The sequence below is a fragment of the Myodes glareolus genome, chromosome 11, assembly GCF_982192425.1.
Source record: "Myodes glareolus chromosome 11, mMyoGla1.1, whole genome shotgun sequence".
Lineage (NCBI taxonomy): Eukaryota > Metazoa > Chordata > Mammalia > Rodentia > Cricetidae > Myodes > Myodes glareolus.
Genome location: NC_142036.1, coordinates 54,060,599 through 54,348,956, shown reverse-complemented (window position 1 = coordinate 54,348,956; position 288,358 = coordinate 54,060,599). Strand labels below are relative to the sequence as shown.

The 288,358-nt window shown below is 44.1% G+C and overlaps 1 protein-coding gene, 2 long non-coding RNA genes and 1 pseudogene across 8 annotated transcripts; 2 read left to right on the top strand and 2 right to left on the bottom strand.

The window, feature by feature from the left end:
• Positions 1–70,897: 70,897 nt before the first annotated feature.
• On the bottom strand, positions 70,898–71,880 carry LOC125388078 (uncharacterized). Its single transcript, XR_007228108.3, has 2 exons — positions 71,751–71,880; positions 70,898–71,457 (listed from the first exon to the last, which is right to left on the bottom strand). It is a non-coding gene; the product is annotated as an uncharacterized LOC125388078 (long non-coding RNA).
• A 175-nt stretch (positions 71,881–72,055) lies between these two features.
• On the top strand, positions 72,056–236,263 carry Daam1 (dishevelled associated activator of morphogenesis 1). 6 transcript variants are annotated; one of them, XM_087911760.1, is made up of 27 exons: positions 72,078–72,198; positions 75,926–76,020; positions 138,133–138,352; positions 158,282–158,371; positions 182,113–182,184; positions 187,631–187,725; positions 189,563–189,896; positions 190,739–190,849; positions 190,963–191,066; positions 192,414–192,480; positions 192,712–192,829; positions 193,176–193,314; positions 193,595–193,653; positions 197,348–197,535; positions 198,045–198,344; positions 198,640–198,747; positions 204,973–205,002; positions 206,053–206,159; positions 213,761–213,845; positions 218,026–218,132; positions 219,600–219,688; positions 220,531–220,699; positions 223,869–223,976; positions 226,026–226,086; positions 229,501–229,632; positions 232,746–232,916; positions 233,559–236,263. In XM_087911760.1, exons 3-27 carry the CDS (start codon positions 138,170–138,172, stop codon positions 233,766–233,768), a joined length of 3,237 nt encoding a protein of 1,078 aa, XP_087767886.1. In that variant the 5' UTR covers positions 72,078–72,198; positions 75,926–76,020; positions 138,133–138,169; the 3' UTR covers positions 233,769–236,263. The 6 variants fall into 6 exon arrangements, with proteins under 6 accessions (XP_087767884.1, XP_087767889.1, XP_087767886.1 ...); XM_087911761.1 differs by having other exon boundaries at positions 72,194–72,334; XM_087911758.1 differs by lacking the exon at positions 75,926–76,020 and having other exon boundaries at positions 72,056–72,198.
• A 24,054-nt stretch (positions 236,264–260,317) lies between these two features.
• On the bottom strand, positions 260,318–264,119 carry LOC125387834 (serine/threonine-protein kinase RIO1 pseudogene; annotated as a pseudogene).
• A 12,668-nt stretch (positions 264,120–276,787) lies between these two features.
• On the top strand, positions 276,788–282,102 carry LOC125387989 (uncharacterized). The gene is made up of 3 exons (XR_007228065.3): positions 276,788–278,299; positions 280,710–280,905; positions 281,613–282,102. It is a non-coding gene; the product is annotated as an uncharacterized LOC125387989 (long non-coding RNA).
• Positions 282,103–288,358: the final 6,256 nt, after the last annotated feature.

Here is a 288,358-nt window from a genome sequence, read left to right as displayed (position 1 = left end):
TCGTTTGTGGATTGGAAGACTTAATAATGTTGAGACAAAAATACTACTGAACTAATTCAAAGATTTAATGTAATCCCTGTCAAAATTCCAATGGCGTTAGCTGTGTGTATGTGTGTGTGTGTGTGTGTGTGTGTGTGTGTGTGTGTGTTGCTAGGGGTCAAACTGAGGACCTTCCTTGTGTAAAATAAGCAATCTACTTTTGAACTCCTCCCATCTTAAAATCCCTATGCACGCTCCAAGGATATCGACTAGCCACACGACCAAAGTTGGAAATTCCTCAACTTTTTATTTCAGAATTTCTCACAGAAACTGAAGGAATATGCACAGTATGGTGCCGGCATAGAGATGTTACATAAATTGAACAGTTAAAGTAGAATTGCCTCTCTCTCCTCCATCCATACATAAAACTGACTCAAAATGATTGAAAGACTGACGATAAGACTAAAATCGCAAACTTTCCAGAAGACGACTCAGGGAGAAAGTTCTTGGCACTGGTCTCGCTGTCTCACGTGACACCGGAAGCGTGGGTAAGAAGAAAAACCTGGACAGATGGGGTGACTAAAGGCTTCTTCACAGCAAAGGCAATAATTAATGAGAAGGCAACTTGGGGAATGATGAAAACGTGTGCCAACCATCTTCAGATGAAGGGTTAATTCATGAAATATGTGAGGAACTCCCATAACTGAACACCAAGAGAAAATAAAACAAATTGTTCTTTAAAATGTGCAAAGGGGGAGCTGGAGAGATGGCTCAGAGGTTAAGAGCACTGACTGCTTTATCAGAGGTCCTGAGTTCAATTCCCGGCAACCACATGGTGGCTCACAACCATCTGTAATGAGATCTGACGCCCTCTTCTGGTGCGCAGGAAAACATGTTGTATATAACCAATAAATAAATCTTTTAAAAAAAAATGTGCAAAGGGCTCAAATAGAGATTTCTTCAAAGAAGACCTACGAGTGGCTAACAGATGTAGGAAAACACATTCAACATCACTGATAGTGAATCCCGTAGGATGTTGCCTATCCCCTGTCAGGATGGCCCTTACTGAGAAAAGGAGTAAACACGTTGTCAACGACATGGAGAAGTTGGAAACACGCACCCTGTTAGTTAGTGTGGGATGGTGCAGGAACTATGGAAAATTCCATGGAAACTCTCTGAAAATTTAAAACTAGAACCACCATATTACCCAGCAATCCCACGTTTGGACGTAGAACCCAAAGAATTTATCACAGGATGTCAAGGGACGTGTATTCCCATATCATTGCATCACCCCCAGTAGCCAAAATTAATGTGGCCTTTAAATTGTTTCCTCCATGAGGTAAAATGAAGGGAAAAAATCTATATTTTAAAGACGGAGGACCAGGTCACTTTTGATCAAATGGAAAGAATGAACCAACAAGGACTACGAGTGTCCCAGTACATGAGGAAAACGAGGTAAGCCATTCGTCTACCCTGAGATGGAAGCGATGCACTCCAAGGCTTACTTCTGCAGCTCATAAATGTCTCAGCCACACCTCTCTCTACTGTCATTATTTGTTTATATGTCTTTTCCCCTTATTGATCTGGAAGCCATTTAAGAACAGAGCCACCTTTTGTAGCCTCCTGGTCATCTCGGACTTGACTGCAAAGCTGCTTGCTAAACTAGTTACAATGGACCAACTGTCCTGCAGAAGGATTCTGTCTGTCCTTCCAGGGAATGTTTCCTGGCACAGGGACTCTTTAACATGAAGCAAATGCATGTATTTTATTGACTGGGACTTAATAGGAGCCATGACCAGAACAAAGCCAAGTTCCCTGACAGGACTTTAAATCAAGGACTCTGTTTCTGAGAAGCCATTCCGACCTCTGTTGTCTTGGTCTTAGTGATTGCTTAATGCTATCCAGCTGTCTTCATTCCCTCACTTCTAACTTCTTCTTCCGCTGACCAAATGTCCTCAACGGCTACATTATAAGGGAGCAGCATTCTGAGTGGAGTTATATTCTCACATTGACCTCCTGGTTTTACAGCCTTATCTCTATCTCCCTTAACATCAGCTCTCACACTGTCTATCTGTGATTCTATCACCTTAGACACCAACCAACACGAGGAAGGGTTTCTGAGTAATGGACCAGCTCAGCACACATGGCCTTCCCAAGGCTTGTCGGTTGCTGAAGTTGTTTTTATTTTATCTTCTGTCTCATGCCTTCAGTGCAATCAATTGACTTGCATTTTCCATGAAAACACCCCCAAGGAAGAAAAGTCCATCGTTCTCTTCAGGATAAAGGCAAATCAATGATTTAGCCTGAAGATACCTTTGCTCAAGTCCTGATGTTCCGATAGAAAACATTCTCTTAGCACGACAGAAGTCTAACCATCCTGATCAAAGTGTATTCTCTTTGAGTTTTCTTTCTGTTGGGCCAAGGGCCACAGGCTGAAACAAAGAGCCGAGGGACAGAAGGCGAACTCAAGGTTCCAGCCACGACCTGACTCCTAGTCAAGTCACCTCTTCTGTCATCCTTGCACTTGAACTAAGGGGGAGAAGTCAGAATGAATCTGCTCTAAAAGCTCTTATAGATAGTTTCAAGAACCTTGATAGGTCTGACATTTTTCCTTCTTGACGTCTAAACGCTTGTCGCAACGTCATGGATGCTGACAAGAGGCAGCCATCCTGGTCAGCGACTAAAGACTTTGTTACAATAATCACATTGCAATCATCAGAAGTGTGGCATGGTGGCATGGGTTCCCCTTGCTGTCAAGTTGAATGGAGCAACGAATTGCTATTTAGAAGGGAAACTCTCTATTCAAGAATCCTAAATCATGGGGGCTGGAGAGATGGCTCAGCGGTTAAGAGCACTGACTGTTCTTCCGGAGGTCCTGAGTTCAATTCCCAGCAACCACATGGTGGCTCACAACCACCTGTAATGAGATCTGGTGCCCTCTTCTGGCCTGAAGGCATGGAGGCTGAACACTGTGTACATAATAAATAAATAAATCTTTAAAAAAAAAAAAGAATCCTAAATCTTACCGTGATGGATAGCGCGCATGCTGCCTTTGCTCCGGAAGTAGACATGTTCTCTCTTTTTCCAAGTCAGATTTTATGTGAACACGCTCCGAAGACAGAGGACAGAACAAAAGACAACTGATGTTTTGTTCCTACAACATGTGGAAGCGTGAGGGATCTATGGAGAAATGTTGCCTGTCACTTGACCACCCTTAGAGCCACCTTTGTAGGGTAGCTATAAGATGGAAATTGTGCTTCAAGTGCTTAAATACAGAGAGTCGTGCATTATAGACAACTGTTGGATGTTGTGCTATTGTATGTGGGGCTCAAGATCACACCAAAAAAGAGGGAAAATAGACATATCTATATAGATGTATGAATAGAAAACAAAGAAACATGTATCTCTTGCAAGTTCTTACTGTGTAACTGCTAAGCCAGTCCTCAGTCACGCTTAGCCTCTAGGCTGAGGGTGAGATCTTCTCAGCCTGCACCCTAAGCCTGACTGGAATCCCAGAGGATGGTGAGGTTCCACCAAGGGAAGAGCAACGGTTTGAAGGTTTCCCCCAGATGGAGGCTGGCTTCATTGTGGGCACAATGGCGTGTGCCTACATCTGTGTCTCTCCAGGTTTGTCCTTGTAGTGGTTGGAATGATGTGCCCACAGCTCTAACATTTGAATACCAGATCCCAGTGGGTGGTATTGCTGGGAAAATTTAGAAGGCTGGCTTTGTTGGAAGTAACAGTCACTTCAGGCAGCCCTTGAAGATTTAAGGACTCAAGCCATTTCCTGTGTGTTTCCTACTTGTGGTCTGAGATGTGAGTCCTCGGCTTCTGCCCCAAGTCTTCCATTTGATGCCTTGCTTTCTTGCCACAGTGGACTCCTATCCCTCTGGGCTCATGAGAAGCGCTTTCTTCTAAGAGTCGCCTTGGTCATGGGGTTTTGCCACAGCAGCAGAACAGCCACCAACACAGAGCCCAGTCAATCTGCGAACAGGTCACTGATTTACCTAAAGCTGCCTTGTGTGTCTCATGAACTCATGTAAAGAGAACTCGCTCAGGTTGGTTATAGAGGGGAGGGCCTCGGTCCTTCCTTGGAGCAAAGTGCCTTACCCTCTCTGAGGAGTAGATGCAGGTTGGGGAATGGGTGGAGGGGATGGGAGGAGGGGAGGGAGTGGGAGCTGGGATTGGTATGCAAAATGAAAAAAGACAGTTTGTTTTCTTTTATAAATAAATAAATAAGAGGAATGAGCTGAGTGCTTTAAGCAAAGGCTAGAAATAAAAGAAACAGCAAAAAATTGGAATATATTGCAAGGGAATGTTTGAAAATAATTCGCTTTTTTCCCGGTCTCAGAACTGGCAGAATTTGTGCATTCTCTTTTGCGGCCTCCCTGCTCAAGCCCTTCTATAGTCTGTAGTAAGCCAAACAAAACCAGCTCCTTTCATGCCCTCTACTGGATATCTGAAGCTAAACATCAATAACAAAACAAAGTCAGGAAAAATGTACACACCAGTCAAAGCCTAGTTAAGACCTCTCAGCAACTGTGACATTCCTGGCATGATATGCGTTAGCCTATGTGATCCGTCTTCACAACAGCTCTGCTTTGTCGTTAAGGAGACAGAAACCTCAACAACATCACAAGAGCCCACAAGAGTCCTAGTCGGGGGAAAGCTGGGACGTGAAGCAGAACAGATCCAATCTGGAGTCAGATGAGCCCTGACGTTCACACAATAGTTCAGACTCAGAGACAGTCCAGAATAATATGGAGACCCTGAGGGTCCTTCCAGAAGAACAGTCCTATCGCTAGTGAAGAGGCAGGACCAGTAGGTAAGCATGGAGCCAGTCAAGAGGAGACCACCCTGAGAGACGTCCGGTCCTCAGTCTCCTCTGCTTCTCTGCTTCAGAGAGGGCCAAGGTTCTAGACATTGACTTACTTTCAGTGTGACTTCTCAAAGCCCCAAACAGAACAAAGCTCCGCGTTGATTCTCTTGGCTTCTTTTTACTAGCTAAAGGGTCTTTGAGAGGAAAACAGCATAATCGTGATTCACCTGTATGTGTTAAGCTTACATTAAACTCTTAAGTGAAAGAACAGGGAAAGTAACACCCTCAAATAAGATTCCATCTGGGGCCTACAAGACGACTCAGCAGACAAAGAAGCTTCTCACCAAGCCTGATGGTAATGAGGTCAGTCTTGTGTCCCACAAGGCAGGAGAGCAAGTTGTCCCCTGATCGCCTTTCACCTCCACATACAGCTCATGGCACATGTGCACTCACAAACACACAGGCACACACACAGAGATACATATGTGCACCCATGCACGCACACGCACAAAAGAAATTAGCTCTAAAATGTAATTTTGAAAACAGGCTCAAAGCCTATCCTAACCACTTAATGTGAAATCCCATTAAATAAATGTCATTTGCTTCCATCCCAATAAATGGAGAATAGCAGAAGTCACAGATAGACAGTGGTAGCCTCCACAGACAAGGAATTCTGCAACGAGTGGGCAGACGGGAACAAAAGTGCTGCTTTCCTTGCAACCAACGTGGAAAGGAAGCTGGCTTACCCTTCCTTAGCCCTTTGTTTATTTATAAGTCCGTAGGCATGTTCCCAGTGCTATCAGTTTTCTACAGGCCAGTGTTAGAGCTACAGAATTATAAATAGCCTAGTTAATGGCTAAGATACATATTCTTATAGGTAATCCTCAGAGGCCACAGCGTGACTTTGAAAACATATTCATCTTGTGTGTTTATTCCGATGCCTTCCAGGTCTCCCTACGTGGATCAAATAGAAGAAAAGAAATGTTATTGTCCTGTGAGCATTTCCGTTTCCTGAGGAGAGACTGCCACGGAGTTTGGATCAAGAGTGGTGCGGGTGGCAAATGGAAATTCACTTATAGGCCAGCAAGGTGTTTCTGAAATGAAATACAAAAACAAATATATTTTCAATCATTCCCATCTTTACTTCTTTTTAACTATATTTAGCACTCGTGTGTGTGTGTGTGTGTGTGTGTGTGTGTGTGTGTGTGTGTACACGAATGTGCACATGCCATGATCAGATGACTTGCAGAAGTCTGTTCTTTCTTTCCACCATCTATGTCCTGAGGATTGAGTTCACGTTGTCTGGCTTGGTGGCAAGCGACTCTGCCTGCTGAACCTCTTTGCCAGTCCTCTTAAGCCTGACTGTGTGCCTGGATCTCTATGGGAGAACTCCCTGAGTGAAAAACAATGGTTGCACATGGCTTTCCAGAAAACGAGTCACTTGGAATCAATCCCAACTGAAAGGAATTGCGTAAGAATAAAATTCCCATCCACCTGTTTGTTGCTTAGGCAGCTTTGTGACCAACTGGCTTTGCTGTATTCTCCATCGCTGTATAATGTATCTATGATGGTTTCTAACCATACCCTCCCCCATTTTCCCATCATACCCAATGCTAAGGATAGAATATTTGTTGTCCTTTCTAGTCCTATGGAAGAGCAGATTTTGCTTATGTCGAGGAAACTGATTGGTATGCAGTTAACCCAGCTTGATGGCTACTTTGCTAGCCACTGCCCTTTCCAGCTTGGCAATGACAGCCAGAGACTTTGAACCCAAGACTCTGTCTCACAGGTGTCTTAAGTTCCCATCCTATCTGTAGTCGTGGCTCCTTGCAGCTTCTTCCAGTTCAGCCAGAACACCTTTGTCTTCTGAGCTAACCCGTGAAAAGTGATGGAGATGCATTTCTTCCTGAGGACCAGCCGCTCTGGTCTGTCCTTCCTCCAAATGGCTCTGTAGAGGACCCCGTCTTGTGATGCAGGGCAGTCAAGAAGACCAGCAGTGAGATGCATCTCTGTCACATGTCACCACCGCTGCTGAGACTTCTTGTTTTCCACCAAGGTAGTGGCAGCACTGGCCCCCGCTTGAAGGCTAGGCAATCTTGGAGTGGGGAGAGCCCCCGTCCAGCTCGCCCAGGCCAACAGCCTCTGCTTCTTCTCTCACCCCGTCTCTTGCCTGTACCGTGCTTGGGGACAAGCTAAAGCAGCGCTTTGTCAGTTCTAGCTGGCTGAACTGTTTATTGCAGGAGACTCTTTCAGTCAATGGTAGAGGACGGCCTTTTGCTGCCGCAGCCAGAAGTACCAGAGCCGTTTGACATGCCGGTGAGGTCTCATTTCAGCTGGATTTCCTGTTCAGTGTCGAGGTTCTTGGGCCTTTGAGAGAGAGAGAGAGAGAGAGAGAGAGAGAGAGAGAGAGAGAGAGAGACTTCTGGTTTTTCACAAGAGCAGGTTCAGAGCTGCCTTCCTCCGTATGGCTTTCTCTTCTCTCCTCTGGACAGAAAAGAAAACCCTGTTAGTGCCCCCTGACCCCCCTTGACTCCCTTGGATCAGTGAGAGAAGTAAGGGACAGCCCTGGCATCTCAGCATTCTTAGTGGCAGAATCCTCACCATCTCCCAGAACATGGACCATATTAAAAATCTATTTGAATGTTCTAAGAAAGTGGACTGGAGGTGTCTCTCAGTTGGCAGAGTGCTTGCCTGGTTTACACAAAGCTCGGGTTCAAGTCCAACTTCAAATAACCCGGGCATGTGGAGCACACCTGGAATCCCAGACTGAGAGGAGTGAGCAGAAGAATCAAGTTCAAGGTCATTTCTAGGTACACAGTGAGTCCCAGACCTTCACAGGATACAATAAACAGAGTCTTGTGTATCCGGAAAGTACTAGATTTGAAAAACAGCACCAAGAAGGCCTCAGCTAAGATCACTGATATCCAAATGACATCCCTCTCTAACAACAGAGCCAGTTAAGGGCCCTCTGTCTTCAACCTCTGGATGGACTTTAACAAAATCGTCTGAGACATTGTCTAGACTTCACTTAAAGTTTTCAAAGTTTCAAATCAAATTAGATCTGTTCCCACAGAGACACAAATTCCGGGTGGATGAGAGCTCCGTCAACAGGCAAAGAGGACAATGACACGACTCTACCAGAAGGTGGCAGTATTGCTATTTCCAAACATCTCTCAGGGTGCCTGCACCGCGAAGCTGAGGCCGTTTTTTTAGAAAAGTACACAAGGTTATTGACACACATTCTATTCTTCATTCACGGAGGCCTTTTCCAAAAAAAGAGTGTAGCTTCGCTCTGTTGAACATTCACCCATAGTAGCCCTCAGATTATGAACATTGGCCAAAACATTGTTTTTCTTTCAAAAGACGTGAGTCAATGATCTGGTATTAAGCCATCCTTGCAAATTTTCCTGTTGAAAGTTCTGCGCAGGAAGCTGAAGAAAAGGGCCTGGGGCCTTAAGAAGTTTGGGGTACACATCAGAAAAACTGTGCTCATAAAGTCAACAGGATACCTGCACTTGGAACTCTGGTTCTAATTTAATTGGATGTTTCTGAGTCGTTTTGCCTCTTGGATACCAAGTAGATCAATTCCATCTGACCTATAGATCTCTCTTAGCTTATTGTGCGAAGTTTACTTTGCTCCTTTGTTTGTTTGACTTGAACTGTCTCAACCCCGTATATTTGTGGTGACGATGAAAAAGAATTAGCCCTTCTCTCTGGAACATTTTCCATTGGTTTTTATTGTTGTTGTTGTTTGCTGAACAGCCATGTAGCTCTGGACTCTGAGGCCCTGTTAGGGCACTGGCCAAGGCTTGCGCTCTCCAGAGGTGTGTTTGTCAACAGGCTATTTCCTACGGAGACCCCAGAATCCTATTCACAGGTAACAAAAACTGTGTAACCAACAATTTGAAAGGATAAAAGAAAAAGGACAAAAGAGGAGTGCAGTTCTCATTGCCTACATTCCCCACAGTTCTAGCCCAGTCGCAGACCGTCCGTATGTGGCATGCTTACTAAAGCATTATGAGAAAGGACAGAAAGTATTCTCTACCATCCTCAGCTTTCTGAGACATCACCAGCACTATTGACAATCAGTGCCCTGTCTCGGGTCTTTTTTTCTCTACAGAGCAGAGGCTCTTGTTCAGTTACCCTTCAGCCCAAGTCGTTTCTGGAGCACCGCAGATGCTCGGGTCCAGGAAAGTCGCGGAGGCCTGCATCTCCGGCACACTCTCATCGACTGTGGAAACCACATTGCCGGAGTAGGAGGGGCGGCTGACTGCCTGTCGTATCATTTTACTGTGTTTACAGGGCAAAGGGGAACAGTCAGTCCACACCTTCCGCTCACGGCTCTCCGACGTCTCTGGTTTGAGATCCTTTTCCCAGAGTTGATTTCTGTGAGCACAGAGGCGAACGCTGTTAGAGAGACCCAAATCTGGACGGTAGCAGCTGCTGCCACCTGCACCTATCCCCCCAGACGCCTGCTTCTCAGCTTCAGTGGGCTTCAAAAGTTAACTGCTGAGACAGGGCTTGCCAAGAAAACTGACCACAAACAGAAACTACACCGTGGCTAAAATTAAAACTGCATACCAGTCATGCATTTTTAACGGGAGCGTTTATGGAAATTGAGCCCCAGTGTTTAGACAGCCTTTTACTTCATTCGTTATTTATGATGCTTTGGACACAGAAACAGGAGCTCGACGGGAAGGCCAGGAAGGGGAGGGGCCCGAGCGACCAACAGCCTGTCCTCTTGTAAATGAGAATAAAAGTCTTGCTTTCCCCAAACTGCATTCAAATTAAAAAAAAAAAATCTTCAAAAGAATAAATTACTAGGATTTCAGTTTTCTTTTTCCATTTTTTTTAAGAAAAAAAGCTTTTTCAATGACCTAGAAAAGTTAATTGTTCAGTGCCTTTAGTGGTGTAAAACAGCTAACAGAGGGGAGATATACTATCATAAATAAACAGCAACAAAAACTTAATACAATGGATACACTTACAAACGGATTTTGTTCATATATCAATGATTATTGCCATTACAGGTTAATTTATTTAACTAATAAAAATGGATATTAGCATAGCATTTGATTTGAGGAGTAGGAAAATAAGGCTTAAGAACCCCAGAAATAAAGTTTTTCCCAAATATGTTCCATTCCTCACTGCTGTTGCAGGCTTCCACAGCTTTCAACTGACAGACGAATCTTTATTTAAAACCCCTGTATGAGATTCGTATGAGATTTGGGCAGCGGGGGGGGGGGGGGGGGGAGGATGTTACAAATTGCCTGGGCGTGGGTTTCTATCAACAGATTCCCCCATATGACAGTGAGTGGCTGCACCTGGGTCTGAGTCTCAGCAGAGGGTCATCACTCCTTTGATTGTATATCTCAGGAATTAAGACCTCTGTCCTAAACAAGCCTCCAAGATGACCGACTGGCTAGCCTGCTGTCTTCAGAGAAGCACAGAATGCTGGACTCTGGGTCCTGAAAGCATGAATTACTCCTCGCTCTTGTTTGAGACCGTATCTAGGAATATGGTAGTCAAACTAAAGGTGTCTGGAATACCTAAGGAAGCTGGAGCCTTCCGGCAAGAACCAATAAGACAGCCCATTTGTGTTTCAGGAGGAAGCCCCGTTAGCCACAGATCAACATTCTCGAGCCTAAGGAAGCTGTTCCGATTTCTCTTTCAACAAAGTCAGATGACGGTGCTCCCAGGGTAAGGGAAACGCAGCAGTCAAGACACCAGACCTACCTTGATTGGTCCCATTGACCAGTTTGCCCCTGACAACATACAGGCTTCCCTCCAGTCACTGGATACCCAAGGACATTGCAATACTCCCAGGAGATTTCCTGATAAAGGCCATCTTCACCTAGCCTGGACAGAGTCTGGGCCCTGCTGACTCCTACCTTTCCCTGAGTCTGTTCTTTCAAAAGTGAGGCTGGGGCCCTGAACCAAGCCGAGGTCAAATTTGATAAGGAGAGGTGACAAGGTTGATGGAACTTACCGGAGCCATTGCATCCTTTGTCACATAGACTCCTTAGGCTGGCCTGACAGGCAAGGTCGCTTGCCATGACAGACCTTCAAATACTGCGTGTACCTCTTTCCTAAGGACTCTGATAAGAGCAGTTAAAACATCTTCAAAGGGCTGGGGCGATATCATGGTGGTAGAGTACTTACCTGGCAAGTGTCAGACCTTAGTTCCATCCCCAGCACCACACACACACACACACACACACACACTCACACACACGCACACCAGACAAAACCCATTTTTGGAAGCACACTATAATCACACACTTAGGCTTGGTGCTAGCCACCTTCAGCTCCGCCTACAACCGTGAATAAATGGTTGCATTTTCATAATATAAAGCTACAATGGCTTCTTCTGGTATGAGAGTGTCCACTTCAAATTATACACCATTTCATACATCTCAACCAAAGTTGCCTTACTTAAGAAGACAGGATAGCTTTCTGCAGAGGGAGCCAGCTGATTAAGGGTCAAGTCCTGACACTCTTTTTTTTTTTTTAACAACTTATGAGCTGCAAATGATTTATATACTTTTAAATTATTGAAAAAATGTTGAAACCTCCAAAGAGAGATGGGAATGCAGTTCAGTTAGTATAATTTTTGCTTGGCATGCATGAGTCTCTTGAGTTGATCCCCTGCCTCACGTCTGTAATCCCAGCACTAAGGAGGTGGAAGCGAGAGATCAGAAGTTCAAGGTCATCCTTGTCTACGTGGTGAATTCCTAGATTGCATAAAATTCTGTCTCAAGCTAACCGATAAAAACCCAAAAGAAAAATATTATTTTAAGGCATTTGAAAAGTTTATAAATTTGTTGAGACACAGTGGCATTTCTTCCTGCCTGTACTGTCTATGGCCTTGGAGCAGGGGCTGCACCACACGGGAGCAGTTGTAATATACACAGCATCACTAGCAGAGCCTAAAATATTTATGCTACCAGTATGTTACTATACATGCAAATATATGTATTTGTACCTGGCCCTTTATCGAAAACGTCAGCTCACCCCTTTTCTGGGTTAAAGGGCAAAAGATAAGGGCCAGTCAAATACAGTAGCAGCCGGGACTTGTTTGCTTTATTTCCTTGCCTTCTGTGAGATCTAAGGTTGGGACATTTTGAGTCACAGTTTTTGCTGTGTAGTCCAGGCTGTCTTCTGGTTTGCCATCCCTTTGCCTCAGCCTCTCTCTTATTGACAGTACAAGCAAACACGCAGCATCATTATGTTTGGCCAGTATATGATTGGTTTTTTTCCTTAATAAATTTTATATCAAGCAAAGTCTTAAGCCTACTAGGTACTTTACCACTTAGCAACATCCCCAACTGGTATGTGATTCCTGTTGGGCCGAGATTGGGGAGAAAAGGGAACTATAGAAAACCCACTGGAAAATGTGTATTCTGTGTGATTAAACAATCACATCATAACGCTAAATCCCTGATGTAGTAATGGAATTGTGCCTACATGGGAGGGCATCTCTTCACTAGGAAACTATATTCTGATGTATGTAGGGCAAAAGGGCTAAATAGTTGTAACTTTCTTACAAGTGATTTGTTCCTATCCTTTCGACATTTCTATGGGGCTGAAAATGTTCAAAACAAAAAGTTGGAAGAAATAAAAACAAACCTAAGAACACTAATGATTTGCACAGGCGTCCCCGGCGAGAATGGGCGATCAATGGGCACCACGCGCTGAGGGTCAGTCAGCGAATGCAGACAGCTTGAGGTTTGCAGAGAAACCTCCTTGGCAGTTATACCTCAGAGAGTGTCATCCATCGGCCCACATCGTTCCTCTTTGTGGCTTTGTCTAAATTCTCCTTCCTATTTTTCCTGAGTCCGTTCCAGAGTGTGAGGGGTTGACCAAAGATTTGCTTGTCATCTGATCTCCATACTCACAGTGAATATGATAGTCAGTGTTTAGCCTGTCTTTCAAGAAATAGTTTTCAAAATACCTCCCATGTAAATATATTTTGGGGACTGTCTTCTTTTTTTTTTTCTAGTGAGGCCTTGAAATCTATCATTAACTGCCTCTTAACCTTTTGAAAATTAATTGCAGGGCTGAGGAGAGGTCTCAGCTGGTAAAGTGCTTGCTGAACAAGCATGGGACCTGAGGTTGATATCAGAACCCATAGTAAAAGCAGGGTACGGGAACCTTGGCCTGTATTTAAGCTCTAGGGATCCAGAGGCCAAAGGACCTCCAGGGTGCACTGGCCAGAGCCAGCTTAGCCTTGTCAGAGAGTCCCACTAATCAGAGAGCCCCGTGTTCCACTGAAAAACTGTCCCAAAAGACAAGGTAAGTGGCTCGTGTAGAACAACACGCAAGGGTGATCCAGATCTGGCTTCCACACACATTCACGCACACTCACCCACACACTATCAGAAAAAAAAAATAATTCTCTAAGATGTGTCATCTCTTTAACCGGAATAAACTCTTAACACACCCACAGCGATCAATATGTACCCCTCGTTATTTTGCGTTTTCTCCCTCTCTTTCATCATTTTTTTTTGTCTGTGGACAGTTGTTTTGGGGTTCAGGCACCAGCTGGGCTGTAAATTGTTTTCAAAGGCTGCTTAAAGGTCAGCAAAGGCTTTCAACTCAGCAGGCAGGACCCACGAAGCAGCATGCCGCCAGCCCGGGCATCACTGTGACTCTTCAGAACCGTGACTCCCTGTCAGGTCAGCTCATTGTAAGATAAAATCTATGTCATAGCATTGGTTTTGTCTGATTGTCAAGGAGAGATTTTGCAGGCTGTCGCTCCTCGAGGGAAGCAAAATGGCATTTGTTTTATTACTAGAGCCAATGGTCCCTTCAAAGCAAAAAAAAAAAAAAAAAATGCAGATTAGAAACAAATTACTCGTTACCCACTGGCTGCGACTTAAAACAACCCCCCAATGGAGATAGAAGTGAACTGAGCCTAATTCGATGTAAAATGCATGAACTAGTTTCTAAAAATAAAATTGGAAGTGCTTTGGTTGTAAGGAGCTTCGTTCCAGGAACCTGAGTTATATGAGTGTCATATATTGTTTTATGGAACTTGGAGATTAGAATGATTTTTGGTAGACATCGCGTCGGCTTCCTATTTGAACCAGTCCAACACAAAGCTGAATAGAATTATAGAGGAAAAAAATGAGTGATCGTTACTGGCAGTGAAACAGCCAGACGTGGCCAGTAACTTTTAAAACACATATACATGCACTTTACACTCCCTTTCCGTTTTTATTGGCTGTGTCTGCACAGACAGCAAACTCCCCAGCAGCGGTACCTCTCAACCCTGATTCCTGGACTGTTGGAACTGCTCAATGGCAAGATCCACTCCTGGGTTTGGAGGAGGGGGAGAGTGTTAAGCGATTTGTGACCCTAGCATTCCCAACTGCCATTGGAGGCTAGCCTTAGCCTCTACCTCCAAAGACATTAAGGTCCGGGAGAAGCGAATGCTTGGTGAGCCTTGAAAGTCTTTGGCAAAAAGGAGCCTGGAAGTTCAACAATCAGACATTTTGTATTTTGTATCTTTCCCCTTTGGTAATTTCATTTTATTTCCCAGTCATTTTAACATTTATGCTGAATATTAAGGCTGGGGCTGGGGCCCGTTGCCCTGCGAAGGGGAAACATTAAAAAAAAAAAATCCCAGGAAAAACAAAAGAATGTTCTAAGGGCAACGCTCAGAAATTTGAATTGAACTTCAAAATGAGTTCTACCTATGAGGATGGGGTGGTAGGAGTGGGGTTGATTCTGGAGGCCAGAAGTAAAAGAACATACAGTTTCAGAATAAAGCAAAGTCCCTTTGGCTCCTCCTGCCCCACTATCCATCACCCCAAAATATAAAACAGAAAATTCGAGGATGCAAGAAAGAGCTGCGAGATTTAACGGAGGCAGAGAAAGCGTTGTTGCCCCCCCCTCCCCCGTGAGAGGTTCCAAACATGACTCACTCTTGGTCCAAAGCTCTAGGAAAAGATAGTGGGAGGTAAAAGGAGAGGTGAGAGGACAGGACATCAGGGGACTTCCAGTCTGCAGTGCTGAGAAAGGTGAGCTTCCAAGGTCCTTCATAATAACCTGGAGTGGGCTCCACAAAATACTTCTGGGCAGAGGCTTGGGAACAGGGTATCACACCTAGGGAGCCTCCAAATGGCCCCAGGGTTTGAATAAACGTGGAAAGAATTAAACTGCCCTTGCCGAAGAGACCAACTGTCCCCAACAGTAAACTTGTGGAGGGTCAGACAGCCTCTGTCAGCAAAGGAGACAATGTCTCTGAGTCCCAGAGGCTCCTCAAGAAGCAGGCTTCCCAGTCACCGTCTTGCAGGAGCCGGTGGCAAAGTAAGTATTTGCATACCGGAGGTTTCTCACAGGCTGCCAAGATTACACATAAAATCCCCCCCCCCCCCCCCGTAGCCTCAGCCACTCCACCGGAGGTGAAAGAAAGGGAAAACAGAGAAAGCAGAGGTGAAACAGGAAACAAAGAGACTAAGCACTCCTGAAGAGACAGTTTCGCAGAAATGCAGTGGTTCTCAACCAGGAAGGAAAAAAAATCCATCTTCAGTCTTTCCTGGTTGGCATATCTAATAGATGAGAGTGGCTGACATCTTGTGGGTGGAGGCCAAGGATGCTGCCCAGGACACTCACGACGAAGAATTACCTAGCCCCACATGTGAATGGGAAGGGTTAGCTTCCGGTAGAAATCATGCCTCCTCAGCCAAACAGGGTGAACAGTATTGACACTGAGAAACCCTGAGCCAAACGGTCAAATTATTACTAACAGCAAAAATCAGAACAAGAAGTGTTTTTTAAAATAATGCTATGCCTGCATGCAGGCACACATCTGTCTTCCCAGTCCTGAGGAGGCTGGGACAGAAAGACCTTAAGTTCAAAGCCAGCAGAGACACTGAAGCGAGACTCCGGTCTCTGAAAGCGGTTTTTACACATGCGCGTTTCTGTAACAATTATACTGATGCGGATGTAGAAATGATGGTGCAATGCTGGCAGTAGGAGAGAACGAGGGGCCGGGGAGACGGCTTGGTCAAAGAGTTTGCCAGGCAAGCATGAAAATCTGAGTTCGGATCCTCCACGCCCACATAACAAGCCTTGCCCAGTGGAGTATGCCGGCAGCTTCAGTGTGTAGGAGGACGGGGTAAGATTTTGGGGGCTCCCTGGCAAGTTCCAGGTTCAGAAAGAGCCTGTCTCAAAAAATAAGATGAAGTGAGATTGAGGAGGGCAGTCCATGTTGGCCCCCGACCCTCACAAACACACATGAGTACACACAGCAGCAGCAGCCAACAGTGTAGAATGGGTCAAATTCACAGGATAATTAAAGAATATAGATCTTTGAAATTCTAAATTGAACTTCCTGGATCAGGGAAGGAGAGATAAAAGCCGGAGAGCACAGGGAAGGGTGAGCTTCAGGTAGAAGTTGTGCCTCCTCAGCCAAACAGGGTGAGAAGAATGGACACCCCACAAGTAGGTTTGCAGACGGTATTGCAAAACGTGGAGAATTTCTATTTTATCATGAAAATAAAACTGTGGTGTGTCCAAGGAGGAGGAAAACTCGCCCGTTGAAACTGAGAGGAAAGAGAAACCAGGACTCAGGAAGGATTTGAAGTAATTATGGAAGAGTGGGCAGGGTCAGTCAGTGAAGACACTTGGTGGACATATGGACAACATTCAGCTCCCAGCTGAGGTCAGGGACCACAAAACTCTCGAGATGACAGCGGCCTGTGATGTTACAGCTCTCCAGCACTTCTCAACCGATACAGTCAGAGGAGAGAAACAGCAACTAGGAGGCATGGGGCTAGGGTCTGAGAAGAGAGGTTCCTTAAGCAGGACCTCTGTCCGAGTCACGGGGGAGCACTTCAGAAGCATTCTTTAAGGAAGCGGAAACATCCACGCGCACCGGAGGACTCCGTCCCAGAGTGTCTCCACAATCTGATGGCTGTCCCCGTCAGAAGTTTCAGAGGGAGTTCCCGAGTGATGCCCAGCTTCCTTAGCCACCACTAGACACACCAGAAGACCTCTGCCATGGGGGAGTTGGAGCAGTGGGCAGGGAGCACCTCAGGCAGGGCAGGAGGGTAACCACACTGCTGTCACAGATCTGGAACTACAAAGAGCAAAGCTGACAAGGTCAGGAAGTCAAACAGCATGTCCCCCTGTGTGGAGAGTGCTGACAGCGGGCCTCAGGGAAGCACAGAGAGGTTGTAAGGAAGGGGGGGGGGATCATTTCTTCTAAACAATGTTCCAGAAATGCTTGCCATTTCTTGGATACTAATTAAACACTAATATTTCCAAACACCAGGTACATCACTTAATGTTCCCTACCCACAAGGAGTTCAAGGAACGGGAGAACTTCCTCCGCTATTCAAAGACGCCACCCCATAGCGGGTGAGGAGTAAAGAAATGAGCCTACTTTGGGTGTTGAAAAATGAGGCCATGAAGGGAGGGGCTGCTCCTCACTGACAGCTCCCTTCGTTTTGTCCCTCACCTCTGTTTCTTGTCATCTGGCTCCTAAGACACAACAAAGGAGACAAAGCTGTGGAAGCAGTTACACAATTCATATTTCTCCAGTTTCCTGTAGACTTATTTTTTTTTAATTCTTTTTAAAGTAATTCTTCTAGGATGGAAGGAAGATTTTATTCCCAGTTCAGATATCAGTCTGTGTGTAGACTCAGTTTCACCCTCTACAAAATAAGACAATTAAAGACCTAGCACTGGCAAAGCCCTGGTCTGATCTGGCCCTGGGCACATGCAGACATACACACTCTGTGTGTCCTGCTGTCCACCCACCCACCCCCTCTGTCTCTGTCTCTCTGTCTCTGTCTATCTCTATCTCTCTCTTACACACACACACATACACACACACACACACACACACACACACACACACACACCCTGGTGCTTGGCTGTTTAAAGTATATTAATTGCCACCAAAAGGTCAGATGATCTCTAAGGTTTCTTTCCGGTCTAATGAAATATGAAGTAAATTAACTCCAAAAACACAGGCTCAGGCAGATGGCAAATGTTGCAAGATGGGCATAAAAGCCCTCGGCCTCAGGTACCAGAGGCCCAGTCAGAGAGAACAAACTTGACACCATGGAGACCTTTGTTAAACAATCGGTTCCCTTGACTGCTCCCATCTGGCTGGCGAATTCGCTGCTGCCTTTTACACTGCATTTTAGGGGCCGTTCGCATCATCATTTTTCCAGAATGGCCAGCTTTCCCCCATGAAGCCAGACTGATTTTCTCCACAGAACACATGCTGCTTTTGAAGCTGTAACTCAATGGTCAATAGTCATTATGTTCTTTCCTGAATGACAGCGTACCTGAGAGAGAACAGAGTGCTAATCAGTCCTGTTTGAACACAGACCAGCATCTGCAGAGAGGAAGCCTGGAGCCCATTTCTCTCAGGCACTTGATTCTGACAGGCCCGTGAGTGGCTGGCATTCCAGCCCACCCTGGGGAATCTTGTCCAGACTCCATAGTCTCTGCACACCTACCCCTGGCATCCATTAGCTTTGACAGAACGTGCACGGCCTTCTCTTTGACAAAAGTCCGTCTTATCTTGCTCTTCTATTGAGCCTTTTGTGCGCTAAACTACTCCCTACTCTGGTGTGGTGGAGACAGATCAATCATCCGGTTTGCCCAAAGAGAAAAGCCTGTGACGACTGTGTGGAGGCAGGGGGATGGACGAGACATCCTCTAAAGATTCTAGCGTTGTTGGTTTTTTTCACTCTAAGTTTGATGCATTAAAGAACTATGCCTCACGCTATTCCACGAATAAAAATTATTACTGAAAAAGAAATACAATTGGTCTACAAAGACATTATAGCCACCCCCACACACACACCCTGTTTCCGATGGAAACAAGGAATCATTGAGAATATACACAGGGAGACACCGATTTCTGGACATCAAAGAAGAGGTCAAAGCAGCACAGGCTGGAGGAGCGGTGCCAGGAGCTCTGAGATTATGTTCAGGTGATGAGCAGCACAGCTCCGGAGGCTCCAGACCTGGGAAACTTGAGATGATTAACTACTGAGAGCTATCTACAGGAGATCTTCTTGGCAACAGAGTAAGAAAGGAAGAACTCGGGACTCGAAAACTACTTAGAGTTCTCTGCGAAACTGTGAAGGCTTGTTGAAATTTGTAAATAAGAATATGAATTTTTCTGACCTCCCAAAGTCTTCTGCAGTGCGTATGCTCTGACCAGAAAGACGGTCACATAATCACATAATCAGGATGACGGATGGTCTCTGCTCGCTCCATCTATCTGAAAATGATTTTCTGCTCTACCAAGTACATTTGGTTGGGCAGTGTCTTAGCTAAAAGCTTTGCAACCCAGCCTCGCACCCCAATAACCAATCATCTGTACAGCAGACAAAACCGTCAACCTGTTGGCAAAATGTCAAGGGATTGAAATGAGGACCCGGACAGAGAGCTTAGCGGTCAAGACCACCTTCCCTAGCGGAAGACCTATTCAGGGGTTCCCAGCACCCACATGGTGGTGCCAACATGGCTGCAACCTCCAGTTCTGGGGATTAGAAGCCCTCTTCTGGACTGTTTGGCACTGTACCCATGTGTTGCACTTACCTACAGAAAGGCATAACGCTTACACACATAAAAAAAGAAAAGAAAAAAAAACAGATGAAATAACATTTTTAAAGACCAAAACGAAAAAAAGGCAACAAAAGGAAAGAGGAGGAGAAAAGGAGAGAGCAAGGAAAAGAAAAAAAAAAGGAGGAGGAAGAGGAAGAGGGGAAGGAGGAACAGAGAGCTCTTCCAAGCGGATGTTAAGGAATGGTCTCAGAGAGGCAGGCTTCCATCCCGCAGATCCGGGAGGCTGAACTAGCAACTTGGAGAGAGGTGTGCTTTGCACCACAGCACACACATAGCTTGAGCCCTCCCACAGTCCCATCCTGTTTTGCTAGAGAAAATGACTCGCTGGGCATGGCTTTGAAAGGAAACCCTAGCTGGCGTATCCATTGTGTGGCCCACCGGTTGCCTACACACCAGAGTAGCTAGGAATGCAGTACAACACAGAACTGTAAGCTTGCCACATTATGAAGCTTTGGTTTTTAACTTGATTGCATGAGTGCCAAGCATGAACTTTGTAGACGATGGTGTTGTGCCACAAGGTGAGAAGGTTAGATCCACCTGCCAGGTGGCTGCTAAGACACCTTGGCAAAGCAAAGCTTACCATAGTTTTCTTTCTCACAAAGAATCATAAGATTGATAAATTGATAAACTAGATTTACTAGGATGCTACTGTAGTACTTTTACTCTAAGACAAAAGGAAGAATTTTTGCTATATTCTAGCAGGGGTGACAGAAGAATCAAATCTAAAATATGTTTCTACTATAATTGAGAAAGTGGACAGTGGAGGATAGGGGAAAAATGAGCAAGCGTGGTTGAACTTGTATCTTCAAGTCTGCAGCCTGAGCAACACTGATGGGAAAAGGAATCTGGGAAGGCCGAAAGGCCAAGGGCAGAGCAAGTAACACATCTGATTTGGTACCTGCACTCCATCAGTTGGAAGCACAGAGTTAAAGATAATTATGGGAGTTAGTACCATATAGAGAGAGGTTAAGGTAAAAGAAGAAGGTTTGTAGAGTGAGAAAATGATCAATAACTAGAACCCTGTGAAACACGGGCAGTTAAGGCTTGGGGAGAAAACGAGCAGCCAGTGAAAGCAGAGCTCTGAGAGTGATGGTAGGGGGCCTGGAGAGAGCTGAACCTAGGACCAACAGGGAGGGTTTCCAGCAGGAAAACACAGGGAGACGCCAAGTAAGAGAGGTTCGGATGTAGCTCTTTGCACTTAGCCATTAAGAAGCTCTTAGCAAGGATACCAAGCAATGGAAGTCAATGTCATTTTAGAGTCAAAGTCATTTCAGAGTGAATATGGTGACTCTTCATGTTATTCAGTCCTCTGGGATTGAGAATAAGCAGCTTTCATAATGGAAAAAGGTTGTCGATGTTTTCCTATGGCTATTAAAAGATGTATGTAGGCTGTGAATGGAACTCAGTCAGTGGAGGGTTTGGCTAACATACACTAAGCCTTGGATTTCATCCCCAGCATGGCATAAGCCAGGCAAGGTGACACAGGCCTGTTGATGCCCCACCCTGAAGGTGTGAGGTGGGCAATCAGAAGGTTATACCCTTCTGTGTAGCAAGTTCCACACCAGCGTGGCCTAGGGACTATGACTTGAAACAAAGCAAATAAAAGACTCTTGCTAAAAGACAAATGGTTTTTGAGCATACTTGCTTAGCTATATTCAAACTGTTGATATTGCTTCACCCTATGTTGCTATTTAAGATTGATTGAGTGATTGATTATGTGTTCTGCCTGTATGTGTGCCTGCAGTACAGAAAAACACACTAGATCTCATTATAGATGGCTGTGAGCCACTGTGTGGTTGCTGGGAGTTGAACTCAGACCTCTGGAAGAGCAGCCTATGCTCTTAACCTCCGAGCCATCTCCCTAGCCCCGCTGTGTGGTTTTTTAAATTCAAAGTTCCAAAATAAGAGTTCTGCAGATAATAAGCAACTAACAGGACTTTAATATCCCCAAACCACTTTTGTAAGACAGAAACACATTACATATGTTCCGAGACCTTGACTATTCCATTCCTACACTGCTTTAAGACTCATGTCATTGAGAACTAACCCTGATGGGAATGAGCAGAATATGTTCTTATTTACCAGCTGAAGTGAGCCTCTACATGCCCGGAGAGAGTGTCAGTAATGCACAGGACTCGGCAGTTTTGAAACCATGTTATTCGTGACCAATTTTTCACGCAAAGTTTGTGCATCAAAGAACTTTTATTTAAGTAGAGGAACTTTTGCCAGCACTATTGGCTCCTAGTAATCCCAAAATTGCACCTGCCAGAGTTAAATCATCAACGCTGGAAATGAAGTGCTCATTTACATAAATCGGCTTTTCCAGTAAACTCTTCAGAGATTTGCACATCCTTCATAGAGAGTCATTTTAATTTAAACGTGTGGAACCTGTGTCATTAAAACATACTTTGATTCTTAAATTTAATTAAAACATTAACAGTCTTTAAAATTGCTAACTTTATTTGTAAGCCATACTATTTTAGAGGCATATAACTTGAATTCACATCAAATGCGCCCATCTAGCACATTACTGTCACTTTTCATGTTAATGCCTAAAGGGGCTTTGGAGAAGTTAATACTTGATTCATTTAATCAGGCACACTTCATTTATTTTTCAGCCTCCAATATGCATTTTATACAAATATAAGCTATATTGTCTTTAATCAAAATATTAGTCATTCAATGACACCTTGCCATTTAATATATTCCTATAAAAAATTGAATCAACTTGCAAGGTATCTGTATTACTTTGAGCTAGCTTCACTTTGACTGGGATTTTGACCCAATCATGTGTTTTATGGGGAAAGCATATATTATTCTGCTTTAAATTGAGATGTTGGATCTCTGAGAAAGTGAAAGGTACAACTTGAATTATGAACAAGACAGAGATTAAATCAGACAAAGAATGGACAAATGCCCCCACTTCCAACACTAATTCTTTCTTTCTTTCTTCTACTACAGATAGGCTGTCTCTGTACTTACTAGCTCTCCCTGTGTGACAGAATTATGTTGTCTGGATTTTTTTTAAGGAGGTCCTTGCTTTATCATTTTTATTCAAAGCAAGTACTAAAACAATAAATCTTATAATACCTCCAACTAGCAAAATCTAGTCACCAGAAAATTACATAATCCAAAAATAGATAATAAAATGTGTAATGAGTCTACATGAACAGGTTAACGAAGTTAACATTGACTGCAGATAGAGCAGCTACATGAAAAAAGTCCAGCTCTAGGCAGTTCACAGTCTCAGAACGGGAGAAGGGCTCTTTAAAATTGGGAAAACATTTCATTTGGAGGTCTTAGAGAAGGCTTCAGCAACAGAGACTGAGACAGCAGGAGAAACCAACTTTTCATTCGCGTTCCAATTATGCAAAGGCCAGATCCCAGCTGATGAGAAGACTCGTGACAGCCAAATGGGCTCGAACAATAGAGCAGAGCGCGGTGAAGGCGTTCAAGTTCGGGGCTTAAAAACCAGAGTCGAATTTTCTTTAAGGTCCTGCCAGCAACACGTAGCCTGCTTTTGCCCTGCTTCTTCATTGCCTCTCCTTTCCCTGCAATGTTTCAACCCTTTGTCTATAGAAATCAGAGAGGAAAATCATTTGTAACATGCTTTGTGCAAGCGAGGTGGGAATAACTGTGTGTAATAAAGAACACTGGTCGGCCCTAGCTGGAGACGAATGGATCGACCAGACCACCCAGAGGTAGCAGGGTAAATTTCCAAGAAGCAATTATCTTCTTTCTTTATTTTACATTTCAGCATGGAAAAAAAAAACGGAAAAATTAAGATAAAGGAAATTCATTCATAAGTATAAAAATTATCTTTTGAAATTTGGTTTGTTTCCTTTCAGGAGTGCTATGTGTATATGTGTATGTGAAACACCATTGAAAAGCATATTCCAGAAAACAATTAGGAAACTGCAAGCATACTGCTCATGGTCTTTTGAAACTGCCACTATTCATTCACCAGAGAACATCAGCACTATAAAACAAATGACTGTTGAAGACTTTTGTCTTGATCATTATTCTGTTCAATGGTCATGATATTAGTTGTTTAATCAATCCTCTCTGGCTAAATGTTGAGGTTATTTTCAACTTTTTGCTGTTATGAAGCAAGCTATGTGAAACACCTTTAGAGCCAGGCACGGTGCTCATGCCTACAAACACAGCATTCAGGAAGCTGAGACAGGAGGATGAAAAATTCAAAGACTGCCTGGCCTACATAATGATATTGTGATACACAAAAATACATTAAAATATAAAGATAATATTTTGGGCCTTTATACATAAATATGCTTATATTTTAATATAAAGATATATACATATGCTTAAACATAGATATTTATATTTTATTATGTCATTTAAATGAAAGAAACTAAGCATATTTATTAAATGAAAGAAAATCATGACGAGTCTTGGTGTACATTCTTTTTTGTAAATTGATTTTTATTGAGCTTTACATTTTTCTCTGCTCCCCTCCCTGCCTCTCCCCTTCCTGCCTCCTGCCTTCAACCCTCCCTGAAGGTCCCCATGCTCCCAATTTCCTCAGGAGATCTTGTCTTTTTCTACTTTCCATGTAGATTAGATCTATGTAAGTCTCTCTTAGTGTCCTCATTGTTGTCTAAGTCCTCTGTGTTGTGGTTTGTAGGTTTTCTTTGTTTTATGTTTAAAAATCACCTATGAGTGAGTACATGTGATAATTGTCTTTCTGTGTCTGGGTTACCTCACTCAAAATAATGTTTTCTAGCTCCATACATTTTCCTGCAAAATTCAAGATGTCGTTATTTTTTTCTGCTGTGTAGTACTCCATTGTGTAAATGTACCACATTTTCTTTATCCATTCTCCAGATGAGGATCATTTAGGTTGTTTCCAGGTTCTGGCTATGACAAACAAAGCTGCTATGAACATAGTTGAGCACATGTCCTTGTGGCACAAATGAGCATCCTTTGGATATATACCCAAAAGTGATATTACTGGGTCTTGAGGAAGGTTGATTCCTCCTAATTTTCTGAGAAATCACCACACTGACATCCCAAGGGGTTGTACCAGCTTGCATTCCCACCAGCAGTGCGAAAGTGTTCCCTTTCCCCCACAACCTCTCCAGCATAAGTTGTCATCAGTGTTTTTGATTTTGGCCATTCTTACATGTTTAAGACTAAGGATGCTGAACATTTCCTTAAGTGTTTTTCAGTCATTTTAGATTCGTCTGTTGAGAGTTCTCTGTTTAGGTCTGTACTCCATTTTTTTTTATTGGATTATTTGTTCTTTTGGTGACCAATTTCTTGAGTTCTTTGTATATTTTGGAGATCAGACCTCTGTCTGATGTGGGGTTAGTGAAGATCTTTTCCCAATTTGTAGGCAGTCATTTTGTCTTGTTGATCATGTCCTTTGCTTTATAGAAGCTTTTTAGTTTCAGGAGGTTGATGTACATTCTTTATTAGTTTTTAAGAACAATTATATCAAATTTCACTTTGGTCAATATTAAGTGAGAATTTACATTTCTCTAAAATTTCTCAAGTAATTTTCTTTTCTTTTTTCTTTCATTACTAGTAGTTGATAACAGAGATTGTTTAAGCTATTTGTTTGTCCTTTGCAACGCCAGGGGTTGAATCCAGGGCCTTGCTCATAGTAGGAAGCACTATAGTTGAGGAGTTACACTGCTAGTCTTTAGCTTGTTTTATGCATTAGATTGTGAATAGGAAATGCAATGATCTTAAATGCATGCAGCCTTACTTGTTTTTTTTTTTTTCTTGCAGCTCACTTTCTCCTTTCTTAAACTGTTTAGTACTCCTTGCCTCAGGAAAGGTGCTGCCCACAGTGGGCTGGTCTTCCTACATCAAATAGTAATTAAGACAATCCCCTTATTCCCTCAGGCCAACTGATCTAGATAATTCCTCATTAAAACCTGCTTCCTAGGTAATACTAGATTGTGTTGCATTGATGTTAAAACTAATAATTCAGCATAGTATTGAATCTCTTAATCTTCAATCTAGAAGATAAAATCCTCCATCCCATCAAAAGAATGGTTTTTTGTTGTTTTGGTTTTTTTTTTTTTTAAGGCAGACCTCTGACTTCTTAAGGAATATACAATGGGACCAAAAAACCTCCTGGGGATACACAGATATCCATCAATGATCTGGGGCAAGGATTCTAATTTTATGTGTAGATGATGTCCTTGTTCTCTGTCCTCCACCTCCATTATTTGACCAACCTATTAAACCTTTGGAAAACCTCACGTGTCTCCATGTCTTATTAATTTCAAAAACTCCTTAAGGTATTTGGTGTTGTTGGTCATCTAGCAATGAAACTATCAGGAGTGTGCATTAATTAGTAAGCCTTCCTCCTCTTTCAAGATCAACAGAAATTCTTCCTGTAACTTTGTTTTCACTGAGCATCATTCAGCTACATTTTCTCTCCCTTCCAATCGTTTTCTAATTTAATATCTTTTTAAAATTCAACTGTTGTTTTTAACTAAGGAGACACCATTTCCTGGGATACTGAATGGTCGTGTTGATGGCCAATCCACTCATAAAACATTTAAAAGCTTATGCAGTATCTTTAGAGGTCAATGAAATCCTTCCTCCACAGGTTTCATCCTGGAGAAAGAAAGCAGCAGCTGGTGAAGAGTGGGAAGTGACAGCTGTGCTCTCTGTGGGCAGCAGGAAGAACTGACACTAAAGGAAGATAAGGAGTTACTCATTAGCCTTTCTCATGGCAGAGCTGAGCATGGCTCCTGGCTTTGCATCTTTCTACTTACAATAGTTGGAATTAACAATCAACCAAATCTGACATTAGGAAGAAAGGATTTTAAAATGTCTCAGTTCCACTTGAGAGTCTTTACATTTGACCTTGACCTTGGGTGTAAGAACTGTTGGTACATCTCACATATTCACTCATTTGTTCAGTGTTTCTGGGTACATTTTATAGACCAGATATAGTGGACAACATTCTTCTAAAAGGAAAGGCCAAGAAGAGTTTGGAAAGGTTTTGGCCTATGATCTCTATTAGCACAAATAAATTCCCAACTTTATTTTATAAAGCATCTCTTACAGGAATTCTGGAGCAATGTCTAGTCTGATCTCTGTTCTCATGATATTTACACATGCTTAAGACCAACAAGCAAGCTGGCAGTGATGGTCCGGTACTACTGGTGTTCTGACAGTAACACAAAACAATAGGGTGGATCCAAGAGAGGTATTAAATAAAAAAATGGTATCCATGATGAATCCTGTATTGGTTAATTTTGTTTCAACCCGATTGAGTTAAAAGATACCTAGGTAACTGATAAAATATTTTTCTGAATTTGTCTGTTAGGGCATCTCTAGATGAGACCAACATTTGAACCAGTAGACTGCATACACAAAGATTTAACCTCATCACTGTGGGTGGGCATCATCAATCCTTTAAGATCCTGTCCAGATCCAGCAAACAGATGGAACAAGGGTAAATTCTTAATTGAGCTGGGACATTCATTACTTCCTATCCAAGAACATCAGAGCTCTTAACTCTTGGCCTGCAGACTCCAAGACTTACAGCAGCAGAGTTCAATCCCACCCTTCCTCAGGCCTTTAACCTTGAACTGCTGTTATAAAAGCGGCTTCCTTGGATCCCAGGTCTTTGAACTTGATCCAATCAACTTTTTTAGTTCTCCAGTTCATTAATGGTCTTGAGGACATCACTCTATTCCTAATGAGGTCACTCATCATCTCCAGTGTCAAAAGGAAAGAATGAATGCCCTAGCCCAATATCTTAATGTTAGTCTGGTAGAGCAGAATGTGAGGACTGAAGAACAAGAAACATGAAAGACAAGTCAATAGAGAGGAGTCTGGAGACATGGACAGGACCAGCTGAGAGAAGGCCACCGCCGTGAGGTGGGATTTGAACTCTTGTCTAAGAGAAATGAAAGCAAGAGAAAGACAGCTCTGGGAACAAGGAATGCAGAGGAGGGAAGTAAAGCTGGAGAGAAAGAAAGACTTCATCTGTGCACTTCATCTGGCAGAAGGTCTTGGGCTGAAGTCCTGCTGGTAGCAATGGGAATGGAGGAAGTGTGTGAGCTAACCTGCCCTAAAGTGTCCTACTCTGAAAAGCTGCAGTGACAAGCTGCCTCCAGCAGATGGCTTAGCCACAAGGGGTTTATAGCCTCGCAAACTATCCTTGAAATGAAGGTCTTGACAGGACTGCTTCCTCCAACAACTTGAGCAAAGAACTTCTTTTTGCTTCCTGTAGCTTTTGGGTTTCTGTCGCGGAGGGGGGGGGGGGTATGTGTGTTTATTTTCGTGAGTGTGTGTACATGTGTGCAAATGTGTGGATGCCAGGTGTTGATATTGGATGTGTTCCTCCAACACACTCCACAAGAGATATTGAGGCAGGGAGGACTCACTACACCTGTCCAGCATTCCAAGGCTCACTACACCTGCCCAGGGTTACAGAGCTCACTACACCTGCCCAGCATTCCAAGGCTCACTACACCTGCCCAGCATTCCAAGGCTCACTACACCTGCCCAGCATTCCAAGGCTCACTACACCTGCCCAGCATTCCAAGGCTCACTACACCTGCCCAGCATTCCAAGGCTCACTACACCTGCCCAGGGTTTCAGAGCTCACTACACCTGCCCAGCATTCCAAGGCTCACTACACCTGCCCAGCATTCCAAGGCTCACTACACCTGCCCAGCATTCCAAGGCTCACTACACCTGCCCAGGGTTTCAGAGCTCACTACACCTGCCCAGCATTCCAAGGCTCACTACACCTGCCCAGCATTCCAAGGCTCACTACACCTGCCCAGCATTCCAAGGCTCACTACACCTGCCCAGGGTTTCAGAGCTCACTACACCTGCCCAGCATTCCAAGGCTCACTACACCTGCCCAGCATTCCAAGGCTCACTACACCTGCCCAGCATTCCAAGGCTCACTACACCTGCCCAGCATTCCAAGGCTCACTACACCTGCCCAGCATTTTAGCACACTCCGGGGATCGAATCTCCAATCTTTGCACTTGTACAGCAAGAGCTTCACCCATTTTTGGAATCTTCTAGTAGTCTTGATGCTCTACAGCTTTGGAGTACACCATGACAATTCCAAACAATCTTCTTGCCTGTGCCTGCCCAGACTCTTCCCTCTGTACGACTGTGTTTCTGTGTTCAAATGCCCTTTTATGCAATGCTGGTTAGATTGAATTCATGATAATGACTTTATTTTAATCTCAGCATAAACCATGCTTCCAAATAAGGCCATATGCTAAGAGGCGGAGGCCTGGGAATTCAATATAGTTTTGGAAGTAACATAATTCAACCCATAACAGGCGTTCCTCCATTCAGCTCCAACCTCTGCCTGTTGCCCTGGCTGCCTAGTTCACAGAGATTGTGGCCCAGAACTCCAGGTCGCTCCTGGCTCCTCCTCACCCTCCTCACTATGGCTAGATTAACCTTGGCCTAGGAAATGAGATCACTGGACCCTTCCTGCAATTGCTTTCCAGGTTTGCTCTCATAACATTGTCTGCATGGTGTTCCAAGGTCATGGCATGGCTGTTGCTGGTGGTCATTCATAGCATCACTTTGACCTATTTTTCAATTCACGAGACCAGGGTATCTCAAAGTGTTATGTATAGACCACTAGCACTATAGGTTATCAACAGATGTCAGTATGTAAAGACACTTTCAGAGCTCAGCTCCCAAACGAACTTTTACAGTTGTCACTGGCAGAAAGAGCTTCTAACTCTGTCTAATCCCAAGAGAGCATGTACAGGACTCTGTGCAGAAGCAACACCCGTGGGGTCCAATAAATATTTAATGATGTTGATATATTCTTGTCCAAGGACATCGCCCACAGAGGTCTAGAGGAACAGCTTTCAAATGGTTTGTTCTCAATTGTACTGGAACTTGCGTCAGAACTTTACTTGTAAATATGTAGTATGCTGTGGTGGCGGAGCGTTTTCTAAGCATGGGTGCCTTCCAGCTGTTTATAGGCAAGTCCTTCTGTAGAGCAGTCGTAGGTGGGAAACTCCGAGGGAACGTGTGGGCTGCAGGATGACTAAGCTCGCACCTACAGTAACGGAAAAGCTAAAGTCATTGTAGCAGAGCGAGCCCAAATAAACCAATTGGTCTTCTGAAACAGTTACTGAAAATGTCCTATCGGGTGTTTTTGTCCATTTCATTTGCCACTTTATAAGGACGGGCCACCATTGTGGTACTGCTCACAAAGACGCTCAGTTTCCTTAAGTCAGCTCTTGCGAACAGCAAAGACAACTGATAGGAACAACTAGCCTGGGCTGGGGAAGGAACTCAGTAGTGAAGCATGTGCTTAGCATGAATAAGGTTGTTGTGTCCCAACACATACACACACACACTCACACATGTATCACACATATACGCATATGTACACAAATATACATACATGCATTCATATGCACACATGTACAGTATACACATGGGTGCACCTTCACACACACACATACACAAAACACACATTCACCAGATTGCATGAAGCCAACATTTGCTGTGTCTTATTTACCTGCTCATTTGTTTGCTTGCAGGGATGAGAATGGTGTTTAATGAGGCATCAAGATATGTCAAGTGTCTGTCAACATAGAGCCTTCCCCCTGGTGCTAAAGTGTCCATGCTATAGACCTGCGTGTGCTATTCCTCAGGTACCCTGTGGTGTGAAGCCACAGACACTGGTGGAGGATTGGCTATTTAGTCATCCTTCTTAAACTGGCCACTGACGCAGCATACCCAGACTAGGATCAACTGCCAGTCCATGACCCCCAACATTCCCATGGTATCTACAGGACCCTCCATGGCTGCAGGGGTCCAGTTCCTGGGTGATTCACAGTAGCATGGGCCCAGGAACCTGCTCAGCATTGTGACCAGGTCTGAATCCTCAGGGTCACTCTGATCTGTGGCTCAACAGTAGCGTCTTAATAATCTGTTTTCACGCTGTGTTTGTAATTCCGAATGTAAACCCATCTCCTGATTTTTCTGCATTGTTACAGGTAGCTTGTTTTCCTTTGGGGGAGGGATGGTAGGTGCTAGGGTTGAACACAAGGCCTTGAGCAGGCTAAGCATATATTCTATGGATGCTAGTCTCCCAGCCCCTGCAGTCTGTTGTTGATGCCAAGGTGAAGATGTTCCGTAATAAGAGGCAAAGCCAGGAATTGTTGGCCCTCTGGCTCTACCTGACACTGGATAAGATGATCTGGATAAGGAGCCTTGACTGCTGCCATCTCGTCTGACACTTGTGCAACACCGCACTGAGCTTGTGCCCTCTGCGTGCAAAGCCTATGAAGGCTTCACTTAGAGTCTCAGGTCATCACTTTCAGCAAGTATCCTTGAAGTTAGAGGTATAAGATGCTGCCATTATTACTGTTCCCACTTCACTTCAAAATACTTGCTTTACTTGGGAATTTAAATACTGTGATTGATTAAAGTCATTCATTTTAATGTTACATTATAGAAGAGGAACGTGTATGGCTAAATGCAAAAGGAAGGGGGGGAAAAGCCAGGCATAGTGGTATGGACCTGTAATAACAAAAACAGCGGCACTAGGCAGGTGGAGGCAAGAGGATCAGGAAGGAGTCCGAGATCATCCTCAGCTACATAGCAAGGCCAACCTGTGCTACCTGAGGCGGGGGGGGGGGGGGGGGAGAGGGTGTGCAGATGGGCAGATACAGACAGAGTACAGAGAAAGACAGAGAGAAAGAGAATATGAGTAAGGTTTTCAGCGGCCCTCTTCCCGGCGACTTCCAGATGATGTATAAATGGGAGTGACTTTGTCATGTTTTGTTGTTGCTATTGTTTTTGCTTGTTACCCAAGTCTAGGCAACTTACCCAGAAGAGGAGTATATTTCCATAATGGTTCTGAGTCTAAGGAGTCCAAAGATATGCCACTGGCAGTTGCTGAACTCTGGGGAACTGAATTACAGCAGAGCAGAAAATGGGAAGGCAAGAAGGAGCCAGCAAGAGAGAGAGGAAGACAGGACGAGCTACGTTTAATGGACTCTACTCTAGCAGTAAGTGGCGCTCTTCTGAGACAACACAATAAGCTGCTTATCAGGGTGGAGCTTCCAGGCCCATTTACTGTCTGTTAAGCCCCATCTCCCTCCAGTGCTACACTGGGCACCAAGTTTCCAAAGCACACATGAATTTGTGGGTTGTTCACCTCATTTTTGAAAAGATGCCTTTCCTCGTCTTGTTGATTGCATACCTTCCAATCCACAGTTCTCTGGCTCTTTACTCTCAGCCTTGCAAATGTAAACACAGTGCTTTGATGAGCTTATGTGTGGACCCCAGGGAGACCCCGTCTTTCATCTCCCACCATGAAAGTGTTCTCTGAAACCCAAACAGAAGGTGAGAAAGCTTTGATCTTTAACTCCACTTCATCTTCTCTTACACACACAAGAATTTTCGTTTTTACAGGTAGCTTGAGAGTCCCAGGCAATATAAATAACCATACACAAATTAAACTACTTCCTTAAAAGATTTCTTGGGGGCTGGGGAAATGACTCCATGGATAAAGCACTCGCCACTTAATTGTGAGGACTGGAGTTTAGATTCACAGCATCCCCAGAAAGCTGTTAGGCAGCCAGATTAGGCTGCCCCGAATCCCTGTATTCAGGAGGTGGGGATGGGGGGATCCAAAGCAAGTCGCTTAGTTCTGGGTTCAGTAGGAGACATTGTCTCAGTAAATAAAAGTAGCATATGATTGAGAAAGATACACAGTGTCCACTTCTGGTCTCCACACACATACACTTACACACACACCTGCGCACAAATGCATCTACACATGTGAGCAAGTGTGCACCATACACACAGGATTCCTTTTTAAAAAAATACTGCTTAAGAAGCAGAGGCCAGTCTTGTAAGTGTGTCAAGGTCTTCAGCTGTCAAAAAGCAGCCCCACTGGAAAGATAGCTCAATGCTTGCTACACAAGCGTGGAGACCTGAGTTCAGATCTAAGCCTTCACAGAATGCTGAGCTCAGCTGCACTCGTGCCCATAACCTCAGAGCTATTTGTGGGTTGGCAGCAGAAGGATCATAGGGCTTGCTGGTGGTTGGCCTAACTCCAGACTCTGGGGAGACCCTGTCTCAGGGGGATAAAGTAGAGAATGATAGAGCAGGACACCTGATGTCTTCCTCTGGCCTCTATTAGTGCACAGATCCGAGCACCTGTACACACATGCACACATATGAACACATATATGTACGCGCACACACACACACAGACACACACACACAGCTATAACATGCCGCTAAAACCTATATTGAATGCACATAACTTCTGAGAGGCAAGCAGAATGCTGTTTAACTTCAGGATCATAAAAGTTATGTTTTTTTATTTATTTATTATGTATACAGTATTCTGCCTGCATGTGTACCTGCACCCCAGGAGAGGGCACCAGATCTCATTATAGATGGTTGTGAGCCACCATGTGGTTGCTGGGAATTGAACTCAGAACCTCTGGAAGAAGAGTCAGTGCTCTTAACCGCTGAGCCATCTCTCCAGCCCCCAACACTTATTTCTTGGTTGAAGAGTGTTTTGTTGTCTTGCAGGCTTTGCAAGTATATGATTTTGATCTGATGTCCATTCCATTTCTTTTTTTTCAATGACATATTTATGCTGAGCTAAAGTCGAGTTTTAAATGTGCCTGAATCTATAGAAGATAAATAAAAGCAAAGGACCTTGGTGCTGATTCCAGGCAAACATCAACACCAAGAACAAGAGTCACAAAACTGGCTCAGCTCAGCTTCAGGTCAAGCTCAGTTCAAAGACATTCCATGAAACTGAGTGATCCGAGTACAAACTGCGTTCAGCAAGGCAGCCTTTTGAGTGTTCGTCTGAATTATTGTAAGCCAGGACAATTTATGGCAGTCTCCCCAGCCCCCCGCCGTGGCCTTTGTCGGAAGAACTCGACTATCATCTGACAGATGTCCAGTGTTACGGAAGAATAAGAGCCTCATCCTATAGACGAGCAAGTCAGCACCCAAGCATTTTAAGATGCAAAGAGAGAACAGAAGCAACAACCACCATTACTCTAGAGCAGTGGTCCTCAACCTTCCTAATGCTGTGACCCTGTAATACGGTTCCTCATGTTGCGGTGACCCCCAACCATAAAATGACTTTATTGCTACTTCCTAGCTGCAATTTTGCTTGTGTTATTAATGTTATGTAATATAAATATCAGATATGTAAATCCCAAAGGGGATGCAATGCATAAGTTGAGAATCACTGCTCTAGAGACTGTGTTAGTACCTAAGCTGGTTAAGGAGCATGTAAAGCTGAATTGATGAGTGTCGTGCCTATGACTAGCAATGCTATCATTAGCCGACAGCAGCATCTTCCCATTAGTAATAGTGGTGGTTAGAACACAGCCTTTGAGAAGATGGAAATACTTTTCTTTCCCTCAGTTCTGCCCAAGGAGAGGTGAATGTCCTGCACTAAGTGGGTGACTCTGTTCCAAAGCCGTATTGCTTTGCTTTTGCACATGCCCACTCTGTATAAACATCTGTCACCTCAGGACTGATGGTATATCCACCAATGGCACCAGCTCCTATTCCAGCTTTAAGGAACAAGGAATGAGAAAGTAGAAGGCAGTCTACTGTCTCATGAGCAAGGACATTGTTAGAAACGCTGTGTAGCACATTTGCTTGTGCTTCTGGGAAATAGCGTTCTAACACTGGATGAAGAGTACAACTTACCAGCATCCCTGGCCAAAGGACAATGGATTCTGGGCCTACCACCATTTTTCCTTAAGGATCTCTACTTAAGGGTCATAAGGTTTAGAACACATGCCCACATGTTGCACAAGGGCTCATGTATGAGCATTTTTAGAATCGTTGGGTGCTCACATGTGAGATAATATTACTGACTAAGACAGACCAAACGCAATCTTCGATGTTCAGGAAAGCTGAGTTTGATTCTAGATCTCCTGGTTATTATATATTTGGATCCTGAGAGCACTAATTTTCTTAACTGTAAAATTTTCTTTAACTTCATCGTATACTTTGAGGAGAAAATTAAAACAATATTTACTTTTTGAAAATACAGGGTTTACCTAAAATCTTTGGAATTTCCCAAGAGATTGAGGTATCTTTATATACATGAGCCCTTCCCTCAGGTCATACATGAGTTTATAGTAATGTAGAGGCCGATGATGGGGGGTGGCTACGAGGAAAGTTAGTCATGTATTAGAGAGAAGACCTTTGAGTTCGGAGGTTATCAGCCCAACCTTCTGACCTCTTGGGAGGGGAGGGGTCTCAAGATTGAACTTAGTCATGGATTCAGCTTCAGCAACTCAATAGGTAAAAGAGACCAGGTCTCAGTGGTCTTCCTGAATGGTGAGTGCATTAGTGTGCCCCAAGAATTCCACACCTGGTTCCATGGAGACTGTGTATGGGACTTCCACACTTGAAACCCTCCCAACCAGTCCTTCATTTGCTTAGTTCTGATTTGGATCCTTTATAATAAAATCATGGTCACAAACACAAGACTTTTCAGAGTTCTGTGAATTCAGAATTATCAAGCCAGAAGGGGTTATGAGAACCCCCAAATTTGTAGTAAGTCATTAAGAGGTGTGGGCAGCCTAGGTCCTCAAAAATAAAGTTAGCATCTGAATTTGGAGGAGCCTTTTAGAGAGGTGAACTGTCACCTTGTTAGTTTTGAGCCAATTTTTGGTGACTGAAATGAGCGGCAGTGCCCTGACTGGTGCTGGAATATATGCAAAATATTTAGAGACCATCTACCTCATCATGTGATGCTTAATGTCAACTGTCAACATGTCACTTAAGAGACAAGCTTCTGAGGGCTGCTCTCTCTATGTGGGCATACCCATGAGGGATGTTTCGATTAGGTCAATGAACCTGGGAAGACCATCTTTAACTGTGGGCAGCACCATTCCTTGGGTCTAACTAAGGCCCTGGGCTGAATGAAAAGGGAAAGTCAGATCGAGAACTGGTTTGCTCTGTTTGCCCCTGAGAGCAGACACAGTGTGATTACGCTGCCTTGAGTCTCCTTCACCTTGATGGATTGTACCCTTCTTTCCTTAGGTGTTCAAGGTCAGGGCATTTCATCACAGTAACAAGACATGTAACGCACATGATGAGAGCTAAGGAAAAGCTATGGTCTACCGCCACATGTTGTTATTTACGTCACCGTTTTGTCCATCGAATAATCATCACTTGAGTAAAATTCTGGAATATGCATTTGCTGTGGGATACCCCTCAGTATGCTGTGAATACCATTGGTTAATAAAGAAACTGCTTTGAGCCTATAGCAGAGCAGGGCAGAATGGAACTAGGTGGGAAAAATTAAACTGAATGCTGGGAAAGAGAAGGCAGAGTCAGAGAGAAGCCATGGAGCCGCCAGAGACAGACATGCTGAATCTTTGCCAGTAAGTCACAGCCACATGGCGATACACAGGTTAATGGAGATGGGTTAAATTAAGATGTAATCGTTAGTCAATAAGAAGCTAGAAGTAATGAGCCAAGCAGTGGTTTGATTAATATACTTTCTGTGTGGTTATTTCGGTTCTGAGCTGCCGGGATGAACAAGTAACCTCCTACTACATGTATTGAAACAATGTTTCACTATTATCTGACACCCCTTTTAGCCAGAATTTTATGTAGCATCTCTCAGCTCTCTCTAGCAATAGAAAATGAGGGTCTGCCCTACGCAGTTATGGAACCAACTAAACTTACTATCCTTACCTCAGCTGAGCAATAAACAGACTCTAGTTGAAGGGTCCCACCTTGCTCCCCTTCCAAAGTACAGAAGGGATGAGACCTGTCTTTGCACTCACTGGTACAGGTGGATTTTCAGCCAAGCCGGGAATTCTAAACCTTGTGTTTAGAATCTGAGAATTGCTACCGAGACAAAGGGCAGGATTCCCCACTCACAAGCTCATACTTGCCTATCTAGTCAAGGCATGTGCTTTATAGCAAAGAATAATTATCCCGATCTGGTCAATATAGTCCCAGGGAAGCTTTTTCAAGTGTGTAAGTCTAGAAGAAAACATAAGGGATTTGAAGTCTGACAACACTGTATTCGTAGCCAGTCTGTCACTAGTGAATTACATAATTAACAGTAAGGCTTTCTTACTCTCTGAATTGCAGTTTTCCTCTTCCATAAAACTGGACACATGAGCTTTCCATGAGATTGGGAAGAAACAATGAGACAACAGTGGGCACTGCCCACTGCAGTGCCTGGGGTTCCCTTAGAACCCATTTGCCATCTTCCTTCCCTTCCTGCAGAGAGGCGATGGGGGTGGGGGTGGGGACAACCCTTCTCCTCACTGTTTTAAAAGCCCAGAGTAGAAAGCTTTCTGGGGTCAGGTTACCACTTATTCCTCTCCTGAAAGGAGAGTCTTGGGTTACAGTTACTGTAAACATCTCTGAGACACCGCAGGCAGAAAGATCAAGGAGATTTGCAGCTTTCAGAAGGACCCGAGGTGTCCCCGAATGGTTGGATTTCAGGACCTGATGGCAGTCTCTCATGGGAAGGGCTTCCTTCTCCATGTACCTTCTTAGAAGGTGATCTGACCTTGACACTTGACTCCCCAAATTCATTTTTTTGTACGAGTAGCATTTTTTTTCTGTCACTCTGGTGCCTGGAGAACAGTTTGGTTGAGCATTCGCCACAACGCACAGGGCTGGACTTTGCCATTAATAAAAACGTTTTATCCAGTCAGAGCTTTCAGCCTTCTTCTCCCATCTCTAGAGGAGGCTGAATTCCTAACTGCCAGGGAAACGAGGTGGCTGTAAAGTACAAGGTCGTGTTCAGCTCTCTGTGATGTAGCACAGGGTAGGGAAAGGAGAGAGCCTCCAGAGTGTGACCCTGATGCTGTACAGTTTACTGGACTCAGAAATACCACTAGCCTAACACTGGACGGCCAATAACCATGTATTTGTATTTAAGAATGTGTGCGAATGTTGATAATAAAAATGCAATTTTCAATATTTCCACTACATAGAAAAATAGAGACAAAATGAGTATACAACCCACAAGGAACTAGTTAACCTGAGTTAGTCAATTGCTTGCTGGGCAAACATCAAGACCTAAATTTAGATCTCCAGTACCCACTCAAAGAGCCTTATGTGGCTACCTGTGCCTCTGAGCCCAATGCTGGGGAGGTGGAGCCAAGAGACTTCCTGGGGCTCATTGGTCAGCCAGTCTATGGCGCACTGAGATACCCTGTCTCAAAATACAAGGTGGAGAAGAAGTTGAAAAAGATAGCCAAGAACATTCTCTAACCCTCGTGTGCATGTGTGTGTTCACATACACACACATGCATGCATGCACGCACACACACACACACACACACACACAAAGAGAGAGAGAGAGAATTAGTTAGATGTTGTATTCTATATTATAGATCACCATGTAGTCACTTAGTGTGACGCTGTAGCCAGGTGTGTCTGTGCTCACTCGCTGCCTCAGCACTTGGGAGACAAAAGCAGGAGGAACTCAATTCAAGGCCTGCCTGAGACACATGGTGAGAGTTTGTTTCCAAACAGGCCACCTAAAATTATTTTTTAAAAAAAGCTGCAGAAGGACATTTACTAATAATTTAATATGTAATAATAATTTACATGTTAGTAATCTATATGTGTAAAACACAGAGTATAAAATTTTATGTGGGACAGTCTCATTTTTATGAAAAGAATGAAACTACATGTTCGTTTTATGTGCACTATGAATATGGTAACAAAATCTCTAAAAGAGCATCGCTAAGAGGCAAATGAAAGGTGGGCACGGTAGCACATGCTTGTACTCCCTGCAGTGGGAAGTTGACACAGCAGGACAGTTCCAAGTTCAAGGTCAACCTGGGCAGCCATTGTGAATATGGAATCCAGGGCTGCAGAGCAAGACAGTTTCAAAATTCAAAATGGCAAATGATACAGATAGAGTTGGGTTTGTTTTCTTTTTTTCTGGAACATGGTTTCCATTTTTCCATCATTAGTACTTATCCTTGCATGGATTTTAATTATTTGGAAAACAGTAACTTTTGATCATCATGGTAGACATGATGAGATACAGGGAAACACAATAAGAGTTATAGTGGAAAAAGAAATAGTACACAGAGCAGCAAAACATGGCAAGAGACAGAAGGGAGAACAAGCCTCAGCTAGGATCCGTGTGTGACTCACCTCTGTGCAGGGAATCACGGGCGAGCCACATACATTCCAGTGCAGTTCTTTTCTGTGGAAAAGCACAATGTCTTTCCACATCTCAATATGATGTCATTAAGATTGGGTGCATAGCTCGGACACGCTCTGGGCCACAGCAAATCTCAGAGAGGGCCTGCACTCGGGGTTTCCACTACTGATGTGGCAATGGGTTCGTTGGAGTATTTACTTAGAATTTCTATTTATTTTGCTATTATTAGATTATATTCTGGAAATCTTTCCGTGCATCATGGAGAGCAGATTCTCTGTGGGAACTCCTAAGTTGGTAATCATTTCCATCAGGGCCAGAGCGGCTGCTTGCCTTTCTGCTTCTCTGTGAATGCTGAAGTCTTTGACAATTGCCCCTGTCATTCAGTTTTGCAGAACAGGTTTTAGGAAAGCAAGAATACAGCTTTTGCAGAGTATGGCTTCTGGTCATAGAGCAGTGTAATCCACTGGAAAGAGAGCTAGAAGTTTGTGGTGGCTTTTAAGACAGTGTGTTGGCCACAGAAGAGAAGTTATAAAATACAGATATACCCAAAGGTTGTGCAGGCTGCTTTTCTGCTTGTCTGGCCTTTGTTACTCTTCCATGCTACTCCACAGCTCATGTTCAACCCTTTGCAATGCCTAATGACATGGGAAAATGTTCATCTAATCATTTAAGAGGCATAAAGGGTGATTGCTATCCATTATTAATTCAAATTAATAAACCTGGCGTGGAGCATCTGAGACTGAACAAGTGGTGATGTTAATAAGCTTACAGTGTGCTTCTGAGGTTCTCCTCCTGATTAGTTCTGCTCCGTGCACGCTTCCATGTCCGCGGAAAACTGGAAAGCTCTTTCTGAGAATCATTGTCAGGTGCCTAATTGGGCTGCATTTTCAATCACAGCTTAATCATGGGTTAAGTAGGTGGTCCTTGACTTGACATTGAGGGCAAGCAAAGCTCTAAAAAAGATTAAATGGTACACGGGTCTCTGCAAAAGCCCCTGCCTGACTCCTTTGTATTCATAGCTTGCAGTAGCTATAGTAACCAGCATTTAAGACACAAACACACAAAATCAAAGACCCGGGCTGATGCGACTGTTCTCAAGTGACTTTGTTCCACATCTAAGATTTCCCTTCCTTGTTCTACATCTTATTTCACCCCAAAGCCTCAAGGGACAAGTGTGTAGCTCGAGGTGGACGTACCAATATCTATAAGAACAAAAAGACAGAAGCAGGCTACAGACAGGCTGCATTTAGGCCACCTGCCTGTTAGAGAAAATAAGAAAAAGATGCCCATGTCCATTGTGGCTCAGGACACTCAGCTCAATCTGCACTCTTCTGGCAAAGAAATAGCCCGGCCTGCAGCAGCCATGCGTCGGGTGAGAAGTGCCCATTCATAGGCAGGGATGGAGTCAAGTCTTGCCATTGACTGGTGACAAATTCAGCCTAAGCTGAGGTAGGCAGGGGTGGAGTGTGACCTACATCTAGACTGAAAGAGAGAGATGAGTTTTCAAGTATCAACGTCTGCACGAACAGAGAGGTTGAGAGCATCGCGGCAGGGGTACCCAAGTACGGGAAATGCACGGGGCAGCAGCTTGTAAACATTCTACTTCATCTCATTTATTCCAAAAGCAAACGAGTGTAGTATGTTCAAACTGAAGAAGGGATTGGGGAGAATAGCCACATTCGGGCAGTCACATTGCTCCAACATAAAGACACCCTGGTAAACCCCATCCGAGATCCACTCAGAATCCTCACAGCACACTCTCTCAGCATTTCAGTGACTGAGAGTGAGTAGCTCATCTCCCAACTGAGGGAGATGGCAGACCACTCCTCTAGAAATCTCCTTCTTGAGACACTCGACATGCAGTTGCATCACAGGGCATATTACCTAGACTGGGATATTATTTTTTAATTTCATTTATTTATTTAATATCCCGATGGCATTTCCCCCTCCCTTCTTTCCTCCCACCCCCCCTCCTCCAGTCCACTCCTCTGTTTCTGTTCAGAAAGGAGCAGGCCTCCCATGGGTATCAACAAAGCACGACGTATTAAGTTGTAGTAAGACTAAGCACCACCCCTCTGCTCCCCCATATTAAGGTTGGGCAAGGCAATCCAGTATGAGGAATAGGTTCCCAAGAGCCAGGTATAAGTGTTAGGGACAGCCCCTGCTCCCATTGACAGGTATCCCACTAGTAGACCAAGCTACACAGCTGTCACATATATGCAGAGGACCCAGGTCAGTCCCATGCAGGCTCCCTGGTTGTTGATCAGACTCTGTGAGTTCCTATGAGTCAGGTTGGTTCTTTCTGTGGGTTTTCTTGTGATGTCCTTGACCCCTCTGGCTTTTACATTCCTTCCTCCCTCTCTTCGGCAGGATTCCCTAGCTCAGGCTAATGTTTGGCTGTGGGTCTCTGCCTCTGTTGGCAACAGTTAAGACTCTCTAGTGGCAATTAGGATAGTCCACAATCTGATCACAGGAAATGGCCAGTTCAGACTCCGTATCCACTATTATTAGGAGTGCTAGCTGGCCTCATCTTGTAGATTTGTGAGCTTCTCTAGCATCAGGTTTCTACATAACCCTGAAATTCTCCCCATTTCCAGCCATCTCTTTCAGTGCTCCCCACTTACCCACCCTCAACCAGATCCCTCCATCCCCACCTGCCCCCAGTCCACCCACGAGATCTCTTTTATTTTTCCTTCCTGGAGAGATCCTTGCATCCCCACCTTGGGCCCTCCTTGTTCCTTAGCCCCTCTGGGTCTGTAGATTATAGCATGGTTATCCTTTACTTTACCCGGGACGGGGTATTTTTATACATGAGCCCTCAGGTGAATGACAAACTAATCACTCTCAAAGTATTTCTTTAAAAAGGTAGTCTGGCGTTTTGGCTAGCATATGTGCCCAGAGGAAGTATTATGTTCATAACACTTGCTTTTAATGTGGTCCCTTTCTTCATGAAGTCAGAATGTTTTGTGGTGGATTAAATTCACAATTTGAAAAGGGAATGAACGCATTTGAGCTTTTATGACTTACTCTGTCAAAAGAATACCTTTAAGAAGCCCTGAAATAAGCCCCACTTCATGCCTGAGGGAAAAGTTTGAATAATTAATGGTTTGAGAAAAATTATTATGTATAATTTTTATAATGTATAAGGTAATAATTCATGAATTAGATGTGGGAACACACATGATGTCACTTAGTTAGCAAAGATCTTAACTGCAATCCATTTAAAAATAAGTGGGACCAAAAGCCCTATAATGTGGGAATAAAAATATTAAAAAATATGACTCTCAAGACAAATGCTCCTGAGTTCCATTGCATCTATGGATGAGAGCTCTGGTCCAGTACATGGAGTTACAGTTTGTGAAAAAAAAAAAACCCAAGTTCTAGAACTTTCCTGCATGTGTTACTTATAACACTTAGGCCTGCAAAGTTGAATGTGAGTTTAGCTCCCTGACCAATGCCCATGTAAGGCCCAGGTAAGGTGAGGCACCAAGGGGTCCCATTCTGCTTCCTTCATCTGCTATATTGGAATAAACGCAGGAAAATAGTTTCAGTAAGTAGTTAAAGAGGTACAGTTTCAGACAATGCTTCGTCTTTTTTTTTTTTTTAACTTTAGTCAGTTTGTAAACTAGTTCGATGGTACTTCTCAGCGCGAATTAAGATGAGCAGACGCCACAGAATGCAGCCTTAGACAAAAGAAGATGTGTCTATTGGTCACTGTAGCTCAGAACCGTGCTCCTGACAAACAAAGTTGGTGCTAGTTGTGAGCGCTCCTTTAATCCCACTGAGGAAGCAGAGGCTGGTGAATTGCTGTGGTTTTGAAGCCTGCCTGATCTACATAGCAGTTTCAGGCCATCTAAGGCTACATAGTGAGACCTTGTCTTAAAGAAAGGAAGGAAGGAAGGAAGGAAGAAAGAACGAACAGTAAATAAAAAAAAAAAAAACTATGAAGTTGACATAAGTTTCTATGCCCTGAACACTAAGACTCTTACCAGGGTGGAAACAAATCCCTGTCAAGGACTTCGCTGACCAGTGGTTTACTGAAACTGGCTCTATGGAAAGCCTGGCCTCAAACATAAACTTCTCACTGCAAAGAAGGGGGAGCTGGTGAGCTGGGTACCAACTGTCCTCTAGAACTCAATATTACCTTTTTTGTTGTTGTTCTTTTCAGACAGGGCTTCTCTGTGTAGCAGCCCCGGCTGTCTTGGAACTATTTGTAGACTAGGCTGGCCCATAACTCACAGAGTTCCACCTAGCTCTGCTTCCCAAGTGCTGGGATTAAAGGCGTGCGTCACGACCACCTGGGGAATGCTAACTATTTGATTCTCCCGAGAACATCAAAGCACAAGCTTGGGGTTCAGAAAGACCTAATCCTAACACGAAATTGTGATTTTAGATGAATTACTTAATCTCTCTAAGGCTCAGGTTCTTATTTATAAATCAATGGATTTTTTTTTTTTTTTTTGAGAAATGACTCTAAGAATAAAAAGTAGCTACTTAGCTCTGGGCCAGGCACATGCTCAGCCTTCTTCCTTGCTAATCAATCTTGATCCCCTGCCTTGGATGGACATATAAATATGAAGATTGTTCTTTTGCTTATCAATACTTGCTGAATATTTTATCTGCTTTTTTTCTGATCTTTGCAAAATAGAAAGAGTCATAAAACAATGACATAGCATTATGGTGAGGATACAAATACACCCATTCTTATAAGACAGTTGGCTGAGGTCTCTGACTACGTGGAGAAATGCAGATAAAGTACATACCGCCTTTGTTTGTTTGTTTCTTTTTCAAGACAGGGTTTCTCTGTAGCTTTGGAGCCTGTCCCAGAACTAGCTCTTGTAGACCAGACTGGCCTCAAACTCACAGAGATCCGCCTGCCTCTGCTTCTTTCTCCCAAGTGCTGGGATTAAAGGCAGGCGCCACTGCCGCCCGGCCATGCAGTCGCTCTTTACAAAGCTAATCATTCCGTGCCTTTGGAAGTTAAAATTTTAGAATCACAGCTGCAAGAGCTGAGAAAGAGAAACAATCTAAAGAGATAAAATAATCTTACATTAGGGCAAAACTGAATGAAGTCCTTTCCAAGGACATAGATCCTCATGTTTCCTTAAATATCTACAGGTGAGGACTATGCCCAAGGCCCAGATAGCTGACAAGGAGATCGTATGGGAAAAGGGGGTGGTGGGGAAAATGCAAATATAAGACTATATTCCTTTTCACCAGTCTAGAGAGAAAAACTGCTGTCCCCCATGCACAAGGTTATATGACCAAGGAGTGTGAGGTTCTTTCTGGTGTATGTGTGTGTGTGTGTTAAAGAACAGTATTCAAGGACACAGAATCATAGCTCTCATATGAATATAAAGTAAGCTCATGAAAACGTCTATTTAACTCATGGTTTAATGAGGGAACCAGCAAGATACTACAGGCAGTTACATAACATTCAAACTACTTATAGTGAGTCTCAGGACTATGGAAATGATCGTTTGGTGAAAGACTGGATTCATTTATTTATTTGTTTTAAAGAATGCTTTTATGTATTCTCTGAAAATTTCATCCACATAAAAATGTATTTTGTTTGTTTGTAGCCCCAGCTCCCCACTCCCACTGTCTGAAGACACTCTCAACATTTTCCCTCCCCCTTTCATGTCCTCCCGTTTCCCCTCTTGGTCACCACTGAGTGCAGCTCACACTGGCTATTGGAATGTCGGCAGGTCTTATGCAGGTAACTGTAACTGCTCTGAGTTCCCGAATGCAATGGCCATGCCTTGTCCAGTAGACAGCATCGTAGAAATGATCTTGAAGGGCAAATCCAGAAAGCAGGTTTTGTTTGCCGTGGTCAACAGTACCTGAATCTGAACACTAAATAGCTATGGGCTGCATTAAAATTGTATTCTTGTTTTCTTTTATGATATAGACCTCTGGATCTTTTTAATCATGTTTCTATCTGTGTCTGATTTAAATTTTGTCATTGCCTCTCTCTTAGTCAGGCTTCCCAGGGAACTAGAACCAACAAGATATCCCCTCCCGCAACCACACATACACATTGTAAAGAAATGACTCACAGCATTCTAGAGTCTGAGCGGTCCGCGGTCCCACGGGAATGGAGTGTGAGCTCTGCCTCTTTCAAACACTGTAGATGGCAATATATTTTACTTCCTTTACCAAGTCAAACATGGACATTTTCTAAATATACCCTGTCAGATACACCCATGGCAGTATTTAACCAAGTAACTGAACCAGATGACCCGCTCAAGTTGACACATAAAAAAACATTGTGTTCATTTTGATTAGATTGACAATCAAGTATTTCTCAAGCACACAGTCTTATTTTAACTAAACAACCAAATCTCCTGTAATGACTTTGGTTTTTGCCTGTTCCAAAGTGGCCTGGTCCTTGATAAAACTGGTAAATGGGTGTCCTCCAACTCCTTCTTCTATATTCTTATTTGGGCAAATGATTTTCAAGGATCTAACACTAGGAAGTGATTGTGCATTGCTGCACACTTGTCCTGCATAGATAATCCAAGTACGGAAGGTATTTTCTGCCCCCAATTCACCTACAAAAACTGCCTGTCTGCATTTCCTTCTCTGTAATTCCTATTTCCTTTAATTGGGTAAACTGGTTCATGGTAACAAGTAATGATGTTATTTTCCAAAGCTCATTTGCATTTTAACCTCAGAAAACAATGGAACACAAATGTCCCTGAGCTGTGTTCTATGGATGAGCGCCCTCTGGTCCAGCTACATAGAAATACAGCCTGGGGAAAAATCCAAGTTCTAGAACTTTCCTGCATGTCTAACATTTAGGCCTGCAAAGTTGCATGTGAGTTTAGCGCCATAATCAATGCCCTAATAAGGCCCAGGCAAGGTGAGGTACCAGGGGGTCCCGTACTGTTTCCTTCATCTGCCATATTGGAATGAGCTCAGGAAAATAACTGTGGGTAAAGAGGCATAACTATGAAGACATGTATGTATTGAGTACTGCCTGTATTGAGCATCACACTCTTCCTTTCTTATCAGAAGGGTCCGATTCTGCAACCTAAGATGTTTACAGTGTATTGAATGAAGTCGGTGCCATAAGAGCCGTGGTGGCAATACATAGAAAAGTTCTATAACTCCTTGATTCTGTGTTCAGTTGATTTTCAGGAAAGGTATCAGGTCAATTCAAGAATCGTCATCTGCTGGGCATAGCATTGAGTGCCTTTGATCTCAGCATTCATAAGGTAGAGGCAGGTGGATCTCTATAGGTTTGAGGCCAGCCTGTTCTGCATGGCAAGTTTCAGGACAGTCAGGGCTATACACTGAGACCCTGGCCAAAAAAAAAAAAAAAAAAGTCATGTTAGCAAATGATATTGGAACAAATGTGTATTTACAAGCAAAGAATGAAACTGGACTTTTATCTCATACCATACACAAAAATTAACTGAAAAGTGATCAAAGATCTTAATAGCTCAAACTGTAAAACTCCCAGAAGGCACAGGAGTAAGACTTCATTGCTTTGTGTTACCCTTGAAATTCCCCCTAATCTCTCAGCCCAAGGAATAGCATCCCTCTTCCCATGTCAATTAACCAAATCGGGATAACCCACAACAGGCATGCCCAGAGAGCAACCTAAGCCAGCTAATCTCTCACAAGTGTGCCGGAGTCTTGTTTCGTACAGGATGCCAGAATCTGTCCAGTTGATAACTAACACTAACCATTACAAAGCTGTAATCCTCCTCTGACTGCGTTTGGAGCAGAGCCTTTAAGGAAAAAAAAATGAAATCAATGAGCTTGTAGGGTGGGGCCCTTATCTGAAACTATTCTGTATAAGAAAGACCCTCCAGAGATAACTTTCTGGTATGCACATTTGGACCATGTGAGAACAGAGTGAGATAGCCATGCCACCTAAATGCCACAGAGAAGGGTCATAATCCAAACCCAACTCTGCTCTAGGATCTTGACCTGGCCTTTAGAACTGAGGAAAAAATTCTTTTGTGTTGTTTAAGCCTCTAGTAGTTTGTTATGGCATCTCAGAAGACTAATGTCTTAGGTTAAGCAAGGCTTCTTAGTTACCACCGCAGCAGCAAAACAACCAAAGAAAAAATAGGTAAGTTTGACGTCATTGAAATGAAATAGCTTTGTGCTTCAAAGGATGTCATCAAGAAAGCGAAATGACAAGCCATCGATGAAAGGAGAGGAATTGTGAATCATCTAGGGCTGACGAGGGACTTGTATCTGGACTATGTAAAGATCTCTTGGACAGGCATTTCTCCAGAGAAGACGTCTAAATGGTCAATAAACACATGAAAAGATGTTTGACCTTCTCCAGTCATTAAGGAACTACAAATGAAAACCATAATTCAATACCCCATCTCACGAAGCAGCATCGCTCTAATTTTAGAAACAGACAATAACAACTCTGGGGCAGGATGTGGAAACACTGGAGCTTTTGTACACTGTTGGGGTGGGGGTGATGGAAGCCGGTACAGCCACTCTGGGAGCTGTGGCAGTTCCTCAAACATTTCAATGGAGTTGCTATCTGACCCAGAAATTCCACTCCTAGGTATTTACACAACCTAAATGAAAACATCTGTCTAGACAAAAACCGTACACAAGTGTTTATACCAACGATGTTCATTATAGCTCCGAAGTGGAAACCACCGTGATGTCCATCAACCAGTGAGAAGATAAACACACGCCAGAACATCTAAAGTGTTGAGACTTGGCACAGCACGATGGTGAACCTTGAAAATACCATGTTGAATAAATAAAATCAGTTAGAAAATGTCACATATTGTAAGATCTCTCTTTCCGTAAAACGTCTACGATAGTCAAAGCCCTGAGGAAGAAAGTAGATTGGAGGTTGCTGTTAGGGTAAGGATAACAGAAAGTCAGCAATGAGAGTTAATGGTGACGGGACTTACCAAATGCTGCCAAATTAGACCACAGTAATAAGCGTGTAGCTAAAAGCCACTTTTAGCATGCGAATTTTAAGTTCTGAGTGGCATTTCTTAATAAAAGTGTATTGTCCGTGAGTACCAGAAACAAGGGGCATGTTTGGATGAGAAGTGTGCCAGCTTTACAGAGAAACTGACATTTGATCTGTGTATTAAACCGTGGAGAGAAGAGTTTCGCATAAAGAAAGATGAAAGGGCTTGGCCTGTGAACTCCCTGGTGTTTGGGAGACGCGTGCCCAGCATGTGATGTAGCTGGAAGGTTAGTGCAAATGGGACCAGGAAGTAAAATGAAGGCCTGAATCAACCAGAGTCTTGGCAGCAAGAGAAAAACAGCTGAAGGGGAGAAACTTGACTGGCAATCTAATAGATTGTCTACAGAGGTGTGAGCTGAGTTCTGTGGGACCTTGCCTAGAACGAGTAACATCCTAGGTCATTACGATCCATTGGCCTGATAGAGCTAATAAAAGAGAAAATGGCCAGAACTCAGTAAGTACTGCCACTGCAGGGAAGAGCCCAGTCTGTATGGATCTTAGGGATGACACCATTGGGAAATGCCAGAAGCAAGGAGCCCAGAGAAAATAGGTGATGGCTTCTTTCTCGCCTACCATCCTCTTCTTGCCCTTCACAGAAGGCGAAGGACCCATTGGCAATGTGCAAACAGGTCAGCATCCTGCAGTAAAGAGCTGAGGAGTCGGCAGAATCCTGAAGAGTGGATCTGGAGGAAAACAGCTCAAGGTCAGAGCATAAAAGACTCGCGTGTCTTGCCAAGAAGTCTGGACTTTGTCCTGTAGACAGGAGGAAACCATAAAAGGACTTAAGCTGGGAAGTGACTGCAGGATGATGGTTTGCGGGGAGAAAGTCTAAGCCACTGATTCCCAAAGCCTGGTCCCCAGGCCCAGCAACATTTGTAGCATCTGGAAAGTCGTCAGCGAGGCCAATCCTCGGGTGCCACCAGGACCTCCTGGATCAGAAGTCATGGGGCTGGAACAGGCGAGCTGTGTTTTGGCTAGACCTTTCTGATAATTCTTCTGTGCCCTGGGGTTAGAACATTGTTCTCTGAATCACAGGATCAGAAAGATTACTGGAAGACAGAAAGTACATGTGATTTGATTGTGATCCTTGGGTAGACTTGGATGGATGGTGACCGAGGATGTGGGGCAAGTGCAGCAAACGCCACAGCCCCAAACCCTTACCCCACTACTCAGAAACACAAAGTTCGGCCCTTCAATATGTCAGTGCTGATGCACACTCTCAGTTTGGGGTGTGAACTGGCACTTGTTGAAGACAGCCTACTTTCTCCCTTTGAGAAAGGACTATGTGTGAACTATCGCGTGCCCTGCCCAGGAACCAGGCATTCTGGCAAAGGTCATCATATTTGAAAAGAATTTAGATGTTCAAAATCAAGCGATTCCCTAAACAAACGATGGCAAATTCTTAAAAGTAGTATCATGCAAATGTTATAATTAAGATTCATTAGAATGCTGTCAAACAATGCGTTAGCTTCTGTGTTACAAACTTTATAAAAGCCTGAACATAAACTGGGGAAACAGACATGAAATGTTAATAATTTTCTCTGGTTGACAAAACTACATGAGCATTATTTATTCTTTTAAATTTTTTTTGTATTTTAAAGTTTTTCATAGTGAACAATCTTTTTGAGAAAAGAAATAAGAGTTATTACTAAGCCAAGCATGGAAACACAGACCTGTAATCCCAGCTATTGGAAGCTGATGGCAGAAGGATGGCAAGCTTAAGGTTTTCCTGGGCTCCAGACTGGGCTCAGGGTCAGTCTGGGTAAGTTAATCAGACCCTTTCTCAAAAGAATAAGTAAAATTGGGGCTATAGTTCAGTGATAGAGTTTACCTAACCTGAATGGAGTGCCAAGACAAATATGTCAATATTTAAGTACTTAAATATGAAGCTATGTGCTAATCACATATAATAAAATTGACATTAACAGAATTAAAAGAGGAATAAAATGGGAAGATATATATAAATTATGTGACATACTAAGTAAGTAGAACAAAGTAGTATATAGAAGGAGAACATAGCAAGTAGACAAAGTACTTCTCAACATAAGAGTTGTTAAGATTGGCTAAGAAGGTGGTGCACAGGGTAAAGGTGCTTGCAGCCTCAACCAGACAACCTGAGTTGGAAGCCCAGAATGCACAGTTGAAGGAGAGAGCCAACTCCTGAAGATTGTCTTCTAGCCTCCAATGCACACTCTCACATATGCATTCACACCTGTACTCATACATGCATGCACACTAAAGATAAATTATTATTTGAAGTATTGAAGGAGCTGAAGAGACAGCTCAGAAGTTAAGAGCACATACTGTTCTTGCACAGGTTTGCAGCACCCATGTTAGCCAGCTCTCAAATGCCTATAGTTCTAGCTCCACATGATCCAGCACCCTCTTCTGGCCTCCACAGACACTGCACTCACAGCTATACATAACCACGCACAGACATGCACATGCAAACATAAATAAAAATGAAAATAAAATATTTTTAAAATCTTGTTAATATAAAATGTGATATACAAAGAAAGTATGACTGTATTATAAATAAATAAAAAACTAATCTTGCAGTAAATATAAAAAAATCAAACAGCATATACTTTTCACTTCTCTGATCAATTTGTAATAATAAGATTAAAATGAGTAGTCAGAGCTTTGTGATAACATGGAAAATAGGTTATTTTATCATGGTTTTACATGATGAAAATAGTTACAAAATTTTTAAATGGAAATTTCTAAACATTTTCTGAAACCTTTAGCCACAAAGCAACTATTTCTAAAATTAAAATTAGAAAATTATATATAGAAAGAAGTACATATTTAGTTAATAAAAAAATGAAAAATTCACTTAGCCCCATTACTAATCCAATAATGTAAAATAATATGGTATCTTTTATCTAGAAGTCAACAACTTTGTTTTTCCAATAGCAAGCTTTGGAACTCTGGAAATGAGATATGGATGATTTATACTGCTGACAGAAAGCTACATACACAGATTGAAAGATAAATATACCATCTATTTTCCAATTGCCATATTCAACTCTTTTACCCAATACTTTTGTCCTGTTGGGTGTTTAGGAAAACATGCATTCACAAAGAAAAAGACAGTGACAAGCACATTGAGGTTAAAGAGATGTCTCAGTGGCATCTCTTAGTGAGATCTACAGATCATGGGGATTCAGTGCCTTCTTCTGACCTTCAGGGACACCAAATACACATGTGGGACACAGACATATGGACAAACAAACTTTCACACACAGAAAATAAAATAAAGAAGTTTTTAAAAAAAGATATCTTAAAAGGGCATGCATGACTATATATCACTTGTAATATGTGAATCCATTTCGGAGGAGGGGCAGGTTAAATTTTCCGTATGTAGGAAATTGGTAAATAAGAGATGGTAAAGTCATAATGTCAGAGGAAGAGATTGACTTATAGATAACTGAAGGAAGATAGATTTAAAAACATCACTTGTAGGAGGGCGCTGCTCGTTCATTTTCCGACTGCTCAGACCCGAATACTCTCACAGAAACTATATTTATTACAACACTGCTTGACCAATCGCTTAGGTGTATTCCTAGCTAGCTAAATTAACCCATTTCTATTATTCTGTGCATCGCCACAAGGCTGTCTTACTGCCTATGGTTGCAGTGTCTGTCTCCTTCAGACATGGCGTCTCTTTGACTCCACCTGCTTTCTCTATGTATCTCTTCCAGCCTGGCTCTATTCTGCCCTGTCATAGGCTGAAGCAGTTTCTTTATTAACCAATGGTAATAAAACATATTCACAGCATTCAGAGGGGAATCCTACTCAATCAGCAAGACGAAGAACAAATTACAGAATGGTGTAAGTAGAACAACATTATTTCTATAAAACAGTACAAGGTGTTCCTAAATGTTTTAACATATACATTGTACAAACAGATAATATAAGGTTCGGGGCTCAGTGGTACTGAACACACTTTTAACACGTTCCAGGCCTTGGCTTAACTCAAAGCACCACCAAAGCAAGAAAAAGTCTTAAAAGTTCTAAGACGGAGGGTTATTTCAATTATACCATAGGAAACTTGTAGCTAAAACAACACACGGGGCAAGGGCTCTGGCTCAGTAGGTGTCCTGGCTTCCCTGCCGGTTGCTGTAATAAAGCACTCTGACCCAAAGCAGCTTAGGGGAGGAAAGGGTTTATTTGGCTTACACGCCAAGGTCATAGCATATCACGGAATGAAGTCAGTGCAGGAACTTAGCTAGGAGCCTACAGAAGAAAACCTAAAGTGCTGGCTCTCTCTCTAGGTGGCTTAGGCTCATATTCAGAGTCTTCATTCCGCCCAGGACCACCTGTTGTACTACCCACAGTAGCATAGACCCTCCCACATTGCTTAACAATTAAAACAACCCCTTATGCAAAGCCCAACAGCCAACAAGATAAAAAAAAAAAACAATTATTTAATTGAGACTCTTTGCGTTGATTCTAGGCATTGCCAAGATGACAGGGGATGCTAATGAAGACAGCAGGTTACAAGAAAGCTACTTGCCTCTCAACCTGATGATCAGAGCTCACTCTCCCGGAGCCCACGTTACAACAACAAACAGAGGCAGTGGGATGTATCTGTAATCCCAGGGATCCAAAGGCACAATGAGAAGCAGCAGCAGAGTCACTCAGAAGGTTCCAGGCCAGCGAGCCTGGAGCACACAGCACCGCAGCAGGCAGAAAGATCACCCTGCCTCAGTGAGGGGTAGAGTACCAACCGGTCTGGAAAGCTGCCCTCTGACTTCCACACGCAGACACCTACACACACGCACACACATGAACAATTTAAAAGACGAAATAGAGACAGCCGTGTGTAAGCTTACAGTAAAGCTTGAGGTAATTATTACGGTTTAAGAAAGCAGAAGCAAACAACGGTTATGTTAGGGGACATTCAATAGTGAGCATTTCTGAGGAATTGGTTTATGGGTAACTTCCTGTTTCTCTGTATTTTCTAACTTATGTAGAGAGAGTTTTAGCAATGAAAAATAAAGCTCAAGTTAATGAGCAAAATAAGAACTCGAGTGTGCATAGAAAAGAAAGGTCAGGAGCAAAGCTCATCGCCCTGACTGGTGCTCGGTGTTTCCATTTAGTACACACACCGCTCTCATTTCAGAAACATTTGCCAGAGACTCTTCCTTCCCACAAGCAGACTGAATTTCATGCTGCTCAGGCGAATCCTCCAATGGGCAAAAGAAACCGAACACAAGTTTGTGGTAAAATACAAGGCCAGGCGCAAAGTTACAGGCACCATGTGCGGGAACCTGCTCTCCAATCCTCACAAGTATTTCTGAACTGTAAATAGGGAGGCTGCTTGGCTCAGAATCAGCAGAAATCTGTGTTAAACATGAGCCTCCACGTCAGATGTGTTGGCCCAAACTTTTAGTCCTAGGAGCCAGAGGCAGGTGGAGTTCTAGGAGTCCGAGGGTAGGCTCATCAGCACAGGGAATTCCAGGCCAACCTGGGCTACACAGTGAGACCCTGTTTCAAACAATTAATGCTGCTGTTGATGATAAGAAGTGGGAAATGAAGAAGAAGAGAAGGAAGAGGAGAAGGAGGAGAAGGAGGAGGAGAAGGAGGAGGAGGAGAATGAGGAGAAGGACGAGGAGAAGAAGGAAGAGGAGAAGAAGGAAGAGGAGAAGGAAGAGAAGGAGGAGATTTTGCTCCAGTGGGCACAGCAGTGCACACCTCCAGTCCTAGCACTTGGGAAGCTAAGGTAGGATAGTCATAAATTCAAGGATGCCTGTGTTACACAGAATACACAGTGTCCTGTTAGGTTTCTATTGCTATGACAAAGACTTTAACAGGGAAAAGTTTATTTCATTTCTTAGCTGGCTGAGGGAAGTTAGGGCAGGAACTCAAACCAGGAATCCACAGGTCGGAACTGATGCAAAGGTGGCAGAGGAATGCTGCTCAATGGCTTGCTCATTCAAGACCACCTGCCCAGGAGGGGCACCGCCCACAATGGTTTTGACTCGCCCACATCCATCATTAATCAAGAAAATGCCCAACAAACTTGTCTGCAGGCCAATCTGATGGAGGCAGTTGAGCAACTGAGGTTCCTTTTCCTAGACTGTGTTACATTTACAAACAAAAGCAAAAACCAACAACAGCCAGGACACTCGCGTTCAAGACTGCATGAGCTCCCACGATGCTGTCTTGGGAAATAAATGTGATGAATTAACTAATGGATTATTTCAAAACTGGAGCTCCCCACAAGGCCTGGCCGCAGGTCTCGGCACCCTCACAGATCCCTTCGTATCGGGAAATGGGGAAGCTTTTGTCAGAAAGGAACCATCAGACACCTGCACTATCTCCTAAATGAGGGCTCCTCCTTACGGTGCCGATCTCAGCAGACGGCAATGCACGGAGTGCAATGGTGCCTGAGAGCTGTCTTTGCAACGGGAGAGATGGAGTCTACTGTTCTGGCTTCCACTCTTGAGGAAGAGCTGTGGCCTTTCAAAGAAGACCAGAGGGGAAGGAAAAGCTCCCAGAGCACATTATTTCAGGAGGTCCCATAGAGAAAGAGTAGCATGGATTGGAGAATTCCTCTCAATCCGAACCACAGAGAGGATGGTGCAGACAGCCAGGCCCAGGGCTCCCGAATGGATGACGAGCCCGAGAGAACATAAATCAGATTCCCCAGAATGCGAAGAATGCTTCTGATCCATCACAGAGAAAGCCTGCCTTTGACAAAGGACCCCTTTGAGTCCCTAAATTCCTCTGATGATACCTAGTGTTGCCTGTCCATTCCTTGGAAGACTGAAAATTTTTAGGAGTAAAGAAACTGGTCCTGTCCTCTCTGCCACCAGTATCTGGCTATGGCAGGTGGAAATGGAACCGTGAAATACCTCAACTCTTTAGAAATGTGAGTTGTAGTACACACAGTACCCTCTGCGTTGAATATTCTAGATTAGCCCCGCTCCTCATGGCAATACTGGCCTCATGTACTTATTGATCCCTAATAATGTCAGTCTGAAGTGAGATATGCTCTAAGTGTAAAATATGTGTTTATTTTGAAGACTTTGTATAAAAAGTGCAAATTATCTACTTATTAATTCTTAAATTGTATGTTAAAATAATATCATGTATAAGGCTAATTAAAATGTTAAAGTTAAATTTTCCTGTATGCATGTTTTCAAATTAAATTACTAGCTTAATTTAATCATGTCTATTTTTTAAATTTATTTATTTATTTATTATTTATACAATATTCTGTCTGTGCATATGCCTGCAGGCCAGAAGAGGGCACCAAGCCTCATTACAGATGGTTGTGAGCCACCATGCGGTTGCTGGGAATTGAACTCAGGACCTTTAGAAGAGCAGGTGATGCTCTTAACCACTGAGCCATCTCTCCAGCCCTAATCATGTCTATTTTAAAACAAAATCAGTTTAATATTAGGGCAAACTTTAGATATTTGCTGAGACTAGAGAAATAAGCTGCAATATTAGCTTTGAAGATTTTTATTTATTTACGTGCATGAGTGCTTTTTCTGCGTGCCTATAAATACATCAATATACCCAGTACCTGTGGAGCCTAGAAGAGGGTGTTGGATCCGCTGGAGCGGGAGTTGTGAGCTCAACAGACAGTTGTGAGCTGCTATGTGGGTGCTGAGACCTGAGCTTGAAACCTCCGCAAGAGCAGCTTGTACTTTACTGAGCCTTCTCTCCAGCCCCAACCTTAGCTTTTGAGAAAACTTAAATCTATAAACACATAAACTATTTGCACATTAATGGGCTACCACATAATGTTTGCCTGTATGTACAGGCTGTGTTGGTATCTCCTCAAACATAACATCAGTCCTTTCCTTTAAAGAGAAATTCCCTACTTAAATCCTTACGTATGCATGATGTGTGTTTGGGGTGGGTGCATCAAAGGTGAGTGTTGTAGGCTTGGTCCTCTCCTTCCACCTCTATGTGGGTTAAACCCAAGCTGTCAGTCTTGTTGAGCAAGTCCTTTACCGTCTGAGCCATCTCCCCAGGCCCTGTGTGATCTCTTGGTAGTGAAAATTCTCCGCCCCAGCCTTTGGTGACTCACAGCATGTAACTGTCTGTCTCCACTCTGTTGTAGCACACTACCCTTCGCGCCTAACCTCAACCCAGGGTCCACCGTCCAACAACTGCCCCCTAACTCCCTTTGCACCGTTTCAGACATCGCTCCTCGGAAGGCTTGAGTCCACAGGCATCGGCTTATCTTCCATTTTTAGATCGGAGAGTCATGCTCGAAGAATGGAACGCGAGCAGGTGCCGCCAAGCAAATACCTATTGTCTTTTGATCTATTTTAAACAGGACGGTTTCCATTTTCAAAATACCTCTCCCTAACTTTCCCTGAGGGGGCTAAGGGATTTCTCTGTTGGAGTTCCTTGTGGCGTAATGAGAGGGGCTCTCATTTTGATCTTTTTAGTACCTCAGTTCCTCAAGGTCGGGGCTACGTTCCCTACTATGATTTGCGAGGCGGCTTGGCCACTATGAAACAAGTACCTCTAGATTCCGCTGGAGATGATCCGTAGCATTGCCCATCAATGCCAGCTCCCTACTGCTGGCTACACCTGGTGGCTGTCCATCAGTGTTTATGTATTTTCATTAGTGTTCATGTTTGTAAATGGAGTATCATCACTCATGGATGAACACATTACCAAAGACCTCGGGAAGACAACAGAGTTCTGGCTATCCCTGAGCAATGCTGCTAAAGGAAACGTAGTGTCAGAGGCGCTCTGCTTCTTAATAAACTTCAAGAAGTGTATTGTCTTTTCGCAGAAAACTTCAAGGAGTGTATTTTCTTAAAGAAAAGGAAGCAATGGAGTTAGAATCATAAATAAAATATGCATTCAATATTCGCCACAAGGAAAAACTTTTGTCTATGAAGGGAAACTTGGACAGAAAAAAATTGAGATGTGAATATAGACTTATTTATTTACTTATTTCAGATATGGTCTCATATAAATCAGGCTTAGCCTCTAGCTTGCTATGCGGTTAGGAACGGCTGTAAACTTCAGGTTCCCCTGCTCCTCCCCCAGAGTGCTGGGATAACAGATTCACACAACCACACCTGTTTTATGCACTACTGGGGCTCTTGGGCTCTATGCAAGCTAGACAAGTATTCTGCTAACTGAATACGGATTGTAGAGCCCAGTAAGGTATGATCTGAACTGGGCAGTACTAGAACCTGTTAGGACTCTAGGTATGCTTGACTTCAAATTGAGCATGCATGCATACATCTGTAATCTACCTCCAGTGTTTGTATGTACATACACTATTTGAATTAATCCATCTTTTGTGGCCAGAAGCTTTCCAGCGCCTACAAAAGAAAATCTTTGTGGGGAATATGGGGATTTTAACATATAAGCCTAAAAAGGCTTATGAGATTATAATATTTAATTTTGAAATACTTCTTCCTCTGCGGTTGCCTGTACCAGCGGGCTATTATCAAAACAAGGATTAGCTAAAATCCAGCTTTGGTCAGTTATAGAAAACCTTCGGGTCAAAGGGAGGAATTTGTTAAAAAAAAAAACTCACAAACACATTTTGAAGGATTAAGCAAGTCTCTAAAAGTGTGACTCTAGGAATCCTTTACCTTACTTTTCTCTATTCCAATATTCTTCCCCCCAAAATGCTTTGTGAACTTTCATTTCATTTCCGTAAAACAAAACGTAATAAAAAGATAAACACCATAGCATAATATTCTGGGAAAATCACAATACTTCATTTGCAATGTTTAGCAAAATCTCAACATATTTCATTACAAAAGAGCACTTAGAAGTCTCACGGCTGGATGAGAGAGGTACACGTCTGTAACTCTGGGGCTCAGGACTCTAAGACAGGAGCAGATCCTCAAGTTCCAGGCCAGCCTGGCTTACACAGTGAGATCTTGCTTCAAAAAAAAAAATGAAGCTAAGGGCCAAAAAGATGGCTTGGCAGTGATTGAGTCCTTATTGCAGAGGACCCAATAGTTCTATCCTGGAATATCAAGTCTAGAAAATGATACAGTCACAAAAAATATGAAAATGACATTCATACGGGGCTGAAGAGATGGAGTGTTTGTTCTTCCAGAGAACTGAGGTTCTGTTCCCAGCAACCACAAAGTAGTTTACAACCACTAGTAACTCCAGTTCCAGGGGATCCGACACCCCGACTGTGACCTCTGTGGACACCAAGCACATGTCTGGTACGCATACATACTTGTAGGCAAAATGATGAAGCACATTAAAATTAATAATAATAATAACAACCATAAAAATAAACAAAAGACCAAAAGAACAAGGTTCAACTGGTGAAGGCGCCTGTCAAGCAAATCTGTCCACCTGAGCTCAATCTCCAGAGCCCATGTAAAGGGGAAAGAAGTGAACCCATGCCACAACGTGATGCTTTGACTGAGTGCCATGGCACACATGCCCTCACACTTACATCACACACACACACACAATTGCACACATGAACACAACATTAAACAAATAAAATCAGTAGCAAAGACACGGACATTGCACAGAAGAGCAAAGAAAGGGGCAGACGAGAATGAAAGAACACAGAGGCGGCATGGATAGGAAGATGCCCTGACAGCTGCGGAAGTCTGCGAAGGTTTTAAAATCTCCTGTCATATTGCCAGCTAAGAACAATTTGTGCCTGCAATATTCCTAAAATAATCAAATGGTTCTGGAAAACTAGGCATTTGTCATTCAAATATTTGCATAAATTTGCTCAGTTGCACCTAAGATGAGCTGTGTTGGAAGAACGGATGGGTGAGCTATGACTTGAAGGGAGGGAGCGAGCAATTTTGAAAACCCGGATGTGTACTGGCCTGCAGCGGGCTGTAGTGGAGGATGCCTGGTGCTATGACAGCAGGTCTCTAAGAGCGACAGGAATGGGGCTGTGAAGCAAAAACACGAGGACCAAGCCACCATTTCCTTGGCTTTAATGTCAACCATGCTGACATTATCAAGTGCTGAGAAAATGAGACATAAGACAGGTGAGAGAGGTGATGAAGGCAAATTTCACCTGACTGACATTCTTCTGGGTGCCATCTATTGTCTCAAGTGAGGGCAAGCCTAAGTTTCCCCTTGACCTCTCTCATTCCTTCAAGAACAGACCTGTCCCCGCCAAGGGACTCCCAAGGTTGTCAAATCAGTGCTAACATCTCCATTCTGTTAGGGGATGTATTTGCTTTTCCAGTCTGGTCTGGTCTGGGAACTTGACTACCACTTATAACATTGATTTTTTTTTATTATCATTTTTAAAGAAAGAAGGGAGGACTGGAAAGATGGCTCAGAGGTTAAGAACAGTGACTGCCCTTCCAGAGGTCCTGAGTTCAAGTCCCAGCAACCACATGGTGGCTCACAACCATCTATGAGATCTGGTGCCCTCTTCTGACCTGCAGGTGTACATGCAGACAAAACACTGTATACAAAATAAATAAAATGTGTTTCTTAAAAAAAGAAAGAAAGAAAGAAGGGAAATAATACAAACAGGGGAAAATGGGCTCAAAATCGATTTTGGAGAAACAACCAGTTTTAGTATAGAAACTAAAATTGATGATAGATAAATCGATAGGCTCACCAATAGATAAATAGATGCTATAACTGCATCCTATAATAGACTACAGTTTCTTGTAAAGTTGTTTTATTTCTCAAGGTAATTAGCCTGCCCCAGGGTAAGCAGCAGTCCCTTATGTGGAAGCATTTCGCTTGATAAAACTCTTCACACTCTTGGTCACTCTTTGTATGCTAATGAAACATTTCCAAGTACAGCGTGGGGAGCTCGTTTCTAAGCTGCTGTGCGAACACACAGCTCAGTGCCTTCTAGTTATTTCAGAATTTGTTCCTTATCCAGTCTGATACCCACCTGCATCACGTCCAAGCTGATCTGCTTCTCGCTTGTTGCTGGTTTGAAATCAGCAGACTCCGCTAACCTATCACTACAGACTCCCTTTTCCTGTAAGAAGATTCTGACCTTCCAAATACAGTGAGGAACTGGTTTCTCTTGGTACGCAATCTAACGCCACCCTTACTTCTGTCTACATGTGTCACGCACGGCGACACACTCTTGGAATCTCCGTTTTTACACATCAACGGTAAAATGAAGTCATAAGAGAAAAATGCAGATAACGGCATAGCAGTAAGATGAGGTTTACACTCTTCATTAGAATCTTGGGGATGCAGAGGCCAGGAATGCTAAGCATTGGATCTGAGGGGACCCCTTACTTGTAACACTTACAGATTTCTGTGATGTAACTGTCCCAGTCATGATAGGGTCTGTACTACCAATGCGATGTCACTGAACACAGAAGTGACTAGCTCTGAGAGACTACCGCAACACGGCGTGTATCTATCTTCATCATTTCTGATTCAGAAAGAATGGCAAAAATATCAGGAACATTTAATGCAGTAACTTTGTCTTTAACATTTAATGCAGTAACAATGATCAAGCAGCAACTTTGGAGTATTCGTTACTTCTGATTTTGATAGATGTAATTGTTATCATCATTATTATTAGTGTGTGTGTGTGTGTGTGTGTGTACTTGTGTTCACATGCTTGCAGGTATGTGTGTGTGTGTGTGTGTGCAGGTGTGTGTGCATGAGTGTATACATGTGTAAGGAGGCCAGTGGACAATGCCTGGTGTTGTTCCTCAGGACCTTTCCACCTGTTTTTTGTTTGGTTTGGTTTGAGACAGAGTCTCTTTCTAGTCTGGAACTCACCAAGTAGGCTAGACAGCCTGGCTAGCAAGGCCCGGGAATCAGCATGATTTCACACCTCCCTAGAACTGGGCTACAAGCCCATGCAAATTTTTGTTTTGTTTTGCTTTGTTTTAAATGTAAGTCCTAAGGATTGAGCTTAGGTCTTTGTGCTTACAAGGGGTACTGGTTAGTTTTGATAGTCAACACGACGAAGACCTGGGAAAGAGGGAATATTAGTTGAAGGGGTTGCCCATGGCCACGACTGAGGAACTGTCTTGACTGATTATTGATGTGGCAAGGCCCAGTTCACTTGGGCAGTGCCATACCTGGGCAAGGGTCCTGAGCTATCTAGGAAAGGTAGCCGAATGGACACCTGACAGCAAGCCTAACAGTCTCCATGGTTTCTGCTCCACGTCCCTGCCTTGAGTTCCTGCCTTAGCTGCTCTCAATAAAGAACTGTAATTTGCAAACTGAAATAAACTCTTTCCTTCCAGTGTTGCTTTGGGTCGTGGTGTTATCACAGCAACAGAAAGCAAACAAGAACACAAGACTTTACTAGTGAGCTTTCTCCGTGCTCCTCATCACCATCATTAGCACCATCACCATCATCACCACCACCACCACCACCACCACCACCACCACCACCACCACCACCACTACTACCACCACCACCATCATCACCACCACCACCACCACCACCATCACCACCACCACCACCACCACCATCACCACCACCACCACCACCACTACTACCACCACCACCATCATCACCACCACCACCACCACCACCATCACCACCACCACCATCACCACCACCACCACCACCACTATCACCACCACCACCACCACCACCACCACCACCATCATCACCACCACCACCACCACCACCATCATCATCATTGCAAAACTGGGGATTTAATCCCAGGGCCTTGCAAACATTCTACCAAAGAGATTTCACTTCCCTTCCATGATTTCTATTTAAAGACATGGTCTTACTATTCAGTACAAGCTGGACTCAAACTTTCAATCTTCTTGCCTCTGCCTCTCAGGTATTGGGATTACAGGTATGTGTTTACTACTTGGTTATTTGTTTAATTTTTAATTAATTTTAAATTTGATTACAGACCTAAGAAATTTGACAACAGCTCTTCATGGGCCAGTGCCATGATAAACCAGTGATCTATTCAAATCACCAATCTGATTTGAACAGGGGCTGTCTTACCATAACGTTAAGTAGGGGTCTGTGTTGGGAAAGACTTCCTGAAATGATGGTTGGATAGGATCTGTCACTACCGAATCCAGGGCGCAACCAAACTTTCTTTAAAACTCCATCCTCATCTCTGAACCATCTGGGTTTTCTTGGGAAATTCCCACCCTAGTGTCGACCTTACTCAAAGCTACCAGACTCTCCAAGGCTGGTAGGCTCATCGCCAACGGTAGCACAGCTTCAGATGCAGTTAACATACATGCAGAAGTCAAGAAGGAGATGACCCTGTTATTCCGAACTACCGGTTCACATATGCGAAAAGTAATAAGGTCGTCTTTTGCTTGATTTAACCATGTTTAGATTTAAATAGAGTAATTTTCTAAAACAATAACATAAATCCCAGAGAAGAAAACCTGTCACTTGCTGCAGACAGGGCCAGAATAAAGCATTCCAATGCCCGCCCCTTCCTCTTTCTCTGGATGGCTAGTCTTCTGACAATCCAAAATATTATTTTAGGAGCTTGAGACACAGGGAGAGGGCATAGACAATCCCAGGAGGAAAGGTTACAATCACAGTTTGGTGAAGAGAAAATACTCTCACGGTGATAATATGCTGTGACATATTGTATTAAAGTGTGGCTTTTCCATGAGAAATTTCCCATCATCGGGTTCTCATGTAGGACAGGACTAAAGTTGCCCCTAATCTTCAGCTCCAATGCCTAAACGCTAGTGTGATCCGCTGTGAAACATGGCTCTCATACAAATCCTGCACACTGTAATATTTCTGTACAAAGCTGAACACATCTGCCAGGATAATTCCCAGCAAAGAGAATTACAAAAAACCAAAACAAAAGTAAACAGAATTCTTTCTCTCCTCTGGAAGCTCAGCCTATCTTGAACTTGATGCCAAGTTCTGCTTTACACAGACCGTCCACGTTAGGGTTAAAGCACTCCTGCAGAGGCTAGATGCTTAAAGAGAAAAAGAGAATGAAAACGGTATGACACCCTCGGCAGGGGATGTTTTGAAAGCTAACTTGGAATGGTTTGTTTAAAATGTACAGCCAGGGACTTTTCACCATTAGAAGCTCAGCTGAGCTTCATCTGAGGATTCCTGACCAGCGGTGGCAGGACTGTGTACCTGGAGGGGAGACCTCGACTTTCAAACCCTTCACCCTCAGCTTTCAGCTTGCACATCATCTGGGTGCACGGTGCATTTCCCCTTTGTGTTATTTATGAGAGGTTTTAGGTGGCTGTTTTCTGATTTTCGATCGCATCATCCTGATAAGACTCTACAGCTCGAATGTCTGTGTGATTATACCATTGTGATTTGGGTTTATTGAGTGTTGCAGGTTAAATTCTGTTCCTGATCTTAGAAGAAAGAAATGATCTCATCTTGAATAATAAAGGTAGTCAAGTTTAAGTAAACAAATACAACTAGAGTCATTATAAAAGGAGTGAACTTGGCCACAGGGGCAGAAACACATGCATAGAAGACAGTGGGACAAGACAAATAGAGGATATGGCCAGCAACAAACCAATGAGAAAGGGCGAAACCTTAACCATTCCTAACGCCCTCGGGAGCAGCTATCTATAGACAGGCATTGACTGTGTGTGGCAATATTACATGATGTTTTGTTTCCCAGCCATAGCAGACTAATATACCTGAAGGGTCGAGAGGGCCATGAAACTAGGCAGTATGAGGAGTTCTTCCCTTTCTCCTGGACATCTGTTCCTTCCCGATTGTTCTCTCAACTGCTCAACCACACTAGAACTTGTCTCAGCTGATGTTTCTTCTGGGACATAACTCAGCTCTTTCAGAGAGGATGCCGAACCCACATGGAAGGTAATGGGGCATAGCAACCTTAACATCCATATGTAATATAGCGAATATCTGAGTATTCGGGCAACAGAGCTTTAAATGGAAATACTTTGCTGTTGCTACTCTGTCTCTCTACTTCGGAGGACAAAGCATAGCTTGATACAGTGGAACATGCCTGTGACCCATGCATTTAGGAAGTAGGAGGAGGATCAGGAGTTCACGGTCATCCTTGGCTACATGTTGAGCTCAAGGCTACCTGGGCTGCATGAGACCTTACCTTAAAAAAAAAAAGACAAAAGAGTTGATGTATGATACTACCAAAATTATTGTTAATGCATAAGAGTTAGAGCAGTTCCTTTTATAAGAGATGACCTTCACATACTAAGATGCCATGTAGGGGATCAAGGGCTGATTATGTTAAATTCAATAAAAGGAAGGGGGGTGAGACATATTTCTTCCTGATTTGTAGGCTTAAAGCGTGAGTAGTAGCGCTTTCTAAATTCTCAGCAAAGAACACAAGTAACTATGATAATTAGGAAAACCCAATGAACAAGGATCTCAAAATACATAAAATATCTTTTGTGCACAGGCAATGGGTAATGGGCAATCTTTATTTCAAACATTTACTAAAACACCATTGTTATCTCCGGGACAAGACCGAGATCATCTTCTGCAGAAACATGGGAACTGTGTACAGAATTACGGCGACAGGAGTAATTGAAGAGGGTGAGTTCCGAGAGACTCAGAACCAACGGCATCTGGTCCAGGAAGGCCAGAGGCATCTGAGTAAGTCTCTGCTGCTGCTGCTGGAAGGGCAAGTCCTGTGGAGGTCACAGAACACCACAGGTGCTGGTTTTGGAAGGCTTAGGTACAACACAAGGATTCTATTTGCCTATTTGGCTACCTCCCCTGGCTGAGGCTCCATAAGGCCAAGTCCCGTGTGTCCAAAGCTCTGCAGCAAAGAGTATGAAAGTGAGGATCAGAAGTCTTGAAAAACCATTCCTATACATGGCAGCCCTGTAGATTTCCCTGAGACAATCTCTCACACTGTCTGGAATTTAGGGCCTTTGTTTTCCTGGTGGCCAGACTTACAGGTTCTTTTGGACTCTGCACATGAAGAAATTTTCTGGTTTTCCTGTTCTTCCTGCTCTTGTCCCTCTTTGTTCCCCTTGTGCCCCGCTCACTCTTCTCCTACCCCCTCCTCCTTCTCCTTGACAAGGTCTTACTGTATCTCGGACAGGCTTTGAACCTGTGATTCTGGTTGAGTCTTTCAAGGGCTGGGATTACAGGCATGCCACTATACCTATCTTTCCCACAAAGTAATTTCCTGAGAGAATAGTCTTAGAGTAATCTGGCTTAATTTTACTTTGTGCAATGTTTTTTTTTTTCGTATAAGGTACATACATAAATGTGGAGAAGCCATGAGTGTACAGCGTAAGGAATTTTTACACAAGCAGCACTCAAATGAGAAGCTTGGTAAGTATCAGCTTCCCAGTGTCCTCCTTCATGCTCCCTGCTCTATGCACTCTCGGAAGATAGTTTTACTTCTTCATATTGTTTTATTTAAATCCAATCATATTAATATGTAGCCTTCATTCAATATCACTTTATAAAGCTAATCCACAGTTTTCATATGAAGATCGCTTGTTAATTTTCAATTTTCATTTCTGGGTAGCAGGGCTTGGCTACTACGTCTTGTAAGACAGCCCATTATTTTCAAATGACGCTTTATGGGGGCATATCTAAGCTTGTTCCTTTATGATGTCAGTTTGCCTTGTGTAGTTTCCAATTTGGGTCTTTATAATTCCTAATAATCTTGAGTACCTCTGAATATGTATAGCATACAGGCATGCATGTGTTGCATGTGTGTGTGTATATCCTGCACAAAATCATTGGCCATTTTCCTTTGGAGTTCTGTGTCTTTTTAGTGATTTACTGGCTAGTGATTTACACGTGGTATATATTAAAATGATAAACTGGCTGTGCAGGAATGATACACAACTTTAATCCCAGCACTGGGGAGGTAGAGGTAGGCGATTCTCTGTGAGTTCGAGGCCAGCCTGGTCTACAGAGTGAGTTCCAGGACAGACTCCAAAGCTACAAAGAAACCCTGTCTCAAAAAACCAAAGGGGTGTGTGGGGAAGAAGATAAGCTGGATTTTTTCCCTCCCCTCTCCATTTTCTTCTGTCTATCAAGAAAGAGCAAGGAAAAGTTGGATTTTGGTGTGATAAGATTAAAAATTTGTGGGTAGACGGCTGTAAAGCAGCGCTATCCATTTTAGAAACGATGAGAATACAGGTTAGGTCCAGTACAGTAGCCGCGGCCTCATGTGGTGACTGAGAACATGAAAGCATGGTTAACTTATTTATTTATTTATTTAACCAAGAAACAGTGTTCGTTTGTTTGTTTGGTTGGTTTATTTTGTTTTGTTTTTTGGTTTTTCGAGACAGGGTAGCTTTGAAGCCTGTCCCGGAACTAGCTCTTGTAGACCAGTCTGGTCTCGAACTCACAGAGACCCAACTGCCTCTGCCTCCCAAGTGCTGGGATTAAAGGCTTGCGCCACCACTGCTCGGCTCCGAGGAACAGTTTTAACATTTATTTTATCTGTATGTGTGTTTTGCCTGCATGTATACCTGTGCACCACAGGCATGCAATGCCTGTAGTGGCCAGAAGATGGCATCAGATCTCCTGGGACCAGAGTTTCAAAGGGTCTTCTATGTGGGTGCTGGGAATTGAACCTGGGTCCTCTGGAAAAGCAGTCAGCACTTGTCACCACCGAGTGATCTCTCCAGTCCCTTTAGCCAATTTTAATTAATTTAAAGTAGTCATACAGGGTCATTTGCCAAAAACTTAAGTAGCATTGGTTTTATAGATGGGTCAGCCAGATAAGAAGCAGCTGGCAAGAGGGGGAAGCTGAGATATATGAAGCATATGAGGGGGGGGGGACAGGTGTCTCCCCAAATGTCCTGGGACCATTCAGAGACTGATCACAGGGTTTTGGCTGCCTAAGCTATTTTCTCCTCCCTCTTACTGTGCCTGACGGTATTGCTACAACTGGCCTTGCCTTTCCGTATGATTACATTCCCATTCCCATTCCCCTTGTTCTGCCCTTCAGCTTTTCTAGTTCTCCATCCTCAGTGAGATGAATATTTTCCAAATACCTTTGAGGGAGCTAAATTGAATGTTTGGCTCAGAACCTTACGAAGTCCTCTTCCCTCGAGAGGAGCCCCTATAAAGAGCCGGACAGGTTGGCCAGCTTTATTACACAATGTCACTTGACGTTATCACGAGGTTTCCAGTGGCGCTGGCCTTCTGGGAAGGCTCCCAGACACGCAGAGACAGGCCCCGTGCTGTCACATTGGAGTCACACTGTCTCCTCACTACAGGCGAGGTGCTAGAGTAAAATCAAGGGTGTCAGAAGCAGGTAGAGTGCTTGGCAAGGGTGGTGGTGGCTGGTGGTGGCCTTTCTATACCTCATGAGCTCGGAGATGCTGACAATGTTGTTGCTCTGAGGATCCACACCCTGAAAGCCATGGCTGTGGGTAGTAAGCTAGGGATAACTGCCCTGAGACTGGGCAATCAGCCCCACTCAGGAATCCGACATGTGGGACAAAAAGGCACCTCTAAGATGAGGCTACTGGGGATGGTCTGGAAACGCCCATGACATAGGCCCAAGAAGGAGCTAGTCTGGTTCCTGTTCCATCGGATAAACATCGCTATATAAGTTCTTCGTCTTACATAAGCTACCCATAGAAAGTTTCTGTTGTCTGTTTCCGGAGAAACTTTAGCTAAGACGTGAGAACATTAGCGTTTCATTATAACAATTGTCCTTCTAAAAACTGGAGCAATTATGGAACAGCGAACTGTAACACAAGACCTCAGAAGGCTAAAATGGAGCCAAGAAATCATCAGCAGGAGGCCATCTTCATTCCTAGACTGGAGGAGCAGAAGGAGAAAAGTGTTGTTAATCCAGGCCAGGGTGACCTAGAAGAAGCTGGAACTTTAACAAGGGAAATACCATAATTTCCCAAAGAAATGTTATCCAGAGCTTCTCCAGGGAGGAAGAGAAAGGGTGAATCTCTCCCTGTCTTCTGCCTCCAGTCTCAGAAGAGCCTCTCCAACTGGGAAGCCTGGGAAAGGCTCCACCTGAGACCGAGCACAACTGGGCCCCATGGACAAAGAAGTCAAGGATCTAAGAGTGGGCCAAGGATCAGCACCATTCCACTGTCGAGTTCTCTCTCTCTTTTTTCCTTCTAAGTTCTCTTTGCCTACTTGTGGCTGAGGGTAAGATGGGGGGTACACGTAATATAATTCCTAATCGTGTGTTGTCATGGATAAGAGTGGACTTAAATGAGTTTTGATTAACTATTTCAACATTAGGTACAGCATAGAAAATTGCAGTTGACTGTAAGAACTAAGTTTTTTTTTTATAGTTCTCAGTTTCAGAAGTGTTTTTCTAGCACCCTCTCTTTTTTTATAGAAAATAATTTATTTCATACAATATATCCTGATCAGTTTCCCTTCCCTCATCTCCTCCTATATCTTCCGTGCCTCCCCACCCTTCCAACCTCATGAGGTCTCTCTTTAGAAAACAAACAACCAAATAAAAAAATAACAAGGAAAAATCATGAAAAATAGATAAAATAGATGAACATGTAGACAGGCAAACACACACACACACACATACACACCATAAAAGCACAAACTTGGAAACCATGGAAACCATAATATATAAGCAAAAGACCAGTAAGGTCAAAATGCCCAAACGAAGAATATGAGATGAAAAGTATACAAAATACCATTGAATTTGTTTGGTGCTGGCTATCAGCTTCCGGGTAAGGGGTCTGCCCTTAAATAGGGTTTGTGTCCCCAGTGAGACCCTATGGGAGAAAACCAATTTTCCCTTGCAAGCTGGTGTCAAATAGAGAAAGTTTCTTGGTTAGAGATGGGAGATCATGTCCACTTCTTCTCAGTCCTGGAGTTTGGCTTGGCTTGGACCTGTGCAGGGCCTGTCCGTGTTGCCGCAGTCCCTGAGAGTCCCGTGTCTTCTTCAGTCCTCTTGTGTCTGGACGACTCTGTTTCCTTGGTGTCACCCATCCCCTCTGGCTCTGACAATCTTTCTGCTTCCTCTTTCACATCGTTTCCCAGGCCCTTAGGACAGCCCATTCAGGATTGAGTGTTCCAAGGTCTCTGTCCAGTTGTGGGTCTTTGCATTATTTTCTCTCAACTGTAGGAGACAGATAATGGCTGGGCGAGACACTGATCTGTAGGTATAGGACTCGTTTTATTGCCTTGTTCCTTTAACAGAATAACATTAGTCATTAGGAGTCATTTTATTGCTAAGTGCCTTTAGCGGAATAACAGTTTGGTTTTCCTTTGGACTCTGGCCTATCTAGTTTCAGGCTCATGGCCACCTGAGCAGTTTCAGGCATGGGTTTTATCTCACGGTGTAGGCCTTAAATCCAATCAGACAGTGGTTGGTCACACTGCCAAGGTTTATGCCATCATTGCACCAGCATAGCCTGTGGGCAGGTCATCACTATAGACGGAGGGGTTTGTAGCTGGGTTGGTGCTTGCATCCCCCCTCCCTGGTAGCATGCAGAACACCTTCCAGATCTGTGAACATTAATCAGTAGATGTGAAGGTTCTCCTTAGACAGCAGCTTGACTTCCCTGTACTCAATGAGACATGTAAGTGTTGCGTCTTCGGCAATAGGCCCTTATCATCAGTTTGTGGACAGCGGCCAATAGCCTGCGGCAACTCTCTATTGAGAATATTACACTCACATCTGACTAAGCCTTAGTTTTTGCTGCTCTTTATGAAACCCAGGTCCTTGCTTTCAGGTGTGTCCTACTTCCTTCTGAGAGCCTGCCTTTCTCTTAACTCTCATGCTTAAGTGGATTTTAAAGCATCTTTAACACCCAACTCTGCTTCTCCCTCAAAAGAGTGTTCCTACATGCCTCATCTAGTACCCCAAAGCATTCTTACTAATTCTATTGTACACGTGAGGAAACTGAGGCGCCAAGAGAATAAGTTATGCATGGAAGCAAAGTTGCAGGGCTGAAAATAGTAAAATGGCTCAATCCCAAACCCAGGCTCAACAAAAAGCCGTAACCGTTGTGAAATACCAAGCTGTTACATGGCAACACATGTAAGGTGATAAACAGTCACATTCTCTCTTGGTGTCTTATTCCCTCCCTGAAGGAAAACCTTGTAACCAGAGACTGGAGATGTTATTTTGAAACATCAGCAACATGCCCCATGATGCCTTTGTCTCCCATCCTCTTCACAGAGACAAGTCTATTCTCGATGGCTCCCAGTGTTCCTAATTAATAGTTGGTGATCGTTGGGTGATGTGGAGTCTTTGTAAGATAATTCTAGGAGAGGATCAGTTGTTTAAAAATAATAGGGAGAAAGTCAAGAAATCTTTTTGGCTTGGAGTACAAATTAAGCTAGAAAGAATGAGGGCTTTGCATTGTTTTTGAGACTGAGTCTCACAGAAAGAATTCAATACAGACATATACAATGAGTGTGTGAAAGTGTGTATGTGTGAATATGAGATTCTCTATGTCATCATGGAAATGTTTAAGCTTCCACTGGTTTCAGGTCTACAGATGGCATTTCTGATGCTAAAGAGCCATCTTGTTTCCCTTGGTTACCAACGCAACAGTGTGCAGAGATCAGTTTATTTCCTCACCACTCACAGAAAACCATTTTCAAACACCGCGCCATCTCTTTGTTATCTATATTTAGAGTTGATTGATAGACATCTCACATCTACACACACACACACACACACACACACACACTTCCCTGTTTTGTCTTTTGTGCAGACTCCCCTCATATATGTGGAGATCAGCTGTGCCACATGACACACACAGTAGCACTGTTATAGAGAACGGATCCTTTTGCTTTGGGCAAGAGTCTATTCCTTTTCTTTACTGCTGAGAGCCAAGATAGCTTGCTGAAAGGCAGTTGCTTCCAGAAAATTATTTCTCTGAGCCTGCTTTAACAACATGCTTTCATCTACAAGGGCAAACCTTGCCAGATAGAAAGGCTCCACGTTCAATTTATTGACTCAGTAAATTTCAAGTTCACTGCCTGTTTCCACCTAAAAGCTTCCCACATTTATAAGACTGAGGGAGCCTTTAGAACCATCCCAGGTCGGGTTTCTTTCTGAATATCTTCCCACAGCGAACTGTGCAATACATTAAGTCTACCTACCCATTAGCTGGAGCATCCCTGCTTGCTCCCTTGGTCTGATGGCCAAGGGAACATTTGTGTTGTCTGGGTTCCATTTAAGATAATATTTGAGATGGACCGAGTAGATCAGAAGAGCAACAGGGTTATCTTGCTTCGGCGGAGGAAAATAGGCTGGTGTGTACAGAACAGGCTTGCCGAAAAAAATAGGAATTCAGCAGTAATCCTCCTCTTTCACAGAACACTTCCCCTCACTTCCCCTCTCCTCCACGACCATCATCCAGCTCTAAGAATGTATTTCCCTTGAGCTTTACTGTTTCGAGGTAAAAAGGGAGAGATGAGTGGTGGTAGTCCACCAGCAATTAGGTGAAGGGTTGTTGGAAATTTTAATTGTCAGTCTTCATTTCCTGAGATGTGAAATCATAACTTTGCTGGTGAAGTGGACATGTGAGTTGATCACAACAGTACCACTGAAAGTTGAATAAATGCATTTTTTTATGTAAAAAGACACCCAGAGATTACAACGTCCCCCCACCCTGCCCCATTAAATGTGCATGTTTGGTATTCATTGAACCTGATAACGACCCTGAAAACTTTTATGTATTAAAACCAAAATCTGCCAGAAGGGTTAGAATTCCATGCCATTTGAATATGTATTTAGGTGTCTGAAGATGGGGCAACCCTGATAGAACACTGCTTTAAGGTCTTTAACATTTTTGTATTTCTAAAAGGAAATGTGTGGGGAGCGACGGTTGCTGATTTTCAATTTTATGAATGCACAATTAACTAACATTTTTAAACATGCATGCTGTCTTCGGAAGAGTTGAGAGCCACCAGAGCGGGAAGTCCCTTCAGAGATGAACAAAAGCATGGCTGTGCGATAGTACTATCTCCACAGTAGCAGGCTTGCGGACGCAGGGTTGTGGTGACTGTGTCTCTGTCCTCTATTACACTGCATTTCCTTTAGTGACAGCCGCCAGTTTTTCTGTCAGTTCAGCCGACTACGCTGTTCCCGGCTTTCTTCTTGGCTACTCGGTCTTGGTTAAAAGGGGGAGAAGGAAAGAGAGAAGGAACGTGAATTGAAGCGAGTGTGCTGCAAGGGGATTCCTCCCTTCCACGGCTGGCGTTGTTTGATCCCTGGGGACCGGGGAAATACCGGCTCGGTATTCAACCCAGAACCCCTGGAGTCCTGTGAATTAGTGGCTTTGAGTAGGGAAGGCAGAGAAAGGCTTTTATGGACCCTTCCCAGCTGGGGGCAGGAGAGCCCAGTCGATCAGAAGTGCCCAGTAGGTGTGCGCGAGTTCAGGACGCCCCTTGTCCCGCAGCCTACCCGCTCGTCGGCAGAACAGAGGTCAAGTCAAAGGGCACGGCCGCTGCGTGCCCCTCCCTCTCGGCCAAGCAGTTTGCAGCTAGGCTTCTGAACGACCACCGCGGGCACTACTCTACTGGAGGGCGGGGAGGGGGCGGGTCTGGAGGGGCGGGGAGGGGCGGGCACAGCGGGGAAGAGAGGCACCTTGGGAACTGTAGTTCTTGCTGGCGAGGATGACAAGGCTATTTCGCCTCTGTCTGCAGGATGGAGACTACAATTCCCTGAATCCTAAGGGCCCAGCCAGGGCGTCCATGCGCAGTGGATGCCACATTGTATCCTATCAGACGAGGCGTGGGTGATGTCACCTGCGAGTTGGTAACCTACGAGCGGCTGTGAAGGGAACTGTTTAACCGGATCCCATTGTACCGGGAACGCAGAGCGGCCTTTTCAGCATGCAGCAGCTGCTCAGGTGAGGGGACGCTTCGGCTCGCCCGCCCTACTCATTCATTAGCGGCATCGCACCGTGGCTCAGGGTGGGCGTGCTGGTTCCTCGCGCTGTTGGCGGCGCTCCCTCGGGCTGCTTCCCGGAGCTCCCGGGCCAGTAGGTAAATATTAAACTCGTCCTTCAGGTTGGAGCTGGGTGGGAACGGGACCGAGACTGCTACGGGCTGCCAAACTAGGCTTTGGAAAATGGCTGCAGCGCCGCACGGAGCGAGGCGAGCCTGAAGGAAAGGCGTCCCCGAGGATGGGGTCCCTCCCTTTTTTCTTTCCTCGGCGCTCTGTGGCAGTGGAACCGGCCGGGTATAGCTCGCCTCCCGGCCGAGGGTTCCCCGGGGCCAGGGCTGCGGGAGCTGCCGCAGCGGGTGGCGTTCCTGGGCCGCTGGCTCTGTAAGATCGTGGGCACTGCGGTGGCCGCGGGTCCCCCACCATCCCTGGCACCTTCATGTCAAGCCGTAGTGTTTAAAACGGAGGCAGTGACTGTAATCCAGGCAGTGTCCATGCTTACTGTGTGCGGAGAGAAGAGGGAAGCCTGGCGTTGCGGAGGCCGCGAGACGGCGGCTGGCTGCGGCACGGGGAGATACGCCTCCCGGGGACCCGACCGGGTTTCCCCGCGTCCTGCTTTGGAGGGCGCGTCTCAGTCTTGGCTCTGCCGAATCGAGCCCTGCAAAGGACACCTGGGCGGGGGCTTAAACGCCCTCCCTAGAACCCTGGGGGTGCCGGGGTGCCGGGTAACCTAATGATAAGGTTCGCTGTGGGGGCAGGAGGCTGGATAATCGGGTTTATCCAACTGGTGCGCTAAACCAGCTGTTTGTCTTCTGACTGGAGACTAGAGCGAGGCGAGGCCCGGTCCGACAACTCGAAAGTCCTCTGGATTTTCTCTCCCTTTTCTCCGTCAGCTTCATTCGTTCGTTTACTCACACATTCATCAAACCCTTCTAAGGTCTTTTGCACGTTGCTTACAGGCAAGGTTTGGGGCGTTGTGTCCCCTCCCCATAACATGTTTTACTGGACTCAGGAATAGATTTTTGCTCTCCAGTCCCTCTCTCCCACCTTCAACCTCCATAGAGCATCCATAGCAAATGCTGCCCGTGACCGTTTTGCCCCCATTGAATTGGTAGTTTCTTGAGATTCGTGCCGGACCTAGTGAATTGAAGCATAGTTTGCCTGCAAGACGAATCCGGTTGCCATGGCGACTTCTGCCTTCGGAATCTTAACAGCTCACACTGGTGTTTCAATTCCTTGTGGCTCTGCGGGCAGCTGGGAGGGCGTGGCCGGGGGTGTGGTCAAATGTTTGCCCTAGGCCCAGCTGCTCCCTCTTCCTCACCCTCTGGCATCTTTGGGACACCCCCTATTCTCTCCTACATAGCTTGGACACCATTCTTGGACCCCTTTTCCTCCCTCGTACACCATCTCAAAATGAATTGTCTGGGGCTTTTGTCTTAAGGCGAACTAAATTTGGAAGATGTCTTTCCTCCATCAAGCGAACTGTATCTTTCCACAAATAGTGTTGGAGGTAGTTTTCCTAGCAAGGTCACTCTGTCCAGGCCTACAAAGCTCCCTGGTCAGAAATTAGCCTGAGGTGCCATTACCTGAAAATGACAGGGCAATTAATAACTGAAGTTGAAGTGTGGGAACACAGTTGTCGCAATAATTTTCATAAAATCTAAACGCCAGCTGCTGAAGGTCTCTAAAAGTGAAGCTCTCCATGCTGAAGCTAGGAGGCCTAAGTCCTGTGCCAGTTCTCAATGTGCTACCCTGCCATGGGTTAACCCACTACCTCTGGGGGCACCTGCCCTCTCTCATTGATAGTGTGGACAGGCGAGTTCAAAGAATTCCTAATGTTGACTCTAGGTTTAAAGTCTTGCAATTCTGAAAATGACCCCTCCTCCAAATAGCAGAAGGTGTAAACCTGGCTCTGACATTGTAGCATTGTTTGTGTTGCTGACCCCAAAACCAAGATCCTTGGTGTACTGTTAAAAACAGACAAGGCAGCTATAAGTACTATTTTTAAGTTTATGATATACTTGATACTACTATTATCTTAAGCATCTGGACTTTTATGTACATAGTCACAATTAGTTGTGTAGATTTTGTGGTTGCGACTCTTGATGAAGGCAATTAAATTCTAAGATGTTTGTTTCCCATCACCTGCTTGCACTTTATTCCAAGTGAATTATCTCTCAGAAATGGGGAATGGTGTATACAGGAGTGTCTGTGCAAGTGCATTCATGTGCGGTTAATGCATGGGCTGTTGTGCCACGTGGTTAACACTCAACACCTTGTCTTAAGTAGGTGGCTACATCCCTGTGAGAGAGCACCAGCAGAGATGATCAGTCTTTTTATTATGTGTATATGTATGTATTTTTATATTTGTCCTAGAAATTATCATAATGGGAAAATGCCCTTCATTTATTAGCGTCTTCGTCTTTGCTTCTCTGTGCTAAGCTTTTTGGAGGCAGGCTCTTTGTCTTCTCAGTCTTTCCAGAATGTGGAACATGTTTTCTAATAAGCATTTGTTAAATGAATATTGAGGAGGATTGGAAATCCAGGGTCTGTATTCTGTCTCCTGATAGTTATATAATTTGTTGTAATACTTCCTCTGCTGTTTTTTGTCAACATATCTTGCTACAATTCTTTTCCATAAGTGTAAAGATGATATATTTTGTTATTTTATAATTGCTTTTGGAATACATTCACCTGTTGGTTTTCTTGTTATAATTTCTTAGTACCCTTAACTAGATACTTTTATTAGTTGTACTCTCCTTGGCCCAGATAATTTTCCCAGAAGGTGTATGGGGGGAAGCTGGGGAGAAAACCGAAGGCAAAGATAGCTAGAAGCTTTTGTCGGTTCACCAGGGGCTCCTGGAGTTGCTGGGAGACAGCAGTCTTTTGTCATCTGGGGCAGAGTGTTCTAGAAACAGGGTCTGTTCCAGGCCTTCTCGAGGAGAGGACATCTGTTTGGTGTGGGTAAAGGTGTTGTACAGTGGGCAAATCTTGTGGGTCTGGAGTGGGCACCGTCTTGAGCAGCGGGGAGAGCCGCATGGCGTGTCAGTCTCATCCCTGAGTGGAATTTGAATCCTGTCTCTCTATCCTTGGCAGATAGTTCTGAGTGTTGAGAATGTGCTTGTGGATAGTTTTATTTGAGCTACGTTGTTTTAAAGGCTGCTTTTGTGTTGGTAATGTGGTTCTCGGGACAAACAGGTGTTTAAAAACAAAACACAGTTAAGACTGAAACAGTTTCATTTTGTAAATATTTAGAGTATAGCTTTGGCTTGAGACTCTTAGGTTCTTCTGTGAAAACACTTCAAAGTTAGAGCAACATCAGAGGGAACAAGCCTTTCCCACAAAACTCAGTACCACTGAGAGTTTCAGGTGTTTGGTTCAGAAAATGACCCACAGAGCTTGTCACTGGGGTGGGAATCTTCCCTCACAACCTCTAGTCTTGTGCTTCCAAGTCTTAAGTCTCTATTCTAATAGTTCAGGAAGCAAACCAAAACAAAACTTTGCCAGTTTTGGTTGCCCAACTTATTTTCTCTACAGGGCACTTCAGTTGAAATGAAAGTATGCCTGTCCCCTGCCCCACTTTGGCCAAGGTTGATAATTGTCACTTGTTCTGGTGTTAACTCGGCAATGCAAGAAAGCTTCCCAGTTAGTATCCAAGTTAAATATTCACAGCATCCTTTTTTTTTTTTTAGGAGCTCAAAGGATTGCATGGGTGCCATCAGTGGTCCTTCATTTCTGTTTGAGACTTGTGACTGGTCTGTTGGCAGAATGGCTAGGGCAGGCTGAGGTGAGATGACTCTATCGATTTTGAAGTTACCTACTGAGTGCACTGTCTTGTATGTATATTGCCGCAGAGACCCTGTCCTCAGCTCATTAGCATCCCCATTGAAAGGAGGACAGATGAAGAGGAGATGGCAGCTGATCTCAGTGACCTATATTCCACCTTGCAGACGGCAGAGAAAGATATTGTCCGCTTTTTAGCTTCTGGGATCCTTCCCGCTGTCTCAGGAGCAGAGAACAGAGCATCAACAAGGGGGTTTGCTTTCATAGCGTAAGAATGGATTGAACTTGTTGAATCCTCAGAGCATAGCAACAAGGGTCCTGTGTCCACCCCTCACTTGCGCCCCCAGTTTTTGATACAAGGTCTCATATATCCCAGGCTGTCCTTAAATTTCTACAATGGAGGGCAGGCTTGAGATTTTGATTCTCTTGCCTGTCTCCCAAGTTTTTTGCTAGAGGCCTGCGCTTCTACAGTTGGTTCATACCTGGTTCAGCCAGGTCTGAACAAGGCCTTTGTGCACGCCTGAGAGGCACCTTGTCAGCTGAGCTACAACATTCAATGCCACATTTAGCATTTGAATGATAAAGCTTTTGAGTTTCCTTTTTTGCTATATTTCATTAAAACATGCATATTTCATGTACACAGAGTATCTGAAAACAGGAAATATTTTTATATTCTATATTTAAATGTTTTTTTGGAGATTGTCCAGTTTTAGACCCTATTTGTGAGATAATTTTTCACTGGATTGAGTTCTTCATCTGGGAACAGGCTTTTCACCTAGTAAAGGGCAACAGAGGCCTCCTTTAACAGTTAAGAGGGCCCCAACATCTCTGTTTCCTTCCCTTTTAAGGTAAACTTTGAAAGCTCTTTTAACAAAAAATAATAAAAACTTGAGCAGTAGTTAAGCATGCAATCTGATATTTCACATCCTTAGGCATTAAAATAACCCTTTCCTGCTCCCCCTGCCGCAAAAGAGACTCATTATAATGTAGCAAATTCAGAGCCAAGTAAACAGCTGTAGTTCTTAAACCACAGCTACCATTGTGAATTAAATGTGGAAAACTAGGGAAGTGTGTTTCCCTCCAGTGTAGTTGGTGTGACTTCCTGACGTTCTCTCTTGGCATCGAACTCAGTATTGTGCAACATTGACGATATTTGATGTAGACAATTGACTAGAGGAGAAACTTGGCAATTTAGGGGAATAATGGGAAAGCTGCAGAGACTGCCAGGAAGAGAAAATGCAAGCACAACGCCTGCTTGCCATTAGGCTACTGAAACATAATACTCCTTTGCCAGACTTGGGAAGCTCCCCCGCCCCATCCGTCTTGCTGTATTTCTTAAGTATGTCATTCACCTTTAGCAAGAACCTGAGCTCATTCCTTCTGTAAACTGCATTAGGTTTAGCGCTGAAAGTTCCTTGTCTTCCTGCCAGGCAGATTGAGCTGGTGTTTGTCCCGTTCACTTCAGAAGAAAATACTTGCAGTGCAAATGGCAGCACTGCCTGCCTGATGGGCGCTTGGAATTTAAACTTCCAAAAGTAGATTGCCCGGGTCTTAGCTTTGAGTTTTGCTGGGGAGAAGCAGATGCCCATCTTTTATATTTTAAAAATGGGCTCTTATTAAAGTCTAGCTGTACGCTAGGCTTTTGTCGTTAGAGAGGTCAGGCCAGGTCTAGAATATGGTTAGATTCACCTTGTTTTTGAGCTGTGCACCTGTAACTCTAGTCATGGTGTGTGTGTGTGTGTGTGTGTGTGTGTGTGTGTGTGTGTGTTCATACAAAGGAGACTAAGACTACACAGTACATCACAGCTCTTCACAGCACAGCCATCACTGCCAGGGGCAAAAGGAAGTGTCATATTATAAAATGAACTGACGGAGTTTAGTTTCTACAGACCCTTTAAGCTAGAGGCAAGGTTTGCCAGTGGTTTGCCAAGGAATTATATTAGTTGTCCTCTTGCAACTTGGGTCAGAATTAGAGACAGCTCATTAAAAGCTTGCCAAGGGCCGCAGTCTGTATTTTCCCTTTCCCAGGGAATGACAGGTATTAGCAGTATGTTTTGGTGCCGCTTCTAGGCTTTCCCTTCCCCCTGAATTCCCTGGGCCCATCACACCCTGTTGTCCCGTAAAGCTCCTGCAGACTTGTACAAGAGAGGACCTGTGCTCAGTGGCATTTACCAGATGAGCTAGGCTGTCCCTGTGTGCCTAGACTTAGATACTTGTGCTGAAGCAGCTTGACACAGCTAAGCAGTGAAAGTTTAGACACACGTTATGTTGAAGTCTGCAACTTTGCCATGGGAAGGGCCCTCCTGGATCCCGAGAACTTACTACAAACTGTCGTTGAGAAATATCTTTTAAAAGACTGGACCGGTGAGGTGGCTCAGTCAGTGGGTAAAGTGCTTGCCAGAAAGCCTGAAGCCCTGAGTTCCATCCCTGGGACACAAGGAAAGGAGGATATAGAGAATGCCATAAAAGAGTGATCTGTTCATGTTCAGGGCCAGCATTTAGACTTAAAAGAAAAGACATTGGATTAATGGTTATAATTAGTTCAGTATTAGTGGCTTTTGATTCTGGATGATGGTGCCAAAAAAAAAAAATCGGACAATAACTTCTGTTTTATTCCCCCATCCTGTTTTGTATGTGGCAATCTTATTTGTACCAGAGTGCTCCCCACATTGCTTAGCACTCAGTGGTAAGTGAACTAAAAATCAAGAAGGATGAAGAATAAATAAATGCTTGAAATTGAAGCCAATGACTGAGGCTGACTGCAGCGAGTTCTTTGAGGATTAAACGGACAGGCCTGCTTTTATCCTTTTGTGCTTTTAATAAGAACCAATGAATTTGTTTATGTGTGCCTGCATGTGTTGATGTGCACCACGCATGTATAGATGCCTCTGGAGTTCAGAGGACATCAGATCCCCTGGGATTGTAGTTACAGATGGTAGGGAACTGTCATGTGGGTGCTAGGTCCTCTGCAAGAGCAAGTGTTCTTAACTGCTGAGCCATCTCTACAGGCCCGTTTTTGTGTTTTTTAAATGAAGAATAAAGACTAGATTGAGCTAGAAAAACTCTGTGACCCAGTTAAGGCTTCAGATTCTGTGAGTAGGTAACACTTGTAACTATAGAACTCCAGGTCTGTGGTGTTTTGCCTGTGATGTTTTCTGTCAAGGGCTGATTGAAGATTAAAATCAAGCTATCTATCTATCTATCTATCTATCTATCTATCTATCATCTATCTATGTTTGTACATATCCATCCATCCATCCATCCATCCATCCATCCATCCATCCATCCATCCATCCATAGTTTCCTCCTCGGCCACAACTGTCCTATTCTGAAGGACATGGGGCTGCCTTCACATGGCCTGGTTCTGTATCAGGGGAGCCACAGTCCCGGATCTTTTGAGAAATTCGTCCTCCCAAACTCTGAGCCATGCAGCCCGGAACAGGGAGCGGAGTGGCCTCGGAGAGCACAGCTCACATTGCAGTTCTCCCACGAGTGCCCAGGTTGTTTTTCTGCTGGAGCAAAACGAGGGAAGTAGGTGGAGGGGAGGACCAGGAGTTATTGGATTCCACTTATCTTATCACTGGTTTCCCTCTGGATTGCCTTTATTTACACTGTGTTCTTGGGCCAGGAATTCCTCTAACAGAGAGCAGCACACACATTCTCAGGGCTATGCTGCCTTCCTGGAGATGCACACACTCAGGGACAGACATACCAGGGCTTCCAACGGGGAGTATGCGATACCCATACTCAGGGATCGATCTATAGGGGCCAAAGGAAACACATGACTAACTATAAGTAGGTTTAAATTTAACATCTATATATGGCTTATATTTGGCAGGAATTCAGCATGAATGTTTGATACCTTGAATGCTGCCGCACAGAGTAAAAACAAAATTGCCAACTGGTGTGGCATTCAGATTTGGGTGATCCCAGTGAATCCTTTACACTTCTTGGGCCTCCTTTTCCTCATTTGTACAACAGCATGTTCACATGGAACCCTCCTGGGAGGAAATTATACGCTGTTAGGAGTGGAGTGTCAGCAGAACAGTAATGACCTAATTTCTATGGCACTGTGTAATATTGGTTTAATAACATCTGTTGGGTTTGCCTGTTCAGTTTCCCATCCTGTCTTTTGCCCTGGGACATGGACCTGAGATCCTATCCTGTTCCATGCTGGACAGAGCCCACTCCTCTGGGGCGAATGCCAAGCTCTTAACCACAGGAAATTCCTTAGGCTATAAAGGATGAGGCTAGGCAGTGTCTTTGGGTGATAGTCCATTCTATTTAAATTGGTACTCTCTTTAAGCGAGAGTAAGACCAGCAGTGCTTCATGGGCTAATTAATGCTGCCTGTGAACGTTTTAGCCGTAAGTGTTTTTCCGCCTTCTGCAGAGGGTTGGTTCCCGTGTCCCAAGCTGGCCTGAGATGCCTATGTAGACAAATATGGCTTTGAGTTTCATCCTTTCTCTCCTTCAGAAATCCTGGATTACTGAGGTGTGCTACCCCTCCTGTTTGACACGGTGCTGGAGATCAAACGCATGGCTTTGTGCATGCTAGGCAAGCACTCTGCCAACGAGGCTGCATTCCCAGCCCAGCAGAGCTCTTCGGCACGGAAGGGCTGGAGCATCTATTCTCTGATCATCACAGATCTCACCATGCGCTCGTGTCTCTGCATGGCCATTTACCATCAGTGATATCTCTTTACTTCCTTGGCCTTGATGATGTTAAATGTGTAACTCTTTAAAAGTGTCTACATTGTTTATTGTGTGTGTGTGTGTTCTGGTTTGTCACCTGTTGCCGTGACAACCATCATGACCACAAACAATTTGGGGAAGAAAGGGTTTGTTTCATCTTCTTTTTCCATGCCATAGTGTGTCTTTGAGGGAAGTCAGACAGGAACTCATGATAGGCACTGGAGCAGAAACCATGGGGAATGTTGCTTCCTGGTTTGCCCTCTCCTGCTAGTGCTCAGCCCGCTTTCTATCAAACCTAGACCACCTGGCTAGAGGAGGTGCTGCACACGGCAGACTGGCGGGCTGGCGGGCTGGCGGGCTGGCGGGCTGGTGGGCTGGGCTGGCGGGCTGGCGGGCTGGTGGGCTGGCTGGCTGACGGGCTGGCGGGCTGGCTGACTGGTGGGCTGGCTGGCTGGTGGGCTGGTGGGCTGGTGGGCTGGCTGGCTGGTGGGCTGGCTGGCTGGTGGGCTGGTGGGCTGGCGGGCTGGGCTGCCTACATCAGTTATCAACCAAGAAAATGCCCCCACAGACATGCTCACAAGCCAGTCTCATCGAGATTCGAGACTCTAATCCCCTAATCAAGAGTTCCTCTGTAACTCCTGGCTGTGGCATGTTGACAGCTGAAGCTAACTGGAGAGGGATCTGGGGGAGAGAGGAGAGAATAAATTTGAATGCCAACTCCTTCATGTGACTCTCAACTTTTGAGAGTCAGCCCTCTTCTTCCATCGTGCGAGTCCTGGGGACTGAAAGCTGGCCGTCAGTCTTGGTGGCAGGTAGCACTTACCTGCAAGCCATCTTGGTGGCAGACAGCTCTTAGCTGTGGAGCCATCTCACTGGCACTGAGACGAGTTTCTTCAAAGGTTTATCCAGTGGTGTTCTGGCAAATGGTCCTGTCTTCTCTGATCCCTTGTTTCTCAACCTAAACACAGCTGAAGACTGGTCTAGATAATGCTGTTGCAGGGGAGGTCTGCTCTGTGCCCTATTGAGTAGTACCTCTGCCATGTATCCAGCACTTGCCCACGGCACCCCCTCTCCACTGTTGCAGCACAACCCCACATGTCTTCAGACATGGCCAGCCAAGTACCTCCTAGAGGCTAGGCTTGCCCTTGTGGAGCAAGAGTTGCCAGGTCTTAGATGGTCCGAGAGCTTTCAACTTTGAAACAGGCTTTCATGTTTAGGGATAAATTGATTTCATTTGGGAATGGAACTGCCCCTGCTGGTTTTATTTATTTGTGCAGTTGGTTAAAGTCAAGTAAAGGTCAGTGGATTAGCCCCATTGGGGTCATTTCTCCATTCTTCCATGACCACAGCCTGGGAAACCAGCCACATTTTAAGGCTATGTCCTTAAGCACAACAGGGGACCCTGTGAGACACTGGTGCGGTGTCAGGGGAAGCCCACCAGAGCCAATAAGTAAATGGCTTTGAAGCCCATGGCCTGGGTTTGTAGGTCAGTCACATTATCTCTGGGTAAGGAAGATAAGGCTTTGGGGAAAGGAGAAGCCAATGCTGTCACCATTGTCAAAGGCCAACATGCTTTAAAGAAGACTTTAGCCTTTAACCACTGCAGCTCTTCGCAGGGTAGGAGGAGCCCTGGAAAGAATTAACACAGTGATGTTCCTTTTATCATTTTCTTCCTCAGATGAGACTGTCCAGCTTGAACAGTGGCACCTCCTAAACCTGTCATTCAGAGCACAAAGTGGAAATGCTGTCAGGTTTTAATGAATTGCCCAAGACCCTCTCTTGGGCAGCTAAGGTGAAGATAATGTGTGGGGGGCATGCTTTCAGTTAAACAGTAAGCCAGGACTTACGGAGAAGGCTCAGTGGATGATGGGCATGTTGGGAAAACCTGAGGATCTGAGTCTGAATATCTACATCCACCTAACACGGTAGACACAGTGTTGTCACCTGTGGTCACAGCTGGGGAAGTGGAGACAGGTACACTCTAGATTTAGTGAGAGACCTGCTCTTAAAATAATGAGGCGGAGAGCAAGGTAGAAGGGCAAGTGAACTTGACCTCTGTCTACACACACACACACACACACACACACACACACACACACACACACACGCCTACCTTCCTACCTACTCACATGTACAGGTGTACATACCCAGATGAATAAGTATGTATATGATACACACAAACCACACACAGAATCAAAAACAAGTCAACCATAGTTCCTTGTCAGGGCTAGATTGAATTTTTGAGGTCTTCTGTACCCCCTCCTCAATGTCTACTGTGTCTGTTCTTTTAGTTTTCTACCTCAGCTAGGCATTAGAATTTTCCACAGCTGATTTGAGAAAGATGCATTGGGAGACTGACTCAGGACAGTCACATTCACTCAAGGTAGTCCTAACATGAAAATATGAGCAGATAAAAAGATCTTGGGCTTGGGAAGTGTGGGTCTAATGCGTGCCATACTGTGTGCCAGGCTATCTGTCTGTCTGGTTAAATGTCTAACTTTAAGAGTTTCACATTCATTGTGTATGAACATTGTGAGGTTTTTTTTTTATTTAGAATTTTGCATATGTGAGGAAGGTTCTTTTTGTGGGTGGTGTAGTGCATATCATGTGATATGCTGGACCCATTGCTTCCATTAAGCTTGGAGCTTTATGGTGTCTTGGCAGATGTGACTGAAAAACCTGTAAGTACATGGAAGTTACCTTTTCCCCAAGATGTTTCCTGGGGAGGATTCTGTGTACACTTTAATCCACTGTTATAGGAAAAGGTAACAGAAACCACCTGGCCACAAGTGCCTAACACTGAGCTGCTTTGAAATAAAACTGGGCAGGAGAGTAGTCACGAGTGCACTTCCTAGCCTCTGTTCTAGAAGAGGCTCAGAAGTAATCTCGAAAGGCGCTAAGTAATTTTGCAGCTCGCTCGGGCTCTGAGGGCTTCCTAGCTGACTCTGGCTCCACAGAGCAGGGCACATCTTGCTGTGCTTCCCAAGCTGGTGCCTTCCCAGCACCACATCCCCATGAAAGAGCTTGTTTCTGTCTCCGGGTTCTAAGAACCAAGTGTGTGTGTCGCGGAGCATCTATTGATTGATTGTGTCTCTGTGTATGGGGTCACATGCATGTGTGTGCCATGGTACACGTTGAGAGGTGAGACAACAACTTGCGGGAGTTAGTTCTTGCATATTGTGGCTCCCAGGGATCAAATTCAGGTTGTCAGGCTTGATGGCAAGCAATTTAACCCACTGAGCCATCTCCCTAGCCCTCAAGTGGCTTTTAAAAAGATAATTTTCAGATTCAGATTCCTAAGCAAGCGTAGCAGAGACAAGAAAACAACTAACTTTTAGGAACAATATGCGTAATAATTTATGGGCCCCATTATAAACTGTAGAAGCCACACCTAAAAACATCTTTCTCTCATGTAGAACATGTCTTTGGTGTTGGCTGTGACTATTTCAGAATGCTGTTTTATGGTCTTATTTTTGTAATACAGAAGTCTTGCTCTACTTAATCAAACCTATGGTTTCTAAAATAAATGGATGACCTTGTGCGGGAGAGCATTTCCGAAATGGAAGGATCGTTTCCACTCTGAGAAGTCTCATGGTTTGCCTATTTGGAACATTTCCAGCTCTCCTTTTTACTTATTTCCGCATTTATTTGCTTATTTTGTGTGTATGTGTATATGTGTGTGTCATTTGTCATGTGTGAAGGTCATAGGACAGCTTGCAGGAGTTGGTCCTCTCTTACACTGTCAGTGTCCTTACCTGCTGTACCATCTGCTGGCCTACATTTCCATCATTTCAAATGAACAGCCACGGCCATGTTTGTAGGCTGACATCTTTTATAGGACTGCCAGCCTGCAAGTAATGACACGGAGACTTCTTATTAATTAGAAAGCTTGGCCTTAGCCGGGCGGTGGTGGCGCACGCCTTTAATCCCAGCACTTGGGAGGCAGAGACAGGTGGATCTCTGTGAGTTCGAGGCCAGCCTGGTCTACAAGAGCTAGTTCCAGGACAGGCACCTAAAAAACTACAGAGAAACCCTGTCTCAAAAATCAAAAAAACAAAAAACAAAAAAAGAAAGCTTGGCCTTTAGCTTAGACTTGTCCCCAACTAGCTCTTATAACTTAATTAATCCATATTTTTAAATCTGTGTTCTGCCACATGGCATTTTTTTTTAACCTCTATTCTGTATGCTTGTTTTGGGTGTCTCCCATGAGCCTTGATTCACCCCTCTGATTTCCTCTCTCTGCCTTGGGAATCCCACCCACCCTCTCCTGCCTAGCTATTGGCCATTCAGCTCTTTATTAAAGCAGTCAGAGTGACACATCTTCCCAGGGTACAAAAGATAATCCCACCACAAATGTTTATAGGAGACAATAGTCTTAAATCTCAAATCAGGTTTTTAAGTGTTTTTTATGCTTGTAGTTCTTCCACAATGGTGATTGAGACTTGCATGGCCAGGATTTTCTAAGGAGAGTTCAAGAGGTTTGTTAGCATGACATGGTACTTGAAGGAAGAATGACAGCTAAAAAGAGCATGAGGCTTCTTCTGGAGGATGATGAGATGTTCTGAGAATAGTAATAGTTACATGATTTATTAGTACAGCAGAAACCACTGAGCTAGGACATTTCAGGGAATGCAAATTCTATCACAGTGAAGGTCTTTAAAAGGCAAACTAGATGGGGGGAGGGAAGCAGGGAAAAATGTAGAGCTCAATAAATATCAAATTAAAAATGTATTTAAAAAAGGCAAACTAGAAGCAGTCACGTGAGGAGAACCTCAGAGAGCTCAGAGGTGCTACTTAATGTTGCCGTTGTTGAATGTATCTTAATGCTTCCTCTAAGCAGATACATACCATGGACACGAATAACTGGTAGCTTCTGAGCATTTGTAGATCATCTGAAATATGAAAGACTGCTAGGAAGACATTTTTGCTGTAGTGGGACCTGGTCTGTATCTTCTAGTCACTGTCTATTTCTCACCCACTGCAATGATGAAGTTGGTGAAGTATTTACTTTAGTGACATTTGCTTTAAACTTGTTCTGTCTGAGTATTCTATGAGATTTTTCCACCGTGGAAATTTCACACTATAAAAACCATTCAAGTAGGAACTCTAACCCATGATACTGTGTGTATCAATAAGATATATTTCATTTGTCAGAGATCATGAAGCTCAAGGTTTCTTAAATTTGGATTCATGACCCTTTGCACAACTGCACATTAAAAAATGACAAGATGTTTGGGGAGTTACTCTGCATTGGAAACGGAGTCCATGCGCAGAGGTAGCTCTTGAGAGACTGTGGCGCTGCTCAGCTTCAAGATGTCCTCAAGGCATGTTGGTTTTGCTGCTGTGTAATAACTTAGCGCAAGTTTAGTGGCTTAACCCAGCATTTGTCAGGAGTCCAGGTCAGGCAGGGCTGATGTTTTCAGCTGGGGTTTGGTACCCTCTTCTAAGCTCACATAAATATACTGGCACAGTATATTTTCTTGTGATAAGGACCAAGGACCACTGGCTAGTTCTGGACTGCTTTTTGTGCACAGAGGTCCACTCATGTTCCATGGCATACAGGCCCACCTTGGCAGTTCACTGGGAGGATGCTTGCTTTCTTCCATGCCATCAGGGGCAAGCTTCTCTGACTCCTTCCTTCCTCCCTCCCTCCCTCCCTTCCTTCCTTTTAAATGTAATAACTGGCCAAAAGATTGATTTTGAAAAAGGGCTCAGTGATTAGGTCAGGCCCATCATGGAGTCTCTTTGGACCATGAAATTTAGCACCATCATGATAGTGACAGCTATTCATGGCCACAGCTTCCACCTCTGGAGTCATGGGAAGGAGGCCCGTGGACTTAGTAAGCTCTGTTTTTGGCTAGCAGAAATCATGGCAATATACTCTTTAATATTATACAAATGGAAACATACAATTCAAAAGCCTCCAGAATGGATGACTTCTAGACCTTCTCTGTTTTCTCTTTCAGAGCTGCTGCTTCCCATTGCTTCTCTTGTTTCAAATGGGATGAGCATGAAGATAAAAGATACTAAGATAGTTTTTTCACACACACATGCCCAAACAGAAAAATTAGTATAGGTAGTTTGCCAGTCTTCCACATAGGCACAGCTTAGCTACCAACTCAGGGTTAACCTTTTATCTCTACCCTCAATACTTCAGCTCAACATAAATTCTGGATATCAAATTATAACATCTGTAAATAGTTTTGTATTGTAGAATACATGTCTATGAGTTGAAGACAACCACCACCACCCACACATATACGCAGTGGCCATGCTCATATGTATGGAGGCCAGAAGCCAATGCCAGGAATCTTAATCTTTCTCTACCTTATTTTTGGGACACAAGGTCATTCACTGAGCTCACCAATTTGGCTAGACTGGTTGACCAGTGAGCTCCAGAGATCTGCCTTTGCTTTCTCAGTGATGTGGTTTCAAGTGTATGTTGCCACACCTGGCTTTTATGTGGGTATTGGGGATCCAAGCTCAGGTCTACATACTTGCATGCAAGAAGGGTTGTGTTACCAACTGACCTACCTCTAGCATCCACATGAATCTTTAAAAACAACTAAAATCCATTATCACATCTAAACTTATACTTAAGATAATGCATATTAATTCTTAAAAATCTGTAAACTTTAGTCAGTTTAAAGTTTTTCTCTATTTGAAGTATTTATTCAACTCTGGAGTCAAACAAGCGTGTGTGTGTGTGTGTGTGTGTGTGTGTGTGTGTGTGTGTGTGTGTGTATCTGTATCTAAGCCTCATGTGGTTTTTTATTTTGCCACTGTGAGAACTTCATTAGCTGTTCTACAGAATATCCCTGTCTGGAACTCGTGGTTCAGTCTGTTACCTCTAGCTCTTGTCAGCTGGTTAAAATGAAAACAACTGATGCCTTGGGCCACCTGTTCACTGTAGAGGTGGGAAAGCTGCTTGCTGAGCAGTGTAGGGACATCACTTAGATGTCACGTGTAAACAGACACTTAGAGAAGTGAGTACGTGGAGGAGGAAAGCAAACGCGCCAGCACCCCCTTCCTTCCCCCAGGTTCTTAGTTTAAAGGGCAGTGGGGTGTTTCTATGCGGATGGTGTATGTATCAGTTAAGAATCTTCCAGACAGTCTGTAATGGGGAGATGGAGGGGCATTTCTATTTTTTCCATTTGCTTAGCTATTTGTTTAGCCCAAATGATTTTTTTAAGTTAGACTTTAGTTTCTTGATAAGGGAATAAAACGTCTTCCAGCAGAGAAGATTTCAGATTTGAGTTCTGCAAAGGAGCTGGGTCTTGAATGATGGGGTCATAAAATTGTTGCTTTTTAAGATTAACTGTGGCATTGCTTGCTCTTGTATATCTGTATATATCTGTAGGTTCTGCAAACATACGCCCTTTGTTCTCAGAGACATGACAGATACTTTTAAAATCGCAGCATTTATGTTAATGGACTGATTTTATATGACAATCACTGGAAGATGAGGCAATGCAATTTAAACTTCATTTAGGAAGAGGTAGAGGAGAGCTTAGACTAGAGAACAGAAAGCTCCTGTAAAGGGCAGCTAGTGCGTATTTTAGGCTTCTGAGCCTGTGTTGGCCTTGGCAGCTGGGTAACTACCATTGCGGTGCCAAAGTGCCACAGATAATATGTAAACAAATGGGCATGGCAGTGTAAGTGATGGCTGGATTGGGCTGGAAAGGAGTCTGCAGAATATTGCCTTAGAAGACTGTGGACTCATTTTAGGAAAATTATGTTTGCTGTCCCGTGACTAGTTGAAATTATGCGTACACACACACACACACACACACATGTATATTCAGTGTTTTATCTGTAATTGTGAATATTTAAAGGTAGGGTCTTTAAGGAAAACTTTATAAACTTAAAAAAAGTTTAAAGTTTATTACTGTGTAAAAATGCAGTCAATAATTCAAAAGACAAGCACCTTTTAGACTAATGTAATTTGGCAGCATCTCAGTTTGTAACACACTCCCAGTGTGCTGATGTGTAAATGCTTGCAAGGCCCAGCCTAGGGGAGACACAGAGCCTGAGCGGGAGGAGGGAAGGAGGGAAGTAGGAAGGGGAATAAAGCCTTTTACATTCCCTAATGATGCAGAACCCAGAGTGATCCCAGCTTCTCCCAGTGCCTGTAAGGTTGGCTAAGTTTTTTGTGCGTCTGGCTATTTCATCTATAAAATAAGATACTGACATCGTTCTACTCTTATTCCAATAAATATTTTTCAGAAAAGTAGTAATAAAGATTAGCGCTACCAGAATGCAAGCTGTTAACTGCAGAAATTTGCTTAAACCAAACTGCTTCAAGGAAGAGACCAGTAAGGGAGAGAGACCATCCCAGCCCTGTGATGACTCAATGTGCAAAGTTTTGACTCTGTGATAGTGTAAAATCAATACACATTTAGTAGAAAGTGCACTTTGAACTTTGGATGTTGATCTTTTTCCAGGCTAGCAAGATGTGCTGCTCTGTTTTCTGCCCATGGTGTGTAGTAGACGTGAACCAGAGATCCTGGGCCCCCATAGGTCAGGCATGGCCTGCATTCTGGGTGTGTTTGTTACTCAGCCATGGCTCTCGTCGGCTCTGCATAGCCAGTGCATTTCAACATTCAGCACCCCTTTTTAGAGGGTTTAGCAGGGCAGCACCTCATCATAGCGAGTGCCACTTGGTGAAGTGAAGTCTTGGTTCCTAAGTTTCCGATAATTCAGTTTGTACTATCTTCAGTTTGATTAGAACAAAATAGTACACTAGGAGAAAGGTAGAATGTTGACTGCACCTGTTTGTTGAACGAGTAAAACTCATTGTCATGGATAACACTTACTTAAAAACATAATTTAATTCATGATCTAATTAGTTCCTCTCCTTAATTTTTATTAGTGCTGCAGCCTCTCAAATTAGATCTACTTGTAGTTAGCTAGTGAGAAAGAACAATTTCCAAAGAATTCAATTCACAAAATAGAAAACACATGCTAATAATTTTGTTTCGCTTACTGATTAATGAGGCAGCCAGTAAGCTGTTAGGAGCAGGTCATAGACCATTGGATAAGCAGGTGTATGTCTATCTGTCCATTCAGAAGTGCCAAAGTGTATTTGCTGGTATATACAAAACTGGTTAAGAGCCTAAGGGCCTTGAAGTGCTGTGGATAGGACCCATTGTGTTACTGTGTCTTTTAGTAAGCCAGTTTCTGTCCCCCAGAGCTGTGAAATTGCCTGGTTCGGGAGATTCTCAAGATTTTCAGTTTTAAGAGTCTTTGACCCTATTAAAAATTGAAGACTTCAAATAGATTTGTTTTTATAATATAAATATCTTGTTAGAATAGACAGACTTTTAAACGATGCAGTTATTTTCTTTGAAATACCAATAATGAAATCCATTTCATGATATCATCTGAGTGATGACTTAATCATGAGCATTGAAAGTTCTAGAAAATTCTATGGGTCTTTGTTTAGAGAATGAAAATTACAATTACAAATGTGGCCTTGTATAATTATGTAATTAATTTTGAGCTCACAAACAGTGAAGAGGTCTGTCAGTCTGTAAGAAGATGCTTGGACCCCGAAGTTATGAGCATGGGAGAGCTGTCCCCATTACTCATCTGTCATGTGGTGGCATGGGCAGAGGAGATGCGTCCATGTCCATTCCCCACCCCGATCACCCCCACACCACGCCCATCAACTCCTGAGGCGGGAGGGAGAGCTGGCCCTGTCCCTCATCAGCTGCCTCTGGAGAGTGGCCCCTACACCATGCCTGGGCAACACCGTAGAGCTGGCCCTGAAGGTATGGGAGAAATACCCTGAGGATGTGTGAACAGGAGAGCTGGCCTCTCCCCTGCTCATCACTGCAAGGGGTGAACTCACCTGGGCAATGCAGGAGAGCTCATCCTGGTGGTGAGGACAAGGGAGAGCTGGTGGACTGACCTACCCTGCAACTACCCAGGCCCAGAACCAGGGTCACGGTTTGTCCCACCCATATGTCCACCCCATCTGTGATCTGCTGGAGCACATGAGGGACTGGTTCTGCAGGATCTCCAAGACACAGAGCAACATTAGGATATCCAAGAGGATCCTAAGAGGGCCCAGCATCAATAGTGTAGCCCCTTCTCTGATAAATGTTTCTTAGCTAAACATGGGAAATTTTCAAAGTCAATGTGAGACTAAGTGGGAAAATTACTTTTAATTTTTGTTATAAAATTAATGTAGGCTCACTGTGATAAAAAGTGGGAAAAACAAAAACCAAAGCCAATTGTTCTGCATCCACCTGTAATGTGGGAGGCCAGAGGCAGGGAGAGCAGGAGTCCCCAAGGCCATTATTAGCTATATATTTATAGTGAGTTTGAGGCCAGCCTTTGACTACAGGAGACCTTGTCACAGCAAAGCAGAACAAGCAAGTGAAGAAGAAATGAAAACATATACATTTAGAGGCAGTCTCATGTTCTTGTGGCTGTCTGCGCTCCTCAGGGTCTCTCCTCCAAGTAAAGGTCAGAAATACGTTTCCTGTGCTTGGAAAGGAAACTTTTGAGGTGGTAGTTTCCTCTGTCTGTAGTGTGCCTGGTGGTCCTTGCTTTCTTGGGACAAGGTCTCCCTGAACAGTCCTGCCTGGGCTTGAACTCAGGCCCTCCTCCTCCCCCTGCCTTCCCAGCGCTGGGATCACCATCCCTGGCTGCATGATGTTTCTCATTCAAATTGTTTCAACCTTCAGTTAAATTTCTCAGAACAAACTTTTAGAAATGGAGCAAAAGGTTCAAGGGTTTGAATATTTTAAATACCTGCAAAACTATTTTTCAGGAAGGTATTATCTTCCTGACAGTGGGGTGTGAAATTGCTGCTGTTGCCTACAGAGCAGGAGTATCTCACAGCTGTCTGCAGTTAACAACCATCTAACACTTCTACACTGTATTTTCATTTCCACATAAAGTTTTTGTTAAATAAAACTTTCCTAAGTCATTTATATTTTTCCTTTCCCAGATTTACCCATTTATCTATTTATTAATTTGCCTACTTAATTAAAATTAAAGCTACTTAAAAAGTCATTTTGGGTTGGGAGTTGAACCCAGAGCCTCGTGCCTTCCACTGAGCTAGGTCTTAAGTCACTTTTGTGTTTTCTTTGTTGAGACAGTCCAGGCACTGTGACCTTGTGATCCTCTTGCCTCAGTCTCCAGGTAGCTGAGATTATACCCCTGTACCAGGAGGCCCCGCAAATCTCAATGTTTTAAAGCTGATCACAAAAGAGATTAATTTTTAACTTCTCATAAATGCAAAGAGTAATCCTGAAATCCATGGGAAGGATACTTACAAGATGTCTGCGTCCTCATAAAAGACCTAAACTATTTTCCAGTGATGAAGGGTCTGGGGCAGCAGTTTTCTGTAATTAGCCATTCTCACACACTCCTCCCTTTATCTGAAGGGTAGCAGGCCAGCTCCTGGCGCTCTATCACCAATGTACGTTTCCTGAAGGCTGCCTTGGTTTCTTGTTCTCAGCGGTTTTCTGTCGTGGAGGATGGCCACAAAAGGCTGTTCTGAAGGCACGGCAAGCTGGGGGATGACATATAGTTTTTCCATTGGACTGTATTCGTCTGGACAAATAGGAGGCAGAACAATGAAATAATCCAAATATTATGAGGAGAGAGGGAGAAGTTTATATTACAATGGTTTATGTGATAAAAAGAAATGTTATCCTGCTACGCTTTGTTTAGAAACGGTGTTGTAAAGCAGATACTCACGTGCATCACTAAAAGATCTGCCATGTTGCATTTCAGCACCAAATGTCACAAGGTCCTGGAGCCATCAGCGTCGAATGACCTTTCTGTCAATATACCATAAGTCAGTACCACGGGGGAAGGGGTTTCCTCCTACCTGAAGTCCAACAGGAGTATGTCTTCTTCCAACCACAGGGACACGGAACTGTTATTTGACTTTATTCTGTTTCTGTTAAAAAGAATTAAAGCATGCGTATTCTCTCTCTCTCTCTCTCTCTCTCTCTCTCTCTCTCTCTCTCACACACACACACACACACACTATGGCCTTGGGAGGTGTGCATTGACTGGCACAGTGGTTGTTACCTGAATATTCTTTGGATTAAGAACTAGTATGCATGTTCCTCCTGAAACAGTAAAACATCCTTCTTGGTAATCAGGGGGACGGGACCCAGGGAAGGTGGGGCAGATGTTTCTCCCTAACCTATCCATTCCCCACTCACATCCCAGGCGAGCCACAGGCTTTATAAAGTTACCAAATGCTGAAGTGAAAAAACAGATAGACATCATACTCACATCCTGTGAATAAACACAACCGCCGTTGGGTGGACCACAGAATGTTTTACCTTTCATTTCTGTGTTCTCCTGACCTGCCAAAGTTGAGTCTTGTAAACAGCTCAAATATGGAATGAAATAATGTTTGTCTTTCTTTTTCTGTGCGTGGTAAAATTGTAGATTGAACAATTATTTTTTTCTTACTCAGAATAGAAATCTCAATCTCTTTTCCTCTCTTCTCCCTTCCTCCCTCTATGTGTATGTCTCTCTTACTGTTTTTTGTTGTTTTTTTTTTTTCTGGGCAGGGGGGTGGGGTAAAGATCGAGCCTAAGGTCCTGTACTGGCTCATGCCAGGCAAGCATGCTTCTGTTGACCACAGGCCTTCCTTGTTTGGAGGAATGGGGTAGCACAAGAAAGTAGGTTTTATTCTAATATAAACTTACAATTGTATGCACTTGTCGACGAAAGAGATATAAAACACTCGTCTGCCAATTTTCGATTCAAATATCCCCTGTTAATTCTTATTATAAAACTTAAGGTAATGCTGGGTGGTGGTGTTACATTCCTTTAATTCCAGAGCTCAGAAGGCAGGCATAGGAGGCTCTCTGAGTTTAAGGACATCCTGGTCTACCAAGTGAGTTCCAGGACAGCCAGGGCTACACAGAGAAACCATGTCTTAAAAACAAAAAGCAAAACAGAGTGTTAAGATAGAATTTATAGCTGGAGTCATATTTTGTTACTTTGTATAGGCTTAGTTTTTTTTTTAAAGGACTGTCTCATTGAATCAAGCTTGACATAGTTTTGAGAATACCACATCAGACATTTTAAAAGAGGTGGATAGTTGTTATTTTGTTTGTGTTTATCAAGGGTCTCAAATATATAGCTTGTTTTCTTCTATTGATGGAATATTTTAAATATTCAGGCTTAAAAATAGCAAGTGACATAGTATAGAAGGGAATAATAAAACCATAATTCATTTGGCACTCTGTAGTTGAAAGGCATATAAGTTCTTTTAAAGTGAGGCTTGTTATTATTTTTTTTTAAAAGTTTAACAGAGCGCTCTTGTGAGGAAACCAGCACAAGGAAGGGGAACTTCAGAGCTGTGTTACTGCTGATGCTGTCGGAGGCTCTCTCGGGTGTCCCAGTGTGGGGAGAGTGAGTCAGAGCTCGGGTCACCATTGGCCCTCCCGTCTCAGATGGTTGCTGGACATTGCCTGGCATGTCAAACACGAGAGACACATGGCGCTTCTCCGCTTTCTAGTGCCCCATAAAGCCCTTGTGACCCCTGCTTGCCAGACATGACATACCTCCCCAGCCTTGAGAGGCCGCAGAGCCCTTCTCTAAGCACATTCTGAGCCACAGCAAGTAGGCCAGTGACCTCCGTGATTTGGCATTAGAAGTAGCAAACTATAAAATTTTTTTTTTAAAGCTGTCATTAGAATTTAAGAATCAACTTACCCCATTTAATCCAAGTGGAATATTGTTTCTTTTTTATCAGCCATTCCCAATCTTTTAGCGTAGGATAATTCTTTTTTAATTAAAAAAATCAGATTCCCACATGGCCATGAAGTCAGTAATACTTTAATGCACTTTATTTTTTTACCAATCACAGCATATAAATTTATTTGAAAAAATAAGCATTCTTCTGTGTAGGAGATATTTTTATACATATGAATGCAGAACTCTTTTAATGTCTCTTAATTAATGTCTCCTCTTCCACCATCCCCTAGGACTGGGATTAGGAACCATTGCTTTTTTACCACTTGTTCGTTTTTCCACAGTTTCAGTTACAGTTCTAAAGAGTGCTGTACTAAAAGCAGCCGAAATCTCCATTTCAGAGATAAGGTCAGCGTCTTCATTGCCTGTGCTGTAGAGTCTCAAGATCATGTCTAGAAGGCAGTTCTAGGGAGACCCTTCCTCCCTCCTGGTGACCAGCATAAAGCTGCTTGTCGGCTTTAAATTCATGTCTGTCTGTCTTATCCAATATCCATTTATCTTTATCTATTTATATTGGGGCTTCTGTGAAATTTCATATATGTGAAGGATTTCACAGCAAGACTTTAAAAAGAAGAAGAAGAAGAAGAAGAAGAAGAAGAAGAAGAAGAAGAAGAAGAAGAAGAAGAAGAAGAAGAAGAAGCGAGAGGAAGCAACAGCATTAGAACCGGCTGGTAATCCTCTCTGGTTGAATGGAGGATTTAGGGGTTACCCTATTATATAGCCTTAAAGCCAGAATTATCTGAGTTGCAGCCACTATTTCTCGCCTACCTGCTGCTGTTCCTAAGACTACAGAGGGATGTAATCTGACCCTCCCTCCAGCTGTGAGAGCAGCAAGTACTTAAGAAAATGATCTATCTTGGAATGTCACAGAACTAAACCTATTTCTTGGCTTGTGTCAAGGGTTACAGGGTGTGCGTACCCTACTTGAAAACGTCTGTCTTGTCTGAAAGTGCTCTTCTTTCACTGTTTAGGGTAAGTGGACGATGGTGGAGCTTATTGTTATCCTTAAAAATCTTTTCGTTTCTTTTAAAGTAGCGAAGAGCTTGTACCATCTCCCCGATGCGGCGTGCCTTCCCCATTGTGCTTGGCATAACTTGGTCTTGTCTTAATTTCAAGCTCAGTTGCTCATTTCTTTCCTGGATGATTTCAGGACTCAGCAGGAGCTCTGTACTGCAGTCAGGAAGTGATGCTGCCTCAGGACTTTAGGGTACCTAATGTACTTTGGGCTGTCTTTCCTTCCTGGCATGCTAGCACAAAGCCAGATATTTCTGGGACATTCACCCTATTGCTTGGTTTGTTTACATCGGGAGACTGAGCCTGCGTATGATCCAGGAGGACCCCAGATGTCTGATCAGGGTTTACAAGAGTGCTCTGTTAGGTGGCTGCTCTTCAGCAGGTGGGGGTAGGGGGACCTCCTCTCTGTGGCTGTGGGTTAGTTTACCTTCTTTTGAAGTTGTGTGGGATGGTAGTAAAAGCTTTCTGTTTAGATTCTTGGTGGAGCTGGGCACTGCTGGCCCCTTTGGTCCTTGAGCCGTGGCAGTCAAGGCGGTCATCTCACTTGTAGAGAGTCTTTTCTGTTAACCCGTCAAGCAGCATGTTGCCTTAAGGTCAGAGTTTCAGCTTCGTATCCAGTCACCCAGTTTAACAGATTTGCCCCAGACCCATGCCAGGCTCACTAATATGCTTTCTATCTATATGAATTGACCAGTTCGGGCCATTTTTAATAATTAGAGTCATGTAATATGAGCTCTTTGTTACTAGCCTTTTCATCTTACGTTTTTGAAGGTTTATCCATGGCCTGGCATGTATCAGCACTTCATTTTTTCAAAATGTTTGTTTGTTGATTAGTTTGTTCATTTTATTTATTTATTGTGAGAGAGGATCATACATAGGAAGTGTTCATCTGTCCCACCTGCCAGCCCCCAAGTCACGACATAGAGACCTATCTTAGTTACAGAAGCTTGGCTAATAGTTGAAGCTTGTCCCATTAGCTCTTACAACCTAACCCATATCCTTTAATCTGTGTTTCTGTTATGTGTCCTGGTTGCCTTTATTTTGGACTGTCCATGCCGCTTCCTCTCTGTCTCACTGGCAACTCCCTCTTTCTTCCCAGTGTCCTGTATGCCTGAAAATCTTGCCTTGCTATTGGCTGTTCAGCTTTTTATTAAACCAATCAGAATGACACATCTTCCCAGTGTACAAAAAGATTATTCCATACTCACTATGTGAGTTCTGATCTGGAACTCACATAGACCAAACTAGCCTTGAACTGAGAGATCTGCCTGTCCCTTTCTTCTGAATGCCGGGATTAAAGGTGTGTGCCACCAGGCTTAGCTAGTATTACAGAGTTCTAGTCCATTTTATGGATGTAGCATACCTTGTTTATTTGTGCACATCTGGGTACTTCTACTCTGGTTCTTTGAATAATGCTGCTATCAGCATTTGTTTAAGCTCTGTGTGAACATATGTTTTCGGTTCTCTTGGGTAAGAATCTAAGTATGGAGGAGTGGGATCATGTGGAGTCGGTGTTTTACATTTTGGGGAACTGCCAAACTGTCCTATAAAGTTTGCCTCTCTACTTTTTATTCCCACCAGTAATGAATGAAGATTCCTCCGCATCTCAGATGGTTCTCGAATACCGTGTTTTTGTTGTTTATTGAGTGTTTCCTCTTGTCTATGTGGCTGAGGGATAGGGTTCTGGATGCTAATTTTGAAGGAAATGAAGCAAATGAAAGTCGGATGCTTTTCTGATTGGCTCAGTTATAGCTCTGGGAACTTTCAGCCCGAGCCTAAGAACCTTACTGTTTGACTGGATATAACATTACCAACAATTTTACTTTCCTGTTTTTTTTTTCCTCTCTCCCCAAAATGGGGTGTATGTGTGAAGCTTTATCTTTTTTGGAGCTAGACATGGAGAATATGAACACACATAAAGACCCCTGAGTTATTAAAGCTCCACAGAACATGGCTTGGTTTATGTCAGGAATGATTTTCTAGGATCTCTCTCTTGATGCCTCCCCTTGCCATTCTCCACCAGAATTCACCAAGAGCTGAATCACAGCTCTTGTTCAGTGAGTGTTTGGGAAAGAAACAGTGGCTGGATGCTGGTCAGCTGACTGGGGCTGTCAGCAGGCCAGCTGCGACGTACGTGTGCTTTCCTGCAGACAGCAGCATCTGCAAGCCGAGGGCGTCAGTTTGTCCTGTGTCAACTCAGGATAACAGAACCTCTCGTAGGTCACTGTGGTGGTAAACAGGCAAATGCGGGGTTGTCGGAAATGCTCAGTACCCCAGCAGCAAGCAACCCTCTGCTCCCGTGCCCTGCACAGCCCACCAGGCAGGTAGGCCTGATGTTGTTTCTGATTCACAGATGTGATAACTCCTACTGTCTGCCGGCCACAGTTGATTAGTTTGGATACATGTTGGCAGGCAGCCATAGGTCACTTGCCTGCTGGAATGGCAGTGCAACTGAGAAGCGCGGCCTGGGAAGTCAGCCTTTCTGGCACTCCCCTCCGTTTTCATTCCTGCAAGGCTTTCTGAAAGATGGTTTGTTTGGTTTGCTGTTCACGAGGGCAGAACCCCTCCTGGTTTCTCTCACAGCCTGCACTCTCACACCTGGTTTGAACTGGTCCCTCTCCTGTGGGTGGGGCTTGCTTCACAAGTAGGGTCTAGGTGGGGAATAATGGACTCCATGCCCTCCCATCCATATTTTGACCACCTCTCTTTGATTTGATCACTGCCTCCCCGTTCATCTCCAAAATGCCTCAGATCAAGAGAAGACAAACATTCCTATCTCTTCTCCACTCGTCGCCCCTCTCAGGCCCACTTGTGCAGTAGTCTCCTCAGCACTCTCAGACCAGTATCCCGCTGCATTGTAGGGTTAGTGTGGAGCAGCTGCCTGCCAATCAAACCCATGGAGATTTCCCCTTTATTATATCTATCAGCTTAGTACATCAATTTCAAATCAAATATGAAGAGTTAAATTAAACTATTGGACCTAACAGCTGATGTGTTTTCTGTTGTGTGGTTTCCATAGTAATTGATGCATTCTGCCTGGTTTCTTCAATTGGAAAATTAAGTAATTGGATCTTAAATGTATTTATATCACATATGTCCATATTACACACACACACACACACACACACACACACACACAGGCTTGTTTGTGGCCTAGTTAAAAGTAGATAATACCTTCCCACATCCCCTGAGATTAGTGGGCATTACTCTTGAACAGATACTTTTGAAACACACTCTTCATCTTTCCTTGTATTTGACCTGATCTTGGGAGAGAAAAATTGTCTGAAGAGGGCAGGTTCTTGTGGGGATGGGGCCTTTTTGTTACTGGCCACAGTGAGGTCATAGAGGAAGCTTGTCTGTTGTGCCACACCACAGGTCCATCTCGTTATGGGGCACAGTGACCGACTTCTGACAGCAGAAGGGCTTAGAGTTGTCTGGCATCGGGCATTGCAAACAGCTCTGTCTTCAGTGCTGCGTGAGCGACTGTCTGCACACAGTTCCACCCCAGAACATTTCCTCTGTGCCTGCGGAGGTTTTAACTAGTCAGCAGTTCAGCTTCTCAGGTTCCGCCGACCTTTCAGGTCTTCGTTAGCCAGAGGTGGCCTAGCAGCTGCTTGCTGTATTGGATGTGCAGGAAGAAAGCATTTTCACCACCCTGGAAGTTCTGCTGGACAATGCTGGCTGTGTGCTCACTTGTCAAGACGATGCTTTTTCTCCGTGCTGTGACCAAATACCCAAAAAAAGCAACTTAAGAAAGGAAACATTACTGAGGGTGGAGACACCTATGATCCCACTCAGGAGGTGGAGGAAGGAGGATCGGCCATTTGTGCTCATCCTCAGCTACGTAGTGAGTTCATATTCAGCCTGGACTACGTGAGATTATGTCTCAAAAGAACCAGAAGAGGGGGGTGGAGAAGAAAGAGTTATTGTGGCTTGTGGTATCATGGTGGAGATTGCATGGGGGTGGGGAGGCTCTGTCTGTGCCAGCAGGAATGTACAAGGACTGGTTATGGTGGAGGTTGACCAGGCAGTAGAGGACAGGACTGGAAACAGAGCTGGCTTATCAGCCTTAAATCAGCACAGTGACCCACTACCCAGGGCCTGCATCGCGAAGATTCCACAATCTTCCAACACAGCTCCACTAGCTAGGAACCAGGTGTTTGGAAACAGTAGCCTGTGAGGGCCTTTTCACAGGTAAGACACAGCAGGCTATAGTGAGACATTAATCACAGGAACACAGAAGTTTACCTATGTGAGGCTGGGTGCTGGAAAGCTGATACCGCCCTTCTTAGCCTAGAATGAGGACAGCAATGGACATGCCATTTTTCTCAATTTTCCTTTTCTTTAAAACAGATATTATTTGTATATGTGTGTGTGTGTGTGTGTGTGTGTGTGTGTGTATACGTAACTACGTGCATTCCACTTCGTTAGCCCCAGTTTTGTGTATTTCATTAGGCAGCCTTTTCTTAGTTTTGTTTTTTTTTTTCCTGTACCATTCATTGCTGAGACTTGCTCATAGGTTCAAATGCAAGTTAAAGATTCAGAAACAGTGTGCTGACTTAGAAGTATCAATTTGTGATTCCTTTCACTTTATTATTGGGCTCAGCAGGGTACCATATACTTTTTGTCATTTTGTTTTTTTGAGACAAAGTCTCAGGTAGTATACTCTGGCCTTGAACTTGCCGTGTAACTAAGAATGACCTTGAACTCCTAATTGTCACCTCCATCTTCCAAATGCTAGGATTTAAATGAGTTTGAAATACATCTTGCCTTCTGAATATTTCCAAGTTAAGATGGATTAGCTGTATTACAACTCCATCTTAGCTTAATTAGCATGTATATAAACAAGTTTTATCTACCAGTCTTTCCCATTAGAGTTGCTATTCCCAATCCTGTGGCTGCTATGGTATGGAATAATTAATAGTATGATGAAATTAGATTATTACCATTACCCTACTTTCTAATGGCACACACTTGTATGAATTTCATCTTGCATCAATTTTGTCCTTTTTGAAAATTAGATTTCATTTTTTCTTTAATGCATTTTTGTTGACTTCTAGTTCTTTGAAGATATTTTTAAGTCTGGATATTAACTAACTATCTTATTTACTATAAAATGTGAATTTATAAATGTATAATAAAATTAGGCACAAACCTCTCCTTTCCCCAACTTTCCACATATGACTGCCAAATTATTAAACACTTTTGGCATTTGATGTCCAACGGTTGGAACTGTGTGTAAAACCCCTATGACACACACACACAAAGGAAGCTTCTAGTAAGAAAACAGTGCTTTCTTGTCTATGTGAAATTCTTTCAGTTTCATTGGCCTGGGAATTCCTACCTGTAGACTTTCTCATGCTGTCTGCCGGTGATGGGGCAAACACTGAAATTCTATCCGGATTCCTCTCCAGGCCTAGCCCTGCTCCACAGCCAAGCATATGATGCTGAAGAGGCATCCACACCCCTGTCCCCACTTCATCGCTAGCTGATGTCCAGAGACCTCATAGGTGAGGTAGTGTGGGTTAGCTGTCTTTTTGCCCACCTTTTCCCCCCAGTACTCGTTTTCCAAGGGCTGGAAGTACTTTCCTATAGTGCTAAAGCCAGTGCTTGACCCACCCCTGTGGGGAAGCCTCTGCCGAGTATCCTGGCATCTTGTCCCATGTTTTCTTCCTGGCTGACTGATGCTACAGCAAGCATACTCACTGTGTGGTTCATTTTTTTTATTTGTTTTGTTTTTTTGCTAACATCTCAAGAGGCTAACAATAACTTTTGCTTGGTTTTTAGATAACACTTTACAGTTTCTTCATTAGTCATACCTAGTATCGCCTCCAACAGCACTGATTACTGTGGGTTCTCCAGAAAAACCCAACTAACAGAAAACAGTGAGCTACATAATAGATTTATGTTATCTAGAAGCCAGAGAACCAGGAAAGTTGGTGGTGTGAGTTAGCCTGAGTCGGAAGGCCTAAGAACTAAGGGAGCCATCAGGAGTAGGGGCAATCTGGACTTCTGAATGCCCCTTATGTAACTTATGACATGCTATTTATTATCAATAAATTCGAGTGGCCACACTTCTTGCTCATAAGGGCCAATCCGCATAATACCATCAATGCAGTGGAACAGCGTGATACTTTGTGGATAGGAAGACCCTTAAGATCCCAGGGAGCTCACTTCTAATGTGGGCCTGGAGGGTTGCTCCATCACCCAGGGGGACAGCAAAGGCATGGTGATGCCCTTGTCAGCAAGAAGCAGGCTGCCTTTTGTGGGCCTGGAGGAGTTGGGAGAAAAATGCCTTTCCCCAATCTGTAGCCAGAGCAAGGTACCGGAAGACGTAACATGTTCTCAGGCAGTGAAACCACGCTTACCACTACAGCTGTAATCACTACTTGGCTAAGACTGTGGTGATTTCTTGTCATTATCCAAGGTTTGTCAGATAGGCAAGCTGAATGTAGATAACGGTGTGAATGGAGCCCTGGCACCTTTCTAGTCCTGGCTGGCTCTGTAGCCCTTCTGCTGCAGTGAGGCTTCTGGTTGGCTGTTTCCTGCCAGAGGTGGTTCCCTGGCCTTCACGTTGTTTTCCAGTATCACAGCTTAGACACACAGAACTTGTTTGATTGGATAGACTCAGCTAGAGGCCGATTTCCCCCGGTCTGGAGTGGACCTTGTGTTTCACCCCCATTTTGAGTACTTGAACCTAAGGCATTTGAGTTGGTGTGGGACCAGGTTAACCCTTTGAAACTCTTGGGAAGAATGCATTTATTTTGTATGTGAAAAGGATGTGAAAAAAGAAGAAAAAAAAGCAAAGGGTATGAATTTAGGGGTTGGGGTGTGTTAGATGAATGTTACGGTCCTCTCAGATTTCTCAGTTTTGAAAGAAGCTTGTGTGCCCTGATTTCCTCAGAACGAAACACTCGCTCAACGCAGATTCCGAAAGCTGCTATGTCCCAGGGAGGGCAGGGACAGTTGCTGAGGGGAGGGGCTTCTTCCCTGGTGTGTGCTTCCTTGCTGGCATGGGCTTTTGGCGAGGCAGCTGCCTTTGAGTCATCCGTGTTCCCATAAGTTGCCCCTCACCTCTGCTCCATTAGCTCAATAGCCATCAATTGGTTTGGCAAGTTGGGCATAATAACACTGGTCTCCTGATGCCCTGACTGGGGAGAGTCCCAGCAGACCCCAGGGAGTTGCATTGCCCTTCCCGCCTTGTGAGTAGAGTGAGCATTTCATGAGGCAGCTGTTCATGAGCCAGAGAGCAGACCTTCACCAAATACTCAGTCTACTGGGACCTGGCGTGGAGAACATAAGTCATACATTTCCACCGAAAAGCTATCATGTAAGTAAGGTATGTGCTGTAATAGCCTCCGTGGAGTGGGCTGCCTACTGCCAATCTATTGATCACTGATAGTTCCTAAGCTAAAGCCAAAGATGACTGTGGGCCATTAGGCCACTTTGATAAAATAGTCTTCCCCCCTCTAGTCAAAGTGGCCTTTTGGGCCTCCTCTTCTTTATCCCATCTTTCCCCTGCCCTATACAGCTCTATTTCTTTCATCACCTCGTAATGTTCTTGTGGGTTTGAGGGTTCTGGATTTGGTGGAGATGGGGTTGCCTTGGAGTACAAGGTCTGGTGGCAGAGGTCTTGATTTTAGCATGTTCTTGGACAAGTTTTACCATTGTTTCTTTTGATTCTGTGGAAGGTTTGATAGAGTTTCCTCTTGTAAAATGAGTGTTTTATTTATTTATTTATTTATTATGTATACAATATTCTGTCTATGTGTATGTCTGACAGACATCATTACAGATGGTTGTGAGCCACCATGTGGTTGCCGGGAATTGAACTCAGGACCTTTGGAAGAGCAGGCAATACTCTTAACCACTGAGCCATCTCTCCAGCCCCTAAAATGAGTGTTTTGTTGGGAAAGCCAGACAATAAAATGAGTGTTTTGTTGCCTGGCTTTCCCAGCTGCCCAGAGGGGCTCTGAAGGCGAAAGAAGGACCAGTCCTCCAAAAGGAAAAGTTCAGGACCTCTCGCCCAGGTTCTCTGCAGGAAGGAGCTGTGTTTGCCCCGAGGGACAGAGGACAGGGAATAAGAGACAAAGACAGGAGATAGAGGATGAGGGAGAAGGGGAAGGGAACCAGGGACAGGGGTATTTGTCCCCAGGGAGGAACAAAGGACTGCCTCTGGACAGAGAGAAGACAGATGTGGCACATAGGAAAACGGCAACTTATAAAAGTACAAAGGGAAACTCCGCGTTAGGATGAGGTGTTTAATTTTAATTAATCATGTTAATTAGGTGAGTCAAAGGGGGCTTTTGATTGCTGGGTTTCAATACTTTGATAACTGGACCTTGGTAGTCAGCCTCAGTGGGAGGAAGTGACCAAATAAGGGAAAAGATCTTGGTGGCTAGCTTTAGGAATGTAATCTAATAGTTTTCAGCAAGGCAGAGGGAAACAGGGAGAAGGGCAAGGCTTTCCAGAGCTGTATTCACCACAGTTGAGCTGGCCAGAGTCCCTTCAAACAGAGTCAGTTTGCACAGTACTTTGAATTGTCGAACCCCTGCTTCTTAAAAATAGTAGTAAGTTGCCCGTGCATACCTATGGATTTTGTTATTTCATCGAACTGTCTTATTGGTATGTCATGAAACCTATTTCCCAAGGCACTGGGCAACTACCAGCAACCAAGGCGTCACAGTGTGTGAGCAGTCACATTGCTTGAGGTGTTTTAGTTTCCTAATAGTGACTTTCTTAAAACATTCGAATGGTCAACTTGGTACTTTCTGTTGCTTTCAAGTAGTTTGTGTCTGGACTTTAGGACATTTTTCAATTAAGTAATTTTGTTATAGTGTTCCCTGGGGGCCCCCAGATCGTAGCTAGGCATTGCTCTCCACCTACTTCTGTGGAGTTAATTTGTTCCTCTGTATGAAGAACCTTTATCTACAAGGAAGACTGGAAAGCAAGGGTGGCTTTGAGGATTTAGTGTTCCAGGGAGAAAGTGTACTTGGCCCGTCTTAAATCTCTGCTTAACATTAGCACATTTTGGGTAGGATCAGGGGAGGAGTGGACGTGACAAGAAAATGCTGGACAATTCCCTGTGAAGTCAGAATGCCAAGGAGACCAAGCCAGTATGTTTCAGCAGGATTCTTAGTTCTCTGAAACCAGACACAAAGTTGGCCTTGCTTACCCTCAGTGTGAGAGTCTCCTTAACTTTTTGTTAATGGCGGAGCTGTTGAAGTTGATAAATCTGGGTTATACTCTGAAAGTACATCATAAGGGTCTTTCCTTAGAACCTGGGAGTGGGCCATGGCACTGAATAGCTCCCTATAACATCTTAAAGGATAGTGAGAAGCTCCATAGGACTGGCCCTGCCCAACTCTGGTTACATAGGCACGTGGTAAATGCCCTCCTTCTGGGGAGGTGGTTAGACAGATATGGTTTCTATTTTGCCATAAGATCCCTATATCTGTCAGGTTCTTTTTATAACCCCTCCTCCATATGATTACATGTACATGGTGTACATATGTGGTCATGTGCATATGTGTATGTGCAAGGAGGCCATGTGTCAACATCAGATGTCTTGATGTCCTTGATCCATCTCCTCTTATTTTTGACGCAGACTTTGTCACTGAACCTGTAACTCACCAGTTGGAGAACTGCTGTCTCCACTCTTCCCTTCTCCAAGCACTGGAGTTGTAGATGTACGCCATCCACACCTGAATTTTTTATATGGGTGGTGCATAGCTGAGCACAGGCTTTCAGGCCTGTGTGGGAAGCATGAGATGAAGCCATCTCCCGAGCCTCAATTTTGCAACTTCAGTTGATGTAGCATAAGTCTGTAGGATTAATAGTAAAGCAAACCACCATTTTGTATTAAAACATTATCTCTCCAGAACAGAGCTAATATAGATCTTTAAAGTCTTGTGTTTCAATTCCAGCTTCTGCTTTTGTTACTTATGGATCTTGTCGTCCTTTCATAGAATGACCCTCACTACAGAAATGGGTTTGCACTTGAGCAGGGATCCTGGAGAGAACAACACTTTAAAAAAAAGGTGTGGTGTACTTTTTGCCATTCTTTCATAAGATGACTCTCTGCAGAAATGGGTTTGCCTATGCACAAGGAGGGCGTAATGCACCTTTTTGCTGCCTTGTTGCTGTTCCTTACTTCTGAAAGTAGGCTGCAGGGAGAAGAGGAGAAGCATCCTCTAGATCTCCTTATAGGTCATGTGAGAAGGCTACCTTCTACTCATCGTATACACTTTATTTTATTTTATTTTTTTCGAGACAGGGTCTCTCTGTGTAGTCCTGGCTGTCCTGGAACTCACTCTGTAGGCCGAACTGGCCTCAAACACATAGAGATCTACCTGCCTCTGCCTCCCAAGTGCTGGGATTAAAGGCCTGCGCCTCCACCACCCAGCTTTCATTGTATCCACTTTAACCCAGACAGTTGACTGGGAGAATGCAGGATCTGTTTGTATGATGGTTCTAAAGATCTTGTTTGGGATGGCCAGGGATTAGGAGTGGAATTTGCAAATTCAGTTTGTTCTAACACCCAACATTCCTGTAGTGTCTGTCCAGTCTTGTAAAGACTGTGCAGGGAAGCTTCTCACGTCGGCCTGGAGTCCCTCCATGCCTCCCTGACATGGTTTCTGATTCCCATTGGTTCCACTTGACTTTTTCCAGTGCCCAGAAGCTGCTCACAATAAGGGCTCTTCCACTAAATTTTATCTTGAGGGTAGGGGTGAGTGAAGGAGGATGTGTTAATGTCAGCGCTAGACATACAGAGGATGTATGTATAGTCAGTATATATTGGGTTCCATAGGGCACCCCTATGCACAGATGGCCTTCCCTGTTCCAACAGGGCTCTATGAATTGTTCCCGCTGTCCTCTGCTTCTGCGCCTTCCTGAGACAGCTGAAGCAGGACTGCTATTCCTTCTTAACCCAAGGACCCAAACACCCTGGAGTTGTAGATCCTTGTTATCTTTGTTTGCTTTGATTTCTGGAGTATCACTGGAGTTGCTTGATTTAAAATAGTACAGAAAAGAGAGGAGGGAGCCTTGCATCTGCCACTGGGGAGAAGCTTTATGGTGTAGCTGGAGGTAACTTAGGACATAGAGCAGAGTAATTAATAGACACCTTTTCAAAAGAAATGTTAGAATTGTGTTTCACAAGTTTTTTTTTTCTTGCAATTTACAATTTAATGGAACAGGAACAAAAAGAACCTTAGCAGTAATAATGAAATCTTCTAAATTCCTAGTATGGTGGAAAATATAATCCCAATATCAACATTGCGTTATCCTCTACTCATCTTTATGGGAAAAAAAAAATGACGGTTTTTCACTGACAAAATCCCAAGATCTAATGTCTTTGACCTAAGTTAGACTTTGAGATGTTTTACCAGGAGATAATGTTGGCTTCTCATAAAATTTAACTATCCTTGTCCAGTTTTGTGCTGTCTCCCCACTAAACTTACAAGAGAAAGAAAGGAAAGGAAAAACCTAAATGGAAGAGGAAATTGTCTTTTTACTCTTGGCTGTAGAGGGCTCCAAGCATCACGTGGCTGTTGATGAAATCTGGAAATTCACTTAGTTGAGACTGTTTTGTCGTTCCCACACATTTGGAATGGATGCTGAGAGGAAAATACCTCTGTCGAAGCAGAGGGGCTATTTTTAGATCGCACTCCTATTTTGGATTTCATTGCTCAGAATTTTCCCCTTGGGGGTCAAGGTCATATCTGTGTACCACGCCTGATGACTTTTCCTTATTCTTCTCTGTCTTCTCTGTACCAGAACTACCTGCAAGTCGGCACACGCCACGCACATCGGTTCATTCTCTGAATAAATTGTGTGTTGTCCCTGGCAACTGTGTTGGACATCCTGTGTTGACCATATGTTGGAGATCAAAAGGTTTATTTTGGACTTGTGTCTTGTTTCAGGAATTTGTTTCTCCTGGTCACTAGTACCAGCTCATTGGTAGGATGGACTATCCTTTTGCCTCAAGAAAGCTTGTTTAAAAATATCAGAAAAATAACCTTTCTTATGAGGATTGAATGTGTAGCTCCAGTTAGCCAGTAAGTACTGAAGCTATGTTGTATCAAAATACAAAATCATAAAAAATTTAGTTATAGATCTAATTGCTTTTTCCCTTTTTAACCACTCATAAATTGGGCAGTGTGCATTCTACATAATAGAGTGAGAGCTCATTGGTTAACAGCCTAAAGAGGATCTAGTCCAATGTATGAATCAGGAGACAGAGCAATAGGAAACAGACTGATGGACATCAGCTCATTCCAGGCTCCTGTTTTGTAAAGCATTGGGGACTTCCTTATTATCCTGATTCAGGCAGATCCTACTTTCCGGAAAAACTGGTCTGTTTGGGCCTTTATCTGCTTCCTATGCTTAATATGACTATGGGATTGTTAGCAGGAGTGATCCATTTTGGTATGGCCTAGGCTGTTGAAACCTGTGGGCGCTCAACCTTAACAGTGACCTCTCACAGTTGAATCAAAACATTTAGTGGGCTGACCTTGAAGATTTCTCTCTGTGTTTCTGAGTGTTTTGGCGCAGTTTGAAACCCCAGCAGGTGTAGTGTCCTTAGTTCCAGTCCTAACCCTATAGTGTCTACATGCCTGATGATACTTTTCATAGTGTGTTTTCTGTTACATTTAAGGCTTGCAGGCTGATGTGTTGATTAGCTGTTGATTAGCCCAGTTTCACTGGTATTCAAATTTACTCTCATCCTGAATAAATGCTAAAAATTATATGTGTACCAAAAAACTACTTTAAAATAAATTTCTTTATAATTTATTATCAGCAGATATTTGGTTTGCATACTTATGTCGTATATACTTTGGGTCTTACAGAAAACTTCTTAGTGAAATGTAGTCACAAATGGAGAAAGTTTTAGACGCCCCTTTGTACCTAAAGCATCTCCCTGCATAGCCTAACATACATGACAACTGTTTAGTCATGTGACTTCATGACACAGTGAAATCTTTAAAAGTCTATAAAAACCTTGACTTAAAAACTCCCTCTACATAGCTGCTTGTGGGGGTGGTGAGGGGGCAAAGCTAAGAATAAAATTAAAGAGAAGACCCACATTTACTTGGAACCTGGCCCTTCGTGGATCTATTTATTTATTTATTTATTTATTTATTTGAAGTAGATCTCATAGAAAGAGTTCTCCATTTCTTTACCTACTAGGAGATACTAATGTGTAGTCTTTAGTCCTAAAGTCATAGTAAGAAGTATATAAAATTTGCTTAATTATATCCCTTGATAAAAATGAAGCAGATGGAGGCTTAATCCCATGTTGTGGGTTGGATTTTCTTTTGAGCAAGCCCTCAGAGACCTTTTAGGGATATGTGACTCTGGGCAGTGATTCCATCCCCATAAACTGCCCTGGGTGCTTTTCAACTTATAATTAGCAATTGAATTGAAAAAAAAAATTCTGTCCACCACCACCCATTTTAATAGTAGGATGTTTGAGGTAATGGAATAGTAATATGGGCAGATAACAGCACAGGTCAACCTAAGCTGTCCTCCTTCCTTGTTTTTAAATCCCAGCACTGTGCTAATTGACTTTTACCCTGCAAATAGAGTTTCAGTAGTGATGTAGATGGAACCAACCTCAGGGCAAATCTGTCATTTCCTAGTTCCTTCACAAAAGAGCAGGTGTTGGGACAGAGGTTCTTCTCAGGCCCTTAGAGGTGAGTCTCCTTGGCCACAGGGAGACTGAACTGGTGTGGATATCCTTCTCAGCTGCGGGAATGACTCGGGTAACACTGAGACCAGTGTTACTGGGAGGGGAAACCACTGAGCTTAGAGGTGCAGCACGGCGGAGGCAGAGGCGGGTGGATCCCTGAGTCTGAGGCCAGCCTGTTCCATAGAGCTAGTTCAGGACAGCCAGGGCTACACAAAGAAACCCTGTCTTGAAAAAAAAATCAAAACTAAAACAATAAAAACCACACGGCAGGCTTGCAGTTAGAACTTGGTGTGGTATTCTGCCCGCAGAACTCAGTGCTGGTCATACAGTACGCACTTTGCAGACATCAGCTGCTATCAGACTTCTAGTAGGTAGCTCAGGGGAGTGGGCTGAATGCCTGTGTCTCTCAAACATCTTACTTTTGAAGTTCTAAGCTATGTGAAGTAAGCCATCAGGAGCAAGCCGGTAAGAAACTTGTCTCCATGGTCTCTGCATCAGTTCCTGCCCCAGGTTCCTGCCTCGGCTCCCTTCACTGGTGGACTGTCACGTGGAAGGGTAAGCTGAATGATACCCTTCCCTCCAAGTAGCTCTTGGTTGTGGAATTTTACCACAGCAGCAGGAACCCTGAGGCACCTGGAGCCCGTACCATTTTCTCTCCTCTGTCCAGGCAGGAACGTGGGGAAGCTGCGCTGTTACTTCCAGGTCAGCTTTCCAGCATCTTTTCCAGCAGATTTCTCTGTAACTGGCAAGAATCTGCCTCTGCCTTGTGTCTCACCACACAGGCCCCGCACTGCTTGCTGTGCAGACCCAGGGTTGAGAAGCTTTGGTTCAGGCCAACGGTTATCTTACCCTAGAACCCCTCCCAGCCACTGGTCTTTGTAACGTTAGACTGCTTACTCACTGGGAAATCCGAGTTTAGTCAAAACAGCTCTGCTTGGGCTTTTTCAGAATAACCTTGATTTCGTTTATCATTGAATCTAAAGATGGGAAGTTGTCCTTTCTGATCGATAAATCCCCTAAAAAGGAAAAGGACATTAATGAAGGAGTCTGAGTGGGTGGCTAGTCACCAGCGTGTTGACATTGTCTCCCTGAGAGTTCTTACATTTAGTTTGAATGTGGCCAGCTGAGCCCTATGACATGTCCCTTGGGCCTTCAGGGACACTTCCTTCCAGCCAAAGCAGGCTGATCTCTGAGCCAGCTGCTTTGAAAGAGTTGAGTGGACCATGCATGTGCATGCAGCTGGTGCATGGGGTGGAGACAGACGTTGCTTCATTGAATGAGTAGCCCCACAGGCTTAGGAAAATAGTCTTAATTAGGTTTAATAGGGGGAAATTCTCTTTCATGAAAAGAATCCAATTTAAATGGTCAATTTGTGCCTTTACTGTGAGAACTTCTTCACTCAGTCTCCCTCTTTTTCTTTTTGGTGCCTCCAGCGGTAGCTGTCTCTAGCAGGGCTCTCTTCTTGAGTGCCTGGGCGTTGGCAGTTCCAGGTAATTTTCAGCAGATCAAGGGAAAGAAGTTAAAGTAGAATGTTAATTTTCTGTCCAGTAGGATTTTTAATCAGCTGAGACCGAAAGATGAGAAGTTGCTTTCTTGCAGTGTTAGGGATCAAACCCGGAACCTTGCTCGTGTTAAGTAAGCACTGTCTGAACTTAGCTACAGTCTAACCTTTAAGTGGGAAATTTATCCTGACTGTGATTCTGCTACACTTGTCATCACCACACGACCTGGCTCTTGCCCGTGCCTTTGATCACGGATCACACTCCTTTTTCCTGTCCATGGTTTTTTTGAGGGTTTCAAGTCCCTTTGCTGCCTTTGTGTATGGGCACATCTAGCTTTCCTTCTCAAGCCTTCGGCCTCCGGCTCTAACAGTCTTTCTGTATGTTTTTGCCTGGCTGCTTCTCATCCTGCATTTCCTATGGATCTTCATAAGTGTGATCTTCATGACTTTGCATCTTCTAAAGAGGCACTATCTACCCCTCCAGCATCCTGCCACTCTCTAAATAGCCTGTTCTTTCCATCTGAAATTTCGAGCAGTCATGTTTGTCTCCTTTAACGAGGGCTCATGCTGTCTGACTCCCTGCTGGATCGCTGTCTAGAGATGAACCAGAAGGTGTCCAGTATATGATTGTTAAGCCAATGGAGTACTTTATAATTGCTTTTTAAGATTTCCTCAAGCTTCTCTTGTGTTTTTAATGTACAACCGAAGTCGACAAACTTTCTATAAGCTGCTAAATAGTAAGGATATTAGGCTTGAGAGGAAAAAAAACCAACCACTCAATGTACACAGTGGACTGGCTATGATCCAGTAAGACTTTATTAGTAAATATTGTTGGAAGAGTTGCCAGTTTAGTCCAGGTTCGCCCACCCTGTGTGTTCTGGGTTGTGAGAAGGGTGTGGGTTTGAAGAACTGCTCTCTGGCTCGAGGCCCAGTTTACCTGGTTTACAACTGAGTGGCTGTGTCTATTCCTGCTCTACTTTGAGAGAACGAGAAACACAAACTGTGTGTAAACTTATAGACACATCCCCAAAGAGAGGCTTATCACAGGTGGTGGAGCGTAGGCTGTCACAGGAGAAAAGAACAGGCACTGATCCAGTGGTGCAGAATCGAGGAGATAGCGGGAGAATCCAAAGTTGAAAAGGTTTGTTGGCTATCCTTGGCCTCTGTAAGATTGTGTTTAGGCTACTCTGGATTGATTTGCATAGGCAGTACCCTTAGGAAGGAAGGCCGTCCTAGACCATAGAGGCTCTGCATGGCTCTAAAGGAAGAATGAACTGCAGGGCAGATGTATGATGCCACTGAGAGCTTGTTTACAAGATGTGTTGAGAACCAGGACTGACACAGGCCTTACTGTCTTCAGCAAGACCTCACCACATGTCTGAGCTTTCCCTAAAGCCAAAGAACCCTCTCTTTTTCCCATGCCGCTCCCTGGAGTAGAAGCCAGCTGCTCAGTGGGAAGAGTCTCTGCATGCCAATCGAGACATTTGGAGAATCGCAGATTCACAGTTATATACCAAGGAGTTTTTCTCTGGAGTTAATGTTCTGCTTCTGCAGTTAGTTCTTCCGGACAGTCAGAACTGGATTTGCAGGCATCTTAATGTAAAGCACTAAACAGCATCATTAGAAACCCAAGGCATGGGGATTTCAGTTGTTGTTTCTTGTTTACCAATTATAAATGAGTGTGTATATGTGTGTCCCCGAAGCTATATATAGGATTTTAAGTGAGGCCTCACAGTTATCAAGGATCTGTTCAGAATTGCTCCTTGCATCTCATTTAATTGCTGTGTCTTCAAATTAGTATGTGCCTTGGAGGAAGTGATTTAACCCCTCATGGCTAAATCTCTGCCTATGCAGAGTCCCTTTTGTGATGTGCACTGTGTGATGGTTTTAACCTGAGCTAGATCACTTCAGTTTTAGTGCAGAGGTGAAAAGTAGTGAGGCCTATGCAGCCTTCTGAAGCTGTTGGTATGCTTTCAGACAATAGATTCATAACTAGCTTCTAGAAAGTTACTGGTTTGTTTAGAATGACTCGTGAAGGTGTCAGTGACAGTGAGTGCAGGTATTTACTAAGATCCTCCCTCCTCCCCCAAGACAAGGTTTCTCTGTGTAACAGCACTAGCTGTCCCAGAGCTAGCTCTTGAGGATCAGTCTGGCCTCAAACTCACAGAGATCCACTTGCCTCTGCCTCCCGAGTGCTGGGATTAAAGGCGTGAGTGACCATGGCCTGGCCTACTAAGATCTTTTTATCAGTGAATGTATGGCCACTTAGACACAGATCTAGAGGCTCGAGGGTTCATGTTACTGTTCTGGCCTTGGTAAGATGAGCATCTCAGATGTCTTTTCGCAGTTGTTCCTCTTCCTCCTCCCCTTCTTCCTTTCTGACCTTGTGGATGAGGGAACATTTTGGAGATCCCGAGGTAGAAGTCTTTCTCAGGCTGTGTCTGCTGTAAGGGGCAGACAGCTGCCCTTTCCAGTTCCCGTTCTTTCTGCCCCACTGAGACCTAAGCGGTCTCTAAAGTGCCCCTCATGTTTCGTCTTTTCCAAAGCCTTCTGAGATCATCCTAATTGGATGTGCCTTCTTTACTTTGAACCTCCCGTACTTAATTCCTCTTCCTAGAGTTGCTGCTGTGTCTGTCCCTCTGGGGGGCTGTCGGTCTGTAAGGACTGAAGTCCAGTGTGGTTTCTTTTGTTGTCATCCACCCTATGTGGACAGCCCCGACGTCTGGCTGTCCTCTGTGGTCACCTGCAGGCCATCCTCTTCCCTATCTCCGTGCTGAGAGGCTCCAAGGGCACGAGTGGGATCTGCGCAGTTCTTTGTTTCTAGCTGGGGCCCTTCAGCTGCTTGTTAGATGGACTGAAGCCGTAACTACACCAGGAACAGCGAGACTGTCTTCACATGAGTGTGCTTTACCCCAGTAGATACATCTTAAACATGTGGTGCGCCACTCCACCACGAGAGTATGTGATGGCATAGAGAAGCCGTCCATTGCAAGGATGTTGCAAGGATGCCTGATGTTTCTTCCATCAGAGCCTTGTGTCAAGGACACTCAGCTCCCCGTTGTTCAATTATTCTACAGTGAGTTGACTGGTGTATAGAAACTGTGGGAAAATCCCTTCCATTCTTGTCTCTGCTCTGCTACTTTGAACTGGAGAACCTTGTGGAGCCACTTTAATGCTCAAAAGTAATTACTTAGGGGCCAGGGAGATGGGTCAATAAGGTGCCTTTACCAAGTCTGTTGACCTGAGTTCAGTTCCCAAGAGCACGTGGAGAGAGAGAATCAACTCCTCCCTTCTCTCACCTCATGAATGGGTCGCTGTGCGTGAACATGTGCTGCCCTCCCTAATAAATGTAATTTTTAAAAGACAGTTACTTATCGTTAATAGAAAATAAAAACAGAACCTGGCATCTGTACCTCTTTCACCCAAGACTATATAGTAGAATGCCTGCCTGAGTGTATAGTTCTGTGTTTGATGCTCAGCTCTCCATAAATTGGGTGTTGCATGTCTGTGATCCCAGTCCTGGGAAGTAGAGGCAGGAGGATCAGAAGTTGAAGGTCATTCTTTGCTACTTAAGAAGTTCAAGGTCAGCCTGGGTCATAGGAGTCTCTATCTAAACAAACAAACACGTGCGTAAATAAATAGCCTCCCAAAGGGGTGGAACTTACACTGTTAAGAAATCAAGTGGTGCCCTTTGTTTAACACTGGGCATTTTAGTGGTTATATAAAATACTTAATCCAACTTGTAATTAGGACAGTTGTCTGTTAACCCAAATAAGGGTGCCTAATTCCACCTGTCACACCCACGTTAGAAAAACAGGACAGTAATGCACAGTCACACACAGCTTCCCGCTGTTATGCTTAATTGTTTTCTAGAAGGGAGAGGGGTGTGGCTAATGAACTTTACACCAAAGCAGAGCACAGCATTTGCTTGCTGTGCCCTTCCCTCTCCAGTTTCTTACCTTCCTGGCCTACTCTGACACCTTTCCTGTGACATTTTGCAGCTTTGATAGTGGAAATCCCAGACTCTTGACATCATCTCTAGGCTTTGTCTTGCTGCCTGCTTGTCCCTCCCTGTTCTTGTTTTGAATCACACGCCCTGTCCTTGTCAAACCCTGTGTTTGTGGAGTTAGGCATGCATGGCTAACCTTTCACATTGTAGCCTGTCTAAGAAGATGCCCAGTTAGTATTCTGTCTAAAGATTCCCTAACTAGCAATAAAGGTAATTTTCGCCTTTGAATAACTTAAAAAAAAATCTTTTGAACACCATGTATACTGAAGCTTCTGCTATTTCTAAACTTCAGTGAGTAAATCCTGGAAAGGTGTAAAACTCTTGGGAAGACCTGGCAAAATTTACTCAACCAGAAACTGTTTGAGTAAAGGGGTGTTACATTATCCGTGCACATTTGTGACCAACAAAACCTTTAGAACCTTCTATACAATGAGACATTCATGTTTGGGTTTATGGTTCCATGGTTAGGTTGACTGTTAGGTTGATGCTTAGAAAATAATAAGGCTGTTGCTTAAAGGAATGGGATCTTTCCTTGCTGTCCTCACCCCCACCTCAGTGCCAGTTGTGGGGACCATACCCCAAGGGTTTGCATACGCTAGGCAGTTGCTCTGCCTCTACACTACTCCCACTGTCTAGGCTCTTCCTTATTATAAATCTATGATATCTCCCTCTGTTCTGGTTGTTGTTGTTGTTGTTGTTATTATTATTATTATTATTATTATTATTTGTCAGCTGACATAAGCTAGAGCTTTCTGGGAAGAGGAGCCTCAGCTGAGAAGATGTTTCCCATTAGGTTGCATATAGGCAAGTCTTCAGTCTTCAGGGCAATTTTTTTCATCAATGATTGATGTGTGAGGTCCTGGCCCATTGGCAGTGGTGCCATCCCTGTGCCTGTGGTCCTGGGTGGTAAAAGAATGCATGCTTGGAAAGCCTTGGAAAGCAAGTCAGTAAGCAGTGTTCCTCCCTGGGTTCTACTTTAGTTCCTGCCTCCTGACTCCCCTTTGAGTTCTTGCTCTGCCTTCTCTTTGTGGTGAACTACAGTTATCAACTGAAATAAACCCTTTCCCCTCCAAGCTGATTTGATTATGGTTGTCACAGCAATAGACAGCACCCCAAGCTTGCTAGCGTGGCTGCAAATTGGTGGAGGTGATGAAAACTGCCTGACCCACATGGCCTCTGACATTTGGGAGATGTGCAGTAAGTGCTGGTTCTAATCTGGCTTAACCAAATGGAGCACAAATTGGTGTCTTTCTTTTTTAAAGACATGACAGGGGGCAGAGATCCATAGATCCATTTACATTGGCCCGAAGAGCCAGGAGAGGGAGTTCACTGAATCGTACAGTGGGAAATTCAGGAGGCTCCTGGCTTGAGCTCATGCAGAGCTGGTGGTTAAATGATGCACACAGACCTCACCCCTCTCCCCTTTACTCCGTCCTGCTTTTGTCTTTACTGGCTTCATTTGGGCATAGTTTCTAATTTATGCTAGAAAAGCAACTACTGTAAATTACAGGTGTAGATGGCCCTTAATTATTGTGATTCAAGGGCAAAGCCACACTCTCCTCTGTAACATTCATCTGCCTGAAGACCTCTAAGTCTTCCTGGGTTCTCACACCATCTCTGTGCCAGTCACTCTGCCCAGAGTGAGGGGATTGTGGGTATCCTTGTTGTTGGAGAGGCCAAGACCATGTGTCTACTACTTTGATTAGAGAAACGTGGGCCATCTGATTAAGCTCATAGATGGAGTCACATGGATGAGGGGATAGCCATTCCCACAGGTGTGAGGTCAACAAAATGAGGCACCCCCACCTGCTGTGTATGTGTGTGTGTGTGTGTGAGTGTGTGCGTGCATGCACGAGCGTGAGTGTGCACGCACATTTATGTACTTCTGTCTTTCTCTCTGTGTCTCCATCCCTTTCTCTGTCTCTTTCTATGTTTACGTGTGCTTATGTACTTGAAGAACTCCTTCAGTTGGTTGTGCATGCTTTAAACCTGAGTTCCTGGTTTCCAGGCCCACAGTGTCCTGTGGGGCTCTGAGACCTTCTGGAAGCCACACACATCACTTTGTATGTGCTTACAGAAAACTTTTCCTTATGCTTACAGAATTTTTTTTTGAGCTCATGCTGTATAACATGCCCTTTCCAATAAAACTGGCAGTCTTTTCACCTTATAAGTTTCTACAGAGTTTTTGGCATGCCTTCTGCAAAGTGTTGGGACAGCTGGTAGTTTCTTCTCTCAGCTGTGCCTGCCATAAGAATCTCCTGATTCACCCTGCCCCCTCCAATATCTTCCATTGGAACCTCTCTTGAATGAAAATTTTTCAGAAAAGGCAAATGGTTTTGGAGAATTGTCTAAAATTCTGTGTCCTCAGCAGTTGGAACCAGTTAATTTTGTGAGGTTTTGTGTTTGTAGTTGGATCCCTTACCAACTGTGGTGGGTACTCATAGGCATAATGGGTGAAATGAAGTACTTACTTCCCCATTTCTTCATGATTCTTCCACGAAGAATTTGTGTAACACATTACCCATTTTCTTCCCCATGTGTAATTGTGGGCTAGAGAGAATCCTATTCCATGGGTGGCTGTTCGGACCCGGGTGCCAGCAGGAGCCACTTCCCTGTTTCCACTAAGTGTGCTGTTTAGCTTTGAAAGAGGTTGCCAGCAGTGGACAGAAAGAGTTGGACTTAGTTCAGAGGGATAACTTTGGCATCCTTGGGGCTAGCTTTGACAGTTCTGTGCACCCTTCTTGCTAATCCTGGGTTCAGAGCTTCTTTTGGAAATCACAGACTGTCCTCCTACCCCCTTTCCCAAACATTAATCATTGTATATGGAGGGTTGATGCTCTGATTTCTTGACTGCCTAAGTAAAAGCAGGCGCAAGGTTCTTGTGAAATGGACCCTCTGACTTCAGAATGAGGTTCAAACAGGGCCACAGAACAACCCAAGAGCAGGGATGGGGGCAGCTCCAAGTTTCTGTTTGGACCAATGTTCTTTTTAGCTAGCTAGACCACATTTCTCAGGCAACATTTTAACAGCTTGTCCCTAAAGTGTTGATTTTCTCACACATCTCAGGTGTAAATTCTCAGGGCAAAAACCAAACTGGTCTTTTTCTCTGTTAAAACTTTAGCAGCATTTGTAGCAGTGGACGGATTAGTGACAATGATGATAACAGTAAAGCCAATATATTATTATTTACATTACATGTATTGCTTAATCTGAACAGCTACTTGTTGTCTGGATATTAATTCTTATTTTACAGGTTAGAAAACTGAGGTCCAGACATATAGGCTTGAAATATATGTGGAAGGTACTCAGTAGATAATTGTTGAATGGACACTGACATGGCCAGAGTTCCTTGACACTCTTATGTAAAAAGATGACAATTCAAAGAGCCGCCTTGTTCTGATTACATAGTAACTGAGAACCTACAGGAACTGAGAGGAGGGAGCTGGGAATTGCTTTGATGCTGACCTTCTGACTCTGCTGGTGTCATCACACCCTTAAGGTCAGTGTCCAGAGAAGCTTGGAGGCAGCTCTGGTTGTCCATTTACCTATAGATTGGCTGGTGCAGCATTCTCCACTACTTCGTGTAGACGCTGGCACTGCTTTGTACAGGAAAGAATTTCCATGGAGAGTACTGGACCTCGTCCTGACAAGCAGCTAGGTTAGCTGGGGTAAGAGATCCTCTTGAACCTTCTTGGTCTAAAGTGGCCTGACAGAGGGCCCTTTGAGGGTTAATGGTGTTACTCATACTGGTCAGGGACTATGTAAGTCTCAGGCCTTGCATGCAGATCAATACTCATTGCCCTGTGTTGGAGTGACTTCTCTTCTCCTTAGCTGTAGCTGTGCCTTTTACCCCTCAACTCAGCATTTGGTTTGGGTTTTTCTGCCCTGGGCTGTGTCCTGTCTCTTAGCATCATCAGCACAGCTTCTGTCCAGTTGCTTCATACACTCTATCCAGTGTTCTGCTTATGTGTATGGGAAGTCTAGTGTCTTGTCTGAAGTTCCAGTCATTGTCTTCTAGGGGTTCCTCAGTGCCCTCCTGTCTCAAGAGCACAGGGTCTCCTACTTCTCAGTGCTACATGTTTATAGAACCTGGAAGTTACTGACGAATGAATTGTTATTTAAATAAAACATAATATTTATTCTTGCTTAGTAAAGTTGGGGGGCAAATATGAGCCCAACAAACAGCTCTTCTTTGAAAGCCAGCTGGGATAGAATAAAGAAGTCCAGGGTTCAATGTGGCTGGGAACTCAAGTCTATAAGAATGAAGTTTACATCTGCCTCCTTCACTCCTGTGTGACAAGACTGATCGGGGGAGCAAGGACCCATTAGCTCCATGAATGAATGAGTGAACTAAGAGTGAATGAATGAAGAGAAATTTGCAAATTATCATCTCATATTGAATTGCAGTTTAGGAATTTGTTGTATGTATGGAAGGGGATGATTCATGCCTACCTATAATTGTGCCTGTAAAGAAAAACTGGTTTGGTGTGTGTGTGTGCATGTGTGTGTGTCTGTCTGTCTTTATGTTGGTGGAGTGTCTGTTGGCATCCATCCTGGTTGATTTTCCAGTATGAGCAGGTACAGTTGTTAATGAGAATATTTTCCACTGGCTTTTACCAGGCACTCCCTAGTAAGGCGGTGCCAGGTTTCTAAGAGCAGTGACCTAAAAGGCCAGCATCCAGGCAAGAGCATTTATCAAAATTCTCTTTGCTGTCGATCAAGGGACTCCTGATGAAAGCAGACTGTCCCGGGGGATTGTTTTTATGGGGTGGAAACTACTGCTGGTAAGGTAACTGAGGACTTCAAGGTGAAAACAGGCACTGGGATCCAGGGAGGAGGTGCTGCTATATTTACTGAAATCAAGAAATAAGAATTAGCTGCATTTTTCCGTGTCCTATCTTCAAGTGGGTTGGGTGCTTCCTTGAAATGTAAAATCCAACTTTCTCCACTTTGCTATTTTGAGGTCTTTGAAAATTATACCTGTCTTTTATTTGGGTGTTAACTATTTGGGTGTTATTTAAAAATTGTGTACCAGTGTTTGCCTTTATGTTTGTGACCAGCCGTTTCCACGTGTTGCCCTTTCTAACTTACTCTTCCCATGACTGTGTTTGCATGCTTTTTTAATGTTTGGCCCACACAACAGGATGCAGTGTCTGCTGTTTCTCTGGCTTTTTAAGGGGCTTCTAAGAAGCACGACTTTGCAGTTACTATAAGTGAGTTCCTGTTGGGTCAGACTCGCTGATTAAAAACTTAAGCAGAGGGGGCTGGAGAGATGGCTCAGTGGTTAAGAGCATTGACTGCTCTTCCAGAGGTCCTGAGTTCAATTCCCAGCAACCATATGTGGCTCACAACCACCAGTAATAAGATCTGGTGCCAACTTCTGTCTGCAGGGATACATGCAGGCAGACCATTGTACACATAATAAATAAATAAATCTTAAAAAAAAAAAAACTTAAGCAGAAAAATTCCCCTATTTCATATTTCCAATCTTGACTGTAATGTCCCTGGGAGTGGGTATCCTGAAGAAAAAGATACAGTTTTTGTTTCAAGAGCAAAGACACACTGACATAGGGGTTCTGAACTGTAGAATTTGGGTGGAAGTCAGAGCTGTGAGTTCTCTCCCTGCAGTCACGGCAACACTGGAACTGGAACTGCCTTCCAGTGAGTGACCTGGTGGCCTTGCTTGCTCTTGTCTCTTCATTGGGAGCTGGCTAGAAGCTCAAAGGGAGAAAGTCCTTGCTTGTCCTTGTGTCTCACAGTTGAACAGGTTGTTTTCTTCCCCAGGACTAGCATTTTGGTGTTGAGCGAGGCGGGAAACTGCAGAGATGAAGGTGTTCTGGAAGCGCAGTCGGGGAGGGGCACAGTGGAAAGGTGTAGGGGCTGTCTCTCTGCTAGTGGGGATAGTGAGGAGTCAAGCTTATCAGAGCTGCCTGATGTGTTGAGAAGGCTTGATTGAAAATTACCTATTTTATATTACCATGTTTATATTCCCATTATTGTCACACCAATGTCCAACACTTACTCATCTGGTCGAACTAGAAGTCTCTACTCACTAAGCCAAAAATATTCCCCTTTTCCTCCACCTTCAGGCCTACTGCACTCTCTGGTTCTGTGAATTCCACTCCTTTAGCTTCCGCATAGAAATGAAACCATGCTGATTTGTCATTTTGTGAACCGTGTATGCCACTCAGCACGGTGTCTGGTGTCTGTAGGTCTAGCCCTGTGGTAGCTTGTCCTTTTAGAGGCTGGTTAATATTCCATTGTTCATGCAGATGCCCGTTGGTTTCCATTTGCCTGTTGAGGACTTTTGGGTACTTGGCCTCTTGGCTATTGTGAATAATGCTGCTATAAACATGGCTAGAGATTGTTTGCTGGAGGCCCCGCTTTTCTTTTGTGGATTTTCCCCTCCATGGAACCATGGGGCCATGTGGTAGTTATAATCTGATTTTTAGAGCCTCCCACTGTTTCCTTTGTTGTATTGTTTATCCCACCAGCTGCCGTGGAGGAGGTCCAGTTGTGCCGCATCCTTGCCGCTGTCCTTGCTGTTTTGTCCCTGTTCCTGAGCAGTAGCCATGTAACAGTGTATCCACGATCCTCATTGCCCTAAACTTGGTGCTGCAGCTAGTGATGAGCTTGTTATCATCATGCTATCGCTGCAGAACATTTATTCAAGTCCATTGTCTGTATTACAGCTGGTTTTTGATTTTTGGTGGTGGTCCTGAGTTGTAGGAATTCGGGATGTTAACTTCCTACCAGGTTCTTCGGGCCACCTCTTCACTGCCCATCATACACAGACTACAAGGTTCACAAGGTGCCCCTTGTCTAGTTTTGCTTCTGCTGTCTCTCGAAAAAGAGTTATCAAATCTAGCATCATAAAGGGCTACACGGTATTTTATTTTAGTTTTGGGCCTGCTGTAGTTCTCCAATCTGCTTGTTTTCCATCGGGAGTGCAAGGGCCTACCCAGGGCTGTTTTGTCTAGTCTGTCTCTGTCTTCGGACAGTACCATACTGCTTTGTCTTTGCACTCTGGTTTAGAATTAGGAAGTGTAAGATCCCCAGTGTTACTCTTTGCCCCCCAGAGTCATTTGAGATTCCATATATTATTGAAATGGCTTTTTCTATTTATGCAAAGAAAAGAAATACTGGGATTCTAACAGAGATGGCATCGACCCTGTTGATTGGGTGTTATACCAGACTAGTACTCATTCTTCTAGCCTGCGACTCCATCTACATGTCTTTTCAAATTATTTTCATAAATATTTTGTAGTTTAAAGTGTACAGGACTTTTATGTCTATAGTTGAACATTATCTCATATTCAAAGGCCTGTATAGAAACTGAAGAGATGGCTCAGCAGTCAAGAGCTTCCTGCTGTTCCAGAGGACCCGGGTTCAGTTCCCAGCACCCTCGTGGTGGCTCATTGCACTTCTGGGGACCTGACACCCTTTTCTGGCCTCAGTGGGCACTAGGTGTGCCCCACGGTCACAGACATAAGTGCAGCTGAAACACCTATACACATAAAATATGAGGAAATAAATATAAAAATATTTTAAAGCATATGCAAATATACAAAATGTTTATAAAGTTTCAGAGATACACTGTTATTTATATTTGATAACTGAAGAGGGAAAAAAATGACTCGTTTCATGTCAAAGAAAAGTTTGGACCAGGGACCTGAGACAACAGCTTTCCTGTTTTCTTTGGGTCCCTTGTCGTTCTCCAGAGAGAGTCACTTCTGACGAGCTTGGTGTTTATTTTATCACGTGCTAAACTTTGCATCTTGAACAAACACATCTGTTTTATAGTTCTTATATGACGTGTTTATTATGCAACTTGGACTTCTGATTTCAGTTAGACCATCAAAGAAAATTGCCAGAAAAATGTATCAAGTTTTAAACTAAAGGTATAGTTGACAAGTTAAAATTATATTTATGTAATTATAGTATATTAGCATTATTTTTAATGTATATTCTATTCTGTGAAGATAACATTCTTGCATTTATGGTTCCCATATTTAGCTACTAATAACTTTGACTATTTGATAAGATCCCTCAAAATCTGGAGTGTAAAATATTAACCTTTGTTCAAATACTCCAAGCGTGGTAATGGCATCGGAATGGCAATTTAAAACAGAGCTTGTGTGTTATTTCATTTGGAACAAATTTTGCAAGAGAGACAGTCTCTAGTGTCTAGTCTTACTGAATTGCCCAATAAAGCAATTAGTGTTCACACCTAATTATTTTGAAAATTGCAGAGTTGGGTGGAGAGGACACACTGGGTAGTGTCAGCTTCCTCTGCACTTCCCTTTTGATGACTTTAGAAAGGCTTTTATTTTGCTTTGTTTTTGGTCCAGGCCAAAATAAGAGTGTAGTAACCCACTTACAATAACTAAAATCTAGTAAAGCTATTTCTTCCCTTGTTGTTTGGTTACCACAGTTTCGGGGTGTTTGTTTAGCTGTATAATTACCTTCTTGAGGATTCAGCACACAGACAGGAATCTCCACTGAGAAAACACGCTCCTTCTTGCCACTGGTGGCTATTTCTGTGTTTATTGTTTAATGGAAAGAGATGATACGTGTTAATCAGTCCACCCAGCCCACACACGAGCCCTTCTGCACTTGGAGCATGTGCACCAGACTCTGACTTGCTTCTGTCCTTTCCCTCTTCCAGGATCCTCATCCTATTGTATCAGAGATTTTGAGGTGTGTATTGTGTGTAATGTGGTGCTTCCTTAAGATTCTACTTTTGAATTCTTCTTTTGGTCGGGTATTCACATGTGTGTGTGTAAATTTGATTGCATTTTAGAATCGTACCAATAATCAGTCATTTCAGCCATGTGGGTGCATCCTGAAGATTCCTTTTCTAGAGTACATCTTGAAATTCTTAGAATCTCCCATCCACCATAGAGCTGTGCCTGAAATGAGGCCGGACGCAAAGTTACAGCACTTGCCGCGTTCTCAGAGCCCTCTGGAGAGCTTCCACCGTTGTGGCTTCTGTGAGTTGGAGATGTTCTGGGGAGGTGCAGAATGAAAGCCAGCCTTTTTTTTTTTTCTTTTTCCTTTTTTTAGGTTTGTGGGTTGCCACTCTGGTAGATCTGTAAGTCACAATATTAATGGTGAAATGGTGAAAGTGTCTGCCTTTATGGGCATGCGTTTCAAGTATCCTCAAAATACAAACACAAAAGAACTGATTGAGAGGCCAAGGGGTTATTTGGGTGTACGCAAGATTCAGTGGGGTTGGGGAGGAAATGTAGACATGCTGTAGTTTCAGCAGCTCACTGACAACGCTCTCATGTTCTTCTCAGCTCCCTACCCACTGGAAACTCTTCCCACAGGCACCATAAAGTGAACTTAGGCCCACACGGAAGTAATAGTCCCCAATTATTGAGCAAATACTTGGCTAAATACTGAAGCCATGTGACCGTTAATACTTGAAGCAGTTCTGGAATGCTCTCTGTGTCCACATACATAGTGCATTTAAAGTTTGTATGTTGAAAAACTGTGTCTGTCTTGTGAGAACTGCAGTTCTTTTCTGTTTTCACATTAAGCGGTGGTCCACACATTATGTCATTACTTGACTTCCATCAGGTGTGTGTCTTTTTGCCCACATGTATTAGCTCTTTCATATCAGTGCCCATGGCCTTAGTGTGTCCTTTGTAACCCCAGGTGCAGGGTGTCCAAATACTAGCTCTCAAGTTAGCTGTGTGGTAGAGTCACCTATGGGGCCCTGAGTTCTTCGCCTGGGCCCCAGGGCCAGCGTCCCCGATTTCTTTGGTACAGGATAGGCATCTGATATTTATCAGAACATATATGAATCTTTGTTACAAATCAGGATCCCTCTTTCCTTTCTGTCATAAGATTCATTGACTTTCCTGCATGTATTTATAGGTTAAATTTCTTAACATGGAAGAGTTGAGGGTTCTTAGGTGGGGGTTGCGGAGTAAGTGCATGAAAAGTAGGCTGTCAGTCAAGCTGCTGACCGTTGATGGCTTGGTTGACACCGCCCACAGCATATCAGCTAAAGCTTCCCCTTTGCTTATCTCCCTGCCCCCAAGCTATTTTTAATTATTTTATTTTCAAGAGGCTTTTGTTTGTTTGTTTTGTTTTCTTCCCCTTAATTGTTTGTGGACATTCTCAACATGAAAAGAGGTTGGGACAACCCATGTCAAGGTTTTATTTCATTAAATCATTTGAAATGCTTTGCCTTTAGAAATAAGTCCTGAAGACCAGCAGGACAAGGTCGTACTTCCTCCGTGTGTAAGCGTCGGAGGGAGTGTGTCTGCTGAGGGTTTTGGGCAGTTCTGCCGAAGAGCAGCATGGCACCCTTTGCAGCCACACCACACCCAAACAGGGCAGAGTGGAAGCCCAGGGTTCTTTTTACTGCCCCATTTCTATACTTAAGCTTGCATAAAATTGAAGCCTCTTTTGAAGTTTTATTATGTAAAATTTGCAAGTTGGAATTTTTGTGAAGGGCAGGGTGACTCTTTGGGAGGAGGGAGTTCTGATTTCGTCCTGTGACTGTGTCTTCCCCATGTGGTTTCTGGGTGGCTCCTTGCACCATTCTGCTCATCTCAGGAGGAACCAAAGCATAGATACGGGGCTGGCGTGTACAAAGTCACAGTGTTGCCCTCTGAGCAGTAGGTTGTAGGAAGACAGACTGGAAAATGATGTTCCCCACTCCCAAATGCGAAACCCAGAAAGAACCAAAAACAGTAACTTCTCATAAACATTTTTGACATCTGTAATCCCACATGGTGGCCACATCCACATGTGTTCAGATTGAGCTTCTGAGGCAAAAGTATGAATTCCAGCGGTCCCGGGTTCTGGAAAGTAGGGGGTTTACAATCGGTTTTCTAGGCAGAGGAGATGCCTTCAGAGTTAGAGAATGGGTAGTGTGCAGATGAGGTCAGTGACTGGGGACACTCAGGAGGGGTCAGATGGATCCGCACTGCCAATGTTAGTGTCCTGGTCGTGATTCAGCGGGGTGTGGTGTGCAGTTTGTATGCAAGTGGCTGGCTGGGAGTAATAAGCTTTTGACTTCTTCACAACACGTAGCAAAGCTTTATTTTATTTGCCCTTTTCCACACTGCCCCCCAAACCTCAGAGAATTTCCCACAGTTAGATAAGCTAACCAAGCTCCAGAGCTTAGTTTAGCGAGGACAACTGCCCTGCAGAGATTAGGGCAGGCTCATTCCAGGGATGTTCTGCTGATATGCACAGGGATGTCAGTCAGCTGCTGCTGATCTTAGTTCCACAAAGCAGCAGCTACCACATACAAGTCCTCCCTCAGACTTTTTCATCTTTTCCACTGCGTGTCCATCGAGACCCACCTGAGCATTTGGAGATGCCAAACACTGCAAGGAGGCAGCACACTTCACCCTAGCTGCCTTCAGTCCGATGCCTGTGAGCAGTTTCTCTGCAGAGGAGGACTGAGATCAGGGAGTGAGAGCTGCACCATGCAGTTGTTTTCCTCTTGGAAGTTTACGCCTTAGGTCCCCTAGCTTCTGTGGGCTTAGGTATCGCCTGTGTTGCTCTCTGGACTCTTTCTCACTGTTTCTTTTAGTTTTGTGTTTAAGGTTTTATTTAACTTGGTTTTAATAATAAAATGACTCAATTTACATTTCATTTACTTATAGAAAATAGAGGAGATAAAAACATACATAACTTTCTTTCATTTCTTTGGATGACAAGATTGAGTCAGGAAATACAAATGCCTTTCCTAATGTTCTATAAGAAGTGGCTAAGTTAGGATTTGAACTCAGGTCACAATTCCTGAGCTGCCAGTACCTCAGTTGCCCATAACCGAGGATGAATGGGACCCTTGTAGGATTCTAAGTTTAACCAAAAATCTTTGTTCTGCTTAGTGTTTCTGTTTCCTCCCCTTGCAAATGCATTAACACAACTTGGTGTGAAAACAGATCATAAAAAGAAGGGAGTTTTCAAATTTGCTTTCTGTAAACATGAAGGTACAAGGGCCTCTGGGCAATCTTTCTTCTATTTTCATCCAGTGAATCATGTTCCACAAGAATGCTGGTAGCCATTTTTTCTCTGCCGAATCCTTTATAAAAATATAGATTATGTATTTTTGATAAACTTTGATTATAATAATGAGAAGGGATAAGACTAGTGGCTTCTGGCTTAGGCGCACTGAGGACTGGGAACAGAAGTCACTTCTGGGGGCCAGGGCTTATGACCTCAGTGGGATCTCCAGCATGTCTTTGGTAAACTTGTAAGTTTTAGAACATAGTCATCGAGAGAGACTAAGTCTAATATGTAATCTGTTCAGTTACTCTCTGAGAATTGGCCAGATTATTTCCAGTATTAAATTTGAAGACACAGACAGTGTCTCCTTTTCAGCCACCGTCATGGAATACCGGGTGTCTTCTGCATGCCCGATACCGCTGCCTCTCTGCTTGTATGTAGTGATCTTAAAGTTGAAGTACCTGGAGTGTGGTCCCCATAGGGCTGTTAATTTATTGTAAAGACTGACTTCAGGAGGACTCCCCATCACCACATACCAGAGCATGGAAGGAACAAGTGTGTGCTGGTGTCTTACAACACGTGTGTCCTTCCCCAGTGACGAATGGTCGTGCCCTGGGGCTCTTCCTGAAAGCTCTGGGTGGATCATGACACTACATCCTTTTGCTTGTTAAGGAATAAAACTTGGCCTCTTAAACAGCTGAGGGTTTGGTGTGACACAGCTGGCCAGGAAGCCTTAGCGTGTGTTTTCATAACCTCCACCTTTAAAGGTGTCTTATCAGTGGGTCTTTTAGAGGCGGTGAAGACGGACACCCCACGGGAGAGTGGTCTGCGTGTCTTTGGCCGTCACTTTCAGGTTGTTTATCGGCTCTACTCCCAGGCTAGCCCCAGGTCTGCTGCCCAGCGCCATAGCTCTGTGGTGAGGTTGAGTCCTCCGGTGGGGAGCTCCAGTGACACTTTTGGTTTGGCTTTTCTCCCAGATGATTGAGCTGTCCTGGCTTCCAGATGCCGGTTTCTGTCATTTGAGTAGCACAGACGTCCTCACCAAGAACAGTGTTCTATTGGCTTTAGGGATTATACTGTGAACCTCCAGTTAAAATATTGAGTCATGCCACGAGACATGCCAGTTTTTCAGGGTGGCAATCTAGAGGTGTCCTTGTCTCCTCTCCCCATGAAAGGTGATGAGGTGTAGGAGAGCAGACAAGGACACCTTGTGAGAAGTGGCAAGATCTGGGCAGGAACATGGAAACACAGTTGAGAGTGTGTATTTACTAGTTGAGTCCTGTCCTGTCCTGAAGGTGTTTGTGAGGTGCCTTTGGGCCCCTTCCTCCCGCATCTAGGAAAGAACGAAGGAAGGCGGGCATAGATTTGGATTTCTGCTTTGCACTCCTGTACCTGCCCTGGATGACCAGTGGACACAGAAGCACTGGTTTTCAGGGGACCTTGGCATTTTGGGTGTTTAGAATTTGTTTTCCCTGTTGCCGGGGTGGGGCAGGAGTGAGATGTCCTCCCTGTTTTCCTCTTGCATCAGAGACGTTACTGGGATGAGAGAGCACTGACTGCTGAGTGACTTTCCTAGAGCCACTCCAAGACGTGCCCTGTTAGAACATCCTTTCGGGATCAAGTGTGTGGGGAGCGCTGGACTGCCCTCCACTGATGCACGGAGACACACCCTTTCCGTTTCCTGGCCGAAGGGATGTTTAAACCTGCAGGCTTTCAGATGCTTCTGCAACCTTTGACTGTATCTCATGATTCTTTGGCACTTGGCACCTGGCGTGCTTGGGAAATGAAACTAGACAAGAGGAATGTGAGAGGAGAGAGATGGCCAGAGGGAGACGCAGAGCTATCTTTCCCTTTCCCATTTTCTTGATAAGAGGCCTGGAGCTGTGTGGCTGCGGCCCCAAATTAGCCCCTGGAGAAGTAACCGGTGAGGTGCGCCTAGGCTCTGAAAACAAGAGGTATGGCGGCTGAAATGGAGGTCCCGGCTCTTCTCCCTAAGGTTCATACCATACAGAGTTTGCCCTTGTCCCTCTGTGCGTGCAGCCAAAATTCAGTTTGACTTGGAAATTTCAGAGGCCTTTGTTGTTCAGAAATGCTTGTAATTTGGTGTCGAGATTTTTAACTGGAGAATTGACTATGAAATGCTGTGACTTGGTTAAAATACCTCTGGTCCCCACTGAACTTGTGAGTTCATTTGAAACTGTTGGCGCTTAGGTGAGTGGGTGGCTAGCAGGAGCTTTGTGCCTCTTGCTCCTTTCTTGACCCCAGCATATCTTGCCTAGGGTTTCCTTTGTTGTTGCTAGTTTTTCTGTTAGGGAAAATCCTTGAGAACATAGCCAGGGAGTGCTGCTCCCTTGGTATGGTCAGCCATTTTTAAACTATGTGACAGAAGTCTCCGATGAACCAATTAAAATGGTGTACAAATCAGTGCAAACCCAGTTTTGTCATTAGAACGCTCACGTTTTCCCCAAACATTGGCTACTCATTGTGTCTTGCTCTGTGGAAAGCAGGTGTTACCTATCTCCTCTGCTGTGACTGGCGTTATCAAAGGAAAAACGCTAGGAAGGGTGTTCTTATAGACTTGAGACTTCTTGCCAATTAAAAAAGAATCTCAATCATCATCGTCATCATCATCATCTACATTCTCCACAATTGGCTTTCTTTTCTGACCTGTGCTGTGTTGAGAGGTTTTGTTTGTTTTGTTAAAGAGCAGTACAAATGACTCTGACTCTGAGCTAGACCACAGATGGATTGAGTTTCTTACCCTTTGCTAAGCAAAATGCACCTGCTCCAGACTCTTAAGTAGCTTTAATTGCTTCCTTGTGCGCAGCATAGCAATAGCCATCTGTAATGTTATAGATGGATTGCATCGGGATGTCCCAGAGGTGACTTCTTCTCTGCCCTAATGCCAGAAGCTGAGGTTAGAAAAGTGTTCTGGTTGAGGGCCCAGCTGTCATGGTGGAATTAGTCCTTTCTTTCAGGCCGATCTCGTTAAAAAGGAGCCAAAATGTGACACAGAGGTTCCTGGTTTCAGGAACCACATGTGCTCTCTCTAGTCAAAAGAAGCGCCAGCTCTGCTGGTCCCCAGTCATCCCCGCTAGGATGCCCCACTGTGAGCTCCCAGAGTGGTACTCCATCTATGTCTCTAGCTCTGTCTGGCACATTGAAAGGACTCAGATAAGGATAAGTGAGTAAAAGGATATTTTCTTAAGCAAAGTATTCTTTAAATGCAAGGAATTTGGGAAATACCTAACGGTTTTTGCAGTGAGTCTACTTCCCATGGAGCCTGTTTGTGAATTAGTTGACAAAGTAGGGATCAACTAGTTTCCCCAGAAACCTTTTGCTCTTTCTGCTCCAGGGAAACTGCGAATGCCCTGAGGGTGAGTTCCATCTGCTGAAGTTCCATCTGCTGAAGCTATTGACAGCAGCAAAAACTTGAGTAGTGGCTCAGGAGCACCCAGTACTTCAGTTGGTTAATAAATGTTCTGGTGACTGTAAAAACAGATCCAAGGACAACTGTGGAAGAACACAGAGTCACATGCCCAAAATTCAGAGGTCGAACCATCTGTTCACTTTACGCTTTTCATTCAGCAAGCATTTAGAATATACCGCCTGTCAGGGACTAAATAATACCGAGTCTAGTGGAAAAATAGACTATAAATGCACTCAGTTATGTGTATGTACAATAGTTGTGGCAGGAATGTGTACCCATCCCTGGAAAGTTTAAGGCCCATAAACATGGTGTTATCGGAGTGAGCCCTGAAAATGGTCAGATAAGGAAGAAAAACCGTGGGCTATTGAGAGGGTTCAGCAGATAAATGCTCTTGCTTCTGGTACTGATGACTCACATTCAGCCCTAGAACCCAAGGTAGAAGGAAAGAACTAATCCCTACAAGTTGACCTCTGCGTGTGCGCATATATCCGTTCATGCCTGTGTGTGTGTGTGTGTGTGTGTGTGTGTGCGCACACACACAGTAAAATCAACAGTAAAATTTACTATCAAGGTCTGATGATGGCATATGTCCACTTGTGTGTTGGCCTAAGCTCGGGCAGTGTTTGAGAAGTTGGGAGACGAAGGCGGAAAATCATGTCACCAGGGCCAGCACTGTAGTGTATGAGCCCTTTGAGTTTGGGCCTCTGCCCTCTCTAGTCTCTCATTACTCACACCCTGGGCTTCTCTCTGACTCAAATGTGCCAGTCTCCTCCCTGATCCATACACTCTTCCTGCCTGGAATCCTTTCTTCCGACACTGTGCAGGGCTGCTCCTACTTTGTCCTTTACATTTTAGCTAAGCTAAATGTCACTTACCAGCTGGGATCTTCCTGAGCACTCCCTGAAAGAGCTCAGTAGATTAAATGGGTGCATTTGATGTAGAAGGACAGCCATTGTAGCCTGCAGCCCAAGGGCCTGTATGGGCATGCCACCTGTTATTTTGGTCTGTGAACTAAGAGTGTTTTTCATATGTTTGGTGGTGGAAAGCAAGTTTAAAAATACTGTTTACGAATATGGTAAAACACCTTTAAAGTTTTTTTTAAAAAATGTTTGCTTTGAGAGAGAGGATCTCTTGTAATTGAGACTAGTCTTAAACTTACCATGTTATGGTTCATTATCCGGGAACTTCTGATTCTCCTGTTGGAATTACAGATGCACACCACCAGATCTTATCTGTGGTTCTGGAATGGAACCCTGAGTCTGCGTGCATGTTAGGCTGCACTCCACCAGCTAAATTATACCCCCAGCTTTGGATATTATAAAGTTATATGAAATTCTTGTTTCCCTTTCTAGAGTGGAATTTTATTAGAACTTGGGTTCATCATGTTTACATATGCCTGTGACTGCTTTCATGGGAACATGGCAGCACTGAATACTTGTAACCGAGACCAAATTCCCTACAGAGCCTACGGTATTTACTGTCCGGTCATACACAGGAAAGGTCTTCCACTACCTGGCCTGAAAACTAAGGGCCAGGGAGAAGAAACTGCTGAAATCATTCCGTTGGGAGGTGAAAGGTGGCTGCCTAAGGCACCTGATGCTGGAGAGAGTGGGGACTGAATTCCAGCCTGTCTTCTCTGCACACCCCACACCCCACTCCCAGCTGGCCAGATTTTTCTGCATGAACACACCTCGACTTTACCAGCAAACCAAGCCTTCCACCAGCTTCTCTTCTTAATTGGCTCCTGCTTCCCCAGCTTCATCTTTCAAGAGGTGATGGGAAGAAGTAGTGGGTGTGGCTTGCTTGGAGGGCTCAAGGCAGCTGTTGGGATCTCTGTGGTCAGTGAAGCGCTTGCGGTGGAGGGAGGCCCGTGGAAGTGGTTCCTGCCTGGGAGACGTCAAGTGGATGATTGCTTTTGCTTCCTGTTTTGATCTGTATCTAAGAGATGAGGCTCTGAAAAGTAGCGTTCCAAATATGTGTATGAAATGGCCGCCCGTTGGACATCTCAGCCGTCCCTTTGCATGATGGATAATTTAAAGGTGCATTTATTCAGTTTTGGTTCCATTGAGGAACTAGCATGAAATCTTGACCTCTGGACCTTACTGAAGCTAAGCACAAATACCTGTCACGTGCTCCGTACTAAAATTATTTCCATCAGGTTCTTACCTGTTGTAGACTCTGTAACTTACCGCCCATGTTAGAATGAGTCACACATCCATATTCTCTTTATAGGATGGTATTTTAAGATTTAAAGACTGTTTCGGACTGAGGTTTAGGTCCTAACACTATTCCCTGGCTCTTCAATACAACCAGAATGTAGTATAGCTTGAGTTTTTGTGAAAATAACTTAGAAAATGCAAATTTGCCAAATTGTTTGGTCACCAACTTGTCCGTGAGGTGTTAAGCAGCATGTGTTTTGGGTATTTGTCCTTGTGGAGTTGACTCCTTCAAAGACGGAAGAAAGATCAGCATCACAAATGACTGACTGTCAGCTGTGTATTGTGGCCTCACAAAATGCTATGAGAATTCAGACCGGTTGGGTAGTTAGCAAGCCTGCCTGGAAGAAGTGGCCAAACAGGAACTTGAAGCCTGACCTTGGACCTTAAGGCCCTCTGGGTGCTGCCCCTTACATAATTCAATCTACTTCATTTTCCTGCCTCTATTTCCCAGAAGTCTAAGTACTCCACCCACCCTCCACCTAACCACACAGACCTTGACCTGAACAATCTCTTAGTTTACTGTTAATGGGCTCTGCAGGACAGTGACCTGGCTTTCAAGGAGACGTGGCTTCTGCCCTTTCGACACACACCAAAGACAAACACCGAGAGGTACAGTTTAATGAGATAAGTCGTGACTCCCCTGACCTAGTGTGCAGCAGCTGTCTCTGCAGAGTACAAGATCTGAGACCAGCTAGAGCAGTGGTTCTCAGCCTTCCTGATGCTGCGGCATCGTAATACAGGTCGTCATGTTGTGGTGACCCCAACCATAAAATCATTTACTTACTACTTTATAACTGTAATTTTGCTACTGTTATGAATTGTAATATAATTATCTGATATACAGGATATCTCCTGTATGACCTCCAAAGGGGTCATGGCCCAGAGGTTGAGAACTGCTGACTATAGAAACTTCCACAGTGATTTGAGGTTGCTGAGATATTTGTGCTATGTGTTATAAAAATGGCCATCTGCAGCAGATTAAAGGAAAAACAACTAGTAATTCCTCACAGGTAGTCTGGCAAACTAGTTGTACAAATCACCAATCAATATCCAATCACTCAAATATTTTCTTCCTCCTTTTTGTTTTGTTAGCAGCACTGGGGATGGAACCTTGGGACCTGATACATCTTTTAAGTATTTTTAATAGGCATTTTTTTTCCACACTTACTTCCTTCTTCTAAAGCTAGCAAATAATCATATCAATTTTTTAAAAGCTCTTTTCACTAATGGCGCAAATAGTGTGTCTTTATTATAACAATATGGGTATACCAGAGGCTTTGTGTCTTAAAAAATCAAGGTGATCTTCACATATCAGAGCCAATTGCTGCTGACACTGATAAATTTCTCCCATTCTTCTCATGCTTATGCGTGTGGTTTTTTAATAAAAGTGTGATACTGTATACCTACAGTTATGAGCATGTCACTGAGTGTCCTCTTACAAATATCTGCTGCTGAACTGTCGTGTGTGTGTGTGTGTGTGTGTGTGTGTGTGTGTGTGCGCGCGCGCATGTGTATGTGTGCATGGTGGGGGACATCTCTGGTTGTGTCTCTGAGCATTTAAGGTATATTCCCAGGAGCAGAAATACTGGGTCAGAATGTGTGCCTGTTTTAAGGTTTTGACAGATGCTTTAGGAAATGCTGACCCAGATTCCAGCTGCCATCACCGCAGACCTGTCTCACTGCCTGAGTGCTCAGGAGACTGGTACCGGCAGGGCAGGAGGATGCTGACAGAGTCGCGAAGAACAGGGACTACCTAGGTAGAAAATGTTAGGAGTACAAGACAATTGGAGGGCATAGGAAGTGGCCTGTGAATGAAGTAGGACATTAGTACAAACTAGAAAAGATGGGAACATTGGACTAAAATCCAGTTTGGAGCACTGAAAGCCAATTTAGACTGGTTCTGAGAGAACCATTAGAAGATTTTTGAGCAAGGAAATGAGAGCCCAGGGCTTTGCCATTGGGAAACTGAGAATGTGCACTAGACTGCCTTGGGCTACACACGTGTGACACCCTCTGTGCCCCCTCCCCTCATTAGTACTTGCATTATCCCTTCTGCCTGAACGTGGCTTTTCTGCTCCCTCCTGAGTCTGCTTGTCTGTCAAGGACTGTTTCCAGATATTACCTGATTCCCCTGGAGCTCTCTGACAGGGCATGTCATATTCCCTTTGTTTTAATGATTTGATATACTACTGTTCCCTGGCTCTGAGTTCCCATTTCTGAATCCTTAGGTGCTCACTGTGTATGGGACATAGCAGGTACTGATAAACATTTGTCAAAGGACTCCCAAGTACTGTCTGTGTGTTCTTATACCTTAGACCAAGGAATGCATGTTCTAGTTCAATAAGATGTTAGATGTCTAAGCTGCCTTTATTTCAGAGCCAACATGGGTGCCCCACAGAGCCATGTCCCTCCTCCCTTCATGCCCCAAGGATTTGGAGTTGCAGATGCTCAGAAAGCATGCACATTCCCCTAACCCCTCAGACAGTTAAGGGCTCAATCCCAGAGGTGTTGGCAAGCCATAGTTATGTATACAAACTTACCCAAAATATTAATAAGGAAACCAAAAAAATTGGTGACAATTTCTACAGTAGGGTTTGCAGATGATCTGTGTCGATAAAGAGAGTTTCGTTCTTAAAACTTAAGGACAAGACTTAAATCTCTCCAGAACTGTTTTAAAATGCATACACACTCGTTTCTAGTCTCTGTCCTGTGTTTCTATTTGTTGTTAAGTACAACAATCCTGTATAATACATTGTTCTTCAAACGCTGAAAACCTTATAGGCCAACCTTCAGAGCCCAACTTTCATCTTCATGCCCCAGAGTTTTTAAAGTTTTTGGAGTAGAGTCCTTTAAAATGTGCTTGAATATTAAAATTTAGTATTCCTCAATTATTTACTATTATGGCTGCTACTTCATAAAATAACCACACAGGACAGTTCCAACCAGTGGCAAGTGCTATGAAGAAGAACCTCACTGGAAGAATAATGCATGGACCTGAAAATCACTGCTGTAGACAACCATCGGATGTGGCCTCTTGAGCGAGTGCTAGAGCTTTTATCATGGTGATTTAGCCTTGCACCTAAACACGCCAGTCTCTGACACTGTTGGTGCAAAGGTCCTGAGGTCGAAGGTCAGTGTGTTTTGGGTCCAGTAACCCATGGAAAGGTGGAAAGGCAGATGGGGCAGATTGTGGAGGCTCGGGAGATGACTGGCTAGCTTTTATGAGATTGTTAGAGCATGTTATTGCCCTGGGCATTCTTAAGAGGAAAGTGGTTTGAAGACAACAGTGCCAGCCAGGGTTTCCTTCCCTCTACCTTATCCCCTGCTCACAAAGAGCTGCCTGTGTCTCTCATCATTGTAGCCCATTGACTCTCAATTCCACCTTTTCTGAGCCTGTTTTGTGTATCAGCCCCAGATCAATCCAAGTTGAGATAGACACATGCCTTCTCCTCCCCCTTGGGCCTTTTCCTTTTAGGAAGTGCCTGCCATCTGCTAGCCCTGTGTGGGAGGACAAACTGCTTTGTCCTTAATTATCAACATGGTCTCCTCTGGGAAATCTATTCCCTGGGAGGGACTTTGCATTCTCTTTAGCTCTCCAGCAAATCACCTGTTCATAACTCCAAAGTGTGGTAAGCCTATCACCTTTCACCTTGCCTGAGTCTTGTCTCCTGTCCTCTTGCTGCATAGGCTAACCAACTTAGACAGTGGAGAACGTCTAGCTTCTCCTGTCTGTTTCCATCTCCTGGTAGGGGCACGTTGGCATTACAGACCTGTTGGAACTACTGAGTTTATATGGGCTGGGGCTTCGAATTCAGACTGGGTTTGTGAGGGAAGCTCTCCACTCACTGAGTCACCCCCCAGTGCTTGCTCCCCTGCTGATGAGATTACTCTTAATATGTGCTGTGGTAGCACTCAGGACATGGGTTTTCAGGACTTGGTTTTTCCCTTGATTGTATCACTTGGAAATAATTCCAAGACAAAATATGGTTGTCATTCAAAAAGTACTCAACGCCTTAAAAACACATTTATGGTGAAGATTCAAGGGAGTACAAGATGGAAGGCACAGTTCCCCAAACCTTTTATACCCGAGGCTATTGCTATTAGTGTCTGCATGTATTCATAAATCTTAATATGTTCGGAAACACCCTGTTACCTTGCAGGTTAAAGTGTATGCATTATATAGCATTTGAACTTTTTAAATTTACATATTTGGATGTCTTGTTCTGTTTAATGGATTCATAATATTCTCTTGCATGAACCTGCTATAATTTATTTCAGTATTTCCCTTATTGATGGACTCTGTTTTTCTGTTTTAAAAGCCCTAATCCCTAAAGCTCTTGAGTTGCCATTAACTTCAATTATGTTAAACATTTACAGAGTGACTCCTCTGTTTCTGGCACTAGACAAAGTACACTAGGCCATGTGCTTGAGTTGTCACTATCTGACAGAGATGCAGGCCTAAGGAACAGGACTGCACATGTGCCAGGACAGAGAGGTGGATGCCTGGGTGTCGGTTCAGTATTACCAAGTCAACTGAAGGAGGTGACAGAGAATTTGAAGTCGGACTTTAAACAATGCTTGAGGGCTTAGCAGAGACTGATCACCAAGACTGATGACCTGAGTTCAATTTCAGTGCCAGGAACCTTCATGTTAGAAAGACAGAACTGACTCCCCGAAACTGTCCCCAGACTCCACACATGCACTGTGACACAAATTACCGCTCCCACAAATAATAAATAAATGAAAGAAAACAGAACATAAAACTTTTAACTTATAAAAAAAAAGATAATGAAATTTCCTAAGGACCAAAGAAGAAACAATCATTCATATTTTTTTTGGTGGTTGGTGTTTATTTTTGAGGTTATAATATAATTACAGCATGTCTCCTGTCCCTTTCCTCCCTCCGAAACCCACCTCTATAAACTCTTTCCCATTCTCCCATTCTCCTTCAAATTCTTGGCTTCTTTTTTCACTAATTGTTATTGCATGCTTATATGTATTTTCATGCGCATATATATTCTAAAATGTAACCTGTTGAATGAGTATATATATATATATATATATATATATATATATATATATATATATATATAAAGCATGCTCGTATGCATGTTTTCAGAGCTGGCCATTTGGCATCTGGCAATCAACTGGTGTACTCTTCCCTGGGTAAGACCACCTCTCCCACTCCTAGCTCTACTTGGTTGCCTGTGTTTTTTTGCGTAGGGTTGAGGCTTCATGGGCTTTTCCCCATCCAGTTTGGTCTGTTCATTGGTGTCCTTGTTCAGCTCACATTTGGTCGGTCATGTTGGTGAGACTTTATGGCTGTAGCTTCTGATGCTATAAGGAGACACAGCCTCACAGCAAACTTTCTGAGCCTCTGGCTCTTAAAATCTTTCTGGTCTCTGTTCTGCAATGTTCCTTGGGCCTTAGGTGTGGGAGTGTTTTGTTGATGTGTCCACTGGGATTGGACTCCACAACTCTGCATTTTGATTGGTTGTTTTCTGAAGTGGTTTCTGTCTGCTGCAAAGAAAAGTTTCAGACATAGTCACTTCTGAGGAAAAGGAATTCCGTACAAAGAATGGCCATCAGCTGGACTGGCCAGAGAGTGTTTCAGGGAACAGTGGCTGGAGCTGCACTTTTGTACATAGCTGGCCTCAGGAAGCATTCAGCAAATGGATGGAAGGACACGGGTTCTTTGCCCAGTTAGGTGCCAGACCTCCCTGTTTCCTGTAGAGTCCACACGTTGCCAAAAAGCACAGGAAATGCTCTTTTGCATTGGTTTGATTTTTCAAAGTTTTTTTGTCCGTCATACTCAACCATGACATATCTTCTTTTCAGAGTTTAGAAACATCAAGAAATAGAAGAGAACTCAATCATGGCACCAAGGAAGAGAGGTGGACGAGGGATTTCGTTTATCTTTTGTTGTTTCCGAAACAATGACCACCCAGAAATCACATATCGGCTTCGGAATGATAGCAACTTTGCACTTCAGACCATGGAGCCTGCGCTGCCCATGCCCCCTGTGGAGGAACTGGACGTCATGTTCAGTGAACTTGTGGTGAGTCCCGGATGTCCATGCTGTCATTCTTGATAAACCAGGGGAGAAGAGGAAAGGCGATGGCTGGGTTGGCTTGGCTGTATCTGAGTTCTTTACTGTCCTCACTGAACTGTGGGAAGTGTGTGTGTGTGTGTGTGTGTGTGTGTGTGTGTGTGTGTGTGGTGGGTATTAAAAAGGGTAGTGTGACTCTACCTCCAAGGGTTTTTTTTTATTGGTGCTTCAAATAGGCAAAGGGATTTCAATGTTTGGGTGTTCAAATAGTGGTAGGTACTGTATTCTAACTTGCTTTTTCTAATTCATCCTCATTCTTGCTCAGGTCTGCACTTAAGTGTGTAAGTCCTGCATCTGCATCACCCCTTCTGGGATGCCTTTGTGCTCCCCCATTCCTCCCCCAATGTGCAGTGTTAGCGCTATTTGAAAATCAGTCCTGCTTCCCAACTCGCCTTTGAACTTCGGCGAAAGGCATTAGTACTCAAGTGCAGTGCCATTATTTAGACTAATGATGGGATTGGAGTGACAGCTGCTGTGGGAACCCTTTTATGGATGCCATCACACTGGAGAGGTCACTATCCTCAGATGGGATGGTGTAGACCGTGCAGGACCTGCTCATCAAAAGGACTGTTTACCTTTATGGCATAGTTTAAAGAGAGCTTGTATAGGGGTCAGCAACAGTGCTTCAGGTCACTACCCTGAATTTGCCTACTTAAGTATAGATGGTCATGTTATTTTTCTGATCCCAGTTTCTGAAAAGTATAGCGGAAATACCTCCTCTCAGGATTGCTGCAGTGTTTGAGCCAAGCAGGCCATAGGGAGTGGGGTCTGGTGCCTGACCCTTCAAGGTGTTCAGTGAAGTCACAGCAGTGCTGTATCTTCCTTTCATCACGGCCAGCATTTCCTAGTGGAGTTTGTTGTCACTGGACCATGGCATTGTGTGGCAGAAGCTAGACTGGTCTTTTGCTTGATTCTTAGGACAGAAAGTAGGCAGTGCCACTGCCTGCCACAGTGTTGTTCCAGCTACAGATGAGAATTCAGAAATGGAAAGATGAGCCAGCGAGAGTCTGTGGAGCTGAGGTTTGCATTTTGGTCTCTCGAGGGGGAAAATGAGCCTATTTTTGAGCAGAGTTGATTAGGATAAAAAGAGATAGCTTATGATTGCATGTTTATATTTTGTGATACTGAAGATTTTATCCCTTCTCCATTCTCTCTCCTATGAAGAACTTTATTTTAGATCTCAAACTAAAAAGCTAATCCAGCTGTGATGGGACATGCCTTCAATCCCAGCACTTGAGAAACGGAAATGGGAAGACTGGGGATTTAAGGTCATCTTCGGTTCCCTAGTGAGCTTAAGGCCAACCTGGGCTATACACACGCACACAGGTGACTCAGGATATGGTTCAGTTGGTGGGGTTCCTGCCTAGCATACAAGATTCCCCAATGTGTGACTCATCACTGTAATGAACCTGACACAGCAGCTTAAGGAAAGAAGAGTCTCTTTGGCTTTGGTCCATAGTGACAGGAAGGCGTGGCAGCAGGAGTGTGGCACAACCATTAGTCACACGTGTCTGACTTCAGGAAGCAGAGACAGATGAGTGTGGCCTCCTTGGTGTCTGCCCATGGAATGCTGCTGCCCCCATTCAGGGTGGGCCTTGCCTGCTCAGTTAAATCTTCCTGAAAACACCCTCAGACTTACCCAGACTTGTATGTCCATGGTGTGTCTAAATCTTGATGAGATGACAATGAAGATTAAGGATGACACCTGGATTCAGTCCCTAGCACTACATAAACTGAGCATGGTGACTCAAGAGGCCCAGAAATTCGAGGTTATCCTAGGCTCCATAGCAAGTTGGGGGCCACCCTGGGATATATGAAACCCTGTCTCAAACAAAACAAATCATACTCACACAAAGAAAGTCAGACTTGGCCTTCAAAAGTGTGATGAGTTGGGTTGCTGATAGCAGTATAGGGGATCATCACGAGGTTCTAACATCACCAAAGGTACAAGCATAAAATTCCCCTGCAGGGATAATGAGTATACTTGTTGTGGGAATATGTTGAGGGATGTGGTCAGGGAAGGCTTTCAGAGGGCCGGGAGGAAGAGCAGGAGGTCATCTTAATGGCTGTCCAGCCTCTCCAGCTGACTTCTGCTGTATCAGTGAAACCAGCCTCGTCCGCTTGAGAACGTGGAGTTAGAAAGTGTCATTCTTTTGTAGGGGTTGGCACCACTAGTCACGTGGCCAAGGCTGAGGTCATTGAGATGGCGGGGGCGGGGCGCTGTGAATCATGTGCCATGGTGGCTGTGGAGAAGGGCAGTAATGGTGCCTTTATGGCTTGCTTTTATTTCCTGCTCAACGTGCTTTACAATCAAACTTGTACCTGAGGAGAGGCGTGCCACTGTGGAGCCGGGGAAGAGCTGGTATCCCCACATCTTCCGCATCTGTGCTCCCTCCAGCACAGACAGATACTCTGTCAGATTCCTGAATTGAAGCCTGCCCAGGAGCTGGCGGTGGCAGCTCCATGTACATCTTGAAGAGTGCTTGTTACTTTGCATTCAAGGGGGAGAAAAATTCTACTTTCTGCTTATTGATGTCTCTATTGTGTGTGAGAAAATTGCCTACAGCTGCTAGTTGTTAAAAAAAACAATGCCAAACCAGAACTTTAAGCCAAAACCATTGGAAAACAAATTATCTTGAGGTTTGTGTCTGTCCTGGTGAGTGACGATGGATTTTTGTCTACCTCTGACTTTAGGGACTTAGACCACAAATCCTTCCAATTGCCAGGGGAGGCCTGAGGCTAGAGAGGTGGGATCAAAGTGCTGGAAGCTTCTTCTCTGGGCTCTTCCAAGCAGTTGTAGAAGTAATCCTGCTGTGTCTTTGTACTGGGAAGGGACTCATGGCAGAGAGGGCCTGTCTCCTCAGTCAACAATCTGGCTGCCTTCAATAGAGGGGAATTTCTTTCAAGGCTGGTTTGGTTTGAATTTGGCCTTGATTCCTTTTTCTGTACTCTGGGGATTCACACCTTCTCAGAGAGTTGATGTCAAGATTAAAGAAAATAATTTAAAAAACAACAAAAACCAAACACAAAATTCTGGCATCTATCAGAACCTGGTATTACAGGCCTGAATTCTCAGCTACTTGGGAGGTTAGGACAGGAGGATCATAAGTTCAAAGCCAGCCTCAGCAACTTAATGAGACCATGTCTTAAAATAAAAAAGCAAATTGAATGCTTTGTATTTAGCTCAATCCTACAGATTAGCATGTGTGAAGGCTTAGATTCAATTTCCAGTACAGAAAGAAAGAAAGAAAAAAGGGCAGAAGGAGAGAGGGAAAGAGGGAAGGAGGGATGGAGGGCAGGCGGGTTGGCACCTAGGAGGTGCAGTATAGTCTACAGCCAAGTGCAGCAGTAGTGATGGGAGGTGATTCAGGTTCTTTCTGAGGACAAAACTCTCAGCATATTCAGTTTTCCCCTTTCTGGGAAACTAATCTGCTTGCTGTGAGCCCTGTCCAGCTGGCCCCTCTCGCACTGCATCTGCTGGCAAGCGGCGTATCAGAGCGGGTCCTTGCCAGGCCTGCTTCCCTTATCCTGTTTGATGAGTCACTCTGCTGTTTTTAAAAGTGATACCAAATGACGTTCCTTCAGAAGCATGTATTAGAACCATATCATCTCTTTAATAAAACAAACCCGGAAGGAGGGTGAGCATTTGAATCTTTAAAGAAACAGCCAGAAAGGCGTGCCTTGTCCTACAGTCTCCCTGACACAAACAGAGCAATTAGAATTGGAGGCACTTGGCCACATCTTTTTTTTTCTTTTTTTTTTTTTAATGATGTCAGGGATCAAAGCCAGGGCTTTGCATTTGCTAGACAAGGGATGTTGCTGAGTTATGTCAGGCTACCTACAGCTCTTAAACTCACAAAGCACATTTACCTGTTCACCACGTTCATCAATGCAAAACACAGTTCTGTGGCCTTTAGTATATCCATAAAACTGCAACCGCCACCAAAATCAATGTAGGCATTTTTGCTGCCCTTAAAATAATCCTCATATCCATTGGTCATCACTTCCTTTCTATCCAGAGTCCCACCGTCCCCTGGCAGCCCCTAAACTACCTTATGTCTCAGAAAACTTGCTTTTCTCAGACAGTTTGAACAAATGGAATCATAGCATGTAGACCTTAGTAACTGGTGTCCTTTATATAATATCAAATTTCTCCATTGTATGGATGCTAATTCTTCATTTCTAATTACTGCCAAATAACATTCTATCATAGAGATATTTTAGGAATCTTTCAACATTGATGCATATTTTAGAATTTTATTTTTATACTTTGCCAGTTAAGGATATTGTCAAGAATGCTGCTATAAACATGCATATGGAAGGTTTTACATATAAATATGCTTGTGGCTCTCACGGGTAAAAACATACTAGCAAAAGTGCTGGGACCTCAGAGAACGCTGAGGTTCACTTTGAGAGCTGTCAGACTGTTCTAAAGTGGCTACCCTGGCTCTCATTTCCACCAGCAACCTATGAAGCCTGCAGTTTCTTTTTTAAATTATTTGTTTACTTGTGTGTGTGCGTGCATGTGTGTGTGTGATGTGTATATGTGGGCACAGATGCCACACACATGACAGTCACAAGACAACTATATAAAGCTAGTTTTCACCTTTGTGTGACTTCTAGGAATTGAGTCTAGGCCATCAGGCATGTGCAGCAAGAGCCTTTACCTTGCTGAGCCATTTTGCCTGATATATAGATATAGATATAGATGTAGATATAGATAGATGGCAAAGTATATCCCAATTTCTTTACATCTTTGCCAACACTTGTGTTCATCCATCCTTCCCACCTGCTCTTCAGTATGTTCTATTCTACAGTGTATATGTGTGTTATCTAAGATAAGGGTTCCTGGTCATTTCTAACTGCTTTGGATTATTACAACTAAATCATGTATCTGATCAGTTACTGACAACTGTGTATTTTATGTCATTTGACATAAATGCCATCATACCTCCCCATAGTCTCTACCCCTGCTTGTTCTCTCTCCTCTCCTTTCCCTTCCCCTCCCCCTCTCTTCCCCTGCACCCCCCATTTTTTACTCTTTGCCAAGATTAAAATAAAGAATATGGGTGGTCTATGACTTAGCATTGGTGCCTTAAAATTAGAAGCACCCATGTTCGTTCTAGAAGTGCTTAGACTCAGATGATCTCATCTAATTTATTTGGGAAGCACTAGACACAACAGCCCTGTAAATTGTCTTGCTCAAGTAACTTGTATTACAATATTTTCAATAGGTTTCTTTGAGGAAAAGCAGGCAATGTGTTACTCACCATCAGATTGATTATTCTGATGTGAGTGTGTGGTAAGTGCCTGTCTGTGCTAGCTCCCAAGGCGACACAACACCATCTTTGATGATGCTTTAGAGCTGCTGATCAAGCAGTGAAGACAGGCTCTAAACATACAATCCTGTCTCAAGTGACCTAGAGCTACAAGAGGGGCCACTGAGTCTCAAACATTCTTTTTTGAGAGAAGAGGCTTTATATTCACCTAGTATTCAAGGGAGGTTCTCTTGGAATAAAACCCTCAGCCTCTCTTCCAACGCATCACCGTTCTTTGGCATACTCATAACTCAAATCATTCCTCCTTTCTCTACCAATGTGCATTTGTATCCAATTTCAGAAAATACCCTTCAAATCTTTTAATTCATTCTTTGAGAATTTCATACACATGTACAATGCATTTTGGTCATGTCCACCCTCCTTCCAATTCCTCCTGGATGCTTCCCCTGTTCCCCTCTGAGCTCCAGGTTCTCTTTTTATAACCCCATGAATCTCACCATTTGGCTATATGTGTGTGACCATAGGGCCATCCACTGCAGCATGGTCAGCCTACTTCGCTGAAGTACACTGACTCTCCTTTCCCACAGCTTTGGATTATCAAAGATCCTCAGCTAGAGATGTGCCTGCTGAGCCCCTGCCCCATCTATGCTGGGATTATGTCTGGTTTGATCTTGTGTAGGTATTGTGCAGGTTTGATCTTGTGTGTAGGTCTTGTGTATGTTTGATCTTGTGTGTAGGTCTTGTACAGGTTTGATCTTGTGTGTAGGTCTTGTGTATGTTTGATCTTGTGTGTAGGTCTTGTGTAGGTTTGATCTTGTGTGTAGGTCTTGTGCAGGTTTGATCTTGTGCAGGTTTGATCTGTGCAGGTCTGGTGCGGGTTTGATCTTGTGCGGGTCTGGTGCAGGTTTGATCTTGTGCAGGTTTGATCTTGTGCAGGTCTGGTGCAGGTTTGATCTTGTGTAGGCAACCACAGTCACTGTGAGTTTATGAGTGCAGCAGCCCTGTCATTTCAGAATATAGTTTTGTAGTAATCCTCCTGTGCTGGCTGTTGTTTATCAACTGAACACAAACTTAGACATACCTGGGAAGAGGGAATTTTAATTGAGAAAAAACCCTCATAAACATGGTCTGTAGGCAAGACTACAGAGCATTTTCTTAGCTAATGATTGACTCAGGAGGTTTCAGTCCTCTGGGGACAGTAACACTCCTTGGCAAGGTGGCCCTGCAGTGTATGAGAAAGCAGCTGAGCAAGCCAGCAAGCAGCACTCCTTCCTCTATGGCTTCTGCTCCAGTTCCCAGTTCCAGGCTCCTACCTTTGTTCCTGCTTTGACTTTCCTCAGTGATGGGGAAACTTACCTGGAAGTGTAAGATGAAATAACTCATTCTTCCATGAGTTGATTTTGGTTATGGTTTTTATCGCAGCAACAGAAACCTAAAGTTAAAACACCTTCCAATGTCTTACTCTTACAGTCTTTATGTCCACCCCTCTGATGTGTTCCCTGAGCCATGTGGGTAAGGAGTGTGATATAGTTGTCCCATTTAGAAACTGAATGTTCTATAGAGGTTTTACTCATTCTATGTGTCTGTATTAATTGCTGTCCACTGCAAAACCAAGTTTTTCGAGTGAGGTTTGAAAGCTATACCATTGTTATGCAGGTAAGTGTGTTTAGAAAGTAGTTTGATGCATGTCTGTTTAGTAAAATGAAGTAGGTTCTCCTGTAGGATCTTATGGCCTCCCAGCCAAGGGTTCTTGGGCAGGATTACAGTACCAGACGTAAGTTCTTCTCTGTATTGTAGGCCTCACATCCAATCAGAAAGCATTTGGTTACTCCTGTAATGCTTCTATTGCACCATTGAGCATATTTTACGGAGCAGGTATTACTGTAGCTCACAGAGTCCATAAATAGGTAAGACTCTCGATGACTTTTGTCCCTCGGTAGCCTAGTATTTTCTGGCACTATGAAAATTAGCTGTTTGGGAGGAAGCTTCTAAGTCAATACCAGATTAATTTTCCTATGTCTTGTAACCCAGCTCTCTGGTGTTTTCAGGAATAGGTCCTTCCATCACGTTCTGGTGAGCATCACGAGCGGGTGACGATGGGATGCTTCTTCTGGGGAGTTATGGGACCTCCAACAATTTAATGAGTAGTGTGCTATATCTAGCACCAGGCTTTAGCATTGACTCCCATGTAGGTCATTCTTTTTAAACTAGGGTGTGTGTTTTATTTTTTTTTCTGTTTTTAGAAAGTTTTTCAGACTGCAGATTTTGTTCTGTTAGCCATGGGAATTGTTACCTCCTTTTTTCAGGCTGTTGAAATAATTTCTCTTATTACTGGGACTATTATAAGACCTCTTTAATAATAAAATTCTTCTGTTATCGTCAGAATCAATGAGAAGTTTCATCATATTTTAGCTCTTTATATCTTAAAATGTGCCTTTGTACTAAAATCATGGCTAAGAATAGAAAGTTTCTTATGGGAGCTATTCAGTTCCTGTCTCCATTGGAAGTTGGAAAGAATAATTGGGTAACAGGAACATGCAATTTTTAACTGATAGAAGAAAAAAAAAGCTCTGGTTGTAAGGAGTCCTGGTTATGATCTATTGTTTTAATTAAAGTATAAAAGATTTCTGATAACCCAGAAGAGGGAATCAGACTTTTATTCTAGAATAGCTTCAGAATATTTGGTTGTTTGGAAGCCAAGAACCAGAACTAAATGAAGAAATTAGTATTAAGATTGTTCTAGTTCCATGAGGTTTGTTTTCACATGATAAACTCGTAAAGAACAAAAGAGAATTCTCTTAGTTAAAGGACACTGTTAATTGACAATGAAGGAAAAACAATATTGAGTAGATTGTCCAGTTACACTTTGCATTTTTAAGTAAACTGACTCCGTAAGTTCTTGGGGAAAAACTGCTCACTGCCGGTGTGACGGTAAGCACTGCAGTAGTAAGGGACTCGCGCGTGTGCAGTGCTGAACTCCTGTGCAGGTTGTGTGAACCAATGCCAGTGTGCGGTCGGTTTAAAGGAACAAACGCAATCTCAAATTCAGAACGTGAGAAACAAATTGCTCTAGCCCTGGTTTATAATACAGGCTGATGTTAATCTATATAGCTTTGCATGCCTGCATCTGTTGTGTTTTTTTGAACAGAACATTGTATTGCTTCTAAAATCTGGCAGCAGATTTTTATCCCAATAGATGTTTTATAGTTCTTTGTGCTGTCTTAGACCCTGTCTGCTTAAAAATAGTTTGATGGTCAAAGTGACTTTGTAAGTTTCCTTTCAGCCTTCTGATTTTCTAAAGCTTAAGTAAAGAGTATTCCTTCCAATCTTGTGTGTATTTTGTCTTATCAAGATCACTCTAAGTCATTTCAAAGTGAGCTGTTAAATTTAGATGTTTGATTTCGTGTTTGATATGGTGTTGTTAGTTTAGTTGCCATTCATCTCCGAATGCTTCCTAAGGTCAGATCAAAGAGGTGGGTGAGAGGACATGAAACGTGGAAAGAAATAGGAACAGTAGCTGGAAGTGGTGGCGCCTGTCCCATACCCAGGAGAGAGAGGCAGGTCATCTTTGACTGTATAGGGAGTTGGTGGTGAGCCTTGGCCTTAGGAAAGTAACAAAACAAAACAAAACCCCAAAAAACCAAAACCTTGTGAATTATCGCTGCTGTGAGAAAATGGCTTTAGATCCCTTTGGTCCTGATCAGTTCTATTAATATAAAACCCAAAGAGACCTTGGGTGGTGCGTGACTGCTTCCTGTGGGATATAATTGAAAATCTGACCCCTTAATGTTGTCCTTGGGCTCACAGTTGCAAATTACACAGTCAAGATGCTGTACTGACTTGCCACCCTGTACTTGACCGCACTAAGCAAGTTTTAGGGGCTAGTTTGATCTCTGTAAGTTGTGGGCTTTGGGTAAGCTTTCAAGTGTGATATTTTCTTGTACTTTGTTTTAAGTTTGTTATTTGACAGTTTAATACATGAAAATAAAGCATTATAATTATTTCCCCACCTTACTTTTTAAAATGTGCTCTAGTAACGGCTAGAGAGATCTGTTAGTTTGAACATATAACTTTATAACTTCCTGAGACTTTATGCTGATGCTGTCGGAACCATCTTAGCACCATCGCCTGTTCTTACCACACACGTGACCTAACCCACCTGACCACACACACTTCCGATTATCTGTGGCTGTGCTCACCACTGCACTCAGAGGGAGCCCTCCCCACTAACCTGCCTGTCCAGAGGCCCACTGCTGGAGAAACCTCTTGATTCACGCACTGGGAGGGAGCTCAGTGGCCAACTCTGTCTTCAGTTATGCTTTTTCTGGCTCATGGCTGATGAGTTGGAATTTTCTTTGTTGAAAAAAAAAATCCCCCCTTTTAGAAGCTGCATATTTTTCTCTTATCCAGTTTTAAATGGATTTATTGAAAACACCCTACAGCTGCCAGCGTCTTACTTTTGCACATTGCAAAATTCAAGAACAAAGTTCAACTTAGTGACTGAAAGCCAGCGAAATAAACATAGGGGTTGTTTTCTGGAAAGATGGGCAGCTACCAAATTTAGGAGCCAGAAAGTCCTTTCCTGTTCCCTAACCAGTAAACTTGAGTTTATTCTTCAGTGCATAGCTCTTCGTGTCAATCCTGAGATGCAGATGCACTCTTGTACTTTCAGAGAGCAGAATGGAGTGGCATCCAAGCCTCTGCCATTTCTAACTTCTGGATCTCCTGGGCCTGGAACTAGTGTCCAGTCCAGAGAGAGTTCCCAGTGCATACTTGTTGGCTGGATGCCTGTGTGAGTAGATACTGCTTGTTAAAGTTTAGTGTGTGAGATGTGCATTAAGCATTGGAGGGAGTGTGTGTGTGTGTGTGTGTGTGTGTGTGTGTGTGTGATATCTGTTCTGTGACTCATTCTTGAAGGGGTGACAATAAGGTTGGACTGATGCTGTGCATCCGTGTACACCCCTGCCCCCTCCCCCACCTGCTGTTGTCTTTTCTACTCGTCTTTCTCATTTGACTGTTTCTATGGGAACATCAGAAGGGCCTGCAGGAAGGGGAGCAGATTAAAAGAATAAAGATGAGGAGGTTTAAGAAATTATTTTACTCTTAAACTCTCTCTGCTAAGGGTGAGGGTGATGGCTCAGTCAATACAGTGCCTGCCACATAAGCGTAAAGATCTGAGTTCAGATCTTTAATGCCAGCATGAAAGCTGGGTGTAGCCATGTGCACCTGTAACCCCAACACTGGGGTAGGGGACAGGGAATTTGGGAAGAATGGTGGACTGCCTTAGCTGGCCAGTCTCCCTGAATCAATGAGCTCCAGGTTTGATGAGACAAACGCCTGCAGCCATATGCACACATGTCCACATGAACATCACCCCCACAAAAGAGAACTAAGCTTCTCCAGTGTGTATTACGTGGTGAAGTAAGTATGTAACTGGGCTGTGGGAAGAGACTCTGCTAGATTGTCTTTTGACCCAATTAGTGCTGAAATGTGTCAGAGGAGCTGCCAAACAAGTCTCTTGAGTGTGTGGGAGGGGCTGGGCTCAAGGAACAGAACTGGCATGAAGGAGGGACCTGCCGGAGCTCTGGCTACAGTCTCCAGCAGGACTCTGGGGCGTCTTAGCAGTCTGTCCCTTTGCAGCTGGCTCTGTCTCTCCATTCAGTTAGGACTTAGAAATGCTCTGTGTTAACGTGGTCAGCTGAAGTTGCACTGGATTATAGTTCTGAAAACGGGTGTTCGGGGAAATGATTTAGCTACTTAGAACTTTGGTTTGGAGGACTGGCAAGCTGCTGCCGCTTCAAATTAATTAAAATTTTGTTCAAGTTACCCCAATGAGTTACCACAGAAGTCAAAGAACTCTAAAGGTTCAGTTGTAGAGTTTGTCTAGCAAACAGGATGTAATTTGTACTGTTTGCTAGTAAGGGAAAGAAAGGGAATAGACATTAAGCAGTGGTGGTAAGAATCTAAAGGTTCTGTTAGTCAGCCTTTGCTTTTGGGGTTCCTCTATTCTTGTTTGTATGTAGCACAAGAAAACACATCTGTCAGACACAACATTACCTAGTAGGTGAGTCATCCTGTGGTATTCTGTGTAATGACCGAGAGTGCGGGGAGAGGGCAGCCGGCGGGAAGCCTTCAGCATCTGTCTGTACATGCCCATCCATTCCGGGTGCGTAGCTGGCTGTCGTTGACCATCTCAGGCCTTCTTGACTGGAGAGGAGTAGGAGGATGCCTCTAAACTCTCTAAAATCTTATCTAACTGTCATATTTCTAGCTACCGCCCTAAGAGTAAAAGTGTTCTCAGGGTCATTTGGGATGCAGTTTTAAGAGATGTTAGCACTCATGACTCTTGGGTATGATGGCTGCATGTCTTGGTGGGGCTGGATGTTTATAAGTTTAATGAGTTACTGCAACTTAATGATATATTCCTCCATACCATCATAAAAGTGATTTTATTTATTTTTACTTTTTGCTGTCAAGAGTATCACACCTCAGTATCCACGTTCCTAGTCTGGCCTTTTCCACTTGATAGGTACTTGTCTTTCTCTTCTGACATGTTCTAGTTCCCGACCTCTCTAGGGGTTTTACTCCAGGTATTGTGGAGTTGCATGATGGGAGAAAGGGGTTACACCCTGGGAAGGCAGTGCTGATGCTGGTGTATACTAAGGTAATCCAGAGAAGGTTCAACCCTCCAGAATGTAGGAAGCCTGGGTGGGGCTAGGCTCCAGGAGTTGGGCCTGTTTGCCACAGTTTGTAGGAGGAAAGGGAGGCTTGATTGAGTAATAGACTTGGGAATTCTATGGACTCTACAGTAAATCAGAGGGAAGGTTAGCTTGTCAAGGGCCATTAGAAAGCAAAACAAAACACAACAAAATAAACCCCCAAACATAATAAACACACAAAATGTTGAATGGCTGAGCAGGATACCCCAAGGGCCCGTGTTAGCATCCCCTTCCTTGTTTTCCTAATCTCCGCCCTCCTGACCTCTGTCTAAAGGTCTCTTGGCATGCACGGGTGGGTGAGCTGACCTCATTAGACATAGACTACTGAACAAGGTTAGGAACTCTGGGTAACTCTGCTGCCATCCATGAGCCAGCGGGCTGTCCAGTGCTGTTTAGCACGTTTATACATAATCTTACATTCAGTCTCTTAAGATCCCCGAAAACGGTTTGTCACAGAGGACTAATCTTTCTGCTCACTCAAGACCATTATTGTACATTCTTTCAAAATTCCTTCCCTTGCTTTATCTAGCAAATCAGTGCATTTCCTTTTATTGATGTGTCCCGTGCCGATTGTTTTCTGATTTATGTGGGTTTTTTCTGTTGAGCTACTTGCTCACGCCAAAGTGTAAGTGTAGGACCAGTGAGAGCGGAGGCTTAATAATACGTTTTGTAGGGCTTTGCCTAGAGCTGTGGTTCCCACAGCTGAGCTTTCCGCGAGCTCTTTTCTTCAATTTAAAAAGTCTTTGAGATATTAGAAACAATACATACTCTATAAGAAGATGAAAGGGTGGCTACTCTCTTCTCTGAGAGGAGCTTTTATGTTTGTCTGTGGGTTTCAGTTTTTAGGAAATTGGCTTTCTAGGGAGAGAGGGGTGGTGCTGAGTCAGCACAGTGCTCTCTTGTTACTCACTAAGTAATTGTCTTTTAATTACCTTTCAAAAGGACAAGATGAAAAAGAAAAGTGAGGTGGCCAGCGCAAGGAGGAGCCCATCCAGGCTAAGGGATGCTGAGATGCATAAGCAGTCTAGGTGTTCTGACTCCCTGGCTACGTGCCCTTGTTAATCTTAGTGGGAAACCCAGTACCCCAGGACCAGGACCAGAACTCCTCATGGTGCCACTGCTAGGAACAAAACCCAAACTCAGGGCTGAGTAGAGGTAGAGTAGGGATGGTAGAGTGCTTGGCTAGAGTGCACAGAGCCCTAGGCTCTGTCTCCAGAATCTGGTACTCCTGTGTGGCAGAACCCACCTATAATCCCAGCATGCCAGAGGTGGAGGCAGGAAGATCCAAAGTTAAAAATCGTCCTTGGTGACATAGTGAATTTGAGGTGAGACTAGACTGCATGAATTCCTTTCCCCAATAACAAAACCAACAACTCTAAGCCGACAGAAACAAGAAGGTTCCAAAGGACTTCTTGTTAATATCAATGCCTCACCCAATTTAACTATTAAATTAATTACTAAGGGGCTTGGAGAAAGGGTGCCCCAAATGTCACCTATATTAACAGAATTATGAAATTTTTCAAAGAAACAGTGAAGGTATTTCATGGAAGATCTGTGGTGTTGAGCGAATGCTGTGTGTAGACAGTAGACTTGGCCGCTCACTCTGAGGATACACGCCTCCCGCCCCTCTGCACGTCCTGTTTGCTCCTTCAGAGCTCACTGAAGACTGCAGCCTTATTATGTCAAGTGTGCCGTCCATCTCTGCTGCCTAGAACTCCACTTGTTCTTCTGTTGCTCCAACGGCACACTTGACTTTTGTGTTTCTGAAGTTTTACAGAAATATTACAGAGCAGTTTGATGAGTTTTGAGAGATGTGTAGTTAGGCAGCTGTCGCTACCCTAGGAAAGCAGGTTTTCCTAACAAAAGTTCCTCAGTAAAGATTTAGGTACTAAAATCCTTATATATATAAACAGGTACTATATGAAATATAAAATGTAGTGATTTCAATTCCATGGTTGCCTCTTTCAGTATTTGGAATAATTATCAAAATAAAAAGTCTTCTGTAACATTACCTTGAAGTAATTTGAGAGCTTAAGTAAAACAAATTGACAGTATGATTTTTAGTTATTTTGTATTCCAGTTGCTTGCCCCTCCCCATCACAATTACGCTTTCCCTCCCAACATTGAAGTTTTATTTATCCCCTTCTCTAGTGGTATGTCTAAAGAGTAAAGCCTGGATAAGAGGAGACAAAAGCAACCCAGCTGCTTTATGAATCATAATATTAAAATGGGCAACTCAATAAAAATAGGCAAAACATGAATGCATAAGAGCAGATAATCAGTGCATGGGAGATGAGGTTCATCATAGGAAAATACAAAATAAAACTCCATGAGTTAGCACCCGACATAAACTAGGATTGCTCACATTGAAAGGGCATGGCACAAAGTGTGGGTGGAAACATGAAGCAACTGGAGTGCCTTATTTTGTACTTTAACAACTTCAAAAACAGTATTCTTAAGATTTTTACAAGCCAAGCACAGTGGCTTGTGCTGTAATCACAACACATGGGAATAGGAGGCAGGAAGATTGCTACAAATTTGAGACCAGTCTGGGCAACCTATAAAGTTCCAGGTTAGCCTGAAAACCATAGTAAGATCCTGCCTCTACAAAGAAATAAGTACTAAGAGTAGTTTATTATTGTGTGTGTGTGTGTGTGTGTGTGTGTGTGTGTGTGTGTGGTGGTGGTGGTGGTGGTGGTGGTGGTCAAGGGTACGTCCTAAGTAAGGTAAGATATGTCCTCACCTTGCACTTTATTTGAGACAGGTCTATTTTTTCCCCCTGCCCACATACCAGGATGGCTAGCCTGTGAGCTGCTGAGGGTCCTGCTGTCTCTATCTCCCCTCCCTCTGTAGGAGCACAGGGATTTCAACTGCTGGCCTCTGTGTCCTGCTTTAGATAATAAGTTCTGGGAATTCACCCCAGTTCCTTACATTTGTATGGCAAGTGCTCCACCCACTGAACTGTCTCCCAAGCTCTAGGTTTTAATCTGTAAACCGATTGTGCACACTTTCTTTCCCCTCCAACTTCCCCACTCTCCTTCCTTTCCTCTCACCTTAATTTTCCGCTCTGCTCCTGCGTTCCTCCTGCATCATATTGTTTCAGGTACTGGCCAGTGCTACAGAGAAGAATAGAACAAACTGAACTACTGTCCTCTAGGAACCAATCCTTAATGGACATGAGAATGCCAATAAACCAGACCATAGTCATGTGAGAAGTGCTTCAGAGCTCCGAGGAACTGACCCTCCCTGGATGATCAGACCAACCATTTGAAGTGGTTAGCCATTGCTTTGGGAAGATTTGGGTGACTAGCATGAGTCTTAGATGGAGTGGGAGGAGCCCACTTGGGAAAGAACACACTAGATGCAGAGTTTCAGAAGCTGGCGAAGGGTAACCAGAAGTGCTGAAAGTGCTGCTGGTGAAGCGGGTGTGGTGAGGCAATCACTAGGGCCCTGCGAGGAAGCACCTAAACTGCTTAGAAACTGTGCTTTCTCCTGCAGAGAAATTCAACTGGAGAGCCTCCTAGTCATCTTTGCAGAGAGGCTATAAACACCTTGAAGCTGGGGTGTCTTCTACATCTTTGCATTCTTTATGTTGCCTGGCTCTGGTCCTAGACTAGGTAGGCAGTGCTGATGGATCTCTTAAGGTGCTGACAGACCCTTAGAATAATGCATTCTTACCACATCATTAAAATAGGATGAGTCAGAGCAGAGAAACTTTGGAATGGCCAGGCCAGGGTCTCATTATATCCTGGATATTGTGTCTCATCATTCCTGAGTATAAATGATCTGCTTTAATCTTTGTTTCCTTGCTTGGCTGGGAATTCACCACACTTCACCCTTGGTGACTCTGAGGATAAAGACCAAGGTGGGAGCGGCTTTCACAGCCACTGTTTCCCGCCTCCAGTGCTTTCTATTGTTTAGTTCCTATGACCCCTTGAAGCCTTCATGGTACCAACTTTCCCACAACAACCCTAGCACGTGATCATCCTTCAGCATGGATTCCCCTTGGGTCCTCATGCACAGACAATGCCCTCAGCCTCCCGAAGCCTACCTCAGTAGATATTTAGTAGATATTCAGTAGATACTCAGCACAAAGTATGTTTGCTTCCATGAATGAATTCCCGAAGTGACCAGAGGAGTGCATTGTCATTGTGGCTTCAGATGAAGGCATTGGAGGTCAGAGGCCACGTCACTTGCCCAAGATGCATAACTGATAAAAGCCAGACCTACACTCAGGGACAGCTGCCAGTAGAAGCTGCCTCCTGCTTCTAGCAGACACTGGATAGATGCCTCTTCATGCCTGCTTGTGGGATAGACAGTACACAGAAAGAGCGCAGACTCTACAGTTGGATTGCACTTAAGTCCCGCCCCCACTGTTTGCTAGCTCTGTGCCTGAACAAGGTGCTCGATCATTCTGTGACCCAGTTCTCTAGAAAATGGTTAGTAATAATACTCACTTGGTGGGGCTGTTGTGAACTAAAACAAATCAACCCACATAAAACGTTACTAATAGACACGTGGGAAATGTTAAGCAATTGTTATCTCTCACTGTCAGGATACAGTGGATTTATTCTGTTCCATGTCCTTATTGTAGATCAAAATTTTCTGTGGGAACACTACCGCAATTTGTTTTTATTCTGTGAATATTCTCTCTTGGCCTCAGACGTCTACCCCAGCTCTGTGTTCTCACAGTTTAAAATAGGTAATAAATGCCTGCACTGCAGCCAAACCGCACACTGCTTCTCTCCTACTGCGAATTTTGAAGTTTGAGGATTCACACGTTTCTTCACAAGTATACTCAGAAAAAACTATGCTGTAGTGTAGTGAATGTGTGCCATTAAGAATGCTGCTCCCTCGCATCAAAAGCTTCCCCCAGGCTAAGCTAGATACTGTTGAGCAGTTTGATTAACTGAGCTGATTGTTGGGAAGTGATTTATGTCACCCCTGTTTCCCCTGTTTTTCAGAGCAGGTGTGACTAACAGGAAACTTAAAAAGGAAGGAAGATAATTACTTCCCATATATAAAGTTGTATGCCAGAATTTTGGTGTTTTAAACATGTTCTCTCATAATGGAATTTTCTGTACAAGTTCTTTGGTCCTTCTCTGGTTGTTTATTGTTGACATTATTAACAGCTTCTGTTGGTTAGAGTATGATATGTGTGTGTGTGTGTGTGTGTGTGTGTGTGTGTGTGTGTGTGTGTGTGTAGTTTAGTGACTTCCTGTTTACCTCATCTTAAAAGAAGCTAGCAGCTGATTTGTGTTCAAGTGGGAGAAGTAGCAGCTGTGCAGCTGCCACCCTGTGCCAGGCATTGCTGCATGTTTAGCTGCTGCCTGTTCTTGCAGGAGGAGTGGAGCCTGTTCTGGAGAGGAAGTAGTGACTTGATGGGGTTCAGAATGGGAAGCTGGCCTGTGCTAGGCTCTGGAGGGACAGGTGGTAATGGGATGTAGCAAAGAGTTAATTAGAAGTGATCCTGGTGGGAGAAATGGAAGACTTTGAGAGGCCAGCTGAGGAACAAGTAATTAATTTTTCAGGCATTGTGGAGGTAATGAAGGCTCTGAATAGGGTGTTTGAAGCAGCACAGTGCTTATTTTGAAGGTGTGGTTTCTAGGCCAGAGCATCAGCAATACCTTGGAAACCTAATGAATTGCACACACCACACCTCCCCAGTGACCTACACATTGGTGGTTAGAGAGGTCAGATGCCCCCTGATGCTCACCCAACATTGAAAGCAAAAATGCCTGAGAGAATTGTAGGTGGAGAGCACTGGGATGTCAAGGAAGGAGTGAGGGGCTGTGCCAGAGGCCTTGGGAGCAGTGGTGAGGACACACGTTTGGGTGGTTCCATTGTGAATGAACAAAGGGAAAACCATTGCGAGCAAGAGAATGGGCTGTGATGACTAAGAAGCCGTGGGAGTGTAAGATGGAAGATAGGAAGCCAACGATCTGTGTCTGGTAGCAGATACACACACAAGCCATTCAGGAGGGGAACTTGCCTTCAGAGATCAGAGCCTTATTGAACCTTAATTTATAGCTTTTATCTTTAACCCACACCCAGCCATCTACTGTTCTCAACTAGATAACCTTCCCCGTGGGAGTGAAAATGAACCAGGCACTCGATACCAATAATCACATTAACAGCAGATGGAGTTGCTAAGTGCCAAGATGTTTTCGCTAAGTACTCCGTATTTATTATCTCCTTGCTGCTATTCATTAGTTATGAAGGTCTGTAAGTTGACTTCCCAAGCTTCCACCACTGTAGGCTTAATGTTTCTAAGCACTGATCTAAGAGTCTGAGCTCCAGGGTCACAGCTCTGGGCTTAAAATCTAGCTGCTTTGTTCAGCAGGTGTGTAGGCTGGAGGAAGTGCCTTGCCTAATCTTCACCCTAAGTTCCCCGGTTCTCTTACAATGGAGACATTATTGTAAGGAGATGTGACCCTCTTTAGGTTCATTGTGATAACTAAATAGGAAATGCCTGCCTGCATATAAAATCCTTAGGAAATATTAGTTGAGGCTTATGGTGATGATACCAGGCACTTACACAAAACTTCATTGCTTATGTTGCCAAAAACAAAAATTACTCAAAAAATTCCCAGGGCTGGCGTGATGGCTCAGTGGTGAAAAACACTGACTGCTCTTGTGTTCAGTTGCCAGCTCCCATGTGGCAGCTCACAAGTGTCTTTAACTCCTGTTCCAGGGGATCTGCTACCCTCTTCTGACCTTCCTGGACACCAGGTATGCATGTGGTGCACAGACATAAATGCTGGCAAAACACCCATGCATATAACAACAACAACAACAACAACAACTACTACTACTACTACTACTAAGCTCCTTAGCCTGGCATGTCAGGCCTTCTTCAGAGTGGTCATCCTTTCCCTCCCATGAAGTGTATAGCTCAGTACCTCACCTTCACTGGCTCTGGCCTCCCTTATGTACCAAATCTCTTACCCAAGCCTAGTCTTTGATTTCTGTTGCTGCCTTAGTCAGTTTTTGTCACCATAACAAAAACATGTAAGATAATGAACCTATAGAAAGGAAAAGTTTATGGCACCCCACAGTTTGGGAGATTCAATGTTATGATCCTTGGCATCAGTGCTGTGGGCCTGGACCAAGTCAGCATTGCCGTGGAAGACATGGCAAAGCAAAAACATTCACATTAGGGCCAGGAGACAGAGGAAATGGAGAGGGTCCCTCAATTCCCTTTGGGAGTATACCCCGATGACCTAAAGTCATCTTCCTTCTAGTCTCTACCTTCAAAGGGGTTCATTAGCTTCCAGTAGTTCACCCTGGGGAACAGATCCCTAGGGGAACATCCAGAATCTAAACTATGGTGGGCCATTTACAAGTACATTTTTGGGTGATGATTATAGAGAGAGAAAAGATCTTGGCTTTAGTAAGAACTCTATCTGTAGTCAGTGTTAATGTTGGTATTGAGTGTCTGGTACATTTTCATTCCTGTCATGTCTGAGTCATCCAGTGCTCGCCTGAGTTCATTTTTGATAATTGCTGTCTTGTCTGGAAGATTGTCAGCAGCAAACTCTAATCTTTAATATGATTAATTCTGAGTTCCCGTGGTTCAACACCCTTACAGCTCAATGGACCAAATAGCATGAGCAACAGCAAAGGTCCAGCCTAGCCATTTCGCTGAAACCCTGGGTACCTGTAGTGCTGTGCCTTGTCCACCTTTCTGTGCTGCTGCCTTGTCCTATGGCAGGTGACACTACGTTAGTAGTCACAGAACAACAGAACCGAGCGTGAAGTGGCTCCCATCATTTTTAAAATATGTGTTGGTGAGCTGGTTTTCTCCTTGGTGGTACTGGCGGTGCTCTATGGGAACACCATCGATCTCTGTAATACTAATCATTTGCTTTTCTCCTCAGGATGAACTTGATCTCACAGACAAACACAGGGAAGCCATGTTTGCACTTCCAGCGGAGAAAAAGTGGCAGATCTACTGCAGCAAGAAAAAGGTAAGCTGCTCCTTGTGCCCACAGTCGACCAGAAGCCTCACTCTGCTGCCCTCCGCTCTCGCATCTCTGCAGCAGGACTGGAAGGCTCTTTGTGGTGTGGAAAGCAGCTCGGGCGTGTCATGGTGTGGCCTTGCAGCTACTGCAGTAAACTGCTACACCTCAGATGTTGTGTTTATGAGCAGGTCACCCGGCTGCTCTGCACCTGTTCCTGTATTCATAGCTGTGTGTAGCTGAGCCCTAAAATAACAAAGGATTGCATAGATAGAAGCATCTTCCCTGCTTCTCGCATAGCAGTTTGTATCCATGTAGATTAGGGTGAGTTGTCATGGCTTTATGTTTACATAATGTAGTAAAACCTTACATTTTGCTGCCTCTATAGTGTGGCTTCATTGACCCCATAGCTAAAATCCTTTCACATCCAAAGTGAAGAATGGGGAATGAGGCAAAAGGAACATGCTCTCCACTCCTACTTTTAGGGACACAGTTTTAATAATAATAATAATAATAATAATTGGTGGTTGTGGTGGTGGTGGTGGTGGTGGGTGTGTGTGTGTGTGTGTGTGTATCACAGTGCATGTGTGAAGATCATAGGACAACTTTTAGGAGTTATTCCTCTCCTTCTACTGTGGGTTCCAGAGACTGAAGTCAGGGCATTTGGTCAAGTTGTTTTACCCACTAATCCATGACACTGGCCCTCATTTCAGGAGTTCTACATCCCTTCAAGCTCATCATTAGGAAATGACTGTACCTTCATTCTGGGCGGTCACTTGCTAATAAAAGCTGATACTGTGCCACGTCAGGAGATGGGGGAATGACACTGGGGTCAATGAAACCACCAAACCCTTTCTCTCTAGCATGCACGGCTCTGGGCATCACTGGATGGAGAGGACTGAAGTAAAGTTCATGCTCCCGTTTCTTAAATCCTGCACCAGTTCTCAGACCATCCCCATATGTGTTTCCTTCTGTTCCATCAGACATTTGAACTAGGCAAGTTAAATGTCCAGGCCAGAGTGGGCACCTAAAAGAAAGTGTGACCCTCCAAGGAGAATTGCCAGTCTCAGTAACCAGTGAGTCCACGTGACAATGCTCCTGTTGACAGTAGGTGCCTGTCAACACCTACTGTGTGAGGCACCCTGCTTACTGACCTCTGCCGCTGTCCTCTCGCACTGTGTACTAGACTGCTAGCAGTTTCCTGCACTGGTACTGTGGCTGTTACCACAAAATGTAAAGCTTATTTAATTTTCCACCATACAGTTAAGCAGGGTAAGGAGTCAGATTTCTCTTTGACGGCCTATGCTGAAAGGTCTGTCCTGCTCCTACATCTCAGGATCATCCTGCAGCCATCATCAGATCAACCCCAATAATCCTAGGGTCCTCATCCTTCAGTAGCTCAGTGTCCTGGTCAGTCAGTGGGTCTCCTCTTCCGGTCCTTCACGTTGGACATGTCCTACCGACCATGGTACCCGTGATGGTCTGAGAGCATCTGCGGGTGCTGGTGCTCTCCTTCCACCATGTGGGACCAAGGGATCAAATCAGATTCTCAGGCTTAAGTGCGAGTGCTTTTCTCACTGAACCGTCTCACTGTACACAGAGGACACTGTCGAGCTGGTTCATCCTAGTGTAGGTTTCTTTTCCCCTCTAAATTGTGAAACATTGCGGTTCAGGATTTTATGGATTTCCCAGAGGATGGGAGCAGCTTACTGGGAAAGGTTTCTTCTTTCTCATATTTTATCACATCCTTGACAGCAATTAAAAGTTAATCATGTAAACCACTGCCCCTTACTTTAGAGAAGCAATCACTGAAAAATAGTAATGACCTCAGACTTACAGCTGCTGTCCACTTTTCAGTTTCCAGGCTTGTAGGACCTTCTACAGGCCTCAGTGTGTGTGTGTGTGTGTGTGTGTGTGTGGTATGTTTGGCCTTTGGTGGGAACGTGGATATGAATGTGGCCACTGACTGTGGAACCCTGTTTTGTACAGGGTAGGCCCTTCTTGCTCAAACCTGGCTACATTGCACGGACTTGCACATTCATTTTTAGCTCTTTTCTGGGAGCAGGGGCATTGCTCAGGTGGGACACCACTGGCTTTGGAGATTCCCTTGGACTTACAGGTCTGGCTTACTTTAAAAATGAATGACGGCATGGATCAACTCCAGATGTTTGTAGTGTGTGTGTGTCAACGTTCAGTTCTGTTCTCAAATACTCTGTCTTATTTTCTGAGAGAAAGTCTGTCTCTAACCTGGAGCTTACTGATTCTGTTGAACTAGCAGACCAGCAAGACCTGGGACCCCCTTGTCTCTGCGTCTCCACACTGGGACTCTTGGTACTTCCATAGTTGGCCCAGTACCCATATGTGGGTCCTGAGGGTCCATGCCATGGACCTTGTGTGTGTGAGTACAGCACCTTACTGACGGAGCCATCTCTCCAGCCTCTTGACTACAGATTTTCTTGACTGGAACTTCTCACATTGTTAAAATTATATTGTGCCTGTGGTCTAAAACTGGGAGTTTTGGATCCTGCAGTAGATCAAGAAGCCTGTGATGACTCTAATGACATAAAGACCTAGTCAGCGAAAGCATATGCTGCTTACCTCATTTCTTACCATGTCCCTTAGAATGGGCTCCGCGGAGGCCTTAAAACGCAGTATTTCCCTTGACGCCCAGACCTTTCAGTGCAGGCTCGTCACCAGTAAGCCAAAGCACATCCATTTCTCAGGCTGAGGGCAAGCTACACCTATGACCGCTTCAGAGCTCCATCTTTCAAGATTAGAACGCAGGGCAGCACAGATGTTCTCCCACGCCCAACAGAAATAGACCACAGAGCTGTGATAAGCGGGCTCTCTATGAGCAGAAGTCGTGGACTCAAACAAAGCCAGAACAGAGCAGCCAGCCGCCTTCTCTCCTTCCAGCAGAACTCACATCCCAGCAGTGGCTCCTCTGCTTATCAACTGTGGGATTTAGGAAACATCTCTCTGAGCCTCTGGTTGAAAACTTATTTCCAAAGCCAAAATGCAGGCGGTGGAAGTATTTCTGGGGTGGAAATGATTTGGACTCTTGCCTGATTGACTGCCGAGGTGTCAGAGATGGATGTCGTGGCCTTGCTGCAAATGCAAACACTTTTCTCACAGTTCTGCACTGGCTGCTCCATCCTGGTCTGTGGACACAGCAGTCTGCTGTCTAAGTCCTAAACGTTCATGAAAGGACCAAAAAGAAACGCCTGTTGGTGGACTTGGGGGTATTTTCAAATAGGAAATGTTTGTGGTTCTTATCTTTAGAGGTAATTCCCTTTTTAGCTCCAATCACAACATACCCTTTTGTTTAAATGAGGTTTTTCCCAGTCTCTAGCCAGAAACTGCGTCTGTTAACAATCTTTGGATTTTAGGCTGGAGCTTTGAAAACAATGAGCCAGCTGACCGTGGACGGCATCTGGCTGTGCTGTATTGACTTATTGTTCACATGAGTTTTAAATCCTGGGAACAGGAGGGAGTAGTTCCTCAGAGGTGACCATAAAGTGTCATTCGCTGCTTTACAGTGACCACAGGCATAGAAAGAGGTCTGTAACCGGTCCTTGGTGTCGTTCAGCCGGAGTTGACTATCTAGAAAGTGCTCTTATCCCTCCCCAGAATTTGCAAAGCTGACAGGGCTGTAGAGACCGTTAGGTGCAGAGGCTGCAGATATCGAGGAAGAGAACAAGCTTTCACAGGTGTGCCTAATCTTGCCTGCATTACCTCTGACCCCTAAAGCCTCAAATCTCATGATTTGAGTCTTCGTGTGGTGTTCCCATATGTCTTGTGGAACCACTTTGGAAAAGGTCAATTTTCACTATGGTCTCCCCCCCTCCGTGTTTGTGTGTGTGTGTGTGTGTGTGTGTGTGTGTGTGTGTGTGTGTGTGTGTGTGTGTGTAGGTGCATGTGCATGCATGCTTGCTATAACTTAGTTAAATCGTCCTAGAATCTTCTCCATTCTGGCCATGGTTTGGCCATTGTGATCTCTGCATATTGCTAATCTGGAACTGCGTACATTTTGAGGATACATAAGGAAGGTAAATTTGACTCATGCTCTTTATTCCTTTTATTTGGTTTGTTTATTCTGATTGGATCAATCCCCACTTTCTTGGAAGTGCTTCTTTCAGTAAGCACACAGTGGCAAAAGTTGTGCTGTGGTGGGCCAGGGGCTGCTGTCCTTTCAGCTGCTGGAGAGCGAGGGCAGCCAGTGTTTGCAGTGCAGAGAGGGGACAGTTTTATCAAAATAGGACCTAGGGGAAACATATGCTGGGGTCACGGAATTAAAGACAAAAGGAACTTGGTGCTGCTTCCTACATAGCTGTCAAACTCGCCAGCTGAACTGGGAGGCAGGACGAGCTACTATCCTGTAGCTGGTGCCTTGTCCAACCACAGGTTCTGTACTGGATTGGAGTATTAGAGAGGGTGAGATTTCGTTTTCTTTCGTTTAGTTTGTTTGCTCACTGTGCAGTAGACTAAGCATTGGTTTTTCAAGTACCCACTCTACTAGATGTCAGGATTTGGGAAAGGGAGCCAGCAAAATAACCCCAGCCTGGTGTTGCACCTGTCAAGACTGCCCTCCATCACCGGGCCGTACCCTATGCCCAATTTCTGAGCATCTATAGAAGTACTTGATTTGTTTCCAGCCATTGAATTTTCAACCTGTGATGGTTAACTTGGTGTTTGTGTTGTAAGTGATAAAAGCCTAAAGAAAGTGGCAAAAGCCATCCTGCTAGAAATATAATCTTCCTGTCCTTCCCTCCTTTCACCTCTTTGCGGAGTCCATGGGGGACAGGGTAGTATCCAGCCAGAAGCAGCTCCAGACTCCAGGCTTTGGGAATGTCTGTCCTGTGTCTGTGTGTCCCGTCGAGAGAGGAGTCTGTAGACAGTCCCTAGCTGTGAAGCAGACAGATGTGACAGGCTCTGGGTGCCTGGCGCCTGACCCAGTGTACAGAGTGTCTGCTCTGGGAAGAGTCAGCAAGATTCTGCGGTGGTTAGACAAGTATGTTGGATTCCCTAGCGCAGCTGGTTGGGAGAAGCCCATATTAATCAAACCAAATGATTGTCATCTTGTCATAAGCTCCATAGGAGAGGAAGGCTGACAGGCTGTGGGGCACAGAAAAGGGAGACCCACATCTGTGGCTGTGACTCAGGTGATGTCCCTCACCCCTTTCACTGCTGTTGACTTCAGCAGTGAGAGATGACACCATGCTTTCATCCTTCATCTAGAGATGGGCCCTTTCAGCATCTGAGCAGTGTTCACAGGCTCTGCTCCCCTCCCTTCCCCTCGCTGATTTGTTCTTCAGGCTATTTAAATAGTCACTTAAGCTGTCCACCTCATCTGATGTCACGGACCAGTTAGGAGATCTTTAAGAGGCTACAATGAGGTGGGAACTTGAACACAGGTGTGAGTTGGGTATGCCTGGGTGAAGCCATGGTACCCATTAAAGCATTGCCACATTCCACTGGGTAAAGAGGAGCTGCCCCAAGTTCTTCCACTAAAAATCACCTTGACTGCTTGTCCCTTCCCACAGGGCCCACTGTCTGCATGTGTTAGGGACTGAGATACTTGCTCGTACTTTGCACAGCGGGGCACGTGCACAAGGTGTCATTGGCTTTCACTCTTGCTTTATTGCTGAATATGAAGTTTAAACAGGACTCTAATTCAGAGATCCTGATTGGTTTGAGAATGGATCCACAGTTCTTCAGTGATGAATATGTCTGCAGAGCCTCTTCACTTCCAGGAAGTGAAGTGAGAAGCAAGGAGAGGAAAGGGCTGAGGAGAAGCAAGGAGAAAAGGCTGAGCATTTTCTTTGCAGTATCTCCAAAGGCAATCTGAAAGTGACATTTCCCAAGACATTTTAATGACGTGAGAAAGCACTCAGCATTTAATGTCAAGGTTAAAAAGCAAGATCTAAAACCATGTAATTAGTATGATCACAAGTTCTTAGGGTGTGTAGACAAATGTGTGGACAGACAGCTTGTTAGGAAAGATTGTGGGTGATTTACTTTGATGTATTTTTTCTTTTGTATATGTATTTCACAATTTTTCTATAGTTCTTTATTCTCTGCCTTACCTTTAAATAACTTTGTCTTGCTTTTCAAAACAAAATTGCTTTGTTTGAGAAATACAGAAGATGGTTTTGAATCAGTCAGTTTTCAGTAAAAGAAATAGGACCCATAAGGCACAACTTGTCTGTCAGTCTGTTTTGGATTTCCATAGGGGATTGTTCATAAGCAATCCTAGAAGCTGGAGATGCTCTCTGAAAGGCTATGTCGTTGCATCAGGCGGTAAAGCTACATATCCTAGGGCCGGAGGGAAGGGACCATGGAGACTGACAGCTGTGTCTGGCCTCACTGCCTCTGACTTTGAAGTGCATGTCCTCTTAAAACTATGGCCTAGTGACGTTGCTGAATACACACACATGTCTGGCCCAAGACAATGAAAGAGGACACACGGAAAGGTCTCTAGAGCAGTGACTGACCTGCTACTGTCCCACAGCAGCCATGGGAGCCAGTGAATGAACTGCAGGGTGTAAGATCTACAGAACCAGGATGACTGCTGCCCCAGCTCCTACATAAGTGTTGTCCTGTGCTTAGCCTACCAGGAGCCATGCAGGCCAGCCTAGTCTATTAGAACATAACAATGGCACCACAGATTTTATTAAAATTATATGTTGAAATGCAAATAATGCTTGAGTTGTCATGACAATCCTGGCATTATTTCCTTCCTAGAGCCTCAGGGTCTTCTTTCCTCCCCTCCTCAGTTCTTCACTCTGCTCTGGGAGGTTTGAAACCAAGGTGTGTGTGTGTGTATGTGTGTGTGTACTTACCATGTAAGTAACTTACACGGTCACTGGAAACCAGATGTATAGTGCCTTGCTCTGCCATAGACTTTGTTCAAAGCTGTGACATAATTCAATCCTACATTCTGCAGAATTATGTCTGAAGCTAACAGGCAAGCCTCTGTGCTGCTTGGAGATGAGGAAAGTGTGTTTTGCACATTTGCAAACACTACTATTGTTATACTCTTCATCCCATCACCAGAGTTGACATTCTAGCTTTTGATCAATCACCTTGCTCCAAAAATCTTAAGAAAGAAAATGAATAAACCCGATAGCTTTCTCTTCAAGTCATGAATTCATCCATCCACAGTGCATGTCTCAGCAACCACTGGAGAGGCAGTACTACTTAAAGGAAGGGAGAGAATATTGCATGTTCTGCCCATTACTGCTCAAAGTCTGAATGTTTCTGTTGCAGAAGAAGCTTCACTTTCCCCATGTGTCTCGCAGTGCAGTTGAAATTAAAATCAGTAGAAGACATTGCTCTTTGGAAACAAAATTTCAAGGTTCAGGAAACAAAAAGCATTCCATTCAAATACCCATGAAGCTATACAAAATCCAAAGTATTTCAAGTATGTAAAATGGATACTTCACTGGGGACTGTTTCTTTGGTTTGACTACAAAAGAAGTTACCCTGTATGGCTTTACTCTTGCTTCCTTTAGACCTTCTTGTACTCTCAGGTCTGTACCCAGGCAAATTGTGTTTACATCTTTAGCAAGCTCTTGACTGATTGGTGCCATTTTGAAACATAGGAAGTTGCTCTGAGGCACGGGCCTCTTCCCATCATGGAGGTGCAGGATCAGCATGTGCACACATAGTGTGCCCACTGGCTCGGTCTTCTGCTAACAAAAGCCAGAATCTTCATCTTGACCATCTCTTTACAAAAGTTCTGAAAACCTTTCCTCTTCCTCCTATTCCTGTTCCTTGGCTCCTCTGGATTTTTAAGAATTGAGGAGTGGGCTGGGCTGTCACCCAGAGATGATAGAATGCTCACCTGGCATACTTGAAGCCCTGAGTCCAATCCTTAGCCCCCCATAAAGTATAGTAGTGCATGCCTTAAATCCCAGCACTTGTGGCTAGCAGCAGGAGAATTGGAAGTTCAAAATCACCAATTGCAGTGCTCTCATGTAAAATTCCAGATACTTGGGTGGTTGAGAAGAAGGGCCATTGCTTGTAGGAGCTCAGGGCTGTAGTATATTATGTTGATAGAGTGTACTCACTAAGTTCAGCAGTGATGTGGAATTTCTTTCTGTATGCTGTGAATACCATTGGTGAATAAAGAAACTGTCTTGGCCTGTTGATAGGAACTTAGATAAGTGGGGAAAACTAAACTGAATGCTGGGAGAAAGAAGGGCAGGGTCAGAGAGAAGCCATGTATTCCCCATGGAGACAGACACTGTATTTGTTCCCTCGCAATCATTCAAACAATAACAGAAATACCTAAGGAATGTGCAGCTAAGGAACAGTGACATGGCTGAGGGACGACTTCCTATGATGTCCCCTTCTGCTCTAGACATGGGCTAGAGAAGCACCTACCTGACTTTCCCTCGGCACACGGCCCTACAGTGTGAAGATTGCTCCTGGCTCAACTCCCACCACTGGAAGAGACTTGGAATGTTGAGTTTGGATGGAACGCAGGAGATCAGTTATGCTCAACTGCCCCAGAACAGCTGTCTTTGTGCTCCAGACCATTAGCTCTCTAGCAGGTTCCTGTGACAACGCTGGTACAAGACAGAGTTGACAGTGTGTCAGATGCAGAGACTAGGGTTCTTAGCTGTGTTGGAGCACCTCTATCTGTGCCATAGAGCACATAAGGGCAAGGCTATCAGGGAACAACATTCTAAGTGTGACTTCAGGGCAGTTGGGGAACGTCTCATCCATGCAAATTGAAATACACGTGCACACTTCATTTTCATACCCAAATTTCTGCAGCCTGCAGGTGTGGAATTTCTTTAGGTGTGAGAGCACACTGCTGTAGTAACCTGTGGAACCTAGAGTATGTTTGGGTAGGAAATATGAGCAAATGGTCTTAGTGACAGCTGTAACTCTACAGAAAGGGACATCACTGTGTCTCATCTGAGAAACCATATGAATCTGTCAATTCTGGTTACCACCCTAATGAACCCTCAAGCAACATGAAGCATAGGAGAATGTCCCTGTATGACATTCCTTAAAACTGTAAGTTTAGTGTGAATTCTAATTGGTCTTAATAATAAAAACTGGAGTTAGATGTCAGGATAAATGCTGAAAGATCAGAGAAGTAAAGGAGCAGCCACTAGAGAGACTTTTACCTCTACTGAATCCTCAGACCAAAGGTCTGAGCTCCTGTCTCCTCCTGCTTTATATTCCTCTCTCCGCCCAGCCATATCACTTCCTGTCTCCCCTCCCTAGTGCTGGGATTAAAGGTGTGTGCTACCACTGCCTGGCCTCTGTGGTTCACTAGTGCCTAGCTCCACCCTCTGATTTTCAAGCAAGCTTTATTTGGTAGAATACAAACAAAATATCACCATCTGTAGGTGGATGGCCTACAAACAAGTTCAAGTGTAAGTGAGAAAAATGTGTTGATTGCTAATATTAAATAACTGTATTTAGAAGTCTGAAGCTCTTGGAGAAGGATTCGGGAAAGATGAGTAGTCTCAATAAGAAGCGGAAGTAATTGATTGGCAGTCAGTACCTGAAGCGACTGTGATGGAGGCGTATGCAGCCTGCTCTAACCTCCAGGCTCCTCCAGGCTCCAGACCCCAGTCAGATTTAGATACGATACACCATGCTTTTTGTTTGGCCGCTCCCTGGTTCTCTGCAGACTCTTAGAACTCTGGCCCCCGCATTCCAAGACAGACTGCTCAACATATGCCTGACTCACCAGCTCCAGGAAGTAGGTCCACGAGAGACATCAATGCCAGGAAGTGACCCCTTAGGAAGATAGAGGAAAAGGAAAGCTCTTTCCTGCATGTGCTTCTTTTGTTTTCTCCAGTGGTCAGGCACACCTGCTGCTGCGGAATCCTCTCTCCTCTGGAAAGGAAAACGGTTTTTGTGCTTCCCTGTAAATTAGAATTTGCAGCTTCTAATTAGGGGTTCCCCAAATTGCTCCCTCTGTAAGAACCCAGTGATTTGTGGACTAGTTTTGGATCACTGTAGAGAATCCACTGGAGGATTCCACCCTCAAGTTTCAGGTCCTACACTCCCTGCTATTCTTCGCAGTGCAGAACATCTTTTGACTTGAGCGGACTTAGGATCTGCCCTGCAGAGAAGGAATGGCATTTTGTCTCCTCTGTTTGTATGCTGTACTTCTCCACTTACCCACATATAGGGAATTCTGACCAAGCGATAGCTTCCAACAGAGGCTTTTTATATTTCTGTAGTACTCCTCCCCCAAATGCCATCATCAATTCAGTAGTACATCAGGACCAGTAAAAGCCTAAAGTTAGAAATGCAGTTCTGATTCCGCTAGGGGACAGTGAGCCCCGCATTGGTGGTGTTGTTTGTAGCCATGCAGAGGACTCCCTGAGTGAAATATGCCTGTATGTGCTGTTGCCCAGATTTGCTTCTTAAGTCAATTACTGTTTCCAAAGGGCCCTCTCCTTCTCGCACATGTTAAACTTTATACTGGAAATCATAAACGCCCTCTGTTTTCCCAGAAGCAGCTTACAGAACACCAGAGCCTGCTTGACAACCTCTTGAAAGCTGGTCTAGTAGCAATAAGTCTGGTCCTGGGATGTGGAGCCACAAAGGCCACAGCCACCACTGCCTGTATTTTCACTCTGCGTAGGACTCAGTGCCCAAGCGTGCTTCTTTCCAACCAGACCACGTTATGCTTGGGTCTGTAGCACTCCAGGGTGACATACAGGTCAAAGCTGGCTTTAACAAGCTCTCCTGAAGTCATTTGTTCTGTGTTATTGTACACCATAGTGTCATAGGGGAGTGCGGACCAGCATCACTTCTGAAAATAATGTTTGCACAATGTTTCTTTTTCTTTGTCATGAAAATGAGAGAAGGTTGTCATCCAAAATTGGGTTCAGATGTTGGGCTTCTACCTATTGAGCTTTCCTGGCTTCAGCTGTGTTCCACGCTCTGGAGTGCTTTCCCTAAGAAACGACTTGTGAAAATAAATACTGCAAATGGCTCACAGTCTGGGAAATAGACTGTAAAGTCTCTCCTCTCGGGTTTAGGTACGGATTGGGGGTTGTTTTCTTAGCACTGTCAGCGTGAAATGTTTCCCCACTGAATTCAGCAGTTGTGATTTGTGAGCCCTCTGCCTGGTGTCGTCAGCTGGGCCTTGTTCAGGAACTTGGGGTCAGGGGAGCTGAGGGCACTTGAGGTGTCCGAACAATATATGTATCTTGCTTTGTGTTGTAGTTGCTTCCGGTTATTAGACCTCTCTAGAGGGGTACTCTTGATGCTTTTCTAGAATGCATAATTTGGAGGAGATTAAAATTTGGAGCAGTTGGCGAAAAAGTAATATCCAATCTGACTTTCTCATGAATTTTACCAGAGTGAATATAGCCAGCATGTATAGAAAAGAAAGAATGCATAGAAAAAAAGAAAGTGTGTGTGTGTGTGTGTGTGTGTGTGTGTGATTTTATGTTATCAAGGAAGTCTCAAGGCTCTCTTCCCAGTTATTGAGATGTTGATAGACAGTGGGGCTTATTGAAAACATGGGTTACTGATATGGGACTGCTGATAGCACGATGGTAGGAGAGAGAGAGCTAAATACACAATAGGTACAGCTTTGATAGCACTTGTCGCAGAGACTTAGGGCATATTGTCAAGATGAGCTTGCAATCTTTGTTTTTGAAAGACCTGTTTTTGTAGTGTGCGTGTATATACATGTGAAATGTGAGCCACCCGGCATGGGTGCTGGAACCCAAACTCAGGTCCTCTGAAATGACAGTAAGCGTTTTAACCACGGAGCTGTCTCTCCAGCCAACTTGGTGAGCATCTAAGAATCTCTGAGCTCTGAGGTTTAAAAACACAAGTAGAAGGTCTAGTAGGGGCCCATGTCTCGCGTTTATAGATCCTGATGAGGAAAACAAAGAACTTGGCTGTTGTCTTGTAGAACAATTCTTGCTTCAGGACAGAGCTCAAAAAAATATATTCCTGGTGAAAAATGAGAGTGAAAAGACAAGAACAAATGTCTTCTTAGATTTGACACAGTATTATGGATTATTAATGTGCTAAAATGGGGGATTTGGGAGCCTGGAAATGTAGCTCAGTAGTGGAGAGCTTGCTGAGCATGTGCGAGGCCCAGGTTCAACCCTAGCATTAAAAGATAGAAAAAAAATTCTGCTTGAGTGCTCAGGTCCTCGATTCAGTAGAATAATGTTCCTGCAGGGCTTGGCTGTCTACACAGATATTTGGGCTTAAGACCTGCCCTGTCTTTTGGGGGATCTAGTGCATCAGCTGTGTCTTACTGTAGCCAACATTGGCTCCAGACCATACCGAGAGCTCTTCTCTGGGGCAGCCTTCTCTTATGTTCAGAGGACCCAAACCCACTGGGCATATAGCTGTATTGGATGCCTAGTTCTGGAAGGTGTAAATCTTACAAATATGTGAGAATAAAGTTCTGGGAAAGGCTAGAGGGCCAGGGACTTCCTCCCAAGGAACGTGACGGTCTCCCATGAGAGTCTTCCGTGCATCCCAGGCATGGCAGCAGAGACGGATAGGAGTGAAGCGGCTGGTGGAGGGGATACTCTCCAGCAAGAATCCTAGGCAAGTCTGAACCTTTAGTTAGTTTGGGCATAAGGAGCCTGCAGCAGAGTATTAGTCCTGCACATGGCTTCCGTGTTACACCCTCACAGGTTGTGTCTCTCCTCTAACCAGGAAGTACTAACCACGTGTCTCTTACCCTGCCGAACTTCAGTTAAAGGGGTAGGGGATGTTTAATATATAATGTCCTTTTATAGTGTCCTGAGCCTTGTCTCTGCCCTGTTTCACAATATGTAAAGAGCAAATTTTAAGAACATGATAGAACATCAAAAGATCTCACCCTCTGAAGATGAGGTTCTATCTGATGCAGTTGGTTATTGCTCTCTAGCAGAGCGCTGCATCTCTTTATTCATTTCATCTTGATGACAAATACATATGTCCAGTCTTTGGATTTCCTTTTGAACTGACAAACATTTTACCAATTCCTTCACTTACTAATGAACTCAGTTAAACCTTTGAGAGGAATTCATACTGACGTTTTATGTTGTCAAAAATCTGAACACAGACTGTTAAACTTAGAGAACGAATGAAGGGAGGAAATGTATCCGGACTGGTCTGAGGGCTTTAGGACTTTTATTTTGGAATACAGGACAGGTTAGCCAGAGTCTCTGTGGGAAGCTGAGATCTTTCATCTGGCCTCAGCTAGACTTTGTCCCTATACTAGACAGCAGATAAGGGAAGAAGTGACTTTCCAGGGACCCAAAGAACCCTAGAGTCAAAGTCAGAGAGAGGCCTGGGAAGCAGAAGACGTGGATGACATTCATGGTGTATGAAGGGGCACATGTACAGGAGAGCAGAGACGAAATGAGAAAAACATTCCACATGGCTCACACCTTCTCTTGTCTCTCGTCCAACATTAGCCACAGCAGTGATCACCCTTGTCGCCCGTGTTCCGTTCTGCTAACTTAAGATTTTTGTTTCAGAGACAAAGCATCCTCATTCTCATAACACACTAGTCCCATGTGTAGTTTAGGGCCTGTTTTATTTTTTAAAAAACCCGATAAAACATGGACTGTCTTGTTCACCCCCACTTTGTACGCATGTCTCTCCTCTTTTAGTACTACATGATGTTGCTGGGGACTGTCAGGAGATGGGGCTTGCGCTGATTCTTCTGGGAGAGAGATTTTGATTAGAAATCTTCCCAGAGACTTCTCTGAGTGACCCAGAGCCCTTTCAGGGCAATTTAAACAGATATGGGGAGTCCTGTCTGCAAATAACAGACCTGCAAATCGGATGCCATGCAAGTCAGATGAACTTAGGGAACATGTGATTAGTTTATGAGCCGAGGGAGATAAACAGTGCTGTGCAGCCAGTAGGTGAACACTGACTGACAAAGAGAAGATTTGGGGAGAACATATAATCACGTGTCCAAATTGTTTAAATGCCTGCTGGATTGTTGTTCACAGGAAAGTTTAGAACTACCCCAGGCAGTTCCTCAGAGGCGAGAGTAAAGCCAACAAAGATTTGAAGCTCCACGTGATTCTCCGTGAGTTCAGCATGAGGGGAACTGGCTCATAATTCATATGAGTGCTGTTTCCAGAAGATGGTATGATTCTGAAGCCCTCTCAATAGTGAGCAATCACCTGCTATTGTCTTTTCAAGGGGACCCTGAGAGAGGAACCTTCATTAGGGTGTGTTTAGGGTCAAAGACCACCCACATAATTCCTTAAGTCGTGCAGATATTTTATAGCACCCTAAAAAGTCCCTGTCTTCACAAGTCATCCTCTTTTCAGAAGAATACTTGATGTTCCTAGGCTCGGGAGATGCTCGGTTCCTGGAGGATGGAATGGCCGCTGTCCTGTAATCATCCTGTGCGTGGGCCCGACCAGAGTTTGCTAACAGATGTACTTGATGTATAATTGTGGCAGTGGTCAAAACGTATAACCAAGTGTGCAGTGGCGGCGACCACATGACTGTCTTGGAATGTGACAGCAGAGAGATTGTTTACTGAAACTGACTGCCTGCCCTTGGCAAACTTCATGTAGAGTATGCATTTTGTTCATGGCCAGGAGTTGAAGGCATTGGAAGGACCAAAGAGAATAACAGTCAAGGGAGCCCAGCTATGAGAACCTCTTAGTCCTCTTGTTAATCAAAGAATAAACAGAAAGAGTTAGTGGTGTGTATAAGAATTTGAAATAACTAATGATACTATACTGTTTTTAATTGGGTTTATTTTTTCCTGAAATATGTTTTATTGTAATTTTAATTAAACTATAATTACATCATTTCTCCCTTCACTTCCTCTCTCTAACTCTTCCATGCTTCCCCATCACTCTGTCTCAAATTGATGGCCTCTTTTTCTTTGATTATTGAGGTTCAAGTACATATGTACACACAAATTACATACATACATTCATACATACATACATATATACATATTGCATAAATACAACCTGCTGAGTCCGTTAGTGTTGCTTGTGTGTATGTGATTTCAGGAGTGACCACTTGTTGTTGGCTAAGCAGCTAGGGGATTCACTCCTTGTGGTGGTTTGAATGAGAATGGTCCCCATAGGCTCATATATTTGAATGTTTAGTTTCCAGTGATAAAGTATTTAGGAAGGATTAGGAGGTGTGGGTTTTTTGGAGGTGTGTCACTATAGGAGGGCTTTGAGGTCTCAAAGGCTCACACCAAGTCCAGTGTTGCTCTCTCTGCCTCCATCTTGTGGATGAGGTGTAAGCTCTCAGCTACTGCTCCAGCACCGTGCCTTCCTGCCTGTTGCCAAGAGGGTCATGAACTAATCTTCTGAAACTGTAAGCAAGCCCCCAATTGAATGTTTTCTTTTATAAGTTGCCTTGGTCATGGTGTCTCCACAGCAATAGAAACACAATTAAGAAACCCATGGAAAAAATCAGTTCTCCTTCTCCCAACAGTCATCCGTTGCCTGTAGTGCCCTGTCTGGAGGTGGGCTACAGTGAGATTGCTCCCTTCCCTGTTCACATATCTATTGGTATTTGCATTGTTCAAATTTGTTTAAGCAGCCATATTGTGGCAGCATCATGTGTTCAGCCCACTGTCATTTCTTAGAGACATAGTCTCAAAGCAGGCTTCCTGGTCCTCTCGCTCATACGGTCTTTCCATGGCCCCTACCGAGATGTTCCCTGTACTTGAGTGCCAGAAGCAGTTATAGTGTTTGTAAAAGTAGGATTGAACGTTTTCAGAGAACACTGAGTTTGACACTGGGGTAGACTTTATAGACATATAAGTAATGCTTCCTTAGAAGACATTGAGGTTACTGACAGACTCCAAACACTTTATGAGTTGATCCTAATCTGCAGCAGGTATTGCAGAGACGAAGTGGCTTCAGGGAGAGGGGGAAGCTTGGGAAGTAATTGGTGACCATGTTGGTATTTTGATGTCCTCAGCCCTCTTGAAAGCCAAGCCCCAACTAGCACACATGTCAGCAAGGTACTCCTAGTGGGCCTCATCAGTCAGGTCACCCCTTTGAAGACGGACGCTTAAAAGAAATCCCACACTAGTTCAGAACTGAGCATAATAGAGGGTTATTTATTTAGGGGTAGACTCACAGATTACAGTCCTCTGCCCGAACAGGGAACAGCAACTGAATCCTGCAGCTGGAAGAGAGGCCGATGTGCTTTACATCAGTATTTATAGTATGAGAGGCTACACCCAAGTGGGCGGGGAACTTAAAGGCTCCTGGCGGTCGGAATGCCTCCAACACCCCTTCTTGTAAATACAATGTTCCTGCAACATGGCCGTTTCCATCTTTTTCCTGCTTCTGTTAGGCTGCTTTTCTCTCGCACAGGGCCGATGAGCAGCAGTGGTCTTTCTTGTGCACAGCTGAGCTATGACTGTTGGGCCTTTCAAAGGAGTTGAGTGGCCCTTGGCCCCGCTGTTGGCCTACGTGTGGGCGTGTTCTGAAAAGGTGCCATTGGTGCTCTTTTTACCTGGAAGTTATTAGCCACGCCTTGCACCTAGTGCTTCTTCCTTTCCACATACCTCATCCTTCTGTTCATTTGGACCTGTTATTCATTTGAGTTTTCTCAGACGCCTGTGTCATGGAGGGAGACTAATAGAATAAATACTTTAATCCGCCTGTCCTTTTCTGCCTTGTTTTCTGCTAAAACTTCTAGAGACAGAGTGGACTTACTTAGCAACTGCTATATTTATTAGTTTATAGAACTGGGTCCATGAAATTAGAAATAATAATGATAATTTCATGCAACAGGGTGGCTATTTTGTTCATTAATAAGAGGATTTCTTAATCCTATGTGGTTTCTAATGGCATTTTCCTTACACATACTATAGGTCTGGTTGTTGTTGTTAGTTGCCTTTCCTCTATAATGGAGACCATTGTAATAAAATTTACTTCAGTTATACTGACACATCCTTTGGCTTGAAACTCGATTGATTAAACTTCAATATGTCTCCACTCCTGTTGAAACAACCATAGTATTGCACATTGCTAGATGATATAGCCACTGTAAATAGGGAAAGAATGTGTCTTTTTTTCCTTTCAAATATTATCTATGAACCTTACAGGTTTTTGACAGCTGCCTTGCAGACTCATGGCTTTAGTTAACTGAGTAAATGTTGCTTGAGCCCATGGTTAGTGGTTGCAATTGACTATCCTTTTGTGCAGCCTATTCTGGGACTTAGTAAGAACATCTTACACTGAGGAAAGCTCTAATATCTAGCACTTGTATATTATCATTTGTGAAACGACCCTACTGAAGGATCCTACAGTCATTTAAATGAAATTTACTTATACTTTAAATCTTAAGTTTGTAATTCTTACTTAGAATTCTATTTAGAAAAGTGAAAGACCAGCTGCTACCAGAGATTGATAGGTAAATAAATAGACAGACAGACAGACAGACAGACTGACTGAGATGGATGGGTACATGATAGAGAGATAGATATCTCACACAAGTTTTCAGTTAATGTAAGTATGGAAGTATAGAAACTTTTAATGTGCTTTGGGTACATAAATTGTCACAAATGGATGTACAGTGGATGTTGAGGTCAAAGTGTGCTTTAGAAATAGAAAGTCTGTGAGAGATGGCGATTGCAGGTATTTGTTGTTGGAGGAAGAGAAAGGCAGAGAAGGCAGGAAAATCCCATTGTAATTAAGGTCTTGATGTATTTTATAACACAGGGATCATCAGAAAAAACAGGCTCTTAATTAAACTGATATAATCCACAGTATTTTTTAACTGACTTCTGTTTAATTGTGGAAATAGTGCATGGTCACAAGAGGGTAAAAATTAGAACTGAGCAAAATTTTATCAGTAAATGACTTTCCCTATTGCTAGCCAGAGGGATGCAATGCATTTTATTGTATATCTGTTCATCCCTATAAATAGGTAATAATAGCTCAATGTATTTGACCATGTTACTACATTGCCTGATTTTTTTAGCTGCCACATAGGAATATATTTATGTCCCTCCCTCTCCATATATTTGCCCCCCTTTTAATTATTCATATACAGTGATGTAGTTAAAATTTTTGTGGCACACATCCCTACAGTTGTGAGTGTACAGTATTTACAGTACAGTTTACATTTCTGAAAATATATTTAACTGAATTTTAAATGCTTCTTATATTTGAACAATTACTGCCAAAATGATCTTGATTGATCCTTTTGCTGTTGTTGTTGTTTTCAGTCCCAATAATAAGGACTAAGAATAGCCACAACTAGAGACAGTGTCTTTATCGTCATCATAGCGCACATTTATTGAGCTTGTTCTGTGTGTGCTTTTTCCAGAGTTCTCCTGACTTATATTGCCTTTCTACATCCTCACAATGACGCTATTGTGAGGCCGTCATTTGCAACTAAAGTCACATAGCCAGCCTTATAGTGAGTAAGCAGTGAATGTTTCAGCTCCATGTCTAGAAGACAGTCAAGTTGGAGGTGCTAGTGATAGATGGGTCAAAGATGTAGCTTTGTGCTTATCCCCAAGTGAATGAAACTAAGAAGCCAAGCCAAATTTATTCTTCTGTGCAAAGTGATTGATGTTGACAAAAACAAGGTCACTTGTGCTTTAAAAAGAATGGAATAAGATTCTAAGAAATCTTCTCAAGAACCTACTGACCTAAGATTTGAATTAAAATGTACCACTTGGAGATGATGTAAGACTGGAAAGGACGTCTTTACCCCCTAAGGAATCTGGATTTTACCACACACACACACACTTAGGGCAATAAGGAAAATAGGTTGAACAATAGATGCAGGCTGGAGGCAAAGCGTCAGAGGTGAGTTATGTCCAGCAGGAAATCTCAGCAATCATTACTCTGCTGTTGATGTCTGAAGGCCTCCCAACGAGACAGGAAGAACTGGATTAAAGAAATCACAAGGTAGCCAACACTTGGGTGGCCACTGAATGACTGCTGAAGTGACTTTTGAAAACGAATAGTTCTACAACAGAATCACTGGACAAAGTAAATTTTTACAAGTTATTAGTGTTAGAAGTTGAGGCATGAAGTTAAGTACAGTGGAGGTTATGTAGGAACTTCAGAAACATTTTGACCCCACTCTCCTTTTGGAGAAAAGGAAAATACCCCAAATATATTCACACTTACCCAAATTGCCAGCTGAGTGAATAAAAAAGAAGGTTCTAGAATCCAATCTTTAGGTGGCTGAATTGGTGACCTTCCCATCATACCATATCTCTAGAAGTTAGTGGCATATGTACATATTCTCAAAACAAACAAAAAAGCAGAGAAATTGATAAATTCAGACACTTATTTCTGATTTAATTATCTAGCAGACCTGAAGATAATTCCCATAAACTTCAATGTCGGTGACATTTTCCAGGAAGAAATGACCTGTTTTCATCCTGGTGTGTCACATACCAGGGTAGAATGCAGCTTTGGGGAAGAAAGGTTTGTTTCAATTTACAGATCACAGTCCCACAGTGAGGGTAGTCAAGGCAAGAACTCAAGCAGGAACTTGGAGGCCAGCCTGCCTGCCATCCACACAGCCTTACCTCTGACCCAGAAACTCACTTCATAGGCGGAGACGTGCGATGGGTCTGGGGTTGCTCAGAGATTCACTATGACCCTGAGTAAATTTTAATAAATAAGTGGCTTTATTAGATCCCGTCCAGGACCATACCCAGGACTGAAGATTATGTGCTGAATTACATTAGTCAGGGGCTTATCAAGGCAGAACTCACCAGGCTACATACTTCCTGCTTACATGTGATCAAGCACATATCCTGTGCAGCTGGGGCAACCAAGTTTGTTTACAGACACGAAAACACATGGTTTGTCATCATTCATGAACAACAGCCCCCAGCATTCCAGGAAGTTATCTGTCTGTGGGCAAGTGAAGCCTACAGGTTAGAGGCATTTTTGTAATTTTAACTTCAAACGTAACGTTAGCCATCACAAAGGTACAGCGGGAACCATAGCGGAATGCCGCCTGAGAGCTCATTCTCAGCTGTCTCCCTGTACAGCCCAGGACCGCTTGCCCGAAGAACGTACTACCCATAGTGGGCCGAGCCCTCGGGTATCAGTTAACAACCCAGGCACTCTCCACAGACGTTTCACAGGCCAGTTTGATGATAGGGAATTGCTCAACTCAAGTTCTCAGGAGAGTTCTAGATTGTGTCAAGTTGACAGCTAAAGTGATCTAGAACAGAAAACTAAATTTTAGTGTGAGTTGTCTCTTCTTTGGGTAGACTAGAAAGAACATTCTTTTAATTTTTATTTTCATTGAACATTTTATTAGCAACATTGACTGTATCAAACAGACATTCTTGAGAATGGTGGACTCTCTCTCTCTTCCTGTCCCAACAGAAGTGTAACAGGAAACAGACACAGAACAGAGAGGTACTGTTAGCATGTGACCAGCACAGCCTGTGGGGTTAATAATGCCTGCACCAGGTGAGGGGCGCAAGGTGCCCTTGGCTGCATAAAAAGAACATTTAATATGAATCTAGAATTTGTATTTACGTAAGGCTACTTTTCTCAGTGGCATGAGCTGTGGTCAATAATCTATTTTGGGGGATGTGTTTTGTTTTTGAAACAGACCTTGCTACAGTTCTCAGACTGACTTCAGGATCTTCTTGTTTCAGTCTCCCAAGTACTGGGGTTAAGGGTTTGATCTACAGTGCTACAACAATCTATCTTAAGAGAGGAAGAAATCTTTTCTTTTTCAGGCTATAATAAAGCTAATATTCTTGCTTAGATAAATGTTGTAATAGGATTGACAAAGAAGGTGGCAGAAATAAGGCTAGCTGAGTATTGACGAAGGTGCTTGTCTGCAGTACCAGTGTCCAGAACTGCATGATTCAGACCTAATCTTAAGTTTTGTAGAGAATTCCCCTGTATTTGGGGTTGTTTGACAGAACAGAAAGGTTAGAGGAAACCTTTTTAGCTGTTCTCTGAGCATGGATTTGTATACATAAGGCATGATCGAAGGGACTAAGGAGTCCCTCAAAACGTGTATAGAGGGCCAAGTAGTGGTAGCCTGGGCAAGACGTCAGACCTTAGAACCAGCATGGCAGAAGTTGCAGTGAAGTGTGAGGAAAAGGGAACTGTTCGGTCTGCTGGCCGCATCCCAGTCTCTTACAGTGAAATGGTTAAAACTGTCATCCATGGCTCACGGGCCTTCTAGGTCTAATCTTAGGACAGCGTGTGCCTGACCTTTCTCCAGTGCCTCTTTTCCACTCCTTCAGCAGCATGGCTGAGTCTTTCCTTGCCTCTTTTCCTCTTCAAATGGTATGACCACATGTAATATGAATCATGAAGCAGACCGAAGGAAATGTAATGTTTGTCACCAGGTCTGTCAGGTAACAAGCTGTGTAAGTGCTGCGGGTTGTTTGCTGCATCTGTACAGTCCTCACTATCTTACCCACGTCCCTGGAGTAAGATAATACAACTGAGGTAGGCGGTCCAAAGAATAATTCATGTCAGAGGCACAGGACAGACCTTCTCTTCACAAGGACACACGTGTCATCAGGAGACTGTATGCCTTAGAAGTGTCTTTTCCTTGATGTGTCTCAGTGTCCTGGCTCTTTCTAGGATGCCCCTTCCCCCAGAAGAGTAGGCTCGCTTCTTTCTGACTGCTCAGTGAGAACTCTGGTCTTTTAACAGTCGCTCACACTAGAAGGAGAGCGCTGACCGGACTTGTGTTTCATCTGGCTACTGCTGCATACTTCTGTCTGTAAGGACGGGACTCCACAGGCAGCTCAAGATGCATGGCCAAAGGGAAGAGCTCTGAGAATCTCGTGCCTCCTGCTGCCAGAGCAGTAGTGCCCAGCAGTGCGTGCACACACATGGCATGTGTGCTTTTCCCAGCACTGAAGCATGTGAAGTGAAAAGAGCCCCATTTTGACTGTAAGATCTACTCTAACTGCTAGTATTACTAAAACATTTCAAAAGTGCAAAGTCTTCTTTCTAGTTACTACTCTTTAGTTTCTAAAATAATCTCTGTTTTGTATTCAGGACTATGCTTACAACAGACAGGCTCTTGTGGAACCTTGGACATGGGACTTGATTTTTGTTTGCTTTGGAAATTTGCCCTAGTTTGGAGAGAATAGAAAGATCTGGTACCTTCTACTTCATTTTATAGAGTCAAATACCATTGAATATCACTGTGGGTTTTGGCTTGTTAAATACATTGGTAACAGCAGGGCTTTGCTAATTCTAATGCTCCTTTAAAGAGGAAAGCTGGGTTCAGCGTTTATGCTGTCCCATAGCTCTTTTATTAACACATTAAATGAGAACCAAGAGCTGTTCTAAAAACTCATCAGACTTCCTGAATATTTTTAAGTCACAAGAGTGTAATCCAGACCAACCTCAGAGTCACTGCTGTCGCCTTCCTTGGCCCTCGTCCGTGACTATCTGCTCGGGTGGCCCTGTAGAAAGCCACCTGCCCTCGTGTTATGACAACTTGAAAATAGTTTTGATTTATAATTTTATTTTTTTATCACACCTAAGCAGACCCACTTGGAAGTGTAGGGGGTGGGTGGTGTTGGGTGTGGTGACTCACAACTATAATCTCTGTACTTGGAAAACTTAGACTGGAGGATTACTCTAAAGTTGGGTTACAGAGACAGGGAGAGAGGGAGAGATTTTTAAAGATAAAGTCTAAGACTGAAATTAAAAGCTCTACCTAAATATCACTCTCCCAAGAGCCAGTATGTGCACATGTGTCTATATGGGTTGCTGAGACTAAGAACACGGAAGTAGGTGGTAGCCACTTAAGCAGCACATAGCAGCTGTGTGTACGGGGCAGCGTCTGCTCCAAGGACACAGGGTAACCGTTGTGTCAGGTGCTCTCCAGATGTGAAGAGAGGGAGCCACTGTGCAATTTCTCAGCCCTGTAGACACACACATCTCACAGACACAAAGGTGTGCAGAGATGCGTAGAAACAGCACACAGTTTGCCTCTTGGATGAGCGAGCGTGATGTGTCTGCAAGAGAGACTACAGTGGGCAGATGCTTCTGGGGGGTTTCATTCAGGCTTGTCAGTGACCCCATCCATCCATGCCCCGCCTGTTCTAGCTCCAGGTCACACTGGTTTGTGAGACACATCTAGTTGAAGTGTTTTGGGAGTGGGTTTCTGTTCTTTTTATCAGAAACACAGTCTATTTTCTACCAAAACTTCTGAGCTAGCTCAGCAGGAGAGCTGTGCTTGGGACTAATGTGTGTTCTTTTCATTACCTCCTCCCAGTGTCAGTAGCCTATTTTAGGCCACATCAAACGAAATCCTACTTCAAAATCTTCAATGTCTGCTGGACTCTGAGTAACACTGAAAAAGTGTGGTCACCAACTGGCCATGTCTGTAGCGTTAAGGGAGGTCTCCTTCACTCTTGAACTTTATACAGCTATGTAGTCCCAGTGTAGTCCTCAGTGTGACATGGGCCCTAGAATGCCCTTCTCAGTGTCATTATGCCCCTAAAGGAAAAAAAAAAAAAACTATACCCTGATGTAACTCAACTCCCATCTAAACTCCTTTCCTCCATGGGTTAGAACATGTCCTAGTCATAACTGAAACTTTAGTTCCCTCCCTCCCTCCCCACCCCCCCCCCTCTCTTTCTTGTTAGATTGGGAAGACCATCCTGGTCAAGGAGATGACCCAATATTAAAAATAAACGTCTCCTATATTCCAGTGGCTTTGCAGACCACTGTCCTGATGCATGGCACACCAGATTTATTGCTGTGTGTGGACCTTTGCAATGTTTTTCTTGTTTCTGACTTTCTTTTTTTCTTTTCTTTCAGGACCAGGAAGAAAACAAGGGAGCAACAAGTTGGCCTGAGTTCTACATTGATCAGCTCAATTCCATGGCTGCTGTAAGTGTAATTCACATCCTGTGACAGTTAAAAGCTAGTACAGAGTACACAGTTGCACAATGAGTTTGATTAAGACCTTCTGAATGCTGTTACCTTTCCAAACTCCATTCCCAACACTCCATGTTTGAGGTGTTGGAGACAACGGGGCTGAAATGTTGCTTAGCAAAGTGATTCTTCTAATATGTTTTAAATAGAATCTACACATACTAAAATATGATTGATTTTAATGTTACAAGATGAAATAGCATTTGAAACATGGTTTGTATTCAACTTGAACTTGCTATTGCTGTGACTAAGTGTCCAGAGCTTTGCAACCCTGTGATGGAAGGGAGACTCATCTAAAAGTCGTGTGACTGGACTGTCCCCACGTTATGCCCTTGCCAATCTCTTTCTCTCTGGGAACTTGCCTTCTCCCTGAAACGATGCTCCTTTCCCATAGATGTATATAAGGCGTCACAGTGATTTGATGAAGTAGTGTAGTAGTCACGTGTTTTAGAGAAAGCTTTGGTCCATGATTTTGGGGTTCAGCTATCAGTTCAAATACATTCCCAGTGTCTGAATTCTGGTCTCTGAGATGTTAGCATCCCAGGCAGCTTGAAGATCACCTATTAATCATAGCTAAAATTCACAACAGAAGATAAACCACCTGCCTTTGAGCCTCACCAGATTTAATCACATTGCTGTTGATGAAACTTGAAGGCTGACCAGTTTGCCTCCGTAGGCACGCCCATGATTTTAAGAATTGTTTGTATCCAACTTTAAGTTTATAATATCAAATAGAAGATAGCCCCCAGAATACTCCACCTCTTTCCTGCCTTGCCTTGCAGAGAATTCTCTTCTTACTACTCCAAGCAAGCCCTTTAGTATGCTTCCCCTGCAAACATTAGAAACCAACCGAAATCCATGCATTGCCTGCTCTTCTTTAAGCCCTGAAGGTTCTTCACTTTCATCCTCTTCCTCTTCTTCCCCATTTCTTTCTTATTCACTGTTCTGCCTTGAATAATAAACAGCCCAGTAGATGTGCCCAGGGCTGTATAAATTATAGAAGAATTCACATTAGCTTTTGCCTCGCAGCAAAACATATAAGAAAAGAAAATAACTACCAAACCCCCTTCCATACACTGTATACTGCACCAGAGATGAGGAAATGGTGAGCTCAGCCTTTTTGTGTGGATATGCCAGCAAAACGGCTGATTTCTGATGACCACCAGGCTTTTTTCTGTGCATCTACCCAAGCAATAATAACTTGGAGCCATTTATTATTTCTTGCATGCAGAGGTTGTTTATGAGTTCTTGTTCCTGACTACTGGGAAAAAGGAAGTGTCAGGCATGCTGTCTCTGGGTATAATTAAGTTGGCATTGTTTGATGTATAACAAGAGATATACTTAGTTAATGAATTCCCTGCCCTGAATGAAGAAGTACTCTGTATTGTGGGTTTTCTTTACTTAGATGTTGGAAAGTTTTATTAATTTGTCCTTTAGTGACCTTTTTTCTGCCACATCTAGGCTTATCCTTGAGGTATAGGGTCCTTGATAATCCAGGGTGTGGCCCTTCTTCAAACTCCCTTCTTCCTCCTGTCCCCTGAATAGCTCTTTGCAGCATTGTTGAGTGGTCTACACTTTAACTCTTTGGTTTCTAGCCCAAAGTCTTCCCCAGGACATCACAAGGCCATTACATTTGTGACTTTGCTGCCCTTTCTGTATCAGACGCCTAACAAAGTCTTAAAATATTTCTTCCTTTAGGCCTGAGCCATTGTCTTTCTAGAGTCAAAGAAGAAGGGTCTCAACTGTCCGTGTGTTAGCCAGGTCTCAAAACTTTGGCATCCTTAAAGAAGCAAGGAGCCCAGTAACAGCATAAGCTGTGCTGAGCGCTGTGTCTCTCTCCATCCTGGTTGCTGCTAGTCCTTGAATAGTTCTGGTTGACATCTGTGCTAGAGACTTCCCCACAGAACACAGCAGACACCCTGAGACATTGTCCCCAGGGACGGGGCTGGTACAGAGTTCCTCCAGACCTCCACTGTCCCAGGAGCAGGATTCTGGCTGGCTGTTTAGGCAGATATCTGTTGAAGGGGCATTGGTCCACATTGTCATCAGCAGCATCAGTGGCAGCTACTACTAGTAAATGTGCCTCATGTGACAGGCAGTACATTCAAATCCTGACAGTCATGATGTAGTACCTCTGCTATTCATAGGCGCAGTCTGTCTGGAGGGAAGTTACCTTGCCCAAGGTCATCAAATTGAGAAGTGGTCATCTAATTAGGAATTTAAACCATGTGGCTGAGCCCAAAGATATCTTGCAAATATCCTTTCACTCTTGCTTTTGAAATCTCACATGTGGTACATGAAAGAGGCCCAGGGATTGGACACTGTCTACAGTGTGGGCTGTTTGTGGGGGAGGGAAGGTTTCTGCTGTCTTTAATGCCGCTAGAGTCTGATGAAATAGTCCAGGTCGAGAACAGCCATACTTGCTATGAAACCAGCATTTTGTGGAACAAGTTAAGTTACTTTACATAAGCCTCATACTGAGAACACTTTGTTCTTTAAAAGATCGCTGAGTTATTTGTGTTAGCTTTTAAAAGTCAAAAAAAACTATATGGTGCAGGGGAATGACCTAATAGGTCTTAGGACTGGCACTTTGGGGAAAGATGGGAGGTGACATTCATTTTACCCAGTTCACACCAAAGAAATGTTTCAGACCAGGGTGGTTCTGGTCCAGCACACTGTGTCTCTCTGTGTATCTCAGCAGCTTTCCCCAGAAGGTCCTTACCAGGGTGTACTTTGACTTCTGCTGGCTTCTTATGTGGGCAGATGCTTATGGCTGTCGCAAGGCCCATCCTGTTTGTGTACCAGTGCATACTACTTGTGTGGCTTGGAGATTGACTCTAGAAATATAGGCTTATCTTTCTAAAGCCTGAACACTTGAGTCTTTCTATAAAAAGTAACATTAGGATAGCAGGTTCATTTCTGTCACACAAATGCAACCTCAGATCCAAATCTGATGATTTCACGTTAAGGAATGATCGTGGTCCTCCTGCTCTAGGGAAGACCTCCCTGCATCAGTTTTCTGTAGCACCTCGCGAATGTCCCAACTCTAAGAAAGACAGAGACGTCCCACCATCTCCTATGTTCAGAACCCTTCTGCATGACTGCTCAGGTGCTAAGTATACAGACCTTCACCTAGTGTCAGTGGCCCACAGTAAAATGTGTAGTTTGAGTTCAGGATGGTCTTATGAAGTTCATCTCCAAAGCAAGGAGTGTTCCTCAGGGTAAAGGCCTGATTTGGAGCTACAGATTCAAAATAATTGCTGAGACTCTAAAGGAGTTCAGCTGCCACAGCGACTGAATGCCCTTCACTGGATTGACACCGAGTTTTCCACAGGATGGCTTTCGTGACGACCTGGAGGAATTCTTTGGCTATTTCTGTGCATAGCTGCTTCATCTACTATCCTCTGGTGACAGCTGTCAAGGCACGTCACCAACAAAAGGACAGCTTTAGCAGAACAATAGCGACTTAAAAAGAAGATTCTACCCTCCCCCCCCAGCTGCCATAAATGACTTTGGTTATGCATTTGTTTTAGGCTTTACACTTCTTTCTCATCAAAAGGTCAAATAGAGTTTTAATTAACATTTAGTTACTTCCTGTTGATGCTATTGATTTAGCAAATAATAGTAAAGTCTCCCATGATGCTTTGCGAGCCTGAGATAAAAGGAAATACTAGATCATTGAGACCTGTGGATTAGGGTCAGGCTTTCTCTCTCTCTCTCTTTCTCTCTCTCTCTCTCTGGAACCACCTCGCTGTTCCTTTTACAGAGGTGGTAACTGATAAGGCCAAGGAGACAGGAATATGCATTCAGAGCAAGTGAAGGAAAGGGCCAGCGGCTTCTCTGTGGACGAAGGCTGCTGGGCTAGACAAGGGATAGGAGGGCTGTTGAGGCACAGCTAGGTGATCATGGATGAAAGGAAGTGAAAAGATGATAAGCCTCGTGGCTATTGTGACTTTATGTCACCTATGGACTCAGGAGAGAACATATTTATTGTCACTCACAACCCAAGGGTTCAGGCTGTCAGGGTAGGGAAGTCAAGGCAGTCGGATTTGAAACAGCTGGTCACATGGCAGCCTCAGTGAGGAGCAGAGAACAGTGCCTGCCAGTTCCCAGCTCGCTTTCCCCATTGACAGTCCAGGATATCCTGCCAGGGGACCGCCCCACTCTCATCAGTTATTATATCAAGGTAGTCTCCCACAGGCGTTCCCAGAGGCCCTCTCCCAGGTGGATATAAATCCTGTCATGTTGACATTTAACAGTAACCACCACAGACACAGAACAAATCACACACAACTTTCAGAGACAGTGAAAGACCCTCTCATGAGAATATGGCAGCTACTGGCTGCTCTGCCGGAGGACCCAGGTTCTATTCCCAGCAACCACATGGTGGTTCTCAACCATATGTAACTCCAGTTCCGAGGGATCACATGCCTTCTCCTGGCTTCCTCGGGTATTGTACACACATGGCACACATATATGAGGTAAAAGAACCATACACATAAAAATGAAAATAAATAATGTTAAAAGAGAATATGATAGAGTGTTATAAAGCAGGATGCTGAACAGTTATTCTCCCCTAGCTTCACGGCACCTGCCACTCACATCCATGCACACAGTTTCGCATTCACACAAACATTAAGTAAATATAGCTAATGTCACTGAGATCTGCTTCCTAGAGCCTTGCTCTGCAGCATCAACATTGCCTGGGAATTTCTGTAGGAATGTAGTATCTCAGACTTCCTCTGCAGTGTGTGTGTGTGTGTGTGTGTGTGTGTGTGTGTGTGTGTGTGTGTGTCTGCCTGCTTCCTCCCATGTCTCAATCTCTCTCCCCCTCTCCTGCCTTCCATACCGTGATTTCTAAGTAGTGTTAGGTCATAATTAAGAACTAGCATTTTCTCTGAGAGTAGAGACCATCTTGGTATCAGATTCAATTAAGTCAATTAAAATTGGTACTTTAAAAAATATTTGATGTAAAGAAAGCTCTTTCATCTTGATTCCAGTTTCTGCTAATTCTAGTGATCACATGGAGAAGCGGCTGTGGATGTCACCTGGCCCTGTGATGGTTTTACCATTAGTTGCCAGAAAATTGCTCCCAGCTAAAGGCCCAGCTTCTTCTCTGTCAACTACAAATGGTTTTCTCTGCATCTGGGTGTGCGATACAATAATTGTACAAACACTTGTGCAACTTAACCTCTTCTAAAATCTCTAAACCTTTTATTAAAATGTCATTTATAGTTTGAAAGTCTAACTTGCAATACAGACAAAACTTTACTGAATTCTTGGTGGCATTCTATGTTTTTGCTGGTACTAAATCTTAATCGTAGATGCACTGATATTTTGTAGAATATTTACAATATTTAAAATGCAGTAATGAAGAGGTAACTTCTGTTTTCTCTTTTAGAGAAAATCTCTACTGGCTTTAGAGAAGGAAGAAGAGGAGGAGAGGAGCAAAACCATCGAGAGTCTAAAGACGGCACTGAGGACAAAGCCCATGAGGTGCTCTTCTGGGGCAGCGCGACCACCCTCTCTTTGCCTGCCTTTCTTCTCCTTGCTTGCCCTTCCTCTCCTTCCTTGTCCTTCCCCATCCTCCCTGTCCTTCCTTGTCCTCCCTGTCCTTCCCCATCTTTCCTCTCCTTCTCCGTTCTCCTCCGCCCTCCCTCTCCTTCTCCGTCCTCCCTCTCTTTCTCTCTCTCCTTCCTGTTTGCTGCAATGCTCAAACCATCCAGGGACTCTTACCTTAAAAACTTGTAACTGAACCCTGAGTAGCTACTTTGATCTCTGAGCATTTAGTGAGTGCTTTCCAAGTTTTAAAGGAGAGGCAGACAATGACTAAGATAGACAACATTTTTAAAGGAAGAGAAAAGGAGGAAGGAGAGAGAAAGAGAGAGAATGCTGGAGCACAAGGATGCCAGACCATTTTTCATTGCTCTTAGGAATGTCAGTGAGCCATCTGGAAATGTAGCAGGGCAACTAGTTCCTCACAGTGTGAAACATAATGTCACCATAAGACCCAAAAGCTGTCCTCCTAGGTATATAGACAAGGGGAATAAAAATCTACTCGCAAACGCTTGTGTACAAGTGTTCATTACCAGCGTTATCCCGGATAGTTTTGTTGTCATTGTTGTTTTAAGTAGAAAAAAAACCTCATCCAACTGGCAAATGGAGAACTAAAATGTAGACTATTGTTTGACCATATTTATGTTCTTTAAATCAATTAATTTTATGGCATGTGAATTACATATAAGTAAAACTATTATTAAAAATAAAGATGGGTTGACTTTCTGGCAAGGAATGAGTTCTCCTGTAAGCATTTCCACTCTGTCCCTCTTCCACCATCACCTTCCGCTAAGGCCTCCCTCCAGAAGTTGGTGAGGTGCTGAGGTCCTTACAGTGCATCTCATTAGCACCAGTGCCATGCGTGAAGGGTGATGTGGTTGGTGGGATGGCTAAAATAACAATAGTAACAATTATCTTTATTTAGTAATAAAATACAAACTTAGAAAAAAGTATTGACGCATAAAAATCACTGTGCAAATGTTTGACAGGGGTCGTCAGACCGTGGGGACAAACTACTCGCTTCTCGGTTGGTTGTGAACTCTGAGCTGAGGTATCGGAGGTCCCAGGGTAGTCAGATAAATAAGTTGTTCTCTCTGGGCCGGTCAGCTTTCATATGCACACACACATTGTGAATTATTGTCCTTAACAGCAAAGATTATAAAATTAATTCACAGCAATAAGCCTACGCTCTTATCTGTTTGTGTATTAGGATTCCCTATAGAGTGCTATGTAAAAGAAGGGTTTTGCTATAAACACCCTAGCAATAAACCCTGTCATTTGTCTGATAGGCTGCAGACTGAAGGATGCTGCTCTTTGACGTGTAGGGGCCATGCTCAGGGCCAGCACACACCACATAGGAACTGGATGCTGCAGTCACTCAGATCAGCAAATGACTTTTAACCTAGCACAGGACAGATATCGTAGGGATGGGACTATAGCTCAATGGCAGAGAGTTTGTTAGCATGTGTGAGGCTTTGAGGGGGTGGAGATATGTACCCTAAGTGACTGCTAGTCCTGACTTGGTGTAATGGTTTGATCTGTTGATTCTTTGTACCAGTTGAGTTAAACTTGCCCCAATTGGAGATTTTTTTCACAGTCTGACTTAGACTGACCATTGGGTCTGTGCCCTGGAAGAGGCACAGACTTACAAAGACCTCATGAATGTAAGCCATTGCGTTCTTCAGGAAGTAAGTCTACTTCCTTTCCCTGGGCTTTTCTATTAACGGTGGTTCCAAAAGCACAAAGGGGTGAATCTAATCGCTCCTCTTCCTGACAGGTTTGTAACTAGATTCATCGATTTGGATGGCCTGTCGTGTATTCTCAACTTTCTGAAGACTATGGACTATGAGACCTCTGAGTCTCGGATACATACCTCCCTCATTGGTTGTATAAAGGCACTAATGAACAACTCTCAAGGCCGGGCCCACGTCCTGGCTCATTCTGAGAGTATTAATGTAATTGCTCAGAGTCTGAGCACAGAGAACATTAAAACAAAGGTGGCCGTACTGGAAATCCTGGGCGCCGTGTGCCTGGTTCCTGGGGGTCACAAGAAAGTTCTGCAGGCTATGCTGCACTATCAGAAGTATGCCAGTGAGAGAACCCGCTTCCAGGTAGGTGCTTCCCACGGACTTTCTCATCCACCCCCCTCTTACACAAACAGTGCCTTTCCTGGCCCTGCAGGGGCTGCTTGATTATGCCTGCCAGTGCTCGCCCTTTGTCTTCAAACATTCGCTTTCTCTTAAGTTCAAGAACCCGAAAATAGACAATGCTTCCCACCGTTGGTCATTCTGGGGTCTAAGTTATATGGAACTCAAAACTGTGACCCTGGGCTGGAGTCTGTGTTGCTCATACAGAGGGCCCTGGTTCAGTTTTCAGTGCCCACATGGTGATTCACAACCATCCATAACTCCAGTTCCTCTGTGGGCACCAAACACACATATGGTGCACATGCTTATATGCAGGCAAAATACTCATACATGAAATAAAAAAATACATTTAATAAAAATCTAAACCAAAAAACCTGTGACTACATCCTGTGTATTACATAGCACACATCCTGTGTGTTACATAGCACGTATCCTGTGTATTACATAGCACACATCTTTTGAATCCACCGAATGGAGTGTTCTCTGGAAACTTTACAGGTCACTCTTCTTTATTTAGGATCAAAGTTAATAATGATAATTATATCATCATATTTTGACTTAAAAGTAAAAAAACAGGTAGAGACAAGGAAGCAAGTTTTTTGTATTTTATATACACTTACCGTGAATACATCTGGAAAAACGTTCATAACCCCAGTCCTGAGTTATGAAGGAGGCATCTGTGAGTCAGTGTAATTCTAAGTGAGATTTAAAAATTAACTCCAAGCATTACCAAAAAATTCTAAAATGAGCATAGGTGGGGTTGGTAATGTTTTAGACCCTTACTTTTTTATTTTTATAATTGACAGACGTTAATTAATGATTTGGACAAAAGCACTGGGCGTTATCGGGATGAAGTGAGTCTGAAGACTGCCATCATGTCCTTCATCAATGCAGTGCTAAGCCAAGGAGCTGGAGTGGTAAGAACTCTGCCCTGCAGTTTGACAGACAGCATTAAAGAGCGCTTTGCCACTGTGGGGACTGTATAGTTAAAAAGCTATAAATTTGTTTTGTGTGCCCCTTTTATTTTCAGGAGAGTTTGGACTTTAGACTCCATCTTCGCTATGAATTTCTGATGTTAGGAATTCAGCCTGTTATAGATAAATTAAGGGAACATGAGAATTCAACGTTAGATAGGTAAGTCATATGGTTACAGTTGAAGAGGGCCCATGCAGTGTCCACCATTGACTCAGTGGTAGGGGACGTGATGTGCCATGGGCTGCTTCCAGCCTGCCTGTCACATCAGGAGCTTACACAGCCTGCTACTAAACTTCATCAATGAGGGAAGCAGCATGGCGTCCAGAGAGCTTCCTCTGGCCCAAATCTGTCCTGCTATAGCCTTGCCTCCTATGTATTCTGCTCAAGTTATTCACTGCTTCTGAACTTTACTACTTTTAATATCTATCAAAAGTGGTAATAGTGGTGATGACAGCTGGACTCTAGTTCCATCTATCATAAGAACTGCCTGTGAGTCACTAAGTAACTTTAGTAGGCATTCTGTGAGTGCCAGTGTTCAACCACTGTTCATTTGTTACGACTTCTAGGGCATCCCCACCAGCTTGCTGATGCTTGCTGTGCAGCTGCCTCCCTCATCCACACACCCCGGCATGCTCTTCCCCTTGCCAGTCAATGGAGGTGCCTAGACCTGCTTGCCTCAGACCCTTGTACTTCGTGTTTCTTTGGCTTTGAACACCTTTCACAGATGTTCTGACCTTGTTCCCTTACTCTGCAGAGCATCCCTTCTGAACAGTTCTAGTCTCTTCTCTGTGTTTTCTCTCCCCCTAACCATTATGTGTTTGTCCTCATAAGTGCATCATCCCTGGAATGCAGAACACAGAGTAGGAGGTTAATCAAAATGCACACAAATAAATGAATGGCATGAGTATTTTCTGATCTGTAACTCAACAGCGAGTCAACTGTGTGGGAATGGGCTTGTTTTTCCATGAAGGAGTCAGCTAGTGGAATCTGGACATTTTTTAGATTTGATAAACATTTATTCATTTGATAATTGCCTACTATGTGCTATGTGCTCTAGGTTTTCCATTTTTTTTCTCTTACTATGATCTGTTTAACTCCTGTTTTGTTTTGTCTTTTCCTTAGAAGGAACATGATTAAGCAAAGGCATTCAAGTTTTGTTACCATGTTTCTTTTGTAGACAGCTCTACAAATCAGGAAGGGCCTTTTTTAAGTTTTCTTTGCTGGGCTAAGGGTCAACCCCAGGACCTTACATGTTAATTGCCTTAATTACCTGGCAATTGCTCCCTATTGTTCTACATCCCCTGCCTTTGTTTCTGAGACCAGCCCTCACTGTGCAGCCCAGGCTTGGTTGAACTAGGGCTGCTCCTGTGCCTACCCTGGAGTGATGGCGGCACACGAATACACCACCACTGTGTGTCTGGGCCTGTACTTGAACATGCTGAGTCCTTTGTGCTTGTGTTCGTGAGATGTTCCACTTTTACTGATTTTTGTTCAATTACCTTTCAGGCATTTAGACTTTTTTGAAATGCTCCGAAATGAAGATGAACTAGAATTTGCCAAAAGATTTGAACTGGTATGTATTCTTATAATTATTCTGATGTGACTCATCAGATCATAGGGTTTGCCTCTTGAAATGTATGCTCTGTGTTGGTTTGGACCAGTGCAGCTTGCAAGCAGAGTCAAAGCCCTGTTGTTGCTACCTAAGGAGCAGGAACCACTTGTATCTGCATGGCGTGCACTCCTCCTGTGTCAGGGGAATTAAGAAATTGATGTCTAATTCAGATTTGTTTTTCCTATAAACTAGGTTCACATAGACACAAAAAGTGCAACTCAGATGTTTGAGCTGACCAGGAAGCGGCTGACTCACAGCGAAGCCTACCCTCACTTCATGTCCATCCTGCACCATTGCCTCCAGATGCCTTGTGAGTGCAGGGACTGTGGGCGCCATGGAGTGAGGGCAGCATCCAAAGGGCTCTGTCTTGTCCACAGCACTAACTAGATTGGGTGCATACCAGGGACCTTAGGCCTCAGCTTTGTAGCATCCCAGTGTTTGTTTCCTCACAGATCAGAGGCAGTTATGAAATCCTCAAAATGACCTATAATTTACTTTGATTTCAAAATAAATGGATGCCTCACAACAATGTAGAAGGGGAGTATGGGGAGTGCCTCTCAATTAAACCTGGGCTCCAAGGTGCCCACTACTGAAAACTGCTCACCCTGATTTACAAACAGCTTGAAGGTGGTCTCTGTCCCTCTTTTCTGTTCTAGACAAGAGGAGTGGTAACACAGTTCAGTACTGGCTTCTGCTAGACAGAATCATACAGCAAATAGTTATCCAGAATGACAAAGGACAGGACCCCGACTCCACACCTTTGGAAAACTTTAACATTAAGAACGTCGTCAGAATGTAAGTCTCTTCTCATCTTGGTGTCTGTGAGATCATAATGGCAATGCGAGATATGGCAATGCGAGATACTCACTTTGTCCTGCATCAGAATGACAGCTGAGACATATGGGATGTCCTGGGGTCCAAATGGGTTACAAATACGCACATGAAATATGGCTAAATTACGCCTGGACTTTGCTGAGGATTCTATGCAGTACACTGTTTGTGTGCCCAAGGAGAACACGTTTGGCAATAGATATGTTTTATTCTTTATAACGAGTATCCCTTTAACTATTTACAGGTTGGTTAATGAAAATGAAGTTAAGCAATGGAAAGAACAGGCAGAGAAAATGAGAAAAGGTAAATGGCAAGGCCCTGGAAGGTGTGGCTCTGCTTAGGTGACCTGGGCTTCGGGAGTTCGCATCACAGCTGCATGTTCACTTTCTTTTTTCACACCTTAGGGCATTTTGTATCGACTTTTTCAAACCCAACCATTTAGTTTTCTTGCTGTTTCCCAGGTACTTCATCCTTTTATTATCCCGTAAATATTTTAGAAAAGATTGTAGCATTTGCTGTTCCAGATTCATTAGTTGAAAACAAAGAAACAGAGTGTGGGAATTTTTATTATTGTCATTTTTATAAGGGCCCCTACAGTGGCTCAGCAAGTAAAGGTACTTGCCACCAAGCCTGGCAGCTTGAGTTTGATTCCTGGGACCCACATAGTAGAAGGAAAGCACGCGCGCGCGCGCGCGCACACACACACACACACACACACACGCACGCACAAAAGTGTAATAAATAAAATTAAGTTTTTAAAAAGAATTTATTAGGGGGCTGGAGAAATGGCTCAGAGGTTAAGAGCATTGCCTACTCTTCCAAAGATCCTGAGTTCAATTCCCAGCAACCACATGGTGGCTCACAACCATCTGTAATGAGGTCTGGTGCCCTCTTCTGGCCAGCAGGCATATACACAGACAGAATATTGTATACATAATAAATAAATAAATTTAAAAAAAAAAGAATTCATTAGTTCAAGATTCTTTAAAAGCTACTGAGCATGCAAGTCCCCACCCCACAGCTGCACTTCACTTGAAGTATTTTGAGTCTGAATAAATACAACAAGAAGCCTGGGATTTCTTCAGACTCAGCACAAAAGTCCAGGCAACTTGGTATTGGCAGTTCTGTTCTCTCCATGGCTCTAAGGTGACCAGTCCTATAAGGAGGCATCATGCGGAAAATCAATAGCCGTGGTGGAAATATGTGGTGGACGTTAGCAGGCCAGCCACTCATTGTATTGGAATATGCCTTTGCTGTTATCCCTCAGTCTCTGACGGGAGACACACTGTGTTCCTCCTGGTGCCAGCCCCTTGCAGAAGCATGCAGCTTCCCTCCTCCTCCAGAATCTTAGCAAATTAAGATCAGCTTAGGGAAAGCAGTCACCCTCCCCCACTCTCCTCACCATACTGGATGATGGATTCTTCTTCCCATCTGAGTCATCATCACAGCCAGGGGCATACAGCCACATCCACCAGCATCGATGTTCGGAACCAGGTGTCAACCGCATTTCCTCAGAGCCACCAGGGAAGTGGAAAGACAAATGCAAGGGTCGCTCTGCCCCCTGTGCGCTGTTTGCCCACATTGCTCTCAGACGATCTTTATAATATATCCCAGAATCCACTGTGGATGGAAAGAAAAGAAGCACTGACTAAGACTAAGATAAAAAGAGATTAAGTTAAAGAGAGCACAATCTGCCTTCTAGTCAGCTTCAGCTGCCAACCTGACACAGCCCAGCATTATCTGAGGCAGACTCAGTTTGGGGGTTGACTCCATCAGATTGGCCTATGGGCATGTCTTTGAGGCGGTTTCGTGATGAAAATTGATATGGGCAGGCCCAGCCCACTGTGGGTGGTGCCATCCCTAGGCAGGTAGGCCTGAGCTGTATAAGAAAGGTGAGACTGTGAGCCTGAGAGCAAGCCAGCAAACAGTATTTTGTGGTTTGCACTTCAAGCTCACTCATTGATTGCGACCTGGAATATAACATAGAATGCACCCTTTCCCCCATAGGATACTTTTGGGCATGTACTTTACCCCAGCTACCAAAAGCAGATGGGAGCAGTCAGTGAGTAGATGGTTAAGGATGCACTCTAGAGTGTGTCGGTTTATAGGACATGAGCTTTCGACTTGTCAAGCCATGCATTTAGGGGACACCTGAGCATCTCTGGTGTTTTGGACTGTGCTGGCTTCTCAGTGGGAGTCTGAACTCCAGCCTCCTACCTGTGAGCAGTGACATCTCCTCTCTTCCCCTCTGGTGATCCCCTCTTCCACAGCATGGGCAGTGAACCTTACTCACGGGTTGCTGTGAAGGTTAGATTGAAAAGAAACAGAAAGTTAGCATAGTGTTGGGCACATATTAATTACATAGCAAATGATAGAAGCCATTACAGGTTGGGTGGTAGGGTGCCATGGGAGAAAATATTCAAGGTCGATGGGAAGAGTGGGGTGATGAGTGAAGTCACCATACAACAGAAGAGAAGAGAAATTATAGATAAAGTGAGTTCTCTTCTGGAAGCTTCAGCTGGCAAACTTAGATAGAATCTTAGACAATTTCAAAGGTGGAGATAGGAAGTTGGTTGGACCTAAAAGTGGAAGAATATTTGAGGGAGAAGTCTGTGGAGCGCAGGACTCTGGGAAGATGTCAGCAAATACTCAGTGAATGGATAGTAAATGATGTCTGTTTGGGAGACAGTTTTCAGCCTGGTGATTCCCAGACTTTCCTCACCTCAGGATTGTCAAGGAGCCCATTCTGACCTAAGCCCTGCCCCCACCTACTGTAGAGACTGCTTGCCGAGGGCTTTGGACAGTGATCTTGAGATGTTATGACCTCTCACTGAATCTGAGGCATAGCCAGATTTGTCAAAGCCTAGTGACAAAAGAGGGAAGGAACGTTCCTAATCTCTTCATTCCCAGTGATGAATGAAATGGAGATAGAAGAGGGGAAGTGGAGCACGTGGGTTATTCTAGGTGTGGACTGGAAGTCGGGTGTCAGGGGAGTGGTGATTGTGATTCAAGGTTTGTCTTTTATTTGGAAGCTGACAAAATGCAAGGATTTTAATGGCTCACATCTTCCTGCAAGTTCCAATTTGGGAAGCCATAGAGGAGGGAGGGTCTGAAAGAGACAGTAAGGGTTTGAATGTGTTATCAAGTTCAGAAGTGGAGACCAGCTGTGCACAGCGCAGTCCTAATGGGCTGTATCCCCAGTGCATGAGTTGATATAAAAAGAGGCATTGAGGGCAAGTATTTCAAATAAAAATCTGCAGCCTAAACTTCGTCATTTCTCTTGTATGAAGCCCATCACTCCTGCCAACAGGCTTATATTCACTGGCCAGACGAACATCTTTACACTGAATTAAATGCCTCTGTTCCATGACACCACACTGGGGAAGTCAGCAATCATAACCAAGAGCTGCTCTATGTCCTCTCAGCCCTGTGGCTCCCGTACCTAAACAGCACTGCCACCCTTAAGATACCGAATACAGAGACAGTAACATTGGCTTCGACTAGTTTTGGTAAATGGTTGCCAGAAACATCAGCCTTCTAACGGGGAAGGGAGACATCACTCAGCTTCAGAGTGCACACCAGGTCTCCCCCAGCTGTCTGCAAGCACAGGATCTTTCTCCTGCTAGTGGGACACAAGCTGACCAAGTTCACTCACCAGTCCTGGGCTTCTCCCTGACCCATTTCTAATTTGTGAGAATAGTCAGTTCCCCTAGCGTAGCTATGAGACCACCTCTGTGTCGGGACTCAGAATTAAGATACCATTCTCCATGAGAAGTTGCTCACACTCTTTTTTCCTCCAATTTTAGAACCATGACTTTAGAACCTCTTCTTTAGTCTTTACCAAAATGTCCGTTACTAAATTCGTTGTACGAGGCCTTTTCCCAGCATGAGCACTGTTTCTCTCTTGAGTTGCCCTTTCCCAGGGAAGAACATTGATGCCTAGGACAGACTGACCCACAATCCCTTCATCATCCTCATGTCCTGTGTTCTTGTATAGAGCACAATGAGCTGCAACAGAAGCTGGAGAAGAAAGAGAGAGAATGTGACGCGAAGACCCAAGAGAAGGAAGAAATGATGCAGACCTTGAATAAGATGAAAGAGAAGCTTGAGAAGGAGACGACCGAGCACAAGCAAGTCAAGCAGCAGGTGGCGGATCTCACCGCGCAGCTCCACGAGCTCAACAGGGTGAGCGAGGGCTGAGACCTGGTCTCCTGTCTACAGGGAACCCCCTTTTCTCCTGGGGGGTCTCTGCTGCCCTGAAGTAGAATGTAGGAAAGAGCTCTGTAATGTTTCGCAGTTGATCTCAGTAGTGGACTCGAACCACCAACATCTTGTGGCTTAGGCAGCAGAGGTGGTTTGGGGTTGAGTTTTGACCACCAATCCTGTCCTAAGAACAAAGGAAATCACATTAGCTTCTTAGAAAAGGGCTGCCATAAAAACCAGACAGTAGGAGAGAGAGAGAGAGAGAGAGAGAGAGAGAGAGAGAGAGAGAGAGAGGCGCACTCCATAAATAAGCACTTATGTGTCAAAAGGCATGAGGGCCCAGGAAAGCTCATGTGACATATCCACCCTTGAAACCCACATTCTGAGAAATGCGGGTGCTCTGTTACATGTTTCTTAGATGAGATTAGATTCTTAAAGTCATTCGATAGATTTTCTTCTCTCATTGATTCTTCTTGATCTTCTCTTTCCAGAGAGCTGTCTGTGCTTCAGTCCCAGGAGGACCCTCACCTGGAGCCCCAGGGGGACCCTTTCCTTCCTCTGGCCTGGGATCTCTTCTCCCTCCCCCACCACCCCCACTCCTTCCTGGTGGAGCACTTCCTCCCCCACCACCTCCCCTCCCTCCTGGGGGTCCTCCCCCTCCCCCAGGGCCACCTCCCTTAGGGGGAATCCTGCCACCTCCTGGTGCTCCAGTCAGCCTGACACTCAAGAAGAAAAACATTCCCCAGCCCACCAATGCGCTGAAGTCCTTCAACTGGTCAAAGCTGCCCGAGGTAAAGCCATTTGTTCGCATTTCCCATTAATGGGTCAGTGGATGGCACCTGCAACTCATTGTCCTCACAGAGTGGGAATGTCCCTGCTGCTGGATAGCCTGACCATCTCGTATTCTCCCCAGCTCCTGGACTTGTCAGTAATGTCTCTGAAATAGTTACAAATGGTTTCAAACCAGCTCACTGAAGCATCCTGTAGAATTAAAAATTTGGAATAGTAGTACTTAAAAAAACAACAACAACAACTGTTTTTCTGTATGACTGCCAGTCATAGACCTTGTTAACTTGATGTTTCTAGAACAAGTTGGAAGGAACAGTATGGACCGAAATCGATGATACCAAAGTCTTCAAAATTCTAGACCTTGAAGACCTAGAAAGAACTTTCTCTGCCTACCAAAGACAGCAGGTAACATGCCTTCCAGATGCCCTAAAGTTCTGTGTCCTTGTGCATGATCCCTGGGCTGTCTGCCGGAACCATGACACACGAGCACTTTAGTGCTCCTGTTGTTTGGTGTCCTCTGGTGTATTCCTACAAAGCAGCATGACTGCATGTCCCTGTGTGTGTCCAGTGGCCCATCGGTGCCTGTGAACCTAGGGAAATAGTGTCATCTTGCAGTAATTGTTTCTGAAACCATTCTGGGCTGAGTTAAATATCAAATGGCTAGTCTCAGAACCAAAATGCTTTTGGTCCAGATGGACTCTTTAGCAGTGTAGGGTTTTGTAAAAACTATTAGTTGGCAGCTAATAGAATCTGCAGAGTCATTTTAACCAAACATCATAAACACTATAGATTCGCTATAGGGCTTCCCAAGTTGGACAAGGGTGGAAATGTCAGCAATACCGGTAGAGCCAGAAAAGCTACTACTGACACTTGCACAATGGCAGCAAGAACATGTGGTGTGGTGCCCCCTGCCTACACCCACTCATGAGGCCTAGCTTCCTTGTATGAGCCTTGGTCACATCCATATAGACTCGCTTGTTGCTCTAGAGGTCTTCCTCCAAAGGTCTAAAGTATAGTCCAAAAGTTAGAACATGGTAGCTAGATATAGAGAGTTCAAGGGAACAAAGAAAAGCTAAGGCAAAATCAATCATAGTTCTAGACCAGGGAAATCTTAGCCCAGGAGTATGGGGAAAGAGATTCTTAAGCCAGACGAAAGGACCTGTGAACAGTGCACACTGCATTCAGATGGGCAAACACAAGGGCTTGGCATCTGCACAGGGGTTTCCTGAGGGCTCCCCTGGCACCCTGACTCCTGCATGAATCATGAGCTGGGTGGAGCATCCTTAAACAAGCCAAAGACTTCCTGATCGGCTCTCTTGGCTCAGACCCTCAGAAAGACTGTCTCAAAGAAGAAATGCTAGGCACCAAGGAGATGAACAGAGGCTAGAGAGAAACAAGGCTGGGATTCTTCTCAAGATGGCTCCTGGTGTATCTTCCTGGGAGGTGGGGTGTTATTCACTAGAGGACTTTGCTGGAAGAGAGAGCAAGCATCTGTGCAGGGCCTTTTATGCTGGCTCAGTAGAGTAGGGAAGTAAAGTCAGTTGCCTGCCATGGTGTTAATGGAGCCTAAAGCTGAAGCCCTCAGCCAGCTCCTTCATAAGTAAGAAGCCGCCATGCTGAGTACTGTATGCACAAGGTTAAGAGGAGGTGACGAAAAGGGAGGTAAGGGGTTGTTCAGAGGAGAAGAGTTCAAAGAACAAACAAAGGTGTGTTGAGAGCCCTTGTCCTGTAACCACTCTGCCAATACTTGTCCCTGATTGGCTGTTGTATGTCTCTCTCTCTCTCTCTCTGATGTCCTTGGATGGAGACCCCTGCATCTTGGCATAAAATTTTAGCAAATTTTCAAATAATTCAAGTAATCCTCAGATCTGAGCACTAGTCCCATTTCTTTTTCACTTCAGGCTGTCTGAGGTGAAGGTTTGGAGACTCAGAAAAGTGGATGAGGTGGAGGGAAAGCAGCAAGTATTCCACACAGTGCAGCTCAAGTCTGAGCATGTCGGTTGCATTTGTGAGGGAGGCAGGTGCTTGAAAGATCCGAGTTTACAAGCCTCATAATTAACTGGCTTTCAGCAGAACGTTCAGAAGGATGCTGCCAAAATGCTCTGGGACAAATATGTGGACAGTTTTCAAGAGTTCTGGGAGACACAATTGCAGAAAGCTCTGTAGCCAAGTAACTGTCTCCTAGCAACCACCACTGTTTAAGTAGTCAGTAGTCATCCCTGACAGGATGGACCAGAAGGTTTCAGCTCTTCTTAACATGGTTAGAATGGTGAAGAGGATAGGGCATCACCATTTCCAGCAACACACTGCTCCACTTGAGAATTTTAAATGTTCCCTCCTGCTATAAAAATAGAAGATAAACCATCGCTATATTTTTCAAATGAGGGTAACTTGAACCGTTTCATTGCATTTGCATTGTTGAGAGTCAGAAAATGAAAAGCTACAGGCATTTTAATTATAATATGTAGATCAGAGTAAATGAGGTTCGAATGCCTGTCACTGGACCATTCCTTCATCCCAGAACAGCAGCATCAAAGACCTGCGCATGCTCATTCCAGGCATGGCAACACTTTGTGCAATTACCACCACATTTAAACTGTTCTTATTTTTAGTACCAAATGAATACCAAGAACCCTTCTTTTTCTGTGGCATCTCTTTCCTTTATATAAAGCTATGAAACTGGTCAAATTCTGGACTTCACCTACTTGTTTATGTAGGTGAATCTTTCAGGCAGGCATAGGAACACACAAACATCAGTACCTAAGACCCTCAGAGCCTAATTTTAAGATAACTTAGCAGTGTCAAATTAGCATAACTTAAATAAGGAATAACACTTTGGGAATGTATACATACATATATGTGTGTGTGTGCATGTATATATAAACATACATCTAAATAAATATATAAATTGACTGTATTTATATACATACATACAAAATATGTCCATTTGATTTGAGAATTATTATATCATTAAAATTTAGTGTTTAGTTTGTCTCCTTTATATATGAACTGTGTCAATGGATTCAAATGCTTCAGTGCATTCAACCTTTACATAGGCTCACAATGTAATTATAGTATAAAGCCAGTCATAGGAACCAAGATGGTGGTCACTATTGAAACCTGACTATGTTTCTGGCACTGGGTATGATATAAACAGTTCTTAATCACATCAACTCTAAAATTCAGTGCTCAAGGAGCTACTGTCCTTATCTTCTTATTCAGTTCTCACCCCAGCTCTAGTAGAGACATAACACTCTTATATTACAGAAACTGAAAATAGGACCTAGTATGTAGTCGGTATCCCAACAGGTGACACTCAGGTGCATAGTGCATAGTTCTCGGTTTCCCTTTGTTCTCTAATCTGTGGTTTATTCATTACCACTACCAGACTGGGAAGAGTGGGGTTTTTTTTAAGTGCATGCATTAAAAGTGTAGAGAGCCGATTATGTAAGCTTATGCCTCCCACGAAATGGAGTTTAATAGCATGCGGCTATTCCCCTGTGCACATTCCGCAAGTTCATTTGAAAGTCAATTCCTTGCATCTCAAGACCGTTTCCTCATTGGAACTACATTAAACATGATCTCCAGGTCAGCCACAAGAGACTAGGTTTTAATACATGACATTGGATGCTGTATAACAGTTTTATTAAGATACAGTTCAATGTCCTCACATCTGTAAAGGGAAATTTTCATCCTGACATGCTATCAATTCATATCTGTGCAGTTGTATAGAGGGAAAATGAGCTAAAGATACTGCATTTGCCTAAAAGAAGTACTGCTCTTTAGCACCCACTGGCAGCTCACAGTGTCTCCCCCCTCCTTGCCCTTGCCTGAGGACAGCTCTTCTTTTAGGGGCCTATGTTCACCACATAGTATAGCATTTCAAAGCCACCATCCTTTGATTTAGGGAACAAAGGAAAGCTACGGGCCCAGGCTCTGTTCTCGTTCTCCAACTCTACTAGTGTGTTACTGTAAGTCCTTCAGGGTCTCATTTATAATCAGGTGATCTACAGAGTCCTTATGAATGATCAAAGAACTTTTCCTTTCTATTTTTATTTTTTAAAGTTAAGTTAATCTGCATCTAATTTTCATATTGAAAAAAAATGTAATTTTTTTCTTCAACAATGTCAGTTTTCTCATTTTTGCCTTGACTTTGCAGTACTGGAGATAGAATCTAGGGCTTCATGCATACAGATCAAGCAAGTGCTCTACCACTGAGCTGTAGCTCCAACTCCCAGTCATCACAATCCTTAGAACTTAAAGACAAGAAAGTCTGTGACTAGTGTTACTGGGTTTTTTTGTTTTTTGGTTTTTTTTTTTTAATTGTAGTGCTGGAGAGATGGTGCAACAGGTAAAGTAACTTCCTACCAAGCCTAATGACCTGAGTTCAAACCCTGAGACCCATACGGTAGGAGGGAGAGCAGACTTCCTCAGTTATCTTCTTTCTCTGTGCACATGCTAGGGCATGGGTGTGCCCACGCACACCCGCACATGTGTGCCCACGCACACCCACACATACGTACACATACACAATAATAAAGAAACAATGTTTAAGTGTAGTTTGAGAGTCTATACCTATTTCATGGTGAGAATTATCAAGTACAAGATTGTATGTAAATATTAGCATAGCTTTCAACTTGAAAGGATTAAGACCCATTCATGTAAGGGTCATTATCTATGCAGGGCTGAGCCATCATTTCTTTGTGAAGCCATTTATAGTAGTTTACAAGCACTGGTCTCTGAAAGTGCAAATAGAAACTTCCTACTTATATTTCAAGATCATTTATATTACCCTTTGATTTCTGAGGGAGCAAGGTTTTAAACAGAATCTTGACATTCTTGAAGTGAACCTGGGAGTATCATTATTTCCAGTGTGCTGCGCCCAGTAAAACCCATCCTGTTTGTGATTTTATTTGGTAATATGCCGATTGCTGGGTCTTCAAAGAAGTGTTGTCTTCAGGCTAACAGTTACCAAGCCCTCATATGGTGTTCCTCAGCCTCTCTGGAAAGATGAGAAGCATCGCTTAGCTATTTAGCTGCCTTGCTTATTGCTGCTCACGGTTACAAATGGAAGCTCCTGACCAGCTAGCCTACCACTCCGCCAGAAGAGCCGACTGGGGAAGTGACTTGTCTGTTCTAAAGCTAACATAATTGTGCCTTATGTTTGCTTCTAGATTTGGGGCTCATAGAGATGTGTCAGGTACTGCATAGGAAATTTAACTTCGTTATCACTTTTACCATCACGATAGTAATAGACGGGTAGACCAGTTCTGCCCAGAGCATAAACTCAGTAAATGACTCCATAGATTGTCGGACCAGAGGTCAGATGTCATTTCCCAACAGTGTGAATGAATTTAACGTATAACATGAGTTGCCAGAAGCTTCATAAAATTTTCTTTCTTGCAGAATAGACAATAAGAGCAGTATCTAATCAAAAGTAGTACTTTTCCCTTTGGTTAAGTTGACTTTATAGAGTTCATTTTACCATAGCCTTCTGCCCCTAAAACTGCTTTTACTGGAAGAATCCTAAAGAGCTTCAAAGTAGAACATCTGAATCATAACAAGGGCAAAAGAGAACTGGGATATCAGGCAGAAGAAAAGGTTCTTGTGGTTATCAGCTTACTTTTAAAATGCCTTTCCAGAGAGGTAGTCCTGCTAGTGTGGGCAGACCAAGGGGAGCATGCCTTCTGCTTCCCACTAGAAGAATTAAGCGAAACAGTTCATCTGTATAAAATCAACCTTGGCAGTGCTGCTGAGACCAGGGAGACCTTAAGGAATCTGCTGAGCAAATGCTAGTGCACACACAGTTGGCCTGAAAGCTGCGACGTGTTGCACACCGAAGCTTTGCTCATTCCTGCCCTGTAAAAGCATGGAAGAAAAGCTGCTGCTTTCTTGTAACATACCATTAGCTTCCTTCCCATCGCCACTCTAAGACTTCTCTAAAACTCCTTCAAGAGGAAGCTGTTGGCCTTGTGTGCTTGACCAACCCAGAGACCACTGAGTCACGTCTACCAATAGCTGCACTAGCGGCTAGCTTCTCAATGATATGCGCTGGGCTTTTCCCCATGCCTGCCACAGCACCTGCTGCCATGGTCTGAACCCTCTAGGGTACTCAAGTTGGTCTTACTTAGGTTGCTCCACTTGCTTTTCTCAACTCTCCCTTATGATACAAGAAGACGGGTCAGTTCCACCAAAAGGAAAACACATTTTCTATAGCAGTAGCAACTGTCGATCATGCTGATTAATTTAATTGACAATCTTCTGCTTCAAGTAAAACTTCAGCGTGGTGACTGAGACCTTGGTGGATGTTTTAAAGAGGACTTGTTGTATTCCTGAGTTGTCCTTCTAAGCCCTTTTCTTTTCTGAATTTGATTTGCTGCCACTTGAAATGGTATATAGCAAATGCCATCTGTTGTGTTTCTTTACACAATGCCTTGTGCTGGGATCTTCCCCCATATCTTCAGTCTGACTGGCTCACTTGTGTTTGTGACTGCAAGGCAGGAAATGTCTCCTTGCTCTCTTAGCCTGCACCACCAATTCCTTGACTGCCCTGACTTTCCGTGTTTGCCGCTGTTGTTTCTGAACTGCATGTATCTGATTTGCTTTTCTATGCCTCTGCCATGGCTGTAGGAGTTCTTTGTGAACAGTAACTCCAAGCAGGTGAGTAAGCTACTGTCTAACCCTTACTTAACATAACTCCTTGGCTCTCTGTAAGCTTGAAATCCCCTGGTTATCTTGTTAGATAGTGTAATTCAATACCTGGGTAATACATCTTTGGGATTTGACCCCTACTGGACTGTCTAGAAGTATGCCTGAAATCTGAGCACAAGAGACCTTTGCTGTTTAGCCCCATGGTGCTCCATTATTTGTCCAAACTGCCTTTGCTTCCTAAACTGTTACACAGTCCAAAAGCTTTCTGGTTTCTTTATATTTTTAAATGTCATAATGCATTTTTAAAAAGTCCCTAAATAGTAATGAAATAAGTTGGCTACTTACCAAGTTAGTCTATATTTTCACCTTGAACTTTGCATTAATATGATACATTCACATTTGTTTTGCATTGTTTTATACCTGTTTCACTTAGTTATGTCTGGCCATCATGAATGAATATGCAAATAAAATATGCAAGTAGTGTTTGATTGTTAATTCAAGTAACTGAACAAGAAGCCCCCTCTTCATTGCTTCTGTCAGGGTTGGAAATTGCAAGGTGTGTTTGGCCTTTGGAAACTTCTGTTACACATGAAGGTGTTTAAGAGTTTTATTGCTCAGCTTTCTTGGCTGCTAAGGATAGCAAATGGTTCTGGAGTGAGTGGGCCCCACAAATGACTGGACCAGAAATAACAAGACTCTGCTGAGCTTTATTCATGGTGACAGTTCTCTTGTCTGCTGTCCATAGAGATTTGAGGAACAAAAGGACAGCATCCCTCACTGATAATTTATGCACGTTTAACAACTTCAACTTGGAAGCATTTTGTTCTTCTCAATAACGCTTTTTCAAATGCGGGTGGCAGCTTTTCTTATTTCCCTTGTTGAGTAGAGAGTGGCCTTTGTTTCGGTTGCACCACTTCCCAGCGCTGCCTCATCAGCTCAGCTCAACCCATGTGTGTATGTGCGCATTGTGTGCGGGAACAGAAGTGGAGAAGAAAAGTATGCGTCTCAAGCCTGAGTGTCCCCTTTGACGCTGATGGATTTCTCTCATGTTCTTTCCAGAAAGAAACAGATGCCATTGATGACACACTGAGTTCCAAATTTAAAGTCAAAGAACTGTCAGTGATTGATGGTCGGAGAGCTCAGAATTGCAACATCCTTCTGTCGAGGTACTGTTGGTGCTGAATAAACATTACTGGTAGGACCAGCTTTTCTCCTCGCTCAGACCCACGCGTTTGTGGTTGCGCCTTATTCGCTTGTACTGAGGTACAGGTCATCAAAGCCCACTGTTGAAGGGGGTGACACTTCTTGGTGTCACTTTTCCTGGTGAGGTCTCTCAGGCTGGATGCCAACCTTGGTGTTTCCTTTCCAGAAGCCTTAGAAGTGAACTGACATGCATTGATATTTCCTAATTGTGCAGACAGTTTAGTCCTCAGGTCGCACCATCGCAGAGTCAGGAGCTGTGTTGATGCTTTCCTGTTTTGCTCTGTAACGTCACCTTTTTATATTTTAACATTACTTGAGTTCATTATCTTTTTGAGTGTTTTTGTTTTATAAAGATATGTAAATCTCAAATCTCAGCGAGATATTAACTTAGACAATTCAGGCTTGTTCAGAAATCTTTCTTATAACATAAATTTTAAGACCTTAAAGCTTGAAATGAAAAAAGGAAATTGGGAGGCCTTAATTATGATTGCAACTTCCGGCAATGTTTTTAGGTCATTCCGTATTGTGAGTAGCTTTTTAGGCAAAGTAGCTGTTGTTAGGCAAAGATAAACAATGCTATTGAGGTGCGGGAAGGTGTGAAGGATGCTGATGGTGGGAGCTAAAAGGACGAGCTGCAGAGTAAGAAAAATGTTATGTGTGCATTGAGGCTGGTGTTGGGTGACTCTCTTGGAGGGCGCTAAGATAAGAGCCGTCCTGTTACTTAACGGGCCATACACTGAGGCTTTGAACACAGAGAGCCGCGGCTTGGGCTCAGCATAGAAGCCTGATTGTTGGCCAGGTATCTATTACTTCAAGGAGCAAATGTTTCCTTTAGTGGAAGAGAAATTGAGCCTTCATGAGATCCCTGAATTTTAATGCAACTTGTAAGGTAACTTGAGCCACCCCGTTAGCATTTCATCTCTGCTCTGGCTGGAAGCTATAGAAATGGCTGGGCTTTGTGTTTATCCTCACTTGGGCTCCATGAACCATGCTTAAGTTAGATGAAGTATCTTCTTTAAGACAGCACTACTACAAGGGCTGCTTACTTTCTTCCATAGTGCATATAATTTATTTTGTTACCATTTCCCAACTATCATTCCTGATTGGAAAATTAAGTGAAGAGTTGGGAAAAGGGTTTTGTTGTTGTTGTTGTTGTTGTTAAGATTTATTTTATGTGTTTCAATGTTTTCCCTGCATGCATGTCTGTGCGCCATATGCAGGCCTGGTGCCCATGGAGGTCAGAAAAGGGTGTCAGATCCTCTTAAACTGGGATTGAGTGGCTGTGAGCCACCATGCGGGTGCTGAGAAGTAAACATGGGTCCTCTGGAAGAGCAGCCAGTGCTCTTAACTGCTGAGCCATCTCTCCAGCCCCAAGTTGTTGTTGTTGTTTTGTTTTGTTTTGATCTGAATATCTCTACCTATACCTTGTGTGTTGCTGTCTGGAGCACTTTCAACACAGCTTGACAAAGAGACATCACTCTGTATCTCGACAGTGTTGAAATGCTTGGAGAGTATGAGCTGAGACCCCATTCCTCATAGACAATGTATTCCCCATGCTTAGTGCCCGCCAAGATAATTACCCTAGCTATAGATAAGGTTACAATTCTCTCTGGCTTATTTCCCATTCCATTATTAAAGGAATTATATTGTGTGGTATATAAATCCCTGCACCTCAAACATCACAGAGCCTAAGGTAAAAGTAACGTAGAACTTGTGTGTGTATAATGTCCCCTTCCCCGCAAGACAGTTTGCCTAGAGCCTACTTAGATTACTTATGGAAATTTCTTAATATATTTTTATTATGAGCACAACAAAATGGTGTGATGAGGACAACAACATAATTTTGAGACCAGTAAGTGATTTCATATTAACTAGGTTAGAGCCCTGTCTCCTGCAGGGATGTCTAAGAGCAATGAAAGGGCCACCACCACACATTTGATAATAAATGCTTCTCGTTTCTAATAATTGTTAAACCCCACAGTCTCACATGTGGCCGAGATGTTAAATTTGTTGTGGTAAAAGTAAAAGAAGTTAAACTTGTTTCATTTAATTTGTATTTTGTTTCATTTTCTACTGAGTTAGGAGATTTTATTTATTTATTACATACAGAAAGTAGTTTAGGAACTTAAGCAGTGGGCATGCCTGAGAGCCGGTCTGTACTTCTTTCTATGGCAGCCAGACTTTCAGGCATTTGCTTGCACACCTCTGTGCTGGGTGCATAGGACAGAGCAGAGCTTAAGGTGGTGTTGTGGTTTTGATATCTAATGTCCTCTAAGATCCATGCGTTGAAGAGTGGATTCCCCAGTGCACAGCTAGAGGTGGGGCTTTCAAAGCCATTGGAACCTGAGGGCTCTGAATGGTTTGCTCTATTGATGAATTCATAATTGAACTACAGGGGAGTAAAGTATGGAGAAGACCCCAGTTGGAGGAAGGAAGCCACTGGGGGTGCATCTTTGAGGGGCATGTCTGTCTCTGTCTCCTTCCTGTCTGTCTCGCTCCCTCCCAGACCTACCATGACAGAAGCCTTTGCTTAGCCGTGCCCCCCACTGTGATGTTCTGCCCATGTAGGCCCATGATGATAGGTTCAGAGGCCATGGATGACGACATCTGAAACAGCATGTATCCCCCTCCTTTCACCACTTTTGCAACAGGTAGTTTATCCCTGCGAAGAAAGCAAACTAAATGTTGCTGCCACCTTTGAGAGCTCAAGGTGATTAGAGAAGAAAAACATTACTAGTGAGAAAACGCATAACTCAGGGCTCGCTAGTCTCAGCTGAAGGATACAGAGAGTTCAGTCATATGGGAGAGGAGCTAGAGCAGAGCTTGCCAGAGAAAGTGGGTGTGCTTCAGAGTGTGTGCACCAGAGGTGCAGGGGAGTAAGGAAGGCAGCTCTCGGCAGCCTTAGACAAGTAAGGCAAGCCCTGCGGAAAACGGAGAGCAGAGGGTTAGCATTTGTGGTCAGTGAAGCCTGGCGGGATAGCTGAGGTTCATGACCTAGGCCTTTTAGGGATATGTACCAGTTGGCCCAGAATCAAGTCATAAGCCCTGTTCTATAAAGTGGAGCTCATGGTCATTGTTCTGCAGTGGGCAAATAAGATCCAGCCTCAAGGGCCTGAAGCCCCTGTGGCCACAGCTTGACAAATAGCCAGTTATGTATCATGGTGTCAGGAATGGGGTTTGGTCCCAAGGAGAGCAGTGTGTTTGTTTTAACGTGGTTTTAAGTTTGCTTGATTTGCAGTATAAGGTGGAAGGGATCAAACGCTGGTTGCATGAGAGACATCAGAGCAGGATTCTCTTTCTGTTGTCCAGGCGAGCCATTCAGAGACCAGAATTGACAGAGATGGAGAAACTTTGATAGGAGTTAACATTTCATTTTGTGCTTAGGGACAAAAATCAGAATATTTCAAAGATTGTGTCAAGATTCCCTGCCTTTCTACACATAGCTGTGTCTTTCCTTCCTGCTTGTTTTACTCTTGAAGGCTTCCATCCATCTACACTCTTGCCAATGGGGATTTGTTTCTCAGCAATCATTATACCAATGTCTGTGGCAGTGAAGGGCTCTCGCATATTCTGTGTGCTGTATTCTCAAATATATGCCCACTTTAGATATTCTTTATGGCTTCCTTCTGAGCTGCAAAAGTTAGGTAAGGAAGCCGCTACCTCCTGGCTTAGAGCACAAAGCAGGTGACTCCTGTGTTGTATCTGCTAAGTAGGTTTTACCAAGGTCACTTGAAACTCTTAGGGGCAGAAGGAAGAGAAGCATTAAATAGAGGACAGCAGCGCCCTGCCTGTCACCTGTGTGAGAAGGGAGTGGCCATGATGTACCGCAGAAGAAGATGCCATTAAGAACTGGCCTCCTATCTCTTTATGTATTAAAATCCAATTTAAATAATTTTTAATATAATAGGCCCTCAGTAGCATCTGCAGCTTCTCTGCTGTGTGTGTATGGGTGACGTGTAGCAGCACCAGCAGCTTCCCTACTGTCTGTATGTGGGTGACATGGAGCAGTCTAAAATTCAGACTGACTACTTGAGTCACCACAACAGACCTACCCTCCCACACCAGGGGAAAGAAAGAAACTCAGAGGCAGGTCTGTATTGCAAAATGACCTCTTCCCTAGTACAGCTGTTGTTGTTTCCCAGTTCCTCTCTTGACATGGCAACCTGGGTGTCATAAACCACAGAAAGTTACTTTATTAAGTAGGAGGGTCTGGCTTAAACCCGCTGAAAAAGAGCCAAGGCTGACCTAGCCTTCCATCCCTAGCTTGTTCTAATTATCTCTGAATGGTCCAATTCTCTGAGCAAAGTTTTTAAATCCCCGAGCAGAGCAAGATGGAGTTAAATTCGATTTTAAGGTGGCTGCTTTATTCCCTGCCTTGAAGAACAGTGGAAGTCGATGTCTCAAAGAGTTGTCACCCTGACGCACACCAAGAGCACTGTCGAGCACAAAGAGCAACTACAGGGCTAGAAACCACAGGGTCCTTGAATTACAGAGATTAAAGGCTCATTCTGAGGGTGACAGATGACACCAAGGACTTCGAAGGCTGTAGAGCCACGGTGAGGGCGGGCACTCCCCACCCCTTTCTCCCGAGATAGGGTTTCTCTGTCTGATCCAGCAGGCCACGTGTACGGTGTTCTGTTAACAGGTAAATTTTCTAAGTACGGCTCATTAAAGTCTCGAGTCTCTTTGTGGGCCACATGAAGAGAAAGTTTAGTCCAGACAGCCTCTGGAAATTGAGAAGCATAAATATATACAATTTCAAAGACAGGCCCCTCCATCAGAGTAGCTAGTGAAATTGAAACCCCGTGCTTTGACTCTTGTTCTCACTCTGGGTTTCAACCCCTTTGTTTTTAAATGCAAAGCAGAAAGGCTCAAAATAATTTCTTCAACCTGGTGTGAAAAGACACAGAGCTCATTTAGTTTTCTACTATGAGCAGGAATGGGGCCACATTGGGGTCTCAGCGGGTAAAGTACTTGCTGCCAAGCCTACGAATGAACATTCAGTCTCAGGGATCCGGAAAGGTTAGCTCCCACGGCTGGCCTCTGACCTCCACGCATGCGCTGTGGCACGTATGCGCACACAAGCCCAGGGATGAAGCAATGAAGTCATAAGAAGCAAGGCCCTTCTGGTGGTTTCAGCTGGCTGGTTTTTAGTGGTGGCAATTTTAGTCTCGAGTTACTGTCCCTTCCTTTGCCTTGTGTGGCCACACTATGGTACCAGAGTTTAAACTGACTCAAGAGCCTGTAATGTCCTATACCCAGGGCTACCCAGCGCCTTGACAGCGAAGAGCTGGTGCTGCTGCTGTGTTTCCCCGGTATTCTTCACGCAGACCAGCTTGCTAAATTGTTCCACTTCCCTGGTGTGGATTGTCTATCGTGTTATTCTGGTGAACATGCTCTTGAGGTAGTGACTGTCCCAGAATGGTCTGAAACAGACTGAAGGATTTTGCCAGGGCCAGCCTGCCTGTATTCAGCACGGGGTGAAGATGGCACCACAGCCAAGACTGGGGTGGGGGGTTAAGATGGATTGTATTTGTCAAATGGACAGTTTGGTAGTTTTGCCTAGATGATGTATTTTGATTTGAGAACATGAGATGGAAGACAGTGCTGTTTGAACAGTAGCACCCCAAATTTGTTCTCTCTCTACTGCTCATTGCTGTGTGCAGCAAATGTAGCTGGCGTGGCAGAGCAGGTAGTTTTAATTAGTACAGGGTCTTTATCCTTCTCCTGCCTTAGAGTCCTCCATCCATTCACTCAGCCTTGCTGGTTGTTTGTGAGGTGGGTGGAGTGTGTGCCTTGTGTCATAAGAGTTTTGCTGGTGATATCCCAACCCTCCCAAAAGTTATAATCACCTTGGAGATAGGAATACATATTCCGTTCTTTTTCAGTTCCCTTGGGCCTCATTCTGTCAAGGATAGGGATGAAACTTGGGTGGAATAATGTGGACACGAATTGGGAAGTGACCGTGACCACACAGGGTACTGTTTAAATGATCTACTCACAGCAGTGTGTGTTAAGGTTACAAAAAGTATCACTTTTTAGAATTTCTCCAGAATAGAGGTCTGCCTTGTAGAGTACCCTTGAGCCCCTGCTGTGTCCAGGAACTCCACCAAGAGCCCTCCGTGGATTGTTTCACTGGATACCCCACATTCTCTCACTTGTGTTAGGTTGGGGGAGAAAGACAGGTGACGGTTATGTGTACAGATAGAACAGACAATTCCAGATTCTGTTGTTCCAACCGAGAGAAGCATTTTGCCCCAGTTATGACTCTTCTTATATTGAATAAAAACATTCTTTATGTTTAAGTTTCACCACGGTTATGTTTTAAAGTGAGTTGTTTCTTATCCTGACTTAAAATACAAATTCCTAATTAAATTATTATAGATCATTTGAATTTACGGGCAAACAAAAACAGAAAGCAGTTCCATGTTTCTGCATCAGCCCTTGGGTGTAAGGTACTAACTAGATGAGGCTTGCGTTGTAAAGCAGCTGTGTGATGCGGATACTGTCACTTGCATTTTTTATATGTAATGTGGAGCTAATATGGTATGTCTGACCTAGAGAGGTCAGAAGATAACTTTGTGGAGTCAGTTCTGCCTTCCATCTTTGCCCAGGTTCCAGGCATTTAGTTCATATTAGCAGGCTTGAGCTTGCTTGCTTTTTGCTGCTGAGCCATCTCTCTGGCCACTGATACCATCATTTCCTGTCTGACCCTGAACAAATCGCTGGCCATCTTGAGCCTGTTTATCTAATTAGAACAAACAAAAAACAGACTGTCGCAGCTACTTTCACAGTTAAATGAGATTAAATATATGAAAATTTCTTACCTATGAAGTGATCATGAATTTCATTTTATATATAATGCACTCAACTCTATAAGCACGTGTATGGTTTCCAAACATATCAAAATCTATTTTTCAACTGACAGTACCCCTGGAACTCCCCTGACATGCAGTGAGGTCAGAGACTGGATTCTCTCCTCTTGCCCCCAGTTTGTGGGTGCTGGATATAAGACCATTATTCCCACTTTCGCCACCTCCAGCCTTCCCTAAGAAAACTAGTGATAGATCATGGCCGCTTGTCCCTGTGGCAGACGATAGAACGTGGCTGCTTGTCCCTGTGGCAGACGATAGAACATGGCCGCTTGTCCCTGTGGCAGACGATAGAACATGGCCGCTTGTCCCTGTGGCAGACGATAGAACATGGCCACTTGTCCCTGTGGCAGACGATAGAACGTGGCTGCTTGTCCCTGTGGCAGACGATAGAACATGGCCGCTTGTCCCTGTGGCAGACGATAGAACGTGGCTGCTTGTCCCTGTGGCAGACGATAGAACGTGGCAGCTTGTCCCCGTGGCAGCAGAACATTAAAGAGCCCTGAAAGAATGTTAAAGCTGTTTCAGAATCCTTTTTTAGTTCCCTCTGTTGTCAGGAAATAAGCCTTGGCTGAGATTTTGAGAAAAACCATACTTGAAAATCAGCAGCTGGTGTAGCACAGTGAGTGTCTTATATTAAATTGTAGCAATCACAACCATGTTATTAACAGAATAAAATATGCTTTCTCCAGGTTGAAGTTATCCAATGATGAAATCAAGCGGGCAATTCTAACAATGGATGAACAGGAGGATCTGCCCAAGGACATGTTAGAACAGGTGAGCTGCCAGACAGCTTTCAGAGTCTGAATAATACTATCAGCTGCCAAGAAGATACTGAGAGAATCTGCTGTTGCTAATAGATTATTGTCTCATCTCTGAATTGAGAAGGCCAAACCTGACCCCCATGCATTGCCTTAAAGGGTCTTTATCTCTCATTGTTCCCCAGAATGATAGTTGAGAAAGGAAGTTTGCAGGTTGTAAAATGGGGATAGAGAGATAGCTCAGAGATTAAGAGCTCTTGCTGCTCTTTTAAGGACCTGAGTTCCCAGCATCTGCACTGAGTGACTCAGTCACAGTCACCCGTAGCTCCAGCTGAAGGAGGTCCAGCACCCCTTTCTGGTGTCTGAAGGCTCCCATGTCACATGCCAGCCCCTACTCTATCTCACTCTCGAAAATAAAAATAAAGCAAGATTCTAAACAAGTCTGCCAAATGCTTGGGATCCACAATGTTAGAGTCTGTTCCTTAAGCTTCATTTAAATTATTGTCTTAATGTCTCATTTAAAAAAAATCTGCTGGGGTTAGTGGGAAAATGTTTTTCACCAGAGTGTTGATGATTTCATGAGTACTCCTAGATCAAAAACTACTCTGCAAACTATTAATTACTAAATTTGCATTTTGGCTCATTTTCACAAGCACAAAAGCCTCTACTAAATCCCTAGCATAGCCACCTGTTCTACACAGTCACACCTGTCCTATGCAGTCACACCTGTTCTACGCAGTCACACCTGTTCTACGCAGTCACACCTGTTCTACGCAGTCACACCTGTTCTACGCAGTCACACCTGTTCTACGCAGTCACACCTGTTCTACGCAGTCACACCTGTTCTACGCAGTCACACCTGTTCTACGCAGTCACACCTGTTCTACGCTGTCACACCTGTTCTATGCAGTCACACCTGTTCTACACTGTCACACCTGTCCTATGGGGACTGAGCTGTTTCCTAGACCTAAGTCATGTCTCTTTCATATGTGTCATCTTGTGTCATAAATGGCAATAAATTACAACTCTAGGGCTAGCCCATGGCAGTTACACATAGGTAGCCCACATCAAGTGTTCCTGGATAGAAATCTTACCCAGTTTAATGGGTGATTTGTTCTGCTGCATTTCTGCTTAGCCACTCTGACTATATCATGTGTGTCTGACTATATCATATTACAAGAATTTTTATGTCTCTGTCCCCCAGTCCCTTGGGACTTGAAGGTGTCTGAGCTTTGTGGCAACCAATAGCTGTAAGGATATTCTTCCTTTCTGTCTCTCATCCTTGGGGCACAATTGAATTTTGAGTGATCAGGTCTAAGGTCTGTGTTTGTCAGAGCCAGGTTCACTGAAGGTCATTTGTGGGTACCAGCAACCATGACTACAGGCTGACCATGGCGACCGTGTACGTACTCAGCTCTGAAAGTCTAGGGCTGTCTTGTGTCTGAAGTGGTGAGACCAGTCTTCATAGATTGACCTCCATCTTTGTGTGCATTTTGCCACTGAAATCATGGAAGACAACAGACTCAGAACAGGATAGAACTGCCCCTGGAGTTATCCCGAGTGAGACCCTCACACTTGGCAGTAGAGCAACGTATCAGGCTGCCTTTTAAATTTTTTATTTAATTTTCAAAATAATTAATGACTCTTTCCTCGTGTCTCCTATGATTTTGTGTTAATACACAGTTTAAAGTACCCCTGCCCCCAGTTCAGAAGTGTCTCCAAATCCCTGTTCTTCCTCCTCTCACTACACAGCTGCCCCAGCTTCCGGGGGACCCCACCTTCAAGTCACTTCTAGGAGTGAAGAACTGTGTGCAAAGTTGCTTTGGTCCTTCTGCCTTAGCCTCTATGACAAGGCCATATGCTTAAAATTCTACAGGATCTGTTTACTGTGAAACTGCATCCAGCAAAATTCCTCCTTGAGGGAAAGGATTGCAAAGCTCTGCCAAAAGGGCTTGCGGTGCAAATAAGACATACTCCAAATAAACAAGGGAGACAGTCTGTCCACTGATGCAGCATCTGGCCAAGGACATTTTTGACCTGGTCTCTCCTGATAATTCTGTGAGCTTCTTGCTCTCTGCTCCGCTCCCACGCTCTTTCCTTCCCTCCTCTTTATAATGTCCTTCTGCCTGGTGTTCTTCCACGTACCTCTCTTCGAGACCAATGTCTATCTCAGCATCTCCTTACCTTTGCATGGAGCCTGCAAGAGGTTCCACAGGCATTCCATGCTGCATGCTGCCTTTGTGTAGGGCTTGCATGAGGGCCACATGCATTTCATGTTTCATGCTGCCCTTGCATGGGGCCTGCATGAGGGCCGCAGGCATTCCATGCTGCGTACTGCTGGTGACTGCCGTGTTTAGGCCATGACTGAGGTCAGTGAGCTCCTCTTCTCAGAATGCATATTTCCCATTTCCAGGTGCTTCCCTAGCTCCATTCCCCTGGGAAACCACCCCCATGCAATGTGTCACTTGCCTCTGCTTGGCAAAGGGCTGAGGCTTTCCACATGTGCTCTTGGAAGTCACAGAAGACACAGAGAGGTGGTGTTTCCCTAATCATAGACCAACTGGGAGCCTGGCAGATGGGAGAAGGGTGTCTAAACTAGAAGTGAGGTCCCTAGCTCAGAAGACAAAACTTCAAACTAAGGAGAAAGAAACACCCCTTCATCTTCCTTTTTTCTCCTTGTGCTACAACCTTCCCTGTGCAGAGGAAGAACAAGAAGCTGTGTCCTGTTCGGTGTCACCATTCTAGCCTGGGAACAGAAATGCCTAGAAACATACCTGGCATCTGCTTTCATTTATCGCCCTCTGCCCCTTTAGGGTGGGGGAGCTGTCCTTCCTAGTGCCTGACACATCCACTCGTAGTCAGGAGCCCGCTGGATTGGCTGCTAGCCCCCGCTCTGAGCTCTCCATCTTTAGTGAGCACACACAGTGCTGCTGTCTCTCTTCCTGGCACTCTAGGTTCTGGACAGCCAGTCCATCCCCTCCTCCTGTCCACTCAGTCCACTGTCGCTCATCTTCTTCACCTCCCTTAAACTGCGGTTGCTAAGGACATTGCAGCTTCTCTGCCGCCCAAGCCAGAGGACACTTGGCAGCTCTTCTCTTCATGGGTTTCTTGCTGATGTCCGGCATGAATGCCAGTTACTCCATAGTGAACATTGTCTTAGGCATGTGATTCCACATAGCTTCTCCAACTGAACCTCTGTTGCCTCCTTTCCAGGCTCCTCCTCCCCTTGTCCTCATCCCTTGAGTACGGGTTTTCTTCAGCTCTAAACATGTTCTTAGTCGAGTATCGCCTCCCAGCAACGCCTTCTTCTCTGTAATGCCAATTCTCCTTTTCTGCGGGCAACTCCGAGACCAACTGCCTTTCATGAGTTCCAGCTCACATCTGAAAGCCTATCAAATGAGTCCCTCAAGTCATATCACGTTATGGGGAGCATCTCATTTTGATTTGGGGGGAAAGCATCTGATCTGGAAACCAGCCTGCATGCACATCTGCACAACACACACAACCCTGCAAATGTGTGTGCTTTGAACAGCAATCAGACACACAGGCTAGTAACTCAGCTTTCCATATTGTTGCTCTTTCTCCCATTTCTCAATCTCATCCTCCAAAATAAAATATGAAATAAAAATATAATATTCCCACCGTTTTTCTCACTGAACTCTACCTGAAACAATAAAGAAGGTGGAATTAGAGGAACAGAAAAATAATCAAATTAAATGAAAAATATAAATGTAATTATTCATTCCACCATGATATAACAGAAAAAAAATGTGTAGGACTCTGGGAGTCAGAGACCTGGGTTCTGTTCCTGATAATTATGTGTACTTGCTCTGTAATGCAGACTGAGGGCTGACTCCCTCTCTCTACGGAGACTCCGTTTTCTGGCCTTCTAGTGAGAGGGTTAACTCCGTAGGGCCCTGCTAAGCATCCAAGCAAAGCAGGTCCTGGAGGGAAATGTCAACAGTTCTTATTTGGAAGGCACTAGAGAATAGAAAATGCTTCTTTGGCCAATTTAAAGCTGCTATCAAATCAGCATGTAAATAGCCATTCCTTATGCCTTGACCACCAGCTAGCAGGGCTTGTAACCTCAGAAAATGTTAGAGTTTCATCTTGTAGCAAGTTGGCTGAAAGGATAAAAACCTACTGCCAAGATTTCTTTTCTAACCCTTTACTTTAATACATGCTTGCACTTTTAGCTTTTGAAATTCGTTCCTGAGAAAAGTGACATTGACCTTCTAGAGGAGCACAAACACGAGCTGGACAGGATGGCCAAGGCTGACCGCTTCCTGTTTGAGATGAGCAGGTGAGTCGGAAGACCCTGGAAAGGAAAGATGCCCTTTGCCTGAGCACGGAACTTACTTCTAAACTTCAGTTCAAGATGAACAGCTTGGCCGGTTACAGCATGGTTTAGTTCTAAAATCTTTCCAAATTGGAGCTGTGTGGAATGTGTTCTTGCCCTGGGTGAGCCAGTGTCCAAGTGTCTTCACAGCTGTCCTCGGGGCCTTGTGGGCTCATGTGCTCTGACTTTATTGTGTTGTGAAGTTCCCTGGGTCGTTCTCACTAACACTTTGATGTCTTAGGATAATTGCTCAGCATCCTAATATCTTGACATCTCAGGTTTGTTGACAGACTCGGGCAATGTCCACATTGAGCCCCCACAATGAATAAGACACAGACAGACATCACTGTCAGTCACAGTGCTCTCCCATGGGTCTCAGCAAGCATTCTGAACACTTCTCCAGGAACCCCCAGGAGCGGCCCTGCTCTGTAATTGGGTTTGGTGTGTGAGCTTCGTCTCTTTGCCATTTCAGGTCTAGTGATGAACTGATTCCATGCTAGAGATGGGCCAGGGGTCTGAAATCCAGTAGCCTCTGGGGCACACCCCTTTCCCTCTGTGCCAGCAGCCTAGAGCTGGCTCTCATTCTGCATTCCTGCTGTGGCTAGATTTACTTCTGTGTTATCCCTCATAACGTGCCATGTTGGAGGCTACTGTTAAACAAAGGATAACTTCGGAATTTTGAAACTATTCCCTGCACCCTCAGTGCAGGACAAGCTAGTGACCCCCAGAAATAGCTGTTGCTTCTCAAGCTTGTCCAGATCTTTCCAAGTGTTTTCACATGTAACCTTCCTAGCAGCCCCGCCCTAGAGGCTTCCAGGAGAGAGGTCTTCTCTTCTTCTACCCACAGGGAAAAGGAGACTCAGGTGGACCTTTCTCAAGAGCACCTAATAAGGGGCATGTCTGGGCTGCAAACCTAGGTCTACTGGGGGAAACAGAATGGTTTTAGAGAAGGGGCTGATCTCTGAAACTTCTGTCATGAGCAGGTTAAACTTGTCTCAGAAGCTTCATGCATAGGCACTGTGACCCCCATTAGCAGCAGCAGGAATCTTGTAGTTCAGGCGTAGATCAGAGACCAGGAGGTTCGCTGCTCCCTGTAGGCACTATGGTTGCCTGCCTTCAGGAGACTGACTTAGTGAGCTGATGGCAAGACCGAAAGTTCTGGGAGTGGGTCCGAGGAGTGTATGACAGACACAAGTCTTTGTAGTCTTGCCAAAGGCCAAACTTTATGAAAAGTTAAGAGGCTTGAGAGGAGTGGGGGAAAGTGAAGAGTCCACATTTTCACGCCTTTTTATCTCTTCCGTTTTCACAAGAGCTGTGGGTATTGGGAGCAAAGTTTGAAGTGAAGGGCACCAGGCAGTTGCCCAAATACCCCATGCAGGCTCTAGAGAAATGGTCTCTCATCCTGAGTTATCAACCCACTCGCTCTTACAGGATTAATCATTACCAGCAAAGACTGCAGTCATTGTACTTCAAAAAGAAGTTTGCGGAGCGTGTGGCAGAAGTGAAGCCCAAAGTGGAAGGTAAAGCCCAACCTCACAGCAGGAAATAGTGTTTGTCTTAAGTGCCCAGGTACAAAGTAAACAGTTTAACTGGAAATCTGTTGAAATTCCAGTGGGTGGTCGTATAAGGCCTGCACCTGGCCCTTTGGCCTGACCTAGGCCCTGGAGCCCCTGCACACCTCCTGAGCTTCCCCAGGCCCTGGAGCCCCTGCACACCTCCTGAGCTTCCCCAGGCCCTGGAGCCCCTGCACACCTCCTGAGCTTCCCCGGGGGACTAGTGTTTTGACCACATGCTTGTGGCCAAGGGAGGAACTTGCCATTCCTAGCACTGAACCTATGGTTTGCATTCCCACATCAGTGCCTTAACTAGGGTCTTCTAAGGGTAGAGTTTTAGGCTGTTATGTTTACAGATATTTGCAATGTGGGTGGCACTAAAGAGCACAGCTACAGAATGTACAGCAGTCAGTCTGAGCTCCCATCTCTGATTTAATACCCGCAAGCCATCAGTGTAACAAATGGCTAGTTCTCCATCAGCAGAACTGATGTACATGAGGCAAGGGAAGGTTGCAAAGGAATGCTGGCAGTGGAGTTTCATGCTGTGTATTCTATTCCTAAATGCTTAAGGTTAGTGAGTCAGTCCTGAGAAGAGCCAAGAGAGGAGAGGAAGTCTGCCGTTCTCTGGGGGATCTCTTACATGTTAGCTGTTAACTGTGCTTCTTGTTTGCATGTCTTAAAAGTGGTCAGTCACAGACCAGGGACACACCAGACACACACACAATGTCTTTGAGGGTATCTGGATTCAGGACAGACATAAGTGAAAGCCTTGGCTGTAACCATTGTACTTCGTGTGTTTTGCTCTGAAGCCATTCGTTCTGGCTCCGAGGAGGTATTCAGGAGCAGCGCCCTCAAGCAGCTCCTAGAGGTGGTTTTGGCTTTTGGGAATTACATGAATAAAGGACAAAGAGGCAATGCATATGGATTCAAGATCTCCAGCCTCAACAAGATTGCAGACACGAAATCCAGTATTGACAAGTAAGTGCGGGGCCCTCCAGCACTTGGCACATCAGGGGGATTTTATAGAACATGACTTTTATAGTGCCCACCCAGACACCACAGTCTCGGGCATTCAGGGTATGCGCCTGCTCTTCCATTCCCTCCTATTCCTCTCGCAACCCACAAGTTCCCAGGGGTCGTCCTTCTTCAGTGCATAGGGACACTGTCTATCCCATTGGTTCTTAACCTTCCTAATGCTGACACCCCCTTAATACAGTTCCTCACATTCTGGTGACCCAGCCATAAAATTATTTCTGATGCTACTTCGTAACCATCATTTGACTACTATATTTGAATCATAATGTAAATATCTGTGTTTATATAGTTTTAGGTAGCCCCTGTAAAAGGATTGTTCAACACCCCCCCCAAAAGGATTGCAACTCATAGGTTGAGGGTCACTGATCTCTTCCAAGGGTTTTTATTGTTGGCTGTCTTTAAAATGAGTAGATGAATAAATAACTCATGGGCCCGGTGTGATGCTTCGGTAGGTAAGGATGCTCGCCACAGACTAAGGACCTGAGTTCAGTCTGTGGGGCCCACCTGATAGAAGGAGAAAACTGACTCCCACAACCTGTCTTCTGACCCAAACCAACATGCCATTTCACATGTGCGTGCCACGTGCACACATACATAATAAGTAAATAAATCTAAAAATGTTTACTTCGAAGCATAGTGTAATGTATTAAGGAAAAGCCATTGGTCAAGAAGATAGAGCTCGTTGGCCCTCTATACAACCCAAACCAAGACCCGGCCCTCCAGCTCCGGATGTCTTATGACCTCTCTAGTCACACACAGAGAGAACTACACTTTGGAGAAAGGAAAACACTGACAGGCTCAGACTGGTGCTAACAGCCACATGAATGCATTTGCCTACTAATCTTCAGCTGCACAGCCAAGACTTATTAAAATGTGTTCTAGGAAGTGCACAGTGCTGCCACTGAGGTGAACAGAGTCTGGCTAGAGGCTCTGAGGTGTCAGCTCCTGTGTCCTTAGCAGGTAGGGTCATCATGCGCATTAACTCTAGTTTTCCCAAGAGCTTTGTTTCTCTGAGGTTCTCGTTGGCTTCAAAGGAACTGGTACAGCCCTTCCTAAGGTATGTTCCTCAGAACCAAATCATTTTAGCATGTCGGATTGTTCTCCCTGATTACTCCTTGCTAATGAGACTTTTTACCCTATATTTTCTATAGGGTTAGTGAAGCATGGTGTATAACAGCCCTCAGTCATTGAAAAAAAGAAACAAGCTGTGCACTAAGCTGTTATTTTTGCATCCTAGAGACAGAGTGACGAACACTGTTGTGTTAGATAAAACCCTGCCATCCTCATTTTAATGGGCATCCCAGAGCCTTTCACATACGTCACAATAGCTTGTCAGTACATAGACCAAGGTACTGAGCACGCACATGTTGTTAGATAAGAAAACTGAGGCAATATCAGGTGGCTTCATCCCCCCACCGCCCCTGCCCACCTGCACAGTGCTGCTCTTTGCACATAGGTGGGTCTTGTTGTAGTAGGGACCTGCAGCCTCTTATTTGCATATAAAGAGCAGCTGTCTTTCAGAGGATGCCATCCCTTCAACTGCTTGCTTGCAGGTACACATACACATGCAAAATCAAACGTCTGCCCATCCCCAGGCCTTCTGATGACTTGGCACTGACATTGTCATCTGCCTATTAAAATGACTACAGGATTTACATGTCCAAACCCTTTCAAAAGAATAAATAAAAACTATTTCTGATCTCTTTCCCCTTCTGTCTGCTTCTGAAGGTGGTCCCCAAATGTAGCACCACTACATATTGTGCCACAGTTGCCTGGTGGAGTGGTTGGCTGGTGAGCTGCCGCTTGTTCACTTGAGTGGAACTAAGTGCCTGTGCGGTCGGCACCAAGGGGCTAATTCAGTAGCCGCCAGGACTAGTCTGACGCATGGCTGTTCAGTCGTGTTGGGTAATGCGGTGTTACTTGGATAGCAAACAAGTGTGGAAGCCTAGCCTGGCTTTAATTCTTAAAAACGCACACAGACCAATTGAGTTCATGGAAATTTCTCTAGATAAAGATGCATGTCTCTAAAATAATGAAGAAAAAGAGCATTCTTGTGATAGTTGCTGGCATTTCCCTCCCTCCCCCACCCCTTAGGAGAGAAGCCCAGGGCAAGCAGGTAGGTTCTATGAACAGCAGACCTTGAATAATAAAATGGAGCTAGCTCAGAGAGGCCTGAACAACTAGAATACCAACCTCTGATTTGCTTTGGTGGAAATTGCTTCCTAATTACTGACAGGAACAAAAAATAAAGAGAAGAATCTGTTTGAGCCCTTGACTTGGGAGTAGGATTGTATTGTCCGGGTAAAGCCACAGGGTACTGAAGATGCTTTATATTACTATGGAAAATTGATAGGCAACTCTGTTTCACTTTGATCTAGGTGGGATGGGGGATTGTGACTTAGCCTTGTGAATTAGCAAACTGCCTAATTATGGAAATGTTACTGAAAAGGTATTAGTATACTTCTAACTATATCAATGTTGGTAGATTAGTAGTTCTTCATCTAAGCTAGACTAACCAGGGATTTTTAACAAATAACCATGCCTGGGCCCACCTCATCCCAGTTAAATGGATCTCTGGTGTTGGCCCAGGCATCTGGAGTCCAGGTGACTGTAACGTGCAGTAGAACTGGTGACAGCAGGATCAGACTAGCACAGCTTTGCCTGATAGCATTATCAACACCCCCTTCCCAATCAAGGTCAGTCAAGGTTCAGCTCTGCCGCACCAGACAGGGAAATGCAGCAACAGCTGTTATAACTACTAAGGGTCATGCAGTAAAGAGCTGAAGAACCTGCTAAAATTAGACGTGACCTCACAGCTGCAGGGACATTCTGTATGTGCTGTCACAGTCGCTTCCCACATCAGCTCTGAAATAGGGACTTTCTGTCCAACCACTCGATGAAACCAGAAGTGAGCGTCACCAGTGACTACAGCAAGAGCTGTCCTAGCCTTGCAGAGTCCTTTTAGGCGTCCAAACAGCTGCTCCTTAATGGGTTAAACAACTGTTCTTATGCTACGCTACCAATCCTTAATGTATTTTGGTTCCTGCCCCGTGAGTATATACATCATCCGCAGATTAATCATGTTGAGTGTTCTCCTTTTCTTTAATTTTAGGAACATTACCCTTTTACACTATCTAATAACTATTGTGGAGAATAAGTACCCCAAGGTCCTCAATTTACACGAAGAATTGCGGGATATTCCTCAAGCAGCGAAAGTCAAGTAAGTACAGTGGCAGCTTTCCTTTGACCGGCTTCATGTGCAGCGTGGGGCGCTTAGCTGGCACCGCCTGGAAGTGCAAACTCGGAAAGAAAGTTTGAATCACATCCAAATTATTCAAATGTGTTAAAGGATATATTTTTGTTCAGGGTCTTTTGGAATACTCACCACCCCATCGTATAAAACCTGCTTTTCTTAGTAGTCAGAGCATAAGCAGCCAGGCCTGTTGGCTCAGGCCTGTAATCCCAGCTTCTCCAACTCAGAAAACAGATGGGAGGGCTGCAGGTTTAGTGCAAAGGGAGGTCAAGATTGGCCTGGACAACTGAGCGAAACTGGCTCAACAAAAGTAAAACAAGCCAGGCAGTGGTGGTGCACGCCTTTAATCCCAGCACTTGAGAGGCAGAGGCAGGCGGATCTTTGTGAGTTTGAGGCCAGCCTGGTCTACAAGAGCTAGTTCCAGGACAGGGTCCAAAGCCACAGAGAAACCCTGTCTCAACCCCCCCCCCCCCGCAAAGAAAAAAAAAACAAAAACAAAAAGAAAAGTAAAATGAAGGCTAAGGATGTGGCCAAGTGGCAGAACATTTGAATAGCATGGAAGGCCAAAGGTTCATTCTCACCAATGCTTTTAACAGCAGCCCTGTTGAACACAGGTAACCCTGAGTTAGGGAGGACACGTGGCGAAGCCAATAGACGTCTTCATGCGAGGGAGCCACCAGTCACTGTCACAGATACACACGCTCCTTGGAACCGAGCAGCCCTTTAATGCGAAGCAGTCTTTATGCAAATCAAGAAACTAAAAATAAAATGGAAAGTCGCCAGACCTTCCCCACAGATCCTGTGCTGTTTCAGAGATGGAAACAGGCAGCTTTCCTTGCTGTTTCCTCCCCCTCTTTTTGTTACACATGTACTTAAGCTGGCCTTTTGCAGTGAATTTACAGCCTAGAAGGAGTAGGCTAATTATCTCCCTCGATAGAACTTGGCAGGAAGTAGTAGGTATCACAAGAAATTAATCTGTAATAATGAAGTATTGGTGAGCTCTTTGGTATGGCGGGAACTGTCTGTAAGAATTGAGTTTTAATCTTTAATGTTTAAAAGCTGTGAAATCTAGTCTTTCTCCACTAAGAGCAAAGAAGGCAACGAAAATGAAAAATAGCCAGGACAGTGCGGGGGGCCATCCTGACCGGCAGGAATGAACGCCACCAAAACGAGAATTCCTTCCCTGGTCACATCTTTATTTGGAGCCCTTTGATTGAGGAAAATTGGGGGAAGGGAAGATAGAGCAGGGACGAGAGAAAGCTTAGAGAGAGAGCGTTGGGCCCCGAGGCAGCTGCTTTTGAAAGGTGAAGAGGCTTGAACGCTGTCCTGATTGGTTAATGCCATACTGCTGTTCTGAGCATGTGCAAGCAAGGGTGCAGGCAAGGGTGCTCAGCCCCACATGGCTACCTCCAAACTGCAGGACCACCTGTGCCTCCAGGTGGCTCCCTACAGGACAGCTCTCAGAAAAATGCCTGGGGGTTGAGGCTAAGTGTTGTCCGCTCTGCTCCAGCCGTGGGGAGCAGCAGCGTCTGGACTGGAGGGGTTATCAAATATTTTTGTGCACATGGGAAACATTTTTCTTCTATTTTTAACCTGTAAAATATACCTGCTGGCTGAGGAAAAAAATGTACAGATAAAGTATACATATAAGTTTCATATTTTTTAATGATGTAGCCTTTTGTGGGATCTGAGAATAAAAGGGAATTTTTTTCATTTTATCATATAAGTATGTGTATGTGTATAAACATGTGCCTTGACAAGCCTTTGGAAGTCCTAACAACTGTGAAGTCTATTCTCTCCTTTCGCTGTGTGGGTCCTGAGGAGTAAACTGAGGTCATCAAGCTTGGCTGGCACTAAGCACCTTTGCCTACTGAGCCATCTCACTGTCCCTGGATTTCTAAACATTTAAGCTAAACACACACACATATCTGAATCCGAGCATGAACTCTCTCAGGTCACAGTGTATTACTCCTGTAAGCTTCATGCTGCCTGCTGAAATGTTGCCCTTTTCAACAGCATGACTGAGCTGGACAAAGAGATAGGCACCCTGAGAAGCGGCCTGAAAGCTGTAGAGATGGTGAGTACCTGCTTCCCTGGTAACCGCCAACCTCTTCACCGTCCTGCTTCCCCTGGTAACCGCCAACCTCTTCACCATCCTGCTTCCCCTGGTAACCGCCAACCTCTTCACCATCCTGCTTCCCCTGGTAACCGCCAACCTCTTCACCGTCCTGCTTCCCCTGGTAACCGCCAACCTCTTCACCATCCTGCTTCCCCTGGTAACCGCCAACCTCTTCACCATCCTGCTTCCCTGGTAACCTCCAACCTCTTCACCGTCCTGCTTCCCCTGGTAACCGCCAACCCCTTCACCGTCCTGCTTCCCCTGGTAACCGCCAACCCTTTCACCATCCTGCTTCCCCTGGTAACCGCCAACCTCTTCACTATCTTGCTGGAGTTCTGACCTTAAACAAGCCTCCTTGGCCTGTGATCTGCCTAGGATAAACCTGATTCCATAAGACAGAATGACCACCAAGAACCAGTGTGGCAGCTTAGTTCTTTGTAGCCTTATGTCCTGAGTGGCTCACTGCAGTCAGAACTGGAAGTGTGCCTGGAGGGCCACAGGGTCACCTGGGAAGTAGGCCTCCTTAGAATGAGTGGGCCGGGTGAGGCAATTTCAAAGACCCTCTCGATTTCCATGTTCTGCTACTGTTTGATGCTGACTTTTTGAAGACTGATGTAACTTTTCTGTTGCTTTTGAACTGGCCCTTTGGGGAGTCTTTACCAAACATGCACTCGGACATACTGTGCCCAAGACACTAGGTCATGGTGACCCAGAGTCCCTGCCATTCCGTACTGCAGTGGTGAGAGCAGCCGGTTCCCTCAACAGGGCCCTGTCTAGATAAGCATAGTGATCAAAGAGGAGTGTGATGGAAGGGCTGGAAAGACTGAACGTACCAGAGGCCTGTGATCGACTGGCATGTAGCCGAGGACGTGCTCCTACTGGAGGAGGTGGACTCCAGTTCTGGCTTAGAAGCAGGGTGGTGTGAGACGGTACACAGGAGGGAGGCTGCCCAGGTGCAGAAGATGAAAAGGAACCACAGGAATGTGTCAGAAGACCAAGAGGAGTCAGAATGTAGCAGGGCTGTGCTAGGACACCACCTTGGGAGTGCCACATGAATGCAGCCGCCTGCCGCAGAGCAAGTCTAGGGATGAGAGCCACCACTCACAGCCCCACCTGGTTGGCTGGGTCTGTACTGGGTGAGGCTACTGATTCAGAGGTAGGCAGAAATTTTCCCCTCCCTTAAATACCTTGCGAGCCATTTATCACCAAATGCCATGGCTCCCCTGTTGCTTTTGTTTAATTACAGACATAGACACTAAAGACAGCTCATTAAAGACAGTACCGATAACAATTTATTTTCCCCCCACACACACACATCAATAAGATTTAGGAACATGTTTTTGAGGGGTTAGGGACTAAAGGGAGATAAAAGAATTGTGTTATGACATCCCTCCACAGATCTCAGAAGGCCCCGCTTTCGCAGGGCATTTTTGGCCAGGAATGCTTGATAAACTTCGGTGGTCACCTTTTTCTTATCATGTAGGCTTCCTTGAGACTCAAGCGGCAGTTGTGCCATCCCTAAGACAGGTAGTGGTCACTCTTGAGCCCTGTGTCCAAGTTAGCACAAACCAAGACCCGGTCAGGGTGGTGTCTCAGGGATGTGCTGTGGCTTTGCTCGCTAAAGCGTAGCTGCACTGCATCTCCTGGGTGGCACATGGTAGCACCATGCTCTTACTAGGAAAGGGACCGCAGAAGCTGGCTCAGGGTTTCTTCCTGTGCTTGATACCATGACCAAAAGCTACTCAGGGAGAGAAGGATTATGTCACTTATATTTCCATACCACAACTCATGAGCAGGAGTCAGCGCAAGAACTCAAGACAGGAACCTGGAGGCAGGAGCTGAAGCAGAGACCATAGAAGAATACTGATTGCTGACTTGCCACTTATGGCTTGCTCAGCCTGCTTCCTTATACCACCCAGAATCATCTGCCCAGGGGTCTCACAGTCTGCAAAGAGTTGGGCCCTCTCATATTGCTCATTAGTCAAGAAAACACCCTAAAGTCTTGTCTACAGGCCAATCCAGTGGGGACATTTTCTCAACTGTGATTCCCTCTTCCCAAATGACCCCAGTTTGTATCCAGTTAACAAAACCACCAACTAGGGCAGAAGCTTTCTCTGCCCCTGGCAGCTGAACTATCTAGCTATAACTGGACATATTAGGAGGCAACAGAGCTTAACTCATCCAAATATTCGTGTATCCTAATTGTTCTTTGTCCTAGTCAGTGATGTTGTGTGAAGTATCAGAGAGAAATCTGATAGTGATTGGATAATAGCACCCTTTACCCTTTAAGATGGTTCATCATCCCTGCACCAGTACACACACACACACACACACACACACACACACACACACACACACACACACTGCTAGGCCAAAGTACTGAAATTGTGGTGATGTCTTCCAGTCAGAACTGTTATGGGCTTTGGCTTATCCTGTCATTTAATTGTCATGGTCACATGGGCATTGCCCTTCTTTCACAATGAAAGGCAGCAAGGTCCCGAGTCGTCTGCCATCAAGAACAGGGCCAGTGGTAGGCTGAGTCAGAGCCCATAGCCCTTGAGCACTACCCTCCTGCTGAATAGTGTTTGCCACAGACGGGGCAGGAAAAACGTGTGACCGTCAGTCAGTCAGGTAGCTCTGATCATAGTTATTGCCAAGGCTGGGGCAGGCAGACTGAGCTCAAATTCTGCCTCTGTCATTGGTCAGCTCCTTGGCTTTGAGCAAAGAATTAATCTCCTCTAAGGTCTGTGTGTCTGTGCAAGGGGGGTGGTGCTGTACCTGTAGCTGCTCAGAATGTGTGTTTCAAAGTGGCAGGACTTCAGTCATCTATGTGCCCTCACCATGGAGAAAATGGAATAGCAGCAGAAGGTTCATTTCCCTACCTGTCTATTCACCAAAACCTATTGGTGTGGACAGGAAGAAGGGAGAGGGTGGTTATGTTGCCAGATGCTGCAGCTCCGTTCTACTGACCTAGATACCATGGTTTAGGAAGTGAATAGAATTGGGAGAAGTGGGTAAACAAGACACCAGAATTCTGCACCAGAACATCAGCCTTTCCTTCATAAATCCTTTGAATCCAATGTGCTCCTACTGTTTGTTTGGGCTCTGTTGATTTGAACTAAATGTTAACTTGCTTCTAAAGCCAGAGTGAGAAATCACCCTGGTATAATACTCAGAAAATGAGTAACTGTTTTCAGTATTTCTGTGCACATGGCCTGAACTTGGTGTGGCGAGGGGAAGGATGGGAAAGTGGAATAACATGAGAGCTTTTAGATACGTTTGCTCTCTGAGCTGTTTGAGTCCTGTGGAATAGGAGACAAAGTGTGTGTGCGTATGAAACCTACTCCATCCGCATCTGCTTCCTATTTTCAGGAGCTGGAATATCAGAAGTCTCAGCCTCCCCAGCCTGGAGACAAGTTCGTGTCTGTTGTCAGCCAGTTCATCACTTTGGCTAGCTTCAGCTTCTCAGATGTTGAAGATCTGCTGGCAGAAGCTAAGGAGCTGGTAAATTTCCCTGTGCACTTACTTGTGTGGTCCTTCAGGCCCGAGCTCCCATGTGCTGCTTAAAGTCACCATCCAGTTTGGGAAGAAGAAGGAGTAGTATTAGACCATCACAGTCAGGAAGTGCAGCAGCAAATAATTGTTTTCCAGATTCTGCTGTTGCATGGAGCAATGGTATTTTCATCCCCAGGGTAGCCCTTAGTGTCCTGGATTGCCTTTTGCCTATGTAAGACTTTGAAGGTTTGGGATGGTGGCACCTTTCCTTTGGTTTCCACTGGATTGATATGCTCATCTCTGAAAGCACAGTACGTGATAAGTGCGGGGAGCAGGTGTGACCAAGGTCACATATATCTGTGTAGGATGCTCATCTGAGTCAGAGCCTCCAGGGGACAGGATGCTGCCTCTGCAAATGCACAGAGCGAGCTAACAGATGCCTTTTACTTCACAGCATCACTACAAAGGGACGTTATTTTAGTAAGACACTCTTTTGTGATTCTTTCTATTTAAATTTGTTTCCTAGGGTAGAAAGGCTAATAACCTTTTGTTAGGTAATAACCAAGACTTCTAACCTTGCTCCCTTAGTATAGCTTCCCTCGGGTACCTTCTTACTATTTGTAGGTGGTATTAGACCCATTCTCTACCACGGAGTTCTACACTGTCCACCTCTGAGTGCATTGTTGTTGCTGTGCTAAAATGACCTAAAGCAGCTGGGGAGGAAAGGGTTTATTTGGCTTATGTGCCCCAATCACTGTCCATCATGAAGGAAGTCAGGGAAGGAGCTCAAGGCAGGAGCTGAAGTGGAAGCCATGGAGGAATGCTGCTTACTGGCTTGCTCCCCACAGCTTGCTTCCTCATTCAACCCAGGACCACCAAGGGTAGCACCGCCCATAGAGAGCTGAGCCTTCCAACATCAATCATTAATCAAAAAAAATGGCCCCCCCAGACTTGCCCACAGGCCAGTCGATTGTAGGCAGTTCCTCAGCTGACTTTCCACTCCTCCCAGGTATGTCTGGTTGACAAAAACTACAGCACAGCTTTCGGCCGCCACCCTACTCCGTTCACTTCGGTCTCTCCTTCAAACCTGAGTAGTAGTAGGGATCAGATTGAACTCTTCTGTGTGGTTCATCCATCTCAAGTTCTCAGACTGTGTTCACAAACATCAGCTCATCTCAGTGCTACCTTCCCGCTGCACCAAATAAATAAGGAGACAGACGTGCCACACGGCTGCCATTCGGGGTCCACCTCTGACATAGCACAGTGGCAACAAGACACACAGCATGGGTGTGGTCCAAACTCACTCTTGTGTTTGTAAAAAAAAGGGGGGGGGATCCCTACTCTGGAGTCCTAACAGGTGACCTACCTCATCAAGGAGCTAAAATACAGAATCAATTGGGTTATTTTTATTTATTTATTGAAACACACACACAGAGAACTCTGTGATTTTGTGTGTGGGAACATTAATCTAACCCAAGGTTCCTTCGGATTTCTAAAACTAAAATATACATGACTTCATCATCACTAGAATTCCTAGATAAAAAGATCATCCGTGGTGGCTTAAAGTGCATGAACTTGAATATTTTAGAAGCTCCGCTGTAGACTGTTTATTGCTGTTTTGTTCATTCCAGAACTTTTAGAAATCAGCTTATAAAAACCATGAATCAAGTTAGACTACTCTAATGTGGTGTGAGAAGAATGTTATGTTTTTCCCTAAAGAGTTCTGTTTTGTAATAGAACATTTCCAAATAAGTAAAACTTTGAGACTAGTTCCACATTAAGAGAAAATGGTCGAAAATATATTTTAAAATAGGCCAGTGAGCTGTTTCATTGAGTGAAACCACTTCCATGCAAACCTGATGACCCAATGACCTCCCACCCGAAGGGCAGAAGTGATTCTGAATGCTGTCCTCTGACCTCCACATGGGCATCATGGCACACGTGCACCTGCACACTTACATGTGTGCACACACAATAACTATGTTTAAAATAATAAAGTAATTATGAAAGGTGTACAAACATGCATATCTTAGTCAAAATTGTCATATATAGGAACATTGAAAACATCTTCTATAATGTCATAATATTACTAAAATATCAGAAGCTTTGACAGTATAGGTAATGCAAGAAAAATCAAGTCAGTTAGAAATTATGGAATTAAAGATGATACAAGCTTGCTGTGATCTGAATATGAAGAAAGTAGAAGGTCTTATCAGAACGCAGTTGAGTAACACAGGAAAGAGAATTCAGTTGATTCTGAAGCCTGGTCTCTGAGCTAGGCTGCACAGGGCCAGCACCCGGGGCGCTTCCCAGCATGGGAGCTCAGATCTGACACAGTGATATTGGTGGTGCTAATGCTGAGACTTGGGATGGCAAACTCTCCAGGTTACTAAGGAAAGCCCTCAGAGCTAAAGCAGAAACAGTTAAGAGGCTGGAAAAGAAGCTGTACATACTATTTTGTTTAAATTTTAAAAATTATCCCTAACTTTGCACTTGTCAGCTTCAAAAAGAGACGTTAAATGGATTTCTGAGACGTTGTAGGATTGGCCTAAAGTAATCTCAGGCAGAAACTTGGGATGACATGAATGACTCCACGGTCAGTTATTGCTTCCTAATTATAGCTGGGGGAGCCTAAAGACAGTATTAGCATTATTTATGGATAAGAAAAAGCAGCTGACAAGTCCCAGGTCCCATTTGTTTTCCATATTCACCTTATGGCCCCAATAAATGGCATTAAACTACTTCAAAGGACAGCTTAAAGTACAAGGTTTCCAACCCCCGCTGTGCTTGCTGTTGGTCTCTGGGTCTTGGGTGTCCAGGCCTACAATGTTGTGCCTTCTCGTGTTTACTGTTCTTTAGTTAATACAGAGTCATAGGAGGAAGTCATAGATGTTGAGCTGAGATGACGGGACGGGGTCCATGGCTTCAGAAGTCAGGGATATTCAGTTTCCAGCTTGGGAAATGATGAGAGGGTGCGCTCAGCAGCTGAAGGTAGATAATAGGCTGGCTAAAGCCCACCAGTTAGAGTTGTGCTTCAGCCTTGGGAGAATTCAATTGGATGATGGAAATCAGTTCTCTTGGAACACTGAGGTCTTTTTTCTTTTTCAAATCTTTTTCTCCAGTTCACTAAAGCGGTGAAGCACTTTGGGGAAGAGGCTGGCAAAATCCAGCCAGATGAGTTCTTTGGGATTTTCGACCAGTTTCTTCAAGCCGTGGCAGAAGCGAAACAGGAGAACGAGAACATGAGGAAAAGGAAAGAGGAGGAAGAGAGGCGGGCTCGCATGGAAGCTCAGGTGAGAGAGAGGAGGCTCACTCAGCAGGTCCTCCCGGAAGCCCTCGGCGCAGTCATTTTCTTTAGTTCAGTTCCTCCCTTCTGTGGTACTGGGGACCAAAGCCAGGGCCACAGGATAGACAGGTGCTCTGCTCCGGCACTCAGCTCTGACCCAGACCCAGGCCCTTTGTCCCCCAGTCCTGTGCTGCACTGTCCCAAAGGGGATACCTGTGCCATCTAGAGTGACTCAGACAGCTGAGATCCGTACCACATTTCTCACGAGCCATTTGGCAGTCTCTCTCCAAAGATTGGAAAAAGCCTGTCAACATCCCATGAATGGATCTCTTTAGAAATTACTTTTAAGAAGTGATTATAAGATTTCAAAAGGACATTTGCACCCTTTATAATGGCCCTAAATTATCTATGAACTGCCTCAAATGCAGAGAGAGAAACTGTAATGACTTACCTAGAAATTGGTAAGGGTGCTCTTTCTTTGCTTGTCCATTGCCTTTACAGTTAGCCCGCACATCTCCCATACAGATTAGAAGCCATGGCTGAAACATGGCTGCGTGGAAGAGATTCACTCCCTCCCACGTGGCACAGAATTCTTCTATGCTGAAAACAAAATACACTTTAACCCTAAGAAGATTCTCTCTATGTGCAGCTCAAAGAGCAGCGGGAACGGGAACGTAAGATGAGAAAGGCCAAGGAGAACAGTGAAGAAAGTGGAGAGTTTGATGACCTGGTCTCAGCTTTACGCTCGGGAGAAGTGTTTGACAAAGACCTTTCCAAACTCAAACGGAACCGCAAACGCATTTCCAACCAGGTGACGGACGGTAGCCGGGAGCGACCAATCACAAAACTGAATTTTTAATTTTCTTGCATCCTTTTCTAGAAAGTGCAGTAGCAGCCCTTTGGCATAACTAGAACTTTACACTGCCTTGAAATTCAGACAGTGGCAATTTCTTCTCTCACCTGTGAGTGAAGTGTGAATGTGTGTGTGTAAATGTATGTGTATATATGTGAAAATGTATATAGAAGTCTGCGTGTTGTCCAGGGACCTCTGTGTATGCTTAAAAAGTTTATGTTAATGTGTGTGCTCAGAAACTCTCTGTGTATGCATTCATGAGTGGGGCTCATTTTCTTTCCCTGAACACCGTGGCTGTTCAGAAGCACAATACTCTCTCCTGAAGCAGATAACAGACATTCCTTGACATTAAAAAAGAAAAAAAAGAAAAAAAAAAAAGAAAAGGAAGAAATGAAGAAGAAAACAGGAAGTTAAAAAAAAAAGAAAAGGCTTGTCTTGTGGAGTATTTTGGTTTCCAAGGTTGGTGTAGTGAGACAATTTTCACTGGTAGGAATGGAGTTGGAAATACAGATTTGGATGAGTTTGGTGGCTACCCGTGCGACCCCTGCTGCCCGCATCAGCGACTAACGTGGAAGAACAGCCTCGCGTCCCGATGCTGCTGCTGGGGCACAGTCTACAGACGTCCACTGAGAACATCTTGCACACATTCATATCATGTAGAGTGTCAATCCCAATTCTTCTGTATGTTTAAACATGGACACAAGGTTTCTCTATTTCATTGATTTTCCTGCCAAGGGCTCTTGATTTCTTTCTTCTTTCTTTCTTTCTTTCTTTCTTTCTTTCTTTCTTTCTTTCTTTCTTTCTTTCTTTCTTTCTTTCTTTTGAAAACACGCTTTCTCAATAATGCCACCTGCATCCTGGTTAAAGGCCAGAATTGCCAGAACCTTCTTATTGATCTAATAATACAAATATGTAAATCTGGAAAATGAAATTTCCCACCCAAGACTTTGTGGAAGAACTCCCTGAAGATTCTTTTTGAAGGCATATGGGGTGCTTTGTGGGGTGTCTTCTGTCTCCTGTGTAGGCCATGCTGCATGTCTTGGGATAAAGGACACTTGCAGTGGACACAAAATGGCGACAGTGTCTACAGGATGCTCAGATCCATTTATCTGGAAGAATATGTGAAGCGATTGCTGTTACATGTTGTCATTTTAAATCGTGTGTCACTGATGCTACCTGTACAACTTCAGTCCAAAAAAATAAAGCTCTCAGGGAGAAATGAAACAATGAGCATTAGAAAATAAAATATAGATGCTTACCACTCACCTGCCAGCTCTTAGTATCCTTAAATTATATGATGTATAAAGAGGACTGTTAGTAGTTTTTCCTTTTGCTTTATTTATTTGTACTCGAGTGTTGGGAGGGACTAGTGTTTTTTCTGTGTTTTCCACCTATCCTTTGTGGTCGGGTTTCCTGTGGAGAGAGTAGTTTTTCCTATTGCACTAGAATATTATTTACTCACTAAATTGAGTTTTTCAGTCAAGTATCAAATATTTATTAAGCACTTACTATGTACCAGGCATAGTAGAGCTGTAGTGGTAAGCAAGACAGAGTCTCTGCCCGTCAAGAAGTTCACATTTTAACGGGATTTTCAGGGGCGATAGAATACCAATGTGCATAGTATACAAGGATCATACTATTTAAAAATATTCCGTATGAACTACGATGCTTAGTGCAGATGACGAGGATCTGTGCTATGTAAAAGCTGTGAAGCAGTGCCCTAAGAATTACCGCGCGCTGTGGCTTTTTCCTTTCCATTTTCCCTCATTGCAAATGTAGCAACTTTCTGCCCATTCTGTGGAAGTGAATGGCCCTTCGATAAAGCAGTCACAGGTACAAAGCAGAGCTACCTCCCAGCCCCGAGCCACAGTCTGCAAACACGCCAAGGCCGTGGTGCTGCTGAGGGAGACCTGGCTCGGCCAGCTTGGAGGGGAAGAGTGGGATGGAATGGTGGCTTTCTCTGTCCCTAATTAAGTAAGTGCCTCTGTGTATATTCTTTTCTATTCATAGCAGGAAAAGTTTGGCTCAGCTCAGTTTTGGAACTGTGGAAAGAGACTCGCCACAGAGAGCAAGTTTGTGTAGCGTGTCCCCTTGCCCTGTTTAAAGTCATCCTCCACTTTGGTGTGGCCATCCTGGTAGGCCTTCTCCGCCATTCTCAGTTTTGGTTTTCCTAAAAACTGCGTGCAGTTAATTCCATGTGCCATTGTTACAAACAAACAAAATCTACTTTTTAGACTGGTGCTGGTGTAAGTAGCCACTTTTCTCTCTTGAGTGTGTATTTTAAAGATTTTTTTTTAAAATAATGCCAAAAAAGCAAAAGCATTATAATTTTTAAACTTAATTAAATGTCTCGTATCTTATTAGCTTAGTAGTTGGAACCACCTAGTCTTTAGGTGCAAGGCTGTTGTTACAGAACCAAGAAAAAAAGATGTCGTGTGTGTTATGAGACTGTACATTTTTTAAAATAGCAATATGCAATAAAGATGACTTCATTGGGTGTACATATGTGTTTTCTATGAATTATTAAAATAGCATCATTAAACTTTTCAGAGCATTTCACCATTAAATTTAAATGTTGCAAATCAGTGAATCAGAACTATAATGTATTTTTAAAGGTGTACGTGCTGGAGCTAAAGGAATGTAATTTCCTATTGTCGCTGCGTTTCGTGTGTCCAGACTGTGTGGCTGCCTCTTTGCTTACTTGGTCTGTATGGCACACCTACGCTTCTGAGTTAGGTGTGCCGGAGTGCCAGTCTGCAGGATCAACCCCTTCCTGTCGGGAAGCGGTCCTGGTGTGTATCAGTACGAGAAGCACCACCAGTGTAGCAGAAGGCAGGTTTTAGTAACATCCTGGAACGCAGAGACTCCCTGCTAGTCTCCTGTCACCTCAATCCAATTTGAAGGCAAGCAACTCTCAAACCCTTCATACCCTGACCTTTCTGATCTTTAAAATAGAGTCAGTGTTCTGATAACTGCGTCAGTTTTGTTTGCTATTAAGTTACCTGACAGCCGCATATACCCAAACCTGTTCTCTGCAGCCGGTGTTCAGACAGGAGAGACATCTGCATGTCAGACAGCCGATTCTGCAAAGCGAGCACACTCTAGCCTCATATCTCTGTGAGTGTGGAGCTACGTCCAGAACGGAGCCTTGTCTCCCCTTGATGTATGGATAGGGACATGGCAAACTGTGAAGGCCTTAGATCAATATAGTCAGTTTGGCCTCACTTACCAAACTGTGGCAGTAGCTGGGGAAATGATCACTTCTACCAGAGTGACATCATGTGCTCCGTCTAGAACTTGACCCCTTTTCTACAGCCTGATGTGGGTTCATATGCAGTTAATTGGATATCGTGTGTGTTCACATGTTGTGTGATCAAGCTTGTTTGCACTCATATGTGCATACATATGGAGTCCTGAAGTTGGCATTGATGTATTAATCAATTTCCACCTTATTGAGGCAGTTCTGTCTCTCATTGAACTCAGAGCGTGCCAATTCCAGCTCCCTGATTCTGACAAGTCTAACTTGCTACTTTGTTCCAGGAATCCCTTATCTCTGCCTCCTGAGTGCTGAGATTGTAGGCCATCACAGCACCTGCCCTGTGTTTCCATGGATGCTGTGGGATCTTAACTCCAGTCCCTATGTTTTCCAGGTAGAGCCATCTTTCCAGAAAGATTGGCACATTGGTTTGGTCATAATCATTCCAAATAACAGATTCTGGAAGGGACAACTGTCGGGAGTTGCTGTGGGGTGGAGAACACAGCAAACTCTGCAGGCTGGGCAGTTCCTAGACAGGTAGCTGAATAAACACAAACTTCAGGGTATTTGGGTTAAGGGAGGCAGGACTCTAAGTAAGTTCTGCTCATTAACTCTGGTGTTTACGTTATGATACATCTCTGTATGCTCCTTCCTAATAATATGAATTTCACTTAAGGTTAACATTTTGTTGAGAGGGCAAGACAGATAGCTCAGTGGTTAAGAGTACTTATTGCAGAGGAACCAGTAATTCTGCATCTGGGTTTCTAATCTAAGAGAATAAACATTCACAAAAAGAAATACTGATGATATGCATATTGGGACTTGAGAGATGCCGCCAGTGGTTGAGAACACTTGCTCTTGCAGAAGATCTAGGTTCCATAACCAGCACCCAACAGTGACTTAGCCATCAGTAACACCAGTTTTCCAGAGGATCCAATACCCACTTCTGGCCTCTTCAAGTACCAGGCACACATGTGGTATGCAGCCTGAGACTTGCAGGCAAAATTTACCCATACACATAAAATGTTTTAGAAATAATCTGGACAGTGAAGGAAATGCCTGGCCTGCCCTTTGATCTCTTCCCTGGCATGGCTTTACCACTGTGTTTTTTATCAACTGTTTCCATGGCATCAAACAAACATGTGCACAGGACTGGCAGGCAAAGGTTGCTTTCTCTGTTGTTTGGTTTTGTTCTGAGAAGGTCTCGCTGTGTCACCCACTCTAACATAGATGAGTTCAGGTCTCAATTTGGTTGTCCTAATCATCCTGTCTCAGCCTCAACCTAAGAGTGAGATCTGTATTTCTGTCAAACTTTGACGGGTTTTGGGTTTTCAGAAGAAATAAATGGTTCGTAAAGGGAGGGGGTTGTTCATATTACTTGTTAAAATTTCTTCTCAGGGGGCACCATAAGCACCATCTACCCCTTCTACTAAAGTCCAAAGAATAAACTGTGGTACTATCCTGGTAACATTCACACTGGAGAATCAGTGGGTGCATTGGTCTTCCTTACAGAGCGTAGGCGAGGGGTTCCTTACAGAGGTGTGCGTCCGCCTCTCCTAAAAGGCTGCACCTGGAAAGCCTTTACCCAGCAGAGATGAGGGCTTCCTCTTATCCCCATTGCTGAAGCCCCTTCCCTAGTCTCCCCCAGCCTATATACTCTAGTGGCCCATCAACCCTGCCGCGTGCAGTTAAGGCTGTGTTACATAAGCAGGTAGTGGGGAGCAGCTGGATGTCCAGGGGAGCGTCTTGTGAACCCCCCCTCACCCCCAACCCTCATGTGTGTAAACATTCAACAAACCCAGCTGGGATGATTCTTTTGGGCTCAGCTGAACGCCAAGATGATAGCTGCTTGGCTCAGAGGACAGTCACACTCAATACTTGTGTTAATATAATTAGTTCTCTCTACCTCCCTGCCTCTACTTCTTTCTCTAGGAGGAGGAAGGGAAGTGGGTCAGTCTGTAACACTCATTTTCAGTGCTACTCCCCAGCTCTTTTATGCTGATTAGGGTCATTTGGACCTTTTTGTGGCAAAGAAATCAGCAATCCCTTGTGACAGGGAGCATTTATATTAATGTCCTCACCCCAGCCTCCAGGGTAAAGACACTTCCTAATTCTGATCGACTTGGGCAAGTCAGTGCCCTCTGGGATCAGAGGGAGTGCCCAGTGAGGGTGCTGGACAAGGTTTCCAAAAAATACATGAAGGGAAGGATATTTTTAAATGGGAAGCCATACTGCAGGACACCAAGTTAATAATACACATAAGTCAGCCATTTTCCTATGTACCAGCAATAAACAAGCAAAGTTTGAAAATCAAATAACACCCCATTCATCTAAGCATCTCTCAAAATGAAATACATCTCTCAAAATGAAATATAGACATAGATCTAACAGAATGTCTGTGAGATCTAGAGGAGAGAAATGAAACCCATGGAAGAAACTGGAAAACCAAAAGATAAGATATTTCATGTTTACAGCTAGGAAAACTCAGGATATCAGTGCTTCCCAGCCTGAGTGATGGATTTGATGACATCTTAACAGAAATCCAAAAATTTACTCTGTGCCTGTCGACTAACTGTATCTAAAGTCTATTGGGCATGCCCAGTATTGACATTTTTCTATAATGTCATTTACCAACTCTGTGATCAAAACTGTGTAGTCATATTAGAAGAAAAACTAGTAATGTTTTCAGTAAATTTGTGATTTTGTGTGTGTGTGTTGAACCACATTTATTAGCTCTCATGTGCCAAATGCATCACAGCAGGGTTGAACACACTAGAAGAGACCAGAGACCCCTAAATAGCCAGCACAGTATTGAAGGAGACCAAAACTAGAACCTGGAAGATGTCAGCGAGTATGAAGCCCAGACATAGAGTCACTTAAATATAGTCAGCTGATCTCTGGACAACGGGAGCAAAGGTCACATAATGCAGTGAACATGCACAGATAAGGAACAGACCAAGATGCATCTTAAAGAAAAAAGAAATCAAATGACCAATGTAAACCAGTACTAAGAAAAACCTGGAGATGAAATGGAAGAAAATCTGGCTTGAATTTAGCTCTGATGACCTGTAAAGACACAGTCTATGACAGAAAGAAGTGATAATCCAAACTTTGTAAAGATTAAGTGTCTGGATTGGATATCCAGCCAAGGCAGTGGTGGAGCTCTCACGGAGCATGCGGCAGGCCATGAGTCTGAGGCCCCAGCACCTCAAAATAAGAAAGGGCAAGAAGGAAAAGGGAAGTGAAGAAAACAAATAAAATTCTGTTCTGTGAAGACAGTCAAGAGAATGAAAATACAAGCCATGGACTAGTAGGAAGTCTTTTTGACTGACACCAGATTAAGGAATACTACCCAATATGTGCAAAGAACCTTTAAAACTCAACAATCACAAATGCCTGCTTTTAAAAGTGAACCAAAGACCTAGACACTGCTCAAAAAAAGCCAATGAGAAGATGCTCCCGTGTCAAGAGGAAAGTGAATGCAGATTAAAACAGTGAGATACCACTACACACATCCCAGAGTGGCCAAAATCCAGGAGAGAGAACACCAAATGCTGGCAAGGATGCAGAGCAACCAGAGCTCTCATCTACTGATGAGGAAGTGCTGAATGGCGCAGATTCATTGGAGAGCAGATAGGACTGAGATGATTTGTGCTGTCAAACTCGAATAGGCTGAGAATGGATGCCTATGCAAGAACCTACATGCAGATCCTTAGGGCAGCTCAGAAGTCACCAGTACGGCTTTTAGTAAGTGAATGACTACAGGAGCAGATGATGAGGGATGGTCCCATCCAATATATATATATATTTGAATCAATCAAGCCATGAGAAGACACTCGGTGGCATGGTACTAAGCAAATGAAGCCAATGAAAAAAGGCCATGTACTGTGTGGTGACATTTTTATGACTTCATGAAAAGACAAACCTGGAAGTAATTTAAAAAAAAAAATCAATGCTCACCAAATGGAGGGTAGAGCAAGATTTTAGGGTGCAAAAATACCCCCATGTGATAGTACAGATGTGGATACATAGTATTAAATTATTTTCAATGTCATGAAATATGCAACTCCAAGAGAGGACACCAATTTAAGCTTATTTTTTGATGTAGGTAATGGTTCGTCGATGCGGGCTCATCGGTCCTTCTCTGGTGGGCTGCTGATGTGCTAGATAAGCTGTGCTTGAGTAGAGGCAGAGAGTGTACTGGAATCTCTGGCACTTGCAATTCTGCTTCGAGCCTGAAAGTCCTCTAAAACAGAAGTGGACATTACGAAAATAAATCCCTGTGTGCATGACATGTTCAGACTCTACATACCCAACCACCCACAGCATCCCAGCTAAACTAACTTGGGAGATGTTTAAACCCTTGACTTTCCCAGTTTATCTAAAAGCGCAAAGCCAGAGCCAGGAGGATGGCTCAGCAAATAAAGACGCTTGCTGCCAAGGCTGCTTACATGATTTCCATCCCTGGATCCCCCATGTTGGAAGGAGAGGATCGACTCTCACAAGTTGACCCCTTTACCTCCACAAGCATGCCATGGCACCTGAGCATGTATGCCCACTGTGTGTGTGTGTGTGTGTGTGTGTGTGTGTGTGAGAGAGAGAGAGAGAGAGAGAGAGAGAGAGAGAGAGAGAGAATGAGAGAGAATGAGAGGGAGAGAATAGATTAATACACAAAATCTTTGAAAATGCAAAGCGCAGTGAAGCCGCCTTTCATCCGACCTCAGTTGACACTAGCACAGATAATTTTTCAAGTTGTTGCCCCAATCTCTAAAACCTGGTTCTCCCATTGCTGAACTCTTTAGAAGCCAAAGGAAAGAAAAGAGTGGCTTCAGGTGTACCAGGCACTCTCGGGCAGCTCAGTGCACAGACCTTTATAATCTACAGCGTAAGGTTGGCTTTGCAAGTCGGTATCAGAAGACCCTTCTCTCCCTCCCTCCCTCTCTCCCTCCCTTCTCAGGTTCATTAGTGACTGTCCATCATAAAGCCTCATTATTAGGGGTGCCCTCAAGATTCCCTTTGTGGAAAACAATCCTCAACTGCTGCCTTGAATGGGAGCTTTCATGACTGAGAAGTGGGGCTGCTCTGTGACCTGATGTGTACGTGGTGGGCTCGTAGGAAAATAAAGACATTGACTGGCCTTTCTGTCCATAGACTGTGGCAGAGACCCTTACTATCTGGAGCTACCTATGCTTCTTAAGGATGATCGGATGGTCCACTAAAGGCTGTCCCACCCCCACTTCCCTTCTGCCTTTCCCATCCCTTTGCACCAACATCTCAGCACCACAGAGCACCCAAGAGCTGAGTTCTAGAGTTTTCTCTGCTGCTGTCAGACTTGAGCAGTGAAACCATCTTGTTCCTCAAGCACCTCTGCCTTCCATCCTGGAAGCAGAAAAGAAAGTTCTGGAAGTTCCTGCAGGATGCTGCCACCCCTCCTCTGAGGCCCCTAGCCCTCTGGTGCTGGGAAGTCCGTAGCAGGCAACTTTCTAACTGGAATTATACAAACCGTTCTGATTATGTTGTTTATCAGCCACCGCCAAGAAACCTGGCTCCTTGCCCCACGTTTGTGAAGGGAAGGGTGGAAAGGCAGTTGCTGAGACCATGTGATGTTTCAGCAGTGATGAGGTGTATTGCAGGGTTCCTGTCATTAGACCACAGTCGTGACACTGATCCTTCGGGGGCCCATCTAGACTTCGCCAAAAATCCAAACATGTCATCACAAAATCTGTTTGGATCATTAGCGTAGCTTTTCCGCATGGAAGTCACTGTGGTGATCTAGGAATGAAGTAGGTGGAGGTGTGGGAGGTGGCAGACTGATTGAATAGACAGATCCTCTGGGTGGCTGTGCATTTTAACAGGGCCAGGTCAAAACGTGTTCTAGTGAAAAGGTCAGCAGTTGGACAAGCATCCACTAACGAGAAAACGTCAACAGAAAATGGGGCAACTGGCCTCAAGTTTGCAGAGAAAACTTATCCCAGCATTGCCTATGGCACTCAGCACCATGTAGGGTATTCAGACTGGCAAGATGGATGCTCCAGACTCAATGACCAACCATCTATTACTGTGAGGGCTCAGTGGCCATTAGTGGTGATATTTTTTGAGGTTTCTTTTTCTTTTTCTTTGTATGTATGTGTATATGCCTGCATGGATATGTGTCATATGTGATGCCGCCTGATAGAGGAACTCAGAGCTCCTGGGAATGGAATTGTAGGCAGTCCGAGTAACCTGATGTGGCTACTGGGAACTGAACTCGGGTTCTCTGGAAGGCCAAGTCTCTTGAGTACTGGCCATCTCTCTAGCCCCCTGGATAGAGGTTGGGTTTTCTAAATAACTTTTTATTGGGATGAAATTTTATCCAAAATGTTGTAAAATAAAACAGCATAAAGATCCTCCCTTTACCTAGATACCTGCTGTTAATATGTTATTATTTCATTTTAACATGTGTCTATACATCTTCTTTTTTCCTGGACCTTTTGAAAGATTATATGTATATAAAAGGTCGTTTCATTTCTGAGTGCTTGGGTATATATTTCCTGAAAGTGGAAATTCTGTACTGGAATAGCCTCCAGAACTTAGCACAACTGATGCCATACTAGAGGCACCATTCTGACCTTAAAACCCAGAACATGGGTCCCAATACCTGCCAAAATGGGAAGAAAGACTTCATCCATCCAAAACCTAATCCATAGTTCCAAAGAAGTCCCGAAAAGCTTTGCTTTTTGGCTTCTGGAGTTCCTCTTCTTGGTAAATGAAGTGTAACAACCAGGGTGTGGTTTTTGTGTATAAAAGACAAAGGGTTCCAAGGCTTGGGGTTGCATGATTTGGGCAAATTCCTCATTCATTCACCTGCCAGAAATAAAGACTTTTCAGCTTTAAGAGTGTCAGTGTGGTGGGCTCTGCTGGGCTAACTTCAGAACATTATGAGGCCCAGCAAGATCCCCAAAGACTGAGTCCCTGGGAGTCTCATCCCTTCCGGGGCAGTAGCAGGAGGAAGATGGACACTTCCTGGGGAGTGTGCACCCTGAGACATTCCACCGCCCCGTGAACTTCTCCCACCTCTAGTCCTGCCACCTCAGGGGCTTGTGATGCCTCCACCCTAAAAAACGGGAAGTTACAGAAGTCACCTGAATCTGTTGCCTCCAGCAGTAAGCCTGTTTATTGTGCCTTCTTAATACCACGCTCAGGAAAGACTGGACACAGCCCTAATTCCAGTGGCCAGGATTCATGTGCGATATCACCAGACCCCCTGGTTTAAGACTGCTTGGTGACCACCACTGTTAGTCTTTGTCAGTATTTGTTTATCTGGGTGTCTCTGTATGTCAGTATTTGTTTATCTGGGTGTGTCTGTATGTCAGTGGTTATCAACCCCTTGATCACAATCCCTGTGGCAAAACTATCTCCAAAAATATTTACATTTTGAGTCATAACAGTAGCAAAATTGCAGTTACGAAGTAGCAATGAAAATAAGTTCATGGTTGGTTGTCACCATACCATGAGGAACTGTATTTTAAGGTCACGGCATTAGAAAGGTTGAGAACCACTGTCCCATGCGTTTCTGTCAGTTCTGTTGGTTGAAGAAACATCTAGAATGAGAGGAGGGGTGAGCAGTCCCAAGACAGCACTGAAACACCTGTTAAAACTCGTCAAGGCTGGTTTTGTGGACAAAGATGGCTCCAGAGTCTGTTTCTCAGCCAGAAAGCTCCAGACTTCTGTAGAATTGATTGGCCCTCCTTTGGAGTCAGGTAACCCAATGAAGGATCTCTTGACCCCTCCCCCCACCCACCCCCCAGACAGTTCAGGCCATCTGCAATGCAGTGACTGGAAGCTCTGGCCACCACAACCAGTTTCCCTATCTTTACTAATGGTTTTCTTTGGTGCAAGACCCGCTCCCCTTGCTTAAGACCAGTGTCCTCTTGTTGGGGACCCAAATACTATAGATTCAGCCAGGCTAACCCAGAGAAAGGGAAGGGGTTCTCCCAGCTGTTCTGTGGTGATAGCCGCTTCTACCCCAGGCCTCCTCTCCCCTTCATACATGTGGAGTGACTTTGGCTATGGACAGGACACCACTGTGACTGCCAGTAGTCCCTGGCCACCCTCTTCACAGCCGAGGAGAGAGACAGGATCCTGTTAAAAGGAGAAAAGCCACCCTTGGACTGGCAGGGGGTTGCTATTAGGCAGTGCATCCACAGTAAAGCAGATTTTCCTCTCTGCCTGACGTGACTGGGACCCTAGTACCAACGAATGTAAGGAGGCTCTGAACAATTTTCCCCAGGCCTGTTAGGAGGATTCGTACAGAGGCCTGTGATCTGTGAGTTCCCCCTAAATTAAAAAAAATCCCTTTATTATACTCAGTTCTGAGTTAGTATGAATCTAGGGATCTCAGGGAGGTCAAAAAAAGGTTAGAAACCACCCACCCTATGGTTCCTGGGGTAGTTTAAATGTAAATGACCCCCCTAAGTTCATGGGGAATGACACTGTTAAGAGGTGGGGCTTTGTTGGAGGAAGTGTGTCACTTGGGGTGCAGGCTTTGAGGTCTCCTATGCTCAAGCTATGCCCAGTGTCTCAGATCACTTCCTGTTGCCTGTGGAATCGGATGTAGCTCCTTTTCCACTCTCAGTTCTTTCTCCAGGACCATGGCTGGCTGTGTGCTGCCATGTCCTACCAACCACTGAAACTGTAAACCAGCCCAATGTAATGTCTTCTTTTATAAGAGATGCCATGGTCATGGCGTCTCTTCACAGCAATAGAAACTAAGACAGTCCCTAAACCCCTACATCCTCCTAAATCTCTGACCACCGGAAAAACAAATATAACTTTAAAAAAAATCTGGACTTAAAAGATGCTTTCTTTTACCTCCTGTTGGCACCGATAAGCCAGCCCATTGTTGCCTTTGAGTGGACTGATCCTGAAGGAAGTTTAATAGGACAACTAACCTAGACTAGGTTGCCACAAGAATTCAAAAACTGTTCCACACTCTTTGATGAGGTTTTAAGTGCCGACCTCTTGAATTTTCAGCAGAGTTATCCAGAGAGTGTCCTGTTGCCACACGTGGATGAACTCCTCATAGCTTTAAAAACAGAGAAGGCATGTAAGAAGGCCACTGAGGACCGGCTAGAGACATTACAGGCCTTTGGGTACTGAGTCTCAGCCAATAAGACCCAACTATGTACATCCTGAGCCACTTACTTTGGATACAACTTGGGAGGAGGCAAACAGACGCTGTCACAGAGAGGAATCTCAGGCAGCCTATGGATTCGTACACCTAAAACAAACACAAGTGCTAGAATTTCTGGTAACAGGTATTGACTCTTGTGGATACCCAGCTTGAAGAAGGCGCTCATCTCTGCAACAGCCTTAATCCCCCTGGGAATCTCTAAGTCCTTCTTCTTGTATGTGAGTGAGGCCCGGGATGTTACAAAGGGGAGTGTTTGCCCAGGCACCAAGTTCCTGGAAAAATCCAGTGACCTACCTATCCAAAAGACTTGATTCTGTTTCTTTCATTCAGCTAGTTTCTTTGTGGGCAGTTGTTCCTACAGCCATGCACTATAGTGGAAAACGCTGACCTTGGGTCAGGAAGGGTTCCTAACCACCCACACTGTATAGAGGCCCTCCTGAGGTGGACCACAGAGAGGTGGGAACCCGTGTTAGTGAGGGTTTCTATTGCTGTGAAGAGACACCATGACCATCGCAACTCTTATGAAGGAAAACATTTAACTGGGGCTGGCTTACAGTTTCAGAGGTTTGGTCCATTATTGTCATGGCGAGAAGCATGGCAGCATGCAGACAGACGTAGTGCTGGAGGTGTAGTTGAGAGTTCTACATCTGGATCCATAGGTAACAGCGGAAGAGATTGCCACATTGGGTATGGCTTGAACATATATGAGACCTCAAAGACCGCCTTCACAGTGACACACTTCCTCCAATAAGACCACAACTACTTTAACAAGGCCACACCCACTAATAGTGCCACTCCCTGTGGGCCAAGCATTCAAGCACATGAGTCTATGGGGTCCATATCTATTCAAAACACCACAAGGTCCAAAACGTGAGTAACTCATTTTCAAGCACTTCTCCCAGACAAACCCCATATCTGATGCTGTAAAACTTCAGACATAAACCCAGACAGCATACTGCCAGACAATAACCAGCAGAGTCCCTCCATCATTGCCTGGAAGTGACTGGTGTGTGCCAGCTCACCAGCCCTAGCCTAACAGATGTCTGGCTACAAGAAGCAGAACCAGACGAGAGGCAGAAGAGGCATTGAACACCGGTAGGAGCTGTTCTGTTCAGAAAGGAATCAGGGATGCCAGGGCCATAGTTGTCACCTTGGATACGCCAATGTGGGCCCAGTCTCTCAGCTGAGGGACCTCAACACAAAGGGCTGAGCTTCTGGCATTAATCCAGGCACATCGCTGGGGAAACGGCAAAGCCATCACTGTGTACATAGACTGTTGGTATGCATTTTTCACAGCCCGTGTCCATGGGCCCTCTGTCAAGACAGGGGACTCCTCACCTTAACCAGAAAGGAAGTAAAAAAGCAAACAAAAAACCCTCCTGGCCCTACTACAAGTCATAGGACTGCCAAAAGAGGTGATCATTGTCCACTACCAAGAGCATCCAAAAGGGGATTTCCCAGAGACGCAAAGAAACAGGTCTGCAGACGTGGCCACATGGAAGGCAGACCTTGAACCAGAAAGGCTTCTCCAGGTCTTGGTTACCCTGCCTGAACCCTTATGTCTCCGGTGCCCAAACTACACACAGGGAAAAACAAAGGAGGCAAAAAGGGAAAGAGAGCAAAGAGGAGGACAACGGATGGTGGCTCCCGCTGTGTAGGGACCATACTGCCCGCTGCTGTCAGAAGACAGATGGCCACCAAACTCCCTCAGGCTGCCCATCCAGGGACATCCACAACTTCCGAGTTACTCAGGCCCAGGGGTTGCATCCCTCAACTAAACATTTTTGTCAAAGACATTGTGTTTAGATGTAACACTTGTGCACATCTCAAAGGCGGGGTGGGGAGTCCTGGAAGGAATTTGTGCCCAAGGAAGCACCCTCAGAAATAATTGGAAAATGAAATTTACAGAGATAAAAATGCATGGTTCCTGGGTTTAAATACTTGCTAATTTTCATAGATACCCTCTCTTCATAGATAGTGGAAGCCTGCCCTACCCAACTGGAGACAACCTCAATGGTCACCAAGAAACTCCCAAACATTGATTCCTAGGTTTGGATTGCCCTTCTCTCTGGGGTCTGACAACAACCAAAGCTTCATCACCAAAGTTTCCCAAATCTGACAAAGGTCCTAAATCAGATACCACTTTGGGCCTATTGGACATAGATAGAAAGAATAGATAATACCTTAGAGGAAACCGTAACTAAATATGTCCTTGAGACTGGTGAAAATTGGATCAGCCTCCTACTCTTTGCCTAAGAGCCAGGTACACCCCATATCAGGAAAGTTTCACCCCATCTGAAATTGTTTGGGAGACCCCCTCCTCTCTAAGCCAAGAGATGTTCATAGGTGGGAATTACTAACTGTTCTTATCTCAAGTCCTTACAGGCCCTGCAACAAGCCCAGAAGACCATTCATCAGAGGATTTGGGAGGCCACGCCCTTGCCCATGCCTGATCCTGCCCACAAGTTCCAGCTTCTGCCCAGAGCCTGGAGTCAATGCATACCCTGTGGTCCTCATCATCCCTAAAACGATGAAGGTTACCAGTGCTACCCAGTGGGTCCACGATGCCCAGCGAAAGGAGACTGTAGAGGAAAATGTTAGATGGATCATAACCAGGTCTTCCACCGTATTTAAAATAGAACTGACACAGCCCCTATGACTGTGATTATCATATTTGGTCTTCTTTGTTTCCCCATGGTAAAGGCCCATCACCCCCAAAAGCCGAGCCTCTTGGTATGAAAATTAAGAAAGACCAAAACAGGGGAGATTGTCGCCAATGTACCCACTGAGACCCAATCTACCTTCCAGTATATTTCTGTAAAATATCACATCCTGAGGTAACCTGGAAAAGAGGCCACAAAGGCGTCCGTTCCTGGAGCTGTGGGTCCACTATTGAGGAAAAGGGGCTCCAATCTACCCAATAATATGCCTGACCTTCTGACGGTACCGAGCCACCAAGCGCCAGGCAAATATCATTGTGCTCCAAGAGGTTGCAAAATCAAGTCTTCCTGGGGGCATGGCGACTCCTTCACAGCCCTTGAAAGGAAACCTTCACAACCTACCTGTGGTCTCAGGCAATACAATCCCAGACTTGTAAAGGTTAGGACCTGAAAGGAAGTAGAAGATCATCATTGGGAAACCAGCAGAACGTGGGGAGTCTATTTCCCTTCTGAAAGCCCTAATATACTCCTTAGCTGAGCTTGTCCTGAGAATCCCAGAGGGCTGAACCTCCCCTTCATGAAACAAGAAGGTCTCTATATTACACTGGGAAAAACTGGTTGCTTCTAGGCCAACCAGTCAGGGATAATTATAGAAAGTTTGGCCATGGTCAAAAGTAATCTTTAAAAAAGAAAGAACACGAAACTAACCTGGCAGCTGGTATCAATCCTTGTTCCCCTGGTAAACTAGTCTACTTCTTCCATTGCTAGATCATTAATCCTTCTGTTCCTAGCCCTCACTATGGGACTCTACCTGCTCAACTGCGTGCCTAACTATGTAAAACAAAGAGTAAATTTTGTCAAGGTGTTAATGTTGAGGGTATGATAAACCCCTGCCCTAAGATGAGTCCACTATTTGTCTCATGCCCATAAAACCATTGGGGAATGTAACTAGCCCCCAGCTCTTAGCACAGCCAAGCCTTTATCAGTAGCACAGTTCTGGACTTGGAGTCCAACACATAGGCTACAACCCCTGCTGAACCAGAAGCAAAGACCTAATCCATCAAAGACCTAGCCCAGAGTTCCAAGAAAGCCCTTCAATGTACTAACCTTGCGTTTCTGCTTCTGTAGTTCTGCTTCTTGCTAACTGAAGTGTGACAAGCAGGATGGGGGTTTTGTGCATGGAAGACAAAGGGCCGTAAGACTCAGGGCAGCGTGACTTGGGCAGGTTCCCTGCATAGCTGCTGACTGGCCACACAGTCTTTCCTGCCGACTCTAAGAGAGTCTGTGTAGAGGTCTCTGGTAGACGTACCTCATAAAAGTACGTTTATCAAGTTTATAAGTGCATCATAACGCTTTATCAGAATACACCATCATTTGGTCAGTAGACGTCAGGATGCGGGTCCTCTTCTTTCCCTTCAGAAAGGAATCTAAAATAGATCCTGCATCCAGTTGTCATTGTTCCTCGATCTTTTGTGATCTTAGTATTGCTGGTTTTTATGGTGCTGATGTTTTTGACCAAGAGTTCTCTGGTACATAGACTAATTGCCCCACCCACACACACATATGACTTCAACCATCTGTGTTCAACTCTGAAGGCCACGTGACAAAGAACATGGGGCAAACATGTTACCTTCAAAACATGTTTATGTTACAGCAGAACGTCACAGATGCGATGAAGGATCTTCACGTAGGAAAATGAACTGTCTGGGTTACCAAGGCCGACCAGCCACGGCTCCTGGCGAAGATCTCCTCAGAAGGGAGGAGCATCAGAGAGATTGCGCAAGCTCAGAAACAGAGAGCAGACTTCTGGAACTGCCGCCTGCAAAGATGGAAACAGAATCGTGAGCCCCTCCTCCCTTCTTCTGTGATTCGCTTTCCTCGGTTTGTGTTTGTCCGGTGGTTCTTTTTATTAGATTGAGCTTTTTTTGTTCGTTTGTTTTGTTTTTAGTTCTCAGTGTCAGGATGTCCTAACCAGAGGCACGTGGGGTTAACTTGTCCTCATGGTGGGGTAATTTTGACCACACAGTCCAAGCCCTATATAATTATGGAGTTTTCTTTTGGTTTTTCACTACAATTAATCAGTGGTCTACTCCTCGTATGGAATTCCCCTTAGGCTTAGCGCCATCAGATGATGTTTGTCTGGGCCAGGCTTCCCTGTGGTTGGAAATGTTGATTATTCACCTCCAAGCTCCCTGCTTGCCTGGAATCCATTCATAGCAAGCCCCTTCCACTTCTTCCTTCGACTCACCTGTCATCCATTTTTACACCAGTTTATAATTTATATTTAATGACTTTATGACCAAACTGTTCCATATTTAGTAAGGACACCCTCCACCCACCCCATCTCCCAGCTTGCATGTGTGTTCTTGTAATATGGTCCCACTCATTTGTTTTTCCCCTAAATTTCTGAAATGGCAGTTTTCCAGGTTTACCCATCCTTCTGCAGCCCACATTTTCTTCAAGGAACTCTGAGCCCTTTTAATAGGAGATGGCAATATGAAGCACTATTATCTTTGCTTCTGATCATTTGCAGTGGAAACTGCATTGTGTGCATACACACAGCACATGTGCACTCCAATGTGCAAATGCACGTACCCAAGAACCAAACAAGGATATCAAATTCTGCATTAGAAGTGATATAAGCAGGTCAGGGAAAAACAGGTAACTGTAAAGAATACTTAGAGAAATGATAGATAGGTCAATATGCTGTGAAGGGAAAAAAATGAACACATAGCAGAAAAAGTAAATCCAAATACACATAATTTTCCTTGAAGGGAAGTCAGAAAAGTGTTAACGAAAGACATCATGCTGAGACAAGGTGTCCATTAGTTTGCCATTCTGGCCCCACTCAGTCCTCACACCTGTACTGGCCTAAGCAGCACCAGTTGGTTATCTCAGGATTCTGTCAGTCATAAGTCTGAAGCGGATCTCCCTGGAGTAAAAGGAAGGTGCCAGTGGGGGTTTCTATTCTGGAGACTCTGAGAGCAGATGTGTTTCCTGGCCTTTACCAGCTTTAAAAGGCCATCTATATTCCTTGACCTGAAAACACCTTTTTTTCCTCATTCCCAAAGCCACCATGGGCACACTGAGCCTTTCTTATGCTATGGTCATAAGGCCCTTCCCTCTTTGCCACGTCCAAGGCTACAGCATAGTCCCTGTTTTAAAGACACCTCTGTTTAGGTCCAGGAGACAAAATGAAAACCTCTCGACTCAGCCATGATGACCTTAGTCATGTCTGCAAAGTCCCTTTCTGCATGGGAAAGGGCAGATTTACATGTTCCAAGGGTCCATGAGACCATTAATTCTTTCTACCAAGAACTCTCAGACCAAATAAAACTATACATTTCAAAGACTCTTTTAGTTAGAGATAAAATTAATACAGATCAGAATATCAAGACACGTATTTTGATGGAGCTTCTTAGCTCTAAATGGAAAGAAAAAATAGTCAGTAACCCCTACGATTGTGTTTTTGGTACCCAAACTATCCCACAGAGCAACATGTATGGCCACAGACATCCTCTCGTCTCGGCCTGCTCAGCCTCCGGGCAGAGGTTGCTCCATCACTTACACATTTACTGAGGCTTAACCTGACAATCTGGCTGCAAGTGTGAGCGAACTGAGAAGAGAGGGAGGCTGCTGTTTTGTCAGGGGCTCTCACAGCAAGCAGGAGTCCCCAGGCAACTAGTCAGTAGGCCCTGCTTCATGAGAGCAGACGCCTAAGGCTTTACAACGAACGCCACATCATGCAGCCCCCACGCCCCACAAGCTCAAGTCTCACCGCGTCCTTAAGCTTCAGTGCTCACTCCGGGCCACAGAGCCTCCTTGCTGCCTCTTGACTGTGTAAACCTCAGAGCTTTTTCTGGGTCATTCCCTCAGGGCATATTCTCCACACCCCAGTTAGCTCTGAGTTTTCCCTTTGTTCCCTTTCTGGTCTCCCTCCAGGAAGTCTCTCTCATCATGGTCTATCCTTTCTTGGTCACCCCATTTAATGACCCTCTATCCTCACAAACCCAGTATTTCACACCTCCCTCTATCCCACTAGAAGACTTTCTAAGTTACCATTACAGTTTATTTGTATATTTTGTATATTATCTGTCCATGTTCTTTCCATATGAGAAAAGGAGGATTTATAAATTTTGTCCTAAAGTCAGTATTTGGAAAAAAGTATCCAGTCAGTGTGGGGTTTATGGGATTAATGGATGTATGAGTAACAACTATACTCATGTTTGCTTACATTCGAGGTGAAACATGGCTGTGTATCTGGAACGGCAGGGACAACAGGATTGGTTAGCAGTCTTCCAAGCTCCTCCTTGACTCTCACAATTATAGGACACTTGTGTTAGAGGAGCCCCAGAGAGAAGGAACGGAAATTGAGAGAGAAAAGGATGCTGTGGACAGAGGGTCCAGAGGTGGGGTAGGGGAGGATGGAGGACGGCATTTTGCTGTTGCTGTGACCTAAAGCAACTTGAAATGCCCTGCCGGCCTACTTTCCAGCCTTCTGAACACCAGTTTGAAAGAAAATGGCCCCCAAAGAGAGTGGCACTATGAGCAGGTGCCGCTGTTGGACTGGCATAGTCTTGTTGAAGTGTGGCACAGCGAAGGCAGGCTTGGAGGCCTCATATGCTCAAGTCACACCCTGTGAAACCAACCACTTCCTGTTGCCAACCTATCAAGATGTAGGACTCTCAACTCTAGCACCATGTCTGCTTGCAAGCCACCATGTCACACCATGATGATAATGGACTAAACCTCCAAAACCGTAAGCCACCCAGCTGAATGATTTTCCTTTATAAGAGTTCCTGTCGTCATGGTGTCTCTTTGCAGCCAAAGAAACTCTAACGAAGGCACCAATAGAGCCTCAAATCCTGGTGACTCTGTATCCCTCTATCCAAACACAAGAGAAAACACAAGCCTTTTAAAGCAGCAGTTTTCTCTCCCTTTCCTGGTTTCCATGGGGGTTAAGTGAGATAAAAGCGAAGGCAATTTTCATTCTCCGTAAAGCATAAGTAACGAGATCCTCTTGTTTCTATGTCTAAGTTGGAAAATAGAGTTCTAGAATTTTTTCTAACTTAAATGTTTATACTAGTAAAGTTTTGAAATCGTGTATGCACATGAGGTTTTAAATCATGTGTGTGTATACGTGGGTGTGTACGTACTCAAAGCTCACATATTTGTGTATACAGCCCAGGCCTCCAGATTCCTACGGACAACATCCTACTTAATGTCTCTCTTCGTAAGCAGGAGATATTTCAGACTCAGTCCCGCTGCAAGGATCTGTCCTTTGTGGGGTGCTCCAGTGACAGACTCTATCGCCTTCCCTTGTCACATGACACATACCCTCTCAGGTAGCCACTCGCCCTGACTCTGCCTTCAGAATTGTTCTGTTCTTATAGTAGCCTTCCTGTCACCCTGGCTGAAGTTTCAGCATTTTCTGACTGCCTTCCTTCCTAACTGGTTTCTTTCTCAGTCTTGTTCCCCTGCAACACCACCACCTCCACCATCACCTCCACCATCTCCACCACTATCACCTCCACTACCATCATTTCTACCACCACCTCCACCGCCACCACCTCCACCACCACAACCTCTTCTTCCTCCTCTACCACCACCAATACCTCCACCATCATCACTTCTACCAACTACCCCCGAGATCTATTTTCAACATAACAGTCAGCATGACATTTTCAGACTATATGTAAACTTTACTTGGCATTGTGGTAATGCCAAGTAAATGTTGGTGCACACCTGTGTATCCCAACACTCAAAAGGCAGAGGCAGGAGAATTTCAGTTTGTGACACATTTCAAAGCAAGCCTGGTCTACATTACAAGTTCAAGGTCAGGGCTACATAGCAAGAGTCTGTCGAACAAACAAAGAAACAAAAAAAACCCCCAGAAAAATAAAAGCTCATATGGCTCTATTTAAACCTTTAAATTCTCTAGAGGCTCCCAGGTCGCTGGAAATATTTTCTGTAACCCCCACAACAGACACCTTGACATTTGTGATGCATCTGAAGGCTGGCCCATCACTCTTTGACTCAGCCCCACCACTCTCTCTCCTCCTCCTCTTTTTTTTAACACAGCAGCTTCTCCTTCTCTTCTTCCTTGAATGTGCCACACACTGACCCACATCAGAGTCTTTACACTTCTGCTTCCTATGGAAAGCTCTATGCCCTCATGGACCCTTCCCATCCCTCTCCTCCAGATCTTTGTTCTAACTGCGTAGCCTTATCAGTAATGACTTCCCTTCCCACCACCCCAGTCATAGTTACAGCACACAGCCATCCAAGAAACCATACTCAGTCGCTGCTCCATTGTTTTTTGCATAATACTTATCATCATGCATTTGGCACACAGTATTTTCATTAAGTCTCCTGATCCTACATCGCCCATTAGGATATGAGGTACACAGTTTTAAAAATGAGTTGTTTTGTCCTCTGACTGTTCATTCTCATCATTTGGAACAAGATGTAGCATACTAGAGGACACTTGATAAATGCTTAAGCCTTTAATCCCAGCACTTAGGAGGCTGAGGCGGGAGGATTTCTGAGTTCAAGGCCAACCTGGTCTACAGAGGGATTTCTAGGACAGCAGGGATACACAGAGAAACCCTTCTTCAACCCCAATCCCCACCTCCCCCTCAAAAATACTCAGGCAGATTCACTTTGGTGACTTAGGTCTGTCCGTGACCTTGACCACGATCCAAACATATTCTGCAGTGTCTGGAAGATACTTCTGGGGCTTACAAAGAAAGTAGATGTTGCTAGGCAACTCTGAATCTCTCACTAATGTACCTCCTGCCCCTGTGCACACTGACGTAATTATAATTTTGTCTTTAAAAACACTGTGCCCCCGAACTTGGGCACCAAAAGACTTTCCAAAGGTATGAGCCCTGTCTTGGTCTGGCCATTAAATAGAGGACTCAGAACTCTTAATTGGGTTAATTGGCATGGTTGTCAGTAATTATATCACATGGACTATTTCAAAACAACAAGTGTAAAACGAGCCTGTGTGAGAAAGCTCCACCACACAGAGAACACAGCCAAAGGCAACGGCGTAGTCATCAACGCCTTTGATTCTTACAAACAAAGCTGAGTAAAGGGAACTAACAGTTTAACTCAAACATTAGAACACAGGGGCTGGCGAGATGGCTCAGTGATTAAAAACATTTGCTGCTTCCTCACAGGTCTCAGGTTTGGTTCCCAGCTACCCATAACTCCGGGGCATCCGATGCCATCTTCCGAACTCAGGGGCATCAGGCACACATGTGATGTGCATATATACACACCAGCAAAGTATATATATATGGAACAGAAGAATACATCTAAGCAAAAACAATTTAATTAGAAAACAACAAAATAGAAGGAAGAGAAACAAATGCAAATAATCTAAGGGAATTTCTTACAACTCGATTAATTTCAGGGCGGAGCCTTGCCCTCTCCATATGGCCTTCTGGTAGGATTATTGCCGAAAGTCCTTTGACCCTCGGTCAGAGCTGAGTGTACTCTAACAAAGCTGCATGTCGCTCTACACTAGATGCTCAGCCAGTGTCTTCTGTTGCTTGCTGCCTTTTCCCTTTAGATGCGTTATTGAGCATCTTTAGCGTGATGTGTGCGGCCAGTTCAGTTTTGTCTAGAGCCCTTTATATCTCTCTGTGTGTACTGTGCACACACTCACTCACCCAAGTAGGTGCATGTGGACACCAAAGGTTAAGCACTTCTTCACATTAATTTTCTTCAGTCTCACTGAACCCAAGGATTGCCACTTCAGCTAGACAAACAAGCTCTCAGGATCTTCCTAGCTCTTGTAATCCCAGTGCCTGGGATCACACCCCTGAGTTTTGTTTTTGTAAGTGCTAGGTATTTGAATTCAGGTCTCCATGTGCATAGCAAATACTATATCCACTGAGCCATCTCCGTGGGTCCAGCCCCTCATCTTTTAACTGGAGGAGACCTCAGTCATTATGATAGACATTCTCACTTAAATTTATGATTTTAGAAAGGACCTAGTTCCTGCCCACTGACTTACTAATTAGGGTAACTAAGAACCATTGTCTTAATTTCCCTGTTACCCATTATGCTGCAGTAGCTTGAGCTGGACCCGAGAGATCTAGGGCATTCCTTCCATCACTTTGTTTGGTTTGGTTTAAGTATCTTTCATTGTAGCCCAGATTGTCTACAACTCCAGGAGCTCCTGGTAGTCCTCCTTCCTCAGCCTCCCTAGTCTGGGATTACAGACAAGAGCCACCACTCCCGTCAGACCCTCTGTGTCTTTAGGATGCTCCCAAGGAGGTTGCTGTGCTTCCCTGGAGGCACAGGCATCCTAGTGTGCATGAAGGACCGGGCTGCGAGGGTCTGGCCTGCCTAGAAGTAGCAGCTCCGTCCACAGACTTGGAGAAGCAGAGTGAAAGCAGGCAGGGCCTGCTGTTTGTGCTCCGGCTACTGCATCACTTCCTAAACAAATGTCTTATCGGCCTGACACCATTGCCAAATCTCAATTTGGAAGAGGAAAATACTCTCAAATTTTATATAGTATTTCCTAGAGTGATAAACACAGGATTTCCTGCATCCGAAATGATGCCAACAAATGGCATGTTTCTCCGAAGGTGGCCCAGCAACAGATTTCGGGGCCCCGTGCCTTAGGCGAAGAGAAGCTCGCTGATGGAAATGTGCAGCCAAGCAAGGGTTTACTCCCAGCTCCTCAGCTCCGTGGAGGAGACTGTGAGCTTTGCTTTCACATTGCTCTCCCCTTGGCCCCTGGAGCTGGTCGTAGCTCTTGTGTTTACATCTTTTTATCCCGCTCTGAGAACACAGGCTCTACGTTTGGGAGTTGCTCCTCTCTTCTGAGAGCTCAAGCGGGCACACAACCAAGTGGGGGATAAAAACAAAGATCTGGAATGGGCTGCCTTTAGCTACTTGATTTCAGAACTTCAGACTAGGAAGGGAGGTGTCTGGAAAGTTGACTCTGAGCTTCTCTGGGCTTCTGGTAGGAAAGAGTAAACTTTCAACTCGACAGGAAGGAACTGTGCTCTGCCAACAGCGGGCCAGGAATCCCCCCTTCTCAGACATAACTCTGCTCACACCAGGATGATCTAGAAGTCAAAACAGAAACAGTTCCGTCCCCACTTCCCATTCCTAATAATGTGCTGGTGATATACTAGGTGAGCGAAGCCGTTCCCAACCCCTCAGACTTCAGTCACCCTTTGTTTTAAAATCCTCTGCGGTGACTTGCTTCCGGGAGCATGTGGCTTCATAATTCCCAGTCCTTGGCTCAAAACCGATTTACACCTTAGTCATCTCAGTCATCGACCAGGGTCATAGTGACCACCCCAGTTTGGCACAGAACCAAAGCCAGACAGGGTGTAATCAAAATTGGACGGAAATGGGTCTTTTGTGTCGTGGTATGGACAAGAAAACAGCAAAGTAAAAGCCTGTGTCTGTCTTCGGAGTGAGCACCAGGAGGCTCTTCCTCCAGCATAGTCTCAGGTGCAGCCAAAGGCAAGAGAAAGCCGAGCACCTTGTATTATATCTGTAACAGTATCTTCGGAGTCAAGGGATACAGATCCACAGGGCGGGTAAACGCTGGTCATTTACTTTGTTGGTCACTTGGATTCTATTTAGAGTCCAGGGAAATGGATCTGTTTGACATATTGCCAAGCTTTACTGAATTTATGAAAAAGAATTCATTAAAACACAACCGTATAAATTCCTACAATTGGCACTTGAGAGGAAATTCCCTTTAGAATAATAACATTAGCTACCATTTATGAAGACCAGGCATCGTTATAAGCATTTCTCATATAAAAATATATTAAGAACTCACGGAGATGTGTTTGCTTATATACACGAGCAAATGAAGGCTTGAAAAAGGAAGACATTTAATAATTGTCATACAGAATCCAACCAGGAACTGATGAAAAACTCCAAGCTTTTAACAAACACTTAATAAGAAAACAACACACACACATGCACACAGCATGCATGCACACTGCCATTTTTCCAGTATTTTTGTTTTCTGTGTTAACACTGCTATTCCTTCTAGAGTAACAAAGCTAAAAAGGAGAAGAGAGCCTACAGCGAGTTCTCTGCGACAAAAGGCACGCTGGGCTTTGAACATGGTAATGCTCTAGCAAGGGACAGGACAGCCATGGGACCGTCACAGACTCTGGGTCAGAGGGTCTGCAAAGGTCCTCGTGTCCACAGATGGCTTTAGCTTCTGGGTGTCCATCTCTGCTTCTCCTGTGAGCTATCTAAATGTCCTGCAGATTGAGGGTAGACACAAGACGCCTCTGGCTGGCAGCGGTAGGGAACACCAGGGCCTGCCCAGATGGCATTATCTGACGACTTCTTTTTGCTCTTGCCACATAGACACCAAGAGCTTCCCAGTTCTGGTTTTCTTTCTGAAACGCAGTCTTCAGCGCTCCCAGCAGCTCTGAAAACCAAAATGAAACTGGGTTCATTCCTGGAAAGAACCTTGCTGATGGAGACATCTAACCTGAGGCTCTGCGGGAAGAAACCAGACACGTGAAGCGCTCAGCCTTCACTTCTCATTAAGCGCAAAGGGCTCGGTTTAAGTCAAGGATTTTTCAATTAAGGAAAATTTTGAAATGCCACTAACCCAGTTAAAATCCTTGTGTCTCAAGCTGGGATTGGTCAACCCAGTTCCTAAACCTTTAATTCTTGTCTTCTTCGTTTTGCAAAGGAGAAGGCAATACTTAAGTCCCTTTCATTGTGTGACAATTTGTGTTCCATCAAGAGAATGTACTGGAAATCAATGTCATTTCAGTTCACCTCCTGTTGACATGCTCTTCTTTCTTCTTTTTTTAAGGAAGTGATTTTTTTTTATTCACTACTATACCCCAGGACCTAAAATACATAAATGTGTGGTGATCAAATGAACACAACAAATGGCTGAACGTGAAATGGCTGATGAGCTGAAGTCTAGCAAGAAAAGGCAAATTAAAGACCAAGTGGAATCATATGACAAGAACAGAGCCGCTGTGAATAGCAACATCATGGCCACATGTCTTCTCTTAAGAGTATAACTCCAGGCTATAAGCCACAGCATGGTAGTCAGTTGATTTTAGACACGTCCTCGGCATGTACAAAGAAAACTAATAACCCCAAGTCTGTCTAAATGCCTTTATGCTCACTTTTATAAAGGCCGTGAATGGTCATCACATTTAAATATTTACGATGCTTCTGAAAAAGTTTGCAGGAGAAAATACATAAAAATAAAATGTACAGGGCTGGAGAGATGGCTCAGAGGTTAAGAGCATTGCCTGCTTTTCCAAAGGTCCTGAGTTCAATTCCCAGCAACCACATGGTGGCTCACAACCGTTTGTAATGGGGTATGGTGCCCTCTTCTGGCCTGCAGGCATACACACAGACAGAATATTGTATACATAATAAATAAATAAATATTTAAAAAAAATAAAATGTACAAAGTTCTTCATTAAAATAGTACTTTAATCTATTAAAAGCAGAGCCAGTGGCTGGATCCTGACTTTATAGGGTTTGGATTTTGGGGCAATCACATGGCCACACTGTAGCTGTCCCCGAAGGAAGAGATGATGAAGACTCAGGTGCAGTCAGGAAACCGCCCGCCAGCTACAACCTCTACCTGGGGTTTAGAACGTAGCTGAGGAATGTCCACAACATGGTTCTACCTTCTACTTACCTTTCTTGCCCTTGGCTGGTTTTTTTCTTTACTTTTCCTCTTCTCTCTGGTCTTCCTTGACTATCTTTTTTTCTGTCCTTTTTATCAATGCCAGGGTCAGCAGCGTGTTTTTTGCGCTGGGCATTATCTCCCTGCTCTTCGGAGTCTGTGTCAGAGCACTGGGAACTTCCAGCATCTTCTGAATCCAAACAAGTCTTTTCCTTAACTTCACCTTTCTAGGAGTGCAGGGACCTTCTGGACTCCTGACAAGTCTTTTTTCAGTCCTGTGTCAATCTAGTATAGAATATTATCTTGTTGAGTATTCAAAGCCATGTCTTCTTCCTTCAGCCTCATCATTAGATCCACATCTCTCTCATACTTTTTCACTTCATTCAAGGTTCTAGGAGTATATGCTCGTTTGAACACCTCTTCATCTGCATGATCTTGGCTAGTCTTTTCTTCCTGGTCCTTTGGGATGATGTTTTCATGGCCTTTTCAAGATAAGCATCCATGTTCTCAAGGATGCTGGAAGGATCTGTGACAAACTCGAAGAGCTCCCAACAGTTGTCATGGCGACAGCATATTTGAAAAAGAAACCATTGACATTTGCGCAGTCTTTTCTCAAGAACTCCAATGTGTGTGGGTGATCATGCTCCACAGACTGAGAAACATCAATGATGTGCACATCTCCGCCATGGTACAGCCTGTTGAATTCACTACATTTGCCTCATGTACTGAGTGACCTGCAGGTTCAACTCCCGTGCCTTCGATTCTGACAAATGGATGTTTTTCAAAAATGGTACAGTTATGTCATCTTTGTCAATGAAGCCCATGAGAAGAACATGACGTCTTAGCTTGGTTGGTTTTGGACATGGTATGTTTGCTGTTGTTAGCCTGGATAAATTCCTCATTTCCTTCTCTGCCCATGTCTTCACCATTTTTATAGGGTTTCTTTTACAATAGCCATGACGAAATCTAAATTCTCCCATTATATACTTAACACGATCTTTGAACACCAAAATAGAAGTTTTGTATATTTTAATTGCTCTGCTCTCTCCACTGGCTATGGTAGCATAGTATGCATTAGCTTCTTTTCTGGTGTTAATACAGCCATGTATCTCTGATATGTCTTTATTATCCAACATCTTGAATAAAATCATTCTTGTCCTGGGATCCAAACCCTGTTCTACGGTTGCTCTGTCAGCCTTGTCTTTAATGCGATACGATTCTGCTTCTTTTTGTCTAGATTTTATGGTGACTTTTTTTAAATGACAAAATCAGTAACATTCAATTTATTTAGACTGATTTTATTTTCAAATTTTCACAAGGAATTGTCAAGTGGAGTAGACATTTTGGCAGAATTGTAGTTAGAAGTCTGACAATTTGCCTGAGGGTTACTGCCTCCATTCCCGGTACAACCCTTGGTGAGTTTTCCAGGTCCATCATCCCAGTACCAATCACTGTCATGATCATAGTTGTCTTCCTCATTGATCTCACCTTCATCCTTCATCTCTGTACCCTCATTCTGAAGGTTTTTAAGTAGCATGTCGTCTTTTGCTTGAATTGACTTCACTTCCATGCTTTCATGGGCTTCAAATGCCCGTCTGGTGTATCCGCGTCATCGAACTGCCCAGGGACCACTGCGACCATCCTATCCCGACGGCAGAGAGAGGTAGCCCTCAGCGCCTCACAGGCCACAAGGTGAAGAGATGGCTTTTCACGTGATGAACCCAACGGTGTCTCTGCGATTCCTGCCTTAAACAAATCACTTGGTAACTGCCAGGCCCAAAGCAGCAACCAGGAGCCGTGGAGTTACAGGATACACCATTTCTGTAAACAGGCCACCAGCTAGACATGATTTTCAAACCTGGTTCCAAATCGCATCTGAACTTTCCTTTATGCATATCAGTATTAATTAGTAGGCAAAATGAACAGTGGATGGCACATTTGTATATGGACATGCTCAATGTTAATAACCCTTTATTATTTGTATTCCATGTCTGCCAATAAAAGGTTCATTCAACATAAATTTATAAAATTTTAAGAGACGACTTCAAAACCCAAGCACAATCTAACTGAAGATGTAGGGTGTAGCTCAGTGGTAGGGACCTTAGTTGGCATGTATAAAGTCCCTAGGTTCAACCTCTAGTGTTACCAAAAAGGAAAGAGGTGAGAGAGAGAGAGAGAGAGAGAGAGAGAGAGAGAGAGAGAGAGAGGCTGGGCTCCTGAGATAGACCCTTTCTCTTCATATACCATGGCCATCACTCGGTATAAAGGGAAAAGATTTGGAGCTCTTTAGGAAGTAGAACCACCAATGTGGTTTATAAAGTGTTTGTTTCAGACTCACTGGAGTCAAATATCTGACAGCAGACACCTGTTTTCTCAAAGTTATGTGAAGACTGAAGGCTTCCAGATAATTGGTTACATGAGAATAGGGGTGAAGAAGTCCCATATCCCAATGGACAGCCCGAGAATGTGGTGACCCTGGGGATGGCTGCCAAGAGAAGAACAGAAGAATTCTGGAAGATAGATTACAACTCACCGTTTTAAACCCGGAACAGAGTTTCCATGGGGAAGCACGTTGGGATGATAGCCATGTCTTCAGATTTTGCCTACCAAAGGTTCTCAAACTATTGTTTGCCTAATCCAGTAAAGGTGTGTTTGGAAAAGCATAGTAGGATTTCTAAATGCAGGTACCACTTTTGAGGTGGCCCTCACTCTATCTTCAGAGAGCTCCTTTGCGCCCCTAGATCTCCCTGGAGAACTCTTTCAGGCTTTATGTACCCTAGGTGTACAGACCTCGGGTCACTTGGAATGCAATTATCATAGGAGCTTATCAAAAGAAAAGTTACTGTCCCCCATCCTAGTGCTGGGCCTCCCAGCGTGCTGAGCAAGGCTTCTGCCACAGAGCTACATCCTCAGCCAGCAAACACCCCCTTCTTTCTTTTTTCCTTTGAGTTACTCATGATGACCTTGAATTCACAGTCCCCTGCCTGGCCTCCTGAATAGCTGGAACTACTTGCTTGCATTAGCAGGCCCAGCCAGTCTGATCTTTGAGGTAGACTTTTCTAGAAGTAATCCAATGACTATTCTAAGCTCCCCAGTGGTTCAGGGGAATACGTGTATTGCTCCTACCTCCTGATTCCACCCAAGCCCCAGGCTTCTAAGCCTGCAAACTGGCTGAGTGCAGCTCCAGAGAAACTGAAAAGCATGGATACAATTTTCTGAAGATTGGGTGACAGTGTCTCAGGAGTTCTTGTTTCCCCCATCTCTCCCCCACCTCCTGGCCCTGTCTCACAAACTTCTCTTCCCTGCAGGGACATAATCATTTTTAACAGTGGATTGTATTTCTCTTCATATAGAGTTTTTTTGTTGTTGTTGTTGCTTTTGGAAATTGACATTAATATTTTGAACGAGTTTCACTCCTTTATTTTTTATTATGTGTAGGTACGTCTGTGTGGGTTGAGTGAGAGTGCAGTGCCCTCAGAGGCCAGAAGAGGGCATCAGATCTCTCAGAGCTGAAGTTACAAGTGTTATAGCTCACAGTGTGGGTGCAAGGAGCAGAAATGTGGCCCCGTGGGGGAACAGCCGGGGCTCTTAGCCACTGAGACATCTCGCAAATCCCCATCCTATCTTTTTAACTTAAAAAATATATGCTCTAATTTATAGGGATTTTTTTTTGTGACAACCGAATTTTAAATACCTAAATTTTTTGGCAGTAAAATAGTCCTTTAATACTGTTTTTTTTTTTTTTTTCTGTCCCATACCAGGTGAGTCTTCTGACATGGGACAGAAACCTTGGATTTTCTTCTAACAAACATTCTTGGGAGTTTGGAGAAGGAGAGAGCAATGCTCCGACACCAAAGTTAGCTTTAAATTTAAGAGAATTCAGACCAGAAAAAGACAGTTTGCCTTATATGTCTGTACAGAACAATAGAAACAAACATTTGGGAAGGTTTATGATTTTTTTCCTGTTATAAATGTGTTATACCATTAAGCCAGTTTGCTCTTTTCCTTAGGACATTTTCTCTGGATGATTTGTCCTTTTTCTTCAGAGGTCTTATTGATCTAGTGCTCTTCAGATTCTTTAGTTGAATGCTTTTATTCTCCTGGAAAGACAAACAGAAAACCTGCCCCAGTCCTAACTTTGGGGAGTTTCCTTCTTTTGGAAGGAGATGTCTTATCAAATGAAAGACATTCATAAGTCTTATCAGTTAATTTAGATGGCGTAGTCTTGCAGTTGATGAACTATTGCATCTCCTAATCCAGAAGCATCTCCTGTTCAAATCTAATCTTTATCAGTCTTTATGGTATGCATAGCTTTTCTTCTCCTATGGAAACAAAAGGAATTGAAGAATAGATGATTATAATTATAATTTTCCTTAGTTGTGCTAAAAGATAAAGTAGATATAAATGCTGTAACTGTAATTCTTGCTTGATACCTTTCTTGTTATATGTAATTTTACTATGTTAAAGTTAAAACCTTCCTTTTTATTTAAACAGAAAAGGGGAAATGGTGTGGGAAGTCATTCTGTACATGTGTTGCTTTTATTGGTTAATGAATAAAGAAGCTATCTTGGGCCTGCACATGGCAGAATAGAGATAGGCGGGGGGAGGGGAATCTAAACTGAATGCTGGGAGAAAGAAGGCAGAGTCAAGAGATGTCATGTAGCTCTGCCAGAGAGACACCAGATAGAACCTTGCCTGTAAGCCACAGCCATGTGGCAATACACAGATTTATAGAAATGGGTTAAATTAAGATGTAAGTGCTAGCCAATAAGAAGCTAGAGCTAATGGGCCAAACAGTGATTTAATTAACACAGTTTCTAAGTGGTTATTTTGGGGCTGGGAAACCGAGAACAAACAAGCGGCCTCATACAACAGTGATTCAGCCAATGAGCTCTTTACAGTATGGCATTCCCTTGCCTCCTCCAATAACTAAAGAAAGATGTATTATGGTGATTAATTTAAAAGACTGCTTTTTAAAAATACCTAATTTTTAAGCTTTATGGATTTGACAAGATATCTACCCAAAAAACATCATCACTATAAAAAACAAAGATTCTTATAAACGTGTGTGCTTTTTGAGCATTAGGTAGTCTATACTACCCTTGTTCACTGCATATCGAAAAATAAACATGAACTCCTGGTTATCCTCCCCCTACCTCTCAGTACTTGGTTACAGGAACAGCACCATGCCCAGCTTTTGGTGATGATTCTTTAACACAAACCTTTGACAGAATTTCTCATTCGTCTCTAGGGGTTCATTTCCAGAAATAGAATTCATAGCTTTCTCATTATAGACTGTGAAAAAGAACCTTCTGGGGAACATCTTAACAACTCACCCCCAGCTGTGGGCTTCAAGAATTCTCTGTTAACTACTCCATCATCTGGATTAAGCAGCCTCAGGCTTAAAATTTTTAGGCATGTTTTTTCTTTTAAAAAGGAAAGAATTATTCATGTTGTAACTTCAAGGAACAAAGAGATAGATAGATAGATAGATAGATAGATAGATAGATAGATAGATAGATAGATAGATTATAGATAGATAGATAGATTATAGATAGATAGATTATAGATAGATAGTAGATAGATGATAGATAGATAGATTATAGATAGATAGATAGATTATAGATAGATAATAGATAGATGATAGATAGATTATAGATAGATTATAGATAGATAGATTATAGATAGATAGATAGATAGATAGATAGATTATAGATAGATAGATAGATAGATTATAGATAGATATATTATAGACAGATAATAGATAGATGATAGATAGATAGATAGATGATAGATAGATAATAGATAGATAGATTATAGATAGATAGATTATAGCTAGATGATAGATAGATAGATAGATAGATAGATAGATTATAGATAGACGATAGATAGATAGATAGATAGATAGATAGATAGATAGATAGATAGATAAGGATGAGAAACATAAGGGTCTGTGTTAAGGGCTCAGCCGTGTGTTAGGGGCTGGTTGCATTGACCTGCTCTAAGGCAGCACACCAGGCAACTGTCTAAGGCAGAATCTAGCTAGTCTCAGCACTGCTCTCCGTGGAGAGACCCAAGCCTGCAGGCCTCTATGCTCCACACATGTGGGAAGGCTAAGCTGCTCTTGAGGCCTTAGATCAACAGAACTTCAGGGATGCTTCCTCATCCCAGGCAGTTAGTGCTGTGGCTCCCACACTGTAACGTGCATAAGAACTGCTCGACACAAGAATTTCTACATTGGCCCAGAGGTTCTAACTCAGTTGACACAAGACTGGGCATAAAGTGTACATGCTGATTAAGACTCACCAATGCGTATCCTCTAGGAAGCCTCATGTGGAGAAATAAAACCCTAAAGAGGGCATGAGCACCTCTGGGGTAGGCAATCTTGACTTGAACTTAATTTACCCCTGGAAGTGACTCCAAAGGACACTCTTCTGTCCTCTGCAGTGGTACCCCCTGTTTGACAAGCTGCTGCAGCCTGCTTCACAGCCAGGCCAGCACAGAGACATGCCTTCTGTTGGGCACAATCTTCCTTTGTGAAGTGGGCCAAAGACTGGAAATGACCATCTTCTTCTCTCCAGATATGTGGATGATGCCAACCTGGTTTGCAGCAGAGCAGTGCCAACCATCACAGTGCTGGTGGTGTTGTTATGGGTACCAAAGAAACCCAGAGAATGCAGACTGCAGAGTGCAAACTCAGGCAGCATGAATCTTTTGACATCCTGGAAGAAGCCTGCTGGGTTAGGTCTCTCCATGAGTGAGTACCCAGGCTAACTACAGTCTGTGTTAGCATCCAGGCTCCACATTTACTGGTTCCAAATGCTATCTAACTGTGTGTGTAAAGAGGCCCTGTCAACACTGATTGGATCTGAAGATCAAGTTCAGTGAATTTCTATTGCTTAAGTCAATCAATCTATGTTGCTTTGTTACATAATCCCAATAAGCAAATGCATCCATGATTGTATGATTTGAAGATTATTCCCAACACACACCCATTTATCCACCTCAGTCACTCCATCACTGTGCCCGGGATATTCCCAATAGACTGCTAGTCTTTGTCTTTGGCTATTCACTTCAATAGTCTTTTCTAAATAAAGCATGTGTACATATGTACACACACACACACACACACACACACACACACACACACACACACCAATCATGTATTTTTCTTACCTCTTCTGGGCCAAGACTCAACTTTACATTCTCTGGGTACATATTACATATTAGGATCTTGAATTTGTGGAATTTGAAAAACATTAAGTACTTGATGATATACCAATCACCTAAGTGATGGGAGTTTAAAAAAACTATGTGCTATAATCCTTGTTTTCGAAGCCCTCAGTCTCTGGGGAGAGAGAATCAAGCCGTTTTAAGGGCTGCGAAGGAGACAGCTTTAGGAGTGCGGAGGTGGGAAATGAGTAATTTTGCCTGAGGGAACTGGGGAAGCCTCGAAGAAAAGGTGAGCTTGAGACATGAGTGGGAGGTTACTAGACAAAAAAGGAAAATTCTGGCTCAAAGGAATGATACACTCCAAAACACAGGGGCAGCAACCAAAGCATGGAAACATGGACTTTGCTGGGGAGAAACTCAGCCGGTCTCATGTGTTGTGCTTGGATAACATGCAAGGCAGAGCAAAATCCTCTACTGGGCACACAGAGGGCAGGGGTCATGGGTTCTAGTTTCCTAAGACTCTCTGAGCAGCTCTGAAGCAAGAGGACAATCCCTACAAACCAGAACCTCCCACCCCTTCCTGTGTTGTTTTCATAGAACAAGTGGGGAGCCTAGATGAGAGGTAGTATCCCCCCCACATCTCCCTTTTCCAGGCCCAGCTTTCCTCTCCGGAGAGCTGAGTGGAAGCCAGAGAGAGAAAAAGGAGCTTAAGCTAATTCCTCGCACCAGCTTGGGAGAAGGTTTATTGCCATCTTTACACACACAGAGGTCATTCTGCCCAAGCCGTACCCGGATGGTGCCCTTACACCTTTCTGTGTGGCCTCTCGAGTATCTGTGTGTTTTGGCTGATAATTGCTGGCCTTCCTATTTATAGACTGCTCCTTGTGTTATGCACTTACAGGGTTTCTGTGGCCCAGTGTTCTGTCAGGTCCCAGCTGGTCTGTAGCATGTAGCAGCCATTAACACCACAGACGCTTTTTACCGTCTTCATCCTACAGCCTAGCTTGGCGCTCTTTGGTGAGTTTAAAACTGTTAGCTTCAAACACATCTATCTGGGTAGAGGGGAGGTGGAAGGCCCGCTTGTGTCAGGGATCTTTCAAAATTAACACAAAGAAATAAAAGTCCCCTATTAGGCAAATGATAAAATACTCATTTCTGCCTTTTCAAGATACAGAAGAGTGAAGAACTCTTTGGAAGAAAGCATTTCCTGATGGATCTAAACCAGCCAATGTCTAATGTTTGATAGAAGCAGACTTGTGGGGACAGAGGGAAGAGTGGAGGCCCTGCTTACCACCCACCCATTGCTTTCTTATAGCCCATTTTAAGACGGCCAAAGACTGTTATCCAAATACTGAACTTCTGCTTCCAGACAGAATTCTTAGCATCCTCTGTAACCACTGGCTAGGGTATCTCCCTGTTCCGTAATAATCTGCTCTGCCCCTTTGACAGCCTTAGCAAACAACAGCTTCCTGGAACTCTAATTCATATCCCATAGAACTCATCCCCTTCACAGCATGCACTTCAGTGGCTTTGCGCATGCTCGCCGACCGTGGCACTCCAGTGGCGCAGTCCCCGAGTGCTTGGTACTCGAGAAGCTCATTTACTATGCTGAGCATGTATCACCACAGTCCGTATTAGAATATTCCTGATCCCAAACGAAAACCCCGAAACGTTAGCCGCCACTCTCTATTTGTCCCAAATCACCCTCCTCTCAAGCCCCAGGCAACTGCTGACCTGCCTTCCGTGGCTATAGTTTTGCCTCTTGTGGCTGTGTCATGTAAGTAGCTGTGGGCATTTGACTGACTTCTTTCACTCTGCAGAGTTTTCACAGCTGATCCACACTGCAGTACATAGCAGGACGCCAGTTCTTTTTATTACTGAATAGTACTCCATCACATGGTTATATTACTTCTGTTTATCCATTGTTAGTTAGCGGACCATTGGACTAGTTCCACATTCTCAACTTTATGTTTAGTGCTGGGTAAACTTTTCTGTGTGTGTGTTTTCATGGGTTTCACATGGGGCAGAACTTCTTGGTCATGCCATTTGACTGAATGTTCAACAGACTGTTTATCGTTCCTCCATGGACTCAGATTCAAAAAAAAGTCTGTAGTCTGTTTTTTTTTTTTTTTTTTTTGCCACCATTACCACTTAATTCTTTTGCACAACGCAAAACCTGAGTTACTGCCCTGGTGATAAACACTAATGTATGTGTTGTGTAGTATGTCCTCTGAGATGAAAGTTTCCATCTCGGAGGGGAGCTGGTTAAGACTTAGAATGTTCCAAATGGGAGGGGGGGAGACAGGGTCACAGACGGACACATTGTGTCCTGCAAGGAAGCTCCTTAAAACTCAGGCAGGACACAACTCAGTAGCTGCAGGAAGTCCCTGAAACTGATCATCCCCTCCTCTCCCAAGCTTACCTAAGTAGTAAAGACTGCTGAGGGATACCCTCAAACCAGGCAGTCTGCCTTGAAGAGGTACAGATCTGCCCAGCTACCTGGGAAAGACAATCCCCAACCTGTCGAGCAGCCTGCAGATTGGTCTGCTGTCACCCATGCTGGAGTGAACTTTAGCTGCAGCTGCCTTTGACTCATGTCTGTTTCTGCAAGTAAACCCTTACTCATACTCCTGTGAGTTACCCCAATAAACGGATTGGTTCACAAGCTGGACTCTGGTCCTACCCATACTTTAGTCTTCTGTTTCCTATCGGTGGTGAGTGGACCCTTGGACTCATCTTTCCAGGAATAGTGTCACACAACAGTACAGAAGTACAAGATGGGCGGCAATGGCGTTCGCTCATAACCTAAGGAAGAATCTGTGTTAGTCAGAGGAACAAGCTGCATGAAATATTTCATGTCAAAAGCTAAGCTTTAGTAAGAGGCTTTCTAGTTTGTGTCGTCTTCACTTCTTGAATATTATGAAAGAACACTGTGGTTTTCAGGGATACACAGGGACTGTGACACAGGGCATTCGTGCTACTGTTTGCCAGTACTAATATTGTATCTTCTGTCTGTGTTTGTAGGACAGTTGATTTTTTATCCTAGTAACAACTAGAATAAGAAGACTCACTCTGGGTTCAGCAAAGGGGTCGGGTAGAACTGAGACACAATTACTTTTCTCAGAAAGCCCATGACCTGGTGAAGACGGCCTGGACAACTTCTGCCAATCACTCATGCCAGGAATGTATCTGAAAGTAGCCATTAAGAGGAAGGGCACAGGACCATCAGGTGGGGACAACAGGAGGCATCCAAGGAAGAAGTGGTATTTGACATGTCTTGGCCAATGAGTAAGATTTTGATGTAAGCTACACAGAATGGATATTGTAGAATTTCACAGGAAAGAAAATATATGAATTTATAAACCAAAAAGGAAAAAGCCCTATCTAAGTAGTTCAGATTTAAATTTCTTCAATGCTTCTTAAAACCATAATTTTTGGGCAATTTAACTGAGTGTTTAAAGATAGTTTTCTTCTTTCTAAAACGGACAAAATACATACCATCAAATATTATAAAGATTAACTGGTGATATGTTAATAAATGGTCTTGAGAGTGTCTCAAACACTGCTCAGCAAAAAGCTGGTCTCAAAGGATTTGTCTGCAGTGTGGGGATCTAAGGGAAGAAGGTGGAGGTTGGACCCATGGGGCAGAGGCTCTTGATGTGGTCAGGAGGCTGGGACTTTGTTCATAATGTGAGAGGAAGCACAATGTCACCAGAGCAGTGCACAGAGGGGAGCACACAAGCTGGCTATATGCTCGCAGTCATGGGGGGCGTCATGTGAATCTGAGCTAAGACAGAACATACAAAACTTAAATAAGGAGTCTCTGCAAAAGGCATTATGCCAGCCGGCCATCCAGAGTATCCACCAGCTCCTTACATTTGGAAGACAAAAGGCTTTATGCCAGCCGGCCATCCAGAGTGTCCACCAGCTCCTTACATTTGGAAGACAAAAGGCTTTATGCCAGCCGGCCATCCAGAGTGTCCACCAGCTCCCTACATTTGGAAGGCAAAAGGCAAGATGATAAGTCTAAGTCCTTGCAGCTGAGAGAACAGTAATGCCACTAGCCAGGAAGACAGGGTTAGCAGGACAAGAGCGCACCCCAGGATCTTGCCGTGTCTGGGAGACACCTGTGTGAAGTTGTCAAGCAGACAGAAATGAAGGTTGTAGTGTACAAGAGAGGTCCAGGCTGGAGAATCTGCCAAGTCACCTGCCAAGAATGAAGGGTGACAAGATTTCCACGGGAGAGTTGATTGGCCGTGAAGAAGAGAAACAAAAATGTGACCACTGCGGCGTGTCTAACAAGGCTTGAAACACGGAGATCCATCCGAGTGTGTCAAGGACTGCTGAGACTTCAATTGCTGTGAGCGGGGGAAGGAGGGCTGCTGTGGAAAAGGCCACGGGGAGCCTTTTACTAAACCAACAACACAGCTGTGAGTCTCTGATAGTTCCGATACACGTACTTGAAATGAGCCCGCCGCCAGGCATTTAGTGGGACTTGACAGTGAAGGAATGACAGCCAAGCATTGTTAACAAGAAAAGGTGCTCTCGTATGCTTCTCACGACTGGGCTGGTTATTCCAACTTCCAACTGCTTTCTGAGCCAGTTTTTAGTTTACATTATTCATTCATTCATTCACTCATTCATTTATCATGTGTTCTCTCTCTCTCTCTGTGTGTGTGTGTGTGTGTGTGTGAGAGAGAGAGAGAGAGAGAGAGAGAGAGAGAGAGAGAGAGAGAGAGAGAGCCATGGTGCACATGTGAAAGTCAGGGATGACCGGCAGGGAGTCAGTTTTCTTCTACCATGTGGGTCCCAGGAATTGAACTTGGGTCTTCAGCCTTGCTGGCAAGTGCCTTTACCCACTGAGCTTCCTCTGCCTCCTCCTATGTCATTTTAAAACAAATCTTTAATGTGAGAAGGGTTAATATCCTTTTCTCGTCCAGAACAAGGTAAGTCTAGAGGAGTGATTTGAAATACTGTTTTGATCCATCATTAGAAATGCCTTTTCACAACCAGGAACACAAAAGCAACAGTCAAGCTCCACCCTATAAATATAGAAATTAATAAGAACAAAGAGAAAAGAAACGTATTTTAGTTGCTCATGAATAATGCAAACATAAGCACCATTTTTGTAAAACATATGACAAATTAGAGTAAACAGAATCTATATATAAATTGATTTACAAATTTAATAGCTTTCTCGCTATTTTAAAAGAATCTCCTTTGCCCTGGGGAGGTACATAGGCGTATATGTAATAAAGTGCGCCTAGTGAGATCTGCAGTTTTGCTCAAATTAATCACTACTTGCCAACATTAGGGAAAAACAGTAATTTGTAGGGCTACAGTGAACACAAATTTTTAAATTATGTTGTATCCTAAGGGGAAATTAGCCACATAAAAATGTATTTTCAATAAAATAGATGGGAAAGTACAGAACCCTGGTACTTAGTACTTCTAACGGGGGAATAATATTTTTTATCACCTTCATTATTAGCTTGCATGAGGGTGCTTATCAGAGCCGGTCTCGGCCCTAAGAAAATGAGGGTAGGAAAACAACGTTCAAATCAGACCTCCATTATTACATGCCCAGTTCTTTAGAGTTCTCTCAGTTCTGTATCACAACACCCTCAAATGAAGCTCCTTGTATAGAACGAATAAGAATTTAAAGCAGATTCCGCAGCCTTTGGATGACCGGGATCTGTAGCATAGGTCAGATGGAAAGATGGGCTACAGTGGTTTTGTTGGGAAGGTTCAAACGAGGGCCCACTCTCCATAGGGGGTTTCTTCTCTCTGGCCACAGCACCTTTAAAAACATTTCTCTGAGTAGCTGTTGATCATGGAGAGCATCAAAGCCAGCCAGCAGTCCCATGATCGCACCAAGCTCTGCGGTTTCTGTGGGAACCCCTCCCCGACAAGCCTCACTTTGTTCTATGAACATCAGCTCACGAGCTCCTGGGCTAAGCCTGCATCTACTCACACACACATGTCCACGCCTTATGGGTGCCTAACAGTCTCCTTCCCTAAATTAATCCCACTGTCTGACTTTTTAATGCCCCATTAAGGGCTGCTGTGTCTTAATGGTAAAACAAACAAAACCTACATCTCATCATGTGGACAGGGGTAGCCCCAAGTGTCTATTCACTGACAGCTCTTCCACTGGCCTTGTCTTGTCTCACACTGTCCTTGACCCGCCCTTGACTTCCCTTCTCTTACTTCCTCAGCAGAGGCTGTTGTAAACTTTCTCTCCCTCCTTCAGACACGTGGTTTCCCCACTCCTGAACTCAACCTACCAGCAAGCTTATTGGCTCCTCCCCTACCTTTTTCCTCTTTATCTTTCCAATCCAGGGGCACAGAGCTGCCCCCACCACTCTCCCCAGGAGCCCTGAACCATTAACCACTGTTCTCTGGTCTGAATGTTCTCTTTTCTGGTCTTGACTTTTGTATTCGCAAATATTAATTGCACTATGGAACACCATGGCATTTCCACACATGGATATAATAAGATATTATGACCATATCCCATTTTTCTTGTCCCCAGTTCTCATCATCTCCTTCCTCTGCCCAACAGGTCCCTTTGTTTTCTTTATTCTAAATGACTCAGTGAGTTTCATCAGGATTGCTTTTCAGGACTATGAACACCTTGCCAGTCTCTTCCCTTCTGAATTGAATTCCTTCCTTAGCAGGGAGGGGTGGGGGCCTCAGCCTCCAACCCCACCTCTTGCTGTGGTCTGAAAGGTCTATCTCTCATTGTTGCCTCATCTGTTTCCTTAGTAACATGGAATCTTTTGAATCTCCTACCAGCTCTCTAGCCCTTTGTCCTGTCAGTATTTGACTAAAGGTCCTTACCCTGCAACAGTCTAACTGGGAGATGGAGCCCCACCGGTTACTTCAACTCAGAGCTTTTATCACTAAAGAATCATGAACTCATAAAACATTCACCTGACAGCGAGAAGGCAGAAGAACCCTCAGGTCAGATCTAGCACAGTGGTTCCTATAGGAAACCACTCCACCTTTTCTGCCAAGGGAACACAGGAGGAGGGAGGCTTGCGTTGTTAAAGCCAGAACTCTGAAAGAAAGTCTCTGGACCCAAACCCCAATCTCAGAAGGAAAGGATAGGTGACAGAATTAGAGTCCCTAAATGGAGAACCTGGCTCTGTGGGTACTTTTGTAATGCTGGTATGTGGTGAGGCTGGAGGCCCGGAAGATGAATCTATGGTCCGGGGCACTTGCTGCTCTTGCAGAGGACCTGGGTTCAGTTTCCAGCACCTACATTAGGTGCCTCACAATGGCCTGAAACGCCAGTTCCAGGGGGGCAGGGATCTGATACCCTCTTCTGGCCTCTAGAGGTACCTGCACAAATATGGCATGTACACACACACACACACACACACACACACACACACACACACACATGCACGCACGCGCACACATCTCTAACATACTATGTTGTGGCAGGCTCTTACTATTTCCCTCCTTTAGCTTCCACTCTTCTTCCATCCCAAGAGCCTAAGAAAAGTCCACGAGAAACTGGCACATGAGAAACCTGGTCTACAAGCCAAGCTCCAGCATCAGAAAGCAATCATGGAGGGTGAATTTGGAGCAATAGATAGAAATTGGCCTCAACCCCATAGCCTCAAATACTTCTGAATACATATAAACCTATTTCCTGAGCCCAATAGCCTCTCTGGAGCCCCAGACTCATTTAACTAGGCCTCTGCTGGAATCGTTATTTGGATGCCCCGCTTTGACATCAAATGTAAGACACTCCAAACTGCATTCATCTTTCTCCTTCCCATCCCCAGCCCTGTACTCCTCTTTCACTGTTTTCTCCGAATGAGTGAAGGGCACCTTTGCATGTGGGTGAAGAACCCCAGTGTGACTCTGTCTGAACACCCTGGCCCCTTTACATGAAATCAGCCATCAGACTTCCTGCACTCGTCTCTCCTTACTGGAGTAAGGCTTGGTTTCCTACTTAGTCTCCCCATCTCTTGTCTTTTCTCTTTGCTGTATCCCAGGCTCTAATTTTCTGCAATGATGTGCAGACTCATTCTAAAAGATGTTGCTTGCCTCCCAGCTTCTGAAAGTCCATTGCTGGCGTCCCCTAAGCTTTGAAGTCACATTTTCTTTGGCGTACGTAGATCTCCAGTCTTAATTCTTTCCTCCAGTTCTGCCCCATCCCCTTTCCCGGTGCAGCCTGAACTTGGTGCCCAGAGCATGCTACACTGCTGAGCTTCGCCACTTCACATAATCTCCCTCTCTTCTAGATAGCTGCGCATCCCTTTTCCTTTCTGGATTAATCTTCCTATTTCCTGTCTCTAGCCCTTTATCTCCCAACCCCTTTCTGTCCTTCAAGACCAAGCAAGTTTTGCCTCCCAGGAATGTTCTGTCTCCATCCTTTGCCACCCTCCTCCCACTCCAGACTGTTAATTCCTCACTTAAAGACTCCAGATCCACTTGTGGTGGACATTGGGGTGATGTTGCTGAGGGGGGAAGGGTAGGGGACCTAGAGTCAAACGGTCCACGAGTCCTAGACATTTTACTGTCTGTGAGACCAGCCCACCCCTCACTTTTCACAGATGTGAAACTAGCCTTATAATACTGTGATGTTTTCCTGGCATGGTGCCATGACAATTAAATAATACCTGTGAGTAAATCTCACCTCTGGATTTCACTCACTGTTTTCAGAGTACCTTCCCCGCTGGCTCTTGGTGAATGTTCACTATGCCACCCCAGAGCACAGACGAACCGTTCTTTAGAACAACACTGTCTTCCTGCTCCTCCACTCTCAGCTCTGTTCATTGGGGAAGAGCCAGGACCAGACGAACACTGAAGTTGCCCTTATTCCATAATTCTTTAGAGATAGATTTGAGCCTCGTGTTTTCTTAGGCAAGAGGGACCACCCCCCCATCCCACCCACCCCATTTCCTCCACAAGAAAGAGCAAATGCCTTGCCAGCCCTGGGATGGGGATGTTTTGTCTTGGAGTGGTGTTCAAGTCAGTTTAGTGGGAACTCCATTAACGTTTTCATGGGAAAGATGGAATTGGCCGGCGCCCTACTTCTGCCTTCCAGCTTTGCTAGACTTCTGGCTGGGCCCATGGAGAAGAATCCAGTGATGCATGAGTTGAAGCAGCCCAACTTCTTCCCTGTGGGCCAGTCAGCAGTAGTCCGGGCTACACCTTAGGATGAGTGTTCTTCCTACACATGTATTTCTACTTTTGAACCCAAGTTCCAATGGGAGCGTAAAACACGCTACTCCAAACGAGATGCCCCCCCCCCCCGCTAATTCTTTCTACCACACACAGAGAGCAAAGAAGCCAGTGCAAGTGAATAGAACTTCTCCAGAGAGACTTCTGACCACCATGCATGAAGCCCTCAACCGTCACTCTTGAGATAGTAATATCTAGGGAAGGTATGTGTGCAGAGGAGGACACTGTGCGGATTTCGCTTTTTTTTTTCTTTCCACCAGACCTACTGTTGACTTTTCACAGATTTCCCAGCAGAAAAATGAGGGTGGATGATAGCAGAGGAGAAGAATTTTCCACTGTGGCCAGTTCATGCTCCTCCAGAGAGTGACTTGCCTGCACGTGCAAGGGCGGCTGGGAGTCCCAGTTGGCTCGTGAAGCCAGTGGGAAGGCTTTGTTATTCCCTGGGAGCTAGGGTGCAGTGACCTCCGTCTTTCTTTCCTCTGGGAGGATATAGCTCACACTGGCTCATGTCCTGTTACATGCTGTCACCTCAGATGGCCTCGCAGCTGAACCACTAAGCAAGTTAGCAACAGCCCTGCCTACACAGTGTCTTACTGGCTCCACCACCCATAAGTATATCAAGTCTCTGGCCATCCTCCACTTACACAGTGAGGGAAGCTAGGGAAAGGGTAGTAGAGGTAATGGTTTTTCTTTTTTTAACATGATATTTAGCACCATTTTGTTAAGGAAAAAGCAAGTAGGCCTAAATTTAGGGCAAGGGAGCTGAAATATTGATGACCTACAGGGGAACTTTCTTCCCAAGCAACACAGAATTGACCTATGACTTATGGTCCCTGAGAGGGCTTGTGTATTAATACCCAACTTGCAAACTCAACAGTGTGTAAGAACTGCACGTATTTCTTGTCACACTTGTTTCTTGTCTCACGAGTATCTGCTATTTATACCTAAGATACTGCAACCAGTTCGTGGGCTTGCTTTTTAATGCCTCCAGACTGCTGTGCCCCCTGCCTGTCTTATGGCAGGTACGGTGGTTTGAATGAGAATGACTCCCTTAGGCTCAATTTGATAATCGGTCCCCAGTTGGTGAAACTGTTTGGGAAGGATTAGGAGGTATTGTTGGTATTGGTTTTATTGACACAGCATAGTTCTATAGAATCCTGTAAGTGTTGCCTTGTGGGAGGAGGTGTGTCACTGTGGGAGGAGGTGTGTCACTGTGGGAGGAGGTGTGTCACTGTGGGAGGAGGTGTGTCACTGTGGGAGGAGGTGTGTCGCTGGGGTGGGCTTTGGGCTTTCAGAAGCCTAGCACCATCCCCCGTGTCTCTTTTTGCCTCTTACTTTCAGGTCAAAATGTGAGTTCTCACAGCCACGTCTTTGCTCTGTCATCATGGACTCCCACCCTCTAAAACTGTAATTACACACTTTCTTTCATAAGTTGTCTTGGTCATGGTGTTTTATCACAACTATTAATAAGTAATGAAGACAGAGGAGAAAGCAGAATGGTAGGAAGCTCTTATAGAAACCTACTCTGGACGATCAATGAGAGATATCTGATCTACTTTTAAGTTAGTGAGAGACACAGTTTCTATTTTCAGAAATGAAGGGTAATTTATGTTATTTAATTAATATAAAGAAGTAAAGATATGTGTACTTAAATAGTTGGCCTTTGAATATAGTTTTATTGAAATATATTTGGTGTATTTATTCCTAGTTCTAAATATTTTTGACTAGAGTTGTGAGAAGTCATTTCTTAAAAATAGTGAATTAGATATAGCATATTTCACACTTTTAATTTTTAACAAGTGAAAATTTGTTGAATTGATGTTATTCAGAAGCCTGTTCTCTAAAATGGAGCCAACGGGACAGCTTCAGTAAAGGTCACAGGACTCTCCCGGCTGTTGTGCCCAGAACATCACGTCCCTAGAGGTGCCCTGGTGATAACGGTTGAAATAAGCAAAAACCAAGATAGCCATCATCATCAGATACCATGGAGTTTTATATCACAGCTACAGTGAAATATTGTTGCACATCAATCAGCATAGCTAAAGTCAAGTAGAACAAGAAACCCAAAACTGCTGGTCCCGGCAAGGACCGGCAGACACCTGATCGCTCAGGTGCTCATGAGGAAACAGGAAACAGTGCGGCCATTCTGAAAAATAGGCTGGCGGTGGCCAGAAACGCCAACCACGAGACCGCTGTGTGTGACACACAACGGCAGTTTCGAGCATTCTCTCAGGGGATTGACAATTTATGTTCACACAGAAACTTACGCCTAAATGTGCATATGAACCCCACGTATAATAGCTCTTAGGTGTCTTTCAAGAGAAGAGTGGTTAGGCAAACTTTGGTAGTCCATGTGACAGAATATTATTCAGCGATATAGAGAGTCAGTTACTGATGCATAGAAGCAGTCTGGAGGAGTCTCTATAGAATCATGCTGTGTCAGTGAAACCAATGCCAAGAGGTCTTATCTGTGTTATGTTATTTGTTTAGCATTCTTTAAAGGACAAAATTGTAGAAAAAGAAAAAAACGATTTGCATTCCTGGGGACTGAGAGTGAGGGAAGGAAGTGGATGTGACTTTAAGAGGGCAAGCTGGGGGATTAGTTTTGGGACCAAAAATACTTTTTATCTTGTGCATATTATTGGTACCATTGTCCTGGTTGTCATATTATACTGTCCCTTCACAAGATACTGCAATTGGGGAAAAAAATCTGTGCAAAGGGCACATGAAAATGCTAGCTAGTTCTTAAGGCTGCAGGGAAATCTATGATTTTGAAATAGTCTTTAATCATAAAATATTGCTGTCTCTAAATCCCTAAATTCCGGCCAATCCATGCAACTTTGCTGTGGATGCCACTTGTCCATGATCTACCCTGGCACACTGGAAGGACTTACCATTCTAGAGATAGCCAGGCTGCCCTGTCACGTAGGGAGCACAGAGGTCTTTGTGAGCACAGAGAAGCCCAAGGGGAACCCGGAATATAAGTCCTTCAAGGGAAGGAAAGCAAGACGTGTTATCTGTCCAAAAGACTGGGCACAGAAATGCTTTCTAGCCTGTGACCTTTATCTTAAGTTCATTTTTCTCAATCTATAGAACCTATCATTATGGAAGGTGTCATGTGTACTTTACAGAGTTTCACTGTAGTCAGTCATGACTGATCTTTACTTAGCTCACTTTGTTCCTCAAAGAGATGTGTGCTTAATTGTACACATGGGAATGAGTTAATTATCCCTAGAAACATTTTTCACCAAATTGTGCTGTGTTTATGTATGCATAAGATAAACCACTTGGGGTCAGGTTGAACCAACACTGACAACTAAGTCCTGTTGAACCCAACTGCTTCCTTGCTTCCCTCAGATCGTCTCTCTGCAGGCTTGTGACGGTTGCAGAGACACCCCGACCTCCCCCTACCCATGCACAGCATCAGGAAAACACCAGAGTCGAGCTCACCGTTCTCGAGACTCAACTTCCTTCCAATACACTCAAAATACTCACTGATTTGATCTCCCAGTCAGCACAGGTTCAACACTGGAACAGACCTGCCCTTCCAGTCCAGGTCATGCCTTATCTTAGCTGGATAGATCTTTAGGTAATATAGCAGCAAAACTAAGCAACCGACGCAACGCATAGCAACATGGGGTTATTGGTTAGTTGGTGGTGTATACCTTCCTTGGTCTGAAAAATAACTTAGGGCGTTCTTTCTAATTATGTCTTGTTCACTGGGGTAAGCTGATTTGAGGCCCTCATCCTAATTCTGAAGAAATTGGGTGGTAAATGGGATTTTGCATGTGTGACTGAGTTCAATATCTTGAGGCAGGAAGAGGATCCTGGATTTTCCAGATGGACGAGATGAAATCATAAGAGTGTGTACTCAAGGAAAGAAGGCGGTCGTGAGAGATGGCAAGCTAGGAAGAGAAACAGAGGCGGGAATGATTCGACTCTGAGCCAAGGAATGCTGGCTACCAGAAAGCCAGAGGAGGCGTCGAGTAGATTTACGCCAGACCCCTTCACAGGTCAGCCCTACTTGTCACCTAGATTTCACTCTTACAGGATTCATTTCAGATTCCTGACCACATAAACCACATGAGAAGAATCAGTGTGTGTTGCTGTAGGATCTTAAATTATGGTTTGTGGCAACTTGTTACATTAGCAACAGGAAATTAGGCTTAGAGCCTAAGATAAATATAAGAAGGAGCGCGTGTGTCCTCCCCCTCTGTTTAATTGTACTAGGGGTATTAATCTAAGGGCTGGGGCCATAGCTCAGTTATAGCACTTTTGGGTAGCACACACAAAGCCCTGGACTGGATCCTCAGAAGCACATAAACTAAACATGGTGGCTCAAACTTGTAACCCCAGCACAAGATGTGTAGGGGCAGAAGGATCAGGAATTTGAAGTCATTCTTGACTACATAATAAGTTTGAGGACCCAATAGAGCATGCGCACGTGTGCCTACACACACACACACACACACACACACACACACACACACACACACACAGAGAGAGAGAGAGAGAGAGAGAGAGAGAGAGAGAGAGAAACACACATACATACACACAATGATGCATGGGAGACTTGCCAAGGTAGCACAGTGCCTTGTAGGTATCACTTTTCCATATATAATACATCCAAAATGAGGATAATTTGGCTAACCCTAATTTTCTAAATGTTCAACTGCAAGCTATTTAAAAATAAACCCTTCCACTTTTTTTTTTATGACAGGGTATCATCTTAAGATTTTTTTCCATCTTGACATTCTGAACAGGCAAGTCTGCCCCTCTGTAGTACCCACTGTCCTCCAGTATTTTTGAAGACTACATCCAGCAATGCTGACAGAATCTCTGCGTTGTTCATCATCCTAGCATAAAGTTCATCTGGATGTAGAACCTTAAAATTACGTGAATTCAGAAATAGGTTTCTACGTGACAATGACCCAGTTATCCTGTAACCAGTGACCAGAGGGGGATCCCCAGATTCCTTCATATTCAGTGATCAGGGCATTACTGTTGCCCCTGTTTGTCTCTTCCCAGTTCATAAAGTTGACTCTGTGTTGGGTCACATGCAGTTCTTGGTGACACAAAGGGATTTTCAGAACGGCAGAAGAGAAATTGCAGTGTGTACCATGATTATAAAAATAATCCTTCTGTTGGTTTGGCCAACTTTGATGTAATGGTTTTTGTTTTATCTTATTATACTTTATTTTGTTATGTTGTGTTATCTCGTGGAAGCCTGTTCTTTTTAAAGAGAGACAGAAAGGGAGTGGATCAGGATGGGAGGGGAGGTGGGGAGGAGCTGGGAGGAGTGGAGGGAGGGGAAACAGGATTGCCGGATATATGGTATGAGGAAAGAATCTATTTTCAATAAAAGGGGAAAATAGCTAGTGATCTGTCGGGTTGATAAACTACGTATCATTTTATTTTGGCACAAGGTGGTATCTGTTTACTTTCTTCCCGCTATAGAAAAAGAGAAGCCCCAAAGCAAGTCCTGGGATTTGTCACAAGTAGGAAAGCAGTTCCTAGTCTCCGGGATATTTGACCTTTCATCTAAAGAAGAATGTAGGAAGCTGACACCATTTTCCCTCCTTTCCTTGGTGTAACTTAGGGCTGGGAGGGGGATGAATTCACTCCCAGGTTCAGTGGTGCACTCAAATTCCCCAGGGGCATTGATTAGGGAAGACACATTGAACAGCAAAATGGAATTCCAGGCATTTGCTAAATGGTGGGCAGGGAAAGACAGTGGCCTGCCTTTTACTACTGTAGCTCACAGCTACCAGCCAAGACACAAGCCAGTCTGAAGACAATCCCCTCTATCAGGAAGGAGGAGGAGGGGGGAGAAGGAGGGGGAGGAAGAGGAGGAGAAGGAAGAAGGGGAAACTGCTATAGAATACAGTCCTTAATCAAATGAAATCTGACATTCATACAACCTTAGCACCAGCCTTTCCTAATCAAAGTACTACAGGAGGAAGACCCAGCGCCCTAAGTCATACCCTAACTGCAGTGAGTGACTCTCTCCTGCACAGTAGGTTCTGGGCACTGCTCTTGGGAGAACCAAGTCCCTGAAATCGCCTCTGCGCTCCAGGCTTCAGATAAGGAGCTTGGGTCGACCAGGGCAGCTCAACTTTCCGTTAGATAACAACTCACCTTTATTGTCTACACCGTTTTACATTGAGATATCTACTTGGTGCAGCTGAAAGAGCCCTCACCGTTACACAGACCAGCATTCTTTGGAGACAGTTTTTTTCCCCCGTGTACTCCATCAGTTGGAGTATGCAATTTCCTCGACAGGGTGGGAAAATCTGGTGCAGCTGATGCAGACTCCCACAGGTTATCTGAGAAATCTGGGCTCTGTTGATTCACTTCTCACGCATTCAAACTATGCTGAGCAATGCTCGAGAGGGTGAGTCCAGCAGAAAGATTTAGCAGTTATAAACTGACAACAGAGACTGAAAATATGTGGAGAAATCCAAGGGGGAAAAACAGAGACCGCAACAATGCAGCATTACTCATCATACCTCTATTATACACCACTAATCACAGGAATGTACAGTGGATTAACATTAAAAATATGCCAAATGTGTTATTAGACTATGTAACAAAATGTGTAATCACCTAAGCATATGAATAAAAAAAATATACTATCCAAACCCTCTCATGTTAAAAACAGTAGGAAAAAAAAAGAAAGAAAAATCAAGGGGAAAAAAAGCAGTAGGAAACAAGAGCATTTATACACTGTGGGAAAAGACGCGTGCTGAACACACAGCGCTGCCATCCTGGGAGGAACACTGTGCTCATAACCCTGAGGCCATGAATGAGACAGGAACGTCCACTTTTATTGCTGCTACTTAAAGCACTGGCAGCAGCAGAGGGCATTTAAACAAGAGGAACCAAGTAAGACGCACCTGGGTCAGAGAGGAAAAACTCAAACTACTTTTGTTTGCAGATGATGTTATACAAAAATAATCCAAAAACCCCCAAAACACCTTTCACACCTTTGGTTCCAGCACTGGGGAGGCAGAGGCAGGTGGCTCTCTACGAGTTCAAGGCTAACCTGGGCTAGATAGTGAGTACCAGGCTAGCCGGGGCTGCATAGTAAGACTCTGCCTTCAAAACAAGCAACAAACCCAGCTAAGAAACTCATTGAAAAGTCACTCAGTGATGCTCTGGAGGATGGCTCAGTGGTCAAGAGCACTTGCTGTTCTTACAGAGGAGAGAAAAGTGGCTTTGGTGCTGGCATTCACATGGATCTGATGCCCTATTCTGTCTTCCCAGGTACCAGGCATAAATGAGGCATACAGGCATACATGCAGACACTCACATATACATGTAAAATAAAAACCAGTAAATCCTCTTTTTTTTTTTAAGGAAAAAACCCTACTTAACTAATTAACAGCTTCAGCAAGTTTGCAGGATAAAAGATCAACATAGAAGTTAGCTGTATTGTCACACACCGGCAACAAAAAATCAAAAACAAATTAAGGGATAATTCCATTTACGATAGCACCAAAAAGAGCAAACTAATAAGGACCAACTATAATGGAAAAAATCTAATTGTTGAAACCAATGAAAAGACACTTGGAAAAAAGGAAATAAAGGTTCACTAAGATAGACTTAAGTTGATTGGCAGAATCTATTAAAATCTACCAAAATCACACCAGGATATCTTACAAAAGCTGAAAAGCTAATTTCAGAATCTACTAGGAAATACAAAAGGCCCAGAAAACAATCTTGAGACAGCAACACCAGAAGTCTTCCACTGCTCAGTTTTAAAACTTACTTTGACATTATAGTGACCCAGTTTGATAATGAAAAAAGAATGGACATATTCCCTTCAGTAGAATGGAGCCTAGAGCTAATCTTACAATCCGTGATCTATTGGTTTCCAGCAATGACCTCAAAATAATTATATGAGAAAACAACCTCACAACCAGCTGTAACTCCAGGTCTAGGGAACCCAATGGTCTCCTCTGGACTCGGGTCGCCTGAATGCATGTGGTGCATACACAGAAAAACAGGAACATACAGTAAAATGCATCTTTAACGAAGAATGCTAAGTCAAACGATCGAAAAGATGAAGTTGAAAAATAGCCAACCTCAGGATGAAAAAATGTATCTCATGACTACACAATTAATGTAAAAGTTTATAGGAGATAAATTTAAAACATGACAAAGAAAGTTTATCATCTTTGATACTTATTTTTATGAACCTAAAATGTTCTGAACAAAAAGTAGGCTTTTTTTAATTTGGCGAAGCAGATGTTAATCACTTAAAAATAAAGTCTTAAAATTAATTACCAAATATTGGTTTCCAAATATAGCATTTGTTTTCATGAGGTTTGATATTTAACTTAATTAGTCACAATATACTTTTACACAGATTTTATAAATATTTACTAGGAAACTCCCTTACATCATGTTTCCTAGGAAAAAAACCACACAGAATCAGATTTCTCTGTACGTAGGCGGCTTGTTTTGGAATCAAAGAATAAAAATGAAGAGTGTAAGAAGCTAGTTTTGCTAGCATGACCTGAATTGTGATGATGTTGCTCAACTATTCCCATAGGGAGCTGGGATGGCCTTTGTGAGCTGCCCCAGATTACCAGCACAACCTTATACTGACCACTTATTAGATATGAGTTTCAAATGGGAAGTAGGCATAAAGAAAGAAATCTATTTCAATGGGTGGTGATTCTTGGAGAAGAATTTGCTTGGCATCATCAGTAAGTAATAATTGTGGCAGCTGAGGAAATCGATAAGTTGGTCTTGAAGGGTATGTGTGGGCAGACTATCACAGCACCCACCAGAGTGCCCCTCTTGTAGTGCTTGATCCGTTTGCTTTGTGTCCACCGTCACTCTGTAAGGTCTGGTCGCACTGACCAGTAGTCTCTGTTGTTTAGGATGCCGAGGCAGGAGGAACAAAGGCCAGCATGAGCAACTGAACGAGGCCTGACTCAAAAATTAGAAGTAAAAACTTCCCGGGGCTATAGAGCAATGGTAGGGTACTTGCCTAGCATGGCCTTAGGCTCAGTCTCCATTACTGTGAGGCCAGGGACTCACAATCACTTGGATGAAGCCTTCCTCTTGTTAGTGGTCTCTTTCCCCAGAGAAACTTGCAAAAGGGATGAAGCATGAGCCCCATGGTTACAGATGATCTTAAGGCTCTGACAGATATTGCCATCTCCTATTGTTATTGCTCGTTCTGGATGTCCTTTGCTCTTGTTGGGACTTCCATTAGTCAAGGTGGCTTCTCCACGGGAATGATCTCTTCTCCATCACTCTGCTCTCCTCAAGGCCAAGAGCTGCACTGCTCCCTCAGTGTCGATACTAGGTAGGTCAGTGCCAAGAGCTACTTCAACCAACAATGTGGAGCCAACCTCTCCTTCCACTTCCCCATTGCAGCACCAATCCTGCATCCCAAGATACCTATGCTTGATCGAAGAGCAATCCAAAGCGCAGATATGTTCTGACATTGGATAAGCCAGCACCCAAGAGCCCACATTCTGCCCCCTCCCCTGGCACTGGGGAAGGGGTCTTTAATTATGATTATTGATGTACTGTTGTATAGTAAACAAACACATTTCTTTCCAACTATACCCTCTACATCTCTTCAGTGCAAGGATAATCAGAACATCAAAACAGAATCACAGCAATGTGGAGAAGTTCGACAGACGTGGAAGCCATGGCCAGCAAGGACGCCCTCATTCATGTCAGCTATATTATCTCTAGACGCTGTTGGTCAGACTCTTTCTCCCAAATCTTAATTTTTAATGGACCAAGAAGGAGGCTGCATTCCAAGTCATCTACATACCAATTTCCCCCAAATTAGGGTGACTATTTCTTCAGCCAGAATGCGTCAGAAAAGCCTATTTGAGGATCTAAAGCCAGTGTCTATGTCCTAACTATCCTGGTTGTCACATGTTTTGACTGTCACACCTGCGGCTTGATAATTTAAAAGTCAACAGAGATGATTAGCATTCTTGGCACCAAAGGCAAAGAATTAATCTGGAAACTATTTAGAAATTAGTTGACAGCACTGACCTCAAGTTCACCTCCGTTACTGATTTAAATGCTTTAGTACATATGAGCAATTTGATTTAAAAAAAAATAGATTGTCAGCTCATCCACTTCATGTTATATCCAACATTCAATGTTTAATTTCGAAATATTTTGTCTTACCTCTATCCCAGTCATTAGCTTAAAACAAAAACCAGTCTTGACTCTGGCTTTTCCACCTCTACATTTTTAAGGAATTAAAAAAAAAAAAAAAAAGCAAGCCGGTTGAGTAGACTATAGAGAAACAGACAAATAGGTTTTTATCAGCTCTTTAAAACTATGTAGACATGCAGTAATGCAAAAAATATTAGCCCAATTATACAAGCCAAAGAACAAATAAAATTAAATTGGTTTTTGAGATAATGGTGCATTTTAATAGTCTAGCATAGTCTGTGTCTACTTAGTTGGGTTTCTGGAGAGAATTTATGGAGAAGCGGTAACAATGGCAGGGGCCAAGAAGGCATCTGCAGCCTGGTCGCCTGTGGTCGGTAGATGTGGCTTCACTCAACTCTTCCGCTCCTCAAGGCAATGCACTTGTTCATCTCACTGCTTTCCGTGAGCGGAAGCGCCATGGGTTCTGGGCTTGAGAGGGAATAGGTGCAACTCCAACACGCAGGGCACGGAGGTCAGAGGGTCCTGAGTGAGACAGGCCAGGGCACTACACAGTGAGACTGCCTCAAAACTGAGAAAAAAAACTGGCTGGCAGGCTGTACATCAAACGTAACTGTTCAGTTTCTAATCGATCATCTGATTCTCCGTATTCCAGCCAGCTTCTCCCTTCCTACTTTTTATTCTCTGTGTTTTCAGCTATCCCCAGTCTCTCCCCACCCCTTTAATCTCCTCTGGTCTTCTCTCCCATCCTGCTTTGCCCTGCAGTGTTGACCACAGGGCACGATAAGAGGCCCGCTTCAGGGACTTTAGCAGCTAAAGAGACTTAGCAGGTTGCCACACGGTCACGTTTATATTCTTCCTCTATGCCTTCCCACCAAATCTAGGACGCCCTTCATTTGCACGACTCTGTCCTGGTACACAGGAGTCGTGTGTAACTGAAACGAGGTTCTGTAACTGAAAACACCCTCCTCCTGCCCTAGGCCTTACCTTGGTGAGCCCCGAGAACCTGACCTTTTCTAGTTCCCAACAGTCTGTGTGGCGCTGATCCGTGTGCTCAGTGTTAATATAAATCTGAAAGGCTAACTCCCCATTTCCAGAGACATAGGAGGGCTCTTCTCTTCTAAGAGGTGGGTCTGTATATAGGCTTCCATAAAGGGGCGGGACTATATGCAGGCTTCCATAAAAGCTGCAGGCAGAAGGGATGGACGAGGTTGTACATTCACTACCGTCAATGGACTCAGGTGACCTGCACACTCCTAAAGACCTCATCCACGAGTCTTCGTGAACTCATATCTGCTACTTTCCTCA

Coding starts and splice junctions, on each gene's coding strand:
- Daam1 (XM_087911758.1), top strand. CDS start 138,170: ATGGCACCAAGGAAGAGAGGTGGACGAGGGATTTCGTTTATCTTTTGT. Junction 158,372..182,112: donor TCTACTGCAGCAAGAAAAAG/GTAAGCTGCTCC, acceptor CTTTTCTTTCAG/GACCAGGAAGAAAACAAGGG. Junction 182,185..187,630: donor AGCTCAATTCCATGGCTGCT/GTAAGTGTAATT, acceptor TTTCTCTTTTAG/AGAAAATCTCTACTGGCTTT.